Source organism: Bos grunniens, chromosome 4 (assembly GCF_055505025.1).
Source record: "Bos grunniens cultivar Pamir isolate PY7600 chromosome 4, Bosgru_T2T1.0, whole genome shotgun sequence".
Lineage (NCBI taxonomy): Eukaryota > Metazoa > Chordata > Mammalia > Artiodactyla > Bovidae > Bos > Bos grunniens.
Window position 1 is genome coordinate 54,251,926 of NC_141168.1, and position 263,883 is coordinate 54,515,808.

Below are 263,883 nucleotides of genomic sequence, written 5' to 3' on the forward strand. Positions count from 1 at the left end.
ATAAAACTGCTCAACAGGTAATCAGCAATGAAGCATCTTGCAGCTATGCAACTTAAAAAAGATAATTACCAATTTTAAGTGCTGCCAGCTATAATAACTTTGTTTTAACGGGTATTTTTATTTGTTCTTTTCATGTAATGTGCTTTGCATCTCCAGGCAGTTTTCCTACATTTAGGTAAAATGTTTAGCAGGTTGTAATACTTTAATAACTTATGAAAAGGGTAAAATAAAATTTTCTTGAGTGGAACTTGGAATAATTTGAGGGACATTTTTATATACTTTTAAAAATCAGAATTTAATTGGGATGCCAGATTTATAGCAATTTGCATCTTTAATTTTCCAGATAATCTGGAGTTTAGCATTTGATAATGATTTTTTAAAGCAGACATGAAGATTTTGTTAATTTATAATTTATTAATGTGTTACTACTATAATTAAAATGTTACAGAGAGTTTTAAATTCAGTCTTGTATAGAAAGAAATGTATTAAGCAAAATTCTGTGAATAAATATTCCCACAAAATACATCTGAATGGTTAAAAAGTACTGGAAGAAAGCTATCAGGGCTGCAACAATGAATGTCTTTTTCTTTTTTTTAGTATCAAAAATACCAATTCATAAATTTCATGTTTTCAACATAGGGAAAATGTTATCAGAGGACAATTTAAGCAGTGCACTTTACTTGGAATAATTAAGAGTTACACAGTACTGTTTCCTTATTTTAAGCTTTCTTTAATGTATTTAAGTATTTACTTTTCTTTTTTACTGCTGCTCTTATCCTTCTCGATTTTCTTCCCTTGTTCTGTTGCTTCTGTTTCATATTTTTTTTAAAGGACACGTACAGGAGCAACTGCTGCTACCCAGAAAAATTTGTGTATTATAAACAATTTTTTGGAAGAGTTTTTAATTGTTATTTCTGTGATTCTAGAGCAGATAACATTTTCCCTAAAGTTATGCTGTGAAATGCCTTTTGTTATGGTGCAGTTAAGGAATCCTAAACCTCCATTGTGACAAGCTGACAGCACAGTTTCATAGGTGCTTTTTTAACCAGTTGTGGAAATTATTCTTTCCTCAAGGAAAATATTCTCTTCTTAAATTTTTTGTGGTCATGAAATCTTAATATGAATGGATTTTAGTTCACATTTTCAGTTTTGTAAGCTCTCTCTCCCTCTCTTGCTCTCGCGTGCGTGCTCTTTCTCTGACACACATACGCACGCACGCACACACACACACACACACACACACAGAGCAAGAAAAACCTCTTAGAATGTGAATAATTTTTTTTTCTACCGGTATGTATGTTGTTATGGTAAGAATTACTTTGTATTCCATTCTTAAAGGAAAAGATTTACTGTAGCTGTGGTAGTTAGCTATTAATATTTTCTTGGAAATTGATTTTCCGATATAATTTACTCATTGACTTTTAAAGTTTATTGGCCTGAATTCCCTTGTCCTTCTTTATCCAGTACCATACTCTCACAGTCTTATTCATGTAGCCTTTGTTTGTCATAAGGTTCTATGCTGCAGCTCCTACAATAGAAGCTCCTGTGGTTGGAAAGAAAGTTCATTGTTTGCCAGTGTCAAGTGCTACTTGATTATTTGTTTAGAACAGTATTTACTTATTAATAAATTTGTTCATAATGATCCCTTTTTGTTAAAATTTACAAAAGGTAGCATTTTTTTTTAACTTTAAATTCAGTCTCCATCAGTGACTTCTTAAAAAGAATTTAGAAATTGAAAAAATTTTAAAGCCCAAATGCTCCAGTTTTTATTTAAAGTCAAAATTGTTAATCTGGAAAATATTATAAGTAATATTGTGCATAATGTCACTTATAATATTTATAAATTTATATAAAGATACCGAGTAGTGTAAGTAGGACATAAAATCACATTAGATGTTTAAATGTGTAGCTGAAACTGCTGACAGCTGAATATTATGGAGACAAAATAAAGATTGAAACCCTAGTTATCAAGTTGGTTCTAGTTTTCTAGAAACTTTGTAAATACTTGTTTTTAAGTAAGATCACAGTTAGGTATATAGAAAGCAGTATACTCTGAAATTTCACTTTAGTGCCACTCTCTTCTTTATAATGGGTTTATTGCCAATTTTGACTCATGCTGATCTGATTTTTCTGCCCCCAGAATGTATAAAAGAGTGTAAGGATGTATATGAGTACAATTATTCTGTCTTCTTTTGGCTCTTTCCCAGAGAAATAAACTAAGAATAATTTTAATCTGTATTTCAGATCTGGTCCTAAATCAGATGTAGATTGTGTTTTAAGAGTAATGTTTGTGATAGAAATATAGATAATGGTTTCTCTAACTCATTTTTTTGTAGTAGCCAAACAACTAAAAAGTCATGTTGTTAACTGTTGGATACTATGTAGGTTTTGATTGTTTCTTAGTGCAAGTTTTCTATTTCTTTTGGATATTATACAATTAATTTCAGTTTTCACCTACTAAACCGTGTACTGGAATGTAGCCCCAAAATGCCTGAGGGAGCATATTTGCAGTATGTATCTTGAGTTAATGAAAATACCAGATTTTTTTCAAAGTTTGCTTTCTAAATTTGGATTTAGTGGAGTTTAAAAGCAGTTGTTTAACATTATAGCAAGACACAAGGATATTCCTTTAGTTGAAAAAGGAATTTAATATAAATATTAATAATAATAATTTAATGTAAATATTACCTAATTTAATTTACTAACATAGAATTGAAGAAGGGAAATTATGTTTGAACAAAACATGAAACTTTTTTAAAATTCAAGAAAAATTGACTTAACCATTTGATTGACATCCATGTTATTATACATTGATATTAATAGTCATCTTACATTTCCACAGAGAAAGTTTCCAGATAAGTCAGATTATTAAGAATTTTATAAAACTGCATAGAGATACATATTGCTCTAAATACAGTACAACTTGTTAGTTGCAGGAAGCATTTTAGTTCATTTGGGCTATTTTCTTGCATTCTGATTTATCTTGAGGTTAACTCAGAACATATTGACAATGGGTGGTTAAATGTGACGTGTCCCTTGTTCATGTACAGATATTTTCTAAGTTTAAAAAAATAATCTAGCATGCCAGTATTTTGCCTTTGGCCCATTCCCCTTTATTTCTGAAGTACGTAACTTCTGATCTTTTTCTTTGCTATATTATGAGAAATATTATGGTAGTTATATCATCTGTGTTATTGTCCCCTTTTCTTCTCTACCCAGATTTTTTCATTCTGAAACTCAATTGTTACTTGATATATATATATATATATGAAATATATATATATATATATGAAATATATATATATATATGAAATTGCTACTTAGTGTAGTAGTGATCCTTATTCAGGAACAGCTGGTAAAAAAGATTTTTTGTGATAATAGATAATACTCGGCTTCCCTGGTGGCTTAGCTGGTAAAGAATCTGCCTGCAATGTGGGAGACCTGGGTTCGATTCCTGGGTTGGGAAGATCCCCTGGAGAAGGGAATGGCTACCCACTCCAGTATTCTGACCTGGAGAATTGCATGGACTGTATAGTCCGTGGGATTGCAAAGAGTCAGACACAACTGAGCAACTTTCAGTAAACAATACTACAAATAAACCATATTCTATGAATGCTGTGCTTAAGCTAGGGATATTCTTTTCAAATCACAGAATTCCTGTATTGAATCAGAAATACCTTGTCTTTTAAGTTGTCTGATTCTCTATGGAAAGTAAAAGACATCAAAGAAAATCAGATTTGATAATTAGTTTTAGTCAAAAATGCAACATTACTATACTTAGGGGAATTGGCATATTTTCAGATATTTAAGCCATCATTAATTTTAGACCAATAGCTAATAAGATAAATTGTTGGTTGCTTGTTGGTTGCATGGCATAAACTCACATCCCAGAAAGAAACGAAATTTTAAAAAGTGATATTATATTATCTGTTAACCAACTTTGTGGTTCTTAACTCTGCTCTGGACTGTGTGGCATCTTCCAGGATTGTAAGTCTTATAATCAGAAGTGACTAATTTCTTCTGTTACTAGATTCTCATGACTTCCTTTTTCATTTAAAATGCTGAGATTGGTAAATATTGGTGATTTCTGTTTATAAACTTAAAAGAGTTCTCTGGGCAACCTGTTACCAGTGAATCTGGTGCCAGCATCTTGAAAAGGTTTTGTTGTTAGTCAAAAGCATTTTGAGCATCTGTGTGCATTTAATACAGTTAGCAGATCCTATAGAGAGATGCAAGAGATTTGGGGATTTGATGATGATATTGATCTCCATTACATTTTATTGCTTTGTAATGACTGAGTTTCCTTAATTGAAAATCATGATAATAATTAATTTTTACCTCTACTGCTCTAGAGGTTCATGGTTTCCTCAGCTCTTCTGTAATACTTTTTAATTTCCTCTATTAGAAAGGGTTTTCCTGGTATCAAAAGCATCAGTCACAAGAAATAGAGAAAATGTTTTGGGAACAACTTGTATGCTGTAAAGTAGAACAATTCATTATTAATATTTTAATAAATAAGACCTCCAAATGATCTCACCAAATTATCCCACTATTTAGAAGTAGAAAATAAGAGAAGAATTCTTTCAGGGAACCTTGTCATATCCACCTTATGTCTAGAAGTTGACAGAACATTACAGTAAAACAATTATCTGAATTCTGAAAGGTTACGATGAATTAACTTATGTGACAGTTTTCTTTATTTTTGTATACTCATTGCCACAAAAATTGAATAAAAATATTAAAACTGCAGTAGCTTAAGAAACAGCTGCTTGTAGTGGTAGTGGACAAGGAGGCCTCTCCCTACTGTAACCACGAGGAAAGAGACGCACTGTGAAATTTCTAATGTAAAACCTATTTTGTAAATTTGTAATTGAAATGTGATTGGAGAGCTATTACATTTTAGGGAGGGATGATGATCTGCCAGTGCACAATCATAACTTAAAATTTAGATTGTATTTTAGTGGCATTCCATTATGTTTTTAAAAGGAGAGTAATTAATCTTCTGAAGCGTAGTTTTCATGATGGAAGATGTATTGAGTTTTTTAGCATAGTGGTTAACAACATGGATTTTGGAGCCACAGTGCCTAGTTTTGCCATCTTCTTAATGTTGGCAATACACTTCTCTGTGCCTCGCTTTTGCCTATAAAAACAGGTAATGCTACTGCCTACCTCAAGGTTGTTGTGGGGATTAAATGGAAAGTACGTGTATGCACCAGACAGAGTAAGCACTTAATGATGTTAGTAGTTTTTGTAAATAAAAATATTTTTGCCCATCTGTGAATAAATTTTGTTATTATCTCCATTCATGAAGTATAGGAGTAATTCATAGACCTTGATTTAAGAAACCTAAGTGTAATAGAGGACAGGGTGGTTTCTGATCTTCCCTCTTGCTGAAATCTGAAAATTATTTCAGCAGTTACATATTAAGCACTACTTGGTTCTGTGGACTGTTAGGGAACTAAGAATATAGAAATCAAGAATAACTGATCTCCAGGAATTTAATCTTTAGTATGTGATGCAAATAAGTAAACATATAATAAGGAGTAAAGGCTCTTGTGGAGGTAGGGAGAAGGGTCATTAAGCTCAGACTAGGCAAGAGAATGACCGTAAGTCTTTAAGAAGAAATAGATCGTAGCTCTAGGGCATGTGGATTAAAAGGAAATGTGAAGCAGGAGGTTGGGAAGAGTATTCTCAGGCAGAGAACATAGCACATAGAATCATAACCCTCTTGGACAGTTGCTGTGTCTAGAGAGGTAAGCAGGTAACAAATATCGAAGGGATGTATGTACCAAACTAAGACTGAAGGATTTTTAGCAGGAAAAACACAATCAGATTCACCCTTCAGATTAGAGAGGAGACTAGTGGCAGACATGTTAGAAAATTTATAATAATTCAGACAAGATGATGAGCAAAACTAAAGCAATGACAACAGAGCAAACAATGGAAGAGCTTAAAAGGTGTAAAGAGCAGAATTAACTCGCCCTGGTAGTCACTTAGATGTGAGAGGTGACAGATAAGACCAAGACAGCTCCCAGCGAGTACTTTTCCCACATCTTGAAGAGTGGAATCTTGAGGACAGAATATCTTTCCCTTGGGAAAGCAATTATGCTGAAGATCTGCTGGAGAACCAGAGATAAAGAGCACCAGTTCTGACCTGCAGGATCTTAAATCGAAGCAAAGTCTTGAGAGAACCAGACAGGAACAGCTGGTGTGTGTGTGTGTGTCTGTTTTTAGTGTTTAGGGGTCATCTAGAAAAAATGTGGTCAACACTATTAGAAGTATATGGTAAGTGGGCTGCACCGAACTAGGTTATTGACATCTAGGTTGGGTGACCTGGACTCCTCCACCACTAATCTTCCCCTTAACCTCAGATACCTCTTGGAGTAGGGCCATGCTTTCCTAGGTGTGTTTAGTGAAATGCTGAGACGGACACTGAAGCCTTCTTGAAGTTTTCTCTTTGAGTCATTTGTTCCGTACCCTCTCTCTGTACCATTCTACCCTTGGAAGAAGAGTATTTTTAGAAATAGACAGGAAGGATGAATCCTGCCGTCCTAATGGATGCTGCTGTTGGGATGAGTAGGTTAGGCTGTGCAAGAGGACCAGAAGAGGACCAGTTCCTGGAAGACACTGGATTGCTCCTGGCTGCATTTTGATCTTTGTTAGCAATTGTTAAAGTCTGTCACACAGTCCTTTATTTCTATGGTTCTTTCCATATAAACTTACGAATTCAGTGTTCATTATTTTATGAGATTTTAAAAAGTACTTGACACAAAAAATATCTTCCCAATGAAGTCAGTTTGAGATTTAAATGCTTTTGGAGTGTCTTGATCATTTTGTAGCTGGATAACTGAAAGCAGTTGTAATTGTACAGCATTAGCAATGTAAATTTGTATTTCAGAAAATCATCAAGTTATTGTATGTCATGAACTTTTCAAAGTTAATCATTAATAATTCAAATGTTATTAAATCTGTAAATGTTAAAAGGATTCATGTCCAAGTTTTCAGAGGATAGCCATCAATGAAGTTAAACGGTATATGGTTCAACCGTTGTTAGAATTCAAACACTGCAAAAGCTAAAGGCCTTGCTAGGGTATTTGAGTATCTAAACTATTATCACTTTAGTATATAATCAGTATAAAAACTACCAATGAAGTATTTTGCATTCTTTTTCAGTCTTTGAAATTGGGTATATCTTTTATATTTATAGCACATCTGTATTCAGAACTAGCCTTATTTTAAGTGCTCAAGAGCAACATGTGACCATTGGCTACTGTGTTAGACACACAGGTCCAGATGACTAGGAGGTGGTTTTTCTACTCTGTCCTTAACGTGAAAATATTTTTGAAAGCCTTATAATTCTGACTTTAGAGACCTGAGTTTCTCAAAGTTGATTTAGCTACTATGCATGAGCAGAGCTGGTCTTATTTTGTTACCAAATGGAAATAGAATATCCAGCTTTCTTTCTTTCTTTTTTTTTTTTTAGTGAAAAAGGCTAGAAATGTCTTAAAGGTTGATGGCCTAACGAGCCGTCTTTGTGTGCTCTCATAAATGTCACTTTTTTTTTACCAATCAATTTTTTTAATTGAAGAATAATGACTTTACAGAATGTGGTGGTTTTCTATCATCATCAACAAGAATCAGCCATAGGTACACCCATGTCCTCTCCCTCCCATCTCCCTCCCCATCCCACCTTCTGGATTGTCACAGGGCCCCTATTTGAGTTCCCTGAGTCATACAGCAAATTCCCATTGGCTATCTGTTTTCCATATGGTATTGTAAGTTTCCATGTTACTCTCTTCATACTCTCACCCCGTGTCCATAAGTCTGTTCTCTGTGTCTGTTTCTCCATTGCTGTCCTGAAAATAAGTTCACCAGTCCCATCTTTCTAGATTCCATATATATGCATCAGTATATGATATTTATATATCTCTGACTTACTTCACTTCATATAATAGGATCTAGGTCCATCCACCTCATTAGAACTGACTCAAATGCATTCTTTTTTATGCTTGCGTAGTATTCCATTGTATATATGTACTACAGCTTCTTTATCCATTTATCTGTCTATGGACATCTAGGTTACTTCCATGTTCTAGCTGTTGTAAATAGTGCTGCAGTGAATATTGGGGTACATGAGTCTTTTTCAGTTTTGGTTTTCTTGGGGTATATGCACACACAGGCTCTGAATAACTGGTCCAATTGATAGATAGGAATGAGTGTCTAGTGTTTTAGCCAGATGACCAATAGGAATTGTGAGCAGTGCTGATGAATAGCACTTGTCTGAGTTGTCCCCTGTGTCGAGCTCTGCGGGGACAGTTTTGTGAGTTTCTGGCCTTCTTAGCCAGTGGTTGACTTTTTACCACAACCATGCTTAAACTTCTAAGCTTGTTCACCTGATTCTCATTCACAAAACTGAGTCTTCAAAATCCAGCTTGAGAGTCACCAATAGTTAATTCTAAGCTCTCTTCAATAAGATATTCTCCAGTTGGTGTGGGGATTCTATGCTCTTAGTGAGCTGTTGTGCTTCCCGGGTGGCTCAGCAGTAAAGAATCTGCCTGCAGTACAGGAGACACGGGTTCAATCCATGGGTCAGGAAGATCCCCTGGAGAAGGGCATGGCAACCCACTCCAGTATTCTTGCCTGGAAAATCCCATGAACAGAGGAGCCTGGCTGGCTACAGTCCATAGGGTCGCACAGAGTCGGACACAACCAAAGCGACTTAGCACACACAGCACAGCATAGCGAGCTATTGAAAGGAGTCAGAGGGTGGGGTTGTGAGGGAGCTTGTCTACAAGGATGGACCGCCTCCAGGGAAGACACATTACACTCTTCTGCTTCAAGATCCCCATAAGCCAGTGATTCTCAATACTTGACTAAACGTGAGATTAACTCAGAAGGTAGGAAGGGAAGGCGGAGGCAGCTCTTCAAAGATCCCACTGCAAAGATTCTTGAGTTGATTGTTCTGGTGTGATACTGTTGCATAGCCAGGGTACACCCCTTATCTAGGATTTTCTCCCACCCGCAAAAAATAAGGGGTCAGCCCTTGAGGAGGAGAATGCCTAGCATATTGCAGACCTCTGCAACTAAGCTGTAGCTTCATCCCCTCCAATTCTTTTTCCTGCTTGACTGAACTCTTGACTCTTTAAACTAGAAAGCTGCTCCTTTATCATGCATTCTTCCCAACTCTGTGGTTCATAGAATAAGCTACCTTTTTCAGCGAGGCTCACATCCTTGATTTGGACAGCAGAGTTTCTGGATTCTTGAAAGCCCTTTCTGCCTCCAGGACATGGCTGTGACAGATCAAAACAAGCTCTTGTCTTTTGGCTCTTAAGAAGTCCACTTTGACTTTCGAAATTGAGCAACAATGTCTTTGTTTTAATCCTTATTGTCTCTCCCTACTGAAGCAGCAGCTGCCAGTGAGTCACTAAGTTGCCATAAGCAACCAGGAATGCAAGGAATGAAAAATGTAGCAGTTAATAATTCAAAAATAGCATTTTATTACACTCGCGTCAATCACTGGAAAGCCACTGTGGTAACTGTGTGGGCATATGAATAGCTATAGTCTTGTATAGCCTTCGTTCTTAATGTTGGTAATCGTCAGTCTTTTCACCATGAAGAAGAATGTGTGGGAGTAAATTGAATGCAGGGTAAGTTGAAGTGGTTCATTCATTTAGCACATATTTAGTGAATTTGATAGATACAAGATACTATGCATGTATTGAAATATTTCCTGCCCTTAGGCAGCTATATGGTTCTGTATTCCTGTTAGAAGTTGGTAATCAGCTTTGGTGTAGCAGATATATGACTATAACATGGATGCTTAAAACCTAGTTCTTTTTCTTTGCAGTTTTATGAAGCACGTGTAAGTTTAAAGTGTACAGCATGATAATTTGACTTATATGCATCACAAAATGACTACCATAGTAAGCTCATTAAGTATTTATCACTCATGTAGATACAAAATTAAAAGGAAAAGAATTGTGATGAGAACTCTTAGGATTTACTCTTTCCTATTAATACATCAATATTAATTATATTTTTCATGTTGTATATAACACCCCTAATACCTATTAGTCTTATGACTGGAAGTTTCTAACTTGGTTCTTGAATAAGCATTTTTGTCAGATCTTTCAAAGCATGAGATTATTAAAGTAATTAGAAAACACTTTTGCATCTGCTGGCAGTTTTGTACCTCGTGCCTGACCCGTGTGTGTGTCAGTGCTGCTAAAACAAAGTGAAAACAGATGAAAGTGCTATACTCTGTTTGCAGTAAAGACAACCACATAGATTTGTTAACTCATTTCCATTTTTAGAGATCTGTTTCCTCAAAACGAGGACGTTCTAATCCATTTTTTTCTCCTCACCTTATTAAAGCAGCTAATGTAATGTTACATAGTAACATGTTTTGTACAATCTGATGAATTTGGACACACACACACACCTGTGAAACCATCACTAAACCAACGTGAGTATATTTCCATCCCCCTCAAGAGTCTCCCTCCTCGAGCCCCTTTACAGTAGGTTTCCCCCATCCACGCTCGGGCCTGCACAGCCGTTAATCTACTTGGTGCTGCTATAGATCAGACAGAAACCTCCAGCATGGGCTTAGTTGGTGTCAGGCTTGCTTGGCTTAGCATGTTCGTGAGAGGCATCAGTGTTGTTACTTGAATCAGTTCTTTCTTATTGCTGAGTATTCTATTATATGAATATGACTATCTTGGTAGTGTGTTATCCGTTCTCCTAACGGTGAGAGCTATTTCTAGTTTGGGGCTATTATGAATAAAGTGGCTATGAACATTTATATATAAATCTTTATGTGGACATGTGATTTAGTTTCTCTAATAAATACCTAGGAGTGGATTTACTGAGTTGTATGCTAAATATTTAACTTCATAAGATACCACCAAACCATTTCTGGAGTCGGCTGTACCATTTTACATTTCCTCCAGTAACGTGAGGGTTTATCATGTCGTTGTCAGCACATGTATTTGTCAGTCTTTTGAATTGAGACCATTCTAGTGGATATGTTGTGGTATCTTGTAGCTTAGTTTGAACTGACCCAACCACTAATCATGTTAAGCATCTTTTTATGTGCTCATTTGCCCCTCTTACATTTTTTTGGTGAAAGGTCTGCTCAAATATTTATCCTGTTTCAATAGTTTTGTTGAAGTATAATTTACAGAACCATAAAAATCTAACCCTTTGAAGTGTACGAGTTCATGGCTTTTTAGTATATCTACAAAGTTGTACAATCCTCATCATACCTAATTCTGTAATATTTTCATCACCATAAAGAAAACTTTATACCGATGAGCAATCACTCCTCGTTTCTCCCTCCTCCAGCAGTTAAGCAACCACTAATATATTCTGTCTCCATCATTTCCCTTTCTAGCTTTTTCATATAAAAGGGGAATCATACAAAATACAGTCTTTTGCACCTAGCTTCTTTCACCTAACATGTTCTGGAGTTCACGCACGTTTAGTAGGTGTGAGTAACTGCCTAATTTTGCTGAATAGTGTTCTACTGTATGTATATACCGCATTTGTTCATTTACTAATTGATAAAATTTGGATTGCTCCCACTCCTTTGGCTGTTATGAATAATGCTGTTAGAAACATTCGCCTTCAGGTCTTTGCGTGAACATACATTTTTCGTTTGTCTTAGATAAGTACTTAGAAGTAAAATTGCAGGATTAGATGCATACGGCCTTCTATCCCATCCATCCTGAGATATGTTGGAGGCTTACTGTTATCTCATCCCCATATCACCATGTGAAGTTTCTGCTGTTCTGTTCACCTGTTGCTTGCCACAGCCAGTATCTCATCATCAGATTAGCTGGAATGTTGGCCTTCTCTGGTTGCCCCCAAGATGATACTGTTTCAGCAGCACTCCTGAGCAGGAGTTTTCTCAGCATGATTTTTCCCCAAATCAGTGCCCTCCAGGAGATGCAGCCTGCTCCACTCTGGTAGCACTACAATGCCAGCAACTTGGGAGATTTCTGGGGGCAGGTGGAGCTCCCACAGGCTGAAGTGCTGGGCTCCCACTGATTTTGCCAAGATACAATAGGTTTTCTTAAGTAAACGTCGCTGTTTGTTGCATGCGTTGGGTCAGATTCCAATTTTGAAATGACTCTCTTGATAGTTTTGTCAAGTTTTATTATTTTGTGGAGACAAAGTATGCTGTACTCGTGGCACACTTATTCCTCAGGTCTCACAGGGCTGCTTATTTTAAATTGTGAAAGTGTTAAGTTGCTCTGTCGTGTCTGACTCTGCGATCCCCTGGACGATAACCCTCTGGCTCCTCTGTCCATGGGATTTTCCAGGCAAGAATTCTGTAGTGGGTTGCCATTCCCTTCTCTAGGAGATCTTCCCAACCCAGGGATTGAACCTGGGTCTCCTGCATTGCAGGCAGATTCTTTTATCATCTGAGCCACGAAGAGATTATTTTTAAATTGGGTCATGCATAATCTTCTTATTGAGTTGTCAAAGTTCTTTATATGTTCTGTATACAAGACTTTAATCAGATATATGATTTGCAAATACTTTCAGTCTGTGGCTTGTCTTACTGTCTTAACAGTATCTTTGAAAGAGCAACAGTTTTCAGTTTTGATTGAAGTTCAATTTATTTTTTTCCTGTTCATGCTTTTTGTGTCCTAAGAAATCTTTGCTTAATACAAAGCCACAGAAGTTTTCCATTTAGATCTATGATACAGTTTGAAATGATTTTTGTATATGTTGTGAAAGTAAGTATTGAGGTTTATATTTATCCAGAGGACTCTCCAGCTTATTTTTGTTGATTCTCCTTTCCCTGTGGAATTAACTTTCCATTTTGTTGAAAATCAAATGGTATGTGTGGATCTATTTCTGGAGTCTCTTCTGTTGCATTGAACTATATGTCTTTACTTACGCCATTATTATACTGTCTTGATTATTACAGATTTATGTAAGTCTTATATCACTGCCTTCAGCTTTGAAAAAAATTTGCTGGTCATAGAATTCTACATTGTCCTTTTTTGTTTTGTTTTCTGGGACTTCCTGGTGGCTCAGATGGTAAAGTGTCTACAACGTGGGAGACCTGGGTTTTGTTTTCCTTCAGTACTTAAAGATACTGCTTCATTACCTTCTGTCTTACATAGCTCAGGCAAGAAGTTTGCATCATTCTTTTTAAAAATTTTTTTAAATTGAGCCATAATTTGTATACCATAAAATTCACCATTTTGAAGTATACTATTACATGTTTTTGGTATATTCACAAGGTTGTGCGACCACCACGACTGTCTAATTTCAGAACCGTTTGCATGACTCCAAAAGGAAACCCCATGCCCATTAGTAGTCATACCTCATTGTTCCCTTACCCCTGCTCTCTGTTCTGGACATTTCATTAAATGGAGTCATAGAATATGTGTTCTTTGGTTCTTTCACTTAGTATGGTGTTCTCAAAGTTCATTCTGCTGTGACATATGGCAGTACTTTTCTTTTTATGGTTGAATACTATTCTGTTGGGCTTCCCTGGTGGCTCAGAGGTTAAAGCGTCTGCCTGCAATGCGGGAGACCTGGGTTCGATCCCTGGGTCGGGAAGATCCCCTGGAGAAGGAAGTGGCAACCCACTCCAGTATTCTTGCCTGGCGAACCCCATGGACGGAGGAGCCTGGTGGGCTACAGTCCACTGGGTCACAAAGAGTCAGACATGACTGAGCGACTTCACTTCACTTTGCTATTCTGTTCTATGAATATACCACATGTTTTTTAGGTGGACATTGGATTGTTTGCGTTTCTCACTGTTTTGAATAGTGTCACTGCAAGCATTCATGTACAGGTCTTTTTGTAAAAGCCTGTTTTTAATTATCTTTGGTATGTACCTTGTAGAATTGCTGGGTTGCATGTCAACATATGGCAACTCTGTGATTAACTCACTGTCAGCTACCAAACTTTTTCCAAAATGGCTGTGTCATTTTACATTCCCACCAAAAATGTATAAAGTTTCCAATTTCTTCACGTCCTCACCAACACCTGTTATTGTTCATCTTTATTAATATAGCCATTCACTGTGGCTTTGATTTGCATTTCCATATCTGTGTTCATCATCTTTTCATGTGCTTATTGGCCATTTGTATTAATATATCTTCTTTGGAGAAATGTCTTCAGATCCTTTCCCCATCTTTAAATTATTTGTCTTTTTATTGTTGAGTTTCAAGAATTCTTTTTAATATGTTCTGGATTCCTAGACCCTTATCAGATATATGATTTGTAAAGCTTTGAATGTTTTCTCCTGTGTTGTGAGTTGTCTTTTCACTTTTTTTGATAGTGACTTTTGTAGCACAAAAAATTTTAATTTTGATGAAGTTCAGTTTTGTCTTTTTCTTTGGCTTGTGCGTAGGTGTCATCTGTGAAACTCTTACCTAATCTAAAGTTAGAAAGATTTACACCTCTGTTTTCTTCCAAGAATTTTACAGTTGTAGCCCTTACATTCAGGTCTTTGATCCATTTGGAGTTAACTTTTATGTAGACCAGGAGGTGCCAGGGTCCACGTTCATTCTTTTGTGTGTATGTATCCAGTTGTTCCAGCACTATTTATTTGAAAGACTATGCTTTCCTCCATCTTAATTTTTTTGAAAATCAAGTGACTATCAATATATGGAGTAATTTCTCTGTTTTATTCCATTGATCTATGTTTGTCCTTGTGCCAGTATCACACAGTCCTGATAACTATGTTTGTAATATGTTTTGAAATTGGGTATTGTTCTTGGTTAAGAAATGTTGGAAGTTTTCCCTGGCAATTGACCTAAAGATAAGGTGATACCAGTTTGTAAGTATTGGCATAGCTTTACGTTTTACAGTAAATGATGCTGTAATCCAAATGATAGGAAGATCCTTAATTGGGCATTCTTCCACAATTGAAATTGACGAATCTTTGCTTGATAGGATTTTCATAAATATTGTCCTGTACCTTGTCTAGCAAGGTGAGACCTCAAACCGTGTTGAGAATTGCTAGTGTTTGAATTGTTAGCTGACAGTTAATTCAGAACAGCTTGTAAAAAATCTTCCTTTGGAGCTTTCCTGAGAGTTCCACGTTTGCAGAATCTGTAGCCACTGGAGAAGTGGAGTTTCCCTGAATGTAGCCACCTTCCTCTCTCCTGGGTTCCATCTCTTGTGGGTCGTAGAGGCCCGAGTCAAAGGGCCTCACCACTCCAGAGTAAGGTGAGGCCGGGCTGGAGGACCTTTGAAGAGAAGACTTGCCCAGCTCCCTGTCCCGCCCAGACCCTAAAGTAACCCAACATGACCTCCACATGAGGGAGCATGGAACATTGGCTTGCGATACTTCCCGGAGTCCCCAGGGTGTTGTCTCCTAACTTACTGACCCAGAGGTGCTTGCTACCATTCTGGGAAACCAGCTCGCCAACATTGCTCCCTCCCAGATGCTTTGTGTGGAGGAGTATTTCTCAGACATCTACAACTTTCATTGTAAAAGTCTGGGGAGTAGGCACTTCTTTAAAGTTGCTGGAGTGAAATACCAAGAAGGCCTGGTGGTTGTGAAGGTCTTTGCAGTTCAGGATCCCACGTTGCCTCTAAGCAGCTCTAACAAGAGCTTGAGGAACTGTAAATCTGGCTTCGTTCTGCACAGAACTGTCTGTCTTTCTAGAAAGCAGCAGAAAAAGCATCTGAGAAGGCAGCCATGCTCTTCAAGCAGTATGTGCAAGACGACCTCTATGATCGCATCAACACTCGTCTGTTCTTAAATAACATTGAGAACAGGCGGGTGCTGATACGATCATAGAGGGAGTCTGGATCCTCACAGCTGTGGACGAAGCACACAAATCTGGAGTCGGTCATGGGGACGTCAGGACGGAGAACGTGATGGGTCCTTCTCACTGGTTTTGCCAGTTTTAGATCCACTTACCTTTCAGAGGACAACCCAGCAGATGTCAACAATTTTTTTGATACTTTACAGAGGAGAACTTGTTACATTGCTTAACCCACTGTGATGCTACTATTGTTAGACTAGCCTATGCTGGTTAGAGCTTGTGTGTGTGTGCTCAGTAGCTTCAGTCATGTCCAGCTCTTTGCAATCATATGGACTGTAGCCCACCAGACTCCTCTGTCCATGGAATTCTCCAGGTAAGAATACTAGAGTGGGTTGCCATGCCCTCCTCCAGAGGATCTTCCCAACCCAGCAATTGAACCCATGTCTCTTGCATTGCAGGCAGATTCTTTACCCACTGAGCTACCTTATTGTCTGTGTAATAACAATGCATATTTTTGAAGTTAGTGATTATAATATCCCTTATTTTTCTCATATCTTTGAGAATTCCAAGGGTGAACTTCGTCCCTTCAACTATTTGTGTGCATTTTAATAATATTTATAGCTGATCTGTTGCTGGGACTCAAGCTTTGTGGGTACCCTCATTCTTGAAGTGACCAGAATTAAAGGAAAAGTATATAATACAGGATGTATGGTTTTACTGAGTGTATAATTTGGAGTAAGACATAACTACATTTGTGTGAATATCAGTGTATAAGTCTATTGCTGTTGACAAAAATAATATTGCTGGTAGTTCGACGTTGAAAGAAACTAGCCTCGTACGTTACTGAATTTTAAGGTCCTTTAGCTACTATGATGCTTAGGATATGTGGCTTCTTTGTGATGAGGTAGGTGTGTTATGTGACACATCCACCTGTTTTATTTGTAATTCTCACTCAAAATCAGTTGATACAGATTCATATTTTTAGCTTCCCAAGTTAATTTGAATGCTTAATTCTGCATGTAAAATTTCATTGAAATATTTACATTATTTCTATAATGTAATTTGTTGGGAATCACAGATTCTGAAGTCTGTAAATAGTGCATATATGTGGTGATATTGTCACCTTTTTTGAAAGATACTGGCTTATTCATTATTGTATGATTTACTTGTCATCATTTTAATGGAGTATGAAAAATGCTCTTTGAACTGTGTCTTTATGCTAGGCACATCCACAGAGTGATTGATGGTTGACTTTCTTAAAAATACATATTTTTTATATTAAAAAAAACTTACTTTGAAGATATAATTGGAAAAGTTATGTTGTTAAAATGGTCATACTGCCCAAAGCAATCTCAGATATGTAATCCCTATCAAATCACCCATGTTATTTTTCACAGAACTAGGACAAGTAATCCTTATATGGAACCATAAAAGACCCAGAATTGCCAAAGAAATCCTGAGGAAAAAGAACAAAGCTCAAGACATATCCCTCAGACTTAAGAAAATACTACACAGTTACAGTAATCAAAATAGCATGGTATAAAAACAGACAAATGGATTAATAGAGTAGAATAGAGAACTCAGAAATAAACCCACACACCCAAGGTCAATTAATTTTTGACAAAGGCAAGAATATACAATGGAGAAAAGAGTCTCATCAGCAAGTGGTGCTGGGAAAGCTGGAGAGCCACATGTAAATCGATGAAGCTAGAAGACTCACAGCCTCAAAAACAATCTTAAAATGGCTTAAAGACTTAAATGTAATTCACAAAGCTCCTAGAAGAGAACATAGGCAAAACATTCTCTGGAATAAATAGTAGCAATGTTTTCTTAGATCAGTCTCCCAAGACAATAGAAACAAAAGCAAGCAAAGAAAAAAAAAAGGGGGGGGTGGCTAATCAAACTTACAGTCTTCCTTTGCACAGCAAAAGAAATAAACAAAATGAAAAGACAACCTATCAGATCAGATCAGATCAGTCGCTCAGTCGTGTCCGACTCTGCGACCCCATGAATCGCAGCACGCCAGGCCTCCCTGTCCATCACCAACTCCCGGAGTTCACTGAGACTGATATCCATCGAGTCAGTGATGCCATCCAGCCATCTCATCCTCTGTCGTCCCCTTCTCCTGCCTCCAATCCCTCCCAGCATCAGAGTCGTTTCCAATGAGTCAACTCTTCGCATGAGGTGGCCAAAGTACTGGAGTTTCAGCTTTAGCATCATTCCTTCCAAAGAAATCCCAGGGCTGGTCTCCTTCAGAATGGACTGGTTGGATCTCCTTGCAGTCCAAGGGACTCTCAAGAGTCTTCTCCAACACCACAGTTCAAAAGCATCAATTCTTCGGCGCTCAGTTTTCTTCACAGTCCAACTCTCACATCGGTACATGACCACAGGAAAAACCATAGCCTGGACTAGACGAACCTTTGTTGGCAAAGTAATGTCTCTGCTTTTGAACATGCTATCTAGGTTGGTCATAACTTTCCTTCCAAGGAGTAAGCGTCTTTTAACTTCATGGCTGCAGTCACCATCTGCAGTGATTTTGGAGCCCCAAAAATAAAGTCTGACACTGTTTCCACTGTTTCCCCATCTATTTCCCATGAAGTGGTGGGACCAGATGCCATGATCTTTGTTTTCTGAATGTTGAGCTTCAAGCCAACTTTTTCACTCTCCACTTTCACTTTCATCAAGAGGCTTTTTAGTTCCTCTTCACTTTCTGCCATAAGGGTGGTGTCATCTGCATATCTGAAGTTATTGATATTTCTCCCAGCAATCTTGATTCCAGCTTGTGTTTCTTCCAGTCCAGCGTTTCTCATGATGTACTCTGCATAGAAGTTAAATAAACAGGGTGACAATATACAGCCTTGATGAACTCCTTTTCCTATTTGGAACCAGTCTGTTGTTCCATGTCCAGTTCTAACTGTTGCTTCCTGACCTGCATACAAATTTCTCAAGAAGCAGATCAGGTGGTCTGGTATTCCCATCTCTTTCAGAATTTTCCACAGTTTATTGTGATCCACACAGTCAAAGACTTTGGCATAGTCAATAAAGCAGAAATAGATGTTTTTCTGGAACTCTCTTACTTTTTCTATGATCCAGCGGATGTTGGCAATTTGAGACAATTGCCAAAGTAATATGTAAAACCACTGTTAATAGCTGGTGAATACATCACTTACTGTCCACTGTTGTTCTGTATCCTCTTCCCTGTTTAATTTTCTTTGTTAAGATGCTGTGTGAAAGCAGTTGACTTACCCACCAGTATCTCTTGAGATTATAAATTGAAAAGAAGGTAACTGAAGAATATAATTTAGTATATAGTGAAACTGTGGTGTCATCTCATTCCTGGGCATAGGTTAGCCACACATGATAATGGTAAAAATAAGACTATTATTTAAACTATTGACATCAGCCCTTTGATAGTTGTTTTATCCGGCCAGCAGCCCACCAGGCTCCCCCGTCCCTGGGATTCTCCAGGCAAGAACACTGGAGTGGGTTGCCATTTCCTTCTCCAATGCATGAAAGTGAAAGTGAAGTTGCTCAGTCGTGTCTGACGCTTAGTGACCCCATGGACTGCAGCCCACCAGGCTCCTCTGTCCATGGGACTTTCCAGGCAAGAGTGCTGGAGTGGGGTGCCACTGCCTTCTCCGTTTGTGTAATGAGCTTATGCTAATAAAAGCCATATCTCGTATTTTGTAGCACTCGCTGTCAGCCACCCACCATGCTAAGTACAGATATCTCATTTAATCTGTACAACAGCCTTTCAGAAAGGAATTTTCAGCCTCATCTTCACTGACAGGAAACTTGAAGAAGCTAGTGATTTGACCAAGGGAAAACCACTGGTAGTTGACTGAACGAAAATTGTGAGTATGAATATCAGGGTTCTTGGCTCCAGAAATTTGATAGTGTACCACCAGAAGTTTATAGAGAGGATGTAAAAGCAGAGCTTGATAAGATGTTAGTCTAGGATTTCCTAGTATCAGAAATAGCAAACCCTTTTTGTCGCAACACAGCTGATCACTGAAGCTATCTTATGGTAAGTAGGTTGCTTGGTTAGTCATGGAATGCCTCCGTAGAGATTAAAACAGAGAGGACAGATATGTAAAAACTTTGGGGATCCTCTGTCTCCAAAGGCAGAGTGGAAACCTCAAAGTCCAGATAAGGCGGAGTAGGACTTAAGTTGTAGGGCTAAATGTTGACACATTTATTTAGGCTCTTAATTTGTAGTTGAGCATAAGTCCCCCTCTTAAACCTCACCTGAGTGTGCCTGGGAGCTTTTAACACCTCATATTTGAAACACAGTGCTTTAACTATGTAACCAAATTCTGTCTTTTCAACCACATATACGATTTTTTTCATGTACCTTAGTTAAGTTCATTAGCTCAGTCGTGTCCAACTCTTTGCGACCCCATGGACTGCAGCATGCCAGACTTCCCTGTCTATCACCAACTCCCGGAGTCTACCCAAACTCATGACCATTGAGTCGGTGATGCCATCCAACCATCTCATCCTCTGTCATCCCCTTCTCCTCCTGCCCTCAGTCTTTCCCAGCATCAGGGTCTTTTCAAATGAGTCAGCTCTTCACATCAGGTGGCCAACGTATTGGAGTTTCAGCATGAACATCAGTCCTTCCAATGAACACCCAGGACTGATCTCCTTTAGGATGGACTGGTTGAATCTCCTTGCAGTCCAAGAGACTCAAAAGTCTTCTCTAACACCACAGTTCAAAAGCATCAATTCTTTGGCACTCAGCTTTCTTTATAGTCCAACTCTCATATCCATACATGACTACTGGAAAAACCATAGCCTTGACTAGACAGACCTTTGTTGACAAAGTAATTTCTGTGCTTTTTAATATACTAGGCTGGTCTAGGCTGGTCCTAACCTTCCAAGGAGTAAGCGTCTTAATTTCATGTCTGCAATCACCATCTGCAGTGATTTTGGAGCCCCCAAAAATGAAGTCTGACACTGTTTCCACTGTCTCCCCATCTATTTGCCATGAAGTGATGGTACCAGATGGCATGATCTTAGTTTTCTAAATGTTCAGCTTTAAGCCAAATTTTTCACTCTCCTCTTGCACTTTCATCAAGAGGCTCTTTAGTTCTTCTTCACTTTCTGCCATAAGCGTGGTGTCATCTGCATATCTGAGGTTATTGATATTTCTCCCAGCAATCTTGATTCCAGCTTGTGCTTCATCCAGCCCAGTGTTTCTCATGATGTACTCTGCATATAAGTTAAATAAGCAGGGTGACCATATACAGCCTTTTAGGAAAAGGAGGTACTCCAGTCTTGTTCCATGTCCAATTCAAACTGTGGCTTCCTGCATATAGGTTTCTCAAGAGGCAGGTCAGGTGGTCTGGTATTCCCATCTCTTTCAGAATTTTCCACAGTTTGTTGTGATCCACACAGTCAAAGGCTTTGACATAGTCAATAAGGCAGAAATAGATGTTTTTCTGGAACTCTCTTGCTTTTTCCATGATCCAGCGGATGTTGGCAATTTGATCTCTGGTTCCTTTGCCTTTTCTAAAACCAGCTTGAACATCTGGAAGTTCACGGTTCACGTATTCCTTAAGCCTCAGTTAAAATCATTTGTTGCATCTTCAGTAGACCTGTGTGGCAATCCAAAGGAATGGATGTCTAGGTTACTTTTTCCTTACATCCTTGCTTATAAATATTCTACCATTTTTTAAGACCTTTCAAAACGCCCTTAGAGAAAACTGCCTCTGATTGTGCTAACCTATTACGAACCACATCCTGTAATTTGTAAATACTTCATCACACTTAGCCTAATGCCTTTTATCGGTTATTTATTTTCTTATCTGATTCCATCTAGTAGACTTTAGGCCAAAGGGTGGACTTAGTTTTAAAGCATATCCACAAATTTTTTGGTGTTTCCCCAATCAAGAGGTAAAAATCAACTTCATTTGTCTTGAGTATGAGCTGGCCCTACTAATTCTAACTAATACAGCAGGAGTGATGTTGAATGCCCTCCAAGTCTTGGTTAGAAAAGGAAATACTGTTTCTCTCTGGCTCTCTCAGGAAGTATCCATGCTCTGAGGAAGCCCAGGCCACATCAGTTGCCAGATATGTGAGGAAGCCTTCGAGATGACCCCAGCCCCAGCTACCATCAGACTACAACTATAGGAGAGACCCTGGGTGAGAACAACTTAGCTGAGTTCTTTCAATCCTCAGAATTGTGAGAGATGATAATACATGACAGTTTTGTTTTATGCCACTAAATTTGGGGTGGTTTTTTTACCCAGCAGTCACTAACTAGAACAGAAACCTAGGAACTAGAGAGTCAAGGACCATCCCAATAGATGGGATGGCTGCTTCTCTCAAGCAGTGCCAGGGCATGTGTTTGCTGTAAGTCTTCTGTTGACCAGGGCTTAACAAAGCTTTTCTTTGTCTCAGCATCCCGATGCTTTGGAAATCCTTGCAGTTATGAGAAATGTACAGACAGCTTTCCAAAAATTGGCAAGCGAAATTGAAGTCACTACTAAATTTAAGCAAGAAGGAAAGTAGTCTGAGTTAAGAGAGTTGTTCAAGACAGTTAACTGTATTTTCTTTAAGCCCTTCCTGAATGCAGCTGACATTTGTTAGCCATATACATGCTGCTTAGTTAATATTCATTTTTGCTTATCATCATAGTTGAAATGGGCTGTGTATGTTTATTTTGAGCTTAATGTAAAGCAAAGAAAAGGTCACTTTAGTTGATGGTTCTAATAATTCCTCCTTTAGATATTTTAAAATAAAAAAATTCAAGAAAATAAGGATATTTGTTGTAGAAGTTTTCAGAAATCCAAGTGTAACACAAAGGAGAAAACGCCATGTTTTTCCTTTCCCCATTTCCCCATGGATTTTAACCGCCTTAATTTGTTGGTATATGTCATTCTAGACTCTTATTCTATGTCTGTGTATTCATAAGATGCCATAATATATCAGATCATATTATTCCTCTGCTTAAAATCCTCCCTGGATCCATCTTACTCAGACACAGCTGGAGTCTTTACCATGACCTCAGAGACCCTACAACATCTGGGCTTTGTGTGCGTGCACACACAGGTGTGTACATTCCAGTGCCCCCACCTGTCCTCCTGTTCCCATGTAGCCACACTGGTCGTTTGATGTTCCTGAAATACAGCAGGCAAGCCCCTGCACCAGGGCCTTTGCACCTGATCTTCCCTCTGCCTGTGACCTTTCAGGTCTCAAGTATCTTCTTTCACTTTTTTGTTGCTTTGGCTCAGCTGTTGCCTTCCCTATCAGAGATACCTTCCTTCACCATGCAGTACAAAGTGGGAGTACCTTATGAGCCACAATCTCCCTTCACCCTCACATCTGTTTTCCTTACCCCAACTTGCTGTTCTTCTATATCACATATTTGGCAAACTTGGCCCATGAACCTGAGGTTGCTGAGTCATGTTCTAGAAGATTTGGTGTTATGTTTATTATGTGATCCTTTTCCAGTTTTTTTTTGTTTTTTTTTTTACTATGGTACAAAGTATGGATTGAGGCTGCTGGGTTTGTTTTTTTTTTTTTTTGCATATGAATATCCAGTTATTCTAGCACCACTTGTTGAAAAGACTGCTCTTACTTTGATTTATATTGTGTCAAAAATCAATTATCTGTTAATGTGTGGGTTTGTTTCTGGATTCTGCCTTTATTTCTACCCTTCCCCAGTACTACACTATCTTGATTGCTGTAGCTTTGTGCTTTGTAGTAAGTCTTAAAATGAAGTAGTGTGAGTCCTCCAACTTCTTTTTTTCCCCACAAATATTTTAGGTTTTATATTTTCTCCCCCTCTTCCTCCCTCCCTCCCTAGCCTCTTATTACACAGGCTCGGATCTCCAGTGTGATATGAATAGAAGGGCTAAAAACTGAGAACTTTGCTTGTTCTTGAACATAAAGGGAAAGCTTCAGTCTCACTACTAAGTTGATGTCAGCTGCAGTGTTTAGTAGATGACCTTTATAAAAGTGAGGAAATTTCCCTTTGTTGTTATGTCCTGAGACAGTTTATCATGAATGGGTATTGAATTTTGTAAAATGCTTTTTTCTCCTTTTCTTTTGAGATGATTATAAGGTTTTTCTTCTTTGATCTGCTAAGATGAGTTTCACTGATTTTTGAATGTTGAGCCAACCTTTTATATATTTCTGGATTCCATTCGCTAATATTAGTTAAGATTTTTTTTTACACCTATGTCTGTGAGAGATGTTGGTATATAGTTTTCTTATATTGACAGTGTCTTTGGTTTTGGTATCAGGGTAATGGAGGGCTCATTAAAAGAGGTAGGAAATGTTCCTTCCTCTCTTGTTTCCTGAGTTTGTATAGAACGTTGTAAATTTTCCTTTTTGTTCTACTTTAGCTGTATCCCATGAAACTGATATATTGGTTGAAAACAAGGATGGGGGGTGGTAGACTATACTGGGAGCTGACTCACATTAGACTGGAGTCAATTTTTGTCCCTTGAGGCAGGCAGATTTCCTGAGTTAAGTCAAAGAATTCTTTCAAATCAGGCTGAAGAGTCTCTGAAGAGAACACACTGACCGTGGCCACAAGTATAGGGCCAGTATTTGTTTCCACTCGTAATGAGCTTGTAATGTTTGTACAATAATGATTTCAGCAGAAATATTCTGTTGACTTGAGGTTAGGTTCCAGTTTTTATAAGAGTGAAGGGTTGGGGTTAATAAATGTGAGGGAAATCAAATATCATAAAAGACCTATTGTCTGAAGTATATAAAATAACAGTTGTCACTTTAAACTTTTGTCGGTGAGGTCAGGTTGTGGATGAAAATAATCTAGCAGTCAGTTAGATTTAGAGCTGTAACTGGATTGAGAAGAACACACAAGAGATTTCGCCTTTTCTTGTATCACAGAGAGGGTGGGAGAATGCAAGACAAAGGTGAGAATTGTGAAAGTGTTTTGTTAAGCCATTAGGTGATGGCTAGAGGGCACCAAAGTATGGTAACAAATAGGGTTAGCAGTAAAGAAGAAACCCTGAGACATCAGGAAATTCATCTCATTCCACTGTACTGGGTAGAAGCTGTCTGCTTTGTCATCATCTGTTCTGTCTGAGGGCCTTCAGTCTTCATCTGAAGATCATCTGCTCTGAGAAGATCATCGAGACTCCAGGGCGTAGGTCTCCTGGAAAGGTCTGTTTCATCCAGACTCAAAGGTAATTTTTCTCTGATACTAAAACACTTTTAAAAATTTATCTTATGATTTCTCAGTTTATGTTCACTTAGCCCGTTTTGAAAATGAAAATAATCTCTCAAAATAGTTTTTAGTTAAAATGCAAATCACTAGACAAATTCAGTTTTTTTGTTTTTCTTCCCTTTATATGGTGAAGAAAAATCACAAATTACCTAGTAGCTGCTGCTGCTGCTAAGTCACGTCAGTCGTGTCCGACTCTGTGCAACCCCATGGATGGCAGCCCACCAGGCTCCGTCATCCTTGGTATTCTCCAGGCAAGAACACTGGAGTGGGTTGCCATTTCCTTCTCCAGTGTATGAAAGTGAAAAGTGAAAGTGAAGTCTCTTAGTCTTGTCTGACTCTTCGCAACCCCGTGGACTGCAGCCTACCAGGCTCCTCCATCCATGGGATTTTCCAGGCAAGAGTACTGGAGTGAGGTGCCATTGCCTTCTCCGACCTAGTAGGCTTTGCACAATACCCAAAAAACATTGCATTGTAAAAGACACATTGGAAGTTTTAGCATTCTTAGATTGGGAGAGGCAAAAATGAAGATTTGACAAGGAGACAAGACAGAAACATAGTAAGAAGTATCTAACTGCAAAACATTTTTACAAGTTGACATGTAAAAATAGTAACAGTTGCTATTCAAGTCACTGGATTGTGTCCGACTCTTTGTGACCCCACAGACTGCAGCTTGCCAGGCTTCCCTGTCCTTCACTAACTCTGGGAGCTTGCTCAAACTCATGTCCATTGAGTTGGTGATGCCATCCAACCATCTTGTCCTCTGTCATCCCCTTCTCCTCCTGCCTTCAATCTTTCCCAGCATCACAATCTTTTCCAATGAGTCGGCTCTAAGTGACAATTATACGAAATTTAATTTTTTCAAAAAAAGGAAACTTTGTTAAAATAATTTGAGTGTGCCAAAGATATACAGATTTCACACTATTTTTAGGAAGAAACTACTGTCTGGGCACAGAGTAAATTGGGTCATTTTATGGCAAGAAAACCCTAATTTTAATTTGACTTTATTGTACATCACGTACATCACCCAAACGGTGATTCACAGTGATGGCTCTGTTTGCCTTTCATTAACACAACTTTCTAAAGCCTTCCTAAATATTTGTTAAGACATATGTAAACATGTAATTTTAAGTTTTAATCCTAAAAAAAAGTTTTAATCCTGCTTTAAAATAGGATTACCTATTATACTGAATTTCCCATCTTAGTAAAATCATTTCCTTGATAAATAGTTAAGCCTTATGCTTTGCTTAGTCACTCAGTCCATCAAGGGTCATTGCTTTGCACTCGGACCACTTTATTAAATAAATGTTCCTCAGTGTGTGTGGTCTGTGCTTAATCTCTTAGTCATGTCTGACTCTTTGCAACCCTATGGACTGTAGCCTGCCAGGCTCCTCTGTCCATGGGGATTCTCCAAGCAAGAGAATCTCCAAGCAATTCAAGAATACTGGAGTGGGTTGCCATGCCCTCCTCCAGAGGATCTTCCTAACCCAGGGATCAAACCTAGGTCTCCCACATTGCAGGTGGACCCTGTTCATTATCTAATATATATGAGATATGTTATTTTGTAACTATATTATAGTTTCAACCATTTTATTAGTTACTACCTAAACCAAGATAACTCATTTTATTTCCTCCAAACAGAGAACTAGAATACATGAAACCAAAAACTTTAAATTTTTTTCTCCATTGTTGGCTGTATATTTTGTATCTTTTATAGACCTAAAGATTACAAAAATAAATATTTTCCAAGGCATTTACCCTTACTCTTTAGTCATTCTGTAATTTTAAAAATAGGAAACAGGGATAAATTAAAACTAGGTAAGTGACCAGAATTTTGTATCTTTTCTGTCAAAGTGTCCAAAGATAGTTTAACTTAATTTAATATTAAGTTCTTAACAAAGTTAACAATGGATTGGGAAACTGCAATTTGTTTACACATGAAGTCCCTATAGTTCGTAGCATAATAAGTATTACACATGACTAAATCAACTCAACTAAAATGCAAGAGATGTAGAAAAGTTCAAATCATAAAAACATTAAATCCAAGCCTGTACAAGCTAGTAATTTGGACTAATATTATTTTTATGCGATAGTAAATACATGAGAAGATTGAAGGCTGGTTTCATCTCCATCCATAAGCCAAAAATGCAATGTCAAAAGTTTTAACTTTTCTGCTTTTTTTTTTTTAATTTGATAAGCTAACATGCAAGGCCAGTATTTAATCTGACAATTAATTTTTTCACCTGTATTAGCAAGCAGAATTTGAAGAGGCAATGTGTAAAGCTTGAGACTTAAAATTACTTGCATTTTATCTGGACTGGAAGGATATGTGAATAACAACAGATAACTTTTTGATTAATTTTTACTTTTTAAAGTTAACTTCTAGTTTAAGAGGAAGGGAATGGGGGGCAGGGAGCCAGGTCTAGGCAGATGAGATCAGGAAAGTTAATCTACCATCTGGTAATTGTATAATTCTGTAAAGTATAATTTAATATTTATAGAGAGAGTTGTAGGATTTATAGTACGACCCATATCAGTTTGAAAGTTTTGTTTCTGTCCTTCCATCAGAGATAATCATCTTGGGCTAAGGGAGATCATTGGTGTTTGGCTGCTACAGTTTCCTTTATATCTCCTTTATGATGGTCTAGAGGCTTCAAGTTCTTCCTGTTTTCAGCTAGAATGAGAAATTATTCAGTGACCTTTTGAGTTTACAGTGTCAGGTTTTTGCAACTCCTGGACCCATCTAAGAGAAGAACTGCTTGAGTGCTTGAATGAGGTCAAGAAGGTTTGAGCCAGGACAGAATTGGTAAGTCCTTAACAATGGCACAAAGATCTGAATGTAACCAGGATTAGAAGTTGACATATTAGGGGCCTCTTCATATAGAGATTGCAGGACTACCTGGAGTTATCATGGATCATTCCAAAGATAGAAAAGGAGAGGAGAGAAAGGAAAGACAATAAGAAAGTGTGGAACAGGGTTAAGATGAAAATACAAGTGAGGCAGATTTTAAATTTTGTACATTTTTTGGTCTAGGGAGTCTACTAGGGAAGTTTTAGAGTCTGGCCTGTATTTAGAGGTGTCTCCTACTAATTTTTAGCTGTATTTTAAAATAACTTAACACTCACAAGGAATTGAAAAAGAATAGGACTGAGAACTAATACCTTCACCCAGAATTCCCCATGCCCTGGTGATAAGACCTTATATAACCACAGTTCACTATCAAAAATAAGAATTTGACAGTAGTACAATGCTTTTAACTAAACTACAGATCTTTTTCAAATTTTACCAAGTTTTACATGTGTTCATTTTTTAAATATGTAGTTCTATGACATTTTATCACATATATAAATTCCTACAACTACCACAACAATCAGGATACAAAACTTTCCCATGCTAACCTTTTTATAATCATACCTTCTCCATAGTTGTAACCACTGGCCACTACTGATCTCTTCTCTATCACCATAATTTTGTCATTTCAAAATGGAAATGTATATATAATTTCTATAAGTGGGATCATACATTATATAACCTTTTGAAATCGGCTGTTTTTACTCAGGTTAATAGCCTTGAGATCCTTTCTACCTATTGCATGTATCAGTAGTTCCTTTTTATTGATGAGTAGGATTCCATTGTATGGATGTGCCACAGTTTATCCGGTCACTTTTTATAGGACATTTTGATTGTTTACAGATTTCAGCTATTACAAGTAAATCTGCTGTAAACATTCATGTACATTCATGTACAGATTTTTGTGTGGGCATGTGTTTTCATTTCTCTAGGATAAATACCCAGGAGTATGATTGCTGATTCCTATGGTACATTTATGTATTACTTAAACTGCCAAACATTTTTCCAGACTAGATGTATCATTTCATATTCCCACCAGCAAAGTATGAGAGATCCAGTTGCTCTATATCCTCACCAGCAGTTGGGACTGTGAACTTTTTCATGCCATTCTTTAAGGTTTCTAGTTGAATTTTTTGCTTTCTCACTCTTGCATTTAGAGAATATACATTCTGAAAATAGGACTCGTGAGAATTGTGGATTGCAAATGTATCTCCTAGTTCATATATTTTCACCCTTTTAACAGGCTCATTCTCATAGCAAAAAGACTTAGTATTGATAAAATTCAATTTGTTATTATTTTTCTTTTATGATCATGATTTTGGTGTCATAACTAAGAACTGTGCCCAGCCCATAAGATTCTCTCCTATGTTGTCTTGTAAAAGATGCATGATTTCACTTTTCACATTGATATTTACGATCCATCTTGAGTTAATTTTGTGTCAGGTGTGATGATGTTTATGTTAAAGCTCATTTTTATAAAAGCCTAAAAAAGTACAGTTATTATAATACCATTTATTGAAAAGCCATTGTTTCTCCTTTGACTTGTTTTGCCCTTTTGTCAAAATCTGTATTTGGTGTGTTATTTCTGGCACTGTTTTCTTCTGTCCTGTCCCTCTACCAATACTACGTTGTCTTAATTACATATCTATGTAGTAACTATTAGAAAATTGGGTAGTGTGATTCTACCAACTTCTCTTTCTTCCTGAAATATTTGTTTTTCTATTTCCATATAAATTTAGAAAGCTGCTCTATGTCTACCAACAAAAAAGCCTTCTGAGATTTCAAAAAAAAAATTGCATTAAGCCTGTAGATCAGTTGGGTGATAATTGACACCTTTAATATGTTGAATCACTTTTCAATCCATAAATACAGTAGGTTTCTCTACTTATTTAAGTCTTTAAAAGTATTTTCATCAGGGTCTTGTCATTTTCTTCATACCAATCCTGTACATATTTTGTTGAATTTAGACTGTAGCATTTCCCTCTTTGTGTGTGTGTGTGTATGTGTGAAGCAATTACAAGTGTATGTGTATTTTTTATGTAGATCGTTTTTTAAAGTGTTCATTGCCTTTGTTGCAGTATTGTTTCTGTTTTATTGATTTTTGACAGCGAGACATGTGAAGTCTTAGTTCCCTGCTACTGCTGCTAAGTCACTTCAGTCGTGTCCGACTCTGTGTGACCCCATAGACGGAAGCTCACCAGGCTCCCCCGTCCTTGGGATTCTCCAGGCAAGAACACTGGAGTGGGTTGCCATTTCCTTCTCCAATGCGTGAAAGTGAAAAGTGAAAGGGAAGTCGCTCAGTCGTGTCCGACTCTTAGTGACCCCATGGACTGCAGCCTACCAGGCTCCTCCGTCCATGGGATTTTCCAGGCAAGAGTACTTGAGTGGGGTGCCATTGCCTTCTCCGAGCAGGCATCAAACTCACACGCCCTGCATTGGAAGGTAGAGTCTTAACCACTGGGCTACCAGGGAAGTCCCATGGTTTTGTGTTTTTAATTTCATTTTTTATATGTTTATTGTGAGTACATAGACATCCAGTTGATTTTTGTGTGTGGATCTTGTATCTTGCAGCCTTGCAAAACTCACTGTAAGTGGTGCTCTCTGTTCTGTTTCCTGGAAGAAATGGTATAAAATTGCTGTTATTTTTTCACTGATACAATTAAGCAATGAAACCATCTCGCCTAGAGGTTTCTTTATCAAAAGGTTTTAAACTGTGGATTCAATTTCTTTAGTATTTACACAACTTCAGGTTACCTATTTTATTTGGGTAAATTTTGACAGTTTGAAACTTTTGCGGAATTGGTTGATTTTATCTAAGTTGTCAAATTTATGGACATATAGTTGTTTTCCCTTAGTATCTTTTTAATGTTTCCTGAGTCTGTAGTACTTTTCCTTCTTTCATTCATGATGTTGGTCATTTCTTGTAAGACAGGAAAATGCATCTTTATTATGTCAAAGTTTTTAAAATCATGTATAGACTATTTACATGTAATTTTGGTCAGTCAGTCAGTTCAGTTGCTCAGTTGTGTCTGACTCTTTGCGACCCCATGATCCGCAGCACGCCAGGCCTCCCTGTCCATCACCAACTCCTGGAGTTCACCCAAACCCATGTCCATTGAGTCGGTGATGCCATCCAGCCATCTCATCCTCTGTCGTCCCCTTCTCTGCCTGCCCTCAATCTTTCCCAGCATCAGGGTCTTTTCAAATGAGTCAACTCTTCACATCAGGTGGCCAAAGTATTGGAGTTTCAGCTTCAACATCAGTCCTTCCACTGAACACCCAGGACTGATCTCCTTTAGGATGGACTGGTTCGATCTCCTTGCAGTCCAAGGGACTCTCAAGAGTTTTCTCCAACACCACATTTCAAAAGCATCAATTCTTCGGCACTCAGCTTTCTTCACAGTCCAACTCTCACATCCATACATGACTACTGGAAAAACCACAGCCTTGACTAGATGAACCCTTGTTGACAAAGTAATGTTTCTGCTTTTGAATATACTGTTTAGGTTGGTCCTAACTTTCCTTCTAAGGAGTCAGCGTCTTTTAATTTCATTGCTGCAGTCACCATCTGCAGTGATTTTGAAGCCCCCCAAAATAAAGTCAGCCACTGTTTTCGCTGTTTCCCCATCTATTTGCCATGAAGTGATGGGACCGGATGCCATGATCTTAGTTTTCTAAATGTTGAGCTTTAAGTCAACCTTTGCACTCTCCTCTTTCACTTTCATCAAGAGGCTTTTTAGTTCCCCTTCACTTTCTGCCATAAGGGTGGTATCATCTGCATATCTGAGGTTATTGATATTTCTCCCAGCAATCTTGATTCCAGCTTGTGCTTCTTCCAGCCCAGTGTTTCTCATGATGTACTGTGTACATAAGTTAAATAAGCAGGGTGACAATATATAGCCTTGACATACTCCTTTCCCAATTTGCAACCAGTCTGTTGTTCCATGTCCAGTTCTAACTGTTGCTTCCTGACCTGCATACAGATTTCTCAGGAGGCAGGTAAGGTGGTCTGGTATTCCCATCTCTTTCAGAATTTTCCACAGTTTATTGTGCTATACAGTCAAAGGGTTTGGCATAGTCAATAAAGCAGAAATAGATGTTTTTCTGGAACTCTCTTGCTTTTTCTATGATCCAGCAGATGTTGACAGTTATGTTAAGATTTAAGTATGCTATTTTATTTTCTCTTTGTTCCTCCTTTTTTTTAATTGATCTTTTCTATCTTGTGAGTTATTTGAACATTTTTGTAGTATTCCATTTAAATTTATTTACAGCGTTGATAAGTTCATCTCTTTGTACAATTTTTAAGTGGTTATCCTGCATTTGCATATATAATGTATATAACAGTTTACCAGTATCAGCATTATGTCACTTCAAATGGAATGTAGAAACTGATCATTGGTTAGTTGGAATCTTGTTCCCTTTTTGTGCTAAAGTGCCTGTCAGATGAACAACATTGCTCGTGTCAGATTTCTCCAAAGTGACCGCTGCAATCCTAATTGTCTTTGATAAAATTATGCACCTTGAAGAGATGTGTGCATAATTTAGCAATATAAGAGGTATCATGAAGAAAAAATTTTTGGCCTTATTAGGGAGTGCAAACTTAGACTAAAAAATTCTCATGAGGATTATTGCATTGATAATGTGCTTTTGTAACTATGTCTCCAGTTCTGTCAAAGACCAGATTGCAGGTGAGGACTATTTGAAAAAAAAAAAAACAGCTCTAAGAAGACACAACTATAAAAAGTAAGTCTTAAAATACCTTGAAAGGTGACTGTTGTGGGTTAAATTGTCTACCAGAAAGCCATGTTGAAGTCTAAACTCCAGGTACCTGTGAATGTGAGTTTATTTGGAAATAGGGTGAAGTTAAAATGAGGTCATACTGAATTAGGGTGGGCCCTGAATCCAGTGACGTGTCGTTCGATGGAGAGAGAGGTCTGGAGATGCACGAAGAGGGAAGTAGGCCATGTAATAACAGCGGCAGAGACTGGAGAGCTGGAACTATAAGGTAAGGAAAACCAAAGATTGCAATAACCACCAGAAACTAGAAAGGACTCAAGTAATACAGTGACCCAAGGCAGAGTTTATTCCAAGGATCCAGAGCTGATGAGATGAGACTTCTGAACTTAGAAGCTATCAGCACCAGCCTCACTCGCAAGCCGTCTGGTCTGTCTCCCTCACTGTAGTCTTTCCTTTTATAAAGGAGTGATTGTCAAGAAAGTAGACAACTGGGCGGATAAATAGGAATGCTGAGTTAAATGCTTAGCAGCCAAATTTTACCAAAGAGCAGTATAAGATGATCAGAATTCAGAAGTCCTAGGGACCGAGTATAAACCTAATGTTGAAGGGCTCAACACATTATTTGGAGCTCACATTTCAGCAGCAGTCCTCTTGTAAAGGACAACCTAGAGACTATGGAGATTCAAGGAGTTTCAGATTCGTTCCTGATTTACAAGTCAAGCATGGTTTGTGACAGAGAAGGGTCTAAACTAGATTCAGGAAGCTCCATTCTTGTCATAACTGACCAATCACAGACCACTGTGACCACAACTGAGAGCAAAGTGAAGTTTCTTTAGCTAGGTGAGGACCTGAGGGGCATCCTTGTAAGAGAGTTGGAACAAACTTACAGGTCTGGACTGGTGCTGGGTGATTCAAAGACGGGTTAACAAAATGGAGGCTGGAAGTGATGTGGGTGCTGTCAGGAGCTTGGGGCTGCTCAGTAATTGAATACCTTGGTAATTTTATCTAGGAGGCGATACATGTACAGCAGAGATAGAGTTATTGACAAAAAGAAAAGTCATGTCAGAAACAGGAGGTGCATAATTACTTTATGCAGAATGAGGTTGCAGAATGTCTCATCTCTTGTTTGAGACGTGCCCGCTGAGTGGTTCTGCCCTGTCTGGGTCCACTGTCTTCACCGAGCTGCCTCGTCTGATCATTGATATATTGTTGTTGATATATTATGACCATTGTTTATGTTTAGGTGGGGCTGTTGCAGCCTTTCTACTACTTGCCAAGACTTCTTCCTTTTCTAGGAGTCCGGCCTGGAGACCGCATTTATCACTTCTGCCTACATGCCATTGGTTAGGACACAGTCATGTGGCTACAGCTAAGAGGATGGGAAGTAGGTTTTAGCTGTGCCCAAAGGAAATGTGAAATAAGTTTAGTAATTATGTGACACTCTCTTTTCATTGTTGTTGTTTTCTCTTTATCCCCATTTGCACTCCCATAAGACATACAACGTAGTATTTAATATGTGTCCTTCTGAAGTACCTTCTATATGTTTAATTAGTTAATATGAATCTTTGAAAGATACATAGGATTGCTTTGAGTGCATTCATAAAGTGTAAGTAAATGTTCATTGTGTATCATTGTGATAATTTTTACTGTATTTTTGAGATCCATTTATGCTGCTACATGATTGCTTCAAAATATTATGTTTTATTCATATTCATTTGACATTTTACTTACCATTTCACCACGTACAAGAAGTCAAAAGCCTTACTAATTTGTCGTATTTATTCTTCCAGCTATTTTTGCCGAGTGGAGCACCCCTTAGTGGCTTACGATAATGATTTTATTTTAATCACATGTCTGCGGTTGGCCTGGGACTGGCAGAGACAGCTCATCCGTGCTCCACGCACTGTTAGCTGGTGCTGGCAGGTTCTCCGCTGACTGCGGCTGGAGTCCACTGAATGCTCTGTGGCCTCTGGTGGATGATGTTGGCCGTTGGTTGGGGCCTCCGCTGGGGCTGTGTGCCAGAGCATCTACACACAGCGTGTCCATGTAGCTGCCCGGCCTCCTCACAGTGTGGCAGCTTGGTTAATCTAGTCCTGGAAGAGGTTTCAGTTTAGCAGATCTGTCTTTGATGTTGAGAGTTACAACTTGTCTTTCTATCCTTTTAAATAAACCCTTTTTGTGATAAGACTGCTTCATTAGACTTTCTTGACTTACACTTGAAACTGTTGTTGACAATCCTACTGCTGTCTGAATAACTTGATGTTACTCTTGATTTCTCTCCATGCTCTTTGATTTCTTACACCACTCAGTTTAGGTATAATAATAATGCTATCAGCTCCCATTTATTGAATGCCTATCACACACCAGACACTGTACCCTGTACTTGGCATTTAAGCCTCACAATAACCCACTGAAGATGGTAATTTCCCTATTTTTTGGAGGAAGAAATGAAAATTTACATGGATTAGGTCATTTGCTCAGGTTATATGTAATTGATAAGTATGGAACCCAAACCCTACTCAGATCTTTCTAATTTTTAGTCTGTTTTCAGTCTGCCATACTGGACCTGACGGGTGTAATTTTTATCTCCTAAAAAGCAAACACAGTTCTGTAGCATCAAGCTGTGAGTTGTCCATCAAACCACTTCCTCCTGTTGCTAGGCACATGACTAGATTCCTTCATTGCAGTTGGGCTTAGCCACATGGTTGGGTTCTACCTACAGCATGTGAACAGAAGAGATAGACCCTATTTCATGGCCAGGCCCAATAAAATGTTCCGTTTCCCGTCCTTTGTGCTCTGCTTCTGCCATCTATTAATAGTTTATGGTGCCTAAAATGACCTTGGAAACCACACATTGATGATGGCAAAAACTGACAGCCTGGGTCCCTGACAGAGGTCCCTGCCACCAACCTCAAACCTCTATAAACTGTTTATATGAGGAGATAAATTTCTGCTTATTTAAGCCATTATGTATTTAGGGGTCTATTTATTACAGTAGTTAGCCTCCCTTAATTTTTATGGACTGTTTCAATTATGCTTTTGTGGGTAACAACCCACCTCAAAGTTTTAGTGGCTTAAAACCCACAGTCTTCACTCATGATTCTGTGAATTAGAAACTTAGGCTCTTGCCTATACTTGTTCACGCAGCCGCAGCCAGCAGGTGGGTCAGCTGGGGGCTGACTGGTCTAGCGTGGCCTGACTCATGTGTCCTGAGATAAGAGCTAGAGCTGGCTGCTGGCTGGACCACATGTCTCCAGCAGATTTGCCTGGAGTAATTCACATGGTGGTGGAAGCATTCTCAGCAGCGAGAGGGGGCAAGCCCCAATCTGCAAGTACCTTTAAGGCTTCTACTTGCATGTGTTTGCCAATTTAGCAGTATCCAATGCAAGCCACATAGGTGGAGGGAAATGTGATTTATTGGGGAGTGCTCAGTGCAAGCACTCTCCAGACATGCTATAGTACTCATGTGCGAAGTAGGCAAATCGTGTACATGTGTACAACAGCTCAGCCACACATTTGATAAGAGATTCCAGCTTTAAGCTGTATTCATAACCTCTGAATCAAGTTGTAATAGCAGGGTTGGTTTTAATAAAAATTATAATGATTTTGTTTTAAAATTACATTTCGGGTCTATATGAAAAATGAAATATTTGCCAATACGTGATACGTTCAGGTTAGTAGCACTGGCACTATAACGATGATGTTGTAGTTTATGGCCTAAATTTACCTGATGTTTTATGAATTCAGTTTATCAAGAGCCTATGGATTTGTAACCAAATCTAGCAATTTGTAACCAAAATCTAGCAATTAAAGATTGCTTCACAGTATGGATTTGTAACCATACTGTGAAGCAATCTTTAATTGCTAGATTTTTAATTTAGATCTTTTAACTCTTTAATCTTTAGATTCACCCTTATTTAGGGTCACTTGTAAATAAAAAAGTTAGAAGTTCAGTACTTCCTCACTTTCTTTTACCTTTTGCTTTATTAGGCCACACTGAGCCACCTGTGAGGGCAGAATGCTTTCCTCTCTGCTCAGGGTAAAGTACTCTGCATGCTTTGCCTCTGTGATGATATCAATACAGTGGTTAAGGCCCTGAGTTCTGGAGCCAGAATGTCCAGGGTCATATCCTATCATTTCAGCTGGTTGTGTGACCCTGGGCAATTTAACTACACAGTGCCTCAGTTTTTGCATCTATAAAATGGGGATAATTACCACAAAGTAACTCATAGGATTTTTATGAGATTAAATGAGATAAAGTATATATAAAAAAAAAAAAACCCTTAGTTCAGTGCCTAGCCGGTTAGAAGTCATAATGATTTTTTTTTTTAATTTTAGGTTTCTTGAGGTATAATTGACAATTTAATATTTTTAATTACTCTTCAGACCTATGAGAATGAAATATTTACCAATACATCAGAAACTCAGGTTTGTAGGAGATTGCCTATTAGGAGATGCAAGCTGAAGCCTCGACATAAAAGTTTCAAGATGTATATAAGTTACTTTCAAATGCTATAGCAAATGGAAAAATTATGTTGAAAATATAATAAGGTTAAACAAATATGATAAAATGTTAATACTTGTCAATATATGTAGGATATGAGTGTTCATTTATTATTTCAGGTTTTCTGTAGGTTTGAGACCTTTCCTGGTAAAATGTGGAGGATGGACATTCTCTCCCCAGTTCTCTCAGCATCCCATTTTCTTTTCATTCCTCCTTGCTTTCTCTCATCTTCCCCAGACTCTCTCCCCAGTCTCTCCCATGAGGGCCTCTCGTCTCTGCTCATCTACAGGTCTCCCCTTGTTACGTCCTCACGACTAGCAGCAGCGTTGCCAGTGTAAGTGGTTAAACATACAGCTCTGGAGCCAGACTGCCTGTGTTGGAATATCTGCCGTCTCTCTTACTGTGTGACCTTGGGCAAATGACTTAAACTCTCTGTGGCTCCTCCAAATGGTTGTGAGGAGTGAAGAAACAATGAGTATCTATAAATCATTAGAAGAGGGCCTAGTATCTTGAGAGCTTTCTGTAGGAATTTGCCATAATGGTACTATCCTCCTGGTGTCCTTCACTTCTTTTCTGTTCGGCAGTGAGGGGCCCTGCAGCCTTCCTCCTGAGGACAGGTATTTGAGGGAAGATTGCAAATGCTTCTTACTTAATACCTTTTTTTTTTTTTCAACACAAAGGAATTGAAATGAGCAAAACTCTTCCTGAAAAAGGTTTCCACATTTAGAAGAAATATATTCTACTCTGTTTTTGCTTTCCTGTTACCTTCTGAAGAGATGATTGTTTAACAGTAAAATCTTGCATTAACCCTGGATGTCGACCATGGCATCAACACCTCACCCTAACCTCACGAGCCCACCTTGTCTGCACTGTCTTCTTAACTTACTCTTGAAATGGCACAGCCCTTCTTCCCGTGTGAGGCCAGTCTGTCACCTGTGCTGGAGATCCCAGCCTCCTTGCCTTCTCAGGAGCCATGCATTCTCTCTTATTCCTTATTTCTCTAGTACTCACCTTTCCCTCCCATTCCATCTTTTCCATGCACATTTAGCTCCTTCTCATCTTAAGTTAGGCTTCCCTGGTGGCTCAGATGGTAAAGAATCTGCCTGCAATATGGGAAACACGGGTTTGATCCTGGAGAAGGAAGATCCCCTGGAGAAGGAAGTAGCAACACACTCCAGTATTCTTGCCTGGAGAATTGTATGGACAGGGGAGCCTGGCAGGCTACAGTCTGTGGGGTCACAAAGAGTCAGACACGACTGAGTGACTAACACTTTCATCTCAAGTCAGACGAGGGAACCCTCCCTAGACTCCATATCCCCTTTGAGCCACCGTCCTGTCTTTCTGCTTCACATATTTCTGGAAAGATATTTTCCTCTTCCAGTTCTCAGTCCACTCCAGTGGCTTCCCTGTTGCCAGTTTAACAAAATGGCTGTTACTAAGGTGACCCATAACCTCTGTGTCACTAAATCCATGGGCATTTACTTTGACTTACAAAAACATTCAGCAGCAATGTAATCTCCTTATTGAGACCTCTTTATTCATCATTGGCTATCTGTTGTTCTGTCAATAATAAAGTACTCTATCTTTGACCCAGGAGTCTCAGGTCTCATGCTAGCTTCCATGAAACAGTGTCTGACTTCTAACTTGTGAGTAGGCCAAAATCCAGTCCCAGACATGACACTGACCATTGTAATCCTAGCAGTTCCATAGTGCTTTGCATGAAGTAAGTGTTCAATATTTGCGAGATGGATGGATGGACAGACAGACGGACTTTCTCAGTTCTGCCAAGATACTGCAGGGATCAGACCTGAAGAGCCAACCGTGTTGCTGGATTCATTCTGGGATCGTGGAGGGAGACAGCTGAGAGAACATGAATGTTAATTTGATCTGAAGTTTCTCTGGGCTTATGTGTCTCATTGGAGAGTATTTTGAACTGCCAGCTTCTCTTCTGAAATGTAAACCATCTGACAGAGGTAATCCTATTAGTTCCATTTTATTCTGAATTACTTGAATCCACGTAATGTTCTAATATTTAGCTGAGTTTAGCAGTAGTGCGTGGGGAGGGTTGATGTGGGAGGTCTGCAGCCTGGGGTGGGCAGAGGCCTGGGTTCTCTGTTTCAGAGGGGGAATTCTGGATATTCCTGGGTTTCTTGGAGAGGATGTGACGGTGGGGGAACCAGGAAGTGAGAATGAGAAGTGGGTAACAGCAAAGGCACATTTGGTCGGCCTCAAGATCTACCCAGAGCCTGCCAGCAGTCACTGTGGACATGCCATAGAAGTTTATCTCTGAAGCTGCTGGTGCCAGAATGCTTCAGACTGTAATTGTCCCTGTTGGGATGGATTGTTCCCCTTTTACAAAGTAACAAGCATAGTTTTTGCACATAGAATAAAATTATTTTCAGGACAGATAAAAGAGTGAAAAGAATGAATGAGAAAATTAAATTTATACCTTTTAAGATTTCTTGAATTAGACACTGAATAATGTGTAGAAAGGCCAACAGCCTTTACGTTGACAGAGGGGTTCTTGGAATAGACAAAGGTGACAAGAATTATCTAGGGTTTGTCTATCAACAGGAGGGATATCACCCCTAAGGGGGTAAAAGTTGGTTCTTGGGGGGAAAAAGAGTTTAGCTATTCAATGGCCTGCAGGGTCAGGGTACCTAAACAGAAATACAGTATATTTGTGGTATTAAGAGTTTTATGGTGGAAGAGGGGATTAGGTAAAAATGTCTTACAATTCTCTTTACAGGGGTGATAATGAAAAAAAGTTGAGAAAACTGGACTAGATGATTCAGATGGAAGTATAATGTTGACCACCAATAGGCCCTCCTCTTGGGAATATGTGTTGACTCAGCAGAAGGAAAAAGATCTCACACATTGTCTGGTGAGTACCCACTGGGAGATCTAAAAGCAGCAGTGGGCAGCTGGGCCATTCCCTGGAGCTGCTCAGTAGGTGATGAGTTGCTGGCTCCGTACAAATGCAATGCCCAAGATGCCAGGCTGATGGGTCCTGGCACATATGGCCAGCTCCTGGACAAGACACAGCAATAGGAGGGTATGAATCAGGATGGGAGTCAGGATTCCAGTGGCTAACCTACCCACCTTCCACGCTCCTTCTGCTCTGACCTCCCTCCATCACTATTCTCTCCTGCTAACTCTCAAGACTGCCATTATTCATTTCTGCTGGAGGCCAGGGGATCAGTAGCAATGTCAACCAAGTGGGTGAAAAAAATGGTAGAAACACAGAACCACATGCTGACATCAAAGACAGAAATGACCTTCAGCCATATGGACTCAGTGTAGAACGCCAGATAATTCACTCTAATGTCTGTGAAATCAAATTAAAATGCAAATAGACTTTTAGCTTTCTTAATCCCTGCTTCTGAATAGGACCTGGACAGGCAGCTCCTTAACAAAATAAAAATGGAGACAGTGTCAGGTATGTCAAGATGCTTCGTTCTTACGTGCGTGCTAAGTCACTTCAGTCATGTCCAGCTCTTTGTGATCCTATGGACCAGAGCCCACCAGGCTCCTCTGTCCGTGGGGTTCTCCAGACAAGAAGAGTGGGTTGCTGTGCCCTCCTCCAGGGGATCTTCCCAACCCAGGGATCGAACTGGCATCTCTTAGGTCTGCCTGCATTGTCAGGAGGGTTCTTTCTCGCTCATGCCACCTGGGAAGCTTAGTTCTTATCCCATAGGTATTCGGCCTCCGGCTTCTGGTTTCTGAGCTGCTTACAAGTCTAGACTCTGATGTCAGTTCGAAAATGGCAATGTTGTTTAAAAGGGCTCTCAAGGTGGGGAAGGATGGCTTAGCACTGCTCCCTCTTTTGCCCTATCTCTGATGCTCATGCATCATAAGGTCATGCTACCCCACTCCAGTACTCTTGTCTGGAAAATCCCATGGATGGAGGAGCCTGGTGGGCTGCAGTCCATAGGGTAGCTAGGAATTGGACACGACTGAGGGACTTCACTTTTCACTTTCATGCATTGGAGAAGGAAATGGCAACCCACTCCACTGTTCTTGCCTGGAGAATCCCAGGGACGGGGGAGCCTGGTGGGCTGCCGTCTATGGGGTTGCAGAGTTGGACACGACTGAAGTGACTTAGCAGCAGCAGCAGCAGAGGGAAAAGGTGTGATTAGATAACAAATGTTGCTACTTCTAGGGCCCTACAACATGTCAGACACTGTTTTAAGTGCTTTATAAAAATACTTATTAATTTACTCCTCGTAACCAAACAGCCCTGCAAAGGGAGCAGTACTACTACAGATGGAAAGCTCAAGTACAGAAAAGCTAAGTCATTGTCCAAGGTCACACAAGTCCTGGTAGCCCTGGAATTTGAACCCAGACCCTCAGTACCCACAGAACTGGCTGTAACTCTGCTGTTTCTCTCCCTAATTTAACAGTGTCTTTGAAGTCATGGATGAATGCACTGACAATGAAATTGCTGTTAACACCATGTACTTTGGATTTTTATGTAAGTAGAACACGGGATCAGTATCCGCACCCCCTACACAGTTGAATCCTTCAGGCCACTTACGTAATGGACTAATCACTGGATACATGCTGCCCTCTTGTGATGGAGATCATCCCAGTACGACCTTCTCCAGCTCTCTGGAATACACCTACCTCCTTTGGTCCAGTCCCATGGTTGTGGCTGGCAGAGGATGTGTGGGCTTTGAAGAGTCAGATGTGGGTCACCCGACATTCTCCAGGGTGTTCCTCGCCTTGAGACTGTCAGTCAGTGAGACTTGAAAACAGGAGTCCGAGTCTTGGAGCTTTTTGCATCATTGGTATATGAAAATAAGACCAGGCTTCCCAGAGCAACACTAAAGACACCCCACCTAAGTCCTTGGGGAGCAGAGTTCATTTTGTTTAACTTGCCCTAGTGAATTGGGATCAGGTTTAATAGGCTTGACAAAAAAAAAAAAAAAGTCAACTGGAGAATGAACTGGAGGTCACAAACTGTCTAAACAGAGGGAAAATAAAGCCAGCCAGAAGACCTGTGTTCTAGGCTTGCTCTACAGATAATGTGTGTGACCTTGAGCAAGTCACTTTTGCTCTCTGAGCCAGTGTCCTCACTGGCATGGTAAGAAGGCTGAACTAAGTGAGCTCAAAATCTTAGCTATTACCAAGTCCAACCTTCTACAGGAAAGGAAAATCCCTTTCCTGAAGGGAAATCCGCCCCCAGCCCCCCATTTTTATACACATTCTCATTAGTAATTTGATATACATATGCAAATTCACTAGTCCTCATTTTCTTCACTCAGGAAGTTATCCCCGCTTCATAGGGGTCTTGGGAAGAATTAGTTACACTTGACCCAGTGCTAATGGAATCAGTCAGACTGTTTGTTTAGACAAAGTAGAGACACATACACACATACACGTTTAAAATCAAGGAAAACTGATTTTGAAGATACACTTACTCAGTTATAAGTGACTGTCTTAGTGCCACTTGAGAACAGATGCCAATGTAAGGGCCACTCGTGAGTCCCTGCAGCTGCAGGTATTACCAGGGCCTGTCTGTGGTGGTAACATCCCTGTGTGTGTGGGCAGGGCCTGGGTGCCAAGGCACAGGTCCAAGGCAGGGAGTCCCATTCCTATTCAAAGGAGATAGCACATTGTTCTCTAACTTCCACCCCCTTCCAAACCATTTATTAGACTCCTAAACCTGATGGATTCATGTAGATTGAAAAAAATAATAAAAATTTACAGCAAGAATCTTTGACTTGCTAATCCCACTCCAAAGAAATAATCCTAAAGAAACTTTTTTACTTCCATAGAAATGTGTATAATAATCATCCCTACAGCCAGTCTGGACACCTGAATGTCTAACACTTGGGACATAATTAAGCAAATTAACATACCAATAGAATACAAATGATAATTATAAAGATTAATAACTGGGAAATTAAATAAATTATAAATGTTCACTGTGATTCAGTTCAGTTCAGTCGCTCAGTCGTGTCCGACTCTTTGCGACCCCATGAATCGCAGCATGCCAGGCCTCCCTGTCCATCACCAACTCCCGGAGTTCACTCAAACTCACGTCCATCGAGTCGGTGATGCCATCCAGCCATCTCATCCTCTGTCGTCCCCTTCTCCTCCTGCCCCCAATCCCTCCCAGCATCAGAGTCTTTTCCAGTGAGTCAGCTCTTCGCATGAGGTGGCCAAAGTACTGGAGTTTCAGCTTTAGCATCATTCCTTCCAAAGAAATCCCAGGGCTGATCTCCTTTAGAATGGACTGATTGGATCTCCTTGCAGTCCAAGGGACTCTCAAGAGTCTTCTCCAACACCACAGTTCAAAAGCATCAATTCTTTGGCACTCAGCTTTCTTCATAGTCCAACTCTCACATCCATACATGACCACAGGAAAAACCATAGCCTTGACTAGACGGACCTTTGTTGGCAAAGTAGTATCTCTGATTTTTAATATGCTCTCTAGGTTGGTCATAACTTTTCTTCCAAGGAGTAAGTGTCTTTTAATTTCATGGCTGCAGTTACCATTTGCAGTGATTTTGGAGCCCCCCAAAATAAAGTCTGACACTGTTTCCACTGTTTCCCCATCTATTTGCCATGAAGTGATGGGACCAGATGCCATAATCTTCGTTTTCTGAACGTTGAGCTTTAAGCCAACTTTTTCACTCTCCTCTTTCATCAAGATCTTGGCTTTTTAGTTCCTCTTCACTTTCTGCCATAAGGGTGGTGTCATCTGCATATCTGAGGTTATTGATATTTCTCCTGGCAGTCTTGATTCCAGCTTGTGCTTCTTCCAGCCCAGCGTTTCTCACGATGTACTCTGCATATAAGTTAAATAAGCAGGGTGACAATATAACAGCCTTGACTGTGATTATAACTATATAAAAAGATGTCAAAATAGTCAACCCTAAAAAGGGAAATTCTGACATGGATGAACTTTGAGGACATCATGCTAAGTGAAATAAAGAGTCACAGAAAGACTGTATGGCTTCACTTATGTGAGGGAACTAGAGTAGTCAAAATCAGAGAGAAAGAAAGTAGTAGGTGGTTGCCAGGAGTGGAGGCAGGGGGAATTATTGTTTAATGAGCATAGAGTTTCAGTTTTACAAGAGTAATTCTGGAGATGGGCATTGGTGATTACACAACATATGAATGTGTCTATACCACTGAAATGTATAAAAATGATTAAGATGATAAATTGTACATTACATGTATTTTACCATAATAAAAGTCTCCATGTAGGCAAAATATGGAAAAATGATATGCAAAAATTAAGTTGTTATTAGCATTATTATAAGCATTTTTTTCAGTTTATTGTGATCCACACAGTCAAAGGCTTTGGCATACTCAATAAAGCAGAAATAGATGTTTTTCTGGAACTCTGTTTTTCGATGATCCAGCAGATGTTGGCAATTTGATCTCTGGTTCCTCTGTCTTTTCTAAAACCAGCTTGAACATCTGGAAGTTCACGGTTCATGTATTGCTGAAGCCTGGCTTGGAGAATTTTGAGCATTACTTTCCTAGCGTGTGAGATGAGTGCAATTGTGTGGTAGTTTGAGCATTCTTTGGCATTGCCTTACTTGGCATTGGAATGAAAACTAACCTTTTCCAGTCCTGTGGCCACTGCTGAGTTTTCCAAATTTCCTTGCATACTGAGTGCAGCAATTTAACAGCATCATCTTTTAGGATTTGAAATAGCTCAACTGGAATTCCATCACCTCCACTAGCTTTGTTTGTAGTGATGCTTTCTAAGGCACACTTGACTTCACATTCCAGGATGTCTGGCTCTAGGTGAGTGATCACACCATCGTGATTATCTTGGCCATGAAGATGTTTTTTGTACAGTTCTTCTGTGTATTCTTGTCACCTCTTCTTAATATCTTCTGCTTCTGTTAGGTCCCTACCATTTCTCTTCTTTATTGAGCCCATCTTTGCATGAAATGTTCCCTTCGTATCTCTAATTTTCTTGAAGAGATCTCTAGTCTTTCCTATTCTGTTGTTTTCCTCTATTCCTTTGCATTGATCGCTGAGGAAGGCTTTCTTATCTCTTGTTGCTATTCTTTGGAACTCTGCATTCAAATGGGAATATCTTTACTTTTCTCCTTTGCTTTTCACTTCTCTTCTTTTCACAGCTATCTGTAAGGCCTCCTCAGACAGCCATTTTGCTTTTTGGCATTTCTTTTCCATGGGGATGGTCTTGATCCCTGTCTCCTGTACAATGTCATGAACTTCTGTCCATAGTTCATCAGGTACTCTGTCTATCAGATCTAGTCCCTTAAATCTATTTCTCACTTCCACTGTATATTCATAAGGGATTTGATTTAGGTCATACCTGAATGGTCTAGTGGTTTACCCTACTTTCTTCAATTTAAGTCTGAATTTGGCAATAAGGAGTTCATGATCTGAGCCACAGTCTGCTTCCGGTCTTGTTTTTGCTGACTGTATAGAGCTTCTCCATCTTTGGCTCAGGAAGCAACAGTTAGCAACAGTTAGAACTGGACATGGAACAACAGACTGGTTCCAAATAGGAAAAGGAGTACCTCAAGGCTGTATATTGTCACCCTGCTTATTTAACTTCTATGCAGAGTACATCATGAGAAACTCTGGGCTGGAAGAAACACAAGCTGGAATCAAGATTGCCAGGAGAAATATCAATAACCTCAGATATGCAGATGACACCACCCTTATGGCAGAAAGTGAAGAGGAACTAAAAAGCCAAGATCTTGATGAAAGTGAAAGAGGAGAGTGAAAAAGTTGGCTTAAAGCTCAACGTTCAGAAAACGAAGATTATGGCATCTGGTCCCATCACTTCATGGCAAATAGATGGGGAAACAGTGGAAACAGTGTCACTTTATTTTGGGGGGCTCCAAAATCACTGCAAATGGTGACTGCAGCCATGAAATTAAAAGACGCTTACTCCTTGGAAGGAAAGTTATGACCAACCTAGATAGCATATTAAAAATCAGAGATACTACTTTGCCAACAAAGGTCCGTCTAGTCAAGGCTATGGTTTTTCCAGTGGTCATGTATGGATGTGAGAGTTGGACTGTGAAGAAAGCTGAGCACCGAAGAATTGATGCTTTTGAACTGTGGTGTTGGAGAAGCCTTTTGAGAGTCCCTTGGACTGCAAGGAGATCCAACCAGTCCATCCTAAAGGAGATCAGTCCTGGGTATTCATTCAGTTCAGTTCAGTCTCTCAGTCTTGTCCAACTCTTTGTGACCCCATGAATCGCAGCACGCCAGGCCTCCCTTTCCATCACCAACTCCCGGAGTTCACCCAGACTCATTTGCATCGAGTCAGTGATGCCATCCAGCCATCTCATCCTCTGTTGTCCCCTTTCCCTCCTGCCCGCAATCCGTCCCAGTATCAGGGTCTTTTCCAATGAGTCAACTCTTCGCATGAGGTGGCCAACGTACTAGAGTTTCAGCATTAGCATCATTCCTTCCAAAGAAATCCCAGGGCGTGTTCAGTGGAAGGACTGATACTGAAGCTGAAACTCCAGTACTTTGGCCACCTCATGCGAAGAGTTGGCTCATTGGAAAAGACTCTGATGCTGGGAGGGATTGGGGGCAGGAGGAGAAGGGGACGACAGAGGATGAGATGGCTGGATGGCATCGCTGACTCGATGCACATGAGTCTGGCCGAACTCCGGGAGTTGGTGATGGACAGGGAGGCCTGGCGTGCTGCGATTCATGGGGTCACTAAGAGTTGGACAAGACTGAGAGACTGAACTGAAGCATTGTTTAAAAAATTTTAATATTGTGATACTGCTTTTGTAATACAAATGTGACAGAGAGGAAACTGTCAAGGAAAAAAAAAATCAAGTTATTTTGATATTTGTTATTTGCCCCAAAAAGCACCTAAGTAGGCGTGGGGAAAATCAGAAACTTGTTTAGCATCCTTGAACTTATTTTATAATTTACTGTGGTTTAAAATCTTTTTTTTATTACTCATTCATTCATTTCATTACAAATCACTGGGGGCCTACAATCTTTTTAGTGCTTAGTGCTTCTGAAAGAGTTTTAAGCTGGTCTGGGTGCAGTTAATTCAGCTTGAAGTCTGTAAGAATCCTGCTGGGACGGCCCCTGGGCCCTGTAGCTCTGCTGCCAGCCCATTTGTGCGACAACATGAGCTTTGGCCTCCTTACCAGCTAATTCCGCTTTTCATTAAAATTCCTCTCTATGGACGTGAGATGATGGTCATGCTTTTGCCTTTCAGGTCCAGAGCAAGGATTTTTATTCCTGTAAGTGAGCAATTAGTTACTGGAAATAGACATGTGTCACCCCTGGAAGTGGACCAAAACACCAGCGAGCCAAATGTGCCTTCCCAGTTGGGGAGCTGAAAGGGACACCTGGCAAAGGCTGGCGGGCCTGGCTTTGTGGGGTGGTGCCAACTTCGCTCTGTTCTTACTGTGCAGTGAAGATGTGGATGCGCCTCCCTCTGTTCAGTGAGTGACACATAAATGGTAAGAATGATGACAACTCATGGCTGTGACTTTTCACTGAAGGATTCAGGATACTGCAGGAAGCTCAATGTTGAATGCTTCTAGACTTGAATTTGAGAACTTCTAGTGCTATATTTGACCTTGTTGGGACGTTTCCTAAGCCTAAGAGTGTCAAGGGGATACCGGGGGATGCCACTGTGAGCAGAAATGAGAAACACTGGTTTTATAATTGTTGTTTAGTCGCTAAGTCATGTCTGACACTTTGGGACCCCACGGACTATAGCCCTCTAGGACCCTCTGTCCATGGGATTTCCCAGGCAAGAATACTGGAGTGGGTTACCATTTCTTCTCTAGGGGATCTTCCTGATCTAGGGATCAAATCCAAGTTATCATACTGTGTATTGACCACTGGGGGCTTCCCTGATAGCTCAGTTGGTAAAGAATCCACCTGCAGTGCAGGAGACCCTGGTTCGATTCCTGGCTCAGGAAGATCCACTGGAGAAGGGATAGGCTACCCACTCCAATATTCTGGGTTTCCCTTGTGGCTCAGCTGGTAAAGAATCCGTCTGCAATGCGGGAGACCTGGGTTTGATCCCTGGGTTGGGAAGATGCCCTGGAGAAGGGAAGGGCTAACCACTCCAGTATTCTGGCCTGGAGAATTGGGTCACAAAGAGTCAGACATGACTGAGCGAGTTTCACTTTCATTGAGCATAGATCCTGCACCAGCGTTGTGCTGATCTCCATGCAGCAGCTCATTTAATCCTCATAACAACTTTGCAAGTCAGTACTCTGGGATTTCCGTTTTCAAGGTAGAAATTGAAATTCTGACAGTCTTAAGATGTGGCCCAAAGCCCCACAGTGATTTTACATGGCTTATAAGTTCCAAGTCAACATGTAGGTCTGAAACACGGAAGCTGTGGTTTCTTTCCTGAAATCAACTAACATGTCCTGTAGAAACAGTTGTATCCTAAGTTTGTGGAATTCCTCCCCCACCTCCAATTTCCTATTATCTTTTTCTTGATTTCTCCATTTTTCTGCAGAGAAGTTCACCTATGGACAGTGGAGAACCTTTCCAACAAATTAGGAGTCTAATTTCACTTTTGTAAGAAAATCCATCATTTGCCATCTGGAAGACCAAAGTATTTCCAGGTTAGAATTTAACCCAATACCACACAAATTCAGTTTCCCTTAGAGGCAACAGTTTTAATTTTCATAGTCTCTAAAAGTAGTAATATTTGGTAGTATCTGGGTTCATTTTAGAATCTTGAAAGTTTAGTTTAGCAGTTTATAAAAAAATATAATTCTGTCAGCTGGGAAGTGTGGTTCTCTGACTTGGCGAGTCTGAAGGCTGTTCTAAGCACCCTTGGCCTTCAGCTCACCAAGCGCTCATTCCTTTATGTGATCTGGGCATATCTGCTGCTCAGATATTCTGGAAGAGAGGTCCTCCCTTGGGTGGGGGTGGCGGTAGTGACTGTTAGGCAGATACCCAAATCTGGGGTGGCCAGGACCTTAGGGGAATAGCTCCCATGTGACTGTACAGGATTTTCCCCCTAACTTTCAGGGCTAACTTGTTGAATTATACCCTTCTTAACTGGGGGTGCTGTATAAAGCCAGGCTGGACTTCTGACAACTCCAAGGTACTGTTGAATGGCCCCCCACTTACCTGTCAGCTCAGTGCCTCTTGCCACAGTGGGTACAAGCCCACCCTGGCCCTCTACTTGGCAGTGAACAGCCGAGAAGGGTAGGGGACAGCCCATCAGGAAACAGTGGTGAGGGCCATGAAATCTGGCTATGCCAGCGTACGCTGGCCCCAGCCACCAGGGACTCAATTATTCCCTCCGAGAAGCTGCTTGTGTGAACTGGGAGGTCAGATGGAGAGGCCTCAGATGCTTTCTCTGCCTTCTTCCTTGTCTTGGTAGGTGGAGGGACTTGTGAAGGATCACACTGAGGATGCTTCTGACTGTTCCGCCTCTGGTTCTCCTCACAGCATGTCACCCCGGGGCCCCACCCAATGCAGTAAATGCCTCTGAAGGGGTCACAGCGTGCTTGCCTGGCTGACTTCCTTTTTAAAACCCCTGACTCAGACAATTGAAAGGACTGATGTTGAAGCTGAAACTCCAATACTTTGGCCACCTGGTGCAAAGAGCTGACTCATTTGAAAAGACCCTGATGCTGGGAAAGATTGAGGGCAGGAGGAGAAGGGGATGACAGAGGATGAGATGGTTGGATGGCATCACTGACTCAATGGACATGAGTTTGGGTAAACTCCAGGAGTTGGTGATGGACAGGGAGGCCTGGCGTGCTGCAGTTCATGGGGTTGCAAAGAGTCGGACACGACTGAGCAACTGAACTGAACTCAATTAGAAATAATGAGTGTTTCAGTATTTTACTAACAAATGAATTGGCAAACGAACAGGTTATCTGGTAAAACCTCCTCCTTCCCCCCATTTAGCATCTACCGCATGCCCACCATGGTGGCAGGGGTCTAACATGCTCTCCCAGCTGAGTTCTCAGTGACTCTGAGCCTTGCCTCACAACTGCTCAGGGGCAGGAGGAGACTTCCCTTTCTCCACAGGGCGAGAGAGAAGCTCCAGTTTGGATGCCATGGCCACAAGGGCACGCCAGGCCTTTATTCCTCTTGGAGGATGGTACTGATTCTTCTTCCTGGGGCAGAGCCCATCTCACAAAAGCCCTGAGTGGAGCCTTAGTATTATGCAGACATCACCCTGTCCCTCAGACTGGTGAAGAGGGCATCCTGCCATCTTTGTCAGCAGAGACTCCAGGACCAAGACAAAAGCCCATGGTGGGTCCTTCCTTTGGCACCAGCTCCCTACAGAGCGAGCCTTGGAGGAGTCAAAACCCCACCCTGCACCCCCGCAGTGTCTACAGTGAGGTGGGAATAGTATCAACACTTGGGGAGGCACTGAGGAGGAAGACAATATTTCAGGCAAAATACTTTCCTTTGTTGAGCACCTCTGCCCCCCAGGAAACATGGTACCAACTGTGCACCACGTCGTCATCTCTTCAGTGAACACGGTGGTGACTGACGCGCTCCCCCTGGCCTTGGGGCAGGCATTTGTGTGAGCTCTGAGTCTCATTCCTCTGGGTGCAGATTTTACATAGTCATGGCTATGCATTAACATCTCTTTATAGAATGTTTACAGTCACTAAAATGGCTCATGCTTTTCCTGCAGAATTGTAACAGCCACTCAGGGCCTCTGCCAGTCAGAGGGATCTCTGCCAGATCCCACTTGATCTGCATCAGGAAGACTGGATTCCTAGAAGTCCCACCTCAGCAGACCCTGGATGCCGCCATCCAAGACAGGCGTCCAAGACCCCCCACGAGAAAACATCCCCTCAGAAACAGACAATCCTCTTCTCATCTTCAAAGACCTTGGCCTCCTCTGGCTTTATCAAGTTTCCATTTAAGCTGTTGGAGAAAAAGAACACAAGTAAGTGAGGGACCACTGTATACACCTTCCCAACATGTGTTCCTAACACACTCTCATGCTTCACACAGCCCGGAAATTCAAACACTTTTTTCTTTTTTAAAACTGAAGTATAGTTGATTTACAGTATTGTGTTAATTTTAGGTGTAGAGCATGGTGATTCAGTATTTCTGTACATTATTTTTCAATATAGGTTATTACAAGATAATGGGTATAATTTTCCTGTGCTACACAGTATATTCTTATTATTTTATAATATAGTAATTTGTATATATGTTAATCTCATCCCCCTGATTTGTTCCTCACCCTTTTGGTAACCATAAGTTCATTTTCTATATCTGTGAGTCTCTTTCTGTTTTGCATATATACAAGCATGTGTATTATTTTTTTAGATTCCACATCTACCTGATATAATAGTCTTTTTGTGACTTATTTCTTTTAGCATAATATTCTCTAGGTCCATCCACTTTGTAAATAGCAGTATTTCATTCTTTTTATGGCTGAGTAACATTCCATTGTGCATGTGTGTGTACATATATATGTACATATACATGTGTGTTTATCACATATTAACCCAGTCATCTGTTGATGAGCACTTGGGTTGCTTCCATGTCCTGGCTATTGTAAATAGTGCTACTGTGAACACTGGGGTACATATATCTTTTCAAATTAGTGTTTTATCTTTTTCTGGACATACACCCAGGAGTGCAATTGCTGGATCATATGGTAGTTCTCAGAGAAGGCAATGGCACCCCACTCCAGTACTTTTGCCTAGAAAATCCCATGGACGGAGGAGCCTGGTAGGCTGCAGTCCATGGGGTCACTAGAGTCGGACACGACTGAGCGACTTCACTTTCACTTTTCACTTTCATGCATTGGAGAAGGAAATGGCAGCCCACTCCAGTGTTCTTGCCTGGAGAATCCCAGGGATGGGAGGCCTGGTGGGCTGCCGTCTATGAGGTCGCACAGAGTCAGACACGACTGAAGCAACTTAGCAGCAGCAGCAGCATGGTAGTTCTACTGTTTAAGAATCCTCCATATTGTTTTCCATAGTGGCTGCACCAATTTACATTCCCACCAACAGTGCACAAGGGTTCCCATTTCTCTATATCCTCTCCAGCATTTAGTATCTGTAGACTTTGATGGTGGCCATTCTGGCAGGTATGAAGTGATACCTCATTGGGTTTAGATTTGCATTTTCTAATAATTAGTAATGTTGAGCACCTTTTCATGTGCCTGTTGGGAATCTGTAAATTGTCTTTGGAAAAACGTCTATTCAGGTCTTCTACCCATTTTTTAATTGGGCTGTTCTTTTGATGTATGAGCTGTTATGTATATTTTGGACATTAATCCCATGCCAGTTTCATCATTTGCCAATATTTTATCCCATTCTGCAGGTTGTCTTTTCATTTTTTCAGGGGTTTCCTTTGCTATGTAAAAGCTTTTAAGTTTAATCAGGTCCCATTTGTTTATTTTTGCTTTTATCCATTTTACCTTAGAGCTACATTTTTAATTCCTAATGTCATATTTTATATCTCCCTGCTTATCCCTTTATCGTTTAGTATAGTTATAGTCATTTTTGTAATTTTTTCATCTTTAATCCATGTACTGGTTTAAGTGATCTTCAATCCTCAATATATATTTGCTTTTCCTATTGGTATTTTCCCTTTGCTATAGATTCTTTTCCATTTAGAGAAGATTCTTCAACGTTTCTCTTAGGGTACGTTTTGTAATGGTGAATTCTTTGCTTTCTGCTTCTCTGAGAAATTCTTATATTCTAAATGATAATCTTCCTGGGATTAAGTATCCTAGGTTGATATTTTTCCCTTTCAGGACTTTGAATATATCATGCTATTAACACTTCTTCTGGCATGCAAGGTTTCTGCAGAGAAACCAGCTGATAGCCTGATGGGGATTTCCTTGTAAAGGACTGTTTTTCTCTTGCTGCCTTTAGAATTCTTTAACTTTTGCCATTTTAATTATGATATGTCTTGGTGTGATTCTGTTTGAGTTCATCTTATATGGGACCTTCTGTTATTCCTGTTCCTGGATATTTGTTCCCTTCTTTAGGTTTGGGAAGTTTTCAGCCATAATTTCTTCAAATACATGTTTTATTCCCTTCTCTTTTCTCCTTCTGGAATCCTTACACAGCAGATATTGGCACATTTTATATTATTCCATAGATCTTTTATGTTGCTTTCATTTTTTTTCATTTTCTGTCTGTCTGCTATGTTGATTGATTTCCATTATTTTATCTTTCAGATCATTTGGATTTGTGTCATTTAGTCTGCTATTGCTTTTACAGTGAATTTTATCTCAGAAATTGAATTTTTGATTAGATCTTTTATAGTTTTTGTTAAAATGATCTGTGCTTAGATCAGTTTTCTTTCTTCATTCAGTTAGCATTTTTATTACCAGCTTTTTGGTAATAAAAATTACCAAAAAGACCAATTACCTCTATTTCATTACTTTTTCCAGGGGGTTTCTCTTGCTCTTTCAATTAGGAGTAGTTCCTCTGCTTTTTCCTTTTATTTAACTATTTCACCTAAATTCACTGAAAAAGAAAAAAGTAATCTATTGTGGTCATGGAGAAGTGTTTTTATGTGAGTGTCCCTATGTAGACTGTGTGTGCCCAGTGTCTGTGGATGCCAGCCATGTCTTCTTCAGAGTGTGCTGGCCACCATCACCTTGATGGAGTGTGGCTAGAACCTACACAGGATGTGATGTGGGACCTCCTCTCTGCTCAGTGACCATCACACAGGGCAGGTGCTGCTCCGGAGTTGCTGGAGCAAATGCCCTGAGCTTTGGGCTATAGAGTTGGCTCTGTTCTCTGTACGTGTATGTTTTCCCTTCTCCCTGCACTGGAGCTTGTGAATTTACAGAGGTCTGATGCACCACCTGTGTAGGTGTCTCACATGCAGCCCAAGGTCATGTTTCTTCCCACTGTGGTCATGCCAGATCTAGAGCAGGGCTGTGGCATGGAGAGGCTGGAGCATCTGCTTGGCTAGCAGTGGGGGTCATGGCATCATGGCCGAAGCGGCTGTGTTGCCATCAGACATCGGGGCTGCTTTGTTAGTGCTATTTTAGCAACCACCCGGCAGGCGCCTGGGGGCCACATCTGTGTCCCTAGCTCAGGTTTTCTGCCAGGACTTGGCTTCTCTAGATCTAGTACCAATCTGTGGTGTGGAGTGAGTGGGCCTGGGGTGTTTGCTCAGCGCGGCTTTGGGAGCACAGTGAGGTGGCAGCCACTCGGGCAGACCTCTTTCTGCCCTATCTGGTGGCAAGCAAGCACCCACACACTCCTCCCAAGTGGAGTCTAGACACTCCAGCCTTTCTCTCTGTCATAGTGGCTCTCCAAGCAGCCAAGGGGGCTTGTCTCCTCTGCTCAGGAGCCCAGGACTGGGACACCCAGTCTGTGGTTCAACCCGCTCACTTCCCAGGCTTCCTTTTCCTCTTAGTCCCTTCCCTGGGGTGCCCATCGTCACCTGATTCTTCTTTTCTCCCATCCTACCTGATTACATGGGAATCTTTCTTGTAGCCTTGGTTGTATAGGAGTTCTCCTGCCAGTTTCCAGTTTTCCATGAGACTTGGTCTACACTTAGATATATTTTCAATGTGTGGAGGGAGATGAGCTCCACATCCTCTTACTCGGCCATCTTGATGACTTGTTTGATATTAATCCTTTCCAGATGGCCAACACACACATGAAAAGATGCTCAACATCACTCAGAGAAATGCAAATCAAAACTTCAATGAGGTATTACCTCACACAAGTCAGAATGGCCATCATCAAAAGAAATCGACAAATAATAAATGCTGGAGAGGATGTGGAGAAAAGGGAACCCTCTTGCATTGCTGGTGGGAATGTAAATTGCTACAACTACTATGGAGAACAGTATGGAGGTTCCTTAAAAAACTAAAAACTATCATAGGACCCAGTAATCCTACACCTAGGCATATACTCTGAGAAAACAACAATTCAAAAAGGTACATGTGCTCCAGTATTCACTGCAGCACTACTTAAAATAGCCTAAATGTCCATGAACAGACAAATGGATAAAGAAGATGTGGTATATAATGAAATATTACTCAAACACAAAAAGGAACAAAACTGGGTCATTTTTAACAATGTGGACGAACCTAGAGTCTGTCACACAGAGTAAAGTAAGTCAGAAAAATATATTAATGTATATATATGGAATCGAGAAAAACAGTACTGGTGAACCTATCTGCAGGGCAGGAATAGAGACGCAGACATAGAGAACTGACTTGTGGACACAGTGAGGGAAGGAGAGGGCGGGACAAACAGAATAGCACTGACATATGCACGCCCATGTAAAACAGACCGCTCTGGGGAGCTGCTCACCTCAGCGCTGTGTGACGACCTAGAGGGGTGCCCAAGAGGAAGGAGATATATGTATACACACAGCTGATTCATGCTGTTGTACAGCGGAAACTAACAACCTTGTAAAGCAATTATAATCCAATTAAAAAAACCCCTTCATGGAGCTCCCGTCACTCCATGGAATGGGTCTGAGGTCACCAACAGCCTCTATAAAACTGAATTTAAATGACATTTTTCAGGCCTTATCTTTCTTGATCTTCACAGGCATTTCTTCCTCCTCCTTGAAACACTACCATCCGTTTCTTGGCTTGATATTTACATCTGATCACTCCATCTTCTTTTTTATAGTCTCCTCCACATAACCTCTAAATAATGGATTTCCTCCAGGCTTGGGGCCTGGCCCTCTTCCCCAGAAGAACCTCATCTATCCCTGGCCTCATATATGTCAGTGACCTGGGCGAGACCTCTCTACTCCGGAGCCTCTTACCTGCTTGACATTTTCATGGGATGCCTCCCAGCGGGCACCCCGCCCCAGGGGTCCCCAGCTCCGTGCATGGCACCACTCTTCCTCCCGTTGTGCAACTTAGTAACCTGGGGCTTAACTTCACACCTTCCCCACCTTCATATTCTGTCACAAAGTTCTGTTTTGTTTCCTAAATATCCCTAGCATGGCTCCCTGGAACCTCTCCACATGTTCCCCTCCTGATCTGAGTACCTATCACCTCTTCTCTGCCCCACTGTGCTGTCCTGCTAACTGTCCCTTGATGTGGCCTCTGGCCTTTACCAGTCCACTTTCCTACAGGAGCCAGGGTGGTGTTTTTTTTTTTTTTTTTAAGACAGTGTGGCTCTGAGCACATCCCTCTTTGCTTGAAACCTTTCAATGACTTTCTACTGCTTTTAGGATAAACACCAAAAATATGCAACAGGACCCATAGATCTTTCAGGGTCTAGTCTCCACCCTATCACCTCCACCTCCTGTGGCCCTTCTTCCACACTGTTCTTCAAAGGTACCACATTCCTTTGTGCCTCAGAACTTTTGTACATGACGTTCTCCTTCCTAGAACACTTCTTCCCACCTCAGCTGATGATCTCCTATTTGTCCTTCATGGCTTAGTTTAAATGCCACTTCCTTCAGGCGACCTTCCTTGGACTCTTTGTATTAGGTTCCTGTCTCAGCTTTCCCCTCTCCAGCACTCATCATGATTGTCATTAAATAATTACTTGAATAATTTTTTCCTTTACTGTGTCTTCCTCACTAGATGTAAACCCATGACAGCAGGTCCCTCTTGCTCACCACTGGATTCTCAGAATCGTCACAGCACCTGGCACTCACTTGTTACTCAACAAATTAAGACGCCGTGCTTTCCCTGGGGACTCTGCAGTGACCATGACACAGGCCCTGCCCTCAAGGAGCTCACAGTCTGGAGGAGACAGCCTCACAGAAAGCTCTTACAACAGAGTGTGGTTAAGTGCTGTAATTTATGACACTGGGTCATTGAATACTGCTAATTTCTGTCTTTGAAGGCATAACTCACGGAGGGACTTCATATCTCAAGTTCTTTATGAACAGAGATGAGGCAGACATAAATGTCATTATGGCCCAAGGTAATCTCTGCCATTGGTGACCCTGGGCAGAGCCTGACCCCAGCCCTGGCAGCCCATGAAGTGAGACTTCTGGGATGAGCCAGGGACTGGAGTGAAGACACTCCTGGGCCAGCGCCCGAGACTTCCTCCTTGTCCTCTTTTCTAATCCTTCCTGACACCAATGCCTCGTTCAGGTTCTACACAGCATGCCTTAAAGACCGATACTTAGTCCTATATAAATAGTTCTTTGTGTAGGAACAATGGTCTTTGGTGGGCCATTTCAAGCTAGTCAGAATTAAAGCAGCTGCATGTCCTTAAACCATCCTAACCATCACTGAGCAGAGTGGAAGCCAGCTGTGGTCCAGACTGTCCTTCAGCCTGGTCTCCTGTCCTCTCCCACCTCTATCTGCTGTCTTCAGAGTCAGCAGCAAATGCGGTGCTTCTAGGAAAGGATTCCTGGCTGAGCAGTAGGCTTGGCTTTGAAGGTGACTTGCTACAGCCCCTCCATCAATCTGTTTGGAGTCTGGGCTCTCTTCTCAAGCATAATGTTTTCAAATATTTCTTTGGCTTTGCCTCCAAATGAGAACATTTTACATTGTGAACCAGCATCTATGCTGGTACACATCTATACATACACACCCACATCTGAAATTAGATTATGAAATATCTCATAGTGTGCACACAGCATTCTGGTGTTCTACTCCATTTCATTCTTTAAATAATGCTAGTTACAACCTACCAAACCAAAGTCTCTGTCCTCCAGGGGAACCTGGCTCTGGCCCCTGCCAGGCTTTCCATGTTGGGCTGAGCCTCACATTCTGCTGGGATGTCTCAGGCCAGGCCTGGGGCAGAGAGCAAATTCCAGAGCTCTTGGGGGGTCTGGGTTCAAGGACACAGGGACCCTCTGTCCTCAACTCGGTTACATCAGTACTGAGGCAGTCAGGGCCCTTTCTGTTACTAGTGGGACACACATTCCCTCACCCCCCTGAATGTACTCCAGGCCCAGTCCTACCTGTGGGGGAAGGGGCGGGGGCTGCATGTGTCCCGTGGGAGGCACGAGAAATGCAATGGGGCACAACAGTGCAGTAAGGCAGGCCATGGGCTTTCCTTCTGCTGGCATAAGCAAGTCCTCAGAAGAGAAACAGGAAGTTGGAAAAGAGTACATTCAGCTCAAATACAGCCTGGAAGCCCAGAGAGGAAAAGAAGATGCTTCAGACTCCAGGCCATCTCAGTCTGTCTGCCTCTGTACAATCTAGGACAGGGGGACTGCAGAAGAGTCCTGACTATGAAGTCACAGCCTTGAACTTCAGCTTCTCCTCTTAGGTGTGACCTGGGTCTGGGCCTCAGTTTCTACATCTGTGAAATGTAAACAGTACTACCTACTTTCCAACAATCTGTAAAGATGAGAAATAAATGCACATTACCTTACATTGTGCATAGCACACAGTCAATGGTGCTAAGTAAATAATCACTGTTGTTACCACAACAGTGGTACAAAAAGTGGTAGATCAGTCTTACCAAATCTCCATTATGCCAGTGTTCTTCTGTAATGCCTCTGCCAGCTGGGCAATCCCCTTGGCCGTGATCTGGTTCTGGATAAGCCTGAAAGAAAAACATACCTTTTGTATCAAGTCATACTGGATGAACTCTGTCCACGTCATTAGGGGGTTGGAAGGGTATGATGGAATGAGAGACAGGGTCAGGAAGAACTGAATCCATTTAACTTTCAGTCTAGCAAAGATTGTCTAGATCAGACTCATGAGAATAAATGACATGTTTTAAAATGTTTAACTTTTCTGATGGGCAGAAGACCTAAAGAGGCATTTCTCCAAAGAAGACATACATATGGCCAACAGGCACATGAAAAGTCGCTAATTATTGGAGAGGTGAAAATCAAAGCCACAGTGAGGTCCCACTTCATACCAGTCAGAATGGCCATCATTAAAAAGTCTAACAACAATAAATACTGGAGGAGATTTGAAGAAAAGGGGATCCTCCTACACTGTTGGTGGGAATGAAAATTTGTGCAGCCACTATTGGTTGGGGAGCTACAAATCCAAATGCCAAAAACCCAGAACATAAACAAGAGAAGCAATATTATAACAAATTCAGTAAAGACTTATTTTTTTTAAATATATAACTGAGTTACTGTGCTGTACAGCAGAAATTAAACATTGTATTAATATATATACATCAATAAATTTAATGTTTAACTTTTCTGTATATTTTTAGCATGAGCATAATAGATCTATATATTCACATGTAGGTACTTTTACTACATGAACATATATATGCATGTGTGCTTGACACTTTTCATTATTTGGAGACTACCAGTCTGAACAACAAATTCTAAGGAACGTATCTGGGAACAGGCAGTCTGATATCTCCTTCCAGGTGGCTGGAGAAAGGCAAAGCAGCTTTTAAAGTTAAGTATTTTTAAAGAGCTAGGCATTCTCTTCTTTGGGGGGGGGGAAGGCTTCCAAAATGGTGCCATGTCCTATCCAACATCTGAGAGGGAGGGTGGGAGGGGAAACTATTCATGAGTCCCAGTGGAAAAGCATCCATACTGGGGCCTCTAGGAGTATACCCTGTTATGGTAGGTAACAGTGACTCAATGAAACGAAGGTTTCAGATAGAGCTGAGAAGCCTGAACAATTCCTGAATTGCTCCCCTGGGAGGCTGTGCTTCTAGCCCACACAGAAAAAAAATGCAGCACAAGTCAGTGATATGTCTACTTTTTTTTTTTTTTAATCATCAGGGGTTCACTCCTCTCCTCTGGCTTTTTGTAGATAGACTGCAAATGCACTTGACCTTTAGAAATTTTGGGCACTGATCCAAGAAGGCAGCTGCATGAGGAAGATGAAGGCCTGTATTACCATGACTGATGAGATTTCAGAAATTAAGCCAATCCCTTCCAAGGAAGCAATATAGCATGGTTAAAAGCTCTCCTCATACACAATTACACCTACTCCCCCACCTTCCAGCCATAGATCCTTAAAGAAGCTCTCTGTTCTTCGGCTGCCTGACCTATAACACGAGAATAACTGTAAGAGAACCCCACAACCCTGAGTGTGTGAGTTTCAATAGGAGGATGGGTATGAAGTAGTTCTCAGTCTCTATCACGGTGCCCAGTGCAAGTTCTTGTCACTATTCCTGCCCAAGCACACAGGAACAGGCAGCCACGCTGTAGCCAGGACCCAGTGACTGTTGCCACATCTCCCACAGACTGGGGCCCCAGGTCTTGATGCAGAGGTGGTAACCTTCTGGTAAGCATGACCACAGTATGACTTGGACTTTTTGCAAAAGGAGCAAAAATAGAACCTGGAAGTGGGCACAGAGTTCTGCATTTAGTTAAATTCCGCTATTTCCTAATGATCCCTTCCATGGTTGCAACCACTGGCACCACCTACGCCTTGCTGGAGGTAGGCTGAGCTGCCTGCAGCCTAGACCTGGCAAGAGGCTGGGTGGGAGGAGAGGTTAAAAAGCCTGGCAGTGCTCAGGCCCACTGGCTACCTTCACCCTGGCCAGTGTGGTCTGTGCTCGCATAGAGTGAAGACGTACTCTCTAGCCCTCTCCTAACAGTGTTCTCCCTGGAGAGGCTGGCCTGACACCTAGGGAAGGGCGTAAAAGAAAGTCTATGGGTCAGAAAGAAAAGAAAAAAAAAAAAAAAAACAGATGTAAAAGTAACACACTGGGCATATATATAGAGAGAGAGAGAGAGAGAGAGAAACTGACATGATGATCTAAAATTCACGTGGAAATGCAAGGGACCCGGAATAGTCAAAACAATATTAAGAAGAACAAAGTTGGAAACACACACTTCCTGGTTTCAAAAACTTATTACAAAGTTACAATAAGCAGGACAGTATGGTCCTGGCATAAGGATAAACATATGGCCCAACCCGAAAAGAAAGTCCAGAAATAAACTCACACATTTATGGTCAACTGATTTGACAAAAGTGTTAGGGCCATTCAAAAGGGAAGAGTCTTCAACATGTGGTACTTGCACAACTGATTATCTAGATGCAATAAAATAAAGCTGGACCCCAAATCTCATACCATACACAGAAACAAACTCCAGATGGATCAAGGACCTAAATGTAAGAGCAAAACTGTAACACTTAAAGGAAATCTTTGTGACCTTGGATTAGGCAATGATTTCTTAGTAAGACACCTAAAGCACAAGCAACTAAAGAAAAAATAAATTGGACTTCATCAAAATTAAACACTTTGGTGCTTCAAAGGTCACTGTGAAGAAACTGAAAAGAAATATTTGCAAAATTGAAAAACTCTACAGAGAGGGAGGAAATATTTGCAAATCATCTATCTAGTAAACGTTTTGTACCTAGAATATTTAAAGAATCCTAACAACTCAGCGGCAACCCACTCCAGTACTCTTGCCTGGAAAATCCCATGGATGGAGAAGCCTGGTAGGCTGCAGTCCATGGTGTTGCTAAGAGTCGGGCACGACTGAGCGATTTCACTTTCACACATTGGAGAAGGAAATGGCAACGCACTCCAGTATTCTTGCCTGGAGAATCCCAAGGACAGAGGAGCCTAGTGGGCTGCCGTCTATGGGGTCACACAGAGTTGGACACGACTGAAGCGACTTAGCAGCAGCAGCAGCAACAACTCAGCAATTAAAAGGCACATGACCCAACTTAAGGCTTCCCAGGAGGCACTAGTGGTAAAGAACCCACCTGCCAAAGCAGGAGACGTAAGAGACAAGAGTTTGATCCCTGGGTGGGGAAGATCCCCTGGAGGAGGGCTCAGCAACCCATTCCGTATTCTTGCCTGAAGAATCCCCATCAACAGAGGAGCCTGGTGGGCTACAGCAAAGAGTCGGACACGACTGAAGCAATTTACCACAGCACAACCCAATTTACAAATGAACAAAGAATGTGGAGCCAGTTCTCCAAAGAAGATATACAAATGGCCAATATGCACAGGAAAAGACACCCAACATTGTTAGTGTCAGGGAAATGCAAATCAAAACCACGAAGACACAGCACTTCATTATCCCCTAGGATAGTATGACCCCAGAAGACCTGTGTTGGTGAGGATGTGAAGAAATGGTGACCCTCGTACATGACTGCTGAGAATGTAAATAGCATAATCACTTTGGAAAACAGTTTATCAGTTAACAAAATAACCATATAACTGTGAAATTCTATTCCTAAGTATATACCCAAAAGAAAACATACGGTTACACAAACATGCACGAATGTTCACAGTAGCATTATTCATAAGTCATAAAGTAGAAACAATCCAAATGTCCACCAACTGATGAATGAACAAAACTTGGACTATCCATACAATGGAATATTCAGCCATAAAAAGCAATGGAGTGCCGATACATGCCACAGCATAGATGAAGCTTGAAAACTTACGCTACTGAAATAACACAGAAACAAAAGGCCCCAATATCATACGACTGCATCTCTATGAAATGCCCAGAAAAGGCAAATCCACAGAGACTGAAAATAAGATTAGTAGATGCTAAATCCCACAGACAGAGGAACCTGTTGGGCTATGATGGTCCATTGAGTCACAAAGTCGGATACGACTGAGGTGACTTAGCACGCATGCAGGAACCAAGGGAGAAGAAGAAGGGGAGTGGTTGATTAATGCATACAGGTTTTGGGGGAATAGGAGAGGTGGTTAGATAAAATGTTCTAGAGTTAGAGAGTAGTGTTGGCTGCACAACCTATAAATATGCTAAAAATCACTGAATTGTATACTTCAAAAGAGTGACTTTTATGGTATGTTAATTTTATGTCAAAGTTTTTTTTTTAAAAAGCACAGTGTTGAAATCTGAATTACCATAAATGTTTCAATGTCTGGTTGACTTTCAACATCTCTGCAAAGCTCTCTGCCACTTCGTCATCAAGTTCATTTTTGGTGAGCCTGTAAGAAAAAGGAAGAGTGGACTCAGGGCAGTCAGTCCTACCTGGTACCCTTCCTTCATTGTGTTCCTGGCCCAGGCGTCTCCAGCTTACGCTGCTAATCACTTGCTGAGAACTCAGCAAACAGCCAGGCTCCAAACCCAGCCTCTGAGCCCCAAAGACAATAAATGGAGGTTCATTTCTAGTGCAAATTCTTCACCCAAGCTCCTACTTCTTGGCCCTGCTGTTGTCAGGGAGCCCGTACTCCCCTCCATCCTTGCTAAGCTCTTGGATTTCACAGAAGACAGGGGCCATAGAAAGCAAGGGACCAATGCTTGCTGCTCTGGTCTCCTGCAGCCTTTAAGATCCCTTGAACACCACAGACAGTCTGCTACTAAATTCAGTCTGATGAAGACCTAGAAAAGCCTGCCAAATGCATGTGAAAATGTGATCATCACTTTGCCAGTTATGGAGGACCCAAGTTCTGTGACTGAAAGTTCCAGTAGTCTCTCAGTTGTTCTTAAAAGCAGAAAGTGCCCTGGGTAAAGCACAGAGGGCAAGACGCTCCTGGTGGTAAAGAGGATTAAACCCTGTTGTCCCAATGGATGAAAGAATAAAGAAAGGAAGGAGAAGAAAATAGAAAAAAAATTTAAAAAATCATTCCTTGAAGGGCAATTTGGTAGTGTCTATCCAATTTTTTTGCATTCCAGTCCTCTATAATGAAAAGGACATCTTTTTTGGGTGTTAGTTCTAAAAGGTCTTGGAGATCTTCATAGAACAGTTCAACTTCAGCTTCTTCAGCGTTACTGGTTGGGGCATAGACTTGGATTACTGTGATATTGAATGGTTTGCCTTGGAAATGAACAGAGATCATTCTGTCATTTTTGAGATTGCATCCAAGGAAAGACTAGAGATCTCTTCAAGAAAATTAGAGATACGAAGGGAACATTTCATGCAAAGATGGGCTCGATAAAGGACAGAAATGGTATGGACCTAACAGAAGCAGAAGATATTGAGAAGAGGTGGCAAGAATACATAGAAGAACTGTATAAAAAAGATCTTCATGGCCCAGATAATCACGATGGTGTGATCACTGACCTAGAGCCAGACATCCTGGAATGTGAAGTTAAGTGGGCCTTAGAAAGCATCACTATGAACAAAGCTAGTGGAGGTGATGGAATTCCAGTTGAGTTATTTCAAATCCTGGAAGTTGATGCTGTGAAAGTGCTGCACTCAGTATGCAAGGAAATTTGGAAAACTCAGCAGTGGCCACAGGACTGGAAAAGGTCAGTTTTCATTCCAATCCCAAAGAAAAGCAATGCCAAAGAATGCTCAAACGACCACACAATTGCACTCATCTCACACGCTAGTAAAGTGAAAGTGAAGTGAAGTCGTTCAGTCGTGTCCGACTCTTAGCGACCCCAGCTCCTCCGCCCATGGGATTTTCCAGGCAAGAGTACTGGAGTGGGGTGCCATTGCCTAATGCTCAAAATTCTCCAAGCCAGGCTTCAGCAATACGTGAACCATGAACTTCCTGATGTTCAAGCTGGTTTTAGAAAAGGCAGAGGAACCAGAGATCAAATTGCCAACATCTACTGGATCATCGAGAAACAGAGTTCCAGAAAAACATCTATTTCTGCTTTATTGACTATGCCAAAGCCTTTGACTGTGTGGATCACAATAAACTGTGGAAAACTCTGAAAGAGATGGGAATACCAGACCACCTGACCTGCCTCTTGAGAAACCTATGTGCAGGTCAGGAAGCAACAGTTAGAACTGGATGTGGAACAACAGACTGGTTCCAAATAGGAAAAGGAGTACATCAAGGCTGTATATTGTCACCCTGCTTATTTAACTTATATGCAGAGTACATCATAAGAAACCCTGGGCTGGAAGAAGCACAAGCTGGAATCAAGATTGCCAGGAGAAATATCAATAACCTCAGATATGCAGATGACACCACCCTTATGGCAGAAAGTGAAGAGGAACTAAAAAGCCTCTTGATGAAAGTGAAAGAGGAGAGTGAAAAAGTTGGCTTAAAGCTCAATATTCAGAAAATGAAGATCATGGCATCTAGTCCCATCACTTCATGGGAAATAGATGGGAAAACAGTGGAAACAGTGTCAGACTTTATTTTTCTGGGCTCCAAAATCACTGCAGATGGTGATTGCAGCCATGAAATTAAAAGATGCTTACTCCTTGGAAGGAAAGTTATGACCAACCTAGATAGCATATTGAAAAGCAGAGACATTACTTTGCCAACAAAGGTCCATCTAGTCAAGGCTATGGTTTTTCCAATGGTCATGTATGGATGTGAAAGTTGGGACTGTGAAGAAAGCTGAGCGCCGAAGAATTGATGCTTTTGAACTGTGGTGTTGGAGAAGACTCTTGAAAGTCCCTTGGACTGCAGGGAGAATCAACCAGTCCATCCTAAAGGAGATCAGTCCTGGGTGTTCTTTGGAAGGAATGATGCTCAAGCTGAAACTCCAGTACTTTGGCCACCTCATGCGAAGAGTTGACTCATTGGAAAAGACTCTAATGCTGAGAGGGATTGGGGGCAAGAGAAGGGGACGACAGAGGATGAGATGGCTGGGTGGTCCATCACTGACTCAATGGACATGAGTTTGGGTGAACTCTGGGAGTTGGTGATGGACAGGGAGGCCTGGCGTGCTGCAGTTCATGGGGTCGCAAAGAGTTGGACATGACTGAGAGACTGAACTGAACTGGTCCAAATTTTAAATGTGTTTCACTTTGGACCAATAATTAGACTTCTAGAAACTGACCTTATGGTGTGCAAAGACATTACACACAGGTTTCTATACATGCAGTATTGATTGCAGTCTTTTTTGGTCATAATGTAAGATGTAAACAAATTTCAGTATCAATAGAGGCAACAGGAAAAATAAGTTGTGAGTGTGCAGCCTTTAGAGAGACTGAGGTAGGAGGAAGAAAGAGGCTGAAGAGCATAGCACTTAAGACACTCTGAGTCAGATAAGCCAGCTGGGAATCACTTACTAGCAGGGTGACCACAGCAGGTGGTTGAACTTCTCTGGGCCTGAGTTTTCCCATCAGTAAATGTTAACAGTAACGGTACAACCCTCCTTGCATGGTTGTGAGAATGAGTTACTGTACGAAAAAGACTGAGAACAATGCATGATGTATTTATGGTCAGTACTCAAGAGATTCTGGGGATTGACATTATCCACCTAGAGCTGTGAGTCTCAACCGGGGTGAGTTTCCATCCAGAGACACTTGCCAATGTCTGGAGACAATTTTGATTGTCACAATTAGGGTTCACTACAGAGTATCTAATGGGCAAAGACCAGGGATTCTGCTGAATATCTTACAATGCACAGGACAGCCTCTCAACAAAAAAGAAATATCTGGACCAAAATGTCAAAACAGTGTTGAGACTGAGAAACCCCAACATAAAAGGACATATAAAATATGTACAATATATGGCTGAGATGTTTAAGCCACTTGCTAAATTCTATTTTGTAAGAAAAGGGGTATTTATTTGAATATACATTCAAATGCTAGAAATAGAAGATTATATTTAGGAAACATGAAAGGGGAGGTACTTTCACTTCCTACTTGCCAGACTTCAGTGTCATATTTTTTTTTCTCAGAAAGTATTTTTTTACTTTTCAAAATCTTTTAAGAGATTTTTTGAAGAGAAAAGGGAAATGAGCTTACTGGGCAGCAGGTCTAGTGTCGGAATTCTCACAATGACATTTACATTAACTAATTTAGCCAATATCTCATGAGGAGGATATGGAGACATGTAATATAACTTCCTCACCTGAATTTATGATACAGGCAAGTAAATAAAATACAATAAAATAAAAATATGGTAAATGGCCAAAAAAAGAAGAACCAAAAAAAAAAAAAGGAGCACTTTCAGAAGGTAACATTAATGAATTAGTGGCCCTGGAATGCAGAGAGGAGTGAGGACAGGTGAGGAGGAGCATGAAGGTCAACTCCGGATGTGACTAGCTGGGGAAGGAGGAGGCTGCATGGGAGAAACGCAATGTAAGAGGAAGAAGGGAGAACACTGAAACAAGTATGCGAAAGTTTGACCCTTCAAGGCGTATCTGGGGGTGTTCCAGAGATATCCTGACAGTTAGAATGGCTGGCCTTCTGATTTACCTGAGGCCTGCCGTGGCCAAGAAAGCTAAGGTCTCAAACTCAGGCTCCTAGGGCCCATTCCACCCATTCTGTACTTATCTGTGCTTCTGGGAATGACTATCATCTTCTCCAGGAGGAAATTAAATTATAAATCTTCCTTTGAGGAAAGGCCTAGAGCCTTTTCAATTTTCAGGCTTCCCTGGTGATTCAGATGGTAAAAAATCTGCCTGCAATGTGGGAGATGTGGGTTTGATCCTGGATTGGGAAGATGTCCTGGGGGAAGGCATGGCAACCCACTCCAGTATTCTTGCCTGGAAAATCCCATAGTCAGAGGAGCCTGGTGGACTACAGCCCACGGGGTCACAAAGAGTTGGACATTACTGAGCGACTAAGCACAGCACAGAGCCTTCTCAATTCAGAAGCAGCCTTTCAGTTAAGATTTTAGGCTGTGCACAGTCTTTGGAAAAATCCCCAAGACCCAACCTTCCAAAATAACTCTGGTTATTACCAGAATATTCTCAGAGATGCATTCTGCTGCAGGGCCCATGCGAGGCTCTTTCCTCCTTCTGTAGAGATGCCGTTGAATGCAAGACTAGGAAGGAAAAACATTTGGAGGAGGTTATTAAAAACATGTCTACATTTGCCTTTGGCCTGGTAGCTCAGATGGTAAAGAACTTGCCTGAAATGTGGGAGAACCAGGTTTGATACCTGGGTGGAGAAGATCCCCTGGAGGAAGGCATGGCAACCCACTCCAATTTTCTTGCCTGGAGAATTCCATGGACAGAGGAGCCTGGCAGACTATAGTCCATGGGGTCACAAAGAGTCAGACGCAACTGAGAGCCTAACACACTCAGCAACTAAAGCATCTGGAAAGACTTGCCAGGAGGTGGCCCCTGCCTGGGCTGACTCAAAGCAAGAAGCAGAAGTGCTCAGCTGTGCCAGCAGCCGCTCGAGTTTGTTGCTTCAGAGCCCAGGTTCAGACCATGAGGATGGGCCAGAAGGGAAATGAAACATGGGCCAGATCTGGTCACAATGCCCACAGCGGGCTGAAGAGGCTTGGCCAGCTCTGCTTTGGATGCTGACACCTACAGGCACACATCAGTGAGGCCTAGAGAAATCTCTGTTCTCATAAGGAAGGAACTCTGCTACTTCCCCTACCATAGGAGACTCTCTGTAACTGACAGCAATAACACAGGCAACCAAGAGACACCCAGGTCTCAGGGATTCAGCCAGAGGTTTAAAGGAGGGCCGGGAAGGACCAAGTCTGTTTACGGAGATGAAAGGTCCCCTCTTGTCCCAGCACCATCCTGAGAATGAAGAAGGGGCAGAAATAAGCTGCCCAGTATCCCTTTCAGTTTTATTTTGACTGAAGAATTCCTCCCCAACCCCCAAGGGGCACATGCAGACTGCCAAGGGGCTGGCAGTGTCTCATGTCTGATATGATGGGTGTGTGCACATGTCACATTACGGAGCTGAAAACTTAACTACGATGTACTTTACTGTATGCCTATCTTCTATGTCAATAAAAATGTTCTGGAAAAAGTAAAACCACACACACAAATACCTTCCCTGTTAGGAATGCCAGCCACCCTCTTCCCCTTGGTTCCTCCCCTGGTAAAACAAGAGGTGCACCCAGTGCCCAGGTTGGCCCTGAAGACACTGGGTCTCAGAAAGCAGCAGTTACCTCAGGTTGGTCAAGCTGGGGTGGTTCCTCAGAGCCTCTGCGAAGGCCTTTGCTCCTTCATCACCGATTTGATTGCCCCACATCCTGAGGACAGAGGCGAGACAGTAAAAGTTACCTCATGCTCATCCCCTTATTTTCTGCTTGTGGCCACAGGAGATGGTGTGTAATCTCAACAGGCAGATGTCTCTGCTCCATCTCTGGAGCTGTGGCCTGGAGATGAATCCCTCCACCAGCCCCTTAGTGAGCTGCTCTGGAGGAACAAAACCAGTAGAAGCCTTGTGAACATAAGTCAGACACAATTAGAAACCAATTCTGACCCCTGAGTTTTGGAAAGCTGTCAGTCAGAGCCTAAGCTCATGCCCGTCCCTGAAATGTCACAGGATATACAGGTTGACAAGAGCTTGAAAGGAAGGCCTGGGGAGGTGCCAGGTCCCAATATCCATTTGACCCTGAGCAGCGGTGACACATGTTCCTGAAAGCATAGTCAGTCTTGCATAAAGCAAATATCAAGAAACACACGGAGAAACTTAATCAGCAATTCTGCTGGTATGTAAAGAGGACATGATCAAACCATGCTGTTCAGATTGTTGTAGTTTGGGTGGGGAGTTGCAATGACAAACTGTATTCCCTTCCCCACAGCAGAAAACCTTAAGAGGATCTGGCTAAATCAAGGGTTTGTATGGTAAGACACTGGGTTCCCAACCTGGCCCTGCCCCCTACCACCTATGCGTGCTTGGGTGGTGTGTAGTCTCTTAGGTCTTAGTCTCCTCGTCTGAAAGCAGGAATAAGAAGAGCATTTCCTCATAGAGTTGTGAGAATGAAGTGAGTTAATATATGCAAAGCCACTCAGAACAGTGCTGAGCCTATAAGAGTCAGTGATTTCTAAAAGGCTGAGGGTCACTCTCTACAGAAAGCAAGTCTGCTGGGCCCACCACAACACAACCAAAGCCGCCTCAGCCACATGCTCTCTCCAGGCAAGTGGCCTGCTGATGTCTCTGGCAGTATGGCTTGTAAAACCCCAGAATGAGAGTTTTCAGCATTTTGCATAAAAAGTGTGTGAATATAACTGCAAAAGATCAAACTTTTAATAAAGTGGGAAACTATTCATGACATGAGATTGAGTGAAGAATGAGTAAAATTCTATACGGATAGTTTGACATCTACAATATTAAAACAGTATATATATATATAGAGAGAGATCAAGAAAGCTTAACTGACATCTAGGGTTGATAATTATTTTTGAGAAGATGATCTCTATTAAACTTTTCATATTTTCCATATAATATTTTCCATATTTTACAAATAAAACTATTTATGTTTCTTTTAAAATCAGGGGAAAATTGTAACTATGAAAAGCTTTAAATAGTCTCCTGAATCAAAACCATAATGAGGTATCACCTCACACTCATATGAATGGTTACTATCAAAACACCAGGAAATAACAAGTGTTGGTGAGGATGTGGAGAAACTGGAACCCTTATGCCCTGTTAGTAGGAATGCAAAATGCTACAGGTGCTGTAGAAAGCAATATGGTGGTTCCTCAGGAAAGTAAAGACAGAATTGCCATGTGGTCTAGCAATTCCACTTCTGAGTTTATACCCAGAAGAACTGAAATCAGAGCTTCAAAGAGATATACGTACACCCATGGCAATAGCAGCATTATTCAAAAGAGCTAAAAGGTAGAAATAACCCAAGTGTCCACTGACAGATTAATGGATAAACAAAATGTGGTATGTGCATCGAATGGAGTATTATACAGCCTTAAAAAAGAAGTAAAGTCTGATACATGCTACAACATGGATAAACCTTGAGAACCTAATGCTAAGTAAAAGAAGCCAGTCACAAAAGGACAAATACTGTATGACTCCACTTACGTGACCACCTACAGTAGCTGAATGCACAGGGACAGACAGTAGGAAGGTGGTTGCCAAGGGCTGAGGGGAGGGCAGAATGGGGAATTACTGTTTCATGGGTATAGGGTTTCTGTTTTACAAGATAAAGAGAGTTCTGGAAATGGATGGTGATGATGGTTGCATGACTATATGAATATACTTAATTTTAAGTGTATCAAACTGTACACTTAAAATGGTTAAGATGGTAAGTTTTATGTTACATGTATTTTCAATAAAAAAATTGAACTAAAAAAGGCTCCAGAGAGGGGAGGCAGAGACAAGATGGTGGACTAGAAGGATGTGAACTCACCTCTTCTTACGAAAACACCAAAATCACAACTAAGTGCTGAACAGCTATCAGCAAAAGATGGTGGAACCTACCAAAGAAGATATCCTACATCCAAGGAGGCCCCAACAAGGCAGGATGAAGGACATTCTCACGATAAAATCAAATTCCACACCTCCCAGGTGAGTGACCCACAAACTGGAAACTTTTATCACAGAAGTTCTCCCACAAAAGTGAAAGTTCTGAGCCCCATATCAGGCTCCCCAGCCCAGGGGTCTGGCAACAGGAGGAGAAGGTCCCAGAGAATCTGCCTTTGAAAGCCAGTGGGGTTGGATCACAAGAATTCCACAAAACTGGGGGAAACAAACTCTACTCTTGGAGGGCACATGCACCAACCCAGGGGAAAAGTAGTGACCTCGAAAGAGCCTAGGCCAGACCTACCTGCTCATATTGGAGAGAGTCTCCTACAAAGGCAGGGTGGCTGTGGCTTGCTGTGGGGACAAAGACACTGATGATGGTAGTTCTTGGGAGTACTCATTGGCATGAGCCTTCCTGGAGGCCTCCATTTTTTCACCAAAATCTGGCCCCACATGATAGCCTGTAGGCTCTAGTGCTGGGTCACTCTGGGTCCACCAACCAACAAGGTGGGAACACAGCCCCACCCTTAGCAGAAAGGCTGCCTAAAGTCTTCCTGACCATACAGCTGCCCACTAAACACACCCACTGACACAGCTCTGCCTACCACAGGGACAAGACCCAGCTCTACCCACCAGTGGATGGGAACTAGTCTCACCCTCCAGGAAGCCTGCACAAGCCTCTCAGACAGATTCATCCATGAGGGGGCAGACAGCAGAAGCAAAAGGGACTATAACCCTGCAGCCTGTGGAATAGAAACTGCAGTCACAGAAAGTTAGACAAAATGAAGACCGGCACAGAACAGAATAAAGAAAAAAGGATGAAAAGAAATGAGGATGGTCCAAGAGACCTCTGGGATAACATAAAATGCAACAACATTTGCATTGTGGGGGTCCCAGAAGGAGGCGAGACAGAGAAAGGACCTGAGAACACATCTGAAGAGATAATAGCTGAAAATTTCCCTAATACAGGGAAGGAAATAGTCACCCAGAGATTCTCAGCAGAATCTCTGCAGGCCAGAAGGATTGGAATGATATATTTAAGGTGATGAGTGGGAAGACCCTACAACCAAGAATGCTCTACCCAGTAAGGCTCTCATTCAGATTTGATGGAGAAATCAAAAGCTTTACAGACAAGCAGAAGCTAAGAGAATTCATCATCACTAAAGCAGCTCTACGATAAATGCTAAAGGAACTTCTCTAGGTGGAAAAAAGAAGGCCACACTAGAAACAAGAAAATCATGAAGGGAAAAGCTTACCAGTATAATCAAACATATATAAAGGTAGGATATCATCCACACACAAATATGACCTCAAAACCAGCAACCATGAGGAGAATATAAATGCAGAATACTGGAAATGCATTTGAAATTAAGAGATCAGAAGCTTAAAACAATCTTGTTTATATACAGACTGCTGTATCAAAACCTCATGGTAATGACAAACTGAAAGTCTACAATTGATACATACACAAAAAAAGAAAGAGGAATCCAAACACAACACTACACTTAGTCATCAAGTCACAAGAGAACAAAAGAGGAAGTAAAGAAAAAAGACCTACAAAAACAAATTCAAACCCATTAACAAAATGGCAATAAAAATATATATTGATAATTACCTTAAATGTGAATGGATTAAATGCCCCAACCAAAAGACACAGACTGGCTAAATGGGGTACAAGACATATATACATACATATATACACACACACACACACACACAGTCTACAATGGACCCATTTTAGATCTAGGACACAGACTGAAAGTAAGGGGATGGAAAAAGGTATTCCATGCAAATACAAATCAAAAGAAAGCTGGAGTAGCAATACTCCTATCAGACAAAATGGACTTTAAAGACTGTTACAAGAAACAAAGAAGGACACTGCATAACGATTGAGGGATCACTTCAAGAAAATACAACAACTGTAAATATATATGTACCCAAAATAAAATGTAGGAGCACCACAATATATAAGGCAAATACTAACAGCCAGAAGAGGATAAATCAACAGTACCACAATAATGGTAGGGGACTTTAATACCCCACTTATATCAATGGACAGATCATCCAGAAAGAAAATAAGGAAACATAGATTGAGCATTCCATCCAAAAGCAGCAGGATACACATTCTTCTCAAGTGCACATGGAACATTCTCCAGTGTTGGGGGCCAGAGTGAGGCACTCCGCCCGTGGCAAAGGTCATGAGGAAGGAGGCTCGACATATGCAAAGGCGGGATCGAGCCTCAGGAGTCCCCCCTGGAAATCCTCGAGCATCTACCCCCATAACCAGAGCCTGCCTACTTTACTACTTTGTGCTCTCACCTACACCTCTGACTTTACGGGGGGCTCTCCCCCACCACCTCTTTCGGAGAAGGAGTTAACTTAGAGCTCCAGTTAATAAAAACTCCTGGGCGTGACCAGAGTGTTTTAACCTACAAACTCCTCTGAAGGTTCTCTGGCCTGCCTGACAGGCTTGTCCGGCCACATGTGATTGCTCACAGCCTCCCAACCGTGAGAGGCACGAGATGCTTTAAACCTTCTAAAAACAGGTTCCTTAGAAAAGTTAGAAAACCATTAGTATAAGTATAGTGGGCTGATTAGAAATTGTATTGGTGAAGGGTTTTTCATTTGTTGAGCCAATGTTTGTTGCTAAGTCTCCATATCCCCTGCCCTTACACACAGTAATGAATATATAGAAGAAGTAAGTATTAACCTTTGATATTAATCATGTTAGACCTTAGGCTAAGTAAATTCTTTCCTTAACTAAAACCCACTACACCCTCACCCTATAGGAATGTAACTTTATTTGGGTGGCGTCTGTTTTAAGAATAATCACCCCTGGAGAAATAAGTGTCCTGGTTGACTGACCGTTGTCACAAGGAGAGGGTCATAAATTGTCAGCAGGCCCCCTGGCCAGAAGATGATGTAACACCCCTAAGACCTCTGTATACATTTGTATGAAGCACCTGACTTTGATAAAAGTCAGGACTGCTGACTCCGCGTGACTTTTGCATAACACCTCAGTGTATAAAAGTAGACCATGGAAAATAAAGAATTGGGATCAGTTTCTCGAAAGACTTGTCTCCCCATGTCGCTCTCTCTCTCACTCTGGCTGAGTCTCCATCTGGAGCTCAGAACCCGCCATGCTTACTAATTTTGCCTGGGCTTCTAAGATCCGACCGGGGAGGCCTCAGTGTCTCCTCTCCTTCGGGAGAACGGAAGGACGCCTGCGGCCTACTTACGTGGTGCAAGCTTCTTGTCTTGAAGTTTTATTGGTCTCCTGCGTAAACCAAGCTACTCAGCCTCTTTTCTCCACTGAATTTTCCTACTGAGCTATCCTTATTCTATTACTCTTTATATCTTTAATTAATATCTAATTGAAGCTATTGTATCCTGATCCTCGCCGACGCTGTCCCCGCTTCGAATACCCTGGATCAGCCGGGGCTGGACCCCAGCACTCCAGGATTGATCACATGCTGGGCCATAAAGCAAGCCTCAGTAAATTTAATAAAACTGAAATCCTGTCAAGCATCTTTTCCAACCACAAAGCTATGAGATTAGAAATCACCTAAAGAAAATAACTGTAAAAAAACACAAAATGTGGAGGCTAAACAATATGCTGGGCTTTCCAGGTGGCTCAGTGATAAAGAACCTGCCTGCCAATGCAAGAGACGTGGGTTTGATCCCTGGGTTGGGAAGATCTCCTAGAGAAGTAAATGGCAACCCACTCCAGTATTCTTGCCTGTGAAATCCCATAGACAGAGAAGCCTGGTGGGCTACAGTCCATGGAGAAGCAAAAGAGCTGGACACAACTTAGAGACTAAACAACAACAGACAACATGCTACTAAGAAAACAATGGATCACTGAAGAAATCAAAGAGGAAATTAAAAAAATACCTGGAGACAAATGAAAACAAAAAGCACAGCAATCGAAAACCCATGGAAAGCAGCAAAAGTCGTTCTAAGAAGGAAGTTTATAGCAATATAATCTTACCTCAGGAAATTAGAAAAATCTCAAACAACCTAAACTTACACCCAAAGCAATCAGAGAAAGAACAAACAGAGCCCAAAGTTAGTAGCAGGAAAAAATCACAAAGATCAGAGCAGAAATAAACAAAGACAAAATAGCAAAGGTCGATGAAACTAAAAGCTAGTTCTTTGAAAAGATAAACAAAATTGATAAACCTTTAGCCAGAGTCAAGAAATAAAGGGAGAGGGCTGACATCAATAAAATAAGAAATGAAAAAGAAGATACAAGAACACTACAGAAATACAAGGGATTATAAGAGACTACTATGAGCAACTATATGCCAAAGAATGGACAATCTAGAAGAAATGGACACATTCTTAGAAAGGTATAAGCTCCCAAGACTAAACCAGGAAGAAATGGAAAGTATGAACAGACCAATTGCAAGTGCTGAAAAACTCTCAGCAAACAAAGGCCAGGACCTGATAGCTTCATAGGCAAATTATACCAAACATTTAGAGAACAGTAAACACCTATCCTTCTGAAACTGTCCCAAAATATTGTAGAGGAAGGAAAACTCCCAAACTCATTCTGTGAAGCCACCATCACCTTGATACCAAAACCAGACAAAAATATCGCAAAAAAGGAAAGCTACAGGCCAGCAAACACTAGTGTACACAGAGCAGGTCGTATACAAACACCCACGGGCATTCGCCTCTACTCACCCAACTTCAAAGATGGATTTGCTGTTCTTCACAGCCAGAGCGAGACTCTTTCCTCCTTCGCTTGTTATTTTGTTTTTTCCCAATCTGCAGAGAGAGTCATGCACACATCAGCTCCAGCTGTGAGGGAACTCCAGCATCAGCCACCCTCATCCTTGGCACAGAGCCCCCTGGGGCCCTCTTTCTCCTGGGACCCACAGCAGCCTTCCCTGGGCTTCCCCTCAGGAAGGGGCCTGAAGCTCTGAGGAAAGTAAGTCAGCACTCCTCTCCAGGGGACACAAGCTCTGCAGAAACTAAGGGATCCGAGTTCTCCCTCAGATTCTTTAAATGACCTCCGAGCATCACTCCTTTCCATCAGCAGACCAGATGGTTCCCACTTCAACTGCAAACGGTCAAGGGGTAGGGTCCCATCACCAGAGCAGCACCAGGGGCTCCTCCAAGCCCGGTGCTCTGACATCTTTAGCAGGACATTTCCTATGACACAGCCAAGGTTCAAACTGTTGCCTGCAACTAGATGGCTGTGGCCTGAATGTTTGCCTCCCTCACCCCACCAGAATCTATATGTTGAAATCCTAACCCCTAGATATTAGGATACTAGGAGATGGGGCCTTTGGGAAGTGATAAGGTTATGCATCACAGCCCTCACAAATGGGATTAGTGACTTATAAGTGAAGTCCAAGAATGTTCCCTCTCCCTCTTTTCCACCACCATGTGAGGACGCAGTAAGAAGGCACCACGTGGGTCTGAGTGAACTCCAGGAGTTGGGGATGGACAGGGAGGCCTGGCATGCTGCAATTCATGGAGTCGCAAAGAGTCGGACATGACTGAGCGACTGAACTGAAGAACCAAGAATCGGGCCCTCATCAGGCACCTAATCTTCTGGCACATTAACATTAGACTCTCCAGTCCCCAAAACCGTGAGAAAGAAATCCCCAGGGTTTATGCACACATGCTAAGTTGCCTCAATTGTGTCTGACTCTTTGAGACCCTATGGTCTGTAGCCCACCAGGCTCCCCTGTCCATGAGATTCTCTAGGCAAGAATACTGGAGTGAGCTGCCATGCCCTCCTGCAAGGGATCTTTCCAACCCAGGGATCAAACCTGAGTCTCTTTTGTCTCCTGCATTGGCAGGCGGGTTCTTTACAGTGCCACCTGGGAATGTTATTTTGTTACAAAAGCAAGATGGACTAAGATAATGAGGAACTTCCTCAGGGAAAAAAGACCTCCAGAAAGGGTGACACTTGTGGCCTTTCTCCTGTCAGGAGTTAATGAAATCAAAATGCCAGGCTCTCGCTCCCAACATGGTAGGGCTTTCCCCTCAGGACCTCCGCATACCCTTCCAAACTCTAAGCCTCACCCACAGTTCACCACACAGATGTCCTGATTTGAACTATAAGGCCCTGGGGCAAGCAGAAGGCAGCTCCAGGGTGACATTTATTCTTTGCTTGAACAACAACGGGTGACCGAGAGAAGCTGCTGAAGACCCCGTTGCACCCACCCCACTTACTTCAGGTGTGTGAGGCCTTTGCACTCATCCAGGATTCTGGCGATGTACCTGGCTCCGACATCGGTGATTTGGTTGTTGTATAAGCTTCGAGAGAAAGCACGGCCATGAGAATTTATGACCCCATTATTTTTTTAAAGTAAGTGCTGTCTGCTGATGTCCAGAGTCTGGGTCAAAAGGAGAAAGGAAGGGCATGTGGAGACCATAGTTTGGGGCTCAGGGGTCTCACAGGCTGGGGTCAAGGCCAACACTGCCAGTTTCCCCAGCTTTATGACCTGGGACAATGCACCCAGCCTCTCTGTGCCTTGGTTTCTCTATCTGTAACAAGGGGTAAGATTTACAGCTTCTCACAGGATTGTTATGAGGATCATACGAGATCATTCCAAGCTCTTGCATGTAAGTGCTCAATAAATGGTAGGCAGGGGGGCACTTTGAGATGAAGGGATAATCTCAAGGGGTAACATTTTCTGACCATTAGAACCACCTGAGTGCCTACCTTTTAGTCCGTTTACCACTTGATACCAAAGCAACAATAAGGTTGAAAGTGGTAAGCAGACAGGTTTCCAGTGTTCCATGGTCACCGGAACTCCAGAGCCAAAAAGCAACCTGGGATCGAGTGCTTCAGTGTCCTCATGTGATGGCTGAGAAAACTAAGGCCCCAAGAAGCTGACAGGCTGGCTCCAGCTCATAGAGTCCACAGCCGCCATGGGGCTGGCCAGGCTGGCCCACAGCCCCTCATCTCAAACTCCAAGATCCCAAAGGCTCCCCAAACCCAAACTTCCTCATAACTATTTTGACAACCAATGTGGTGCTGTTCATGATCTTTATCTCAACTGGTTTGACTGTTTCTACATTTTGCTGCAGAAATATTAAAGTGTCGAAAATGGGGTCATGCCACTGCTGGTAGTAGGAACAGTGATTCCTGATTTGTGTCATGCTCCAAGGATTCTGGACAACAGATCATGAACCCAAGGTAGTGAAATCTGCCACATAAATAGTATTCTCACATTCATAAAACATATCCCCAGGTATGCAGCCATTATATCTCTCAATCACCACCTGTAAAACTATATGCCTATATTAGGATCCCAATTATACAAGGGGGATGAGAGGGCTGGGTTCAGTGAGATTTCCTGACTTTCTCAAAGAGTGAGCTGCTGGCTGAGCCAAAAGCAGAACTCAGGATTCCTGGCTCCCAGACTAATGCTTTTCCTGGTGTCCAGGGCCATCAGTCTCAACCATCCAGTGATCCATAGGAAGGGCAATTTCCTGCTACTCTCTATTCTTACTACATAGCTGTCCCAGTGTTCTTGAGAAATACATACCCTAAAAATGTCAGAATTTTGTATTTGGTCAGCTCTTCATATAGCACCTTCACCCCACTGTCAGTGATCTGGTTCACACTGAGTCTGAAAAAAACAGTAAAGAAATTTAAGAATCAGAGCAGCTTCTCACTGTGAAAGAACATTAATTCCACAAGGTTCTGAAGCTTATAGGTCCCAGCTTTTCCCAGTTATAAATGCCCCCAGAGAGAATGGCCATAGTAGCCAGTTACATGGCTCCTATAGAACCTGGTCTTCATGGGGGCTAAGAAACCCACCAGAATCAGCCCATTGACAAGGCTACAGCACAGCTATGACTCAACACAATGGCTACGAGGGACACCTGAAGGACACATGTGGCCAGCCCCCTCTGATATACTGCATTTGCCAGGGGCCTCTGTGTCAATGACCCACTCCAGTGCTCTTGCCTGGAGAATCCCAGGGACGGGGGAGCCTGGTGGCTGCCGTCTATGGGGTCACACAGAGTCGGACACGACTGAAGTGACTTAGCATAGCATAGCATCTGTGTCAATGTGGCTCTCACTGTTCACAAGGGGCTATGGGATTTGGAAGCATGGCCAATCAGAATGATCATATCAGACACTCTGGATCCTTCCCACTCACGTTACTAGTCTTGGTGATGAGGCACAGTGTTTACAAGCACTGCAGGACTATCCCAGAGCCCACTAGTCACTCCCAATATTCATGCTTCCTTAGAAACAGAATCCCCCATTTTTTAGCTGGGCACACATGATTAACTTCTGCCCAGTGAAATCTAAGCAGAATTCTCATTAGCAGTGGCTGATAAGTTTTCTTAAAAGAATGGGATGTGTCCTAAACTATAATTAAAAATATGCCACTATGTTCAGAGCAGCACTACTCACAATAGTCAAGACATGGAAACAACCTGAATGTCCATCAACAGATAAATGAATAAAGAAGATGTGGTACACATATACAATGGAATGCTACTCAGCCATAAAAAAGAATGAAATAATGCCATTTGCAGCAACATGATGCAACTAGAGAGTATCACACTAAATGAAATGTCAGAAAGAGACAAATACCATATGATATCACTTATGTGTGGGATCTAAAATATGAAACAAATGAACTTATCTGTGAAACAGACTCACAGAAATAGAGAAGAGATTTATGGTTGCCAAGGGGAAGGGTGGGATGGGGTAGGGATGGATTGGGAATTTTGGATTAGCAGATATCACATTATCTGTGATACACATTATCTGTATTACACATTATATAATACATTATGTGTATTATATCAATACACATAATGGATAAACAAGGTTCTATTGTAGAGCACAGGGATCTATATTCCATATCCTGTGATAAACCATAATGGAAAAAAGAACATGAAAAAATTATGTAACTGAATCACTTTGAATCCCTTTGAATCAATGAATCACTTTGCTATACAGCAGAAATGAATACAACATTGTAAATCAAATATAATTCAATAAAATAAATTTACCAAAAGAAGAATGGGGTTTGTCCTTTGCCTTTTGTTCCTCTTGGTGACTAGAACGTCAACTGAATGGCTGGAGCTGAAGCAGCCATTTTGGGCCAAGAGTTGGCAGTCAGATAGGGAGGACAACAGAGCAGTAAGGCAAAAGACAGCCAAGGCTGGTGGTCATGGAGACATCATAGCAGCCCTAAACTGCCCTCCTTTAAACTTTTTCATGAGAAACAAATAAGCTTATAACTTATCTAAGCCACCAGTATTTTGGTGGTGCTTGGTGCTCAGTCATGCTCCACTCTCTGCAGGCCCAAGGACTACAGTCCACCAGACTCTTCTGTCCATGGGATTTTCCAGGCATGAATACTGGAGTGGGTTGCCATTTCCTACTCCAAGGGATCTTCCCAACCCAGGGATGGAAACTGTGTCTCTTGTGTCTCCTGCATCGACAGGAGCATTCTTCACCACTAGCACCACCTGGAAAGTCCACCAGTATTGTGAGTTTTCTCTAACTCTCAGCCACAACTAATCCTCACTGACGCCCTTAGGGAGCTCAGAATGCTTCCTTAGGGTGGTCCATTTCTTCCTGTTTTGTCTTTTGCTGTTTGCAGGCAAACTACGGGACCATCATACTGGTCTAGCATTTCCACCTTATGAAAGGGGCACGGGGAGGCAGAGTGTGGCGTTGCCTGAGGCTACATACAGAGAGTTGCTGGCTGAGAGCGCAGAGAACAGATTCCAGACGTCCCAATTCCCAGGCCAGCACAGGCTTGGGCTCCCTACATCCACCCATCCCTGCACAATGTACACTCTGGTGCTGGTGTAACTGGTACCTGGAATCAGTTCCAAATCCCTTCTGCTCTTCAGGAATGCATGAGCCAAGTAGCAGAGAACTGAAACCCCCCATAGAGATTTACAAGGCATATTTAACACAAGATGCTAATAGAAGAAAGAAGACTGACTGGCTTTTCTTTCCTCTAAACCATCAAACAGGAAACTAAGAGTCAGCATTCTTTACTGAGATCCTTTGCTGCTCAGGGCTGCCAGCTTTTTTGGTAGAAATTAATGCTAATAAGCACAAAATCTTATTTTTTTGCTTTTATAAGATTTTTCGTGTCAGGAACTTCTCACGGGTTATCTCTGAGCCTCACATAAATCTCAAAAGATAGGTTCTTTATGATTCTGGCTCCACCACGGCCCCCATACGTGACCTTGAGCGACTTCTCCGTGCCTCTGCCTCCTCATTTGCCAAAATAGAGATCTGGTATGCTGCAGTCCTGCCTGCAATGGGGGAGACTTGGGTTCAATCCCTGGGTTGAGAAGATCCCCTGGAGAAGAGAAAGGCTACCCACTCTCCAGGGAAAGGCCTGGAGAATACCACGGACTATATAGTCCATGGCGTCCCAAAGAGTTGGACAGGACTGAACGACTTTCACTTTCACCCTGAGACAGAGAAGGTCCGGATGCTTCCAGATCTGTGGTCATGAGTCCCAGGATAACCCAGGAAATCCAGCTCCAGGATCCTAATCCTTGGGTCTGTCACCTGAGCCCCAGCCCTGCCAACCGCTCCCTGAACCTGGTGGCTTCACCTGATGACAGTGAGGCGGCTGAAGCATGGCTGCAGTTCACGCACGCCGAAGTCGTTGAGGTTGTTGTTGTCCAGGTCGAGTGCCAGCCGCTTGCGCAAGTGATGCAGGACGAAGGAGAGGGCACTGCAGTCAGCCGAGCAGGCATTGCAGAAGGTCAGTTTGAGGTAGTTGGCGCAGATGCCCCTGGCCGCCAGCTGCCCCACCTTTTCACTCTGTGTCTCGTAGATGCAGCGCAACATCCAGATGAAGGTGGGCAGGGCCTGCACCTGGTTGAAGCCCCCAGACTGAACCCGGGGCAGGCTCTTCAGGTGGGAGCGCAGGCTGGCGAACAGATGAGTCCACAGGGCCTTGCGTTTTCGCCGCAGGGCAGCGGTGGGCACCAGGTGCTGCAGAAGTTTCTGTTTGCCTTTGGACAACAGCCCGCACAGGAAGAGGTTGGTGAAATGAAAGTGATCCTTGTTCTTGAAGGGGTCTTCCCCATGCAGGTCGTGGCCCCCCAGGCAATGGACGGGGAGAAAAGGAGGATAGCAGGTGGATGTGGCCACAGCCTCCTCGGGAGGAGTCCACTCTTGGAAGAATCTGAGCAGCTCCCTAGTGCCCACCTTGTCGTCCACCACTAGAAAGAGGGCAGCAAAGAAGGCCTGGAGGGTTAGGTGGAAGAACTCATAGGACTGCTGTTCCCCTCCGAGGCCCAGCTCCGGCGTGGTCCGAAGGAAGCCCAGCTGCAGGTCCCCCTCCCGCACCTCGGACGCCTGCACCTCGTCCTGGTTGAAGACGAAGAGGCTCTTCTCCATGCCCCTGTGAGCCACCCGGCCCAGCGAGCACAGGGTGTCCCGGCCGGCGCGGAGGGTCTCCGTCTGGCTCCGCGTGTTCTGCTGCACCAGGCTGGTGGGTTGCGTCCTGTTCAGGTGGACCTCGGTGACCAAGAGGAAGATGTCAGTCAGCGTCACCGTGAGATCAGGCAGCTGTGGGGAGCTCTCAAAGGCGTCGTGGAAGTGCTGGAAGCACCGGAAGATGATCCAGCAGAAGAGGGGCACCGCGCACAGGCTGCAGAGGTTGGGGTTGGCCTCCAGTTGATCCAGCAGGCGCTGGCGCACGGCGTGCTCGGGGAACATCCTGCCGGTGTAGGCGCGCAGGTGGCTAGGGGAGAAGCCGCGCAGGAGCACCTTCTTCCAGAGGAGATGTCGTGGGACCTCGACGCCCGTGCGGGCCGTGAGCAGCTTGCGCGCCCCTTTGAGCAGCTTCCCACTGAGCAGACTGGCCAGCAGGGCCAGCGGGTGGGCGGGCTCCCAAGGGGAGGAGGTATCGGGCTCACTGCTCAGGTCGAAGTCTGAGTGCAGCTCGTCTAGGCCGTCAAAGGTGAAGAGGGCCGTGTGGGGAAAGCGCAGCAAGAAGGCGAAAACCTCCCCGGGGTCCTGCTCTGGGTAGCAGTAATGCTTGAAGAGCAGGTCCTGCAGACACAGTGCCGCGCTCTTCTTGAAGCAGCTGAGGGTGCGGCAGCGGAAGTGGAAGAAGAACTTGATTCCTGGGTCCAGCTGGCCTGCTGCCCAGAGGCTCTGCAGCCGCTGCAGCAGCATGGACTTGCCCATGCCTGCATCGCCAAACACGAAGATGATCTCACCCTGCTCATTGAGGACGCCCGTAGATGCGTCCAGGAGGCAGGCCAGGCTGTCCAGGCTGCCCAGGCTCTCGTTGCTGAAGTTGACCAGCTCCACCACCGTGTCCGTGTACATCTGCTCCAACAGCAGCTCCTCCTTCTGGGCATAACACAGAATGAACTTGGAGTCCCGGCCCAGTTGCTGTTGCAGCTTTTGGCTGTATCCGCTCACTGCAGGGAGAGCCGGTGGGTGAGAGGTGGGAGAAGGATGAGAAAGAGACACAGGTGGAAAGGGTATCCAATAGGGAGGTCTCAGGTGGAGAAACAAGTACACAGACAGACAAACCCACAGCCTGGACACTGAGTCCAGGTGCAAGGACTCCTCAAATACAAAGAGCTAGCATTCCAGAATCCCCTGGTCCTCTGGCCTCCACCCCTCTCTGCCGGACCTCAAATTTAGCCAGCCAGCAGGGACAGAATCCAACTGGGATCAGTGTCTGAATCAGGCTCCCTACTCCTCTGCACAAGTCGTCATTGAACACCAGCTAAAAGCTGAAGCCCCTTCAAAATAGAGGGCTAGGCTACGTGGCTCTGCTGCTCCAGCCCACCCCAAGTGTTCCACTCAAACAGCTCAGGCCAGTCTACACCGAAACTTGTACTATGAGGAAGAAACTGTCCCAAAACTTCGTGTGCTTATTACACTGCTCTTAAATAGTCTCATAAAACCCAATGCCAAACTTTTTGTGATGATACGTTTGATATTAATATGGACTACAAAGGGGCTGTGCCTCACTATAACTGAGTAAATAAAGGACTCCACAGAGCACAGCAGTCCTGGTTCCAAAGCTGAGGCCTGGGGAATCACTGATGCTTAGCACATGCCCTAGGGGGAGCCCTGGGATTGCCCATAGGCGGGTACATGGTTTAACATGAGGACGTGGGTGCCACTCTGCAGAACCAAGCTACAAAATGGCCTTACTCCAGGCAAAAAAAGGGTATTCCATAAATTCCCTTAAAATACTTCTGGGGTTTTAATGATAACAATAAAAATTGGCCACGTGCATATTTCCAGATTCATTTACAACCCTCTCCTATCAACTTGGTTCTCTGCTTAACATTTGTGAAGTAAATTCTATTTTTCCAAGTTTTAGTAAGGGAAAATGTACAGACTATAAATTCACCTCTTTTACAACAGGTTTACAATTATTTTTAGTAAATTTTCAGATTTACGCAAACATTGCTATAATCCAGGGGTACAATATCCATCATAAGTGCATTTGCTGACTATCTCTGTCTCACCTTGGCTCTGGGAAACTGTTGGTCTGCTTTCTGTCTCCATAAATTTGCCTTTTCTGGACATTTCCTATAAATGGATTCATACAATATGCAGCCTTTTGCATCTGGCTTATTATAGAGTGAATTATACTTGCAAATATGTCACAGTAGCTAGGTAAAGGGCCCAATGGAGAAAAGTCCTTTTAGAAAACTCTTCATCAAAGGAATATTTTCATTTTTTCATAGGGGAAGATAACAAACCTAGACAGCATATGAAAAAGCAGAGACATCACTTTGCTGACAAAGGTCTGTATAGTCAAAGCTATGTTTTTTTCCAGTAGTCATGTACAGATTCAACTGGATGTGAGAGCTGGACCATACAGAAGGCTGTGTGCCAAAGAATTAATGCTTTTGAACTGTGGTATTGGAGAAGACTCTTGAGAGTCCCTTGGAGAGCAAGGAAATCAAACCAGTAAATCTAAAGGAAATCAACCCTGAATATTCATTGAAAGGACTGATGCTAAAGCTCCAATATTTTGGCCACCTGATGTGAAGATCTGACTCACTGGAAAAGATCCTGATGCTGGGGAAGATTGAAAGCAGGAGGAGAAGGCGGCCACAGAGGACGAGATGATTGGATGCCATCACTGACACAATGCACATGAATTTGAGCAAACTATGGGAGAGAATGGAGGACAGAGGAACCTGGTGTGCTGCAGTCCATGGGGTCAGAGAGTTGGACAGGACTTAGCAACAACAAAAACAACAAAAGTGAGGTGAGCAGGAGCAGTGAGAGTGAGAAGCTAGCAATGGCTGGTGCTGAAGTGTTGGAACCTCAGAAGCAAAAGCTCGGCCCTGACACTCTGTCCCTGGGTCTAGTTTCTCCCAAATACACACCTGGAACATGATCCTATGCTTCTGTTTTCAAGGTCAAACTGGATTCTTTGAAACTCAAGAGTTTGGAAGCTTGGTGCTGGTATATTGCCAACAGCTGTCTTAAAGTGGAGCAACCACAGGCGTGGAAAGAAGATTCCCTGGTCCTCAGACCAGACTGTGGCTCCAATTATGTGCTCTCTCAGCACCTTGGACTGCTGTGCTCCTTATCACTATTTGCAAATACACATTTGTGTTACTACCAGTTTCCTGCATTAACCTCTGAGCTCCCTGAAGACATGAACCATATCTGGATCTGCTCCCCACTGTACCCCTGGCATCGAGCACCCCCAGACTTAGCACATGGTGAGCACATCATAAATACCTATACTGAACTAATCATTTAACTAAAGGGCAAGGTCGGGTTGGGCATGATGTTTTGGAAATAAGGACTGGCAGTCAGGAGTGATAGATGAATTCTTCGCCTAGAATTAAATTTGGAAAGATTTTTTAAGAAGGAAAAAAATACAACCTTGAATTTGTACAACAGCTAAAATGTCTAGATATGTCAGAATAGGAAGCCAGCAAGGGGTTCAAACACAAGTCATCCCGATACCTCCATAAACCCTTACATAAACCAGACCAGCTACACGTAGGCAGTTCAATCACAGTCCCCAGGGCTGCACAAGGGTGACAGGGGCCCGGCTCTCTTTTTCTAAAAGGAACACAGCAGCAGAGCCTGCTGCCTGGGGTGGAGAGCAGAGCTGGCGGAGGCAGACCCCACCTTTATCCCCTGCTGGGCCTGCACAGAGAACATTTCAAAGCCCCGGGGGCCTTGCCTCCGGGCGGCTACCTCATACCTGGGTCAGTGTTGACAACAGCTTTGCTCTGAATGAGCGGAGAAGGGGAGAAGCCAATCTCCGACAGCCAAGGCCTGAGATCCACATAAGCGTCTGCGAGTTGCTGGATCACATGGAGGAAGAACTCGGACACCTCCTCGCCCTTGCTCTGTACCAGGTCCAGAATTCTGCGGACCTAGCGGGGCGCAAGCAGGAGGGTAAGGGCCAGTGCTAGGGTTGTCCACCCCGCAGAGGGGCCCACATGCAGGCCTCTGAGCTCTTATAGCCTCGAGCTTGACTGTCCACCCAGCCAGTGTGAGATTCTACAGCCTGAAGGCCCAGGATTTGTGAAATGGACCTCCTGAGCAAGAAACAAACTGCATGGCTCTAGGAAAACAGAGGCTTCCACGAACCTAAAAATAAAAAGGTCAGACTCACAACTGGGGTCAGGCCCACCCCCGGAATTTCGTTTTCCCACCTCTTCTTTTCCCTCTTAACCTAACACTACTGCTCTCTGGGAATGAGAGCTGAGGGCAGAAAATCAGCCATTAGGCATAATGAGGTGGGTGCTGGGCCGCAGAGCAAACGGACAGCAGACCCCTGTGTAAGGTGTACCTTAAGGAAGCTTTCTGTCGTATTAAAAATTCAAGGGAGAAAATCACCACGGTGTTCTTTGTGCTTTTCTCAGAAACCTTCCTGGTCTTTTCTGAGCCCAACAGGTCAGAAAAGTGCTGCCGGTGGTTTAGTCACTAAGTCATGTCCGACTCTTGCGGCCCCATGGACTACAGCCCACCAGGCTCCTCTGTCCTCTGTCCATGGGATTTCCCAGGAAGAACACTGGAGTGGGTTGCCATTTCCTTCTCCAGGGGATCTTCTTGATCCAGAGATGGAACTGGGATCTCTTGCACTGCAGGAAGATTCTTTACCAACTGAGCCACCAGGGAAGCCCCAGCAGATCATGTTACAAATGAATTCTGTCACTCCTGTCCCCAAGAAGGAGGATTTGGCCCCTCCATTCTATTTTTCTGAACATGATGCAAAGTTAAAGTGAAACCAAGGGCCGTGAAGACTTCCCACAGTGAAGTGTAAGACAGTCTTTACTGTGGACCTGGGCTACAATGCAGCCATTCCTCAATCAGAAGTGAGGGCCATTCTCAGAGCAGTACCCAGCAGTGAGCAGCTCTCCAGGGTTTAAAAAGCACAGAAGAGGGTAGCATAGCTAGCATTTCATACTCACTTTCTTTCTAAAGAATTCACTAATTTAAAGTGAATTGGAAAATGAGTTGTTTGAGAACCAGTACACACAGCAAGGAGAATGGAGGGGATCGGAGGAGTTTGCTGTGTCATGATCACAGAAATGAAATATGTAATTTCTGTTCTGTAAATAATCACCCAATGTACTGAACTCTCAAAGCTCTTCACCCCGTCTGGCCACCAGAGCTGGCCTCCCTGTCACTAGCACCTTGTCGGGCTGCGTGGGGCAGGCACACACGATCTCTGCATCTTCATTGGAGAAGTAGTCATTCTGCAACAAGTTGTCCAGCAGACACTGAGTGTTTCGGATGTGAGTGACCAGATGCTCCCGGTTGACTTTCAACAACTTGATGAAGGAGTGAGACTCTGATGGGACTATTTCCATCTTACTGCGGCCGCGCTTTTCCATGGTTAAAGAAGCAAGTGGCTGCTTTCCCCAAATTCATCTTTGGCTGCATGTGTCTTTCTGGCAGAAGGGCAATCAGGATCCAGGGCCAGCCTCTCAGTGCAGCGCCTGAAGAAACAAATGAAATCACCAACAAAGCCAAAGCCATGGGAAAGATTTCCCCACCCCACAATCCCCCACCTTTCTTTGGTTGGTCCTGGAATTTCTCTACTTAGAGCAGGAACAGCATATTAAAAAACAGAGACATTACTTTGCCAACAAAGGTCCATCTGGTCAAAGCTATGGTTTTTCCAGTAGTCATGTACGGATGTGAGAATTGGACCATAAAGAAGGCTGAGTACCAAAGAATTGATGCTTTTGAACTGTGGTATTGGAGAAGACTCTTGAGAGTCCCTTGGACTACAAGGAGATCAAAGCAGTCAATTCTAAAGGAAATCAATCCTGAATATTCACTGGAAAGACTGATGCTGAAGTTGAAGCTCCAATACTTTGGCCACCTGATGCAAAGAGCCAATTCACTGGGAAAGACCCTGACGCTGGGAATTATTGAGGGCAGGAGGAGAAGGGGACGACAGAGGATGAGATGGTTGGATGGTATCATTGACTCAATGGATATGAGTTTGAGCAAACTCTGGGAGACAGTGAAAGACAGGGAAGCCTAGTGTGCTGTAGGCCATGGTGTCACAAAGAGATGGACATGACTGAGCAACTCAACAAAAGCAGGAAGGAGTCGTGCTTAAGATATTGATCTGAGATGTATTACAGTAAAAAAAAAATCATAATTTAGTTGTGTCTGCTTGTGGGTTACATCAGTGGGGTAGATGACCAGAGGTAGACAATGCTTTTGTTTAGCAAAACTTCTTAATTACTACTGCTTTTTAAAAAGTGTGCCTCCATGGAACTCTATTCAATGTTATGTGCCAACCTGGATGGGAGAGGGGTTTGGGGGAGAACGGGTGCATATAGACATGCATGGCTGAATCCCTTCACTGTTCACCCGAAACTACCACAACATTGTTAATCAGCTATACCCCAGTACAAAATAAAAAGTTTAAAGTCTGGGAGGAAAAAATGTATGTCTCAATCCTAGACTGGAATAAGGATGCAAATGTATGTTTTCCAAATTAGCTAACAGGGATAAGTTCCTACACACCCTGTGAGGGGACAGGGCCCAGAATTTGGAGCCGAGGAGTTGTGGGAGAGAGCAAAATGCCCTGAGGAGAGAGCGATCTGGGATGAGGCATTCACGGTAGTCATGGCTCTCCTGCGGTAGTCAGAGCCCAGGAACCTGGCAACAGCAGCATGTCCGTCATCACTGCCTGATCTGGGTTGTGTGTAGTCCTCTCCACAGCCCTGCCCCAGCTCTCCTTATATCTCCAGCCAAACCGGTTACATATAAGCACCTGAGGGAATGAAGGAGTGGCAATGGCCATGCTGGAGTGAAGTGGGACAGAATGAGGGCGACAAAGAGAGGTAATGTGGAATTCCAAGCAGTGGATGACCAGGAGACACCATCTCCCTGGAAATCCTCAAAAACCTCATATAGGTGCTGAACTTCCTGTCTTGGTAGGGTCCAAGCTCTTTTCTTTGGGTATTAAGAAAATACTTTGGGTTTATCTGTGCAACCCCAGAATTGTACTGATTGCTTTTTTTTTCCCCCTCCAGAATAAGATCTCTCAGCCACTTAATTTTCCAATCATCCTGTGGATATAAAATGGATCACACTCTTGAAAGCAGAAAGACCTTGAACTAGTCTTTCCTCTAAACCCCACATATCCCAGAGAGATAAATTTAAATATTTTTTTGTTGATCTTAAAGAAAAAACTCATAAGAGTTCCAAACATGTATGTTTCACAAGCCCACCTCTGTTAACATTCAGGTCTCATGGTTCTCACATTTTTCCCCCACAACTAGTCTCCTGCTCTTTGACACAATTTTTTCCTTGCATTTTTGCATTTTATTGTCCTTTACCTTCAAGTTGTGAAATGCAAGCCTTCCAGAGATTCTCAACGGGACTCCACACAATACCCTTCCCTTTTTTAACCTGACTGAGCAAAACACAGTACATTCTAACATTCTAAACAAGAAAGGCAAGAGATTCTTATCAAAAGGAATTTGAAGGAACAAAAATGAGTGATTAGCTACTATTCCACTAAAAGTATGCTGACTGATTAGACTCTAATTCAGCTTTTTCTATTGTTATCAATTCTATGACTCACTTAAGGATTCAAAGTTTTAGAAAATTAGTTCCCTTAAGGATACCAGTTGATGATGTTAAATGTATATTTAAACTAGTGGTTGAAAGTGAAAGTGTAGTAGCTCAGGGTCTGACTCTGAGACCCCATGGAATGTAGCCTATCAGGCTCCTCCGTCCATGGGATTTTTCCAGGCAAGAGTGCTGGAGTGGATTGCCATTTCCTTCGCCAGGGGATCTTCCCGACCCAGGAATCGAACCCCGGTCTCCCACATTGCAGGCAGACGCTTTATTGTCTGAGCCACCAGGGAAGCCCAAACTAGTGGTTAGTAATACCTTTTTAAGTTTCTGGCATGTGTTCTTTGAAGTAAGTGAGAATACTGTAAAACAACATTCTATCCTTAAATCTTCAATTTCCAATTTCTTTCTGGAATCTGCAAAGTCAAAAAAAAAAAAAGAGAGAGAAAGAAAGGTTTCTTTGAAAACCCTCTTGTGCTGCATGGTGCACAAATAAATGAATAAAATTGGAGAAAGTAATTTTTAATACAGGACTCTAGGATCTCAGAGTACTCTTCATTACCTTCTTCCTTTGGGATACTATTTTCCAAATCTTAGACATTCAGGCACGACAGTCACATTTTTTGGCCATAATTGAGTCTCAAAAGCAAAGTATGTACTTAACTTTTTCCTTTAAATTGACTTTATTTTACAACTCTAGCGGACTAATTTTAAAGGAAACTTTATATTACCATTATAACCAAAACACTCACTTACAATAAATAAAAAAGTAACACAAAAATAAATTCACTAAAGAATAAAACCGTGCTATTGAATTCCAGCCTAACAATATTGCCCAGAAAGTCTCTTGGTCTGAGGCTTGTTTTCTCTTAGAAGCATTTGAGAGGTGTTAAAGACACAGTCGCACAAGAATGATACTTTCTCCTTGAGATCATAGTAAATCAGAGAGCTGGAAAGGGAGCTGCCTTGTCACTTGGTGAATCAGGGTCTTTTCACACCATGATGCTGGGAAAGACTGAAGGTAGGAGGAGAAAGGGACGACAGAGGATGAGATAGCTGGATGGCATCAACTGACTCAATGGACATGAGTTTGAGTAAACTCCAGGAGCTGGCGATGGACAGGGAGGCCTAGCATGCTGCAGTCCATGGGGTTGCAAAGAGCCGGACATGACTGAGCAACTGAACTGAGCTCCATTCTTCTCAAGGCTTGGAATGGGTGTTACATAAGGGCCTTCATTCCTTCGCTCCCAGTCCTCATACATCTTCACTGTGGGTCTCATTTCACTCCTGGCTTCTAACTCTTCCAAGCCTGTGATTCCCACAAAACCACTGACGTGCCTTCCCAGCCCTTCCCCAGAGTATCACCCATAGCCATCACTACCTCTTACTGCCTAAGGCGGAAACTTAAGGAAAACCTGATTTATGGCCACCTAAGCAAAGCAACAAATTACACGTCAGCCAGCTGGCAAGGAGACTAGCTTGAAATTTAACCAGATTTGCAAAGATCTCTCAACTCAGCAGGAATTTAACAAGGTGTGGATGGTGAAAGAGGAAACAAAGAAATCTGATCCTGCCCTATTAGAATCCAAGGGTAGACCAAATCTAAATCATGGAACACTCCAGAGAAATGCAGTTCATGGACATTTGGACCAAATCTAAATCATGGAACACTCCAGAGAAATGCAGTTCATGGACATTTGGTTACGAGAAATTCTGATGCCAGAAGATTGTGAACCAGCTTTTCAGATTAGAGTTTTCTCAGAAAGTCAGTGAGGTGGGGGTTAAAGAAGTAAGGTCACTATAATCCTATAAACTCAGAAACAAAGTAACTACAGGACCTAGTGGTTTAGCCTGAATTCCTTTCAACAATTAGATTCAATTTTCATGCTTGAAAAGATCAGAAAGTAAGACACAAAAATGGTTTTAATAGTATGGTGAGGCAAGAACTCTCATACCAGGAATGTAAATTGATGTAAACTTCTGGAAACACATTTGAAATACATATCAAGAGCCTGTGATATGTTTCAGTTTAGTAACTTCTTATTCTAGCTCTCAGCCTTCTAAAAAGGTTCAGAGGTTCTGACAGTTTTGTGGGTGTTTTTTTAAAACAGGGGGCTTCCACTGCCAGTTCTGATAGCGTAGCTTGCTGTTCCCACAGAGGCCAGCTACAGGTGAATGGATGAGCAGATTGGGGTGCTACATACAGTAGTGTATTATTGAAAAATAAATATGAATGAAATATTGATATGACATGAATGAGTATCAGAGATGTTATGCTGAGAGAAACAAGACTCAAAAGAGTACGGAGTGTATGATTTCATTCATATAATTCTAGAAATCTGAACTAGAAATCAGAGCAGTGGTTTCCTGGGTAGGGGGAATAGAAGTGAGAAATTGAATGCAAAGAGGAATAAGAGAAATTCCTGGGGTGATAGAAGTGTTCTTTATCTTGCAGTGCCACAAATTCATGTATATCTCACTGACAGGTGTCAATCTTTTTGCCTTTTCATACTGTTCATGGGGGGGCAATACTGAAGTGGTTTGCTATTCCCTTCTCCAGCAGACCATGTTTTGTCCGGCCCTGACTAGGAGGGACATGCCCTTCAGCTGCTCCACGTAGCTGGAGGACATGCCTGGTGCTCTGGCTGTCCCATTGATGGTCTTTGTTGAGGGTGAAAAACCATCATTGGCCATTGGGTGGCAGTCAATGTGCCAGCTGGGGGCTAGAGAAGTAAAATGGATGAGAATGGGCAAATTTAATTCAAATGACCATTATATCTGCTACTGTGGGCAAGAATCCCTTGGAATGGAGTAGCCCTCACAGTCAACAGAAGAGTCTTAAATACAGTACTTGGATGCAATCTCAAAAATGCCAGAATGATCTCGGTTCATTTCCAAGGCAAACCATTTGGTATCACAGTAATATAATCTATGCCCCAACCACCGATGCCAAGAAGCTAAAGTTGAACGGTTCTATGAAGACCTACAAGACCTTTCAGAATTAACACCAAAAGAATATGTCCTTTCATCATAGGAGACTGGAATGCAAAAGTAGGAAGTCAAGAGATACCTGGAGTAACAGCCAAGTTTGGCCTTGGGAGTACAAAATGAACAAGGCAAAGGCTAACAAAGTTGTGCCAAGAGAACACACTGGTCATAGAAAACACTCTCTTCTGACAACACAAGAGATGACTCTACACATGGACAACAGCAGATGGTCAATACGGAAATCAGATTGATTACATTCTTTGTAGCTGAAGATGGAGAAACTCTATACAGTCAGCAAAAACAAGTCCAGGAGCTGACTGTGGCTCAGATCAGCAGCTTCTTATTGCAAAATTCAGGCTCACATTGAAGAAAGTTGGGCAAACCACCGGACCATTCAGGTATGACCTAAATCAAATCCCTTATGATTATAAAGTGGAGGTGATGAACAGAGTCAAGGGACTAGATCTGGTAGACAGAGTGCCTGAAAAACTATGGATGGAGGTTTGTAACACTGTACAGGAGGTGGTGACCAAAACCATCCCAAAGGAAAAGAAATGCAAGAAGGCAAAAGTGGCTGTCTGAGGATCCCATACAAATAGCTGAGAAAAGAAGAGAAGCAAAAGGCAAAGGAGATAAGGAAAGATATACCCAAATGAATGCAGAGTCCCAGAAAACAGCAGGGAGAGACAGGAAAGCCTTCTTCAGTGAAAAATGCAAAGAAATAGACAAAAACAATAGGATGGGAAAGACTAGAACTCTCTTCAAGAGAATCGGAGATACCAAGGGAACATTTCATGCAAAGATGGGCTCAATAAAGGACAGAAACGGCAATGACATAACAGAAGCAGAAGATATTAAGAAGAAGCGGCAAGAATACACAGTTCAGTTCAGTCGCTCAGTCGTGTCTGACTCTGCGACCCCAAGGACCACAGCACGCCAGGCCTCCCTGTCCATCACCAACTCCCAGAGTCCACCCAAACTCATGTCCATTGAGTTGGTGATACCATCCAACCATCTCATCCTCTGTCGTCCCCTTCTCCTCCTGCCCTCAATCTTTCCCAGGATCAGGGTCTTTTCAAATGAGCGGTTCTTCACATCAAGTGGCCAAAGTATTGGAGTTTCAGCTTCAACATCAGTCCTTCCAATGAACATTCAGGACTGATCTCCTTTAGGATGGACTGGTTGGATCTCCTTGCAGTCCAAGGGACTCTCAAAAGTCTTCTCCAATACCACAGTTCAAAAGCATCAATTCTTTGGTGCTCAGCTTTCTTTATAGTCCAACTCTCACATCCATAAATGACCACTGGAAAAACCATAGCCTTGACTAGACAGACCTTTGTTAACAAAGTAATGTCTCTGTTTTTTAATATGCTGTCTAGGTTGGTCCTCGGAGAAGGCAATGGCACCCTACTCCAGTACTCTTGCCTTGACTAGACAGACCTTTGTTAACAAAGTAATGTCTCTGTTTTTTAATATGCTGTCTAGGTTGGTCCTCGGAGAAGGCAATGGCACCCTACTCCAGTACTCTTGCCTGGAAAATCCCATGGATGGAGGAATCTGGTAGGCTGCAGTCCACGGGGTCACTAAGAGTTGGACATGACTGAGCGACTTCACTTTCATGCATTGGAGAAGGAAATGGCAACCCACTCCAGTGTTCTTGCCTGGAGAATCCCAGGGACCGGGGAGCCTGGTGGGCTGCTGTCTATGGGGTCGCACAGAGTCAGACATGACTGAAGCAACTTAGCAGCAGCAGCAGCAGCAGGTTGTTCCTAACTTTCCTTCCAAGGAGTAAGCATCTTTTAATTTCATGGCTGCAATCACAATCTGCAGTGATTTTGGAGCCCCCCAAAATAAAGTCAACCACTGTTTCCCCATCTATTTGCCATGAAGTGAATACATTCTATTTGCCAGAATACACAGAAGAACTGAAAAAAAGAGTCTTAATGACCCAGATAACCATGATGGTGTGTGGTCAGTCACCTACAGCCAGACATCCTGGAATGTGAAGTTAAGTGGACCTTAGGAAGCATTACTACGAACAAAACTAGTGGAGGTGATGAAATTCCAGCTGAGCTATTTAAAATCCTAAAAGATGCTGCTGTGAAAGTGCTACACTCAATATGTCAGCAAATTTGGAAAACTCAGCAGTGGCCACAGGATTGGAAAAGGTCAGTTTTCATTCCAATCCCAAAGGCAATGCCAAAGAGTTGTGCAGAAACTACAGCACAGTTGCCTTCATTTCACATGCTAGGAAGATTAGACTCAAAATCCTTCAAGCTAGGCTTCTGCAGTACATGAACTTAGAACTTCCAGATGTACAAGCTGGATTTATACAGGCAGGGGAACTAGAGATCAAATTGCCAACATCCACTGGATCAAAGAAAAAGCAAAGGAATTCCCTCCCCCCCCAAAAAAACCCCATCTACTTCTGCTTCATTGACTATATTAAAGCCTTTGACTGTGTGGGTCACAACAAACTGTGGAAAATTCTTCGATAGATAGGAATACCAGATCACCTTATTTGCCTCCTGAGAAATCTGTATGCAGGTCAAGAAGTAAGTTAGAACTGGACATGAAACAATGGATTGGTTCAAAATTGGGAAAGGCGTACGTCAAGGGTGTATATTGTCACCCTGCTTATTTAATGCATATGCAGAGTACACCATGCAAAATGCTGGGCTGGATGAGGCTCAAGATTGCCAGGAGAAATATCAATAACCTCAGATATAAAGATGACACCACCCTAATAGCAGAAAGTGAAGAGGAACTCAAGAGCCTCTTGATGAAGGTGAAAGAGGAGAGTGAAAAAGCTGCCTTAAAACTCAACATTCAAAAAACTAAGATCATGGCATCTCGTCCCATCACTTCATGGCAAATAGATTGGGGAAAAATATGGAAACAGTGAAAGATTTCATTTTCTTGGGCTCCAAAATCACTGTGGACAGTCACTGCAGCCACGAAATTAAAAGACACTTGCTTCTTGGAAGAAAAGCTATGACAAACCTAGACAGAGTATTAAAAAGCCAAGACATTACTTTGCCAACAAAGGTTCATATAGTCAAAGCTATGGTGTTTCCAGTAGTCATATATGGATGTGAGAGTTGGACCATAAATAAGGCTGAGCACCAAAGAATTGATGCTTTTGAACTGCGGTGTAAGATAAGACTCTTGAGAGTCCCTTAGACTGCAAGATCAAACCAATCAATCCTAAAGGCAATCAGTCCTGAATGTTCATTGGAAGGACTGATGCTGAAGCTGAAACTCCAATACTTTGACCACCTGATGGGAAGAAATGACTCATTGGAGAAGACTCTGATAATGGGAAAGACTGAAGGCAGGAGGAAAAGGGGAGGACAGAGGATGAGATGGTTGGATGGCAACACCGACTCGATGGTCTTGAGTTTGAGTAACTCTGGGTGATAGTGAAGGACAAGGGAGCCTGTGGTGTTGCAGTCCATGGGGTTGCAAAAAATCAGACATGACTTAGCAACTGAACAACAGCACATATATATGAATGTATGTATCACTATGCATAGATGTGTATTTACATGCATATTTCACATATGTGTTGGAGTAGAAAATGGCAACCCACTCCAGTGGGTAGGTTGGAAAATTTCATGGACAGAAGAGCCTGGCAGGCTACAGTCCATGGGATTGCAAAGAGTCAGACATGACTAAGCATGCACACACATCACATGTGTATGCATATGCAACATGTGTGTATTATATTATGCATGCACACATATATACATATATACCATTAATATCATTAGTATTAGTCACTCAGTTATGTCCAACTCTTTGTGACCCCATGGGCTGTAGCCCGTCAGGCCCCTGTGTCCATGGATTTCTCCAGGCAAGAGTACTGGAGTGGATTGCCATTCCCTTCTCCAGGGGATACCCAGGGATTATATATGCACATATGATTTGTCAAAAGTCTACCTGTACACTTAAAATCTGTGAATGTTACTGTATGAAATAATACTTCACTGAAGTTTATTTTCTTTAAAGTCAAAATATATTTCCAGATAAATAAAAACTGAAAGAGCTTGTGGCCAGTGTAGCTCAGTAGCCAGTACTGAATAGCTTTTTAGGTAAAAGAAAAATGATTTTAAACTCAAACAAAATGAGAGTAACAGAAAATTTTAATACATGGTTAAATATAAATGTGTATTGACTGAACAAAACAATCCTATCTTCTGGGGTTTAAAATATATGTAGAATTAACATTTAAACAAGGGAAACGCTGTAAGATGGCTGAGTGGGAAAGACCCTGAACGTGCCTCCTCTTACAGGCACACAAAATCACAACCATGTGCAGAACAACCATTGTTGAAAATGACTAGAAGCTACCAGAAAATTTCTTCTACAACTAAAGATATAAAGATGGAAGCACAGAGAGGTAGGCAGGAGGGGCAGAGTTGCCGTATAGTCAAGTCTCACATCCCCAGTGGGCGATCCACAAACAGAGAATAATTAGGACTGCATGGTTTTCCCAAAGGGGTGAGAGATCCGAGCCCCATGTCAGGGTCCCCAACCTGGGAGTCCTACACAGGAAGATGAGCCCCCGGGAACATCTAGCTTTGAAGGCCAGTGGGGCTTATTTTTGAGAGTCAAATAAGGCTGCAAGAAATAGAGACCTCACTTTTAAAGGGCACATACAAAATCTCACATGCTCTAGAACCCAGGGCAGAAGCAGTGACCTGATAGGCGCCTTGGTCAAACCTACCTGCTATTCCTGGAGAGTCTCCCGGAGTGGCAGAAGGCAATTATAGCTCGCACTGGGAACACAGACACTGGTAACAGCCATTCTGGGGGGCTCTTTTACCCCATGGACATGGATGCTGGCAAGTGTCATTCTGGAATCCTCCCTTTAGCTTATCAGCACCAGGCCCCAGCCCCACATGGGGCTATAGGCACTGAGTGGTTTGCAGGGACCAGTGCCATGACAGCTCAGGCCAAGCAACTAACTAGGTATGGACACAGCCCCACCTACCAGCAGAGAGGCTGCTCTAACACCCTTAGATCCACAACTGTCTCTGGACACAGCCCTGCCCAGCAGAGGGCCCAGAATCCAGCTTCATGCACCAGTACACAGGCAGTAGAACCAAGACCATCAGGGGCGTCCAGCCAGAGACCCTGGGACCCAGCTCTACCCAGAGTAGTCTGGAACCAGCCCCAGAATCCCCAAGGCACCAGCCCCACCCACCAGTAAGCCTGCTCTAGCCTTTCATCCAGCTCCACCCACCAGTAGGCAGACATGAGTCACAAGAAAACTACAGTCCTGCCATCTCCAGTCCTGGTCCACTCACTAGCTGTCCAGATCCTGCCCTGGGCCAGTTGGGCCCAGGACCTGCCCACTAGCAGGCCAATACAAGATTCAAGACATCCCAGACCTTGCAGTCAACTGTGTCAGGAACTGGCCCCACCCACCAGTGATCCGATACCTGCTCTGGGACTCTTCAACCTTGAAACCAGACTCCAGGGCACAGCTCTGCTCACTAGTGGATGAGCAATGGCCCCTGAGGTCTCCTGGATCCTAACTCCACCCATCAGGACCCCAGCACAAGTATAGACCCCTGGGGGTTCTGCAGCCAGCTGCCTCATGAACCAGTCCCGCCAATGAGTCGCTAGCAGCCTCTGCACAAGGCATGAACTGGCAACCAAAGAAACCAGGGGTCAACCAAGCTCACTAGACTACCCACATAGCGCACCACAACAGAAAGACCCATACATCCCTCATGGGGGAACCCCTAGAGCATATAACCCTGGTGGTGAAAGGGAAGTATCCTGGGACACAAAGGATGCCTATGAAAAGCATCTTCTTCAAGGTTGGGAAATGTAAACAACCCATCAGACACATAAAAATTAAAAAAGCAACTTAGACAAAATGAGGCAACAGAAGAACATGTTCCAAATTAAGAAACAAGATAAAACCCCAGAAAAAGAACTAAGTAGACAATCTACCTGAGAAAGAGTTCAACGTAGTGATCATAAGATGATCAAAGAACTTGGAAGAATCAATGCACAGAACAAGAATTTAGGAGTTTTTAACAAACAGAAAATATAAAAAATAATCAAAATGGCATGAAAAACGCAATAACTAAAATGAAATATACACTAGAAGAACCAACAATAGACTAAAGGATACAGAGGACTGGATCAACGAGCCAGAAGATAGTAGCAGAAATCACTGATGCTTAACATAAAGAAGAAAAAAGTATGAAAAGAATGAAGACCTCTGGGAAAACATCAAACACACTAATATTTGCACTGTAGGGGTCCCAGAAGGAGAAGAAAGAGAAAATAAGGCTGAAAACAGAATTGAAGGCATACTGACTGAAAACTTCCCTAACTTGGGAAACAGACATCCAGGTCCAGGAAGTGCAAAGAATCCCAAACAGAATCAACCCAAAGGAAAAACACCAACACACCTTATAATTAAAATGGCAAAACGTTGATGATAAAGGGGGAATATTAAGAGCAGCAATGGAAAAAGCAACACATGTATATGGGAACTCCCATAAGGCTATCAGCTGCAGGTCACAACACATTTAAAATGAGGGGGAAAAACTTGCAACCAAGAATACTCTACCCAGAAAGTAATCAGGACAAGCCCTGTGCTGCTGGAAGGAAGCTGTGAAAGAGGAAAGTTTCCTGCACCATAGGAAGACCCTTCGCTGGTGGGGAGCTCTACAGGGACAGAAAGGGAGCCTCAGAGCCTTGAAGGAGAGTGCAGCAACCAGCGGGCAGCAGCTGGAGCAGAGGGAGAACTGTACGGATGATCAGGGCCTCTGCCGTGAGTTCCTCAGTTTGAGACATGCATCTACTGGGGTGGGTGGGAGCTGGGTGCGTTCCCCAGGCTGAGACATGTGTCTTTCGGGGTGGGAGGGAGCTGGGTGCTGGAACTTGGGCTTCAGAGATCAGAACCAGGAAGAGGATTGGGGTAGGCTGTGTGTAAACAGCCTGGGCTGGGGCTGGATCTACTGAGCCTATGTGCCGGGGTCCAGCCCTGGCTGATCCAGGGTATTCGAAGCGGGGACGGCGTCGGTGAGGATCAGGATACAATAGCTTCAATTAGATATTAATTAAAGATGTAAAGAGTAATAGAATGAGGATAGCTCAGTAGGAAAATTCAGTGGAGAAAAGAGGCTGAGTAGCTTGGTTTACTCGGGAGACCAATAAAACTTCAAGACAAGAAGCCTGCACCACTTACGTAGGCCGCAGGCGTCCTTCCGTTCTCCCGAAGGAGAGGAGACACTGAGGCCTCCCTGGTGGGATCTTAGAAGCCCAGGCATAATTAGTAAGCATGGCGGGTTCCGCGCTCCAGATGGAGACTCAGCCAGAGTGAGAGAGCAACATGGGGAGACCAGTATTTCGAGAAACTGATCCCAATTCTTTATTTTCCATGGTCTACTTTTATACACTGAGATGTTATGCAAAAGTCACACGGGGTCAGCAGTCCTGACTTTTATCAAAGTCAGGTGCTTCATACAAATGTATACAGAGGTCTTAGGGGTGTTACATCATCTTCTGGCCAGGGGGCCTGCTGACAATTTATGACCCTCTCCTTGTGACAGCGGTCAGTCAACCAGGACACTTATTTCTCCAGGGGTGATTATTCTTAAAACAGACGCCACCCAAATAAAGTTACATTCCTATAGGGTGAGGGTGTAGTGGGTTTTAGTTAAGGAAAGAATTTACTTAGCCTAAGGTCTAACATGATTAATATCAAAGGTTAATACTTATTTCTATATATTCATTAATGTGTGTAAGGGCAGGGGATATGGAGACTTAGCAACAAACATTGGCTCAACAAATGAAAAACCCTTCACCAATACAATTTCTAATCAGCCCACTATACTTACACTAATAATTTTCTAACTTCTCTAAAGAACCTGTTTTAAGAAGGTTTAAGCATCTCATGCCTCTCACGGTTGGGAGGCTGTGAGCAATCACATGTGGCCAGACAAGCCTGTCAGGCAGGCTAGAGAACCTTCAGAGGAGTTTGTAGGTTAAAACACTCTTGTCACGCCCAGGAGTTTTTATTAACTGGAGCTCTAAGTTAACTCCTTCTCCGAAAGAGGTGGTGGGGGAGAGCCCCCCGTAAAGTCAGAGGTGTAGGTGGGAGCACAAAGTAGTAAAGTAGGCAGGCTCTGGTTATGGGGGTAGATGCTCGAGGATTTCCAGGGGGACTCCTGTGGCTCGATCCCGCCTTTCCGTATGTCAAGCCTCCTTCCTCATGACCTTTGCCATGGGCGGAGTGCCTCACTCTGGCCCCCAACACCTATGGCTGGGGGTGTACACAGAGGAAGCCTGGGCCATCCTAAAAGCTAGTTGCCACTGTCTGGAAAGTGTGCAGTGGGAGGGGAGGGAGCTGAATTGTAGCCTTTTTTCCTGTGCATGAGCTCACAGGTGACAGGACGGTGCCTTCCCAGGCTCTAGGAGCAGTCATGAGCTATCACCACTCCAGGAGTGGTCAGAACCACCACTGGACACCAGGCATGGTTGCAAGCTGCTACCATCCACCTTCACAGATTCCAGGAGTGGAGAATCCCAGGGACGGGGGAGCCTGGTGGGCTGCCGTCTATGGGGTCGCACAGAGTCAGACACGACTGAAGTGACTTAGCAACTTAGCAAGAATAGCTGCTGCTCCCATCACATTCTCTGGGGGCACACCTGAGCCACCACTGCTGCCAAGAACCCCCAAACAAAGCACTAGACACCACATCTGCACACCCTCTACCAAGGGGATAATACACACACACTAAGAAAATAGATGACAGGCACCCATACTAAAACACAACCCTCGCACCAAATATATTAAACCCACACAAGTTACACAGGGATGTCTCCACATAGAAACAGTCCTCCCAGATCACAGTAGATAATTGTTTCTCCTAAACTCACAGAGTAAGAGAAATAAAAGCAAAATGAAGCAGCAAAGGAATCCAGGTAGAAAACCAAGAGCATTCCCCTGAAAGGACAAACAATAAAGCAGGCCTCTTCAGTCTAATAGACACTGATTTCAAAAAGGAGACAATGAAAATATGAAGGAATTAAGAAAGGCTATCAACAACAATGCAGAGTACTGTAACAAGGGACTAGTAACCGTGAAGAGGAACCAAGAAAAATTACATAAATCAACTGCAGGGAATTCCCCTGGTGGTCCAGTGGTTAGGGTTTGGCCTAGTTCAGTTCCTGGTTGGGGAACTGAGATCCCACAAGCCACATAGTGTGATCAAAAAAGAATAAGGAAAACTCATTTGCAGAGATGAAAGCTGCATAGAGACAATGAATAGCACATTGAATAATGCAGAAAGATAAGTAAGTGATCTGGAAGATAGAATAATGGAAATCACTCTATCAGGACAGCAGACAGAAAGCCAAATTTAAAAAAAAAATCTATATAAGAGACTATGGGATAATGTAAAGCATGCCAATCTATGCATGATAGGGATTCCAGAAGGGAAAGAAAGAGAAAAGGGGGTCAAAAATGTATTTGAAAAATTATGGCTGAAAACTTCCCAGTCCTAAAGAAGGAAACAGATATCCAGGTACAGGAAGCACAAAGGGTCCCCAACAAGATAAACAGGCTTACACCAAGACATAATAAAAAGGGACAAAATTAAAGAGAGGATTCTAAAGGCAGCAAAAGAAAAACGAAGTTAATTACAAGAGAACCCCCAATAAGGCTAACGGATGATTTTTCTACAGAAGCAATTGCAGGCCAGAAAGGAGTGGCAAAATACATTCAAAGTTCCAAAGGGGAAAAATCTGCAACCTAGGATACTCTACACAGCAAGATTATAATTTAGAATATAAGAAAAGATAAAGAGTTTCTCGAATAAGCAAAAACTAAAAAAGTACAGCAATACTAAACCTATCCTAAAGGAAATATTGAAAGATATTCTCTAAATAGAAAAGAATCTATAATAGAAAAGAAAAAATCACAAATGGAAAATAAATCACTTAAACCAGATTAATACATTTTCTGTGAAAGTGATGATAACCACAATGAACAGCAAAAGGATGAACATGAAGATGTAAAAGAGGACTTCAAAATCATAAAACGTGGGGGCAGAAAGTCAGAAAATGTAGATTCCCCCCCACCAAGAATGTGTCTGAGCCTATATGACTACAAATCTAAGGCAAGTAGATAAAGGAAGTGGTTAACACATTTAAAAAACAGGTTAATCACATATCAAAAACACATAATAGATTCACAAAAACTAAAAAGAAGAGAACATAAGTATAATACAAGAGAAAATCAAACTACAAAAGGATAAACAAAAACAGAAAGGGACAAAGAAGAAATATAAAATCAATGGGAAAATAAGGTTTAAGATGGAAATACATACGTATCTATCAATAATTACCTTAAATGTCAGTGGACTAAATGTTCTAATCAAAAGACATTTAGAGTGGTAGACTGGAAATAAAAGAAAAACAAGAGTCTACAATATGCTGCCTACAAGAGATCCATTTTAGGGCAAAGGATACATATAGACTGAAACTGAAGAGGTGGAAAAAGATAATTTGTTAAAAAGAATACATTTGAATCAGTTCTAATGAGGTGGATGAAACTGGAGCCTATTATACAGAGTGAAGTAAGCCAGAAGGAAAAACACCAATACAGTATACTAACGCATATATATGGAATTTAGAAAGATGGTAACAATAACCCTGTGTACGAGACAGCAAAAGAGATGTATAGAACAGTCTTATGGACTCTGTGGGAGAGGGAGAGGGTGGGAAGATTTGGGAGAATGGCATTGAAACATGTAAAATATCATGTATGAAACGAGATGCCAGTCCAGGTTCGATGCACGATACTGGATGCTTGGGGCTAGAGCACTGGGACGACCCAGAGGGATGGTATGGAGAGGGAGGAGGGAGGAGGGTTCAGGATAGGGAACACATGTATACCTGTGGTGGATTCATTTTGATATTTGGCAAAACTAATACAATTATGTAAAGTTTAAAAATAAAATAAAATTAAAAAAAAAAAAGAAAATGACAACAAAGTAGGGATTGCAATATTCGTGAGACAAAATAGACCTTAAAACAAAGACTATAAAGAAAGATAAAGGACATTATAAAGTAATAAAAGATAAATACAAGAAGAGAATTTTGTACTCATCAACATATACACACCTAATATAGGAGCAGCCAAATACATAAAACCATGCTAAAACATAGAGTGAGAAATTGATAGGAATACAGTAGTAACAAGAGGCTTACGTCCATGGACAGATCTTCCAGCCAGATAATCGATAAGGCAACAGAGATCCTAAATGATACAATAGAACAATTAGACCTAATTGATGTTTTCAGGACATTACATTCAAAAAATAGAATACACGTTCTTTTCAAGTGCACACAGAACATCTCTAGGACTGACCACATACAAGGGCCTGAAACAAGCCTCAAAAGTTTTAAGAGTACAGAAATTATTCCAAACACCTTTTCTAACCACAATGAAACTAAAAATTAACTGCAGAAAAAGAAAGAGAAAAAATTACATGGAGACTAAACAACATGGTACTTAAAAAAAAAATCAATGAGTCAACATGAAATTTAAGTGGTAACTAAAATACACCTTGAGACAAATGACAATGAAAACACAACCATACAAAATCTATGGGATGCAGCATACGTAGTTCTTAGAGGGAAGTTCATAGTGATACAGGCCTTTCTCAAAAAACAAGAAAAATCTCAAATAAACCACCTCAATATGCCAGCAAATTTGGAAAACTCAGCAGTGGCCACAGGACTGGAAAAGGTCAGTTTTCATTCCAATCCCAAAGAAAGGCAATGCCAAAGAATGCTCAAACTACCACACAATTGCACTCATCTCACACGCTAGGAAAGTAATGCTCAAAATTCTCCAAGCCAGGCTTCAGCAATATGTGAACCGTGAACTTCCTGATGTTCAAACTGGTTTTAGAAAATGCAGGGGAACCAGAGATCAAATTGCCAACATCTGCTGGATCATGGAAAAAGCAAGAGAGTTCCAGAAAAACATCTACTTCTGCTGTATTGACTATGCCAAAGCCTTTGACTGTGTGGACCACAATAAACTGTGGAAAATTCTGAAAGAGATGGGAATACCAGACCTCCTGACCTGCCTCTTGAGAAATCTGTATGTAGGTCAGGAAGCAACAGTTAGAACTGGTAATGGAACAACAGACTGGTTCCAAATAGGAAAAGGAGTATGTCAAGGCTATATATTGTCACCCTGCTTATTTAACTTCTATACAGAGTACATCATGAGAAACACTGGACTGGGAAGCACAAGCTGGAATCAAGATTGCTGGGAGAAATATCAATAACCTCAGATATGCAGATGACACCACCCTTATGGCAGAAAGTGAAGAGGAACTAAAAAGCTTCTTGATGAAAGTGAAAGTGGAGAGTGAAAAAGTTGGCTTAAAGCTCAACATTCAGAAAATGAAGATCATGGCATCCGGTCCCATCACTTCATGGGAAATAGATGGGGAAACAGTGGAAACAGTGTCAGACTTTATTTTTTTGGGCTCCAAAATCACTGCAGATGGTGATTGCAGCCATGAAATTAAAAGATGCTTACTCCTTGGAAGGAAAGTTATGACCAACCTAGATAGCATATTCAAAAGCAGAGACATTACTTTGCCAACAAAGGTCCATCTAGTCAAGGCTATGGTTTTTCCAGTGGTCACGTATGGATGTGAGAGTTGGACTGTGAAGAAAACTGAGTGCCGAAGAATTGATGCTTTTGAACTGTGATGTTGGAGAAGACTCTTGAGAGTCCCTTGGACTGCAAGGAGATCCAACCAGTCCATTCTGAAGGAGATCAGCCCTGGGATTTCTTTGGAAGGAATGATGCTAAAGCTGAAACTCCAGTACTTTGGCCACCTCATGCGAAGAGTTGACTCATTGGAAAAGACTCTGATGCTGGGAGGGATTGGGGGCAGGAGGAGAAGGGGACGACAGAGGATGAGATGGCTGGATGGCATCACTGACTTGATGGATGTGAATCTGAGTGAACTCTGGGAGTTGGTGATGGACAGGGAGGCCTGGCGTGCTGCGATTCATGGGGTCGCAAAGAGTCAAACATGACTGAGCGACTGAACTGAATTGAAGCTACCACATAAAAGATTTAGGAAAAGAAGAACAAACAAAATCTAAAGTCAGCAGAAAGAAGGAAATAATAAGAACAGAGAGGAAATAAAATAGAGATTAAAAAAACCAAGAGCTGTTTCTTTGAAAAGTGAAAGTGAAAGTCGCTCAGTCGTGTTCGACTATTTGCAACCCCATAGACTGGGGCCTACCAGGCTCCTCTGTCCATGGGATTTTCCAGGCAATAGTACTGGAGTGGATTTCCATTTCCTTCTCCATGGGATCTTCCCAACCCAGGGCTCGAACTCGGGTCTCCCACATTGTAAACAGACGCTTTACCGTCTGAGCCATCTGGCAAAGCTTACCAAAAAGAAAAGAGAAAGAACTGAAATAAACAAATTAAGAAATAAAAAAGACATAATAACTGATATACAGAAATACAAAAAACCATAAAGGAATACTATGAGCAATTATATGCTAACAAATCTGACAACTTAGAAGAAATGGACAAGTTTCTAGAAACATGCAGCCCACCAAAAATGAATCCAGAAGAAATAGATAATTTGAAGAAACCAATTACCAGAAGTGAAATAGAATCTGTAATTTAAAAATTCCCTATGAAGTCCAGGACCAGATGGCTTCACAGATGAATTCTACCAAATATAAGAAGAACTTGTACCAATCTTTCTCAAACTCTTCCAAAAAACTGAAGAGGAGGGACACTCCTAAGGACACTCAGTGAAGCCACTATCACTCTGATACCAAAACCAGACAAAGAACCCAGAAAAACAGAAAATTACAGGCCAATATCTTTGAAGAATACAGATGCAAACATTTTCAATAAAATATTGGGAAACAAAATCCAACAACATATAAAAAGGATCATACTCCATGACCAAGTGGGATTCATTCCAGGTTCACAATGATGGTTCAATATACGCAAAATCAATATGATACACCACATAAACAAAAGACAAAAAACATATGCTCATCTCAATAGACGCTGAAAAAGCATTTGATGAAATCCACTATCCATTCATGATAAAAACTCAAAGTGAGTATTACTTCAGTTCAGTCGCTCAGTCGTGTCCGACTCTTTGCAACCCCATGGACTGCACCAAGCCAGGCCTCCCTGGCCATCACCAATTCCCGGAGCTTGCTCAAACTCATGTCAATTGAGTTGGTGATGCCATCCAACCATCTCATCCTCTGTCATCCCCAAAGTGGGTACAGAGAGAACGGATCTCAAGCTAGTAAAAGTTATTTATGACAAACCCACAGCCAATATAATACTCAATGGTGAAGAGCTGAAAACTTTCCTGCTAAAATCTGGAACAAGACAGTTCAGTTCAGTTGCTCAGTCGTGTCCAACTCTTCGTGACCCCATGAACCCCAGCACACCAGGCCTCCCTGTCCAACACCAACTCCTGGAGTTTACCGAAACTCATGTCCATTGAGTCAGTGATGCCATCCAACCATCTCATCCTCTGTCATCCCCTTCTCCTCCTCCCCTAAACGTTTCCCAGTATCAGGGTCTTTTCAAATGAGTCAGTTCTTCACTTCAGGTGGCCAAAGTATTAGAGTTTCAGCTTCAACATCAGTCCTTCCAATGACATTCAGGACTGATTACCCTTAGGATGGACTGGTTGGACCTCCTTGCAGTCCAAGGGACTCTCAAGAGTCTTCTCCAACACCACAGTTCAAAAGCATCAATTCTTCAGCGCTCAGCTTTCTTCACAGTCCAACTCTCACATCCATACATGACCACTGGAAAAACCATAGCCTTGACTAGACAGACCTTTGTTTGCAAAGTAATGTCTCTGCTTTTGAATATGCTGTCTGGGTTGGTCATAACTTTCCTTCCAAGGAGTAAGCGTCTTTTAATTTCATGGCTGCAGTCACCATCTGCAGTGATTTTAGAGCCCCAAAACATAGTCAGCTACTGTTTCCACTGTTTGCCCATCTATGTGCCATGAAGTGATGGGACCGGACGCCATGATCTTAGTTTTCTGAATGTTGAGTTTTAAGCCAACTTTTTCACTCTCCACTTTCACTTTTAACAAGAGCCTCTTTAGTTCTTCTTCACTTTCTGCCATAAGGGTGATGTCCTCTGCATATCTGAGGTTATTGATATTTCTCCCGGAAATCTTGATTCCAGCTTGTGCTTCTTCCAGCCCAGCGTTTCTCATGATGTACTCTGCATATAACTTAAATAAGCAGGGTGACAATATATAGCCTTGACATACTCCTTTTCCTATTTGGAACCAGTCTGTTGTTCCATTACCAGTTCTAACTGTTGCTTCCTGACCTACATACAGATTTCTCAAGAGGCAGGTCAGGAGGTCTGGTATTCCCATCTCTTTCAGAATTTTCCACAGTTTATTGTGGTCCACACAGTCAAAGGCTTTGGCATAGTCAATACAGCAGAAGTAGATGTTTTTCTGGAACTCTCTTGCTTTTTCCATGATCCAGCAGATGTTGGCAATTTGATCTCTGGTTCCTCTGCCTTTTCTAAAACCAGTTTGAACATCAGGAAGTTCACGGTTCACATATTGCTGAAGCCTGGCTTGGAGAATTTTGAGCATTACTTTCCTAGCGTGTGAGATGAGTGCAATTGTGTGGTAGTTTGAGCATTCTTTGGCATTGCCTTTCTTTGGGATTGGAATGAAAACTGACCTTTTCCAGTCCTGTGGCCACTGCTGAGTTTTCCAAATTTGCTGGCATATTGAGTGCAGCACTTTCACAGCATCATCTTTTAGGATTTGAAATAGCTCAACTGGAATTCCATCACCTCCACTAGCTTTGTTTGTAGTGATGCTTCCTAAGACCCACTTGACTACACATTCCAAGATGTCTGGCTCTAGGTGAGTGATCACACCATCATGATTATCTGGGTCGTGAAGCTCTTTTTTGTACAGTTCTTCTGTGAATTCTTGCCACCTCTTCTTAATATCTTCTGCTTCTGTTAGGTCCATACCATTTCTGTCCTTTATTGAGCCCATCTTTGCATGAAATGTTCCCTTGGTATCTCTAATTTTCTTGAAGAGATCGCTAGTCTTTCCCATTCTATTGTTTTCCTCTATTTCTTTGCATTGATCACTGAGGAAGGCTTTATCTCTCCTTACTATTCTCTGGAACTCCACATTCAAATGGATATATCCTTTCCTTTTCTCCTTAGCTTTTCGCTTCCCTTCTTTTCACAGCTATTTGTAAGGCTCCTCAGACAGCCATTTTGCTTTTTTGCATTTCTTTTTCTTGGGGATGGTCTTGATCCCTGTCTCCTGTACAATGACACTCCAGCATTCTTGCCAGGATAATCCCATGGACAGAGGAGCTTGGCAGGCTACAGTCCACGGGGTTGCAAAGAGTCAGACACAATTGAATGTGTAATCACCATATAGAAATAAAAATTTTAAATGAAGTACAGACCTAAATGTAAGACCAAGAACCATACATCTCCTAGGAGAAAACATAGATGGAATACTCTTCGACGTAAATCATAGCAATTTTTTTTCGATCTGTCTCCTAAAGCAAAGGAAATAAAAGCAGAAATAAACAAATGGGACACACTTAAGCTTAAGAGCTTTTGCACAGCAAAGGAAACCATCAACAAAACAAAAAGACAGTCTACTGAATTGGGGGAAAATATTTACAAATAATAATGGGCTGGCCAAAAAGTTAATTTGGGTTCTACAAGATGTTATATAAAAATCTGAACAGAGTTCTTGGCCAACCCAATCTAACTCATGAGGTGTTAATATACAAAATGTACAAACAGCTCATGCAACTCTACATCAAAAACCAAACAAGTCAGACTTCCCTGGCGGTTCAGTGGTTAAGACCCTGTGCTTCCACTGCAGGGGATACAGGTTCTACCCCTGGTTAGGGAACTAAGATCCCAAAAGCTGCATGACATGGCCAAAATAACAAACAAAAACCCCACAAACAATCCATATTTAAAATAAGCAGAAGAGTTGAATAGACTTTTTTTTCCAAAGAAGACATGGATGGCCCACAGGCATATGAAAAGATGCTTAACATCATTAATCAGAGAAATATATATTAAAACCACAAAGAGATATCACCTCCTACCTGGCAGAATGGTTATCATCATCACACAGAACACAAATAACAAATGCTGGCAAGGATGTGGTAGAAGAGAACCCTTGTACAAGCTACACCTTAAAGAAAATGACAGGATTCAATTCACTCAAGTAAGAAATTATATACTAGATACAAACTAATCAAAAGAGATCTGGTAGAGCTATATTAAAACTAAGGTAGAATTTAAGGGAAGAAATGTTACTAGAGGGAAAGGAACATTTCATAATGGTAAAATAATTAATTCTAAAAATGTCACAGAAACTTAACTTTGTATACACATGGTAACTTATTTTCAAATAACTTATTTTCAAAATATATAAAGCAAAAATTGACAAACATAAAAAGGAAGGACATACAAATCCACAATCAATGAGGATTTTCTAACAGTGAAAGTGAAAGTCGCTCAGTCTTGTCTGACTCTATATAGTTCATGGAATTCTCCAGGCAGAATACTGGCGTGGGTAGCCTTTCCCTTCTCCAGGGATCTTCCCAACCCAGGGATTGAACCCAGGTCTCCTGCATTGCAGGCGGATTCTTTACCAGCTGAGCCACAAGGGAAGCCCTTTCAAACAGTGAAGGACTTTAATACATTTCTCAGAATAACTGAAAGAATAGACCAAAAAAATCAAACAGTAAGAATATGGAGAATATGAACAAAATGATCAACAAGTCTGTCTAGACCGATATCTACAGAACACCACAGCCAACAGCAACAGAATGTCCAGCATTTAGAATGCATGTTGAGTGTTCAAAGTTGACCAATACACAGGACCACAAAGCATGTTCTGAACAAATTTTAAAGAACTGAAATCATTCAGAACACGTTCTCTGACCACAAAATAAAAAATATTTAGAAAATTTCCAAAATCATAAGTCACGGGGGAAATAAAAGCAGAAATTAGAAAATACTTTGAATTGCATAATAATGAAAATACAACTTAACAAAATTTGTGGGATATGATTTAAAAAGTCATAGAAATGTATAGCCTTATATGCATATATTAGAAAAGAAAACAAAAAACTGTCATATTATTTATACTGTGCTTTTAATTTATTATTATACCAGGCATATTTACTCTTGTTTATAAATATTCTTAGCAAAGATTTTTTAAAAAATAAATAGAATACCATCCTTATGATGAAATTTCAATTTGTTCAGGCAGTTTCTTATACACACATATATGTATGTATACATTCAGTTCAGTTCAGTCGCTCAGTCGTGTCCGACTCTTTGTGACCCAATGAACTGCAGCACATCAGGCCTCCCTGTCCATCACCAACTCCCGGAGTCCACCCAAACCCATGTCCATTGAGTAGGTAATGCCATCCAACCATCTCATCCTCTGTTGTCCCCTTCTCTTCCTCCCCTCAATCTTTCCCAGCATCAGGGTCTTTTCAAATGAGTCAGCTCTTCGCATCAGGTGGCCAAAGTATGGTAGTTTCAGCTTCAACATCAGTCCTTCCAATGAACACCCAGGACTGAGCTCCCTTAGGATGGACTGGTTGGATCTGCTTGCAGTCCAAGGGACTCTCAAGAGTCTTCTCCAACACCACAGTTCAAAAGCATCAATTCTTCAGAGCTCAGCTTTCTTTACAGTGCAACTCTCACATCCACACATGACCACTGGAAAAACCATAGCCTTGACTAGACAGACCTTTGTTGGCAAAGTAATGTCTCTGCTTTTGAATATGCTGTCTAGGTTGGTCATAACTTTCCTTCCAAGGAGTAAGCGTCTTTTAATTTCATGACTGCAATCACCATCTGCAGTGATTTTGGAGCCCAGAAAAACAAAGTCAGCCCCCCTGTTTCCACTGTTTCCCCATTTATTTGGCATGAAGTGAAGAGACCAGATGCCATGATCTTAGTTTTCTGAATGTTGAGCTTTAAGCCAACTTTTTCACTCTCTTTCACTTTCCTCAAGAAGCTTTTGAGTTCCTCTTCACTTTCTGCCATAAGGGTGGTGTCATCTGCATATCTGAGGTTATTGATATTTCTCCTGGCAATCTTTGAGTCCAGCTTGTGTTTCCTCCAGCCCAGTGTTTCTCATGATGTAGTCTGTATAGAAGTTAAATAAGCAGGGTGACAATATACAGCCTTGACGTACCCCTTTTCCTATTTGGCACCAGTCTGTTGTTCCATGTCCAGTTCTAACTGTTTCTTCCTGACCTACATACAAATTTCTCAAGAGGCAGGTCAGGTGGTCTGGTATTCCCATCTCTTTCAGAATTTTCCAGTTTACTGTGGTCCACACAGTCAAAGGCTTTGGCATAGTCAATAAAGCAGAAGTAGACGTTTTTCTGGAACTCTCTAGCTTTTTCCATGATCCAGCGGATGTTGGCAATTTGATCTCTGGTTCCTCTGCCTTTTCTAAATCCAGCTTGAACATCTGGAAGTTCACAGTTCACATATTGCTGAAGCCTGGCTTGGAGAATTTTGAGCATTACTTTGCTAGCGTGTGAGATGAGTGCAATTGTGCAGTAGTTTGAGCATTCTCTGCCATTGCCTTTCTTTGGGATTGCCTTTTTTGGGGACTGGAATGAAAACTGACCTTTTCCCGTCCTGTGGCCACTGCCATTTACACATATTATAAGTAGCCATATACACTAAGAAGAAAACTCAGAAATCTATTGAAACATTGTCATTATTTTGGGGTGACAAGATTACAGGTGATTTTTATTACTTAGATTTTGGGAGGCATATTCTACATTATGTTTGATAGGGAGCATCTCATTTCTTAAATGAGAAAAAAATAAATATTTAGCCCATCCCAAGTACTTAGGTTTAACCCTCAAGAACATTGCTGCAGACTTTTGACAGGTTTTTGAGCTTGCTGTCGACCAGTACTCTCCACCAGTTCTGTGTCCTAGTAACTCTGTCTATTTAGAACAGCAGGCAGGTAAGGACAAACCCACAGCAATGCAGGCACCTGTGTTCTCTGGCTGCCCCCATGGTCTCCTTTGCTGGCCAGTCACCAGGAGAACCTGGAGGGGAAGGGGTCGGAAGGGGTAGAAAGAAAGCCACACCTCCCAGGAGAGAGTGATCCCAAGGCAGTCTTATCACAGAAGGGTTGGTTGTGATGCCTTCCCAACTGAAGAAGTAGACTGTGAAGGTGAGCAGGCCTCCCAGAGAGGGAGCACCTAGGGTTCATCCCTTTCTCACTCATCATGTATTTATGGAACATATAGGACACATATGTCAATAAAATCAACTACCCTTACCCTCAGGGGGCTTACAGGGAAGACAGTGTAACCAACACAGACCAACCAGACCACCAAATGCAAAGAAAACAGATTAACAGCTGAAACAGCTGATAAGAGGCTGAAAACGGTGGAAACAAAGCAGAGATTTTGGAATGTGGTGAACATGGATTCCCCAGAATGGAAGGAGGGCTGTGTCAGCCAAAAGTCTGGGAAGGCAGGTGAGGCCCGGGGTTTAGAGGGCACGTGGGCTGACGCGCCATCAGGCCACCAGGACGCTTCACAGAAAGAACTCACTTAAAAAGGAGTCCCACATCTGGAGAACAACCAGGACTCGTGGGTAGAGACTGACTTCTATTCCAGTTTGTCCTGGCATCACAGGGAGTCCCCAGAGAAACCACAAACATAGGTATATGCATACATACACACACACACATATGCACACACATATGCACACACATTCAGTTTTGCTTTCCAAAGACGGATTTATCGTAAGCCTGCTCCTTTCTGCCCTTTCTACTACCCAGGGGATCCAGAAAGGAAATGCGCATTCTCTGGTAACTGAGATGCTAAGATAAAAAACATTTCATAAAAACATTTATCCATTTCTGATGTTTCATTCTATGCTTTAATAATTTTCCTCAAATATAAAAGCAATACCTGCTCACTGTGGAAAATTTGGAAATAAAAAAAGTTTAGAGAAACAAAGTTGCCCATCACCCACTGTTAACATTTTGGAGTATTTTCCCTTTCTGCTTTTCTCTATATTCACTTATACTGATCTTTCTGCATATTTGGCATCACACTATATGTAGTTGTACCTCTGCCAAGGCCCCCTTTTGAGCTGCAGAAGCTGACAGTTTCTGACAGTTGCTTTGCTTTCCCTGGTTTTTATTTTATAAAAAGAACCACCTGCCACTCTTTGCTGTTTTCAAGCCTCACACCTGAGAAATTCCATGTGCCAAACCGAGGTTGATCAAAACTGATGACAAATGGTAGCCCTGCCTGCCTGAACTGCCAGGGCAAATCTGGACGCTGTACCTGGCAGCCTCCACCAGCTGCCAGTCACACGACGACAAGCTATCCATCACAGACAGGCCTGCAGAAGGGCTGCGTCGGGCAGGCAGTGGCGGGGGACGGTGAATGCTTGGCAGACTCTGGGAGGCTGCATCCTCAGGCATCCTTCTCAGGAAACCCAATGTCAAACCTATGCTGCTCAGAGGTCTCAACAGGGCACTGACAGTCATCACTAACACTGCAGAAGCACTTCGCTCTGGGCCCAGTGTCGACTGAACACTTCCACTCGCTGCAGGAAGCCGGATAATGTAAGGGTTCAAAGTGGTCTCTGGAGCCAGAGGGCTGAGTTCAGACATGCGCCCACTGCTCATGAGCAAGTCAGCCATCCTCTTGTGTCTCGGCTTCCTCCGAGTCTGACAGTTCTACCTCCGAGTGTTGCTGTAGGATTGAGTTCATGGTCACTAAGTGCCTAGACCTCATTTAACCCTCTCTGTTCTCTCACTCAATCCTTAGACCAGCCAGAGGCGGCAGAAGTCAGTGTTACCCCTGATTTACAGTGACGACACTGAGGCATGCGGAGGGTACGCGGCGCCCCCCCCTTCACAGAGGTTGCAACACAGCTGGGCAGATGGACACAGAACAAGGGACTACAGGAGTGACTGAGAAATGACCAGAGAGTCAAGTCTGTCTGTAGTTCTCCCGAAGGCTTCCTTGGCCCCACTGGAGCCCTCTGTAGTGGAAGGTGACAAAGAGAAGTGGCAAGAGCCTCTGTCTAGTAGGCAGTTTGGATCTAAGACACTAGAGAGACGCTGAGCCCTGAAAACTCACAGCACACAAGCAGCAGGGGAAGAACTGCCCAGTTGCTGAGGGTCACCCAGGTGTGCCACCCCATCCTTAGAGAGCAGTTCAGCATTCCCTGGAGATACTGACAAACACGTCCACTCAGCAGCAGTTTTGTTCTGTGCACAATCATCTGGCAGAGCCCGAGCGCAGAGGTCACCTTGCCCACAGCGTGGTATGAATACTGACTCCCAGGAGGAGCAGACACTTTGGCCCCCATCCCAACTGAAGAGGGTGTGGGGGCTAGAGTGAGCACAGAAACCTTGAGGAAATCATTTCCCAATATCCACATGATTTCATTCTTTTCTTACATACCCAAGTGTTGGGAGTCATCATTCACATATCTATGTATTTCAAAATAAATGGCGCAACTTTCTGAAAATTGGTATATTTTTGTAACACCAGCAGATAAGATTCCCAACAGCAGATAAGATCCCTAGGCCTTAAAACATTCTTTAGCAGTGTGGAAGATGCCAACATAGAGTCAGGCCACCCTACAACCATTTCTGCTGCTGACTTTTTCTACTTTTTCTGCATTCAGGCTGGAAACAAATACAAACATAAGCAAAATCAAGGCCAGCCTTGCTGGCATCGAGGTGCTGGGGCATTTGGCTCAGGGCTATCCGCCTCTGTTCCTATTCCGACTGCCACCTCCCTAAGCTCTAGTCATTTCCAGAAATGTGAGTCCTCACACGGACTGCTGTTCGCTACACTCTGGAACCTTGGAGGCCACAGTGAAACGTCGATGATTAACTTTCAGGATATAACTTTATTGATCACAGGACAGTTTCACAGACTCTCCTACCCACTCCTTGACAAAGAACACTACGAGAGAAAAGTGTTGCTCATCAGGTAGTTTGGATTCTCCTCCCAGGTACCAGGTAGGATTACACATTATTGAAGTTACCTGCTCTGACTCATGATACATGAGCAGAAGTGGAACGAGTTACTCAGCATGGTTGCAAAATTTGTCAGCATACAACTCTCCTTTTCCTCTGGCACTAGAACCAGCGACATTCCAGCCGGTGGTTGCTCCATCCACCTGGCCCAGAGGTAACTACAGTAAGGAGAGCCTCTGCTAATGTGTGATGGGCATAGAGTGTGAACAAGAAACAAACCTTTGTTTTTTTGAGCTGCTGAGATTTTGTAATTACCCGTTACTGCAGCACAACCTAACCCGGCCTGAAGATACCATTATTTTGAGTAAGAAAAGCACTTAGCACATTAAGAAGCTGAGGCCCAAAGAGGTGAAGTGAGTTATCAAGGGCCAGACAGTTGGCTGGAGGCAGAACAGAAGGCTTGGAATACTCTCTGCAACCCTCTCCCTGCCTTCACACGACACCAGTTTCCACAGGACAGAGAGCCAGGACATTAAAGAACCACTCGCAATAAAGATAAAGCCACGGGTTTCCCTGGTGGTCCAGTGGTTAAGGATCTTCCTGCCAATGCTGGGGACACAGGTTTGATCCCTGGTTGGGGAAGATCTCACATGCCGCGGGGTGGCTGGGCCTGTGCTCCACAACTACTGAGCCTAAGTGCCACAAGGATGGAAGCCCACTCGTCTGGAGCCCGTGCTCTGCGACCGAGGCCACTGCAATGAGAAGCCTGCACACCACGACTAGAGAATATCCCCTGCTTGCCACAACTAGAGAAAGCCTGTGTGTAGCCACAAAAATCCAGCACAGCCAGAAATAAATATTGTTTAAAAAAAGAGATAAAATCATTACAACTTTTTTCTTCAGATGCCATAAAACTGACTTTAGAATTAAATTAAATCAAAATTCAGCATCATTTCCCACCTACCTCAGACTTAAAAGTAATCTATACAAGAAAACACTAATTTATTTAAAGTGGGGGGAGGATACAGTAAGCCACACATTCTCTTCTTTTGTACTGGACTGGCTGTGTCTGCTTGTTGGGGTCCTGCATCCACCTCTCTCCAAACAGCTACTTGCCCCACATCAGAAAAACCTCAGCCACTCAACCCAGTCCACCACCACCCCTTCTATCAGAGTCATTGGCTAGGAAACATAAAAGATAAAAAGACATGATTAATGATACAACACAAAAAAAGAATGTGGTGGAGCTCCATGTATTGAAAGAAAGATCTTCAAGACATACTGTCATTTGAAAAATGCAAGTTGCAGAAAGAGTACAATAACATAATTTTCCCATATCGTCTGCCCTATAGACATGCAAAACATTATATATTTTCTACAAGTATACATCTGTGAACATAAATGCAAAGAAAAACACCTGGAAAAAGACATACTTTATGAGAAGAGACAGTACTTCCAGACAGGCAAGGGCATAAAGGCAATGCCAAAGAATGCTCAAACTACCGCACAATTGCACTCATCTCACACGCTAGTAAAGTAATGCTCAAAATTCTCCAAGCCAGGCTTCAGCAATACCTGAACCATGAACTTCCTGATGCTCAAGCTGGTTTTAGAAAAGGCAGAGGAACCAGAGATCAAATTGCCAACACCTGCTGGATCATGGAAAAAGCAAGAGAGTTACAGAAAAACATCTATTTCTGCTTTATTGACTATGCTAAAGCCTTTGACTGTGTGGATCACAATAAACTGTGGAAAATTCTGAAAGACATGGGAATACCAGACCACCTGATCTGCCGCTTGAGAAATCTGTATGCAGGTCAGGAAGCAACAGTTAGAACTGGACATGGAACAACAGACTGGTTCCAAATAGGAAAAGGAGTATGTCAAGGCTGTATATTGTCATCCTGTTTATTTAACTTATATGCAGAGTACATCATGAGAAACGCTGGACTGGAAGAAACACACGTTGGAATCAAGATTTCCTGGAGAAATATCAATAACCTCAGATATGCAGATGACACCACCCTTATGGCAGAAAGTGAAGAGGAACTAAAAAGCCTCTTGATGAAGGTGAAAGTGGAGAGTGAAAAGTTGGCTTAAAGCTCAACATTCAGAAAACGAAGATCATGGCATCCGGTCCCACCACTTCATGGGAAATAGATGGGGAAACAGTGGAAACAGTGTCAGACTTTATTTTTCTGGGCTCCAAAATCACTGCAGATGGTGATTGCAGCCATGAAATTAAAAGATGCTTACTCCTTGGGAGGAAAGTTATGACCAACCTAGATAGCATATTCAAAAGCAGAGACATTACTTTGACAACAAAGGTTCGTCTAGTCAAGGCTATGGTTTTTCCTGTGGTCATGTATGGATGTGAGAGTTGGACTGTGAAGAAAGCTGAGCACTGAAGGATTGATGCTTTTGAACTGTGGTGTTGGAGAAGACTCTTGAGAGTCCCATGGACTGCAAGGAGATCCAACCAGTCCATTCTGAAGGAGATCAGCCCTGGGATTTCTTTGGAAGGAATGATGCTAAAGCTGAAACTCCAGTACTTTGCCCACCCCACGTGAAGAGTTGACTCACTGGAGAAGACTCTGATGCTGGGAGGGATTGGGGGCAAGAGGAGAAGGGGACGACAGAGGATGAGATGGCTGGATGGCATCACTGACTCGATGGACATGAGTCTGAGTGAACTCCGGGAGTTGGTGATGGACAGGAAGGCCTGATGTGCTCCGATTCATGGGGTCACAAAGAGTCGGACACGACTGAGTGACTGATCTGATCTGATCTGAGTACTTTTATTCATAACATTTTACTTTTTTATAAGAATATACACTTGCATAATTTAAAGTTATTTAAACTTTAAATAAGCCTTTTTCATCATCGGGGCATCTTAGGAAAACTTGAGGCAGGTTAATGCAACACTCCCAGCAACACCATCTTTTAATGAACTTTGAGTTTCAGCTCACCCTCTTAGGGAAAAATGCTCAGTCTCCATTAAACTAAATGACAATCCACTAAAATCAAACACACTCAGATGGAACGGTATGACTCCTTCTGTGCACCTGTCAATAACCAGAATGCTCCTCTTGGTTTGGTGAAATATCATAGTCAGACTTGATGGGTTTGTGGATGGGAACATTTTTGTTTTCAATTTAGTAGGAGCCTGTCAACTTGCATTATTACTACTGAACCTGGTTTGAGATACAGCATCTAAGATGAAAAATCAAGCCCTACAAAATGGAGCAAAAGAGTCAACAGAACTGACTTTCTGTAGACTGACTTTCAAGTAGATATTTTTAAACCTTAAAACTGTTTAACCTTAAGCAACACATTGAAAAAAATGATCCATAATTACCACAAGTCTCTTCATTTCCTTTGTCTTATTTTTCCTTTCATGTAATCCAAGCCACTGAACACTTTACAATAACATGGACTCGGCTTCCTTCTGTGTAACATTCTGACCCTGAGTGATGTTTTCATTTTGATGGATGAAGTCAAAGGTACCTTATACTTTCCATCAATATCTCCTCCCCACTTAAATGGCTATCATTACTAACAAAACCTCTTTAGATTTTTCCCTTTCTTTCTGCTAAAAAAAAAAAAATCCTATTGCTAGGATCTATCCAGAAAATGCCATCACGGGCAGAGCCACATTAGCCATCCATGATGTGGATATATAAAACATTCTGTCTACACATTCCTGGACAATAGGAATTGATCATTGCTGTTTACTTACTGAACTCAGATTTAAGATAATGTAAAATAAAGCCATCCTTCTCTGATTACCTCAAATAGATACCTGCCTACTTCAGAGATGACATTCCCCAGATTACAAAAAGACAACAAAAACAGGTTCTGCTGGGGCTTCCCTGGTGGCTCAGTGGTAAAGAATCCAGTGGCCAACACAGGAGATACAGGTTCAATCCCTGACCTTGCAAGATCCCACAGGCCGCAGAGCAACTAGGCCTGTGCACCACCACTACTGAGCCTGTGCTCTAGAATCTGGGAGCCACAACTGCTGAAGCCCAAGGGCCACAGAGCCTGTGCTCCACAGCAGGGGAAGCCACAGCAATGAGGCAACTAGAGAGTAGCCCACACTCTCCGCAACTAGAGAAAAGCCCACACTGCAACAAAGACCCAGCACAGCCAAGAATAAAATAAAGTAATTTTTTAAAAAAGGTTCTGCCAGGAGGCCACACCTGAGGCAAGGGATGGGGTTGGTGTTCTCAAGGTCTGCCCAGAGGAGGACTTCTTGTGAGGGGTCTGCCTTGTTCAATCAGTAATGTGCCACTGAGTGCAAGCTCCTGAAGAGATCAAGCCCTGAGCCTTTGCAGTGGGAGCACTGACTCCAAGACCCTACTACCAGAGAACTAACCCTAGGGAGTATCAAATAGTGAGAAGTCACACAAAGGAAGCCACTTGAATACAAGACCCTGCATCACCCAACCACCAGTTGCACGCTGTGCAGGATGCCTCATCTAAACAACAAATAAAACAAAAATACAAACCAAATCATCAGCAGACAGGATAACCCTCACCCAAGCCTTGTCCATCAGAGGAAAAACAAAAACTCAGCACAAATCTCACCCTATATGAAGCTCACATGAACCACTGGACCAACCTGAGGAGGGCAGAAACCAAAAGGAAGAAAGAATTCAACCTTCTTCAAGGAAAGAAATCAACTTTCCTTGAAGCCTGGGAAAAGGAGACCTCAAACACAATAAGTTAAAAAAAATAATGAAAAGGCAGAGACATACAGCACAAAAGAAGGAACAAACTAGAAACACAGAAGTCCAAATAAATCAAGTGGAAATAGGCAAACTACCTGAAAAAGAATTCAGAATAATGATAATAAAGATGATCAAAAACCTTGAAAACAAAATGGAGAAAATGCAAGAATCAAAGACATAGAAGAATTAAAGAATAAACATACAGACACAAACAACAGAATTACTGAAATTAAAAATACTGTAGAAGGAATCAATAGCAGAATATCTGAAGCAGAACAAATCAGTGAGCTGGAAGATAAAATGGTGGAAATAATTTCTCAAGAGCAGAATAAAGTAAAAAGAATGAAAAGAACTGAAGACAGTCTCAGGGACCTCTGGGGCCATATCAAACGCACCAACATTCAAATTATAGGGGTCCCAGAAGGAGAGAAAAAGAAAGGGTATGAGAAAATTTTTGAAGAGATTATAGTTGAAAATTTCCCCAACATGGAAAAGGAAACACTCAAGTCCAAGAGGCACAAAGAGTCCCATACACAATAAACCCAAACAGAAACATGCCAAGACACATATTAATCAAACGAACAATGACTAAACACAAAGAAAGAATATTAAAAGCAGCAAGGGAAAAGAAACAAGCAACATACAAGGGAAACCCCATACGCTTAACAGCTGATCTTTCAGCAGAAACTGCAGGCCAGAAGGGAATGGCAGGATATATTTAAAGTACTGAAAGGAAAAAATCTACAACCAAGATTACTGTATGCAACAAGGATCTCATTCAAAATTGATGGAGAAATAATTAGCTTTCAGACAAGCAAAAGTTAAGAGAATTCAGTACCACCAAAACAGCTTTACAAAAAATGTTAAAGGGACTTATATAGCCAAGAAATACAAGAGAAGAAAAAAGATCTACAAAATCAATGGAAAACAATTAAGAAAATGGCAATAGGAACACATATATCAATAATTAAATGTAAATGGATTAAATGCTCCAACCAAAAGACACAGACTGGCTGAATGGATACAAAAACAAGACCCATATATATGTTGTCTGCAAGAAACCCACTTCAGATCTCAAGACACATGTAGACTGAAAGTGAGAGGATGGAAAAATATATTCCATGAAAATGGGGAGCAAAAGAAAGCTGAGGTAGCAATCCTCATATCAGACAAAATAGACGTTAAAATGAAGATTACAAGAGATAAGGAAGGACACCACATAATGATCAAGGGATCAATCCAAGAGGAAGACATAACAATTGTAAATATCTATGCACCCAACATAGGAGCACCTCAATATATAAGACAAACACTAACAGACATAAAAGGAGAAACTGACAGTAACACAATAATAGTAAGAGACTTTAACACCCTACTCACACCAATGGACAGATCATCAAATCAGAAAATTAATAAGGAAACAGAAGTCTTAAATGATACATTAGATGAGATGGATCTCATTGATATCTTCAGGACATTCCATCCAAATGCAGAAGAATACACCTTCTTCTCAAGTGCACATGGAACATTCTCCAGGATAGACGACATCTTGGGTCCCCAATCAAGCCTCACTAAATTTAAGAAAATTGAAATTGGACCAAACATCTTCTCCGACCACAATGCTATCAGACTAGATATCAATTACAAGAAAAAACTATAAGAAACACAAACACATGGAGATTAAACAACACATTTCTAAGTAACCAATAGGTTACTGAATAAATCAAAAGGGAAATAAAAAGATTTCTAGAAACAAATGACAATGAAAACATGACAACTCAAAACCTATGGGATGCAGCAAAAGCAGTTCTAAGAGGGAAGTTTATAGCAATACAATCCTACCTAAAGAAACAAGAAAAACATTGAAAAGACAACCTAACTTTACACCTAAAACAACTGAAAAAGAACGAAAAAAAAAAAACAACCCAAAGTTAGTAGGAGGAAAGAAATCATAAAGATCCAAGCAGAAATAAATGAAGAAGAAATAAAGAAATGATAGTAAAGATTAATAAAACTAAAAGCTGGTTCTTTGAGAAGACAAACAAAATTGACAAACCTTTAGCCAGACTCATCAAAAAAAAAAAAAAGAAGAAGAATCAAATCAACAAAACTAGAAAAAGGAGAAGTTACAACAAACAGTGCAGAAATACAAAGGATTATAAGAGACTATTATGAACAACTATATGGCAATAAAATAGATAACCTGGAAGAGATGGACAGATTCCTAGAAAAGTTCAATCTTCCAAGAATGAACCAGGAAGAAATAGAAATTATGAACAACCCAATTACAAGCATTGAAATTGAAGCTGTGATCAAACATCTCCCAAAAAACAAAAGCCCAGGACCAGAAGGCTTCACAGAGAATTCTGTCAAACATTTAGAGACGAGCTAATGCCTATCCTTCTAAAACTCTTTCAAAAAATTGCAGAGGAAGGAACACTTTCAAACCCATTCTACAAGGCCACCATCACCCTGATACCAAAACCAAAGACAACACACACACCAAAAAACTATAGGCCAATATCACTGATGAACATAGATGCAAAAATCCTCAACAAAACTTTAGAAAACAGAATTCAGCAACACATCCAAAAGCTCATACACCATGATCAAGTTTATTGGGTTTATTCCAGGGATGCAACAATTCTTCAATATACACAAATCAATGTGACACACCATATTAACAAAGTGAAAGATAAAAACCATATGATAATCTCAATAGATGCAGAAAAAGCCTTTGACAAAATTCAGCACCCACTTTGATTAAAACTTTTCAAAAAATGGGCATAGAAGGAACCCACCTCAACATAGTAAAGGCTATATATAATAAGTCTACAGCAAACATTATTCTCAATGGTGAAAAACTAAAAGCATTCCCCCTAAGATCAGGAACAAGACAAGGGGTGTCCACTTTCACCACTATTATTCAACATAGTTCTGGAAGTTCTAGCTACAGCAATCAGAGAAAAAAAAGAAATAAAAGGAATCCAGATCAGAAAAGAAGAAAGCTCTCACCATTTGCAGATGACATGATACTGCACATAGAAAACCCCAAAGATAATTACAGAAAATTACAGTGAATTTGGCAAAGTTGCAGGATACACAATCAATATGCAGAAATCACTTGTGTTTCTATATACTATCAATGAAAAATCAGAAAGAGAAATTAAGGAATCAATACCATTCACCATTGCAACCAAAAGAATTAAATATCTAGGGATAAACTTACCTAAGGAGAAAAAAGAACTGTACACAAAACAATTATAAGACACTAATGAAAGAAATCAAAGATGACATAAACAGATGGAGAGATATTCCATGTTCCTGGGTAGGAAGAATATTGTGAACATGACAATACTACCAAATGCAGCGTACAGATTCAATGTAATACCTATCAAATTACCAATCGCATTTTTCACAGAACTAGAATAAAAACTTTCACAATTCATATGGAAATACAAAAGACCCTGAATCGCCAAAGCAGTCTTGAGAAAGAAGAATGGAGCTGGAGGAATCAACCTTCCTGACTTCAGATTATACTACAAAGCTACAGTCATCAAGACAGTATGGTATTGGCATAAAAACAGAAATATAGACCAATGAAACAAGATAGAAAGCCCAGAAATAAACCCATGCACCTATGGGTACCTTATTTTTGGCAAAGGAGGCAAGAATATACAATGGGGCAAAGACAGTCTCTTCAATAAATGGTGCTGGGAAAACTGGACAGCTACATGTAAATTGCCAACATCCGCTGGATCATCGAAAAAGCAAGAGAGTTCCAGAAAAACATCTACTACTGCTTTATTGACTATGCCAAAGCCTTTGACTGTGTGGATCACAATAAACTGTGGAAAATTCTGAAAGAGATGGGAATACCAGACCACCTGACCTGCCTCTTGAGAAACCAATGTGCAGGTCAGGAAGCAACAGTTAGAACTTGACATGGAACAACAGACTGGTTCCAAATAGGAAAAGGAGTACGTCAAGGCTATATATTGTCACCCTGCTTATTTAACTTCTATTCAGAGTACATCATGAAAAATGCTGAGCTGGAAGAAGCACAAGCTGGATCAAGATTGCCAGGAGAAATATCAATAACCTCAGATATGCAGATGACACCACCCTTATGGCAGAAAGTGAAGAGGAACTAAAAAGCCTCTTGATGAAAGTGAAAGAGAAGAGTGAAAAAATTGGCTTAAAGTTCAACATTCAGAAAACTAAGATCATGGCATCTGGTCCCATCACTTCATGGGAAATAGATGGGGAAACAGTGGAAACAGTGTCAGACTTTATTTTTGGGGGTTCCAAAATCACTGCAGATGGTGATTGCAGCCATGAAATTAAAAGACGCTTACTCTTTGGAAGGAAAGTTATGACCAACCTAGATAGCATATTGAAAAGCAGAGACATTACTTTGCCAACAAAGGTCCGTCTAATCAAGGCTATGGTTTTTTCAGTAGTCATGTATGGATGTGAGAGTTGGACTGTGAAGAAAGCTGAGTGCTGAAGAATTGATGTTTTTGAACTGTGGTGTTGGAGAAGACTCTTGAGAGCCCCTTGGACTGCAAGGAGATCCAACCAGTCCATTCTAAAGGAGATCAGCACTGGGTGTTCTTTGGAAGGACTGATGCTAAAGCTGAAACTCCAATACTTTGGCCACCTCATGCGAAGAGTTGACTTACTGGCAAAGACCCTGATGCTGGGAGGGATTGGGGGCAGGAGGAGAAGGGGATGACAGAGGATGAGATGGTCGGATGGCATTACCGACTCAATGGACATGAGTTTGAGTGAACTCCGGGAGTTGGTAATGGATAGGGAGGCCCGGCTGCTGCGGTTCATAGGGTCGCAAAGGGTCGCACACGACTGAGCGACTGAACTGAACATGTAAAAGAATGAAATTAGAACACCTCCTAACACCATACTCAAAGATAAACTGAAAATGGATTAAAGACCTAAATGTAAGACCAGAAACTATAAAACTCTTAGAGGAAAACAGGCAGAACACTCATGACATAAATCAAAGATCCTCTCTGACCCACCTCCTAGAGTAATGGAAATAAAAACAAAAGTAAACAAGTGGGATCTGATTAAATTTAAAAGTTTTTGCATATCAAAGGAAACTATAAGGTGAAAAGACAACCCTCAGAATCAGAGAAAATAATAGCAAATGAAACAACTGACAAAGGATTAATTTCCAAAATATACAAGCAGCCCATACAACAATACCAGAAAAAACAAACAACCCAATCAAAAAGTGGGGAAAAGACCTAAACAGACATTTTTTTAAAGAAGACATATAGATGGCTAACAAATACATGAAAAGATGTTCAACATTGCTCATTAATAGAGAAATGCAAATCAAAACTATAGTGAAATATCACCTCACACCAGTCATAATGGGCTATCATCAAAAAGTCTACAAACAATAAATTTTGGAGGGGGTGTGGAGAAAAGGGAACGCTCTTGCACTGTTGGTGGGATTGTAAATTGATACAGCCACTATGGAGGACAGTATGGAGATTCCTTGAAAAACTAGGAATAAAACCACTATATGACCCAGCAATCCTACTCCTAGGCAAATACCCTGGGGAAACCAAAATTGAGACACATGTATCCCATTGTTCATTGCAGCACTACTTACAATAGCTAGAACATGGAAGCAATCTAGATGTCCATCGGCAGATGAATGGATAAAGAAGGTGTGGTACATATACACAATGGAATATTACTCAGCCATAAAAAGGAACGCATTTAAGTCAGTTCTAATGAGGTGGATGAACCTAGAACCTATTATACAGAGTGAAGGGAGTCAGAAAGAGAAAGATAAATATTGTATTCTAATGCATATATACAGAATCTAGAAAAATGGTACTGAAGAATTTATTTACAGGGCAACAATGGAGAAACAGACATAGAGAACAGACTTATGGACAAGGGGAGAGGGGAGGAGGGGTGAGATGCATGGAAAGAGTAACATGGAAACTTACACTACCATGTGTAAAATAGATAGCCAATGGGAATTTGCTGTATGTCTCAGGAAACTCAAACAGGGGCTCTGTATCAACCTAGAGGGATGGGATGGGGAGGGAGATGCGAGGGAGGTTCAAAAGGGAGGGGATATATGTATACCTATGGCTTATTCATGTTGAGGTTTGACAGAAAACAGCAAAATTCTATAAAGCAATTATCTTTCAATAAAAAATAAATTAAAAAAAAAAAAAAGGTTCCGCCAACCTGATCGTAAACCCCTGCACAAGCTGAAGACACACAACCATCAACACTGAGGATCACAGCTGGATTCTCCTCAAGGAAACAACTTCTCTCTGGAGTGTGGTTCATTTGAACAGGACCCAGGGCCTCCTCAGCCCAGTCTCATAGAGCAGAAGACAATTATACCCTGTGTGCTGACAAAGATGCTGTGGACAGAAAGGCTCCACCAATACTTCAAGCTGCCCAACAATGAGGTGGGTGGACCAACGCCTCCCATCAGCAACTGAACAGCAAGCTAAGACCAAGCACAACTTTATACAACATCAATACAATTGCACAGAGAACACACAATATGGGTCAACTCAAACAGAGTCCTACTTTCTCTGCTGCGTAAGCCACAGAAACATCAGCTCAATTATGCTTCCAGAAACTAGACAAGCTCAAGCTGCCACTCTTCACTGGGTCTACACGGAACTCTCTCTCTCATGAGCATGGGGTTCTGGGGAGGTTATTCATTTTTCTTGTTTTGTTTCCAATTTATTAACCTGGAAAACCAGCCTAGTACTTTATGCCTCTGCCATACCTGAAAACTACTAACAGCCCCCTCCAGAGAAAATTTAGCAGACAGGTGAGGCTATAGTCATTATTTGAAGCTTTTAAGTTCCATTAACATTCATTTACTTTAAGTATCTGAAAGCACAATCTCTCAGAACTTCACAGATAGAAAAAGTCAGTCTCTCTCAGTCTCCTGTCTCGTTCTCCGTCTCTCCATCCATCTCTGAGTCTCCCTTTCTCCCTCTCTTGTGAAAGCACCACTTAGACTGAACTCTAGGCACAGACACTGCCACCCTGCCACCACAAAGGCAGGAATGCAGACACAGTGCTCGTGAGTACTTGGGGGTGGATGCTCATGGGATACCGATCACCTTTCACAGCTATCTGCGCCTTCAGGGAACTCGAATGTCTGACTCCACATTCCTGAGCCAAGCATCTCCTTCTGGTCAAGAAACCGTGCTCAGAGTGCAGGGCCAGCCCCTCCTTTCCTGCTGGAACCATAGACTTCTGGAATGGAACAGAATACTGTCCAACACCCCTATTATAGAGATGAGGAAACTGAAGCTCTAGGCAAGGCTAAGACTTGTCTAGACCAACCAGAACTGGAACCCTGGCACCGAGGTCTCCAGGCACTGAGGTCAATGCTCTTTTGTTTATTTCTGGTTAGAGTAACCCCCTCAGCAGCCAAGAGTTTCACCCCACCCAACCCCCAGCAGGGACTGGTGCCCATCAGATGTGGAAAGCACAGAGGCCCCACCTCACTGTGTCCTCCCCTAAGCTCCTCTCTCCCCTCACTGGGAATTCCCACGGTACTCTATCCCCACCTGTATCACAGGATGGGGTATGTCACTTTTTTCTTCTCCTGAATTCTTTCTCCGTATCAATTGATGGTGGCAGTGAAGGGGCAAGACTCTAAAACCAGGCTGAAAGTGAAAGTGGCTCAGTCGTGTCCAACTCTTTGTGACCCCATGGACTATACAGTCCATGGAATTCTCCAGGCCAGAATATTGGAGTGGGTAGCTTTTCCCTTCTCCAGGGGATCTTCCCAACCCAGGGACTGAACCCAGGTCTCCCACATTGCAGGTGGATTCTTTACCAGCTGAGCCACAAGGGAAGCCCAGAACCAGGCTACCTTATTCCAACCACTAGCTGTGTGATTTGGACAAATACATAACCTTCTGTGTTTCAATGTTCTAATGTTCTTGTCTACAAAGTGCAGCCTATAACACATACTTTCTGGGACTGGCATGAGGATTCAGTGAGTGAATACTTAGATGGCACTTAGCACAACATTGGTCACACTGCAAGCATGTATCATGACCAAGGAGAAGGTGGTATAAGTTGGAGCTTTGGACTGGTTCATCTTTGAGGCCCAGCATTTGACTATGAGGGATGAGGATGCTGGGTTAAAAAATATGTTGAATGAATGAACCTAGCACAGTATACTGCTGATAACACGTGCTCCGTTAATGATCACTGAACAAATATGTAGATTTCCAGAATTCACAGGCTCACTTAGGAGTGTTACCGGGAAAGTTCATTAGTTAGATAAATTCAGATCTGCAGGCACCAAAATGTTCTATTGCTCTAAGACTTTTCCATTAGCAGCTGCCTTAAAAAGTTTAACCGAAGTACAGCTCTCAACTTCCAAGCATTCTCTTGGCACACAATCACCCATTGTTTTGTGACAATGTCCTCCATTGTGCCTTATGGTTGTGCTGTGCCAAGTCACTTCAGTGGTATCTGACTCTTTGCGACCCCAAGGACTGTAGCCCGCCAGGTCCCTCTGTCCATGGGATTCTCCAGGCAAGGATACTGGAGTGGGTTGCCATGCCCTCCTCCAGGGGATCTTGCCAATCAAGGAACTGAACCCATTTCTCTTTTGTCTCTTGCATTGGCAGGTGGGTTCTTTACCACTAGCACCACCTGGGAAGCCCATGCCTTATGGGGCTGATATACAATTGTTAGTGGACATTTTCCTGTTTTTATCTAGGCTTTGAAAAACAAAGTTCCCAAAACCCCCTGCTGGTACTCATCTCTGAGGGCCCAGTGAATTAAAATATCTTAATAAAGGAAGCCAACAAAAGATAACAGAGTCTTGAATCAGAAACCCAGATCTGGAACCCTATAAGTGGGTTTAGGTGCTTATACCAAAGAAAGTTCTACAGAAGGGGTGGGTCTGGAAGCCAGAGAACATTAGGAGACGGCATTGAGGATGACACAGAACATATCTGGAGCTTCTCAAATAAAAGGCACTTTATAAGAACAAAACACATTAGTCACCTCAGAGGCTTGAAGTGAAACCTGGGCTTCAACAAACACTCAGTTGACTGTTGGCCAAAATGCTTAGCTGGAGACTTTTACTGTCTGGGACACAAATCTACCCGGAGCTTAGCCAGATAGGACCTCAGATGTGTGGGAGAGGACCCCAAGGCCCATCGAGAAGTTGAGGAGATGCCAGGTTCTTCTGAAAGGTGGCACGCCCTGGGCCCCCGCCCAGCAAGGGCCTATCTCAGGAAGCAGGTCCTCCTTGCCAGCCCAGATACACCTGACCTGCTGTGACCTCTCGCTCCATGACTTCACAACAGCTACACAGGGGTGAGAAGAAAGAGGGTAATGCAGATGCCCCAAAACAAGAGGCTTTTCCTGTACCTGAAAGCTCCATGTAAAGAATTTGTTTTTTTAAACACTACAGTTTTTTCAGTTCAGTTCAGTCGCTCAGTCGTGTCTGACTCTTTGCAATCCCATGAATCACAGCACGCCAGGCCTCCCTGTCCATCACCAACTCCTGGATTTTACTCAAACTCATGTCCATCGAGTCGGTGATGCCATCCAGCCATCTCATCCTCTGTCGTCGCCTTCTCCTCCTGCCCCCAATCCCTCCCAGCATCAGGGTCTTTGCCAATGAGTCAACTCTTCGCATGAGGTGGCCAAAGTATTGGAGTTTCAGCTTTAGCATCAGTCCTTCCAACGAACACCCAGGACTGATCTCCTTTAGAATGGACTGGTCGGACCTCCTTGCAGTCCAAGGGACTCTCAAGAGTCTTCTCCAACACCACAGTTCAAAAGCATCAATTCTTCAGCACTCAGCTTTCTTCACAGTCCAACTCTCACATCCATACATGACTACTGGAAAAACCATAGCCTTGACTAGATGGACCTTTGTTGGCAAAGTAATATCTCTGCTTTTTAATATGCTGTCTAGGTTGGTCATAACTTTCCTTCCAAGGAATAAGCATCTTTTAATTTCATGGCTGCAATCACCATCTGCAGTGATTTTGGAGCCCAAAAAGTAAAGTCTGACGCTGTTTCCACTGTTTCCCCATCTATTTCCCAGGAAGTGATGGGACCAGATGCCATGATCTTAGTTTTCTGAATGCTGAGTTTTAAGTCAACATTTTCACTCTACTCTTTCACTTTCATCAAGAGGCTTTTTAGTTCCTCTTCACTTTCTGCCATAAGGGTGGTGTCATCTGCATATCTGAGGTTATTGATATTTCTCCCGGCAATCTTGATTCCAGCCCAGCATTTCTCATGATATACTCTGCGTATAAGTTAAATAAGCAGAGTGACAATATACAGCCTTGACGTACTCCTTTCCCTATTTGGAACCAGTCTCCAGTTTTTTAAGTATATGCAAATTCCCTGGTAGATGAACAGAGTGAAGAAAAGTACCTCTTTCAGGGCTTTGGGGCTAAAGCCAGGGAGAAACAGACTAGCATGAACTACCATTCAAACTTCTCCCCTGAGCCAGGGGGTTCCCAGAATTTTTACCCACAGACTCTGACAGTCTGGCACCCATGCCGCCATCCTGCCTCCCCTTTTGGGAACCTTTCATTCCTATTCCTAAGGAGCTGCGGGTACTGGACCCCATCCATGTGCATGCACAGAGGCCCCACTGAAGAACGCCGCACATGGCTGGCCAGCATGCATTTACACACCTCTGCTCCCAAAAACCACAGAGCAGGTGCTGTAGGCCAGGCAGACCAGTCTCTGAGCCCTGGTTCTGCCGTCTTTTCTCTGTTCTGAAATTCAGTTCTTCATTAGAAACTGAAAACCATAGGGACTTCCCTGTGGTCCAGTTGTTAAGAATCTGCCTTGCAATGCAAGGGACAAGGGTTCAATTCCTGGTCAGGGAACTATTATCCACATGCCAATGAGCAGCTAAGCCTGCACACCACAACAAGAGAGTCTGGCACCGCAACAAAGAGATCCTGCATGATGCAATGAAGATTCCATGTGCTGCAGCTAAGACTCGATGCACCCAAATAAAGATAAAAAAAAAAAAGTAATTGAAAACCATAATTTGTCTTGCACATTAAGACAAGGTTTGTTGTCTGCTGTGGTTTAGTTGCTAAGTCGTGTCTGATTCTTTGTGACCCTATGGACTGCAGCCTGCCAGGTTCTCTGTCCGTGGGATTTCCCAGGCAAAAATACTGGAGCGGGTTGCCCTTTCCTTCTCCAGATCATCTTCCTGACCCAGGGGTTGAACTCACATCTCCTGCATTGGCAGGTGGATTCTTTACCACTGAGCCACCAGGGAAGCCCAAGACAAGGTTTATAAAGCTTAACAAGTAAATGTCATTAATCATTTTTTTCTTATAGATTACTAACATTGAGAAAAGGTATGGGTTGGAACTCCTCAAAGCCTCCTACTGCCCTCTACAATAAATTTCCAAATCCTTCTCAGCCCAGGAGGCTCTGCTTGGCCTTCCTTATTGAACTCGCCTCAATACACTCCATTCTTTCCACCTCTGAGCCTTCAAACATGCTCTTGCTTGCATCTGGTGTGGCCTTACCTCTCTTCATCCCCAAGAACTAGTTGAAAAGGCTCATTCTTGGAGGGGCAGATCCCAGACTCCCTTAATCCCAGTACATGTGTCATGACATACTGCTGTCTTCACTTACAGCACTTAGCCCATTTATACGTATGTACTTGTGTTTACCACCCCTTCCTCTTCCAATAGGTGGCAAATTCCCTTTGGCCAGGTGCTGGGCCCTGGGATTCATTCACTGCTGTATCCCCAAAACTGGGTAGATTCCTGGCACCAGCAAGGTCTTCTGATAATATCTGTTGAATCAATGTGTTGCAGAATTGAAACCCCAAATAGCCAGGAGGAGCCAGGAGCTATAAGCAGTTCTCTGACAGCCCTCAACACCAGGCTGGGAAGCCAGCAAAAAACTTCATACCCATGAAGTTTCTTTTTATTCATAAAGCCAGAAAAACAAGTGCCAGCTTATTATCAGAAATGTTAAATCATCCCCAAGTCACTCAATGGAGAATTCCCTTTGCTAGGCTCCGAGTTCCACTGGCCCAGGCCTCTTGGAAGGCTGCCAGAACTCCAAACAATGCAAATGCTAGGAGGGTGTAGAATTTCTTTAAAGGTAGTGGGCCTGGCACAGGCCACTGTATTTTTGATGCAATGCCCTTTAAACACTGTCATGTCCACCTGGGTCCCCATCCTGGGAAATTCCAGGCCTGGTTTCCATTTTCTCAAATACCCAGCACACCTGTCTGGGTGAACGTTTTAGAATATATTTAGAAACACAGAATGTCTGTGTTTTATTACAGCTAGGTTAACAATCTCAGTACTCTGAGATGATTGACATTTATCCCAAAATAAACATAATTCATTCTAATAACGTCAGTCAATACCAATATCACCACCCCCAGTGTATAATAGATCATCCAGTGAAAGCAATGTTGAGGTTTAAAGGTTATAAATGGAGGGGGAGGGGGGCGCCCACGTTCACTCCATCAGCAGGCCGAGGCAGGCAGTTCTTTGCAAGGGCCTTGTATCCAGGAGCACCACTCTACAAAGAGCACAAGCACATCTGTGGGTCAATTCCAGGAGGCAGGCATGGGGATGGGGATGTGGGCAGAGAGGGAGGGGCACTCACTGAGTCCTGAGTGGTTAGAACCTGGATTTCTGCTTTAAATCCTGAGTGCAGCACTAACAATCTGTTGACTTTGGGCTGGTTATTTAATCTCATTGAGCCTTAGCTGTCTCCTCTGTAAAACAGGAGAAACAATAACTACAATATGAGGTTGTTGGGGAGATTAAATGAGCTAAAAACAAAACAGAAACCTAAAGTCCTTCAACCAGTGCTGCAGAGAGTAAACCTACGTAAGCATTTGCTATCATTATTTAGGGTTTACGAGATCAGACACATCTTTATTTCACTTCATTTCATTAAAGTCTCAAGCCAATCCTTCCAGATTGTTAGAGTTATCCCCTTTTCACAGATGTAAATACTGAGGCTTCTGAGGATTAAGTAGCTAATTCAAAGCCAGATAACTAGGAGATGGCAAGACCAGCACTTGAACCCCATCATCACACTCATTATCATCTTAACCACCATTTCCTGGAAGTCAGGTGGTACACTGAGCACTTCACAGCAACCATCTTATCAAAGACTCAAAATCACTCTCCAAGGAAAGAACTGTAACTATTTCATACAAACAAGGACACAAGGTTGGAAGAATTAAATCTTGGGCGAGGTCACACTGTTAGTTAAGGAATGAAGTGGGAGCTTGATCCTAGTTCTGACACCAAAGCTCACAGTCTCTTCCATTCAAGTCCTGACTGTCTAGTATTTGTCATAGATCTTGTAACTTCACTTGAAATCATCAACGAGCCTGAATTCATATTAAATGTAAACAACACTAGCCTTGTTAAGTGAAGTCCAGGAAAGGCTCACTCCATGAAGGGGCCTGCTGTCCTGAATAACAAGGAGTTAGGATATCCCCAAAGAAAAGCCTAGGTTTCCACCTGGTTCCTTCTAGAAGGCTTGGTTGGGGGTCACTGATACCAACTGGGAAATGTGTTAAAAAGAAGCATGAGGAGTTCTTGGTCATTAGACTTTTATCTTTTGGGAATTAGAAGACCACAAATATTTTCTCATGTATCATCATCTGCTCCCAGCTCTTCTACCATGGAAAGGCTTTCCTTTCCTTAGCAGTATTTGACTGCCCTACTCAGCTAAGCATGACTCTGAAAATATCTACCAAGTTGCTCCATCCCCCAACTATTTTCTGTCCCTAAACTATATCATGGAGATGACATACAGAAGGGCCAATAGCAACAAAGATATAATGAGGTATACAAAGATATAGTGATGGCGACTTTTCACGTTTCATGAAAACAGTAACCAACCCACACCTGGTGCTAACCTGATACTCACTTTGCAAATTACCTAGACCCTCATGTTGACCCATTCAATAGTTCTATAGGAAACTATATTGTTGTTTGCTTTATTGACTATGCCAAAGCCTTTGACTGTGTAGATCACAACAAACTGTGGAAAATTCTTCAAGAGATGGGAATACCAGACCACCTGACCTACCTCCTGAGAAATCCGTATGCAGGTCAGGAAGCAAGAGTTAGAACTGGACATGGAACAACAGACTAGTTCCAAATAGGAAAAGGAGTACGTCAAGGCTGTATATTGTCACCCTGTTTATTTAACTTATATGCAGAATACATCATGCGAAATGCCCAGCTAGATGAAGCACAAGCTGGAATGAAGATTGCTGGGAGAAATATCAATAACCTCAGATATGCAGATGACACCACCCTTATGGCAGAAAGTGATGAAAAACTAAAGAGCCTCTTGATGAAAGTGCAAGAGGAGAGTGAAAAAGCTGGCTTAAAACTCAACATTCAGAAAACTAAGATCATGGCATCTGGTCCCATCAGTTCAGTTCAGTTCTCACTCAGTCATGTCCAACTCTTTGCAACTCCATGAATCGCAGCATTCCAGACCTCCCTGTCCATCACCAGCTCCCGGAGTTCACTCAAACTCATGTCCATCGAGTCGGTGATGCCATCCGACCATCTCATCCTCTGTCGTCCCCTCTCCTCCTGCCCCCAATCCCTCCCAGCATCAGAGTCTTTTCCAATGAGTCAACTCTTCACATGAGGTGGCCAAAGTACTGGAGTTTCAGCTTTAGCATCAGTCCTTCCAATGAACACCCAGGACCAATCTCCTTTAGAATGGACTGGTTGGATCTCCTTGCAGTCCAAGGGACTCTCAAGAGTTTTCTCCAACACCACAGTTCAAAAACATCAATTCTTCAGCGCTCAGCTTTCTTCACAGTCCAACTCTCACATCCATACATGACCAATGGAAAAACCATAGCCTTGATTAAATGGACCTTTGTTGGCAAAGTAATGTCTCTGCTTTTCAATATGCTATCTAGGTTGGTCATAACTTTCCTTCCAAAGAGTAAGCGTCTTTTAATTTCATGGCTGCAATCACCATCTGCAGTGATTTTGGAGCCCAAAAAATAAAGTCTGACACTGTTTCCACTGTTTCCCCATCTATTTCCCATGAAGTGATGGGACCACGATTTTAAGATCATGATCTAAGATGCCATGATCTTAGTTTTCTGAATGTTGAGTTTTAAGCCAGCTTTTTCACTTGCCTCTTTCACTTTCACCAAGAGGCTCTTTAGTTCCTCTTCATTTTCTGCCATAAGGGTGGTGTCATCTGCACATTTGAGGTTATTGATACTTCTCCTGGCAATCTCGTCCCATCACTTCATGGCAAATAGATGGAGAAACAATGGAAACAGTTAGAGACTTTATTTTGTGGGGCTCCAAAATCACTGCAGACAGTGACCGCAGCCGTGAAATTAAAAGACGCTTGCTCCTTGGAAGAAAAACTATGAACAACCTAGACAGCATTTTAAAAAGCAGAGACATTACTTGGCCAACAAAGGTCTGTCTAGTCAAGGCTGTGGTTTTTCCAGTGGTCGTGTATGGATGTGAGAGTTGGACTGTGAAGAAAGCTGAGCGCCAAAGAATTGATGCTTTTGAACTGTGGTGTTGGAGAAGACTCTTAAGAGTCCCTTGGACTGCAAGGGGATCAAATCAGTCCATCCTAAAGGAAATCACTCTTGAATATTCATTGGAAGGACTGATGCTGAAGCTCCAACACTTTGGCCACCTGATGTGAAGAACTGACTCATTGGAAAAGACCCTGATGCTGGGAAAGATTGAAGGTGGGAAGAGAAGGGGACAACAGAGAATGAGATGGTTGGATGGCATCACCAAGTCGATGGACATGAGTTTGAGCAAGCTCCGGGAGTTGGTGATGGACAGGGAAGCCTGGTGTGCTGCAGTCCCTGGGGTCACAAAGAGTCGGATACGACTTAGCAACTGAACAACAACATCAGTTCAGTTGCTCAGTCATGACCGACTCTTTGTGACCCCATGGACTGCAGCACACCAGGCTTTCCTGTCCTCCACTATCTCCTGGAGTTTGCTCAAATTCATGTCCATTGAGTTGGTGATTCTAACCATCTCATCCTCTGCCACCCTCTTCTTCCTTTGCCTTCAATCTTTCCCAGCATCAGGGTCTTTCTCAATGAGTTGACTGGGCCAATTGATCTCAGAGCCACTGAAATTGAATTGAAACCCCAAACTATAGTTTAATTCAAAGGAAAATGACTACTCAGCAAAACAAATAACAAAGCAGCAGATTACAAGAGAGCACTCTAAGTGAAGTGTAACACAAAATTGCCTTGCTGGTTCTATCGAAGCAGATCCCTTGTTAGGGCATCGTGCCCCTTCAGAGGGCCAAGGAAAGATTGCCACAGATTAACAGCATCCCAGACCCAACAGCTCCAGAGGCAGGGAGGATGACTAACGGGAGGGAGGGTGGCAAGCTTGTCCTGGCCAACTTTGCATTAAAATCTCTGCCCAGAGTTTGGTCTGTGGTGGGATTTAGATAAAACACAACAAGAAGAATTCAACCCATAAAGTCTTGCTTTGACAAACTTTCCAGCACTGGGTAAAAAACATTAAGTAATTGAAATGGCAGTGATTACTCACCTCTTACTACAAGGGTCAAGTTTGGGGGGCAGGAGGGGAACACGTCACTGAGTAATGACGCACCAAAGAGTTTTTCTTGAAACAACCTTCCTTCCTTCCAACTTTGGACTCTATAGATGGATGAAAGGAAGCCCTTTGTATAAGACTCAGCTGACTCTGCCTTTTCAAAAGATAAAAGAAAACAGGACTTGCAGAAACCTGCAAGATACCTAAAAGCATCTACATGACAAAAATTCAGCAAAAGTCTAAATCTTATCTTTTTAAATTTCCTCTTGCCTCAAACCCCCAAAAAAGAATCATAGAAGGAACTGGTAATTTAAACTTCAAATCCTAAATTTAAGTCTTAGATACTGAATAAATATTGAACTTTTTTTTATAAAAGGAGACAAGAATTTAAGATTCTCATTAGGCAAGTATAAGGGATAGTGCTGTAAAAGCACTTGATTTTTATATCACCATTAAATCACTATTTATAGTATTTCTACTGTTTAATCTAAAACAAACAGTGCTGCTATTACTGTCAGAGAATCACCAGTGACACACACAGTGGAACTAAGGTGAAAGATTCAGGGTGCCCCCACTGACAACTGCAGGATGTACGTTTTCCCTTCCCCAAGTTCCTGACTTCTTGGTCATCTAAGAAGGATTCATTGTCCCTAGGGCAAGAGTCAGTAGCAAAACAGGTACAACTGGGGCACAGCCCAAGGATGCTGACAGCACGAAAGTCACGTGTGTGTGCCCATGTCAATTCTGAAACCCTGTAAACAGCCCAGCTACAGGGGAGCTCATATGTATATATGTGTATGCTGCTGCTGCATCGCTTTAGTCGTGTCTGACTCTGTGCTTCCCACCAGGCTTTCCGTCCTTGGGATTCTCCAGGCAAGAACACTGGAGTGGGTTGCCATTTCCTTCTCCAATGCATGAAAGTGAAAAGTGAAAGTGAAGTCGCTCAGTCATGTCCAACTCTTAGCGACCCCATGGACTGCAGCCTACCAGGCTCCTCCATCCATAGGATTTTCTAGGCAAAAGTACTGGAGTGGGGTGCCACTGCCTTCTCCAATATATGTGTATACATATATGCATATGTATTATATATATATATATATATATATAGATTACAGTAGAATAGAGGAAGTCTCAAACTTAAGGACCACTTTATTTTGTCATTCCTATCACATGGAGTAAAACTGTATTCCAGAGCCATTAATAAGCCCTACTGAGCAACAGGCTGGTGGCCTGAAATTGCAGGCCTTAAACTACACAGTGACTGAGGAGAAGGAGTACAAACCCCTTTCCTGAGCAAGGCAGGAAAAGAAAAAGGGAATGGAGTTTCAAGGGAGACAACTGCTGGACACTCTCTTCACTGTGGCTGTACTAAACAACTGTTGAACACAAATCACTACTGCGGTGGCTAATAACTGCTACTGATGGAGAAGCAACCGGGCCTGCCAGGCATTTGATACACATTGTCTCCTTCAGGACAGAGCTACTATTTTTCCCATTTCACAAGAAAGAAAACAGGGGTTCAGGGAGATCATCCAAGTATCACAGAAGTGACAGACTCTGAATTTGGGCCCAGGTTTGATGGGCTCCAAAGCTTGAACTTAAATTTCTTCATTATGCAAAACCACAATCCATTCTTCTTGGACCCTCTAGAAGCCCTCTCTTCTCCTAGGTTGTTGTTTGTTTCAAATCCACCTTTCTTATCTGCACCACACATGCAGTAGAAATCTGTGTCTTGTCCAGTGGCCCTGGTTGCTGAGATTAGCGATCAACCCTTGGGTGAGAAGAGGGTAAATTCTGTGCACTTCTAATATTCAAGTTCCTTGGAAATCTCAGATAGGGGGCTTTCAGCAGGTACAAACCCGACCCTGCGGCAAGCACACCTGCTGCTCCTGCTGCTAAGCCGCTTCAGTCGTGGCCAACTCTGTGCGACCCCCATAGATGGCAGCCCACCAGGCTCCCCCGTCCCTGGGATTCTCCAGGCAAGAACACTGGAGTGGGTTGCCAGTTCCTTCTCGGATTTATGAAAGTGAAAAGTGAAAATGAAGTCGCTCAGACGTGTCCGACTCTCAGCAACCCCATGGACTGCAGCCTACCAGGCTCTTCTGTCCATGGGATTCTCCAGGCAAGAGTATCGGAGTGGGGTGCCATTGCCTTCTCCGAAGCACACCTAACTTCACCCTTAAAGCAGAAATCCCAGAAGTTGTCAACAGGTTTACTGGCTTCCCTTCATTTAACTTTAAATGATAGTAATAGAGGCATTTCCCAGAAAGCAGAACCAACGAGGCATCATGATCTGGCAAAGCTTCTGTGTTTCACAATATGCCAAAAGACTGTGTGCATAGCTGAGGCAGTATTCCGGCGACGCTGCCAAGTCTTGTCTCATTTCCCTTCTCTGCCTCTCGGGAAACCAGAGAGAGGGCCACTGCCCCTTTCCCAGGGCCACGCGGGACACTGGGTACAGCCGGATCTGTCTGCAGGCTGGACTGTTATCAAAGCCCCTGCCCGCCTTTCCATCCTCTCTTGGCAACCACTCTTTGGTCGCTGGTGCTCAACCCTGCCCACACAGTGGAATCAGCTGAGAAGTATAAACGATACAGACCCCCGCCCCCTCCATTCCCCCAAGGGGTTCTGATGGATCCAGCCTGGGCATCTGAATTTTACAAGCACCCCAGGTGATTCTACGGTGCAGGCAGGACTGAGACGCTCTGTCTGGACCACCGTGGGATAAACGATTCCCCTAACGCTGAAGTTCACCCCCCTGAACTTTCGTGGTTCCACAAACACCGGGTTTCTCCTCCTTGCTCCACCCGGAGCTCTTCCAGCGCAGCTTTGAATTCTGCCTGCTCGCAGGACGCCGCCTCTCTGCGCCTCCTCCGCCGCGGCGCCCAGGACCCCCAGAAAACGTGTGCTCCGCGCGACCCACCCCTGCCGCTGGGACTTACTTGGTCGCCAGGTATGGAGACCTCGCGGTACTGGGGAGCCAGAGCCGGAATCCGGTGCGCCGGGAGCGCGCGGGCGGGAACTCGGAGGTCTGGGAGTGCCGACCCCGTAGCGCGGCGCCCGCAACTTCACCCGCTGCAGGGCAGGTACAGCCGCCGCGCGGGCCGGGAACGCGAACTGTCACGACCGTAGCGACTGCCGCGCCCCGAACCACCGCGGCCTGCGCTAAAAGGCCGAGGCGCGGCCCGGGCGAGCGAGGCGAACGCGGGCGGCCGGGAGAGGCTGCGCGCAGAAAGTGGCCCTGGGCAGCCTGAAGGGGCAGTCCCTGCCCCAGCAGAGTAGCCAGGCCACCGCGCGGGTAGGCCTGAGAGCTCGCCAGAGGTGACCCACGCCTACTGGTGGCGCCAGCTCCGTCCCGGCTGCTGCGAGCTCAGGCCCGTCCCGTTAGAAGTGCTAGCCCAGCGTCCGCAACCAGAGGCAGCTGCTTCAAAACACCACGGTGGAAACGCCTGTTAGAACACGTGCTCCCCCGTGAAACTCCTGTTAACACGTGACACATGCTCCCGGATGAAAAGCAGCTCAAAACAATCAAACCTTTTACGACAGAGCATATACTTCGATATGGACTTCTTAAAAATCTAAGGTTTTCTTCCTGCCCTTAAATCTCTTCTTGGCGGTGTACATTGTTTACTGTTAACGCTGTGATGACCTGTCAGGGAGTTTGTAACATGCTAGCTAATACATTTCCTAGTAAGCTGTCTTTTTAACGTTTTAAATGGAGAAGGTCTACATAAGGCATAACGATGCTATAAATAAGTTTCACACTGAATAAAATACATTCAATCATGTGACCCCATATGCTCATGAATATTTAGATTCCCAAAAAAGGCTGCCTTCTGAAAAGTTTGTTCATAACTCAAAAGTGAAACTTTGCAAAGGTAACACTGGTGGGAGACGTGCAAACTTGTCAAACCTAATATAGAGACACTAAAGATACCAATTCTTCATGTATGTTTATCCTTACATGAACTTCTGGTAGAAAAATTGCAAAATTTGTCCTTTCTTCTAGGATTCTGGATTTTATCTTCCATATCTTTTAAATACTCACATTTTCTATATCCTGCTTCTCTGTCTGCACTTTCAGTTGACTTCTTCAATTCTTTCCATTAATCAATTATTTTTGTGGTTATTTGAATCTGCTGTGTTACTGGTCTTCGCTAGGTGAAATAGTCCCTCCAGGCCCCCTATAATGTTCAAGTCCTACACCTGGAACCTGTGAATATGGCAAAGGAGAATTAAAGTAGCAGATGGAATTAAGGGTGCAAATCAGCTGACCTTGAGATGGAAAGATTAAGCATGGTCTATTGGTATGGGCTGGATGCAGTCACAAGGGTCCTTATAAATGGAAGAGGGAGGCAGAAGAAGGAGCGCTAAAAGAGACAGCAACTTGGGAAGGATTGGGCCGGGTGTTGCTGGTTTTGAAGAGGAGGAATGGAGCTATGAGCCAAGAAATTGAGCTTCTGTGGCTTCTAGAAGCTGCAGAAAACAAGGAAATGGGTTCTCTAGCAGGGCTCCAGAAGGAATACAGTTCTGCTGACACTTTGATTTCAGCCTAGTGAGACACATTTTAGACTATTGAACTCCAGAACCATAATAAAAATTGTGTTGCTCTAGGCTACGAAATTTGTGGTAACTCATTACAACAGCAACAGGCAACCAATACACCATCCACTTAAGTTCTTAATTTCAACAATAATATATTTATTTTCTAAGAGTATTTTGGTCTTATTTCTAATTTTATTGGGCAGGTTTAATAGTCTCCTGTTCTCTGCTGATTCCACTGCTTCAAAAATTCATATATAGTTATTTTTACTTTTAATTAAACTTTTTATTTGAGGATAGTTGTAAATTTGCTAGAGTGAAAAAGTTGGCGTAAAACTCAACATTCAGAAAACTAAGATCATGGCATCTGGTCCCATCTCTTCATGGCAAATAGATGAGGAAACAGTGAGAGACTTTATTTTAGGGGGCTCCAAAATCACTGCAGATGGTGACTGCAGCCATGAAATTAAAAGGCACTTGCTCCTTGGAAGAAAAGCTATGATCAATCTGCTGCTGCTGCTAAGTCGCATCAGTCATGTCCGACTCTCTTCGACCCCATAGACGGCAGCCCACCAGGCTCCCCTGTCCCTGGGATTCTCCAGGCAAGAACACTGGAGTGGGTTGCCATTTCCTTCTCCAATGCATGAAAGTGAAAAGTGAAAGTGAAGTCGCTCAGTTGTGTCCGACTCTTCGCGACCCCATGGACTGCAGCCTACCAGGCTCCTCTGTCCATGGGATTTTCCAGGCAAGAGTACTGGAGTGGGGTGCCATTGCCTTCTCTCTGACCAATCTAGACAGCATATTAAAAATCAGAGATGTTACTTTGCCAACAAAGGTCCATCTAGTCAAGTGAAAGTGAAGTGACTCAGTCCTGTCCGACTCTTTGCAACCCCATGGACTGCAGCCTGCCAGGTTCCTCCGTCTGTGGGATTTTCCAGGCAAGAATACTGGAGTGGGTTGCCATTTACTTCTCCAGGAGATCTTCCTGACCCAGGGATTGAGTCCGGGTCTCCCACATGGTAGGCAGACACTTTGCCATCTAAGCCACCAGGGAAGTCCTAGTCAAAGCTATGGTTTTTCCAGTAGTCATATATGGATGTGAGGGTTGGACCATAAAGAAAGCTGAGTGCTGAAGAATTGATGCTTTTGAACTGTGGTGTTGGAGAAGACTCTTGAGAGTCCCTTGGACTGCAAGGAGATCAAACCAGTCAATCATAAAGGAAATCAGTCCTGAATATTCATTGGAATATTCAGACTGATGCTGAAGCTCCAATACTTTGACCACCTGATGCGAAGAACTGACTCACTGGAAAAAATGCTGATGCTGATGGGAAAGATCGAAGGCAAGAAAAGGGGACGACAGAGGATGAGATGATTGGATGGCATCACTGAGTCAATAGACATGAGTTTGAGCAAGCTCCGGGAATTGGATCTTTATGTTGAGCCTTCCAAACTATGAACGTAGTATACCTCTCCATTTATTTATTTAGATCTTTGATATCTTTCATCAGTGTTTTGTTTTCAGTACAAGTCTTAACACATTTGGTTAAATTTGCACTTAAGTATTTCCTTTAAAAAATTATATACATTGTTGGTAAGAATGTAAAATTGACAGGGAGGCCTGGCGTGCTGCAGTCCACAGGGCTGCAGTCAGACACGACTGAGCAACTGAACTGAACTGTAAATCCACATGCAGCTGTAAGAGATAATGCAGAGACCCTTACACCTTTAACCCAATTTCCCTTCATGGTCATCTTGCAGACCCTGAATGATACAGTCAAAATACAGAACATTTCCACCACTGCAATGACCCCCCATGTTGCCATTACACCACACCACCTCCTCTTTAACCCCTGACAACATCTAACCTGTTCCCCATTTCTGTACTATGTCATTTCAAGAATGTTACAGAAATGGAAGCACACAGTATGTATTGAGATTTTGTTTGGGGACTGGTTTTGTTCACTCAGCCTAAGTCTCTGGGGCTTCACCTAGGGCATCGCATGTATCAGTGGTTCTCTTTATTACTGAGTAGTATTTCATGGTATTACCACAAAGATACCACAGCTTAATCATTCACATGTAGAAAGACATTTGGATTATTTCCAATTTTTAGCTGTTATGAATAAAATCGCTATAGACATTAACCTACAGGTTTATATGTGAACGTAAGTTCCCATTTCCCTGGGATAAATGCCCAGGCGTGCAACTGTTGGGTCATATGATAGTTGCATGTTTAGTTTACTAAGAAACTGCACACTGTCTTCCACAGTGGCTGGACCGTTTTGCAGTCCCACCAGCAGTGTGTAAGTCATCTAGGTGTATCACATCCTCATAGCATTGGGCACTGTCATGTTTTCTCTTAGCCATTCTATATGTGTGTAGAGTTTAGTGGTCTATCATTATGGTTTTAATTTGCTAGTGATGATCTACATCTTTTCATGTGCATATTTGCCATCTATGTCTCCACTTGCGTGAAATGTCTCTTCATGTCTCATTTATTAGTTGAACAATTTGCTTTTTTATTGTTGAATTTCAAAAGTTCTTTATATATTGTAGATACTAACCCTTTGTTAGATATGTGGTTTGTCAATATTTTCTCTCACTTCAAGCTTGTATTTTCATTCTTTTGATAGGATCTTTCACAGAGCAAACATTTTAAATTTCGATGTACACTAGTTTTATCCATTTTTCCTTGTATGGATCATGCTTTTGGTATTCAAAGAACTCTGTTTGCAAATTCCTAGATGTCAAAGAAAATTCCCCCCCAAATTTATAGTTTTATGTCAGGCATTTGAGTTAATTTTTGAATGAGACGTCAGTTAACTTTATTGTAATTATTATTTTTGCCTATTATTTTTGCTCCAGCATCATTGTTGATGGTGGTGGTGGATTAGTCACTAAGTTGTGTCTGACTCTTTCGACCCCATGGAGCCTCCTCTGTCCATGGAATTCTCCAGGCAGGAATACTGGAGTGGGTTGCCATTTCCTTCTCCAGAGGAGAAGGGCTATCTTTCTTTGTTGAAGGGCTTAATTGTTGAAGGGCTATTTTTCCTCTGTTAAATTACTTGTGCACCTTGTATGTGTGTATTTCTGGATTCTCCATTCTGTTTCATTGATCTGTATGTTTATCCCTCTGCCAGTACCACACAATCTTGAAACTGGGCCAATTGAGTCCTCCCATTTTATTCTGCTTTTTTGAAGTTGCTTTACCTATTCTGATTCCTTTGCCTTTCCATATAAATTTTAGAAAAAAAATCTGGAAGGGATTTTGATAGAAATTGTGGTAAACCTATGTTGGAGAGAACTGAGATCTTTATTATGTTGAGCCTTCCAAACTATGAACATAGTATACCTCTCCCTTTATTTAGATCTTTGATATCTTTCATCAGTGTTTTGTAGTTTTCAGTATATAAGTCTTAGAACGTTTGGTTAAATTTTCACTTAAGTATTTCCTTTAAAAATTATATACATCATTGGTAAAAATGTAAAATTTTTCAGCCAATGTGAGAAACAGGTTGGTCATGCCTCAAAAACTTAAACCTAGAATTACCATATGACCCCATCAATTCTATTCCTAGGTACTTAAACATATATATGCATACACATGTTCATAGCAGCGCTATTCACAATAGTGAAAAGGTGAAAACAGTCCGAATGTCCATCAATGGATGGATGGATGAACAAGTTGTTGTAAACGTATAGAAGAATATTATTTGCTTTTAATCCACTCCACCAATTGTTACTTGGTGTCTTGAGATCATTTCATTGAATATACTTATTGATATGTTAGGGTATAAATGTGCCATTATTATTTATTTTCTGTTCTTTCATTTCCTGTTTTCTTTTTCCTCTCTTCCTGTGGGTTACCTGAACATTTTTTAGAATTCTGTTTTTATTTACCTGTGGTGTTTTCAAGTGTAGCTCTTTGTATACTTTTTAAGTAGGTAACATGAAAGTGAAAGTGAAGTCGCTCAGTTGTGTCCGACTCTTTGTGACCAATGGACTGTAGCCTACCAGGTTCCACCGTCCATGGGATTTTCCAGGCAAGAATACTGGAGTAGGTTGCCATTTCCTTCTCCAGGAGATCTTCCCAGCCCAGGGATCGAACCCGGGTCTCCTGCATTGTAGGCAGACGCTTTAGCATCTGAGCCACCAGGGAAGTCCCATAGGTAACATACTTCTATATAATACATATTATACATACATAATTTTTTAGTCTACTGGTGTCATTTTACCTGTTCAAATGAAGTGTAAAAACCTTACTTCACTTTACTTTTCACCTTTTATAGTTGTTAATAACATTACATATATTATACTTTCCATTACTGTCTAGCCTTTCAGCTCATTTTATCTTTCTAGTTGTTTTCAAGGTAGTACTGGCAAATGTCATATGTAAGGAATTTTCATCAGTGATTTTGGCCCTCTCAAATTATAACCAGCTCTTGGTGACACTATCGCCAACATAGTCTTTGAAAAGCATTTCTGGGCTTGAAAGAAAATGAGGAAAATCTTCAATTTGTACTCCACTCTGGGAGATAGTGAAGCCTCACTACAGAATTGCAGTTGTAGCTGAAAAGTTCTTTGGGCCTTCTTCCCAAGAGTAAAAACCAAATCTTTACTTTATGCTCCTGGGGTTTCTTCTCTTTCATTCTAATAACCTATTTTGAAAGTCCAGCTCACTGGATTCCACAGAGACATGAGAGATTGTGTGATAACCAGTGTTGTTTTATTCATGACTTTCTTCCATTTATTCAGTAGATAAATTTAAGAAGGTGACCATTTCTTAATAAGCCAAGAAATCAAATTTTAGCTTCCAAGAAATACTTTTCCTCATGATCTTGACTCTTCTACTTTAAAATCCTGTTTTAAAGATGGGTCAGTACAAACTTCAACCTTCAATAAGAATAATGATTACTAATACTTATTATATGCCAGGCTGTGTTCCAAGCTTATACATATACCCCTCAAAATGATCCTAAGACATAGATATTTGGCTGTCCTCAGTCTGCAGGTGAGGAAGCTGAGGAAGTTGAGTCAAATAACCCAACGTTTCCCAGGTAGAAAGTGGTGGAACTGACAGCCGATCCCTAATATACTGGTTCCAGAGTCTGTGCAATAATCCTTTAGTATAGACTGGATATGGCCAAGACCAGACCCAGTATATGTGATAATGTGAGTCTTTCTCATAAATGAAATGTAGTATTTTTGCAGAGAATACAGGTTAAACCACAAATACATTTATTCCTCTAAGAACATTATGCCATCTTTTAAATTTTAAAATAATTTAAAAAATTTTAAATAGTTTTAAAATAATTTTAAAATTTTACAATCAATTGTCTCTTCAGTTTGCTTGCTCTTATTAAGCTGATTTTAAAAAATCCCAGAGCAGAGTGATTTACCAGCACCATCATTAAGTTGCAAATTTATCTTCAGTCACAGAGCAAAAATACACTTCAGATAAACTCAATAAAATAACTTTAAGGGTTCACAGAGTACTCACACCTAACTGTCATGCATTCCAACACCTCTCACATCCCCTCTTTCAACTGTCTAACTCCTATCTCGGTCTTTTTACAGTCTGAAAACAAGGAAGCACCCAAGTGAAATAACCCTCCAGAACACTGTTGAAATATATTACAGAGATACATCCCAGATCCCTGTTCTAAATGTTAAAAAGGTATTAGCATATAGAGAAAATATATGTAGATATATTCCATTAAGTTCTAATGAGTCTTTGCTTCCCCCTTTTTGATAATGTCTTCGATTTCTTCTGAGACCTTTCCTTTGTAGTCATTTGGTTCTATTGAATTTAACTTCTTTTGGTACTCCAGGGGCAAACCATTCTCTTTTGCACCCATGCAAATGACCTAGAAAATGGTTAAACAACAACAAAACCCTCTTTTAGTTAGGAACATAATTCAGTTTAGTATACCACAGTTTATTTGTAGTATCAAAGTATGAAATATTAGCTTTCAGATAACTCTAGAATAAACAATTGTAGAACAAAATGAAGAGTGATTCCTCCCATGATAAGCATGAATGTACAGGGAGTTTTCATAGCCACACAATCCATCCCTATGTGATAGCAACTGTACTCAATACTATGGTTTAAAATATTTTTAATATAAAACATTGTATAGAATTTGCATGAAACGAACAAAATTTTTTAAGAAACAAACACCATTCTTCAAAGAAATTTAAAGTTTATAGGGAGCAGTTTTTAGTTGAATCCTGGAGTCTACTCTACCTCTGAATTACACATGGGGGAATAAACAGCAAGTGTATTCAATGGTACTCCCCAGATCCACACCAGCTAATTCCTCTAGGCTCCATTCTAGAAAATTCCAGATTAGGCCCAGGAACTGGGTCACCTTCTCCAAGTATCATGTCCTGATTGGACCTGCCAATAAGTACCTAAGTTTGGGTTTCTGAAGAGGGATGTCAGCCTCTCTATCCTTAATTCTTTTCCTGTGCATGCATGCTGGAAAGGTGTCCCTGATTTTGAAAGGGGCATGACTTATCCCTCCATCTAGAAATGGAAAACATTTCAACAGTAGGAAATATATTTTTGCCCTGTAAAAATGAATCTTGGGGTTTATGAAATACTATTTTGTGGAGAAGAAAAAAATGATTAAAAAGCATAGGTATAGAATAACTATAAAAAATACACCATACATGTTTTTAAAGAAAAATATGCCTAGGATTATGACTCAAGTACATTTCTGAGTTTTTTTTTAATAAACAAAGTTTTAGGGACATAGTTCTATCATTGCAAATAAATTGGAACGTTTATTCAGTAAATAACTATCATTTTTATATTAAAAACATATTGATTGAAATGAATTGTTCATACAGAATTTAAAACACAAAGCCTTTTAAAAATAAGATATTCTGTCATTTAACTCTGTGAAAATTAACAAGGAATCACCAAAAGTCTTTGTAAGTGAAAAAGGATACCTTTTTATACTGGGGTGATGGGGGAACACTCTCATAATTTGTCATCTGATAACTTCGACAGGTTATTTCTTTTCCTTCTTGAGTTGAAACAGTAACTTCTATTGGGACATACATTCCACTTTTAACCCCTTCTTGCCTGGAATCAGAACAGCCACATTTTAATCATACATTGACTAAGCCAAGTTAGTTTACTGGATTAAAATTTTTAACTATTTATGGATGTATGTGTTCTCTATGTATTTGGGGATAGAGTAGAACATACTATAAATACCACCACATCAAAAGTAAGCTTAGCATTTCAATTAGAAAGCTGGAGACTTACTATTACTGGGTATACTTCTAACAGATCTTTAGTTATTGCAAGCTTTATAACCCTGAAACATTGCTCTCTATCTACGAAAACTGGACTATATGTTCTGACAAGAGAATATCCATCTTGCAAAAGTAGACAGGACAGCTCATTTCTGTTTGCAAGTGAAGTAAAATGGTAAGCATGTCAGATGTTTGCTCTTCTCAAATCCTACTCTTTTCTGTCAACTATCTTTGTATTAAATGCTCTGCCACACAACTCTTGAGTTCTAAAAAGCATCAAAGCATTTCTAATATGTTTTGAAGTTTTTACAAGTTATTATCACTTTTTTACTGATTCAACTGCTACCTTAAAGAATTTTTTAAAAATCTGACTGTTATAAAAACTGAGTTGTTTTTGAAATCAGTAAAAGTATGTAATAATTACAAAAATCTTCATGCTTTCTCACAATATGAAACTACAAAGATATTTTTATTAAAAAAACAAATAGAAAAAAGTACTTCCATCAATCATAGAAGAGATTACAAAAGTCTCCCCAAATCTTAGAGTGTGTAACCCTTCTAGGCTTTTCTTTTTAGGAAATTAACATTATACCTTTTAGGTTAACTCTCAAGTGTAAAGAATATGTCCATATATATACACACACATTCTTGCATATGATCCACCTTCTAAATTAGTAATGATTTAACTTATAATTAGAAGCCACCTACTTATCCAGAGAACTTAAATTGCTTTTGTTCATTTTCCATACTACTCCCCATACTTCATCGCCAGGACTTTCAAAAATGGTGGCTATACCTCCATGCCAAGTTTCACTTGTTTTGCCTTGGGGGTTGCCAAAGTCAAGTTTAAAATCCTACAAAGGAAACCAAAGTGATATGATCAATATCCACATGAACCAAAATTTCCGTTTTCAAAATAAAAGCAGATTTACCTTCGACACCATGTAATTAAAACATAAGTTTTGAGTTCCTTCTATAAAAAACACAAAGATAAACAACCAAGGACCCAGATTTCAAGGACTATATTTTTCTTAAAAATAAACTGTATACTGAATATGTACATGTATCTTACCATAAATAAGAGGTTAAGGGGGACAATAAATCCCATAATCCTGATGCCTTAACACAGCTATCTTTATTTTTGAAAACTGCTTCCCAATCCACTTACTTACACATAAATTTTAACTTAGAGGCAATCATAGTGTGGGCTTCCCTGGTGGCTCAGTGGTAAAGAATCTGCCTGCAACGCAGGAGATGAGGGTTTGATCCCTGGGTCTCAGGAAGATTCCCTGGAGAAGGAAATGGCAACCCACTCCAGTATTCTTGCCTGGGAAATCCCATGGACAGAGGAGTCTGGTGGTTGCAAAAGAATCAGACACAACTCAGTAACTAAACAACAATAATCATACTGTACAAATTGTTGAAGCTGGGTGATGGCTGCATAAGGGTTATAACATTATTTCTACTTTCATGTATGTTAAGAGTATCCTATTAGCTTATTTTTTTGCCCTAAGGGAGCTGTCATTTGAGGGTGATTTGTATACTTATAAATTTTAATATTCATGAATTATATTAACATATCTATAATAATCATAAGAGCAGCTAACAACTACTGGGTTCTGTACACTGCTATGGGCTTCATACGGACTTTTCAAAATCCTGTCAACAACTTTTTATACACATTTAACAGAAAGAAGAATGGTGGCTCAAAAAGATTAAGCAACTTGCCTAAGGTCTCACAACTAAAGTAATGGAGTCAAGGTTTCAAGCTGTTAGTTTCTTCCCTCACAGAGATGAGCAATCAAAGGACAGAATGAGGGAGATTAATAATCTTTACTCAGCTGTTTAGTCTAGGAAGATTTCTTTCCATTTTTTCAGAGTTTAGTTTCCTAATGATAAAAAAAAAAGTTGGATTAGATAATAAATCTAAAGTTTATACTTTATCTGTTACCTTTATTTTCTTAAAAACCTTTAGAATTTCATTAAAAAGGTTGGTTTGAGTGACCAGTACCTTTGATTGGTATATTAGATGTTCTAACACCAGGTATCCTTGGCAAGACATCAGGAGATCTGATAAAAGATACAACCACACTAGGACCTGTCTATACAAAAAAGATCTTCATGACCCAGATAATTACAATGGTGTGATCACTCACCTAGAGCCAGATATCCTGGAATGAGAAATCAAGTGGGCCTTAGGAAGCATCACTACGAACAAAGCTAGTGCAGGTGACAGAACTCCAGTTGAGCTATTCCAAATCCTGAAAGATGATGCTGTGAAAGTGCTGCGCTCAATATGCCAGCAAATTTGGGAAACTCAGCAGTGGCCACAGAACTGGAAACGGTCAGTTTTCATTCCAATCCCAAAGAAAGGCAATGCCAAAGAATGTTCAAACTACCACACAATTGTACTCATCTCACACGCCAGTAAAGTAATGCTCAAAATTCTCCAAGCCTGGCTTCAACAGCACGTGAACCATGAACTTCCAGATGTTCAAGCTGGTTTTAGAAAAGGCAGAGGAACCAGAGATCAAATTGCCAACATCCACTGGATGATCAAAAAAGCAAGAGAGTTCCAGAAAAACATCTATTTCTGCTTTATTGATTATGCCAAAGTCTTTGTGTGAATTACCACAAACTGTGGAAAATTCTTAAAGAGATGGGAATATCAGACCACCTGACCTGCCTCTTGAAAAATCTGTATGCAAGTCAGGAAGCAACTGTCAGAACTAGATAAAGAACAACAGACTGGTTCCAAATCAGGAAAGGTGTACATCAAGGCTGTATATTGTAACCCTGGTTATTTAACTTTTTTTTTTTTTGCTTATTTAACTTATATGCAGAGTACATCATGAGAAACACTAGGCTGGATGAAGCACAAGCTGGAATCAAGATTGCCGGGAGAAATATCAATAACCTCAGATATACAGATGACACCACCCTTATAGCAGAAAGCGAAGAAGAACTAAAGAGCCTTGATGAAACTAAACGAAGACAGTGAAAAAGTTGGCTTAAAGCTTAACATTCAGAAAACAAAGATCATGGCATCTGGTCCCATCACTTCATGGCAAATGGATGGGGAAACAGTGGGAACGGTGGCTGACTTTATTTTGGGGGACTCCAAAATTACTGCAGATGGTGACTGCAGCCATGAAATTAAAAGACGCTTACATCTTGGAAAAAAAGTTATGACCAACCTAGTTCAGTTCAATTCAGTCACTCAGTCGTGTCCAACTCTTTGTGACCCCATGAATCGCAGCACGCCAGGCCTCCCTGTCCATCACCAACTCTCGGAGTTCACTCAAACTCATGTCCATCGAGTCGGTGATGCCATCCAGCCATCTCATCCTCTGTCGTCCCCTTCTCCTCCTGCCCCCAATCCCTCCTAGCACATCAGGGTCTTTTCCAATGAGTCAACTCTGACAGCATATTAAAAGGCAGAGCCATCACTTTGCCAACAAAGGTCTGTCTAGTCAAGGCTATGGTTTTTCCAGTAGTCATCTATGGATGTGAGAGTTGGACTAGAAAGAAAGCTGAGCGCCAAAGAATTGATGCTTTTGAAATGTGGTGTTGGGGAAGACTCTTGAGAGTCCTTGGACAGCAAGGAGATCCAACCAGTCCATCCTAATGGAAATTAGTCCTGAATATTCATCAGAAGGACTGATGTTGAAGCTGAACATCAATACTTTGGCCACCTGATGCAAAGAACTGACTCATTTGAAAAGACCTGATGCTGGGAAAGATTGAAGGTGGGAGGAGAAGGGGACAACAGAGGATGAGATTGTTGGATGGTATCACCCACTCAATGGACATGAGTTTGAGTAAGCTCCGGAAGTTGGTGATGGACAGGGAGGCCTGGTGTGCTGCAGTCCATGGAGTCGAAAAGAGTCGGACACGACTGAGTGACTGAACTGAACTGAACTGATATACTTTTAAATCCCACAGACAATTTTCATTCCTCATCTTGCTCCACTTCTCAGATGTTTCTGACATAGTTATCCACACTGTCTTGATCTGCCTCCTTTCCTTTCAGCTGTTTCTTGATCTCAATTCCCTTTACCAACTCCTCCTCCACTATCTAGTTTTTAAATGCTGGAGTTTCTAAAAGTCTCAGTTTAGGCCCTTTTCTCAGCAGTTTGCTCAAGACAAAATCATACCCTCCAATGGCTTCAAATACCATCCAATATTCCAACTGTCTTTTATCCAGCTCAGGTCTCTCTCTTGACTTTGAAAGTGCTTAGAACATAGTAAGTACTTCATGTGCTGTGTTGTGCTTAGTCACTCAGTCGTGTCTGACTCTTTGCAACCCCAAGGATTGCAGCCCACCAGGCTTCTCTGTCTAGGATTTCACAGGCAAGAATACTAGAGTGGCTTGCCATGTCCTTCTCCAGGGGATCTTCCCAACCCAGGGATCGAACCCAGGTCTCCTGCACTCAGACAGATTCTTTAGTGACTGAGCCACCAGGGAAGCCTGAGAATACTGGATTGGATAGCCTAATCTGTCTCAAGGGGATCTTCCTCACCCAGGAATCGAACTGCATTGCAGTCCCCTGCATTGCAGGCAGATTCTTTACCAGCTGAGCTACCAGGGAAGCCCAAGTACTTCATTAATGTTCACTAATATTTTTCTGCTCACTTGGGTATACAACAAGCATCTCAAACTCAGTACAGCTGACCCTTGAACAACATGGGTTTGAACTGCACAGGTCTACTTATCTGTGAATTTTTTTCAATTTTCAGATCATCAAAGTAACGAAGTATGGGGGAAAGTTTGTGTTCGATTAGAGACTGAAATAGAGAATATGTGTCAAAGGAACTAGGGTCTAAATCCTGATTCTATCCAAACCTCTTCAACTTCCTGCCCTTGGGTGAGTCATTTATCCATTCCTCTGTTTTTGAGGCAGAGATGGCAGTTCTCTGATTTTCGGCTCAGCAAAGGGTGGCAACCACTAACCCTGGCATTGTTTAAGGGCCAACTGTATGCCCAAACTGAGCTTGATGTTCCCTCCCAAACTGATCCTCTTTTTTTTTCTCTTTAACAAATATCACTATCATCCACTCTGTTGCATCAAAAACCATTATCTACTCTTCAGTTCACAATCAATCACCAAAGCCTAACAGTGTTCTCTCCTCAACACCCCCCAAAACCATCTACCTGTCCTGGCTACCACTCCAAGGTACCATTAGCTTCAGTAAGTGACCGCTACAAAAGCTTTCTAACTGCGCTCCCACATCCACTTCCAAAAGCCCTGTTGGTAGGTTGCCCCTACCCTCCAAAGTACTTTCCACAGCAACCAGAATAAGCTTTCAAAGATGTAAACCTGATATTTCGTTTGCTTAAATTTGGCAGAGGTCTTCTCACTGTTGCTCTCAAGATAAAGATCCAAGTCTTCATTGGCCTCTGGGGTCCTGTAACATGTGGCCCTTCCCTGCCTCTCTACGCTTCATGCCATATCCTCCTTACACATTAAATTCTAGCCACACTAGCTAGAAGACCCAGCTGTTTTCTCTCCTGAAATCTTTTGTCCCTGCTGTTCCATTTGCTTCTCCCCTCACCAGTCATTCAGATTTCAGCTTAAGTTACACTTTCAGGTATGGCTTTACTGAACATCCCAGTTAGGTCAGATCCCTAAGTCACATACTCCCATAGCACCTTCAATGCTTCCTTAAAACAATTTTTTTTTTCCCACTCTTTTCAGAGCAGTTTTAGGTTCAGAGCAAAACTGAGAGCAAGGTACGATTCATCTCCTTTTAAGACTGACCATACCTGTGACTGAATAATCATTTGTTAGATAGTTCTTTACTGCATCCCAACTATAAACATCTAAGTTTTTTTACCATGTTTGGGGAATTCCCTATCGTATGAGTTTGATGGGTAGATAGTGCTCAGAGCCCAACTCCTGTTTTTGAAGTTTCAAATGCCAGAGACTGGTTCTCCTAGCTTTGCTTGGAGTCAGGGCATGGGCATATGGCCAAGATTTAGCCTAGGACACCCACCTAGGGTTTTGAATTAGAAGTCAGTGACACAGGGGAGCAGAAACTCCACTCTGCGGGTGGGAACTGTATTTGGGTTTCAGGAGCTTCCAGATACAGTGACAGTAGAGGCAGTGTCCAGAATGGGTGATGCATGATACAATGTCCGTGTTTACCAAGCTCAAGGGTGAGTCAACAGTGGCCTCCCGGGCTGTTTCCATCTGCGATACTGGCTATTTTATAGCTTCCCTTCTATGCCTGCCTGTTTTGTCAGTTCTGTGGTCCTACCTTCCTGGTCATTCTGTGAGCTGTTCAACAGCCTTTCAACACATTCTTTTTCTGCTTAAATCAGCTACTTCTGTTGCTTGCAACTAAGAACCCGACCAATGATAGCAGAGACCATGTCTGTCTGGTCCAACAGTGTCAAAAGGCTCTGTAGGTAATTTGTTTGCCTGTCTCTCCTACAGATCGGGAGGTCCTGAAAGCAGCTAGCTTTACTCAGTCGTCTTTGTATCTCCAGGTAAGTGCTGGAAGAATATGAACTAAATGAATAAATGTACTAAGAGCTATGATTCTTACCAAGGCAAGTGAAGGTTCATCTAGCCATTAGACTTAAGTGAGCACAGCCCTTACTATGAATGAGACATAGCCCCAGCTTGCAGGACCCCTCAGGTCGAGAGCAAAAGGTTGGTAAACGGATTTTTACAAAACTAGGTGACAAGTCCTGGAGCAAAGGTAGAACAGAAAGCAACTGATTCCTTGGCTTGGGTCAGAGAAGACTTCTCAGAGGGACCAACCGAGTGGATTCTGTGATGATGTCCCTAAGTCAGTGGCCAAGGGAGAGGCATCGGGAGCTGGGCAGAATGAGCAGCTGGTGGGAACGTCAGGAGGGCGAGCTCAGGGCAGCCTGGGAGGCACAGGAGCCAGAGTAGCACATCACAGCCAGGATCAAGCAGAGGGCTGAGAGAGGGCGAGAGGGACCCCTGGGGGAAGGGTCGTGCAGGGAACCCTGATGTACTTTGAGCAGAGAGAGCTGCATTCCCAGACCAATGCTGACGACAAGCGGCCCTGAGAAAGTGAGTTCTCAAAATCCTGCCCCCTTTGTCTGCAGAGAGGGCAGAGGACATCTCGGGGGCCAGGCGGAGAGCACTGACCTGCAAGCGGGCTACGCTGTAGAACACGGCGGAGGGGTTTCGGAGGTGGATCCGCTCCGTCAGCAGGTTGCTGCCATAGGCAAAGTAGAGAAAACTCTCCCCATCCTGACTCCGGAGGTCCTCGCAGCCGAAGTTCGCCATGTCCCACCAGACGCCTGCACAGGCCTGGGATCCGTAGTACAAGCGTAAAGAGAGGACGAGAAATACAGCTCCGTGGCGGAAGAACTTAACCCAGGAACCACCGGGCCCCCGATTTAGAGGTTACGGGAAAGGCGGGAAGCTGGGGCCGGCGAGTCACCTGCGAGCACTCTTCTGACTGGCTGCCAGTACCCAACGCTGTGAGTTACTCGCTCTGATTGGCCAACTCACCGCCTCCTCTAGGCTAGCAACTCGGACTTTGTAATATTCGGTCCTGAGTTGACCGGGGGCTGATTCCTCATTGGACCTGCTCCTAATTTGTCCCGCCCCCTGTTCAACACTCTCTCTGAATGGCGGGTGGGCGGGGCTCTATGCGGGGGCGGGTCCTCTGCTGAGCTCTAGCAGCTCACAGGTCCCAGCCGGATTTTCTCCAATTTGGGTAAAACGTGCGTGGTTCTCTGACAGTGTGTACTCTTTAGGGAGCTTTGGGATCCATTTAAAGTGAAACAGCGTCTCGGACCATGTACCAAACGGTCCCCCTGCCGGCAGCTCGCCCGGTCCCGCCCTTTGGGTTTGGAGGAATGAGGAGGGGGTCTGTTCACACCACTAGCTGGTTCCTGCACCCTAGCCCTGATCGGGGGGCTTAGTGGATAAGACCTCGCACTAGAGCAAACCCCGGGAGATAGTGAAGGACAGGGAAGCCTGGTGTGCTGCAGTCCATGGGGTCGCAAAGAATCTGACACACGAGTTTGAACAGCATCCCTGATTATCTACCTGATTACCTTTTCTAAGGATCCTTGGCCTCCTGGGAAAGCTCCTCTGAAAGTCAGGGTCTTCCTTCCCTGATGGAAGGTACATGAGGGCCTCAAAGCCCGACGCTGCTGTTTACTGGACGTGTAATCTCGCACGTGTAAAGTTTATTTGCTGTTTACTTGGATGTGCTGTTTACTGGACGTGTAACGATGGACATGAGTTTGAGCAAGCTCGGGGAGTTGGTGATGGACAGGACTGCATGCTGCAGTCCATGGGGTCACAAAGAGTCGGACACGACTGAATGACTGAACTGAACCTTGGACACCTCTTGTCTCTGGTGTCTCCTTTTAAAATAGAGATTGTAACAAATTATGATAACAAGTTATAAACGTAAGATATGATCCCATATCTCATAGGGTTGATATAAATATTAAAAGTAATTTTGTTAATGTTATCGGGGTAAAAGCTCCCATGTAAAGAGGTATAGTAACAATGACATACAAACTCTATATTGTAAACTTTGAAATGAAAATTAATAATAAACTCAGAGCCTTAAAGTAATGACTATCCTTGGCACCCAGGTTTTGATTTTTAAATACCACTTTTCCACTAAAAGGTACCAGGGTTCCTTGGAGAATTGGCTGATGCCGGGTTAAGAGGAGCACTCAGAACATCTTGCGACAGAAAATCAGGAGGTATTAAAAAATGAAGTTCTCTGAAAAGGACACAGAAGCCAACTTGAAGGAATGCCCACTGGCCAAAGTTAGAATGATTTAAGCATCACAAATAACTGCAGTTGATTTAAAATGTCAAACATAAAATTAATTTCCCCACGAGAGTAAACAAATCTAAAAAAGAAAAGAAAAAAAACTTAAAAAAACTTTGTCTGCCATACTACTGGTAGTGACTTTTACACCAACTTTACTCTGAAAACTGGTAATCTAAGAAAATAAACATTTAGCCTGCTTTTCTAGTTGCAGATGTATTTCAGGGTAACCAAATGGCCCCAGTTGGTGAGGAAACAGTTCCCTTTACAAAAGTATGCCAGCTAAATAATGTAAAATGAAGGATAGAATTAGAAATTCACCATTTTGCAGTCCCTAATGAAACGATTAATTCATACCAGGATCATGAGACCAACAGGTAAAAGTGCGATAGGGAACAGGATATTCACATAGAGCCAGGGATTGTGTGTCAGTCATCAGGGGAAATCCGTAAAGACAGTGGAGAAATCCGGTTCCTTCCCACCTTAACCTAGGTCAATTTTATCATTACTAAAATTAGACCAATCTTACATTATGCATCTCCCGATGTGATACAATATGAAGCATCAGCATCATTTGTGAAGCACTGTTTCCAAAAATCTTTAACTTCAGAGTAATCAAGCAGGAACTACAAGGATAGAAGCAAACGATCAGAAAAAATCCAAAACAAGTGGCGAGACATCCTATAGAACAAATGGCTCAGTCTCTTAAATTAACTCAGTGCCTTTAAAAAAAGAAAAAAGAAGAGAGGCAGTACTGAGGGAGGGCTGTTTTAGATAAAAAGAAGCCTAAGAAACATAATACAATGGCTTGTCCTTGGTTCTGGTATAAAAGATATTTTGTGACAATTGGAGAATTTGAATAGAGACTAAAGAATTAGATGATACTAGACAGTTTTGTTGTTTGTTTTGTTTTTTAACAGTACTATGGGCTTCCCAGGTGGCTCAGTGGTAAAGAATCTGCCTGCCAATGCAGGAAACGCAGGAGACACAGGTTCAATCCCTGTGTGGCAAAGATCCCCCAGGAGGAGGAAATGGCAATCCACTCCAGGATTTTTGCCTGGAAAAATCCCACGAACAGAGGAGCCTTGCAGGCTATAGTCAGTAGGGTCGAAAAGAGTCACCACGACTGAGCATGCATGCGTACAATGGCATTGTGTTTATTTAGAAAAACTTCTCTTTTTAGATGATATATTGGTGTGTTTAGGAGTAAAATGTTTGCTATCTGTATTTAAAATAATTCAGAAAAATTAAAATGTGGAAACTGTTAAACGTTAAACTGTGTATATATGGATGCTTATTTTATTATTTTCTATATATTTGAATATTTTCATGTTAAAAAGTAAAAAAAAATGGTGATGTAAGTAAAGCACTTGACATAGTGAGCATTCAATAATAAACTTTATTGTTATATAATCTGCAAATAGGAAGGTTCATACTCTCTCCTGCCCCCACCCCAAACATTAAGGCAGCAGAACCTGACATACGTACTTGGTCATTTCAGTAAGAAAGTTGCTTTTCTTGGCAAGATAGTGCTCTACTGCACCATAAATTCCCAAGGCTCTGCTGCAGAGTACTATCATTTAAAACATCCTTCTGCATTTTAAACTGCTTTTAAACATTTGAAATATATTTATTATTTATTTTTTAAAGTATTTTGACTTTTCTCTTTCTATACTTCTAAGTGCTTAATTTTATCGTGACTGATTTTTCGCAACACCAGTTTGTGAAAATTTTCTGAAGTTAAACATGGATGTTTCCTCAGACACTGAAAATCTTTTCTTGCCCCAGTGAAGCATTTTATTTAGCTTTCCCATGTAGGTTGCCATGTACTGACCCCTGTTGGCCAACAAGAGGCAGTAGGTAGCAAGGGGGGTTTGTTTTCTCCAGTTTACTTATTTATTTTGTGGCTGTGCAGCACAAGGGATCTTAGTTCTCCACCCAGGGATGGAAACTGTGCCTCCTGCCGTAGAAGAACAGAATCTTAATCCCTGGACTGCCAGGGAAGCCCCTCAGATTTAACCAAAATAGATAACCAATAAGAAGACACTGTATAGCACAGACAACTATACTCAATATTTTATGATAACCTACAAGAATCTGAAAAAGAATCAGTGACTGAATCACTTTGCTGTACACCTGAAACTAACCCAGCATTGTAAATCAACCATACTTCATTAAAAACTTTAAAATAATTTTTTAAAGTAAAAAATGTAATTTTTAAAAAAGCAAAGCACACTTTAAAAACCCCAAATTTAACAAAAGCCTGGTTAATATTAGTTAACATTCAATGAGTACTTATTGTATGCCAGTTTAAACTTTTACATCTATTAGCTCACTTAATCCTGAAAAGGGCCCTATGCAGAAATTACTATGTCTCATTTTATAGTCAAGGAAACTGAGGTGTGGTCGGTTAAATAACTTGCCCCAGGAAGCAATGACTGAAGAGACTAAGCAATCTGATTCTGGAGTCATTACTTGGTATTCCTTCCCAAATTTCTCAAATTGTAAAGCCCTCATGGTCTAAATATAACTGGTTATTATTCAAGTATAATATCTATCATATCTATAAGAATATTATGAAATAGTAGTACTAGTATTCAATTACTTGATAATAAAGAAAATGAGGACAGATTTCTTCCAAATGCCATCTTTTAATCCAGTAGCCTTTAAGTTTTTGATTGTATCATTAAGACTTTTGAGCACATATACTATATATAATAATATATATAAAGCTATATATATGATAGGCTTCCCTGGTGGCTCAGATGGTAAAGAATCTGCCTGCAATGTGGGAGAGCTGGGTTTGATCCATGGGTTGGGAAGATCCCATAGAGGAGTGCATGGCAACCCACTCCAGTATTTTTGCCTGGAGAATCCCCATGGACAGAGGTGCCTGGCGGGTTACCATCCATGGGGTCGCAAAGAGTCAGACACGACTGAGCGACTAAGCATGTATATATATATATAATATCTATAAAATATAAAATTTACAAGTAACTTTTAACTCTCATATCAATGTAAAACATACACATGGGACAAAGTTAATTATAGATAGTGGATAAAAATCCATATTTCAAATAGTCCTGCAAATTTCCATTTTCTAGCTAATCTTGTCAGATCTTATTAGATCATCATTATTTTTATATCGTTAGGTCCGGAATGAAGAGCTTGTGCCAGAAGTCAGAAATGTCAGCTCGGTGCCTTTCTTTACTCTTTTCTTGTGCTTGCAATTTTAGTAAGAGCTTCAGGCTAGTTCTAGGCAGAAATTTTCTTTGTGATAATTAATTAGCTCTCTGGAAATCCACTTAGCCAAGCAAATTACAGTAAATCACCAGACACAGAAAGTGAATGAAGGAGGGCTAGGGCCACTGTCAACCCCTCCTCAGGAAAGCACTCCGCCCCTCCCCCAGGTTACCTCGCGTCTCATGAGGCAGATGACGACTGTCCGACTGACTATGGGCTCTAGTGTTAAGAGCAACATTCTTGTATTTTGTAATATTTACTAAATACAGTAAAGGTAAAGCATATTTTTAAAAATCTAATGTCTTAGATTAAAAACAAAAATAGAATTGTTTTCCCACCTCACTGGCTCAAAAGTTAAAAAAAAAAAAATCTCCCCTATGACCACCAAATCATCTGAACTTTGAGTGCAAATCCAAGACCTTCTCAACTGTGCTAATCTCCTTCCAGACTTGTCTCCCATTTCCTGCTATAAATCCATTGCTGTCTTGAAATTGAACTACTCACCACCCCCCAAACCCACTTCCGTGCTGTCCCACGTGATTCACACCGTTACCCCATCCCCCCTCCCAGAAAATCAGAGTCCGGGAAACCAGCCAGGAAGCTGTTGCAGTGATTCAGGTGTGTGATGATGGCCACAGGGCGAGGCTGGGGAGCGTGGGACTGCAGAGAAGACAGAAACAAAGGCAGTAGTAACAGATCCTCCTGACTGATTCATACAGGTTTCAAAGGAGAGCAGAGATCAGTCAAAGGGAACTCATTGAGTTTTAGGCAGTGAATAGAATTCTTTCCCCATAACTGATTATTCCACATCTTTGTAATTGTTGGAGGTTCATATTTATTTTATACTTCCGGTGTAACCTAGGACCACATATACTTAATAATAATTTCTCGTGGTTATTTAGTTTTCCTGGGCTTCTTCCTTGCATACCTGTTATTAAACTTTTGTTTGATTTTTCTTCTGTTTAAAAAAATAATTTCTTTATACTTCAGGTCAATAATACATATTTATTTAAAATAATACCAGCAGAGCAAAATACTTTTAGGTCTCCAAGGAGGTAGAAGTCTTCAAGATATACTCTAAAATATCATTACAGAATTAAATATGCTGCTTTCCATATAAACTATACGCATTTAATAAGAATTGTTTACTTCATTACCAGACTGGTTTGGAGAACAAGGAAGGTGAGATTACCTGAGACCAGCTCAAGAATGTTACAATCTACAGCCTCGGCACCCACAGAGTAACCTAACCATTTCAGGCTCAAGTTTACATCCTCAGGGTAGAAAACTGGAATTAGCAGGAAAACCACATCCCTGGTTCCCAGATCAGTACTTCTTTCTCCAGAAGGAAAATCTACTAAAAAGACAAATTTCAATTGGAAAGCTGTTTGGTGGGCATGGAATCACACCTCTAATCCCTCAGCACTCTAATCCTATCTGCCATAAAACACACACACACAAATCAGTCCTTTCTACCTTTACCACCACTACCCTAGGCCAAAGCCACCATCTGCTCTTGTCAAACTTCTGGAATAGCTTCCTTACTTGTCCCTTAATGGTCAGTTTTATTCTTTTGGAATTGATTCTCCACTCAGCACCCAGAATTATCCTATCAAAAATAAGTCACATCATAGATAGTAGATAGTGAAGTCACTCCGTCATGTCCAACTCTTTGGGACCCCATGGACAGTAGCCAACCAGGCTCCTCTGTCCATGGGATTTTCCAGGCAAGAATACTGGAGTGGGTTGCCATTTCCTTCTCCAGGGGATCTTCCTGACCCAGGGATCGAACCCGGGTCTCCCTCATTGTAGGCAGACGCTTTACTGTCTGAGCCAGCGGGGAAGTCACATCATATGCCTGCCTAAAACACCCCAATAGCTTTTGACTTCTTAGAATAAAATCCAGACTCCTTATCATGGTCTTCAAGGTGCTACACGAGCTGACCATTGCCTACCTCTCGATCTCATCTTCTACCACTCCTCCTCTTGATCTTTCCACTCTAACCAGCTGACCCCCGTGATGTTCCTCAAACATGCTAAACTCACACTTGACGCCTTCTCGTGTGGCTTTTATTTTCCTAGTGGAAGAAAATGCTTGATCAATGAACACAGATATCTGGTTTATCTGTTACTGTTCTCATTGTATGTCAACAAATAGGCTTTCTGATGTGTACATTGATCTCTCTTGAGTCTGGTTGTGAGAATCTTCTCCCTGAGCCAAGACAGAATTTCTCAGCCCACCAAGCTAAGAGACAGCTTCATGAGACCCAGACCCTCTGTCTGTCCCACTGAAGTTCTACTGGCCTGAATGGCCTTGCCTAGGACACAACTTAGTGACTGAACTGAAGCATCCAGCTGCCCTTCCTCAGCAGACATTCTGCCTTTTTAAACTTGCCTCTTCAAACTTGCCACAATGTGCAAATGTTTTGCCTTCAAGTGTTTTTTTTCTTTAAATAATAACACTAAAACTGATTAGCAGGATGTTATTCAAAGTGGATGAGCAAGTTGAGCCAGTGAGGCTCTTCTGCACCTTTGGAAACTCAATCTTGTAGCTATGTGTAGGATGGATTGGGAGGGAGTAGGATGGGGAGATGGCTGAATGCTGGATATAAGTTCACTGCAATAGCCAAAGTCATGAAAACATGAACTGGGGCAGTAATTATGGAAGGGAAATGAAGGCATGCAAGGGACTGAAGACACAGTCTTTTAATTTTTTTAATTGTATCACTCCTTTGTGTAGACTTCAGAGGCTGCCTGCTGTTTATAACTCTATCAAGTTCAAGGTCTCGTGCAAGATTTTTTATCTGATTTCATTCTGTCTGGCTGGTCTGATTTCTCAGGTGATAGTAAACCCACTGGAGGCAGGGACCACACTTTATATTTCTGTATACCTACAGGGCTTACCACAGCAGAAATGAATAGTGAATACTTGCTGGTTAATTGAACCAGAGTCAAAATCTCCTCTACCCTTTGCACAGGCTCCCCAATCTTTTTTTCTCTATGATTTGTTTCCAGCTTTCCTTGATTTACTGAGAGGCATTTCAGCTCTGAGTTAAGATTTTTAAATGTATACTAATGCTTTAACATATAAGATCCTATGTAAATTTTATTAATTGTGGTGGTATTTATGTCTCCTTGCTAGGAGCTTATGATCTGGCACATGACCAAGAAGTATGTCAGAATATGTTAACTCCAAAATGTTTTTGGGGTGGAAAGGACCATAAAACCCCAGCAGGCAGTAATTTCTCAATAATTTGATAATCTGTATTCTTATTTTGAGATTAATCCTGAAAAGTAGTTACAGTAAAGTTTATTATTTAGTGCTTGGGAAAATGGTCTATGTCTAGTTTTATCTATTACTATATGCTTTTGTAAGGCATTCACCAAACTATTAACAGTGTTTGCCTGTGGGAAGAAAAATGGCATTGGAAGGGGAGCAAGTTGAACAAAAAACTTTCATCTTTTCATTGTGTATTCTTTTACATTTTTTGTATGTTTGAGCCTGTATTTTGGTATTTCTTTTATTATTTAAAATTACATATATTATTAAATTCACATTTTATGAAATTTTAGGTCAGTATCTCAAGGTCTCATGCCACAAAGATAAAAAGAGGGTGAGGACTAAATAAATTGCCTAAAGAGAAAATTGATGAAGCAAATACATATCCAAGTAGGTCTGCCTCTCAACACATCAATCAGATAATTAGGTCAGATCAAATCAGCCTCACTCTGTGGAAGGATATGATCTCATTCTTCGGGCCTCAAAGCTGCAGAATCGCATGTGCCTATCTCGATGTTCCCTCCTTGTTCTTTGAGATGTCAGCGGACACAAGAACCAGAATATTTCCAAAATCTGGCTCTGAAAAAGGTCACGTGTATGTTCTAGGACAATGACCCGTTAGATATCATTGCCAACTTTAAATCACTTTCAGAAGGTCCTGGAAATACAGCAGTATCTGGAAACACTAGAAATACCTGGAAATACAGCAGTATCTCCATGTCATTTACCATAAGTGTATTAGATCCAGAGGAACCGTTCTCAAAATTGACTACTTTAAAGTTTGACAAACTGCATCATAATATATTCATTTTCTTGGCTTATATGTTCCTGTTTTTTTAATACCTTAAATTCATCTGAAATTAAAATTAAAAATAATTTGTTGCATGTTTTTATTGTTAATAATAGAAGTAATATAAGTAATAACATTTTAGAATGTAGATTTACTTAAATGAAAATCCCAATATTTCCCTTGGTAATAGACCTCATTCTTTTCTTCCTAAAATTAATTTAAACTTAGCAAATTCTTAATATCATGCATAGTAATTAGGTGAGAGCCAATATTTTCTTAACATCCTTATAAGAAGACTGACTTTGAAATGAGGCCTAGTTTATGAGTTTGGAAACGTTTTTGGAAAATGAGAACTATGCTTGGGTTCTCTGCTCAATTAATGTTCTCGGATTTCATGTTTTCAGTCTATTCAACAATATTTAATTGACAATTAACTTTTCTCAGAGACCTATATGCAAGTGAAGCTGGTTTACTTGACTATAGTACAAGTCTGGATATTTCAAAATCTTTCCAGAAGAGCTGATCTAGTGCTGGTGTCAACCTTTTTTCTTTATTATTTCCACTCTCACACGGGTACAACACATCCCAATAATAGAGCTACCAAAAGGCATCTCTACTTATTGTCTTTGTTGAACGCTTATTGGCTGAGAAGACAACAGATGCTCTATACAGCTGAGTAACAGAAACTCAAATGGCTCACTGAAAACAAACGGTATTCATGGGAGAAATAGGTATGTTTTGTGTATAGAGAAGAAACTTGCTTCAGTAAGTCATTCTCTAAGCTTCCTGTGGGTAGTGCATTTTATATACATCTTTTCCCAGTGCCCTAAAAACTATGTCTCAAGCTAATCATATGAACTTTATGATTTGCCTTAGGGTGCCACAGAATTGGAGTGGCAAAATTTTGTTTCCATGACCCCACAATTCCACTCCAATGCACATAGCCAAATGAATCGAAAACAGTCCCTCAAATACTTCTACATGAATGCTCGTAGCAGTACTGTTTACAATAATCAAAAGGTAGAAACCCCAAGTCCACCAAGGATAAGCACATGACGGTGTATCCCTACTGTAGGAAATCCTTCAGATATAAAAAGAAATTATGTAAATACTATATCCACATGCCATATGTGGGTAAAGTTTTAAAAGATTATGTTAATTGAAAGAAGCCAGACATAAAATGTCACATATTATATGATCCCATTTATGTGAAATAGCCAGGTGAAAGTGAAAGTCACTCAGTCATATCCTATCTTTTGCAACCCCATGGACTATACAGTTCATGGAATTCTTCAGGCCAGAATACTGGAGTGGGTAGCCTTTCCCTTCTCCAGGGGATCTTCCCAACCCAGGGATCGAACCCAGGTCTCCTGTATTGCAGGACAGTTCTTTACCAGCTGAGCCACAAGGGAAGCCCAAGAATACTGGAGTAGGTAGCCTATCCTTTCTCCAGCAGATCTTCCCAATCCAGGAATTGAACCAGGGTCTCCTGCATTGCAGGTGGATTCTTTATCAACTGAGCTATCAGGGAAGACCTCAATCAGAAACAGAAAGCAGACTGGTGATTACTGAGTGAGGCTGGGGGGTGGGCGGAAATGGGGAATAACTTAATGGGTATGAGGTTTTATTTTGGAACTGTCTTGGAACTAGAAAGAGGTGGTAGTTGCACAACATTGTAGATGTATTACATGTCACTGAAATGTTCATTTTGAAATGGCTAATTGTATGTTATGTGAATTTCACCTCAATAGAAAAAAGCAGAAAAACAAACAAAAAAACCTTTATTTCCAAGGGTTTCTGATTAGAGGTTGTAAGAGGTAACCGCAGAATGTTGGTAGGTAATTTGGACATCAGGTTCCTTTGATTTAAAGTAGGAATGAGGAGTTTAAAGGATTTGATGTGTCTCCCTAACACATCACTCCCGTTCTCATAGGTATTGCACCCAAGGAATACGAGACCCTTTCTCTTCTGAAAGGGCTGGTGCCAGAAGGAACTAGGGCTTTGTCCCTAGTCAGTAGTCAGTGGATGCTGTAGAAAGGGAGTCTGTCATTACTAATCATGCTGCCCCTTCCCTGGAGTATCCTTCTTAGCATGTCTGGTGCTCTATTAACAATGTGGAGTGTTCAAGAATAACAATCATATTTGAACAGGAACATTTCCCAAAGTATTGCTCTGTTAGACATTGACCCCCATAAGATGGTCTTCCATTCAAAAACAGCATCTGTGGTCAAATGAGCCAGAAACCACTATATTCTATATCTCTTCCTCAATGTCCATGATGTCTACTACCACACAAAGAAATGTGAGGACACCTGTAGTAAAGAAACCTTGTGAGCTCCTGACTTTCCCAAAGTATCTCGGTCACAGAACCCTTCTAAAGTGGAAAGCATAGTACTGGGTGTGGGAAATGTTCTGAGTTAGTAGTCTGATCTGTTTAGGATGATTGTTCAACTCTTGAAAAGTCATATTAAATAAAATCATAGATTATACGGAAGATTAAAGTAGTGATATTGAAACAGCAGGATGCTATGATCCTTGCACAGTCCCCCATCCCCTCTACCAGCCTTTTGTCTGTGGAAAAACTTTAGCCAAAGAATAAGTTTAATCAGAAAAGTGAGAAAATGCAGATACAAACAGAAAATAGTCAAAGGAGACCAATTAATAATAATGTCATTAAGCATAGTCAAGGACCTTTAGTTCCGTCTCAAGGACTGTAGATAATAATCTGAGCCATTATCCCGTGAGTTGATCTTATAGATCAACTGAAACCCCCACCAGGTCGAAGAAGTTAACATGATGAACAGACTGTAGCCATGACATAAACTGCCACAATTCTGAGAACTGGCTTTAAGAAAATGGGCACAAACTGACCCTGGAGCTGAAGATTAACTGTACCTAAAACAATCAAGATGATGCTGGTCAGACCACTGATGACCAACTTCAAGATGACTGTCAGAATTGAACTATGCTGATTCTGCATAGAGCGTCCTCGTCTGTAAAAGTTCTTGCCCCCTGATTGTCAATGGGACGGGTTGAGGGAGTCGGCCTTTGAACAGGCATCCACCGTCCCACCCCCCTCAACCTTGGTTGCCTGCTTCCAAAACAAAGCAAACTTTCCTTTCCACAAACCTGGCCTCTTTAATGGCTGTTGAGTGGCAAGCTGCTGGACCTGGGTTCCGTAACAGTATGTTAGCTAGCAAGGAAGACTCTAAATCTTCTTACTGGTCTGGTTTACCCCTGCCTGGCTCTGCAGGCGATAACATTTTCTCATGGGACTGACTCATCAAAATGTTGTATGGCTTTGCTGATTAAACACCTGAGAATCAGCTTGAAACTGCAGTTATGTATAAAAATACTTATCAACCACCAACCTCTATTAAATGCAGTAATGGCTGCAAGCTGTTGAAAATAAGAATTTCATTCAAGGCTGAGTGCAGGTGTGATAGAATACAGAATTCTCAATTAAAAGTAGAAAAAGATTTGGCTCTACTTCCCTCCCAACTGACTTTGCTCCTTCTTCACTCCTTTAAGATTGTCAAAGCAGTTTAAAGTCTTGATAGAACAGGTTAGACAACTTCAGGGAAATTAATTAGCACTGGTAACAGCGGCAGGTGTTGTTAGGCCAGTAGCTTCTTGAAACAAAATGTTTGCGTTTAGTCATTAAAATGTTTTACTAAGTGTCAGTATTGATTCATGTTTTTGGCAGCAGATTAAGGGTTCTTTCTAAATTCCAATGTGGAAGGGATCTGTAGGCTTAGCAAGTTCTCCTCCCTGGTGTACTGTGATTTTCCTTGCTGTCAGGTAAGCAAAATTTTTTTCAATACATGTAATCACTAATGAATTGAGGATGACATTCAATTATTATATTTGGTGGTTCCAAGTCCTTCTGCCAATCTGGTGTGTATTGTTGGATGGGCTTCTGAGGGGCTCCAAAGTGGGCAAATAGCAGTAACCACTGGTTTGGCACAGAACAAGGCATGTTTGCTGCGTTCCCAGCCAGGCGTCAGAGAGGAAAGTTTAGAGGTAATTGTGAGACCATTTTTAGGAAGACTGTCTTCCATCTCGGAGAAAGCAATGGCACCCCACTCCAGTACTCTTGCCTGGAAAATCCCATGGACAGAGGAGCCTGGTAGGCTGCAGTCTATGGGGTCTCGAAGAGTCAGAAACAACTGAGCGTCTTCACTTTCACTTTTCACTTTCATGCATTGGAGAAGGAAATGGCAACCCACTCCAGTGTTCTTGCCTGGAGAATCCCAAGGACGGGGGAGCCTGGTGGGCTGCCGTCCATTGGGCAGCACAGAGTCGGACATGACTGAAGCGACTCAGCAGCAGCAGCAGTCTTCCATCTATCTTAGAAACTATACGAAATTAAGATATCTCCGAGGAAGAAACTTAAAATATATGTTTTTCCCATTAATTCATTTCATCCACTCTCTTAAAAATCTCCTTTGTACAATTATTTTGCATCTAATTTTGCCAACCTATCACTGCCTAAGGAACAAAATAAAAATAAACTCAAAAGACTGAAACCCAGCAAAATTTTGGTTGATATTTACATTAGCAAATTAGAATTAGATTAGAGTGAAAAGATTCCTGCTAAAAATAAGACCTGTGAGTTTGGGGCTACCTGAAAAAGACTTTTACTACTCTTCTTTCCTGGAAAACTCTTATTTGTTCTTTAAAATCAAACAAATGTTACTTGCTTTATCAAACCATCCGTAACCTCCAGGTAGATACAACCCTCTATAATTCTGGATTTATGTCTTTACTGTGCACTAAAACCATTTTAATTATTTGTTAATATACTTCCTCCCTTACTAGCCTAGAATGCCCACAGAGGGTAGGAACTATAACTCGTTGAACACAAATTTATTGAATGATACTATGTGCCAGCAGGCTCAGATGGTAAAGAATCTGCGTGTAATGTAGGAGACCTGGGTTCAGTCTCTGGTTGGGAAGATCCCCTGGAGAAGAGAATGACTGCCCACTCCAGTATGCTTGCCTGGAGAATTCCATGGACAGAGGAGCTGGTGGGGGCTACAGTCCATGGAGTCACAAAGTGTCAGATTCAACTGAGCAACTAACACATTCAAGACCACAGTATTCATCTTTTCATTCCCAGCACTTAGGATGTGCTGTCCCATCCCTGACTACTCAGTAATGAGGTGCTGAATAATTGAATAACCGAGTTAACTAAGGATAAATGAATAAATTGATTCTATTGTGTAATGTAGAAAAGGTACCAGTTTTAATTAAGTTTCCCAATTTACAGGCAGAATCAGTACAGAGAGAGGTTAACTTCCTAAGGAGAGCAGGAACTGTCATTCTGCTAGAGGCACAGTGGTTCAATTCCTGGTGGGCCTTTAGGGTTTAAAAAGACCAGAGCTATAAGGTGGTATAACTGGGAGATGGCAGTCCTAGCCTGGTCTCTTCTATGTGCTGAAGCTCCACCCTGTTCTGAAATAAAGATAGCTGGCTAAATCAGGAAAATTGCCAGGGCTCCCATGCTAATAACAAAAAAGGATGGGGTGAAGGGAAAATGGACCAAAGACTAAAAAATAATACAAATGAGATATTTAAAAGACTGTAGGGTTTTCCCATTACTGTGATATGCTTTTTTCAGAATCCCTAAGTCCTGTTATTTTTTTTCTCTTACAGTATTTCCCTCCGATATTCTCTCTCTCTTCGTAAATAGCGTGCTAGCTTCCATATAGTTGTTGAAAATCATTTTGGACTGCAGGGAGTATGTTTCCAAGGTAAGCCTGAGCCATCCTCAGCCCTGAACTCACTCATCAGCAGTTTGCCCAGGCAGGCAGGCAGGCAGTCTCCTGGGCTAGTTCAGACAGGCTGTGATGCTTTGGAGTTTCACACTTGAGGTGCAGCCTTGGTGAATGGAGGCTGATCCAGTCCCAAGAGCAAGTGTGATTTCTGTGGTCAGTTTTGGCATGAAGGAAGAGAGACAAGAAAGAAAATTATTAATCTTGAGTTCCTGGTCAATTCCCTTGCCTATTTTCTGCCTGGTTCTTCCAATCCCTTACCAGTCTCCTGAGGCTAACTTATGGTCAGCAAATGACATGTTTTGTATTTTAACCTTAAGAGAAAATAGAGACCATCAGACATTTACATTTCTCCTTTCCATATTATGCAAGTCCTCACCTATCATTCTCCACTTTCCTTGTCTCAGAGGAAGAGGATGTATTCATTTGCTGTAGAACAAATTATCCCCAAATTTAACAGTTTAAAAGAATGTTCATTTTCTCACAGTTCCCATGAATTGGGAATTTTGAAGTAGCTTAACTGGGAGAGCCTGGCTCAGGGTCTTTCATGAAGTTGCAGGCAAGATGTCAGCTTGGGCTTTACTCATGTGAAAGCTTGACTGGGGCTAGAAGACCAATTTCCAAGATGGATCATTCACCTGGCCCTTGGCAGAAGGCCGGAATCCCTTACCACATGGGCCTCTACACTGAAATGCTTTCATGTTCTCATGAAATAGCAGCTAACATTCCCCAGGTTGAGTAATCCAAAGAACAAGTATGGACGTCACATCACCTCTTACAATTTACTCTCAAAGTTTCACATCATCACTCCCACTGCATTCTATTAGAGGTGATACACCAAGTACCGCCTACACTCAAGGGGAGGCTAATTAGGCTCCATTTTTTGAAGGAAGGGGAAATCAAAGAATTTATGAGTATTTTTTAGAACTTCCACAGAGAGATCCCTCTTCCTTTTCAGGGCTAATTCCTCCACCTATGAACTTGATTCCATACTTTCCCACCTGCATTTCACTAACTGATCGTGTTCTTTCTTTTCTTAAAATGTTTTTTTTTTTTTTTTCTGTCTTTTTATTTTGGCTCTGCTGGGTCTTAGTTGCAGCGTGCAGGATCTAGTTTCCCAACTAGGGACTTGAACCTGGGCCCTCACGCATTGAGAGCACAGAGTCTTAACCACTGAACCACCAGGGAAGTCCCTCAACTATGTTCTTGATTAACTTCTTAATAGTAGGTCCTGTTTATTGAGCATTTACTATGTCTAGGCTGCAGTGTCAAACACTTCATTAAATGAATAATCTCACTTAATATAAAATATACAACTCCATGAAGAAGGGGAATGATTACCCTGCTTTTACAAACAAGTAGACCAGGGTTCAGAAGGTTTAATCGAGATGTCCAGTGTCAGATCACTCGTAGGTAGGAAAGTGGCTACTTAAGCCCAGCTCTGACTGGCTGCATAGTTGTGCTGTTCTCCACTAATCTACTTGATACTGCTCCATGTGGACTTTTGATCTCTGCCTCTCCATCAGTTGCTTCTTCTCAAAGAGGCTCAATTCTTCCTCATATAAAAATTACCTTCCTTCATGTCCTGCCTCATTGAGGCTTTATCACATATGCCCATCTGTAAAGTAGTGGTCAGCAAACACTTCCTCACTCCCATTTTCTCCAACTCACAACTATCCAGGCCTGCACTTACTTAGTAAAATGGAGTAATCAATGACTTCCTAATTTCCAAATCCAGTGCTTCGTCTTCAGCCCGCATTTTGCTGTATTTCATCAGTTCTAAGATGCACAGTGTAATACTTCTGAAATCTCGATGTCTTAAAGGCAATGGCACTTAATATGTGATAGAATAAATTTCCTTGCTGCTCTTTAATTTCATTGCCTTATCCTGGAAACTCCCCACTCTCAAGTCAGACATCCCTGTGAGCAAGCTCTCCTCTTTCCCTTCCATTGGCTCTCCTTCATTGTCATCAGCTCCTCTTCCCCAGACACCCCTGAGAGTGGTGTAGATAATTTGGTGGAATAGGACCCCAAAATATCTTTGGCATGTTTTGAACTGAAAACAATCAAGGTCCAAAAGATTCTTTTGGGGAAGAACCTTTGAGAGGCTCCCTAACTTCCTAAAGAATGTAGACAGAGGACCTAGTCCAGGAAAGGGACTGTCATCACAGATAACTACAGTGTGAAGTAGGTGAACCATAGTGTGAACTAGGTGTATAGACAGGGAGGAACCTGGCAAAGTCTGCTTGTTAAAGTCTCTCTGTGTCCCATTGTCTCTGTGTGGCCCAGCAAACATTTGTTTACCAAACGCTTGCTTTTCCATCTTTAGGTGAACTGCCTTCTCCTCCTTTGAGCTCAGAAACCACAACCCCAACATCCTCTTTTGTCTTTAGCTAAAGGTGGTTTTTACTGTGAGGGTTTCAGTCATTTAAGAAAGTTATTCAGTTTTCCTGAGCGCTCCCGTGTGTACATGTTATTAAACTTTTGTTTGATTGTCTCCTTAATCTGTCTCATGTCAATTCTTAAACCAACCAGAAGAACCTAGAAGGAGGGAAGAAAATTTCTTCCTCCCAGACAGTGGTGACTCATCATTTTTATGTTAGGCTTTATTGGGTAATCTACTACAAAATCTTCTATACCACACCTATGGTAATAACCCCAAATTACAGCTTCGTGGGCTTCCCAGGTGGCTCAGTGGTAAAGAATCTGCCTACCAATGCAGGAGACATAGGAGACATGGGTTCAATCCCTGGATTGGCAAGATCCCTTGGAGTAGGAAATGGCAAACTGCTCCAGTATTCTTGCCTGGAAAATTCCCTGGACAGAGGAGCCTGGTGGGTTGCAGTCCATGGGGTCACAAAGAGTCAGACACGACTGAGCAACTAAGCCTGCATGCACACATGCAATTTCTGCTTCCGCCTCCATATTTCCTTTTAATTAATAACTTACACTTGCGTGTCAGGCAAGAACACTGGAGTGGGTTGCCATTTCCTCCTACAGGGTATGTCGTTTACAAGTACAGCAAACTTGGCAAATATTAACCACTTTCCAGAGTAACTTTCCTGCTTTTATTCCCTATCCTGTTTGTTTTATATTCTCTTACTTTTGAGTTTTGCTCTGCCAAGAAATTGGGCATCCAAAGATTATTTATTCGTCAACTCAATTAGTCCGAGTTCTCAAAGCCAGTTTGCTGCTGCTGCTGCTGCTAAGTCACTTCAGTCGTGTCTGACTCTGTGCGACCCCAGAGACGGCAGCCCACCAGGCTCCCCTGTCCCTGGGATTCTCCAGGCAAGAACACTGGAGTAGGTTGCCATTTCCTTCTCCAATGCATGAAAGTGAAAAGTGAAAATGAAGTCACTCAGTTGTGTCTGACTCTTAGTGACCCCATGGACTGCAGCCTACCAGGCTTCGCCATCCATGGGATTTTCCAGGCAAGAGAACTAGAGTGGGGTGCCATTGCCTTCTCCGTAAAGCCAGTTTAGGCTCTCAATATTATGATTTAGGTTGATGGTAGAGAATAATACAGTCACTGCTGATATCAAAAAGATTTTCAATAGATGATATTATAAAATTGATATAGTCAATGGAAGTGGAGTAACTAATTCTAAGTAGTCTTTAACATCTTCTGAAATTCTTTAACAGCAAATGTTTTTAACAGATATAACTCAGTGTAGTTGGACATACAAATTTCTTATACTTTTATAGTATTAAATGATGACAGGGCTTCCCTGGCGGCACAGTGGATAAGAATTCACCTGCCAATGCAGAGGACACAGCCTCAGGCCCTGGTCTGGGAAGAGTCCACATGCCACAGAATAACTAATTCCACGTGCCACATTTATTGAGCTGGTACTCTGGAACCCGAGAGCTGCAGCTACTGAAGCCAGTGTGCCCTGGAGCCTGTGCTCTGCAACGAGAGAAGCCACCAGAAGCAGCAGCTGGTGCACTGCAACTGGAGAGTAGACCTTGCTTGCTGCAACTCGAGAAAGCCCCCACACATGGCAACGAAGACCTGGTTCAAATAAAAATTATTTCTAATGTAAGCTTATCTAAGGAACAAGACGAGTAAAAGATATAGAGAGTCCAGATTAATAAGGATTTCTATAAATAAATCTAGGTCTTTTTTACCCTCTTAAAAACAGAGAAAACATTATTGCTTTCAAATCAAAATTGTCAAATCAGTGTATGGAATTAAACCTTTTACTTTTCTTGAATTCTCTTCTATTAATATTAAAGAATATCAGCTTCTCTAAGTCAAAATCAAAGCTCGTTTACTTTTAAAGTGCAGTTTAGAAATTCTCTCTGGAGGTGGGCAAAGATACACCAGTCCATTTGTTTAGAAGCTATTTATGCCTTAGATTCGTCAGCGTTCTCCAGAGAAACAGAAACAATAGGATGTAGACATATACTGGCAGATTCACTATAAGGAATTGGCACTTGAAACTTCTCACAGTTGTGGCGGTTACAAGTGCAAACCTCCGGCATGGGACAGCACCTGGAGACCCAGGAGTGCTGCTCGTAGATGAAGTCTGAAGACAGTTTGCTGGCAAATTCCCTTATGCATAGGGAGGCCAGTCTTTTGGTCTACTGGGGTCTTCAACTGATTGAATGGGGCCCACCCATGTTATGGTGGGCAATCCAGACTTAATTTTTGTAATTGGAGTGTAGTTGTTCTACAGTGTCATGCACAGCAAAGCGCATCAGCCACATGTGTGCATGTATCCAGTCCTCCTTGGATCTCCTTCCCATTTAGGTCATGACAGTGTTGAGTAGAGTTCCCTGTGCTGTACAGTTGATTCTCATTAGCTACCTGTTTTATACATAATAGTGTATATATGCCAATTCCAATCTCTCAGTCCATCCTACGCCCCACCCCTTTAGTTCTTGGTAGCTGTACATTTGTTTTCTACAAATCCAGACTTAAATATTAATCTCATTCCAAAACACCCTCCAAGTCAACACAAAATTGACGTTGACATACCCATACAATGAAAAAAATCTTATCAAACTTTCAGGAAAGCTAGACAATTATAGTGGGAGATAGAGCTGGATTTCTACTTTATGATATGCTATTTTCTCATACTTGCTCAGTCCATTTGTAAGTTGAGCCAGGGGTTCAGCTTTCTGATATGCTATTTTCTCATACTTGCTCAGTCCATTTGTAAGTTGAGCCAGGGGTTCAGCTTTCAAGTTTATTTAACACCTTGTTATTGGGTCACAAAGCTTTCCCTCATGTCTTGATGTTGCTCATTGTATTTACATATTATTCCATGGAACTTCCCTATTTCTTTTGCTAGAGAATGGAGAAGAGTCTTGTACTTAAAACTCTTTCAATGTCTTGGGATGTCATGAAGCTAAAAGATAAGCCGGAAGCAATGATTGTTATTCCATCTGCATTCCCAAAACACATGATTAGACATATTTACACAATTGCTATGCAACTAGTTCGTTAAGTCATAAAAAAGTTTCAATTTTTTCTTTGCCAACATCCCCCCCACCATTTGATAGCAGATGTGTCTGAGTTAGATATAACCTATGGTGTTCACAAATAACAAATTCCTATGGCTAGTTAATCTCCAGTAATTAACAAATCCAAAAAAAAAAAAAAAAGCTGCCTGAAGGGACTTGTGGGACGCTGGTGTGAGGACCCAAATAAATTTGAAGAAGAACACAATTGACAGATTCATGTCTTCTGATTTCAGAACTTACTACAAAGCGGCAAGACAGTGCGGGCCTGGCATAAAGAAGAACACACAGATCAACAAACTGAGAGTCTAGAAACAAACCCTTGTATTTATAGTCAACTGATTTCCAGCAAAGGTAATTCAGTGGGGGAAAGAACAGGCTTTTCAACAAATGGTGCTGGGACAACTAGGAACTGACAGGCAAAAGAGTGAAGTTGAACTCTTCTCATATCATATAAAAAAATCACCTCGAAACAGTCATAGACCGAAATGTAAGAGTTAACTCAATGCAATTCTTAGAAACACAGTGGTGAGTTCATTACCTTGGGTTAGGCAAAACCTACTAAAGTGTGACTTCAAAAGCACATGTGAAAAAGAAAAAAAACAGATAAAGTGAACTTCATCAAAATTAAAAACTTTTGCGCTTCAAAGGGCATCATCAAGAAAGTGCAAAGAAAATCTACGGAGTAGGAGAAAGCAAAAATCACACAGTACATGAAACAGTGAGCCTTGGATTCTGCCTTTGGGCAAGTTAATTGCCTAAAAAGTATGAAGGAGAACGCTTCCCAGGTGGCGCTAGCCGTAAAGAACCTGCCTGCCAATGCAGGAGACATAAAAGACAAGGGTTCAATCCTGAATTGGGAAGATCCTCTGGAGAAGGGAACAGCAACTCACTCCAGTATTCTTGCCGAAAGAATCCCATGGACAGAGGAGGCTAGTGGGCTACAGCCCATAGGGTCACAAAGAGTCAGACACGACTGAAACAACTTCACACACACACACACCCACCCACCCACCCACCCACCCACAGAGAACACAAAGAGTCGGACACGACTGAAACAACTTCACACACACACACACCCCCCCAAAGAGAACAGTTTGCCCAGAAGAGCAGAAGGGATTTTCAGCTATTTCTTATTCTAGTTCAGGTCCTTATCATCTGCAGCCTGTTAACTGGGTGCCCCATCCATCTGCTCTCAATGCCAAAATTATCATAATAGAACACAGATGTTTGCCATCCCTTTGTTTAACAGCCTGGATGAACCCCACGTTACCAGTAAAATTAAATACAAATGCCTTTAAAAATGGCATGCAAGGCCCATCATGATCTGGCCCCTATGAAGCCACATTTCCACCAGTGGTCCAGCCCCACCTGCCCTTCCCTGGATCCCCTCACCTGAGTTCCTCCTCTTTCTATCACAGCTCCCTCTACTTGGATGCTCTCTCCTTCTCTGCAAGGAAACCCTCCACTCAGCCTTCCGGTATCAGCTCTTCCATGAAGCCTCCCCTGATTCGCTCAATGCAAATCACTTCCTTATTTGTGTTTCAAAGTACTTCATACGTACTTTTCCACTCCATTACTCAGCATTTACCACACTGTATGGTAATTATCTGACTTTTTGCTCCCACCCTGAGGCCAGTGCAGTTTTTGCTTTTTCTTCGTTCGTTCCAGTGTCTGTCTTATGATTTGGCTTCAAGAACCTTCTCAACAAGTATTTGGTGAATCAACATGTCATCCAGCACTAGGGCACTGATCAGAGTATTCTTTCAGCGCCTATACTAACACTGCAGGTTATTTAAAAACAAAACAAAACAGATCATAGTCTGGCAGAGGTTAAGAGAAGTAAATATGAATATTATAAACTGCAGAGCGAGCCAAAATCTGTAGGAGAATTATGAACCAAATATTATGGTGGTCAGGTGAGGGAAAATGAGTCCCAGAGACAACTCTCTAAAGATTTCCACAGTTAGCGGTGGAGGCCAGGTGATAGTAGGAAAGGGGAGGAGCTGTCTGCAAATTTGATCCAAGCAAATGTTGGCAGATCTCAATAACTTGCAGCAGCAAACTCTGTTTCTGAAGCGAAAAGTCAAGGGTATGAGGGATTTTAGCAAAAGGGGTTTGCTCTCTGGGAACTCCCTCCACTTATACAGACAATGGACCTGGCGTGCTCGATTCTGCTGTCAAGGTGACCTTCCACTTCTGTACCTGGGAAAGGGCAGTTCTCACTGAGACTCCCGTCTGTCCACACTGCAGCAGGAGCTTCCCTACTGTCCCCAAAGCTTTCAGCCTTGGCAGTGGTCAATCCTGGAACCTCTGGACCACTGTCCCTGTCTTGATCTGATATTGCTATAGCTACATTGGCCTGAGGAGAGGGAGAAGCAAAGAAAGCTTCCCTTCTGCAGCTCCCCCCGGCCACTACTAGACTATCAGTCGGAGACACTCCAAGGTTTTGTTGACTGAAAGAAGCAGCCATGGTATAAAAGTTCTGTGTGAAGTTTTCTTTGGGAACCTTACTGAGCTCTGAGCAACTTCTCGGAAGGAGGAGGAATCAGGCTATATATGAATTTGGGCGGGAGCAGGGGGTGGCTGGGAAAAACATACACATGTGTGCTTAGCTGTGTCTGACTCTTTGTGACCCCGAGGGCTGCAGCCTGCCAGGCTAGTCTATCCATGGAATCTTCCATGCAACAATACCGGAGTGGGTTGCCATTTCCTCTTCCAGGGTATCTTCCTGACCCAGAGATCGAACCAGCCTTTCCTGTGTCTCCTACATCTCCTACGGGACCAGTATATGCCAAGCACAGAATGCTTCCTGTTTTCATCCATCCTGAATTCCCCTCAGGTGCCCTGTCGGTGGGCAACTGCAGTGGCTGATGGCTTGATTCTGTTAGAAATGGAATGGCAGGCAATGTTTTTTTTCTTTACAGTTCGGTAGTGAGAGATTGGATATATAAATGGACCATAGCTAGACCAAATATAAAAACAGAATTCTGACCCACAGTCCTCAATAACCAGTCCAGGAAGCCAACCTATTATCTTGAAGGCAGACTTCTATCTCTAACAACTAGTCCAAGAAACACAACAATAACTCCTGTAATAATTGGACTCAAATGACCAGAACTTTACTCTCATCTGATAGCCTCTCTAATTTTTGCTACCACTTCCAACTTGGGGCCAATTGGAGAAAGCAAATATGCTCCCCTGACCGATGGAGTAGGAGGCTGTGCTTGTGGTTAGCCTGCCTGTGGCTTCCATGCCAACAGTCTCCAATCAGGACACACCTGGAGCCTTCTTCTCTGTCGACTACAAAACTCTCCCACTTCTCTGCCTGCCTTTAGAGTGTCTGCTAAACCCCAGAGATGTTGGCGGATTTCTTTGCTGTTGCAATCCCTAAATAAATAGCCTTTGCTTGGTCTCAATTGGTTGGACTCTATTTCCACAGTAGAAAAAGGTTTTATAAGCCAGATGCTCAATATTGTTTTAAGAATCAAAGTGGAAAGTGAAAGTGGCTCAGTTGTGTCGGCTCTTTGCGACTCCATGGACTGCAGCCCGCCAGGCTCCTCTCTGTCCATGGAATTCTGTCCAGGCAAGAATACTGGAGTGGGTTGCCCTTCCCTCCTTCAGGGGATCTTCCTGACCCAGGGATTGAATCTAGGTCTCCAGCATTGCAGGTAGATTCTTTACCATCTGAGACATGAGGAAAGCCCAAAGTGGGCTTTATAAATGTTCTCTCATGCTTAGCCTCATTTAGGGTTTCTCAAATGTAACCATCTTCATCCCAGACTGGTCTTGCCCTGGTATCTGTTCCTTCACCCTGAACAGCTCAGTGGAGCATGATAATCCATAGGACTCCCTTTCCCCAGGTATACATTTGGTTTAGAATTATATTACCAAGAAGCTCCAACAGAGGAGCCCAGGGTTGGCATTGGCCCCCCACCCAGGGCAAGGTGAGGTCACAGCTCCCCCCTCCCTTCCCTATGATCTCCCAGCCCCTGAGGGTGACTCTTGGAAGGGAAACCCACAGCTTTGCGTGGTAAACAATGCTCAGAGATAGTACACTGGGGACTCGTGTTGAGGAAAAAGAACATTTTCCTAAAGCAGCAGGATTGGAAAAGAATGTCCTCTTCTATCTTACCTCGCAGAGAAGTTTTCTGTCCACTCTGCCCTCCTCCACAGTCCAGCCTGCCGCTGGTCTTATCCACACTGATATCCTGCTGGCTTCCTTCCCAGAAGCCAAGCCCCTTGCTCTGGGCGTCCTCCCTAAAGAAACGCAGAACCAGAAGGAGCTTGCACAGTTGTTTTTCATTTCTAGTTTGTATCCTTAGGCTCAGCTGTGTCTTCCTATCAGTCTGGATTATGAAGAAAGGGAGTTGATAAAATTTTTTCTCCCTGCCTCCAGAACAATCCACAGGGATGGGCATGTGAGAAAAAGGAGGGGGAGTTTTTCTTGTCAAACTTGTGTATGAACATGAACATACAGCTTAAACCAACTAAGTATTTCTGCTTTACATTAATTTTAAATGTGGTAAAATGTACATAAAATTTCCATTTTCACCATGTTGAGTATACAGTTCAGTGGTGTTAAATACATCCAGGTTGTGCAACCAATGCCTAGAACTCTTTTCATCTTGCAAAACTGAAACCCTGTATCCCAGGGTTAAATAACCCCCCATTCCCCCTCCCCCAGCTCCTGGCAACCACCTTTCTTTTTTTAAAATCTGTTTTATTAAAGTACAGTCAATACTCTCCTACTTTCTGTCCCTGTGATTTTGACTGTTCTAAGTACTGCATGTAAATGGGGTCATACAGTGTGTCTTTTTTGAGACTGGCTTATTTCAACCAGCATAATTGAACCACTCTTCAAGGTTCATCCAGGTTGTAGCATGTGTCAGAATTTAAGGCTGAAAAATAGTTCATTCTAAGTATTTTGTTTATCTGCTCATCTGTCAGTGGACACTTGGGTCGTTTCATCTTTTTGGCTATTGTGAATAATGCTATTATTAATATGGATGCTATTTTCTTTATTCCTTTGTTCTTGACTCTGGCCAGAGTACCTCAGGGTTATTAGGGTGAAAATAAGCAATCTTAAGTTTTTAAATTTATTATATTGTTTTAGTCCTGAAATAACACCTTAATGGAAAACAGAGGAGACCAGATCTCCAAGTTTATACCAAACAATAGATTTTGAAAGAAAACAGAGCAGAGCCTCTTGGCTCTGGCTGCACTGGGGAAATTTGCTAAAGCACCTGTGCCCAGGTCCTACGCACCTGAGAGTCTGAAATAATTAATCTGGGCCTGTTAAGAGTCACCTGAGAGCTTTTAAATGGCACAATGCCCAGGCCCTACCCAAGACCCATTAAATTAGAACTTCTGAGGGCAGAGCCCAGGCAATGAGGTACTTTAAAGCTTCCCCAGGTGAGTTTATTGCTAGCTGGGATTGAGAACCACTGGCAGAGCTCCCTGCTACTGCTAAGTCGCTTCAGTCGTGTCCAATTCTGTGTGACCCCATAGACGGCAGCCCACCAGGCTCCCCTGTCCCTGGGATTCTCCAGGCAAGAACACTGGAGTGGGTTGCCATTTCCTTCTCCAATGCATGAAAGTGAAAAGTGAAAGGGAAGTCGCTCAGTCGTGTCTGACTCTTCGAGACCCCATGGACTGCAGCTCACCAGGCTCCCCCGTCCCTGGGATTCTCCAGGCAAGAACACTGGAGTGGGTTGCCATTTCCTCCCCCAATGCATGAAAGTGAAAAGTGAAAGTGAAGGCGCTCAGTCGTGTCCTACTGTTCGCAACCCCATGGACTGCAGCCTACCAGGCTCCTCTGTCCATGGGATTTTCCAGGCAAGAGTACTGGAGTGGGGTGCCATTGCCTTCTCCACCAACTGATACAGTTGTTCTCATTTAGACAAGGTTTCAAAAATCACTGAAGGCCATGAGTAGATGCTCTAAGACTACCACTACTAGACCGGGATCAGGAAAACTGTCAAGAGCCAAGCATGTTGTGAGACAGCGACTCCAGCCCAATCTCTCCCCCAACCTTTATTCTCTCTGGGGCTTGTGACTCTGTTCTCTTCTTGCTGCCCCCAAATCTGCAGTCCCAAGGTCAGCCAGCAGAGGGCAGCTGGTGTGTCTCTATCCCTGATCCTGGCCCCTGGTTGGCCTGCTGCAGTGGCCGCCACACCCAGCTCCACCCTGAGCAGCGCCTGGAGGCCCCCTGGGCGGAGGACTACAGGCAAGGCAGAGTACCAGAGCGCACTGTGCCTGATGTTTCCTGGACACACAGTCATCACTACCTGGTGGCCCGATGGATTTCAGACGTGATTTTCTTTTGACTTTTTTGCGGATTGATAACTTACACAAAGTGCATAGAACTTCATGCAGGTGGATACACTTTTACATATGTATACACCTGTGTAGCCACCATCCAGAAGATACCAAAAGTTCCAGCACCTCAAGATGCTCTCTGTACCCCGCCCAGTCGACTCCCCTCACCCCACAAGGGCAGCCACTATTTTGGTTTTTTTCACTAGAGATTAATGTTGCTTATTCTTGAACTCCATGTCAATGAAATCATACCCTCTGTGCTCTTTTGGGTCTGGCTTCTTATGCTGTACATTATGTCTGTGAGAGTCAGCCGTGTTAGTGAACGAAGAAGGAGTTTGTATTATTCACTGCTGTGTGGAATTTCATTTACAAATATGTCACAGTTTATCCTTAATAGACATTTGGGGTGTTGATAGATTGGGGGCTATTATATATAAAGCTGCTATGAACATTTTCCAATGCAATTTTTGGTGAACATGACACTCATTTTTTTTAGGAAGATACACAGGAATGGAACTGCTGGGTCATGGGGTAGACATAAAAGATGCTGCCGATTTTCAAAAATGATTGTACCAACTTACACTCCCACCAGCAATATCTGCTTATTCTAGTTGCTCCACACTCTCATTAATACTTTATATTATCAGCTGTCCTAATTTTAGCCATTCTTGGAAGTGTATAGTTATATATCACTGTGGTTTTAATTTGCAAATTTAGTATATTATTAAAGAAACCAATGAATTTATAAGGCAGAGAAATCAAGGAGTTTTTTGTGCTGTTGCCCTTGTCAGGGAAGAAGAAACTGTCTTCTGTTATCTAGGTTTTTCTGGATGCGCTAAAAATTAAATTGACATGTGACATTAGCAGGAGAAAATCAAGCAAAAAGATTAGTAGCATCTGTATGTTGGGGCCCAGAGAAGGTTACCCCAACATATGCAGCAATAGCATACTGATTATTTTGAATTAAAGTTTCTTAACAGCCATAGCAAGAGGGACACTCGGACCCTCCTTTCTGTCTCCCTGAAAGCAGGAAATCAATATCCCTGTGAAAGGTGCCCTCCCTGCATCTGGAGGTAGTGTGTTCGCAGATGCTCAGTCGTGTCCGACTCTTTGAGCCCGCCAGGCTCGTCTGTCCATGGGATTCTCCAGGCAAGGATACTGGAGTGGGTTTCCGTTTCCTCCTCCAGGGGATCTCCCTGACCCAGGACTGAACCCGCGTCTCCTGTATTGGCAGGCAGGTTCTTTACCACCATACCACCAGGGAAGCCTCTGCAGGTAGAAGGATGCCCTTATCCCCAGAGAAGGGGAATTCAGAGCCAAGAAGCCTCTGTAAACAAACCGTGTTCCTTCTTTCATTTACTACCTCAAGCCCACATTCTGTTTCAATTCTTCACTAATTGGGCACCCAAGACCGGTTTCTTTTCCTGCCACTTCCTCACAAGCTTACAGTTCCTTTGTCTAAGAAGTATAAAAGCTGCCTGCTTTGGCTGCTTCTTAGGTCCCATTTCCATGAACCTCTGTGTGAATGAACTTGTTTGTTTCTCCTATTAATCTGTCTTGGATCAATTTTATTATTATTCCAGCCACAAGAACTCAACAGGAGTAAGTAGGAAATTTCCCCCTCCCCAACATACACATGGGAGAGACTCAGGAAAACTAATTCTCCTTAATGGCTAAAACCTTCACGTTAAATACCGCCTTTGGTTAAAGACAAAAGAAGACGTTGGGGGAGTGGTTCAGCACTTCAGAGAGAAGGAAGGAACTTCATATGAAGATGCAAAAGAAACTGTTTGGTAAATAAATGTTTGTTGGGCCATGCAAGGACAATGGGACACAGAGTGGACTCTCATCTTTAGGTTTTCCCAATTCAAGTTAAAAAAAAAAAAAAAAAGAGGGTCAGGGGAATTAAGCACCTAAAGACACCAAGCTTTTCTGAGCAGAGTCGGGCTTAGAACGTGGGGACTCCTTATTGATGCCCTGGGCCCTCTCACACAGCCTCAGATGACCTTCAGTTACGGATGCAGGTCTCAAGGTGGAAAAGATTTAAAAGTCTGTCTGACCTGTGTCTGGGTAGTGGGATTCCTCGGGCAAAGTCGTGTAAATCAAAACCTTTATTTACAGGGACTTCTCTGGTGGTTCAGTGGTTAAGACTCCGAGCATCCACTGCAGAGGGCATGGGTTCAGCCCCTGGTTGTGGAATTAAGATCCCGCATGCCACGGCTAAGAGTTCACATGCCGCAAGGAAAATCGAAGCTCCTGAGTGCTGCAACACTCCTGGCACAGCCAAATAAACAAATAAAAATACATATTTTAAAAAACGACTTCCCATTTCTTGCAAATTTGTCTCTAAATGTTAAATATTTCTTCCCCATCCCAGGAACAGTCTTTCCAGGGCTGGTTTTGTTGAACGCTGTGTCCTACACCATCTTCTCCACAAGGTGGCAGCACTAGAGCCCCAGGCACAGCCATCAATTCCCAGAGCCTTTCAGATTACCACGAAGAATTCTTTTCTCCCCTTTGTATTACGTTTAAAGAACTCCCCCAAAGAACAAGCTTTGTTTTGTTTTTGTTTTTAGAGGATGTAAGTTTCTCAGCCCCTGTCTTTCCATAGGAGTCAGACCTTTAGTCCCCCAAAGCCAAATCTGAGTCACAGCCACAGGGCTTGACCCTCTCATGATGAAATCTTTGCTGCTGGGTCTTTCCAGTCCCTGGACTGGCTGAAAGCTTGGGAATAAGAAAGATCTCAAATGACTTCTACCTCTTCCCATCCCTAAGTATGAGATTTTGAGCAGACTGATCTTGAAACCTCCATTCTCTCATCTGTAAGATGAGCACAATGATGATACTCACCTCATCAGGTTGATGTGCAGATTAAATGAGGGTCTAGCATAGTCCCTGGCACATGGAATGGACTGATCAATGTTAGCACTTATAACCATAGTGAAAGGAAGTGAAACTGATAGTCACTCAGTCGTGTCCGACTCTTGTGACCCCTGCCAGGCTTCTCTGCCCATGGAAGTCTCCAAGCAACAATACTGGGTTGCCATTCCCTTTTCCAGGGGATCTTCCCGACCCAGGGATCAAACCCGGGTCTCCTGCATTTCAGGCAGATTATTCACTGTGTGAGCCACCAGGGAAGCCCTGTTATAACCATATATACCTACAGAAAAAGATACAAATTGTTAACAAGGATTATTTCTAGTGGCAAGATCAGAGCAATTTATATCTGTTTCCCAAATACTTTTCACTAGGCATGCATTGCTTTTATGATCAGGAAAAAGACAATTAGAATATAATAGAATGTTGACACAAGTTGCTGGTGATTCCATTGAAATATTGAAATATTTTTTCCACTGCTCAATCAGCTCTGGATGGCGAGGCTTATGTCTTATCTATTTTGATATCTATATATCATTTGAAACCCAGTAGGTAGTCCACATGGACTTCCCATGTGGCTCAGTGGTAAAGAACCGGCCTGCCAATGCAGGAGACGAGGGTTTGATCCCTGGGTCAGGAAGATCCTCTGGAGAATGAAATGGCAACCCACTCCAGTATCCTTGCCTGGAGAAACCTTGGACAGAGGAGCCTGGTGCTACAGACCGTGGGGTCGAAAAAGAGTTGGACATGACTCAGCGACTAAACGAGAACAACAGCAGGTAGTCAACATTCATTTCTTGAACAAAATCTCGGTGATAATTGCTTCTGATTTTAGTTTCTCAGTGTGACTGCACATCTTTTCTTTTTCTATGTTTTTTTTTTCCTTGCTTGGGTCCAATTTAGAATCCTTTTATAAATTTAATTGAATCTTCTTCAAATCCTTCCCATGAGAATTCCTCTTAGACTGTTGAGCTGGTTTCAACTCAGCTTTCAGAAAGCCTTTCACTTGAGCTCCGCACAACTCCTACCGGGAGGAGATATGAGTGGGGTTTGAGTTGAGATCAATCTTTTTAGTAGCTAAACAAAGACACAAGTGCCGGGGTAACCTAGATTTCACAAAAAGATTTTAAAAGGAAATAGACTTTTCGAGAAATGTATCCTATTTTGGAACCCATGGTGAAGAGGGTGGTTTGCTTTTATCTGGAGTGGAGGGTGTAGGGCTATGGAGGGTAAAGCTTGGCAGTCGCTATCCTTTACTTCCTTTGATCTTCATTTTGCATGAGTGGAACTGTGGGGCTCTCTCTAGAAAGGACAGGCTTGGGCACAATACTGCTCTAGCATTTCTTTTAAAGAAGCAAAAGCAAAATAGATGACATCAGCCCTTGGCAGCTGATACATTTTAGTTCTTTCCTCACATTATTGATAAACCTTGGATTCTCTCTTTCCAGGGAATTTGAATCTGATGAGAAGCCCCAAAATAATTACTGCTAAGCCACCTGAGGCAGGGACCCTGCGAGACATGGAAACTCTACAGCAGCCCCCATTTCTGCAGAGTCTCAATATGCAATCCCTCCTTTGACCCCTCCATCTACACTAGATGCTCCTTCGATTAAGATGTCCAAACACTGAGACTGCTAACTGGGTCTTAAAATATTCTAAGTCAGACTTTGGTCCAGGGCCCAGGTGGAGGTGGCGAGGGGTGGCGAGATGTGGCCAGACGTGGCAATGGTGGTCCTGTCATTGATGGCTGCATCAGGACCACGTGGAAAATGGAGGGAGAAAGGGAATCTGGGTGCTCGCACACATTGGTCAAGATGGTGTTCCTTGCCACCTAAGATTTCAGTTGATGTGACGCCAAAGCCTGGCTGTGTTCTCTTTGGCCCCCATACCTGAGCTCCCGATTCTGGCAGGAGTGGGGAGAAGCTCTTGCCCTCTCTGCCTTCACGCTTGGGCATCTGGCCCCTGAAGCAGAAGCCACCTGCAGCTCCTCTCTGCAGATGGCTCAGGCCTGGTCCTTGGGAGGCTGAACTGCAGACATTGTCTTTCCACCCCTGTGTCTCTGCCCCCAGGCACTAGGACATAAACATCCTCTCTGGAAGAAAAGTTATGACCAACCTAGACAGCATATTAAAAAGCAGAGATATTATTTTGCCAACAAAAGTCCCTCTAGTCAAAGCTATGGTTTTTCCAGTAGTCATGTGAGAGTTGGACTATAAAGAAAGCTGAGCACCAAAGAATTGATGCTTTTGAACTGTGGTGTTGGAGAAGACTCTTGAGAGTCCCTTGGACTGCAAGGAGATCCAACCAGTCCATCCTAAAGGAGATCAGTCCTGAATATTCATTAGAAGGACTGATGCTGAAGCTGAAACTCCAATCCTTTGGCCACCTGATGCGAAGAGCTGACTCATTTGAAAAGACCCTGATGCTGGGAAAGACTGAAGGCAGGAGGAGAAGGGGACGATGACAGAGGATGAGATGGTTGGATGGCATCACTGACTCATTGGGCATGAGTTTGAGTAAACTCTGGGAGTTGGCGATGGACAGGGAGGCCTGCCATGCTGCAGTCCACGGGGTCACAGAGTTGGACATGACTGAGGGACCGAACTAACTAACTAAATTGGCATGAGGACAACAAAAGAATAAATAAGTGAAAGAAAGTCGAATCATGCAGGTCTCCTTGGCAGAGGCCAAGCATCTCTGGATTGTCAAACTTGCCCTGACACGTCTGAGCTGAGAAGTAAAGGCCAATCAAGCTCACATCTAAAACCCTGGGTCCTAAGGGTTTCCTGTTCTAGCTAACAGGAAACACTGCCCTGACCCTTCCCCTCCAATGATTTAGTAAAGAGCTGGGAAAAACTCCACTCGTTCAAAGGTGAGTCATCAGAAAGGAAGCTGCAAAGAGTCTCTCCGGGCAGAGGAAAGGGAGAAGAAAAGCAAATAGCAAATGCAGACTCCTCAACAGAAACACTGTCTTAGAGCAGACAAGGGCTGGAACCAAACAAGTGCCAGGCATTTTAAACAACAATGAGATGGTTGCCTCTAAGAAGACAGAGTACAGGGGAAGGATGGTGAAGCATCTGGAGGTGAAACATGAGCTCAGAAAAAAAGTGGAAAAAGAAAATAGAAATTAGCCCAAGGAAGAAAAACACTGCTGAAAATATTGTTAAGGACACAGAGGGCAGGAATAACAAAACAAGTCAGCAAAATGAAATGGAAACAAATGAGTTTAAGAGAACTAGATGGGCAAAGACACCTGATGTTTGTTAATTAATTTATTAAGCACCTATGATGTACTAGGCACTATTCTAGGCATCGGTGTAGGGCAGCAAACTTGCCTCCCCCAAATATCTCTTGGGCACACGGATTATTTTGAACTGAAAACAATCAAGACCCAAAAGACTCAGGAAGAGACTTTGATCTTCTGCTTAACTGCCTGAAAGAATTTAGATAGAGTGACACCTGCAAAGAATGTGAGCCAGGTGTGCTGGGGGAACTCAGCAGAGAGCATCCCGTTGTCTCGCTGTCAGCCCAGCAAACATTCCTTTACCAAACAGTTGCTTTTTCATCTCCATGTGAATTGCCTTCCTTTCCTTTGAGGTCCCAAACCAATACCCCCAACATCGTCTTTTGTCTTCAGCTAACAGCAGTATTTAAGATGCGGGTCTTATTCGCTTTGGACAGTTAGTTTCCTGGGCCGCGCCCATGGATGCGCGCATGCGTGCTTGGTTGCTTCCGTTGTGTCGACTCTTTGCGACCCTATGAACCATAGCCGGCCAGGCTCCTCTGTCCATGGGGATTCTCCAGGCAAGAATACTGAAGTGGGTTCCCATGGCCTCCTCCAGGGGATCTTCCCAACCCAGGGGTTGAACCCTCGTCTCTTATGTCTCCTGCATTGGCAGGTGGGTTCTTTACCACTAGTGCCACCTGGGAAGCCCTCTCCCACGTATACATGTTATTAAAATTTTGATTTTCTCCTGATGATCAGCCTCATGTCAATTTAACTCCTACACCAGCCAAAAGAACCTAGGAAGGCAGAGGGCCATTTCTTCCTCCCCAACTCTAGGAATACAGCAGCTGCATGGCTGACATTGGTTGGGCCCTTACGGCCCCCAAAACAAAGTCGTGTCTCATATTCAGCTTTCCAAACCATCTCAAGTTGAAAATGAACTTGAGACCACTGTCGCAGGACCAAGGGAATGAAAAGTGCCCATTGAACTGAGAAGCATCTTGAGACAAAACAATGAGACAGGCAGCTCTATATGGTCAAGGATCAGTTTATTACAGGGTCACTTACTCACAGGGTGGGATCCACATCAGGTGGTCAGCAATCCAGAAGCATTTGCAGCTGCATTCCACACCACTGAGGGGCCACAGGGACAATTTTATAGCTAGCCTAAGATCTAGAGGTATGTGCCTGGAAATAGGACATGAACTCCTAAGTCAAGATTTCTGAATGCTATCTGGGCTCATGGGTGCTGGTAATATGTCAGTGAAGTTTTCATCATTGTTTGGGGACTAACAGTTTAGAGGCCACCTGATCCCAATGATTATTAAATAGTATCTATGAACTACAAAGCCCTTGATGACAGAGAAGTGATTTACGGCACAGCAAAGCCCTAGGTAGGGTCAGCAGAAGGACAGGAGAAATGGTAAGTTCCCAAGATGGAGTCTGATATGCTAACAGCCATACAATCACCCAACAAAGGTGCAGAGTCAGGGTATCCCAGGGACTACTCCTGCTCCCTCCCATTGGCAGGCATCTGGTAGTACCCAGCATTGGCAAACCTCCTCAAAATGAATTTTCCCAAAATTTCTAACTTTACCCGTGTCTTCTCCATGCCTTGGTCACTGTTGGGCTGACCTAACAGTAACCTCCCCAGTGGGACTGTCTCTGGAAATATGGCCCTTAGGGAGGGAATTAAAGTTAAATAAAGTCATAAGGGTGGGCCCCTGATCCAACAGGATTGTTGACTTTATAAGAAGAGGGAGATGCAGGGGTGAGTATGCACACAGAAGATGCCAGGTGAGGATGCAGTGAGGAGGAAGCTGGCTACAAGCCAGGAAGAGGACTCTCACATGAGACCAAATTTGTGTTACCTTGATCATGAATCTCCTGCCTGCAGAACTGTGAGAAAGTAAATGTTTGCAGTTTAAGTCATCCAGCCTGTATCAGAATTTCCTCCCTTTCTTTGGCAGAATCATATTCCATTGTATGTATTTGCCACATTGTGTTTATCCATTTATCTCCTTCTATATTCTTTAGAGTTCTTTACCCTTTAGTGGTTAACTCTCTGTTATTAGTTAGTAATTATATTAAACTTTCCTTGTTCATTTTATGTAGTTTCTATCTCCTGACTGTGACCCTGACCAACACACCTGCCTTTGGGAACTGCCTTTCTCTCAGTATGACTTTGATGGGGCCACTCATGGCCCCTCATTTCTCCCATCATAAATCATATTACCCTCATTGTGCTAGTAACAGTGATGAGCTCCAGGGCAATAACATGCCCTAACCACTGCCAGTCAGAGTCCTTCTGTAGGATGGATGGGTGAATGTGGGAATCCCCATGGATTGCTTCTCTAGAGTTCTTGCAGCCACATTTCCAGATACTACAGGGGGCTTATCTTGTGGTAGGAGGAACTGAGACCAATGTGCAAAGAGAACTAGAGATGGACATGAGAAAGGAGGAGGTTTCTGATTTACTTAGAGGTGGGACAGCTGGAAAGGGAAGTTAGAATTTAAGGAAATGAGGAAGTCAATAAGAACAGTGAGTGAGGGCAGCCAGACAGGGGAGGAAATCTCAGGAGCTGGTGGCATCCTGCTGTTGTGATCATCATGATATATCAAGACAGGATCTTTTCGGGGGGTGGGGGGGCAGGGTGGGACCTCCTTGGCAGTCCAGTGGTTAGGACTCAGGGCTTTCACTGCTGTGGGCCCAGGTTCAATCCTTGGTTGGGGAACTAAGATACTGCAAGCCAAGCAGCATGGCCAAAGAATAATTAAATACATTTTTTTAAAGAGAGAGAAGTGAAGGGCTCAAAAATGGGCTGGAAAAAGGCCCCTGGATGGAGCACTGGTTGGTGGTGGACCCCGGTGAGAACAGTGTGGGTACAGAGCTCTGGACTAATACCGTGGGTCTCTCCCTGCCCATCTCCAAGACCCTCGAGGGCTCTGGGCTCAGGCCACACTTATGTGCTTAGTTGCTCAGTCATGTCTGACTCTTTGCAACTCCATAGACTGTAGCCTGCCAGGCTCCTCTGTCCATGGGGATTATCCAGGCAAGAATACTGGAGTGGGTTGCCATGCCCTCCTTCAGGAGATCTTCCCAACCCAGGGATCGAACCCAGGTCTCCCGCATTGCAGGTGGATTCTTTATTGACAGAGCTACCAGGGAAGCCCCCGGGCCATGCTTGCTGTTCCTCAAAGGTGCTGTGGCTCTCAAGCTTCACCAGCTCATCCTTCTGACCAAGTCTGACTGATTCTCTCCAACTCAGCCCAAGCAAGGCTCTTCAGAGAAGCCCAGCAAGTCAGCTTCTTGATCCCAGAGAGCAGGTACTTGGTGTGTTCTTTCCTTCGTCAACCACTTACCGTCACTCTGTTGAGTTCTCGGGTTTGTCTCCTTCTCCAGCCTGTGGACTCCTTGGAAACAGGGACTTGGGTTTATCCATTTTTGTGTTCCAAGCCCAGGGTCTGGCCTTGAAAGGAGCTCAGGGCGCACAAATGGATCAGTGATGGCAGAGGTGTGCTCATGATCCCCCTGTGAGAGGAGAATGTAATCTGGTTGCCTTGGAGCTGAGAGAGCCATTTGTCCACCTGCTGTTTTCAAAGGGAACAAACCACAGTGAGTTGACTACGTTCGGGCAGCCGGCCAGCAGGGTCTGCGGACTCCATGAGCATGGATGCCGTGCTAACCCTGAGATGGCCGAGACATACTTCCAGCTACGCAGAAACCTTTCTGCCCTTTTCTCCCAGGCAGGTAAACTGTTGAGGAATATTGAAGAATTGCCTTCTTTCTGTCCTCGGCAGATTTAAAGGGCTCACCTTTTGCCAGTTTTTCCTTAGTTCTCATGCCAGTTTTTTCTCTCCCCCTTCAATGTCCTTTCTACCTCCTTGCCTGCTGCTACCCTAAGACAGGGGTTCCAGACTCTAACCTGTGGGCTGGATCCTTGGAGGACCTCAGTCTTTTCCTAAGGGCCTTCTTCTGTTTGGATGAGGCCCACCCACATGATGGAGATTTACTTTACTCAAAGTCTACTGATTTAAATGTTAATCTCATCTAAAAATTCCTTCCAGGAACACTTGTGTTTGCCCAGATATCTGGACACTGTGGCCTAGCCAAGGTGACACATAAAGTTAAACATCACACTGTATGATCCAGTGCTGGCCAATGGGATGTTAGCAAAAGTGATTGAGTACCCAGGGCTTCCTGAAGAGGGAGACAGCTATGCTGGCCCGTGTCATGGTAGTTCTTCTTCACCCTTCCTGTCCAAGAGGTGAGCCTATTGATTGGCACTTCACTAGCCATCTTGAGCCAGCCCTGGAAAAGCCAACAGAAACTCAAAGAACTCAGCCGCAACATCCTTAAGCCTTGCACCTGCTCTGGACTTCTTACCTTTGGGCTTCTTTTCAGATGAAAGAAAAACAGAGCACTGTGTTGTTATGCCTGTTTTTCATGTCTCTGTTACTTGCAGCCAGAAGCAATTTCTAGCTAATATTCTCTGCTTCTTGGCCATTCAGACCTCTCTCAAGTCTGCACATTCTTGAACCTGGTTCCCAGGCTCCCACTGACTCCCTGTTGTATCTCAAGTAGATGTCCAGTCATTTGGGTTAGCCTGAATGGGATCTTGCCTGTATCCAAGAACCCTCCTGGTATAAGGCATAAGCCAGGTGGGAAGGACTAAGGAGATGAGGGGCATGATGGGGGAGATGAAAGAACCTGAAAAAAGAATATAACTGAATCACTTTGCTGTATACCTGAAACTAACATACTAGTAGTATTGTAAATCAACTATACTTCAATTTAAAAAGAATTCTGTCTTGAGCACCCAGATGGACACCACCTTTTTTCCTCCAGCAGGCAGTTTATCATCCTCATACTAAACTCTTGTACCTGTGGAAATGTCCTCAGTGACCAAAGAATTCACCATCTCTCATCTCTCCCCTGGAGTTGCCATGGTCACAGCCATTCAGGTGGTCTCAGGCTGCATCATCAAAGATATTGAGTTCAGAACAAGGGAGGTGATGCTCCTGCCCTCTTGACTCTGTTAGAACACACACCAGGTATATCGTGTCTAGTCTTGGCCCCTAACCACAAAGAGAACTGGAGCTAGTCCAGGTAAGGTGACCGTCAGGAAAACACAGCAATGAGGATGTTCTGAGGGACTTGGGACCAGACAGCTCTTAAGGGGATAAGGTCCTGTGCATAAATGTCTAAGGGCAGACGGTTCTTGGTGGCCCTAATACAGAGCAAGGACAGGTGGGCAGAAGCTGTAGGTAGGCAGACTTTTGCAACATAAAAACATTATCTGGGTGAGAGTTGCCCCGTGCGGACAGGAAGCCTGAGGAGGGAAAGAACAGCCCCTGCTGAGAGGAGTTCGGGGGGCAGCTGAGGGGTTCCTCCTCCTAGGCACCAGGGATGTGTGGAACAGGGACACAGCTCAAATGCCCACAGGTGCCAGGTGAGTCACGTGTAGGAGCAGTCGAGCCAATGGCACACAAAATCAAAGTTAAAACCAATGGCAGCAACAGCAAGCACTATGCATACAGAGCAAAGTCTGCCCCAGAGGTGGGACTGAGTGGACGCAGCGCTTCTGCCCAGGGAAGTGGGGGCGGGGGAGGGGGAGCTGGAGGTATTAGCTTGCTGGGACTGCCATAATAAAGTACCCCAAACTAGGTGGCTTCATAGAAATTCATCATCTCACAGTTCTGGAGGTTGGAAGTCTAAGATCAAAGTACCGGCAGGGCCGTGCTCCCTCTGAAGCTTCCAAGAAAGGATCCTTCCAGCTTCTAGCAGCCTCAGGTGTTCCTTGGCTTTTGGCAGCACAACTCTAATCTCTGCCTCTGTCTCCCATGGCCATGTTTCCCCTGTATTACCCTCTACTTACAAGGACACCAGTCACATTGGATTAAGGGCCGACATACACCAGGACAAACTCAATTTACAAGTTATAATAATAACTTAGTTATATCTTCACTGACCCTATTTCCAAATGAGGTCACAGTGGGAGGTGATCTTATCTTTTTTGAGAGACACAACTCAAACCATAACTGGGAGTCTGAGGTCCCGTCCAGCCAGAGACGTGTCGGCCTAGGGGTACAGCTAGCCTGGGTGAGCCTTGTGCTTATCTGTCTGGTTTTGCTGTCCTGTCTTCCCAGCTTGCATAAGCTTCCTCCTCACCACCTAACTGGCAAAGCCAGAGTTCCACTGATATGTATGTACTGACTGACCAACTCTCTACAGGACAGGTATGGAGGGTCAGACTGCCTTAGGGAAGAGCTGAGAAGGGGCTTGAGGGCTTCCCTATGGTCACGTTCTGGGGACAGGCTCCCTGGTGCTCAGAACCCTGCTCAGAGGCTACTTCCTGCACTAACGCCCCAGAAGGCCCAGGCTCCACACGCCTGTCACAGCCCTTGCTCTGCGGAGCTGTTGGTTTGTGGGGAGATGCTCCCCTCTGCTGGACAGAGGGAAGTCTGCTCTCCTTCCATTTCTCAGCATGTGTTTCCCTAAGTCGCAGGTTCACAAACCCATAGTAAAAACAGTCAGGGGCTAGAGGTTAGCAGGGCCAGTTCCCCCGTTATTCAGTGGGGAGACTGAGGCCAGAGAGGGAAAGGCCTTGTCTCAGGTCCCACAGAGACCGGACGTGCGCTGCCTTACTCCTACACTAAGGTCTGGGAAGCATTTCTTAGGATCCTGGGGGTGTGCGCTGGAAGAAAGCCAGGGTGGGGCTCCTGGGAAGTCTGCACACGGCTGAGCTTGGACAACAAATGGCCAGAGAAGGAGAAGGTAAAGAAGCAGAGGCATCAGAAAGCTAAACAGACCCTGACCCTGGGAAGACAGCCAGGACCACCAGTCAGTCCACTCACTCGGGATGATTCCCCCCAGCCTGTGTGTAGTCTAACTCCACACTCCTAAGAAGTCATGGACAGACAGAACTTTTGTAAATCAAATGCTCTTCTTACCCTCCCTCTCCTTCTCCTCTGTCCCAGATAACCTGACCATCTTTCCCACTTGTGACCCAGTGGTAGTACAGTAGTTAGAGCAAGTTTGCTGTTGTTGTTCAGTCATCCAGTCACGTCTGACTCTTTTTGACCCCAAGGACTGCAGCATGCCAGGCCTCCCTGTCCCTCACCATCTCCTGAAGTTTGCCCAAGTCCACTCCTGTAGCAAATACCAGAACGTATCATACCTCAAATGCAATGGAAACTCACTTTTTGCTGGTGTCAACAGATCATAGAGCTTATCAGAAAGGAGTCAGGGAGGGGCTCTGTTCCCCATAGTCGTGAAGGGACCAGCCTCTGCCATCCTTAACACATGGACATTGAGACCCAACCAGCAGAAAAGGGAAAGGCATAGAGGATGGGACATAGGCTGGGAAGTGATGTACAACAAATTTTAGTCATGTTCGATTAGCTAGAACTCAAAGGACCTGGAAAGGACGAGAAAAAAAAAAAAACGTCCAGACCGGGATTAGATGATGATCTGATGGGAGGCGTGGCGATACAAGAATACACCTGGCAGACTTCCTACCACAGCTGCTACTCTTTGAAATCCTTGAGTCTGTGCCAAAAGCACGCCCCCTACAGGCTGCTCCCTGCCACTGAATGAGCGCAGCTGATGCTCTAAGGCAGCTGGTTCCTTTGAGTACAGGGGACTCCTCTGCTATCAACTTTGTTCCTGAACTCCCAGGGGCTTTGCTGAACCTTCCTTAGACTACAGGGCAGGCTAGGATGCTTCACTCGGCTGTCTCTCCCTCTCTCCTCCCCGTGGGGTCAGAGTTCCCTGTGGTCTGGTGGTTCTCCCGGCTTCCCTCGCTTCCTCCATCTTTCCTTTCACATAGGTGCTCCCCCCAATAAAACCCTTGCGCGCTTCATCCTAGTCTTGACGTCTGCATCCTGGAGGACTCAGTCTAGCACGAGAGACTACTCCCTCGTATTCTGACTCCAGCTCTCTTTGGGGTCATTTAACCCAGGTGGTGAAGCCAGACAAGACTTGTCTGAACAAAAGACGCTCTGGGTAATCTCAGAACCTGCAGATTTCATATAGAGGTAGCAGGGGTTAGCATTTCAACATATTTTAGCCGGGGTGGTGTGTGCGTGCGTGCTAAGTCGCTTTAGTCAAGTCTGACTCTTTGCCACCCCATGTAGCCCATCAGGCTCCTCTGTCCAAGGGATTTCCCAGGCAAGAATACTGGAGTGGGTTGCTATGCCCTCTTCCAGGAAATATTCCTGACCCAGAGATCCAATCTGTGCCTTCTGCGCCGGCTGCATTGCAGGTGGATTCTTTAACGCGGAGCCACTGGAGAAGCCCCTGCCCGCCCCAACAGGGTTACTCTCCTTTTCTTCAAAAGGGCTTTTACAAACCTTCTCCACCCTCCTCGTTACAGCCCTGCAACCCTCCTCTTCACATTCAACAAATGACTTACCTACTCCTTCACAGAAAAACCAACACAAGGGCAGTCCCTTACCCCTAAGCTTTGCCTGCTTCTCACTTTCTCCACCTCCTTCTCCTGTCCTTAATCACCATATTCATCCATAGGTCTAATCTATGGCCTCTGTTTTGGATCCCTGTCCTCTGATGCAGGAACCCTGCACCTCGCCCATTTTTTTTTTTTTTCTTCCCCACACTAGGAAATATACCCACTGGCTTACAAGTCCATTTTTATTATTTGCTTTTCCTGATTCTCCTTTGTCCTCCAACACAACTATCTATAGCATGTCTGATTTGCTCTGCCTTTAGAATAGTTCCTAAATCCAATCCCCTTTTCTCTAAAAAAGAGAGGATATAGGTTTATATATAACTGATTCACTTTGCTGTACACCTGCAACTAACACAGCACTAAATCAATTATACTCCAGTAGAAACTTGAAAAGCCCCATCCTCTTTATCTCCACTATTACTATTCTGATCCAGGCAATCGAACAGGCAACTACAGGTAACTACCTCTAACTGGTCTCTCCATCTCCACTCTTGTCTCATTCTAGCTCAATCTCCACACACAGCCAGACATAGTAAAAGACACATCGGACCATTTACTCCTCTGCTTCAAATGCTTCAGTGACTTCCCACTGCCCTGAAAATAAATGACTTATTTTTACATGGCCAACAAGATCTACATGATCTGGTCTCTGTTTACCTCTCTGATATTATTTCATACTTCTCTCTTCACTCACAACATTCCAGATACATGGGTTTTCTTACTGTTCTTTACACAGGCCAAGTAGGTTCCTACCTCAGGGCCTTTGCACATGCTATTACCCCAGGTCTTCTCATGGCTAATTCCTTGTCATCTTTATGTCCTTCAAATGTCACCCCCTCAGAGAGGCCCGACCACCTATCTAAACACCACCCTTACCCCAAGTCATATTTCATATAATTTCTCCACTTTATTATTTTTAGAGTCTTTATCACTGTCTGAAACTATTTGCTAGTCAGCTCATTTTTATCTTGCCAGTCTAGTCCCAAAGAACATAAGGTCCTTGTGAACAGGAAGTCTGTCTGTTCATTGCTGTCCATCCAGTGTCTAGGAACAATGTCTGGCACCTAGTAGGCACTTTGTAAATGTCACTGACTATGTGACAGGTGTCAGGGCTTTTAAGCAGCATGCAAGATTTGGGGGTGGGGGGTGACCTCTTTCTGCTGTGACATTCACCGAGCAAGTCTTCAGAAGTCCCTTGAAGGCCAGCAGTTTGGTCACTTGTGTGCCAAGCTGGAACACAGGAATCGTTTCAAAGACTAGGAGTCCCAGGGCTTGCATCCAGCCTCCCTAGGGGTGCTGCATAAGCATGTCTCACCAAGATGCTGGCACTATGACCAGGATGGTGTTTGGGAACAGTTGCTGGTCTCCATTTCTTGAGACTCGCAGACCTTGGTTCCCTGTCTCAGAGAAAATTCTGCCACTCTAGCCACTTCTGCTCCTCATGTTCCAAGCCCCTGGGTAGGCATCTTCCCCCATCACTCCTATATTAACAGTGTTGGAAGATAAAATCTTCCCTTAACTATGGCAAGGACTCAAAGAGGGAAGGAAAGGGCAGCGGTTCTCTTTCCTCCTGATGCTTCCACACCAGTAAACTCAAAACAGAAATTAATCTGGTGATAAATGACTCTGAAGCAGCCAAAGATATTATCACTCAGGACTTTTCCTCCTAGTTTTTGGAGGACAGAGGCTGAAACAAATCTCTGCTTGGGCAGGCTGGAGGTTGAGACAGAACTTTATTAATGACTCAGAAGCCAGAAAGGGCTTCCCAGGTGGTGCTAGTGGTAAAGAATTCGCCTGCAATATAGGAGATGCAGGAGACGTGGGTTTGATCCCTGGGTCAGGAAGATCCTCTGGAAGAGGGTAAGGCAACCCAGTCCACTCCAGTATTCTTGCCTGGAGAATCCCATGGACAGAGGAGCCTGGTGGGCTACAGTCCGTGGGGTCACAAAGAGTTGGACACAACTGAAGAGACTTAGCACACACACATGCACACAGGAGCCAGAGAAGAGCCAGTGAGAGAGAATTAAAGAAGCCAACCCAGCTGGATCATAGCCTGTGTTCACTCCTCCTACATTTAGAATCTGTTTCAGGGCACCTCCCTGCTTTAGTTCCCACTATTGCTGCTGGCACCTAAGTGCAGAAGACCCATGAAAATCAAGCCTTGGAGTCCTCTGCTTCTCAGGGGTTAAATGTTTACTGAATGACTATTTGATAAGTGCCTGGCTCTTCTATAGCAAGGAGATTCATGGAGGACACTATAGTCACTACTGTGACACTCTCACTGTCAAAGCTTCAGAAAGGTCCTTTAAAAGTCAACAGATTGGCCACTCACTTCTCAAGACAACAGATTTATGGTCGATTCAGGGAAGAACCCTATATTAGTCATCTGTTTTTGTATAACAAATGACCCTAAAATCTATCACCTTAAAAAACAACATTTATTACCTCGCACTTTCTGTAGGTGAGACATTTGAGAGCTATTTAGCTGGGTGGTCCTGGATTAGGGTCTTCCATTGGGCTGGAGTCAAGACATTGGTTGGGGCTGCAGTCAGCTGAAGGCTGGAGTGGGGCTGGAGGACTTGCTTCGTAGGTGGCTCACTCACTTGGCTTATGGGAGTAGGACTCATCTCTTCATTGGCCATTGGTACTAGTCATCAAAAAGCTGGAGAGGAGACTTCCCTGGTGGTCCAGTGGTTAAGATGCCTAAGGAAAACCACTTGGGAATTTCTGCTAAGGTCTTTGGGGACCTACTGAAGTATCCTGAGCAGAGGTGCATGAAGCACAGCTTTGCCTTTTAGAAATAATCACTGAGGCAGAAGTAGGGAGGATGAACTGGAGAGAGGAAAGGACAGATTTGGACAACAGTGGTAAGACTATCCTCACATGAACATGGATGCAACACTATTGATCGAAAGAATTTTAAAAATGTATAATTGTATCCAAAGTGTAGAGTTTAAACATGGTTTAATAAAAATCTAAATAAGACTATATCTAAAATTTTAAATTTTTTCATATTTAAAATTTTTAAGATAAATTCAAAATTACCTATTAAAATAAAGCCAAAAACTATGCTTAATAAATATCAAAATTTGAAATAAAAAATTTAAAAATACAAATAATTCTAAAATGTATATGGAAACACAAAAGACCCCAAATAACCAAAATGATTTTGAGAGAAATGAACAGAGCTGGAGGAATCACCCTCCCTTACTCTAGACCACACTATAAAGCTAATTAAAACAGCATGATACTGGCACAAAAACAGACAGACAGCTCAGTGCAACAGAACAGAGACCACAGATATAAACCCACGTGCTTCGGTCAATGAATCCATGACAACGGAAGCAAAGCATATACAACAGGGAAAAGACAATCTCTTCAGTAAGTGGTGTTGGGAAAAGTGGGCAGCTACATGTATTAATAAAAGAATGAAACTAGAACATTCTCCACACCCTATTCAAACTTAAATTAAAATGTATTGAAGACTTAAATGTAAGACCAGAAACCACAAAACTCCTTGAGGAAAATATAGGCAGAACACTCTGACACAATTCATAGCCATGTTTTTTTTTTTTTGGATCTGTTTCCTAATAAAAGCAAAAATAAACTAATGGGACATAAGTAAACTTAAAAGCTTTTGCATAACAGGTGAAACCACTGATCAAAAAAAGGCAGCTTACTGAATGGGAGAAAATATTTGCAAATGATATGACTGACAAAGGGTGCATATACAAAATATATAAACAACTCATACAAGTCAACATAAAAAAACTGATTAAAAAATGGGCAGAATAACTGAACAGAAATTTTTTCAAAGAGGAAATGCAGATGGTCAGCAGGCACATGAAAAGATGCTCAACACTGCTAATCATCAGAGAAATGCAAATCAAAACCTATCAATGAGATATCACCTCACACCTGTCAAAACGGCTATCATCAAAAAGAATAAAAATAACAAATGTTGGCTAGGATGTGAAGAAAACAGAACCCTCATACATTGTTGGTAGGAATTTAAAGTGATGCAGCCACTGTGCAAAACAGTATGGAGTTTTCTCAAAAAAACCTAAGACTAGAACTACAATATGATTCCACTCCTGCATATACACTTGAAGAAAAACCAAAAAGACAAACTTGAAAAAAATACCTGCACCCCAGTGTTCACTGAAGCATTATCTACAATTGCCAAAATACTGAAGCAACCCAAGTGTCCATCAACAGATGAATGGATAAAAAGAAGATGTGGTACATTGGAACACTACTCAGCCATAAAAAGGAACGAAACTTTGCATTTGCAGCAAATGGATGGACTTGGAGGATATTATGCTAAGTGAAATAAGTCAGAGAAATACTGTATGACACCACTTATATGCTTATATGTAGTATCTACAAAATAAAACAAACTAGTGACTATAACAAAAAAGAAACAGGCTCATGTACGGATGTGAGAGTTGGATCATAAAGAAAGCTGACTGCCAAAGAATTGATGCTTTTGAATTGTAGTGCTGGAAGACTCTTGAGAGTCCCTTGGGTTGCAAGATCAAACCAGTCAATCCTAAAGGAAATCGACACTGAATGTTCAAAGCAAGGACTGATGGGCTAAAGCTGAAGCTCCAATACTTTGCCCACCTGATGCAAAAAGTTGACCCACTGGCAAAGACCCCGATGTTGGGAAATATTGAAGGCAAAAGAAGAAGGGGGCGGCAGAGGATGAGATGGTTAGATAGCATCACCGACTCAATGAACATGAATTTGAACAAAGTCGGGGAGATAGTGAAGGACGGGGAAGCCACAATGAATTGGACAAGACTTAGTGAAGGAACAACAACAAATAAAATACAAACTAGTGGTTACCTGTAGGGAGAGAGAGGGATAAACAGGCAATATAAGGGCAAGGGATTAAGAGTATGAACTATTATGTGTAAAATAAGCTATAAGGATATACTGTACAACACAGAGAATATAACCAATATTTTATAAAAAGCTGTAAGTGGAGTGCTGTTGCTGTTGTTTAGTTGCTCAGTTGTGTCCAGCTCTTCGCAACTCCATGGACTGCAGCATGCCAGGCTTCCCTGTCCTTCACTGTTTCCTGGAGTTTGCTCAGACTCACATCCATTGAGTCGATGATGCCATCCAACCAGCTCACCCTCTCTCACTCCCTTAAAAATTGTGAATCACTATCTTGTACACCTGAAACTTATATACTATTGTATATCAACTATACTTCAATTAAAAATATAAAATTACCTATTAAAATAAAGCCAAATAAAAATTATAATTAATAAATATCAAAGCTTGTACTAAATGAAGTCTCATCTAGCAGGTGCCTAATATTTAAGTTTCACATCAGCTTAACAAACTTAAATATATTCTCTGTGTATAAAACAGCCATACTACAAAGACCTACTGTATAGCCCCAGGAACTATACTCAGTATCTTGTAATAACCAGTAATAGAAAAGAATCTGAAAAAAATATATATATATGTATGAATGTATAACTGAATCACTTTGCTATACACTTGAAACTAACACATTGTAAATTAATTATACTTCAATAAAAGTATATATTCTATCCCCCAAAATTAAATCTTGAAATAAATGTTTTAAGAATACACATTATTTAACATTCTGTACCTGCTCTGCTTATGCTAAGTTATGTGTACTTCTCTAGAACCACAAACTGAAAGAGGAAGAGAAGTACTATGAAGTTTTCACAGTTCTGGGAAAGGTGACTTCAGTCTGTTGAGCCTGTGTACTCTTGTATACTCCTGGGCACGGGTCCTCTTTGCCCATGACCCCTTTCATTCCCTGAAGACTTGATTTCCAGGCATCTTCCTCACCTCCTCCACTTTGGAGTAAGGTGTGTACCGTTGGTTTCAGGAGATACTGTCAAAGCCGTCCTCCAAAGTCTGTACCAATCCCCATTCCCCTCAGCTGTGTGGGAGTGTCCCTGAGCATCTCCTAGCATTTTCCATCATTTCCATTTTAGGCATTCTAGTGGGTGTGTGTAATGCTATTTCTAAAATTAACACATTCTTTATGTTTCTATTCTCTCTGCGGAAACAGAATCCAGCTTTTTCAGCCAACCTGCCCTTGCGGCAGGAGGGAGAGAGGAAGCCACTTCCAGAGGGTCCATCATCTGGGGCCTAACCATGAGTCAGGTCAGTTGAGGCAGGGCCAAGCAGAGGGAAGCCGAGGCACTTGGAAGCTCCTCTCCACTCCCTCTTGCCTTTCCTCATCTTTGCTGATTCAAATCTTGTTCGCCCAGCAAAGGATGGTCAGCACTGATTTTCTCCAAATTAAGTCCATCATTCTTCTCCCTTTCTTCACCTTTTGTCTTGACATTGGGAAGGCATGGATGGGTGAAGATGAACAGATCATTCACTTCTCTTGATCTGTTTCTTTATCTGAGGATCATCCGAGCTTGGGCAACACTAAGTCTCTGTCTGTTTTGAGTCTACCCAGGTACCAGTGGTAGAGAATCCGCCTGCCAATGCAGGAGACTCGGGTTCCATGCCTGGGTGGGGAAGATCTCCTGGAGGGGGAAATGGCCACCCACTCAAGTATTCTTGCCTGAATAATCCCATGGGCAGAGGAGCCTGGCGGGCTACAGTCCACGGGGTCGCAGAGTCGGACATGACCCTTTAAGAACCAGGGGGCGAAAGAACAGAAACAGAAGTGTGTACTCCTATGGGTCGGCCAGAGCGTCAGTGTCCCTGTACAAGCCTGTGCTCTGAAGGTCCTCGTGAGTTTCAGTCCGCGTGTCTCGGACAGGGCTGAGTCCTTAAATGTCCACTAACGCACTGTGCAAATCTGTTTGCCGGGGGTCTACCTGGGACCCCACAGCCCTCTTGTGCGCCCAAGGCGGCTCAAGCCCTTTCGGGGCTCTGAATGATTCCGGGTCCTTCCGGGGTTTTGTGTCGAATCGGCCGGTGGCGACCCGGCGCCGCGTCGCGGGGTGGGGAGTGTGCGGCTGCGCGCGCCGCGGCGTTTACGCTGCGATTTCATCATGCTCCCGGCCCGGCCGCGCGCGCCGCTTCCGCCGCCGCCCCCTCCAGACCTCCCAGCGCCGCCGGCTCATGCCCTCTCTGCGTCCGGCGCTGCTTAGAGCTGCCCGCGCCGCTCTGCTGCCGTCGCCGCCGCCCGGTCTCCCGGCCCGGCCTCCGCTCCTGCCCTGCCGGCCCATCAGCAAGCCCGCCCGCTTCCCGACCTGGTTCCCCGCCGCCGCCTCCCGGAGCAGCATGGACGGCGCCGGGGCTGAGGAGGTGCTGGCACCTCTCAGGCTAGCCGTGCGCCAGCAGGTACCGGCATTCTGCGCTTTGCACTCAGCCCCGGCTCTCCTCCCTCCTGGTCCCCTCCTTCTCATCTTCTCTCTCTCTTTTTCCTGGGCACCGGTCCACCTCATCGATTACCCGTCTCTTTCATTCTCTGGAAGCCCTTGGTTTCCAGGCATCTTCCTCGCCTCCTTCACTTTGGACTCAAGTCCCCGCGTGCTCCGGCCACCTTCCCTCCCGTGGATCCCTCTCCTCCCCTCTCCTTGGGTGACTCCCGCGGATCCCTCGACATCCTGCGTCCCTTCTCTCGCGATCTGTTCTCCTTTCCCAGTCCTTGTTACTGCCTTGCCTCTTCCCTCTCCGATGACGCTGGGATCTGTAACCCTTAGCTTCTCCTCCCTGTTCTAGCTCAATAACCTCAATTTTATTTTTTTTATTTATTTATTTTTTTTAATAACCTCAATTTTAGATTTCCTGTCCCTGCTATGTTCTTTGTGCTTCCTGGGTGGCGAGATTCCTAATTCTTCCCTGGTCAGTTACGAGCCGAAGAAGCTGCGGGTTCTCTCTTCTTACCGCCTGACTCTCTTTTTTTTAATCTTTGAGATGCTTTAAATAGTGTTTCTTCCTTGACATCTTCATTCGGTGCTTAGTTAGCCGAATGGTCCGCTGAGAAAGTAAAATAGTTGAGACCTGGATAAGGGGAGGTTTTGAACTTTCTCTCTTTCCTCTAATAATGTGAGTTCATCATCCTTCGCTCCTGTCATTTTCTGGGTTCCGAAAAGACCACTTGAAACGAGTGAACTTTCAGATCGTAAACGTGAGAAGCTGTAAATGTTCCTGAGTTACTCGGTGAAGGCAGCCATCCTTCATATGGAACATTTTGAAATTTGATTTTGCGGAAGGGAGGGAGGTTTCATGGGCTGGAGAGCTTGGTGGTTTAATCCAGGCCTCCTTTTCCTAGGGCACTGCATGGACATCAGAATTTAGAGAGGACAGGGTATTCTCACATCCAGTCAGGTAGAACCAGAAGCTTGGAATAGAACCCCAAGAGTAGATGACCTAGTAGGAAGCACAGAACGGGTTTCTCCAGCACCGGCGCCTGATGCAATAACTTGCCTTGGCTACGGAGGGTGGATCCCTCTCTCGGAAATAATTCATTGGGGCAGTGCTGCAGAAAATTCGGCAAATTCTGCCACTTTATCTACTTCTCTCTAGTTTGAGCCTGATTGACTCTATCCTATTTAATTTTATTGTGGGCTTAATTTATTCTTTTTTCTTGGTATCAGAGCTTTATGAATGCATATTCTCCATCTTCCTCCACACACCCTCCTTAAATACAATTAAGTGTGATTCCTTTGTCTTTTCTGTCTCAACTTTCCCCCCCCCCCTCTTTCTTCATATCCTTCACTTTAGAAGGGAGAATACATCTAATTTGGGAAAACGCACACCCAAGCCCCTCCCTCTGCCACGTTACCCTGGAACTGCAGTGCACATTATCCATCTGTAGCAAGACTCTGGAACTAGTTAACTGAAGTACACTTTGATGGGGGAATAGCCTTCCGCTATTATTACTGTCTTGTGTATTGTTTGTGTTGGCTTGATTGCTAGATATTTGACGCTTCAAGCTATTTTCCAAATATGTAAGTTAGTCTGTCAGTTTGTGTTTTCTTTTCCTAATTTTTCAGGACCACACATAAATCAGTTAACTACCTGGGACTTTGAATCACACTGCTTTCAGGGTCAACTGGAAGGGAATTTAAAGATTATCTGGTTAACCTTTTTTTTTTTTTTGCTTTCGAAGAAATGAGATACAATTTCCACTGTGAAGTTTGTGCAATTGAAGGCATCCTTGGAGTGGGATTTGTAAGGTGCTTAATAACGGGTTTCGTTAGTGGCATGTGTTTTGGATAAATAGCTAGTTCGTATAAATTTGCCAATCTGCTATGCCATGTGAATGCTGCTGTTTTTTTACAGATTTGGTTTGTTGATTGGCTGAAATGTGTTTCACCATGGCATATTCTTAGTTATTTCCTGAAGAATTTAGTTTTGGAGCTTGTAAAAGGGCCTCAGAGCATCTAGAAAACTGTTAATTGTTTGATGAAGGACTTGATGAAGGACACCCTAGGGCATTGAGCTAAAAACAAATTGGAAATTAGCATAGAGTGGCCAGACTTTATTTTGCCAGGTTTGTTGTTGTTTAGTTGTCAAGTCGTGTCATACTCTTTTGTGACCCCACGAACTGTAGCCCACCACCAGGTTCCTCTGTCCATAGGATTTTCCAGGCCAGAATACTGGAGTGGGTTGCCATTTCCTTCGCTAGGAGATCTTCCTGACCCAGGGATCAAACTCGGGTCTCCTGCGTTGCAGGCGGATTCTTTACCACTGAGCTACCAGGGAAGCCCCATTTTGCCAAATAAGGGCATTTAAAAAAAAACAAAGCAGTGCAATCAAGAAACTACCATCTGGTTTCCCCTTTTATTTCATAGAAGAAAATATATTTTAATACCTAAGAAAGGACAGGCCATAACTCGGAATAAAGAACAGTCTTTTATATTTGAAAAACGTTCTGATTTTATATTTGAAAAACGATCTGATTTCAAAAACATTGGCACCACAACCACCACCATGCTGATAAACATATCCTGGAGTGTCTTGTTTGGGAAGTGGCTCTAGGGCAGTGGTTCTCAAAGTGTGGTCTGCAAACCCTTGGAGGTCTCCAGGGTCAAAACCATTTTCATGATAAAACTAAGATGTTATTGGCATCGTTCACTCTGTGGACATTTGCACAGATGGTGCAGAGCATGGTGAATAAAACTGCTGGCCTGTAGCACTTACCAAGTAAGGGCCACTAAACCTTTATATTCTCTACCACATTGTCACACTTTGAAAACAAGCAAACAAATCCTGTCTCAGTTTTGCTTTAGAGTGTCCTTGAAAAAGCAGTAAAAATTACTAATTTTGTTAAATTCAGACCTTTGTGTACACATCTTTTTAATATTCTGTGTGACAAAATAGGAAGTATGTATAAGGCATACTCATGTATGTTGATTGAGGAAAAGCACTTACGATTGAGTTGCAAAAATGAAACATACTAAAATGCCTGATGAAGAGTGTTATTCAGTCTTGGGTTTTGGCATTCATTCATTTTCTGTAAAATGAGTGAAGTAAGACTGTCACTTCAGAAAAGCAACTGATAGTATTTGTGGCCAATAAAGTCAGTCTTGGGAAATGTTAGAGCCCTGGATTTTTCTCTGCTTTGATTTTCTGAACTAAGAGTGCCCATTAAAGCTCTTGCTTAATCCATAAAGGACAAATGATACATTTATGAAGTTTTTGTCAATAGTTGTAAAACACTTGGGAATCTGAAATTAGTTTATTAATCTTAACAAGAACCCTCTAGGTCCATAGGTAGAAAGTTAAAACATCATTAAAAGATAATGTTTTCTTGTTTTTCTTGGCCTACTGAATATGCACCATGATATGTATGAAGGATGAATGAAAAAGGTCTGTTGGAATGATTTCTCACCTATAATTATTTTATAAACACAGACTTTTAGTTCTAATCTATGTCTTTATGGTAAGAATTTATGCAGAAATTAAGCTTCTAGTTGATGTATCTTAAAGGTAACTTAGAAATATTGATATTTCACATTGATTTCATTCAACACACACACAATAGTCTGTGGTGAAGAAAGAGGAGAGAAAATAATTAGAAATTAGGAATCCGTAAGTACTTTCTTTCCATGTTTAGATCAACTGCAACTTTTGTTTTCAGAATTAGATCATTATAAATCATGGTTTTAATTATTCCATTATTCAGAGTAAACTCGATTATTTTCTTTTTTAAAAAAAATTTGTTTATTTTTTAATTGAAGGATAATTGCTTTACAGAATTTTGTGGTTTTCTGTCAAACCTCAACATGAACCAGCCATAAGTATACATATATCCCCTTCCTTTTGAATCTCCCTCCCATCTCCCTCCTCATCCCACCCCTATAGGTCAAATATTTTCTTAATTGACTGAGATTTTTAGAGATGATTAACTCAGCATAGGATTCCTGACTCTTCTACTGCTTCTGTTGATAGTGAGCCTCTCCTGGAATGTATGTGTGCCTCATTCTATGCCTGAACTTTATAAAACAGAAAAAAATGATTCAGGAAAATTAATTTTAAGTTCTTCTTACCTTTACCAAGCACTTGCTTGCCCGGTGCTTTGAAAAGCTCCAAAAGAAAACATGGGAGTGCCAGCACTTGACACACAAAGGTGGGTATTCAGAAGAACTGTTTACTTCTTTTAGATGTTCAAAAGAACTGCTTGCCACCCTCTTTTCAGAACACAGACTCTCATAGGTTCTTATACCCGTCAAAAAGCACTGTTAGTGAACCTTTACGAGATAAGTGTTCTGACAGGTAGAGCAGGGGAAAAGAACCACTGAATGTGTAAAGACCAAGCCAGTAGATCTTTACCAAGTGTTAAGTGCTTGGGAGGGTGCTAGGTTTAGGTTGTGATAGCAGGCAAGAAATATTTGAGTGCCAGAACTGACATTCTAGGTTCCTGTCTTAAAAGAGCCTGCCGTATAATGGCAGGGACAAGTAAAATGCATGTAAATAAATAAGCCAATCCATTGATGGGGTCATGTCAGGTATTGTGTGTGTTAATAAAGAAGTTAAAATTAGAAGGTGACTGAGGATGTTGCTTTTGCTAGAGAGGTCAAGATAATAAAAACTGTTAGTATAATAACAGACCAGACCTATTTGTATGTAATAAGAGAATGAAAAGAAGAACCAACTCAGTGACTCTCAACAATATCAGACTCAGTGTCCCCTTTTATACCACATATTTTGAAATTCATTACTACCCTGTAATGAAATTCATGCCTCAGAAATACAATATTTCATAGGAAAACTATATGTACACATAGTGCTCTAAATGTAATACAAATAAAAAGTAATTTATAATAATATGTATTTCAGTACGTAAGTTTGGGGGTATGACTCCACTGGAAGTTTTACTGAAGTAAGCAGATGCTGCTGTTGCTGCTGCTAAGTTGCTTCAGTTGTGTCCGACTCTGTGCAACCCCATAGATGGCAGCCCATCAGGCTCCCCTGTCCCTGGGATTCTTAAGGCAAGAACACTGGAGTGGGTTGCCATTTCCTTCCCCAATGCATGAAAAGTGAAAAATGAAAGTGAAGTCGCTCAGTCGTGTCCGACCCTCAGCGACCCCATGGACTGCAGCCTACCAGGCTCCTCTGTCCATGGGATTTTCCAGGCAAGAGTACTGGAGTGGGGTGTCATTGCCTTCTCTGAAGCAGATGCTTATACTCCTATACAGATTTACTCTGAATGCAGTTGCTATTAATGCACACTGATAAAGATATATTGCATTGTTTACTCAAGGCAGCAGCATAGCCGGTAGTCACATGTCTTTGTTTTTTGTTTCAAACAATAGCAACTTTCTAAAATTCTGAACAAAGCAAGGTATAGTCTTCTTTTTTATTTTTTTAGTTAAGGTGTAGTTTATTTGGGGGCTTCCCAGGTGGCACAGTGGTAAAGAATCAGCCCGCCAGTGCAGATGATGCAAGAGACACAGGTTTGATTCCTAGATTGGGAAGATCCCCTGGAGGAGGTCATGGCAACCTGCTCCAGTATTCTTGCCTGGAAAGTTCCATGGACACAGAGCATGGTGGGCTACAGCCCATGGGGTCGCAAAGAATACCACATAACTGAGTGACTGAGCACTCATGCATAGTTGATTTTAGTCTTCCTTTAAAATACATTTTCCTGGGTGCATCCCTGGAAAATTCAGTGTATGTTAAACTGGGGAAATACTTCTCGTTTATAAGCAGAGTTATGTTCTTAGTTCAGATAATTTTAAACAGCTTTTTTGCCTCCTAACTGGGACATTCTGAAATAGCATGAATTACAGGAGAGGGGGTTCTGTTCACTGAATGAGGGAAGTAGGCAGGAGTTTGGGAAAATATCCACAATGGGGAAAGGATGATGGTAGGCCCCTCAAAGGAGTTGGTGTTTTAGAAAGAGAAAGGAGGAATCAGTTTGAAAGTAGAGGGTGTTGAGGTCCTTTAATGGACTGGAACCTGGTGGTCCGGAGTTGACCATAAAGTAAAAGAGAGAGAGAGGCTGATATTCCTTGGTTTACGCAGAAAACCAATAAAATCCTAGATACAGGGCTTGTGTCGCTCACAAAGGCACCTGGCGCCCTCTCGAGGGGGTGAAGGCACAGTGCGCCTTCTCGAGAGGGTCTTAGAAGCCTGGGCAGGAGAATGAGCACGAGGGGTTTCTGAGCTCCAGAGAATTAGCATGAAAGAGAGAGAGAGAGAAGGAAAAAAAGAAAGACACGGGGACTCAAGCTCTGATGGAGCAAAGGTGTTTTATTCAACATTGTGTGGGTGTTTATACTGTCTTACAAGGTGGCTATTTTCAGCAGAGATAAAATTAAAACTTAGAAGTTATCAAGGAAACATGAGGTCATTGATATGAAAGAGAGAGGGTTGTAAATAATCACTCTTACCGTATGGTTCATAGAAAGGAAGAAGGTCGTAAATAGTTACTTATCACCGTATGGAAAAACTAAGGAAGGCAGTGCATGCATTCCTCAGCCCCCGGGAGTAGTTTGCTACTCCACTTAATTCCTGAATATTCAGGAATTAATAAGAGACAGAGGATTCATGACAGATGCAAAACAGCACACAGGAAGCCTCCCGTTAAATGCTTCCTGACAATTCCCCCTATTTTATTATATTTGTAAAAAAAGGTCTTGACCAGTTGAGTTTGTTTAGTATTGCTGCTGCTGCTGCTGCTAACTCGCTTCAGTCATGTCCAACTCTGTGTGACCCCATAGATGGCAGCCCACCAGGCTCCCCCGTCCCTGGGATTCTTAAGGCAAGAACACTGGAGTGGGTTGCCATTTCCTTCTCCAATGCATGAAACTGAAAAGTGAAAGTGAAGTCGCTCAATCGTGTCCGACTCTTAGCATCCCCATGAACTGCAGCCTACCAGGCTCCTCCGTCCATGGGATTTTCCAGACAAGAGTACTGGAGTGGGGTGCCATTGCCTTCTCCGTTGTTTAGTATTAACCAACCTTATAGAAAGGCAATGATAAACAACAAATATAATTATCAAGACAATCACCAAAGTTACAGTTCCAGACCTGATGCAGTGGGTAATACTTTGAAACCATCTTCGTGGGTCTAGCCCAGATAATTGACTGGCTAGTTGTTCAGCTAAAGTTTCCAAATTAGTGGAGGAGGGGAGACGTTTAGAAAAAGTTTCAAAGATTTCCTTTTGCAGTAATTGTACGTTCAGAGAGGCGTTATAATGTATATTTTGTAAATGAAATTTGATTTGTTCTCAGTCGTAGGCACTGTGATTAAAATGAACAGGAGTGACACAAAATTGAAGTAATCTGGAAGCAAGTCCAGCCATGAGACCTTCTTCCCAGGGTCGTTGGAGATTTACTGGTAACCACAAATTACGTCGAGATCGAAGAATCAAAAGGGAACCATTTCTTAAAGAGATAGAGGAGTTAAGACAAGTATATAGTTTGCAATTAATACAAGTTACAGAACGTAAAGTCTTATTGTAAATTTTCTATGGCTATAACAAAAGAAAGCGGGACACAGGCCTGTATAAAATATGACTGATTATAGCAAAAGAAATAGTTACGAAGACCACGACTGGTCCCTGTGAAATGTCCAGTCCAAGTTCTTCGGTGCTTGCAGCAAGTTTCCAAGTGTCCCATTGTTCAGGCCCACTCTGTTTGTCGAGGACCATCCTAGGACGAGGTGGGGCTATCCACCTTCAAGCCACCCAAGAAGTCCTTTGTTGTGGTAATGCTCCATCGTAGTGTCAGTGACCTTCCATGTCACTTGTGTAACATAGTCACACACCGTGCTGTTGTCCTCTTCTGAGCAGTTAGAAAACCACATACCATGGGGTCCCCAGTCAACAATTGTATAATTAGCCACAAACATTAATTTTCCTGATTTGGCTTGACATTTGTCCCAATGAACAGGAGTATGTGTAAAGTTCTTATAAGTAAACCCTTTGCATAATGTTCTTTGTTCTTTCCCTAACTCTTTCCCTAAAGTCTCAGTAGTATAAACATGGTTCACAGACAAAGAAAGGACAGTAAATAATCCAAGCAATGTCCGAAAGTCTTCTTTTGGAGGCAGGACAAAAGCCCAAGTTTGTTGGCTGACGTTTATGCATAATTTTCCTGGGCCCAGGTCACAAGGGAAGGACTTCATAGCCTAAAGAAATGTTAATTAGTTTTCCCTCCTCCCCAGGGAGGGGGCATATGGGTGGAGTCGTTGACAGGATCTCTCTTTTCTCCGTCCATTTTATGACATGCAGTAAAGGGGGGTTGAGTAAGTAAGCCCAGTTAAGTCTGATTAGTTAATCCGGTTCGCGCAGGGGAGGCACAGGTCAGGAGACTGAGCATTCTCAGGAGAACGTATTCAGGACTCTGAAGCATTCTCTGTTGAGAAACCAGATTTTTAGCTTGATTAATAAGGGTTTTATTTGTCCCCAAGTGGGGAGATCATAAGGGTGATGCCACCGAGGGTGGTGTTTCCTGGAGATCGTTAGAGCCGGCATGGCCCATATTGGAATTTCTTCCTCTTGGGGTTTTTGTTGTCCCGTCTCCATTTTGAAGGCCGGGGGCCCCCTTGAGTCCAATCTTCTGAAGAGGAAGCCATGTGAGTTTGTTGGATCCATCTGGGGAAATACAAGCATACCCCTTTCCCTGTAAGATTAGTTTCCCAGATTTCCATTGTTTCGTTAACCTGTCTTTGTACCAGATGGGCAGAGGAAGAGAAGCGTCCTTCAATTCCTCGAAATGCTTTTCTGCCCTCGTTAAAATATCTCCCTGTGGTAAGTTTAAAAAATTTAAAACAAATAAAGCTGTATTAACAATAGTTATAGGTTTAGAAAATATGTTGGAATATAGTAAAGTCTGCTTTAGATGAGGAAGACAGTAGTGTTCCTGTGTATTCCCCCGTTTTAAATTTTTTTATTTGTAACTTTAGTGTGTGATGTGCTCGTTCGACTATGCCTTGTGCCTGTGGATTATAAGGAATACCTGTAATATGTTTAATAGAAAAAGATTGTAAAACTTGTTTAAAGTGTCTAGAAATATAGGCAGGGCCATTGTGTTTTTATAGAACCAGGAGTTCCCATTACAGCAAAACAAGTTAATAAGTGAGTTATAATGTGTTTTGTAGGCTCACCGCAACAAGGTGTGGCCCAAATAAAAGAAAAATTAGTGTCGATACAGACATGCAAGAAAGAAGATGGAGAAAGTTCAGGGCAATGAGTTATATCCATTTGCCATAGTTCATTAGGTTGCAAACTGCGAGGATTAATACCTTGTGTGATGGGTCCAAGATATAGGGGTCTACAAGTAGAGCAATTACTAATAATTTCTTTAGCCTGGCGGTATGGGATATTCCATAGATGGTGTAGGGAGCCAGCATTGTTATGCAACAGAGCATGCTGTTCTTCTGGAGTAGCAAGTTCACTTCAGTCGCTCAGTCGTGTCCGACTCTTTGCGACCCCATGAATCGCAGCACGCCAGGCCTCCATCACCAACTCCCAGAGTTCACTCAGACTCACGTCCATCGAGTCAGTGATGCCATCCAGCCATCTCATTCTCTGTCATCCCCTTCTCCTCCTGCCCTTAATCCCTCTCAGCATCAGAGTCTTTTCCAATGAGTCAACCCTTCGCATGAGGTGGCCAAAGTACTGGAGCTTCAGCTTTAGCATCAATCCTTCCAAAGAACCCCCAGGGCTGATCTCCTTCAGAATGGACTGGTTGGATCTCCTTGCAGTCCAAGGGACTCTCAAGAGTCTTCTCCAACACCACAGTTCAAAAGCATCAATTCTTCAGCGCTCAGCTTTCTTCACAGTCCAACTCTCACATCCATACATGACCACAGGAAAAACCATAGCCTTGACTAGACGGACCTTTGTTGGCAAAGTAATGTCTCTGCTTTTGAATATGCTATCTAGGTTGGTCATAACTTTCCTTCCAAGGAGTAAGCGTCTTTTAATTTCATGGCTGCAATCACCATCTACAGTGATTTTGGAGCCCCCAAAAATAAAGTCTGACACTGTTTCCACTGTTTTCCCATCTATTTCCCATGAAGTGATGGGACCGGATGCCATGATCTTCGTTTTCTGAATGTTGAGCTTTAAGCCAACTTTTTCACTCTCCACTTTCACTTTCATCAAGAGGCTTTTTAGTTCTTCTTCACTTTCTGCCGTAAGGGTGGTGTCCTCTGCATATCTGAGGTTATTGATATTTCTCCTGGCAGTCTTGATTCCAGTTTGTGTTTCTTCCAGTCCAGCGTTTCTCATGATGTACTCTGCATATAAATTAAATAAGCAGGATGATAATATACAGCCTTGACGTACTCCTTTTCCTATTTGGAACCAGTCTGTTGTTCCATGTCCGGTTCTAACTGTTGCTTCCTGACCTGCATACAGATTTCTCAAGAAGCAGGTCAGGTGGTCTGGTATACCCATCTCTTTCAGAATTTTCCACAGTTTATTGTGACCCACACAGTCAAAGGCTTTGGCATAGTCAATAAAGCAGAAATAGTTGTTTTTCTGGAACTCTCTTGCTTTTTCGATGATCCAGCAGATGTTGGCAATTTGATCTCTGGTTCCTCTTCCTTTTCTAAAACCAGCTTGAACATCAGGAAGTTCACGGTTCATGTATTGCTGAAGCCTGGCTTGGAGAATTTTGGGCATTACTTTACTAGCATGTGAGATGAGTGCAATTGTGCAGTAGTTTGAGCATTCTTTGGCATTGCCTTTCTTTGGGATTGGAATGAAAACTGACCTTTTCCAGTCCTGTGGCCACTGCTAAGTTTTCCAAAGCAAAAACAATACCCAGCTGTGAATGTGACTGGTGGTAGAAGCAAGGTCCGATGCTGTAAAGAGCAGTATTGCATAGGAACCTGGAATGTCAGGTCCATGAATCAAGGCAAATTGGAAGTGGTCAAACAAGAGATGGCAAGAGTGAATGTTGACATTCTAGGAATCAGCGAACTAAAATGGACTGGAATGGGTGAATTTAACTCAGATGACCATTATATCTACTACTATGGGCAGGAATCCCTCAGAAGAAATGGAGTAGCCATCATGGTCAACAAAAGAGTCTGAAATGCAGTACTTGGATGCAGTCTCAAAAATGACAGAATGATCACTTCATTTCCAAGGCAAACCATCCAATATCACAGTAATCCAAGTCTATGCCCCAACCAGTAACGCTGAAGAAGCTGAACGGTTCTATGAAGACCTACAAGACCTTTTAGAACTAACACCCAAAAAAGATGTCCTTTTCATTATAGAGGACTGGAATGCAAAAGTAGGAAGTCAAGAAGCATCTGGAGTAGCAAAGGAAACCAATTTATCAGCTTGCTCATTACCATAAGTCTTGGGGCCAGGAAGTAAACAATGTGCTCGAATATGTGTAATATAAATGGGAGAACTGCAGTTTCTAAAAACAGATTGTAGTTCAAAAAAGAGTTGTTAAATAATAGGTTGATTGGAGTTTATCGTGGAGGTTTCTATGTTTTTTAATACAAAAACTGAATATATAGAGTCAGAGACTATATTAATGGGGAAAGGATGTAGGCAAATAACTTGAATAAGAGCATATAATTTATTTTGTTGAGCAGAATGAAATTTAGTATAAAAGACTTTATATTCCTTAAGAGACCAGACTGAAGCTTTGGCGTTTTTAGTCCCATCTCTATAAAAAACCTCAGCCTGTGGTATAGGCTGGGAGCTGGTAACGTGAGAAATAATAAATTCAGTATTTTTGAAGAAATTCCACAGCTTACCACAAGGATAATGAAATGTAATTTCTCCAAAATATTCCAGAAAAGCTATTTGGAAATTGGTAGACGTTTGTAATGTGTTCTCAAATTGAGATTTATTGATAGGTATTACAATTTTATGAGGATCAGAGCTAATTAGAGTTTTAGTCCTATTTCTTCCATTGATAATGATTAGAGCAATTAAATTAAGGTAGGGTGTAAGTGACTTTATTCCCCTAAAATGGGTGTAGATCCATTCTACTGGGTGTTCTTGTTGGGCAAGAAGTCCTGTGGGAGAATGAAGAGAGGGGAGTACAAATAATTCTAGAGGTAAATCTAGTTTGGTGTGAGTAAGAAATTGTTTTTGTAATTTATTTTGCACCAAATAGAGTTCCTCTCGTGCCTCTTGAGAAAGTGAATGAGGGCTATTTAAATCAGGATCTCCTTTTAAAGTATTAAATAGGTTATTCAGTTGATAATTAGCAATGTCTAAAGAATGTCTAATCCAATTTATATCACCTAAGAGCTTTTGAAAATCATTTAAGGTTGATCATTTATCAGTACGGATCTGAGTTAGTTGGGGAGTAATACATTGTCTATTAACAACAAACCCCAAGTAATGGTAAGGTGTAGAGGTTTGAATTTTTTGAGGGGCAATGATTAATCCAGAGTTTTTTAAGCATAGTTGAGCTATATCAAACATGTGTTAAGTTTCTAAGATAGATGGAGCTGAAAACAATGTATCATCCATATAGTGAATAACAAAAAAGTTAGGAAATTGCTTTCTCACAGGCTCAAGGGCTTTGGCTACGTAGTACTGACACATGGTGGGAGAATTCATCATCCCTTGTGGCAGTACAGTTCATTGGTACCATTTATGGGGTCCAGTATGATTAGGATAAGGGAGAGACAAAGCGAATCTCTCTCAGTCTAAAGGGTGTAAAGGTATATTAAAAAAGCAATCTTGTAAATCAATAATAATAATATGCCGATTTTAAGGAATAGTGGTAGGTGATGCACCCATAGGTTTCATAGATGCATTAACTTCTTTAAGGTCTGTTAGGAGACGCCGAAGAATTGATGCTTTTGAACTGTGGTGTTGGAGAAGACTCCTGAGAGTCCCTTGGACTGCAGGGAGATCCAACCAGTCCATTCTGAAGGAGATCAGCCCTGGGTGTTCTTTGGAGGGAATGATGCTAAAGCTGAAGCTCCAGTACTTTGGCCACCTCATGCAAAGAGTTGACTCATTGGAAAAGACTGTGATGCTGGGAGGGATTGGGGGCAGGAGGAAAAGGGGACGACAGAGAATGAGATGGCTGGATGGCATCACTGACTCGATGGACGTGAGTTTGAGTGAACTCCGGGAATTGGTGATGGCCAGGGAGGCCTGGCGTGCTGTGATTCATGGGGTCGCAAAGAGTCAGACACGACTGAGTAACTGAACTGAACTGAGGAGGTGCCACTTGTTAGATTTTTTTTTTTTTTTTAAATAATGAGAATAGGAGAGTTCCAAGGAGAACAAGATTCCTCAATATGCTTTAATTCTAGTTGTGTATCTGTAAGTTCCTTAGCCGCCTGTAATTTGTCTTTTGTGAGGGGCCACTGCTCTGTCCAAATGGGCTCGTCATTCTTCCAAGTTATATGAGCAGTGGCCTCTAGGAAAAATGTGGAATGTATATCTGAGTTTGCCATCACATAAGTAAGTCCCTTCCTATCAGGTTAAGGGGTGCATCTATCACATAAGGTCTTAGTGTTGCAGATTGGCCTTCTGGTCTCTCACATGGATAAATCTGAGTACTCTGATAAACCTCTTGTACTTTGGTTTGAGAAATCCCTGCAATTTGGCAAGAAATTTTTTGTACAGGCCAGGATTTGGGCCATAAATGTTTGGAAATAATAGTAATATCAGACCGAGTGTCGAGGAGACCAGAAAATCTTTTACCATTAATTTTGATATTTATAGTTGGTCGGGCAAATTCAGATACTAATGATGTCCAAAAGGACTGTTTTTGATATGTACTGCTGAATCCGCCCGTCCGTATATCATTAGAGGAGTTAATAGAAATATAAGGTAAAAGAAGTAATTGAGCAATTTTATCCCCCTTTTTGAATTGTCATAAAATCTGAGATGACATCGTAATTTGAATTTCTCCTCGTTTAAGGAAAGCTGTTATTAAAATTTGCCAATCATGGGGAATAAAATCTCCAATAGAGGATGTTATAGAATTTAGAAATGCTTTAGTAAAAGGTGAATGTGGGCTGTACATAGTTATAGCTTTTTTAATTTGTTGCATGTGAAGAAGGTTAATACCCTCATAATGAGGTATTATTTGCCCTTGAGCGTCAGGATTTCTAAAAACTGGAAAGGCGGAGAAACCATCGGCTTCAGAGACCTGTGATTGTAAAGCCAGCAATTCAGAGAGCCTCTGTCATGAAGGAGAGTGAGTAGGTATATTAGTGTTATTCAGAAAGGTGTTGTTGGTTTTAATGTCAAAAGGTGTCTTAGGGGAGTCATTGCCAGAATCATTAGGTTCTAGCAAGGGAGAAACTTTAGGATTTGTGCCCACTGGCAGGAGAGGAGCACTTGGAGCAACCGGGGCAGGGCTTGTAGGAAAATTCTGAAATATTTTATGTTGTTCTAATTCAAAACTACCTTCATCAGGGAACCAAGGGTTACATTCAGCCACTGTCTGAAGGCAAGCTTCTATTCGCTGACACGAAACTGAAAGTCCCTGAACTTTAAATAAGTGCTGAAGTAAAGTAGAAAAGTGATGGGGCTTTCCAGCCATATTACCCATTTGTTAGTACTTACCGGCCTCAATTGGCCCTTGGGGTCACTCCGTCCAAATCTGCAAAGTGTACCAGGCTCCTGTTCGGGCACCACTTGTTGAGGTCCTTTAATGGACTGGAACCTGGTGGTCCGGAGTTGATGATAAGAAAGTAAAAGAGAGAAAGAGGCTGATATTCCTTGGTTTATGCAGAAAACCAATAAAGTCCTTGATACAGGGCTTGTGTCGCTCCTGAGGGCACCTGTCAGGAAGCATTTAACAGGAGGCTTCCTGTATACTGTTTTGGATCTGTCAGGAGTTCTCTGTTCCTTATTAATTTCTGAATATTCAGGAATTAAGAGGAGAGGCAAGCCTCTCCCGGGGCTGAGGAATCCAGGCATTTCCTTGTTAGTTTTTCAATACAGTGATAAATACCCTCTTCCTTCTTATGAACCATGCGGTAAAAGTGATTGTTTACAACTCTCTCTGTCTCTTTAATATGAATCATGTATGTTTTTTGTAAGTCTTGAATTTTAATCTTTATCTTTGCTGAGAATAACTACCTTGTAAGACAGTATATATGCCCACACCATGTTGGTTAAAACACATTTGCTCCATCAGAGCTTTGGTCCCCGTGTCTTCTCTCTCTCTCTCTCTCTCTTTCAGGCTAATTCTTTGGAGCGCAGAGGCCCTCTGGGTTCACTTTCCTGCCCGGGCTTCTAAGACCCTCGAAAAGGCGCTCTATGCCTTCACCCCATCGAGAGGGTGCCTGAGGTCTTTGTGAACAGAGCAAGCCCTGTGTCAGGGACTTTATTGGTTTTCTGTATAAACCAAGGAATATCAGCCTCTTTCTCCTTTACTTTCTTGTCGTCGACTCCGGACCACCAGGTTCCAGTCCATTAAAGGACTTCAATAGGCACCTGGCGCCCTCTCGAGGGGGTGAATGCACAGTGCGCCTTCTCAGGAGGGTCTTAAAAGCCTGGGCAGGAGAATGAGCACGACGGGTTTCTGAGCTCCAGAGAATTAGCCTGAGAGAGAGAGAGAGAAGGAAAAAAAGAAAGACACGGGGCCTCAAGCTCTGATGGAGCAAAGGTGTTTTATTCAACATTGTGTGGGTGTTTATACTGTCTTACAAGGTAGCTATTTTCAGCAGAGATAAATAAAAACTTACAAGTTGTCAAGGAAACATGAGGTCATTGATATGAAAGAGAGGGTTGTAAATAATCACTCTTACCGTATGGTTCATAAAAAGGAAGAAGGTCGTAAATAGTTATTTATCACTGTATGGAAAAACTAAGGAAGGCAATGCATGCATTCCTAAGCCCCGGGAGTAGTTTGCTACTCCACTTAATTCCTGAATATTCAGGAATTAATAAGGGACAGAGGATTCATGACAGATGCAAAACAGCACACAGGAAGCCTCCTGTTAAATGCTTCCTGACAAGAGGGGAATAAGGAGAACATGTATCCCATTTCCATTCTCTTTTCTGTGTATGATTATCTGTATTTTCAACTTCGTCTTTCTGTTCCATTCCATGGAATGAAAATTATCCAGGGATAATTTCTTTTCTAAGTCACTAATTCTCTCTTCAGCTGTCTGATCTGCTGTTTAAACTGTCCATTGGGTTTTTAATTTCAGTGATTATTTCCCAATGTTCTATGTGGTTCTTTTTCAAGTCCCCTGATTGTTTTTGATAGTCTCTTATTCTTTACTCATGTTTTTGATTCCTCTTTTTATTTTACTTTAAACATCTTGAGCATTTAAAAAGTATGTTTGGTCATTCAAATACTTTTAAAGGATCTAATTTTGTTATTTGTTGTTTCTGCCGGGTCTCACTCATGGTGGCTCTCTTCCTCATGGATTTTAAAATTTTGAGCTGAGTGCTTATTATTTTCGTAACCTTAAACTGAAAATCCTGAAAGGCCTATGGAAGGTCTACTTTAGAGAGCAGTTGCTTCTGATGGGCCCCCCAGGGCTCTATTAATATGATACCTTTTAATTTCTCATCTTGAAATTTCCCAGACCATGTGGTAACGTTTTGTTTGTTATCTCAGATTACTTATTCTACCACATTACTGTAAGAAAATCAATGTACAGGTGGTAGGTTGTTGGAAGTGAATAAAGTAGTCTAAAGAAATTAGCAAGGAAAAAAATGCAATAGTAAAGGGCAGAGGAAGGTAAGTGACTGAGAACAAATGGGCAGAGAAGTAAGCAGAAAACTAAAACAGTCTATTTTTTTTTTTTTTTTTTGTACACAAGAAAAAACAGAGATTCAAGGAGATGGTAGTCTATTCATTGGTTTTTCTGAGTTCTCAGTGCTTATCTTGCTCTTATTTTGTGTGTGTGTGTGTGTGGCTGTGCTGGATCTCTGTTGCAGGGAGCAGGCTTCCTCTAGTTGCAGAGTGCATGCTGCCTAATTGTAGCCTGTGGTCTTAGTTGCCCTGCGGCATATGGGATCTTAGTTCTCCGACCAGGGATCAAACCCCTATCCCCTTGAATTGCAAGGCAGATTCTTACCCGGTAGACACAACCAGGGTTTTTACTTTTTGATCAGTGCTTTTCTCCTCTCTGCATCTCCTCCCCACAAAGAAAACAAACCAGTAATAATTGCTCTGCAAGTGTAGTTATTTATGTACCTGTCTATATGTTTAGATTATACATGCTGTGGGCAGAGACCTATAGTATTCATAATAAACCTTTCACATAATAAACCTTTGAATTTCCTCATTCTTACACAGATACTGTTTAAAAGATGTGCTGAAAAGCACATTTCTAACTTTACTTCTGAAACCAGTCATGACTACTGATTCTCTTTGTTGGCTAGGGAGATCTTGTACGAAAACTCAAAGAAGATAAAGCACCCCAAGTAGATGTAGATAAGGCGGTAGCTGAGCTCAAAGCCCGCAAGAGGATTCTGGAAGCAAAGGTGAGTCTTGGATCCTCGGAAAGGAACGTAAGTAGCTATAGAATTGCTCATCTTTACTTAGTCTCTGTGGGTGGGAGAGGCCTAGAAAAAAATTTGAAAGTTGCTCTATCTCTGTTTATCCAGAATGCCCTCTCCTCCTTCTCTACTTGGTAGACTCCTTCCTTTCAATGTGTAATTCAAAATGTCAGCTTTTCTACAACACGTTCCTCCCCCTAACCTACTCCTTCTCCTACCAGACAAAAACCCTAAACTGGTTGTGTTCCATTAATTCCCTGGAAGGCAATTGTGTTCTTCTTGATGAATTCTTTTATATTTACAAATAATGGTTATGCTGTTTTAAAATCTTTTCTTTTAAGGAAAAGTTTTATTCATCCAATACCTGCTCACAAACCTTTCAAATTATCTCACATCACTAAAATGAAATCGTTTGGAGTTTTTTCTTTTTTTGGCCAAGCTGCGCAGCTTGTGACACCTTAGTTCCCCAGCCAGGGGTTGAATTCAGCCCCAGCAGTGAAAGCGTCCAGTCCTAACCACTGGGAAGCCAGAGAATTCCTCATTTGGAGTTTTAAGTCACTATTTCACTACAGTGATCCTCTAAAATTTAGATACTGCTTATCAGTATCTACATCTAAGTAAGCTTAGTTTTATAATCTTGGGAATAGGCATACATTTTCCTAAATAAGTAAAGGTGTCTTTTCTGTAACTCAGAGGGAAAAACCCCTAAGGTTTCTATTGTTTTAAGGGTATGAAAATCTTGTCTGATAAATTTTGTATTGAATTCTGAGGAATAAAGTAAATTTAGGTGTGTAAAGTGAAATTCCCACTCACTCCTTCAATCACATATTTTCTCTTTAAAATCTCTTACAGGAGCTAGCGTTACAGCCCAAAGATGATGTTGTAGACAGAGCAAAAATGGAAGATACCCTGAAGAGGAGGTTTTTCTATGATCAAGCTTTTGCTATTTATGGAGGTAGGGGATTAATGAAAGAAAAAATGTGTTGTTAGTGGCCTTAATATGGTTCTTAAATGAAAAGCACAACTTGCCAACTGATATCTCTTTGTATCAGGTCATGCAAACCAGAGGATATATATCTTGCATTTATTTATTTAGTCACTCATTTGGTATGATACCAGTTCTTATTTCCTTCTACCCTCCTTATTCTTGAAGATGGCTTTTTTTCCATTAGGACTTAGGGAATTGGAGGGGTAGGCAGTGTTTGATGTATCCATGTACATATCAGACTCTTCTTAAAATCCCAGTGGAGACTTGGGAGTAGTAGAGGGCCATTTGTAGCACTGGCCAACTGCACTGTGCCATTCCCCACAGGGCAGTGATAAACCCTAGTTCCAATATTATTCATTATGGCAACTGCCAGGTGAAAACATTCTTCTTAGCTATGCAGATAAATTTCCACATCCCTTTGAACACTACATGAATTTATATAGACAAATATAATTCACTGATATTTTTTCATAAGTAACGGAGATTATTGCAACAGTATTAAACTTTCAATACTTTGCCACTGAAACTTGATTTGATTTTTAGTCTGAGCAGATCTCTAAATGTTTTATTTCTTGAGGTTTAAATAGTAGCCCAAATACCAAGAATAAATTGGAGAACGGGGTATTGGGCATCATTGTTATTCCACTGAAGCAGCCAGTTATTTTCTCATTTCTATGGCAGAAAACTATAATCTGCTTTTTCATTTTGTTTCTTGCATAAGGAGGAACTTCTTTTTGTTTTTAGGTTTTTCTAATCCTTCTTGAAATTTCAACCTTCACATGCAGAAATAGTAAATGGAATAAGAGCTTTTCAGTTTAAACATCTGTCAGCTAGTTGGAAATAAGACTCTTTAGAATTGGGAGATTTGAAGTGTTGGCTTGAATACATTTTTTGGGAATATGTGAGCCTTTCAGGTTTCTGATGTCTTCTTACTTTGATTTGTTCAGAGTGATAAGGTAGAGTACATTTTCCTCTCATTTTGCAGGTGTTAGTGGTCTTTATGATTTTGGCCCAGTTGGATGTGCTTTAAAAAACAATATTATTCAGACCTGGAGGCAGCATTTTATCCAAGAGGAACAGATCCTGGAGATTGATTGTACCATGCTTACCCCTGAGCCAGTTTTAAAGTAAGATTTCTACTTTGAAGGCTGAAATTCTTTAATTTATATACTTAAGTAACTTTTTGATTAAAAAAATTGCCCATGTTCATTGTGAAAATCTGAAAAATAAAAACAAAATATATACTCATTGCCAACAGATAGCCAATTTAAAATGTGGTATTTATCCTTTTTTTTTTAAGTTTAGGAGTAGCATAGTGTGGTGTTTAGTAGTAGCACAGTGCTTTCTCTCACCTAATATAGGTGAACATTATGTCAATAAGCTTCAAGAGTATTTTTAATGACAGAATAGTATTCTCTGTTACAGATGTGGCATAATTTACTTAGCTGGTGCATAAGTATAGGCGTTTAAGTTTTAGTTTCTGAGTTTTGATGGCACTGAACATCCTAATAGATGAATTTTTTGTATATCCTGGTGATTTCTTTAGTATAAATTCATAGAAGTTCTGGGCAAAGCTATGTACATATTTTAAATTAAATACTGCTATTTGTATTGACGTTTCAATGCAGAAATTTAGATTCTTCCTACCAACATTGTTGAAAGCAGGTCAGGATTTCATTTCAGGATATGAAACTAAAAGAGGAATTGTTACTATTTTTCATCATTTCATTTAATATTGCCTGTTAAAGAGCTAATTTTTGCTATTTATAAACTTTAAAGTGAAAGTGTTAGTCTCTCAGTCATGTCTGACTCTTTGCAACCCTATGGACTGTATAGCCTACCAGGCTTCTCTATCCATGGAATTCTCCAGGTAAGAATACTGGAGTGAGTAGCCATTCCCTTCTTCATGGGATCTTCCCAGCCCAGTGATTGAACTCAGGTCTCTAGTATTGCAGGCAGATTCTTTACCATCTGAGTCACCAGAGGAGCCTTTTGTATACTTTAGGCTCTCTCTCAATAATGCAGGCAATTAAAATAAGTTGAATTCTTAATGATAGATCTAAAAGATCAAGACAACCTATTCTTAGCTACTTGCTCCACTAATAGGAGCCACATAGTGATAATACCAGTGTCCCTACAGGTTTCAGTGGCAGAAAACTCTTTAAGGTTCAGTGTCTATTTGAATTCTCACAAATTCTTGGCTAGTCAAATTCCCCATGGCTTTGGCTTTTGCTTGGATCACTAATAATAATGGGATAGGCATGGAGTAACTGATACTGAAAAGTAGCACAGACCTTGACAATTTGTGAAAAAGTATAATCTAGTTAATATTTTTTTTCGTAAGGGAAGGGAGAACTTGGGGAGCAGGTAGGAATAGATTTAAGGAAGAATTTTCTTTGGCATATGTTTTTATCTACCATGGGATATTCCGTAATAGATAAGGGAGCTTTAATCTGTCAGACACAGATGTAAGCTATGGATAAATATATAGATGGCAGATTGTCTTAAAAGGTAAAATTTATGAGTTAAGCTGTATGAAAATGACTAATTGACTTGGTATTAACTTAGGACTTCTGGCCATGTAGACAAATTTGCTGACTTCATGGTGAAAGATTTAAAAAATGGAGAGTGTTTCCGTGCTGACCATCTATTGAAAGGTATGGCTTTTCATCTCAGGTAAACATCTTTTCAAGTAGGATTGATCAAAGCAAAGGGTTTGGATTAAACATTTCTCTTAAGTTTTTACATTTTTTTTCTTGGGACATAATATACAAAGAATAAAGTGCACAGATCTTAGTATATAGAACAAGTCCCTTATTGAAAAAGAAGAAATATATATATGTACACACACACACACACACACATATACAGATAATTAGAAATTCTAAGTCACCGAAAGAATCAAGAGAGTATCATGACTGTCTCTGTAAAATCAGCCATAGGATTCATATAAATTAAGAACATTATCCTTGGGTTCATTTTTTCACCTGCCCAATGTTGAACTCAAAAGTACATTGTCCTTTTTTCTCATTGATTAAAATTGACATGTACAACACTATTCTTGCAGCTCATTTACAGAAATTGATGTCTGATAAGAAGTGTTCTGCTGAGAAGAAATCAGAGATGGAAAGTGTCTTGGCCCAGGTAAGTACTTGAGAGACGTTATCATGATAACCCAGGTAGGTGCTGTCTTTCTTTTCAGCATTTGATGACTTGAATTCCATGTTGTGCTGACCTGGTCACAATAGTAAAGAAGGAGAGCTTACCTTCTGTCCTTCATATCATCTGTTTTTGTGTTTTTATTTTCTCTGTTAGCGTTTTATAGTTAACCCTTTATTTCTGCCAAACTAGCAAGTCAGTGTAAATAGAAATGAAATTAGTTTTCTCTCCTCAGGAACCAGTTTTCTGGATTTAATAGCAAAAATCAGGACAATGTCTAGGATGGATAGTGTTCAGTGTGCAGATTTGGGGCAGACATCTGTGTGAGGCTGTCTCATCAGCCACTTGATCTACTTCTGATTGGACTGTCCATGACTATGTGCTGTTCTTAGAACCTGATGGAGCAGGCCCCTGCTTTTCCTGTAGACCTTTAGTTTTGTATTTAAGTTGACAAGTTTTAGGGAAGGCGTTGAGATCATCTATTCTGACTTTTAGCAAATGCAGAAATACCTTCTATATCAGAAGTAGTTCTTACCCTTTTTGGGGGGCCACAAACTGCATTAAAAATTGATGAATATTGCACACCTTTGCCCCAGGAGGATCACATGCCTGTATGTGAATGTTGCTGATTTCTAACCTCATTTATCCTTTTAAGCAAAGTATTTCTCCAGCACCATGTTTGATCATGAAATCCACCACAGCTCATCTCTTAAATTTTATTTATTTCCTTGGATGAGAAAAAAAAAACAACCAATGCTTTTTTTTTTTTTTTTTTCATCCAAGAAATAAGATTTTCTTTACCTTGTGTATGAATAAGTAAGGCTGAGTGTAGAACCAGCACCCCAAAAAGATGTCCTTTTCATTATAGGGGACTGAAATGCAAAAATAGGAAGTCAAGAGATACCTGGAGTAATACGCAAATTTGGCCTTGGAGTACAAAATGAAGCAGAGCAAAGGCTAACAGAGTTTTGCCAAGAGAACGCACTGTTCATAGCAAACACCCTCTTCCAACGTAAGAGAAGACTACACATGGACGTCACCAGATGGCCAATACTGAAATCAGATTGATATATTCTTTGCAGCCAAAGATGGAGGAGCTCTTTACAGTCAGCAAAAACAAGATTGGGAGCTGACTGTGGCTCAGATCATGAACTCCTTATTGCCAAATTCAAACTTAAATTGAAGAAAGTAGGGAAAACCACTAGACCATTCAGGTATGACCTAAATCAAATCCATTATGATTATACAGTGGAAGTGACAAATAGATTCAAGGGATTAGATCTGATAGACAGAGTGCCTGATGAACTATGGACAGAGATTTGTGACAGTACAGGAGACAGGGATCAAGACCGTACCCAAGAAAATGAAATGCAAAAAGGCAAAATGGTTGTCTGAGGAGGCCTGACAAATAGCTGAGAAAAGAAGAGAAGCAAAAGGCAAAGGAGAAAAGGAAAGATATACCCATTTGAATGCAGAATTCCAAAGAATAGCAAGGAAAGATAAGAAAACCTTCCTCAGTGATCAGTGCAAAGAAATAGAGGAAAATAATAGAATGGGAAAGACTACAGATCTCTTCTAGAGAAGAAAATGGCAACCCACTCCAGTATTCTTGCCTAGAGAATCCCATGAACAGAGGAGCCTGGTGGGCTGCTGTCCATAGGGTTGCACAGAGTCGGACAAGACTGAAGTGACTTAGCAGCAGCAGCAGCAGAGATCTCTTCAAGAAAATCAAAGATACCAAGGGAACATATCATGCAAAGATGGGCACAATAAAGGACAGAAATGGTATGGACCTAACAGAAGCAGAAGATATTAAGAAGAGGTGGCAAGAATACACAGAAGAACTGTACAAAAAAGATCTTCATGACCCAGATAACCACAGTGGCGTGACCACTCACCTAGAGCCAGACAACCTGGAATGCGAAGTCAAGTGGGCCTTAGGAAGCATCACTACGAACAAAGCTAGTGGAGGTGTTGGAATTCCAGTTGAACTATTTCATATCCTAAAAGATGATGCTCTGAAAGTGCTGCCCTCAGTATGCCAGCAAGTTTGGAAAACTCAGCAGTGGCCACAGGACTGGAAAAGGTCAGTTTTCATTCCAATCCCAAAGAAAGGCAATGCCAAAGAATGTTCAAACTGCTCAAAATTCTTCAAGCCAGGCCTCAACAGTATGTGAACCATGAACTTCCAGATACTCAAGCTGGTTTTAGAAAAGGCAGAGGAACCAGAGATCAAACTGCCAATGTCTGCTGGATCATCAAAAAAGCAAGAGAGTTCCAGAAAAACATCTACTTCTGCTTTATTGACTATGCCAAAGCCTTTGACTGTGTGGACCACAACAAACTCTGGAAAATTATAAGGGGTGGGAATACCAGACCACCTGACCTGCCTCCTGAGAAACCTGTATGCAGATCAAGAAGCACAGTTAGAACTGGACATGGAACAACAGACTGGTTGCAAATCAGAAAAGGAGTACATGAATGAAGGCTGTATATTGTCACCCTGCTTATTTAACTTATATGCAGAGTACATCATGCCAAATGCTGGGGTGGATGAAGCACAAACTGGAATCAGGATTGCCGAGAGAAATAATCAATAACCTCAGACATGCAGATGACACCACCTTTATGGCAGAAAGTGAAGAACTAAAGAGCCTCTTGATGAAAGTGAAAGAGGAGAGTGAAAAAGTTGGCTTAAAGCTTAACATTCAGAAAACTATGATCATGGCATCTGGTGAAATCACTTCATGGCAAATAGATGGGGAAACAATGAAAACAGTGACAGACTTTGTTTTCTTGGGCTCCAAAATCACTGAAGATGGTGACTGCAACCTTGAAATTAAAAGATGCTTGTTCCTTGGAAGAAAAGCTATGAGCAACCTAGGCAGCATATTAAAAGGCAGAGACATTACGTTGCCAAAAAAGGTCCATCTAGTCAAAACTATGGTTTTTCCAGTAGTCATGTATGGATTTGAGAGCTGGACTGTAAAGAAAGCTGAGCGCCAAAGAATTGATGCTTTTGAACTGTGATGTTGGAGTAGACTCTTCAGAATCCCTTGGACTGCAAGGAAATCCAACCAGTCAATCGTAGTCGTGAATATTCATTGGAATATTGGAATATTGGAATGTTGGAATCCAGTCGTGAATATTCATTGGAAGGACTGATGGTGAAGCTGAAACTCCAATACTTTGGCCACCTGATGCGAAGAACTGACTCACTAGAAAAGACCCTGATGCTGGGAAGGACTGAAGGCGGGAAGAGAAGGGGATGACAGAAGGTGAGATGGCTGGATGGCATCAGTTTGAGTAAGGTCCATCAGTTTGATGGACATAAGTTTGAGTAAGGTCCGGGAGTTGGTGATTTACAGGGAAGCCTGGTGTGCTGTAGTCCATGGGGTTGCAAAGAGTCGGACATGACTGAGCGACTAAACTGAGGACCCCGTAACACTGCTTTCCTGATGGAAATTACTGGACACTTCTCCACTGTTGCCTTGAGTTTTTTAAACCTACTGATTTTCCTCTGCAGTATCTGGCTTTCCCAACATTAGGTGAGAAATTTTCTCCTTCATCATTTAAATTGAAAAACTTCTTAATCTGGCTATTGATTCATCTGCCAATTTATTTTGGGCCATATGAAGTATTTTTATTCCTTTTTTGAAACTCATTTCTTCCACATTGTTGCTTATGGCTTAGAAAATGAATTCTTGTACTTTGATACTGTTACGGCCACACCCTCATTTCTCATTTCCTTCCTTTTCCAAAGACATGACCCTTACTAGAAAGAAGACATGAAAAGCACCTCAGATTACACCTAAATTATTCTCTTTTGCATTCAGGATTTTAGATTTATTAGGGATTTTGTGTGTATGTGTCTTTGATCTTAACAGCTTCGTTCATTTCCAAATAAATTGTCTGAAACAGGAAGTAGTTGTTTTGTTAAGTCAGAATTTATAGTTTGAGCACTGACTTTCTGTTTCATCAGGTACATGTTCCAGAAAAACAGTTTGGATTTTGATTTTGATTGCCATATCATATATGTGTGTGATATCTCATATACACACACACAGTCGACCCTTGAACAGCATGGTTTGAACTTTGCAAGTCCATGTACACTGTGATGTGTTCCAGTAGTAAATTCTACAGTACTACACAGTTTTTAGGTGGTTGAATCTGCAGATACAGAATAACTGTGGATAGACAGGGCTGGCTGTAAGTTACATTTGTTGTTCAAGGAGTGAAGTGTTAGAAACCCATGGAAGTGGCCTGATACTGAAATGGCCCCAAAGGATTTCCTGGGCAGAGGCCCATCTGTTGCTTCAGCATATAATAGCATTTTCTGCATCTGTTAATGCTTGTGATTCCTTCTCAGCTTTATGAAGCATGATATTAATAGTTTATCTAAAAGGTATTGATTCACTCTTTGTGGCTAAGAAACGAGGTAAAGTCTGTTCTCCCCATTTTACAGATAAGCAAACAGGCTCAGAGAGGTTAGGGAGGAACTTGATCCTGAATCACACAACCTATCCATGGTGGAGTTGGGCAATTTACCCAGTATTTTCTGATCCTGAGTGGCCATAAATCATTAGTTGATTTATCTAATTATTTTTATTAGATGTTTTTTAAGTTTTAAATATTCTTTACTATTAGATGGTTTGTCATAGTCATTCGAGGTTTTTGAATTGGAGATCGTATATCATTTTAGAGGGTTTGGCATTGATCATCAATGTATAGGATGTGCAGTGCACTGGGAAATGCAGAAGTGAATAAGACACAGCTTCTGCCTTCAAGCTTCTCCCATAATGTCTAACGGAGAAGGCAGTGACACCCCACTCCAGTACTCTTGCCTGGAAAATCCCATGGATGGAGGAGCCTGGAAGGCTGCAGTCCGTGGGGTCGCTGAGGGTCGGACACGACTGAGCGACTTCACTTTCACTTTTCACTTTCATGCATTGGAGAAGGAAATGGCAACCCACTCCAGTGTTCTTGCCTGGAGAATCCCAGGGACAGGGGAGCCTGGTGGGCTGCCGTCTATGGGGTTGCACAGAGTCAGACACGACTGAAGTGACTTAGCAGCTTAGCAGCATAATGTCTAATGGGAGAGGAGTTACATGGATATTTAATTAATAGACAGGGAAGTGCACCTGACTCTTAAGTATACAGAGTAGTAAAATTCATTGTGTAAAGTTATTTGCATGATTCTTGCCAACCAATAACTATTATAATTGAAAAGAGATATTTTGCCTTATCTTTCATTGTGAAATGGTACACGTTTTTAGGTCAGTCCTACAAAGACACTCTATTTCTCTGTTGGTGAATGTAAGCTATGTAAGTTGGGTATGGTTTTAATATAGATATCTTGAAGATTAGGTTAATCTGATATTTTTATTTTGGGTGAATTTTAATGGTGGGTGGGGTTTTAATATAATATTTTATTGTTATGCCTTATTTTTTCTCAGTCTCTTACACTAATCATTTTCTTGATGTATTCTTTAGCTTGATAACTATGGACAGCAAGAACTTGCAGATCTTTTTGTAAACTATAATGTAAAATCTCCCACTACTGGAAATGATCTTTCCCCTCCAGTGCCTTTTAACTTAATGTTTAAGACCTTCATTGGACCTGGAGGAAACATGCCTGGGTATGTATCATTTATTGTTTATGTAATATTATTATAACTACTTGTAATAAAAGGTAAATATTAATATCAACCATGAAGGAAAATGTTTGAAAAATGAGTAGGAAGTACAGACAAATATATTAAGGAGAAATAATGATATATTTTAAAATTTTATTTCCTCTAATTCTTCCTAAGTATAATTTTTTTTTTTTTTGTAGTATATATTGTCATTTGGGGGAGGGCATAAATACAGAAGTCTGTAATCATCACTTCTTATAGTTATTACTGCATAGGGCAGGAGAGAGTGTTGAAGATTGATTTTGAAGGCTATTGAACTTGTTGAGGGAGACTTTAGAAACCATTCAGTGTAGGTCACACTGCCCGGTGGGACTTTCTGCAGTGGTGGAGATAGTCTGTAAGCTGTTCCTGTCCAATATGGTAGCGACTAACCACTACCATGTGGCCGATGAGCATTTGAAATGGGGCTAGTGCTTCTGGGGAACTGAACTTCTAAACTTATTTATTTATTTTTTGGCCATGCCACATGGCATGTGGGATCTTAGTTCCCCAACCAGCAGTGGAACCTGTGGCCCCTGTGGTGGAACAGAGTCTTAATCACTAGACGTGTGGCTAGTGGCCTACCCTATTGGACAGGCTACGTTTAGCATGTTGATTCATTAAAAGGTGGTTTTTGCAGATAAGAGTAGAAAACCTGTAACAGTTTGCAGTATGATCCAGAATTTATATGTCCAGAGTCTTTGTTCATTGTTAGCAAACTTAGTCAAAGTATTCCATTTCGTAGCCTCAGATATTTTTCTCATGGTCTCATTTTAGGGTAAGACAGGATAGGTTTTGCTAGATAAAGCTAGGTCATGTTTCCTGGAGTAGAGAGTAAAGAATAACAAAAATGAACTGTGACAGTGTATTATTGGAGTAAGACAGTGGGCTGATTCAGGATATTTTGTGGAAAGAGGCAAAGGATGAGCCTTTCATTTTGTTAATATAGAGTCATAAAATGGGCCATGACCTCGGACCTGCTTTCCCACTGCTGTGAATTTATCTAAGGAAAGAATTCAAAAGGAAAGGAAGGTATACTTATCAAGAGTGTATTAATTAATGATAGAAGATAGTGGAACAAAACAGCAAAAATGTTGTTCAGTAAAGTTCTTGGTGAAAAAATAAAAAACAGCTAGTTTTAATATGTCCTTAACTATTCTTGCTTTAAAAGAGGATTTTAAAAGATAATTCAAGATAACCTGTGCTCTGAAAGAGGTTTGTAACATCTAATTCTTGCTCTGTGTCTTTAAGCAATAACATAGTGGGATTTTATTATGAATGTGAAAATAAATGTGACTACTTTGCCCCAAAAAAAAAAAGAGTATATAAATTGAAAGTAAAAATGACCTTTTCATCCAGTAATTTGAGGACTGCTTAATAAATTATAGTAGTTTATTTTAGTAGAATACAACTGTTAAGAAAATTTTACTGCTTTTTATAAAATGGAAAAGCATAAAAGAAAGAATTCATAATTTAGTACATTCTACTTAATAAATATGCAGAGTAACTGTAACTATGCTTATATTTGGATAAAAACCAAAAAATAAAAAGAATTGGTATATTAGAATGAGAAGAAGGTAAAATTTTATTTTTTGTTTTAAAATTTTTTTCTATAAAACGTTTCTTTTGAAGTAGGTTCTTGAGACTGCTCTCTTATGTGATATTTTGCACAGAATATTTTCTGTGAAATTGAAAAGAAAGCAATGGCTATAATGATATATTTGAGTGACTGTGTCTTTTTAAAATGTGGAGAAAATCAGAAGCAGCCTTGGGCTGAAAGTACAAACTACTACAAAGATTTGATCATTCTGGATTTCCCTGTTTCTTTGTGTCTCTGGGTACAAAGAAGAAAATGATATGAAAAGCCTTGAAAATTGCCTGCCGTGGTGTAATGGTTTTGTTGAGTGAGTTCTGATGTTAATTGTCAGCCTGTACTGGCTTTTTTTTATTAATAGTTCCACGGTTATGCTTCGATGTGGGTTAACAGCAGAGGGATGCTTAACTTCATTTTTAAAAGGATCTAAAATTGTCATCTGCCTCCAAAGTAAGTGAGAATCAGGAGAATATCCGAAGAATATCCGAAGTTTTAGAGACATCATGAGAGAAGTCATCTTTGATTCACTGGAGTGATGGAATAAAATGACATTTCTAACAGTGGTGTTTCCATACCAATCACCTGATACCTTCTCTGTTACCTGTGTGAGAATAGAAAATATCTATTTCTAAAACATTTTTAGGGCCCATACAGCTTTGTGTGAATAGTATATTTAGGACTTTTAGGAATTGTATCTAGAATTTCAGATTTATTGGGAAACATGATTTCTTCCTTTGTAACAGACTGATTTGTTTAAATTTATAGATATTTGAGACCAGAAACTGCACAGGGGATTTTCCTGAATTTCAAACGGCTTTTGGAATTCAACCAAGGAAAGTTGCCTTTTGCTGCTGCCCAGATTGGAAATTCTTTCAGAAATGAGATCTCCCCTCGATCTGGACTGATCAGAGTCAGGTACCACCCATGGTGTTCTGCTGGTGAAATTAGTGAGTGACTTTTGCATTGAAGTGGAAACAAAGGCTTGCTGATTTGAAACAGCTTTCTTCTTTCTTACATCATTGTTTAATTTATTTTGGTTGCACTGGGTCTTCGTTGCTGCTCACGGGCTTTCTCGAGTTGCGGCAAGCAGGGGCTGCTCTTTGTTGCGGTACACAGACTTCTCACTGGGGCGGCTTCTCCTGTGGCAGAGCACCGGCTCTAGGGTGCATGCTCAGGAGTTGTAGCGCCCAGGCTTAGTTGTTCCCCGCCACTTGGAATCTTCCTGGACCAGGGATCAAACCCGTGTCCCCTGCATTGGCAGGCAGATTTTTATCCACTGTACCACCAGGAAAGTCCTTTCTTACATGATTATATCTTTCTTTTTATCCTCCAAAAAAGTTTGTTTTATGTTTGTTACCTTCAGTTGTAGTCTCTGGGATGATGGGCAGCTTTGAGCGACTGTGTGGTTTGAACGGAAAGGGTGAATAGCTGACGTTTCACATCTGCTGCAAAATGATCTTTTCCCCTTGTTCATGTTCTGTTTTGAGGATGGTAAGATCTTGATTGTCGACGCAGGCATTTCCTGGAAGTGGTGGTGGAGATGAGAGTAGGGTGAGGAAGAAGGAGGTGAGGGTTATGGCAGGAGGGCCATCCCAGGCATCCAGGACAGACAGTGTTACTGGTGTTGGGCTGAGGGTGTTTCAGTAGCCAGTTGGTATTCCTCCACAAATTTGGGGCACCTTTATGACAGAAAGTCCAGCTAGCAAGCTTGCTTCTGTCTTCTCTAGTTTAGACAGTCTCTTGTCTCTATTCCAATAACCTCCCTTTGTCAGTGTATCCAAGAATGTGCAGGAAGACATCTTGGCACTGCTGAGTTATGTTTTTCTCATTATGAGTTAGCTATTTATGACTTAGGTTTTTTGCAATTTCTATACATTTTCTTCCTGATATTTTAAGGTAATAAATTTCATATAAAAATGGGCTATGTTGGTAAATTTCACTTTCTTAGACTCCACAGTATTTTCCACAGCCCCAGCAGCTGTTCTTTTCTTGTCATGCTGTGCTTAGTCTCTCAGTCGTGCCCGACTCTTTGTGACCCCATGGAGTGTAGCCCGCCAGGCTCCTCTGTCCATGGGGATACTCCAGGCAAGAATACTGGAGTGGGTTGCCATGCCCTCCTCTAAGGGATCTTCCTAACCCAGGAATCGAACTGGGATCTCCTGCATTGCAGGCGGATTCTTTACCAACTGAACTACAGTTCTTACTTGCTGTAATTACAAGCATCAAGCATAGCATATCCCGCCTATAATTATCAGAGCGTGCAAAGCCCCTGCCTAATCTTGTGAGTCCTGGTGACACCCTCTGAGGAGATGCTCCTATGTTCTCACCAGACTTTATCTTCAGGCCTGTAGTCCCTTCAGCTGAATGGTCTAGAAAAGGGAGAGTTCATGAGGAAGGAGCTTGTACAACTTAAGTAGAATGGGGAGGACCCGCTGAGCCTTGCTGCAAAATGAAAAGTAGTCCTAAATTTTAACTGGTATTGTAACATTGAAAAACTTGTCAGACTTGAATTTGTCTTATTTCTCAGTCTCTGGGTTTCTTCATGTCTTTTTTCCTTTTGCTTTTGGAAAAGGAAGTGTCTGCAAGCATGCTTTCAGATTACTGAGTAAGCTGTCTGAGACTGAGCTTGTCTAAAGCCAGTGTTTTGGAGAGGATTTACATCAAAGAGAGTAACCGTTGGATGATTATAAAGGACCATGAAGTAAGGCAAAACTTGGAGCCTATGGAATAGAAAGTGATAAACAGGGAAAGCAGTTTAGACAAATGGTCCCAGGAGTTAATGGAGGAAAGTCCAATGGGGCTTCCTGCCATTTTATTCCCTAGTTTTCTGGATTTTGGTTGATTTTGTCATGTGCATCTGCAGGATCCTGGGTGGAAATCCATTCATCCTTCACAAGTCAGTATCTCCATGGTTTTTATTCCATGGTAGGACTAGGACCCAGAGAAGGCAATGGCACCCCACTCCAGTACTCTTGCCTGGAAAATCCCATGGATGGAGGAGCCGGTAGGCTGCAGTCCATGGGGTCGCTAAGAGTCAGACACGATTGAGCGACTTCCCTTTCACTTTTCACTTTCATGCATTGGAGAAGGAAATGGCAACCCACTCCAGTGTTCTTGCCTGGAGAATTCCAGGGACGGGGGAGCCTGGTGGACTGCCATCTGTGGGGTTGCACAGAGTCTGACATGACTGAAGCGACTTGGCGGCGGCGGCAGCAGCAGGGCTACAGCTTGTTTAATGTTACAGCTTCTTCTTGACCTAGAGTTGGCAGGTGGTTAAGTCTTTGTATAGCTGTGATCCCTTTGGTTTAGGTGGGGAGTATCATTTGTTCATATGAAATTTTTTTTAATTAAATTTCATTTTGATTGTCTGGCTCTGTCTTCTAGTCTGATGACTATTTTGTCTCCACAGTTCCAGGTAGAGTCTCTGAACTCAAAGACAAGAGACAGCTGATACAGTCAGTGTTTGTGTTGATTTCCATCTCCTGTCTGTGAGCTTGGATTAATTGACAGAACAGATGGAAAGACTTTGGCAGCTGATTATTTGGGGATTCTGGGCAGGGTCCTTATATTGATCTGCCCTTCATTTTAAGTGTTCTCTTGCTGCTGTCCTGGTTGGAAGCTTTGTGAGGACAGACATCAAGCTTCTCTGTCTGTCTCTCATTTCTGTGCTTGCAGAAGATGTTTGATAGCTTTTGAAAGGCAATTAAGGTATAGGTGCTGCTGGACTGAATAAGAGATGACATTAAAAAGTAAAAGTAAAAAAGAAATCAAAGCTCTTTTGCAATGCATTTCATGTATTTTTAGGACCCATTTAAGCAATTTTTCATTACTTCTAAAACATCTGAGATAATCATGGAAGTGCCCTAGTAAATTGTGTGTGTGTGTTTTAAAGAAGAGGGGTTTGATTTTGACTCATAAAATTAACTTAAAACATTCCCCCCCAATAGCTACTAAATTGCCATTCAGGGAAATCTTTTTGGGAAACCATTACTATGTGCATATTTATCTCATCATTATGCAGTTTGCTTGATGTTAGCTTGTTCAATTCATGCTGTGTCCTCTGCCTTGAATAACACATCATTTAGGAAGCTGTTACTCTAAAGACACCAGCTGTATGGTGCCATTATCAGTCATTTACTTGTTCAGAGCAATAAAAAGGAAGAAATCAGACTATTATAAAAGCTAAATTCACTTTTAATTCCCATTCTTTGAAAAGTAAGTATCAGGCACTTCATTTAGTGTACATTAGTAAAGACTTGCCAATGCTTTAAAGAAAATCATTTTATTTGGAAGGCACTATGCAGTATCTCATTTTGTGTGTGTGTCTGACATTTGCTCAGATTCTCTTAATTTTATTTTTTAAAAATTGTTTTTTGATGTGGACTATTTTTAAAGCCTTTATTGAATTTGTTACATTATTGTTTCTGTTTTATGTTCTGGTTTTTCGGCCAGGAGGCATGTGGGATCAAGATCAAGATCACTCCCAACCAGGGAGTGAACCCACATCCCTGCATTGAAAAGCAAAGTCTTAACCACTGGATCACCAGGGAAGTTCCTGGGTTTTCCTAATTTAAAAAAAAACTGTATCAATCTGTTCCTTAACAACTATTTTCCGTATCATTCTGTGTTAGTGTTAAATGAAGTTTAAAATAAAGGCTTTGTTTATTTTTTTTGAGTGTGCCACTTTTATCCTTTATATTTTTGCTTTCAGAGAATTCACAATGGCAGAAATTGAGCATTTTGTAGATCCCAGTGAGAAAGACCATCCCAAGTTCCAGAATGTGGCAGACCTCTACCTTTATTTGTATTCAGCGAAAGCCCAGGTCAGCGGACAGTCTGCTCGGAAAATGCGCCTGGGAGATGCTGTTGAACAGGTAAGATTCCATAGGTAACTTAATTTAGAGCATACTTCTTCCTGGAGTTCAGCACTCAGCAGATTCTGTGTACTGGATGATAAAATATTTTGACAGTCACTTTATTTGATACAGTATGTGGGGTTTTTTTTTGTTTTTTTTTTTACAGTATTTATTACACAGTATTATTATAGTGGGAGGGAATTACCTGAACATGCCAATGTGTGGGCCATTGGGACTAACATGAAAAAAAATTTAGCAGGGCATGTGGAAAAAATTTGTTGGTTTGAATTGTACCGCATCAGTTTTTGGTTTTTTTTTGGCCACACTCGTCTTCATTGCTGCACGCAGACTTTCTCTGGTTGCGGCGTGGGCTTCTCATTGTGGTGGCTTCTCTGGCTGTGGAGCACGGCTGTAGGTCTTAGGCTTGCGTAGTTGTGGTGTGAGGGCTCGGTAGTTGCAGCCTGCAGGCTGTAGAGCTCGGACTCAGTAGTTGTGGCGCACCAGCTTAGTTGCCCCACGATAGCTGGAGTCTTCCCGGCCTAAGGATTGAACGCGTGTCCCCTGCATTGGCAGGCAGATTCTTAACCACTGTACTACCAGGGAAGTCCCCCATCAATCTGACTTTTAACAATATGGACTTCTTTTGGGGAGACATTTTGACTCATAGGAAGCAAGCCCTTTCTATTTTAAACTCTTCTGTATTACCCATAACAATTGGGATAAGGGCTTGCATATAATAGAATTTCCCTATGATTATTTGCCTAGAGAAATGAGTGAGTAAAAACTTGGTAACAGTAGTTGCTGCCTAATAATGGAATGAATTGCCCTGGGAACAATGAGCTTCCTGTCTGAAAATATTCAGGTGGAGGCTGAGTGATAATTTGTCAGCCCTTTTGCAGAGAAGGGCCCTGCAGGTGGTAGGAGATGGGGCTAGACAGTTTCTAAAACCCTTCTGTACTAAAGTTGTAAAGGGATTTATACTATATGGGGTTTGCAAATTTCAGTGGATAAGAATACATTAAAGTCCCCTCAGCATGTCTTACGACTTTGTTAATTCAGAAGGTATATATGCCATTCCTTAGGGTAATTGTTGTGAATGTCATTTTCAGTACTGTAGATTTAGAAGGTATGAGGTAATAGGCTGAATTTTTGCTGACCCAATGAGTATGGTGGAAAGATTTTGAATGACATCATTCACTATTATCTGCTTGTTAGCTTGACAGTTAAACTTTTGAAAATAGCCTTAATCACATTTTTGGGTATTTCAAATCATTCTGAAAGCTGTATAAATTAGCTTGCTTTGTGTTTCAAAGATTTTTCAGTAGATGATAAATAACTCAATGGAAAATGGTATCTTGGCCTTCAAAAGCCTTAATGTTTGTAGGTTTTTTCACTCTTCTGTGCTTGTTTGCATGTTGCTTGCCTACTTACCTATGAGTTTGTTTATTCATTTATTTTAGGGTGTGATTAACAACTCAGTGTTGGGCTATTTCATTGGCCGCATCTACCTCTACCTCGTGAAGGTTGGAGTCTCTCCAGAGAAGCTCCGCTTCCGACAGCACATGGAGAATGAGATGGCCCATTATGCCTGTGACTGTTGGGATGCTGAATCCAAAACATCCTATGTAAGTAGAATGCAGTGGCTCTAACCATGTGATTTTCACATTGTTAACTTAGAAGCATGGATATCAAAGTTGCCTTTTGTGTGCTTTCCTTCCCACCCCCACACCCCCAGACATGAACATTAGTACTGAAGTTTAGGATTGAAAGGCATTTGGATATAGGAGGTGCTTTAGCATTGGTAGCAGTGGGAACAGGGCAGCAGCCACGAGACGCGGGCCCCAGAGTCTTCTGCATTTCCTTTATTTGATATTGGAGAGACTTCTCACCCAACAGAGACTTAACTCAGGGTCCTTGATTCTCACATGCCCTTGGTTTCTCTTAAAAAGTAAAACTTTTAAAAGTGTCTTTCTTTGAAAAAATAGATTTTTTTTTTTAATTAAAAAAATTTTTTTAATGGTACTGATGCATCTATTTGCAGAGCAGGAATAGAGCTGCAGATGTAGAGAACAGACATGTGGGCACAGGGTAGGAAGGAGCAGGTGGAACAGAGAGTAGCATTAACGTATCTACACTGCCGTATGTAAAATAGACAGCTAGTGGGAAGCTGCTGTTTAGCACAAGGAGCTCAGCTGGGTGCTCTGTGATGTCCTAGAGGGGTGGGACGAGGGCAGTGGGAGGGAGGCTCACGAGGGAGGGGATATATATATATTTACGGCTGATTCACATTGTTGTACAGCAGGAACTAACACAGCATTGTAAAGTAGTTATCCTCCAGTTAAAAAAAAGTCACTTAAAAAATGACAACCTTTTTTTGTAAAACGGAAAGTGAAAAATAATTCTTTAAGTGTGTTATATAAAAAGTGAAACTTCCAACTGTGTGCTCCCCAAGAGTGTTCCATATCTGTTTTCTCAATCAGGGCTCAATAAACATTTTCCATAGTAAACATAGTAAGTGTTTTAGGCTTTGTGGATCTCTGTGGCTCTCTTCTGTTTTTTGTTTTTTCTTTTTTTAACAACTCTTTAAAAACATAAAAACTATTCTTAGTTCCATGAACCTTGATTTGTCAACCTCTATTCAAAGTAATTTTATATGCTTTAAAAACATACACACAAGTGACAGATAGCCAATAAACACTTGAAAAGATGCTCAACATTGCTCACTATTAGAGAAATGCAAATCAAAACTATGAGGTACGGTAGAAACCAACACAAAATTATAAAGCAATTTCTCACTAATTAAAAAATAAATAAGATGTTCTAAAAATACACGTGTGTATATGCATAATGATATATGCATATATCTGTAGTGACTATTATTGATATTGTTTTTAACATATACTTTTAACTTTATTGAATTAGGAAAGAATCTGTTAGGTTTTTCTTGTTATGTTAACTTTCTTCACAAATTTACTTGACATATGTTTGCTTAAATGATAGTGGTAATTAGTTTTGGATTATAGGTGACCATTAGTTTCTTTATATGTACTAGATATTCTGAAATCTCTTTTTATTTTCAAGTTAAACCAATAAAGTGTTTTATGTGAGAAAATTTCAAGCTAAACCAGACCCAAATTCTTGCTGTTTTCAATTTAGATTCTGAATCCTGCCTGAATGGCATTTCATTTGTTTGTTCATTCGGTATTTGTAATTGTTAAGGGCTATATACCATTCTAAGTGTATCAGCCTATGTAATCCTCACAATAATTCCATTCATTGGTTCTATTTCTTAGGAGACTGAAGTGCTGAGACGTTAGTTGATTTGCCCAAGTCTCAGCAAGGGAGTGGTGGAGCAGGGGTGTGAGGCAGGGCTGTCTGACTTCCCGCCCCTGCCCTTAAACCCCTGCTACACTGCTTTCATAAACCCTACTGCACTCCTGCTCATCCTTTCTGAGTGTCACTGTGAGCTGTGGCCAAACCCTCAAGGATGGGAAGTCAGAAAATGTGGGTCTGAGAAGTCCTGAGGATGGAATGTACAGCATGGTGACTATAGTTAATAGTACTGTATTGTGTATTTGAAAATTGCTTAGAGAGTAGATTGTAAAAGGTCTCATCACACACACAGACACACGATTATAACTGTGTGAGGTGGCGGATGTTACCTAGACTTATTGCGGTGATCATTTAGCAATATATACAAATATCAAATTGTTACATTATATACCTGAAACTAATATCATTGTATATGTCAATTATACCTAAATTTAAAAGAATTAAAGAAAAAATTAAAAAGAAAATGTGGGCCTAGCTTTGAGCTTAGGCCTCACATTTTGTGTAAGATCATAAGAAGACTGGACTAAACAAGACCAAAAGCTCTGAAGTAATAAACTTTAAAGGAGAGGGGGAAACTCCTTTAGAGACTTGAATATTTTCTTTTTGTGTGCTTCATATTGTATTTTTTTAAATAAAAAAGTTACTGATACAGTTAATGCTCTAACCTTTTCTTCTCCCTCCTAAGGGGTCACCATGATCTCAAAATTGTTGTCTACCATTCTCAGGCATATTTTTGTAGTTTCACCATTTAGTACATAAATATCTTCATCAATATCTTTAGTAAATGATAATGAGTGAGTATATGTTTAAGAACATAGATATACTAGTTGGCATCTTTAGTGACTCAGATGAGCAAGTTACATGTTTTTAGCTTTTTTTTTCCCCCCTTAATTCCTGTTTTGTTATTTTTATGTGCTGGGGTTTCTGAGCTTATATGAGTTTTATTTTTGCCTCTTTGTTTGAAACACCCCATGCAGTAACATGTGCTTGGAAAGCTTATTAGGGGTGATGGTTGAATTTTCCCAAACTCTGGATCAAAGGCAAAAATAAGTATTTATGAGAAGGACTAACTAGACATCTGTTGAACTAATAAGCCTTTTACCTCTTTGGTTCTTACTCAAATGACAGGTTCTTAAGAGTCTTGGAAAACACTTTAGATTGTGCTTTTGAAAAGTGACTTGGGGATTAACAAGAAATGGAACCTGCCACTGCTGTGATAGTAATGCTGTTATTAAGTTTTATTCTGTGATCTAAACAGTACCTGTTCTTTATTGAGTTTTCTTTTGTTGGGTAGGAAACTGGATTGAGCACAAATGCCCATATTTGTGGCCAGCTGAGATGTGTATTTAGTACAATCACCTGATGCCAAGTTTTGAGAGCAGTAGACACTGTAGAAAGAGAATGCAGTCATTCCTCAGTTTTGTTCCAGGAGCCCCACTGACACCAAAATCCTGGGATGCTCAAGTCTCTTACATATAAAGGCTTAGTATCTATGTAGACCCTATGCACATCTTCCCATACACTTTCAATTAGCTGGTTACTTATGATACAAAACATAATATAAATGCTTTGCAAATAGTTGCCAGGTTTGCAGCAAAGTTTAAGTTTTTGGAACTTTCTGAAAATTTTTTTCTAAATACTTTTGATTCACAGTTGAATCTGCAGATGTAGAAACCACAGATACAGAGGACTGGCTGTATTGTTGAATCTATTACAGTTTTTCGAAAACTTTTTAGAGGGAAAAGGCCAATAAAACAATAAAGTAACAACATAGATAACGTTCCTTTTTCCTCTTTGTCCATCTGTCCTCTCTGAGCTAAGTTTACATTTGTAGGATTTCTTCTTTGATCTTTCCATATGGTCAGTACTTACACAGAGTTTACCTACTTAAATTAACAGATTAAAAAGAAGAGGAAACAGATGACATTTAATGTATTTGTGTTCCAGTTTAATAATGCTTTTCTAATATATGAAAATCAAGTGTGACTTTGGTATCACCATCATTGTTAGGCCGGCACGCTGACGTTCCTCTTAGTTCTTAGGTTTTTCCTTGATCTCTGAGTCCTGATTTTGGCATATGTTCATTCTGTTTATCCTTCAAGGCTGATGTGATGCATTAGCACTCTGTTCATTTCCTCCTCCAGTGTAGTCTCGTTTTCTTTTTCTTTCCTTTTTAATGATTCAGATAAATGTATACATGATGTATTATTTTCCTTATAATTTCTCATAAATGTCTTCCAGTGAAGAGTTATAAGCTAGACTGTAGGTGCAGGGCATGCTGTGATATAACTTAACTCCCAATGGATTTCCCCCCACGTGTTACTTTCGTATCTTTGTCACTTACATTCAGAGTGACCATCACCACAGCACCCTAATAGCATGTTCTTGTTTCTGCTGCTCTTCTACTGTAATGCCATGATGTCTGCTGTAGTGTCTCCTCCTCCCAGATTACCAGTCCCTTTGGTGAGTCCTCGCCTTCCTGCCTGGAGCTAATTGACCTTATTTTCTGTCACCTGTGTTGGTCTCTGAACCCACAAGGGATTTTCAAGGGGCTAATTGGGTCTCTCACCCTTGACTGTTGTTTTCCGTGGTAAAGACTGGTAAAACTCTTCCTCCTCTTGACTGTCTTCCATGCTTTTAAAAGATTATGAAAGTTGTTTTCCTTCTCCACAAACTTTTTGAGGTGAGCACTGCGTTTAGATTTGTGTGTGCATATGTTCTGTGCTGACTCACAAAAGGGAGCTCGGTTGACGCCTGGGTCCTCCACGTGAGCGGCAACAGGAAGAATCTGGGAGTGTGCTGTCGTGTGTCCTGTGGAATTCGGGAGGTCGACTTCTGGCCAGGACTGATTTACTTGCTAGTGTAGAGCTCTTCTGCACTAGCCATGCCCTTCTCTTTGGCAGTTCTTAAAAGTGCACAGAGAGTAATGACTTTGTAGGTGTAAATTCTTTGGTTTGAGCCAAGTTTTAACAATACAGTTGTATGGGCAGGAGGGAACCATTACAGTCGTCCTTTGGAATCCATGGGGCATTGGTTCTAAGACCCCTTGTTGTTGCTCTTGTTGTTTGGTCTCCCAGTCGTGTCCAGCTCTTTGCGATCCCGTGGACTGCAGCACACCAGGCCTCCTTGTCCCTCACCATCTCCCAAAGTTTGCCCAAGTTCATGTCCATTGCATCGGTGACCCCTTGTGGATACCAAAATCCATCAATGCTAAAGCATTTTATGGAACAGAGTGTTGTGCTAGTAGTTTCTACCAGATTCATTTTGACTTCTGGTCAAAAATTTGATAGAGATCTACAAGTTTTGTCTAGGTTCACATTTTATTTCCATAGCTAAATCCCAGCAAATACTAGTTTACCCCACATTCACAATATGGCAAAATAATTCTGTCCAGAAAATAAAAAGACTACTTTGTGTACATGTGTGGATTATATTTATAAGATTGCTACTACTTGATGTATAAAACTGTACCCATTTCAAGCATTTGTAAAAGTTGAGTGGAAATTCTGTAATTGAATTATTCATGAGTATGTATAATCTGCACGCATTTGTGAATGAACCTTGTGTGAGTTACAGATGTTTATTATGTCTTCTCAGGGCTGGATCGAGATTGTTGGATGTGCTGACCGTTCCTGTTATGACCTGTCTTGTCATGCGAGGGCCACCAAAGTCCCACTCGTAGCCGAGAAACCTTTGAAAGAGCCCATATCCTTTCTGATCACTTCTGCAACTCAGGAGTAAACATCTTGAAAATGGATAAGTTTAAGACTGTACCTTGTTCTGTGGATAAACTGAGATGTTTTGGCACTTTATTTAAGCCAATCATTTTATGCATCTCACCGTTCCTTTCTTGTTCTCTTTACCTGTAGTCTAACATGTGTCCACTCAGTGTTTGGTCCTTGAGAGGAAAATGCCCTGCATCTTTCAGGATGTTGACCAGTTTTTCTCAGCCATTTCCAACACCTGCATCTACATACATGCTCTTTAGGTAAAGGGTGCTCGGTGAATGTTTTCTCTATTAAAAGATGAATGCCCTTTTATGATGAAATAATTTATCTCATTTGATCTGTAGATCAGCAAAGGAGAAATTTCCTTCCTTCACCAGACAATGAGATTGTGAGTTCATCTAAGGGCTAGAGGTGACAAGAAGTAGATCCTATTGTGCCGAGACATAAAGAAATGAATGAATTGTTATCAGAGTTCATTATGCTATGTATTGGGTTATATTGCTGATTAGATAATGTCCCTTTATCTCATTGTAACTTTGAAAAAGTCTTTTTTGATGATGTTTACTTATCTTGAGTGGGGTTTATCTGAATGATTTTCTGAGTAGTTGTTTTATCTTGCACTTGAAATCAGCATACAGAGGATCTTGGATACCAGTAGGGAACTGGTATTTGTTTTAAGTCAATGAAGGCTTGTCCTCAGGATCATTTCTTGAAGTGCTGGGGTAGTTCTGTAGCTTTGTATTCCTTGACCCCTTCATACAAAACAGTCAATGTTGTTCAGTTTGAACCCAATAAGGGAGCAATTGGTAAGGCGTACAAGAAGGATGCAAAGCTGGTGATGGAGTACCTCGCCATTTGTGATGAGTGTTACATCACAGAAATGGAGAAACTACTGAATGAAAAAGGGTAAGTGTTAAGGTGTGTGCTCTAACGTGGGCTCCACTCAGCTCTGTTCTCTTTGCCATGTTTTGAAAATTAGGAGGACATTAGTTTCTTTAGAAACTTTTGCAAGTGAGTACCATCTCTTGGCTACTTTTAAGGGACTGTCTGTTGAGTTTTGGTGTTGTGACCTGGAAACAGATTTGAAATGGACTACAAAGATCTTTTTTCCTCCCAGTAACTTTCTTAAAGGTGCAGACATATTCATGGTGATTAGAAACTACATCTATCTCTCAAGTCAGTACCCATTTTTTGAGTTTTGGAGTCCTCAGCGTAATTGTTGTAAGTATAAATGAAAAACCATAGAGAAGAATCTTTAAAGGAATTCAACAAAATTCAGCACTAAACAGTGTAGAATTTACTATGTCTGGCAAACAATAAAAAAATCTCTAGCCATATGAAAAACCATGAAAAGACCCAAAATAAGGAGAAAAATCAATCAAAAGAAATACCCAGAAGTGGCGAGCATCATGGAAATAATACAGAAGGATGTTAAAACAGTATTTATGTGCTCAAGGTCATAAGAGAAAACATGAACATATGAGGTGGGAAATGGAAATGTACATATTTTAAAAAACAAAATGGAACATCTAGATAGAGGTGATATCACAAATGTAATTGTGTGTACATAGCCATGATACAGTAGAATGAAATCTCAGGTTCTTACAGACGAGAGCCTATACCCACCGAAAATGTCTTTTCAGAAAAAATACTTGAGGAAAAAGAAGAGATAATATTTTCAGACAGAAAACTTAGAGGATACATTGTAAGCCAGAGTTACACTACAAGAAATGTTAAAGGAGTTCTTCAGGCAGAAGTGTGGAAATTTAGATCTACCCAAAGAAACTAAGAGCTCTAGAAATGATGGCTGTGTGGGTGATATGAGTGACTGATTTTCTTTCGTTGATTTAAAATGACATCTCTGAATTTCTTTAAAAGATAATGGGTTGTTTAGAGAAAAATATTAAGTGTATTGTGAAATTTGTGATGTGTAGAAATAGCATTTGTGTCATCAGTAGCCCAAAGGATGGGAGCCAAGAGTTGGGAATATGTAAGAATATGCATACTTCTGTAAGGTGCACATGTTACATATGCTAAGTTTAATAGAAAGGGACATGTAGTCAACTTTAGACCAATTGCCTGGATAAGACACGGAGAAACCAAAGGGATGTAACTAAGAAACCAATAAGCGCACTAAAATAGAATAATAAAAACTGCTCTAAAAAAAGATAGGAGAAGGAAAATGAACAAAGAACAGATGAGACGAATAGAAAACAACTCAGGAAATGGTAGATTTCAACTCCACAGTACTGATAGTTATTATAATATAATGATCGAAACACTCAAATTAATAGCCATGTCAGACTGGTTAAAAAATTCGAGACCCAGTTAAATATTGTTTACAGGAAACCGACTGTAATTTTAATATAGACATACTTCGGAGATATTGTGGGTTTGGTTCCAGACCACTGCAATAAATTTGTCGCAATAAAGTGAGTGACACAAATTTTTTTGGTTTTGCAGTGCATGTAGAAGTTATGTTTACACTATCATGTACTCTGTTAAGTGTGCAATAGCATTATATTTTTAACAAGAGTGTATGTACCTTAGTTTAGAAATACTTCATTGCAGAAAAATGCTAACCACTATCTGAGCCTTCAGCAAGTGGAAATCTTTAGTAACATCAAAGTCTTTTACTGACTATAGATCACTATAACAAGTATAATAATAATGAAAAAGTTTGAAATATTGCAAAAGTCACCAAAATGTGACTCAGAGACATGAAGTGAGCAAATGCTGTTGGAGAAGTAGCGCTGATAGACGTGCAAACGCTGGGTGGCCACAAACCTTCAATTTGCCAAAAAATGCAAAGCTTGTGCTTCTTGTGAAGCACAAGAAAACAAGGTATGCCTCAAATTTAAGTTTAAAGGGAAAAGAATTTTAAAAATATTTCCCATACAAACATTAATCAAGAAGGTGGAGTGCCTTATTAACATCAAAGAAAACTTAAGAACAAGAAAAATTATCAGGTTGTATTTCGTAATGATAAAGGGATCATCAATTCATCAAGAACGTAAGTGACTTGTAGCCATGTATGCCACTAAAAATCACCTCAAGATATGTAAAGCAAACTTGACAGAACTGAAAAGAAAATTAGACAAATTAATAGTTACAGAGATTTTTATACCCTTCTCAGTGATTGGTAGACAAAAAAGAATTGGTAGGAGTTTGAAGGTATAAACACTATTTATCAACCCGCTTGTTGTTTGTAGAATACCTAATAACTGGAGTATATACTTTTAAGTACATTTGGAGCATCTTACGTATTTTTTATATCACAATGCAAAGAATGACTTGGCATTTTCAAAGGGTTGTTTTAAAAAAAAATGTAGTATGGGAGTCTGCTTATGGTCTGCAAACCTTGAGCATTTTATAACTGAATATTTCATAATATACAGAAAGCCCTATACAGAAAGTTTGCCAGACCTTGTCATAGACATTAGGCTAAGTGAAAGAAGCTTTACACAAAAGATTATATGCCAGACTCTAGGAAAGACAAACCTGGTTTAGAGTAGTAGAAAGCACTTCAATGGTTGAGTGAGAATGGAGGGGATCGAAAGAGAAGGCACCCAGGGGAACTTCTGGGGCCACAGTGGGTGCATGTGTGTGTGTATTTGTCAGCTATCACAAGACGAACACTTAGAAGTGGAAGATAAAATTATCTATTTCAATAGGAAAATTTTAAAACATTTCTGGTCTCCTAGAATTAATGTCTCTTTATGCTAGAATAATGTCATATCCCATTAAAGTTAACATAGGTTACTATCAGATTTATATACAAACAAGACAGCTTTTAAAAATTATTCTCAAATAATAACTATCTCCTTGCTAATTTCAGCTTTTTTATAACTGTTACATACCCTGCACTTAGACTGTGCTCACAGAGAACATGTATATGATACTGTCTATGTGGAGTCTTTTAATGCATGCATGCACAAACTCCAGAATAGTAAAAATGGAAGAAATCAATGAAAATCATTCATATGATGCATGAGATTATCAGTGCTAGAAACGAGCAGAATGCAGGGTACCATGTACCAGCCATACAGCTCCAAGGACAACCACATGAGGGCTCTCTTTTCCCAGCACCAAGCTGCTTGTGAGACCAGACACATCTGAATTGATCATAATGCAATGAAATACCTCATAAGCTAAAATACAGGTATTATATTACATGAAGTGCTTTATAAAGGTGAATTCTTATAACCTGAAATGGAATGGGCATATCTCAGGATATAAACATGAAGCTCTCAGTGATTTGGGGGGGATAGTATACCCATTCCAGTGTTCTTGCCTGGAGAAGCCCAGGGACAGGGGAGCCTGGTGGGCTGCCGTCTATGGGGTCGCACAGAGTCAGACACGACTGAAGCGACTTAGCAGCAGCAGCAGCAGTATTTTATATTGACATATCTGACATATCAAGCAGAATCTTTAAACTTCTTTTAAGCTGATCTTCATCAGCATAAGTATAAAAATTTAGTTTGGAAAAAGTGTAGGAGTTTTAAAAATTCTTTCTGTAAGATGACAAGTTGGTCATTTTTACATTTGTTGGGACAGTAATGAGAACAGTGGTCTTTTTGCCAGCAGACCCGTTTCTGACAAATGTAATTAGAAAGAAATTTTCTTTGATTTTATCTTGATCTCAAAATCAAGGAGTTGGTCACTAAGTCACTTGTGGAATTTTATAAGACTAGCCACATATTTGGGTGCCTCCCAAAATACTGTTTGGTGCTGTTAGAATAATACTTAATTTGGTACTCCTTATGAAAAATTTAAATTTGACTTCGGTTGTTATATCTGGATTGTTGACCAAGTTGTATTACACTTAAAATGAAAAGAGGTTTACCAATCTGTAAAACTCCTTTAAATTAAGGCATGGGCATATGTGTTTTCACTAATATGTGCTTTGTTTCATTGTAGGGAATTTACTGTTGAAACTGAAGGGAAGACGTTTCAGTTGACAAAAGATATGGTCAATGTGAAGAGATTCCAGAAAACACTACATGGTAAATTTGTAAAAATAATTAAGGAACAAGCAGACAAAAATCATTACTCCTTAATGGCATTTTTTTTTTAAGTTTCATAGCATAACTATTTTATGGAAAATTTGAAGAAGAAAATGAATCCTTAACGTTACAGCCCTAAATTAGATGAATATGACATTATATTCATATAACAAGACATTATCTTGTTTTTTAAAACAGAAAAAAAAAAAAACATAATTGTACTCATACTGAAAAATAACTTATAATGCCATCTTTATATGTTCTATGACCGAGGCACATATGAAGAGTATCTCTTTGATTAAAAACATCTTTTTTTTTTCTCACTTGAGAGAACTTATCCACGCCATCTTTTCTGGAAGATTAACTTATTAAAAGTCATTTAGGTTAGTGGTCGTTCATGCTTTTTAAAAGCCAATGAGATGATTATTTTTTGGTAGGACAAATTATGTAAGTTGGTAAGTGAGTATTTTGGAGAAGGTATGAAGGATTCTTGGTTGAATTGATGCTCCTGGAAACTGAGAGTAGTGGGTATTTGAGACACTACTGCCCGTGGAGTGAGCTGGGCTCCTTTTCCATTTGTTTTTGGCCTGCCTCATTGTTGCTAGGCTGCATGGAGCTGTAAAAGCAGTCAGAGCAGTCATAGGAGAGAGCAGGGGAGCCCTTCTTCATGCTCTGAGGCCTTTTAGCCACATCCTGGCAGCTGGCTTAGAGCTGTCCTTCACCATTGCTCGGATGCCACCAAAGGATGGGCAGAAAATGCCTTGTTCATTTCTCAAATGTTACTCTCGTGTGTGAGTTTTTGGTTCCAGTTATCTCATTTCTCTTGAAACAAGCTCTCAAGGTTAGGGTCAGTTTAGTTAGATGTGGATAGTGCTTAGCCATGGTTCCTTTCTGAATAATAAGTAATAATGAAGACAATTCCTATGTATACCACAAGTATAACTGCACCCATGGGAAGAGCTGTGGGTTCCCTGGTCTTTGATTGACTGCTGGTACCTGAGCAAACTCTTCTGTAACAGACTCCTGACCCCAGAATCTTGGAAATACAATAGCAGTAACCTGACTCTTAGGGAGTTCTCATCCAGATAATAAGAGAAAAAGTAAAGCACAAATCACACGATACTTGTATATAGGAGTTGTTTTCATTAAATTTGCCAGCTGTGGTGGTGGATTTTTAATTCTAGCCAAGTCTTACAGAAGCTCTGGAGTTTCAATGCTTTCTGCATAGGTGAGGCAGAAGGCATTGCTCATAGCTTACCAACTTGGTGAAGGAATACACTGGTATCTTGTTTTATTTTTTATAGTATATAAACAATTAAATTTGGTAAAAAAAAAAAAGTTTTCCTCTCCAGTTTTCTCTTTAAAGGTATCATGTTTTCTACCAGGAAATAGTTTTCAGGAATGTTCTGATTTTTTTGTCCTGCTGTACAGGGTCAATCACAATCCATCTAGAATAGAGATATTTTTAGGGCCAGTTAGAATTTGTTAGAGAGGACCCACAGTGCATCATGTGGGGTTTCAGAGAGTCTTACTGAATTTCTGTTTCTCTTGCAGTGGAAGAAGTTATTCCAAGTGTAATCGAACCCTCTTTTGGCCTGGGCAGGATCATGTATACGGTATTTGAACACACATTCCAAGTTCGCGAGGGAGATGAGCAGAGGACGGTGAGTTGTATACAGTGTACTGTTTGTTGTCTTACAGTGTCAGAGAATGACATTTCCTGAGTGATGTTAAGACAGCTCTGAAACAATCAGTTATTATTTACTGGAGTATTAACACCTTTGCTTAACTGTTTACAAAGCAAAGCACTTCCTTATCTCATTTGTGCTTTAGAATGTGTAGGTTATTCCAGATGCCATTGTTTTAGTTGCTTCTGAGTTCTGAGACAACATATTACTTTGGGAGAGCTGTCTGTATTGCATCAATGGTAGGAGTGCTCCTTTCTGGATATACTTGTGTTTTTAGAAAATTGGGAAGGAGGCGATGATTTATAGAATTTGGACAAACTTAAAAATTGTATTTATACTTTGGTAAAGCATTAAAAGGAACCTTCTAAAACTGCATGAAATTGTCTGAGGTATTTTGAGGGTAAAGATGTAAATTCCTAGGTTTTAGTCCAGAGATACAGATTCACTAGGTCTGAGACCCCAGGATCTAGTTTTGTGTGTGTATGTGTGTTTATAAGAAACCCAGATGATTCCATTGTGGGAAACTGACAGATTATAAATTGAGCGGAAGTATGTGATGTGTAGGCTTTCCCAGCATTCACACCTAGCTAACGCTGCATGTTTTTAAGAAGTCTTCATCCCTCAAGTTTTCTTTTGGCTCCAGTGCTTTTGAATTACTGCTCCATGTCTTCTACATAGCTCTTCATTATGGCTTATTTCACCTTTCTCACCTAACCTCTGGTTGTGGAAATTATACTCCTTTGATGTATAACTACAGGTTTCCAGGAAGATCACTCAGAACAAGAATAGAGAGGAAAGGTTGTACAGGTCGAATTAACTGAAAGAAGCATTCTTGCCTGTGTGACCAGCTAAAGTTGAGTGTGTGCACAATGCTGGACATCAGCTCTGTAGTTTGTCCTAGGGCATTTAGCCTTAAAGATGAACTATTAGTTCTTGGTTGGATGGCATCACTGACTTGATGGACATGACTTTTGAGCAAGCTCCGGGTATTGGTGATGGACAGGGAAGCCTGGCGTGCTGCAGTCCATGGGGTTGCAAAGAGTCGGACACGACTAAGCAACTGAACTGAACTGAACTGATGAGTTCTTGGCACCAGTATTTTTAAAAGTTTGACATAACTGTTGATAATATACAGCTAATAAAGCTACTCTTTTCTTCTGTGCCCTAAAGTCACATCTTCATTTCCTGACATTTAAGGAGTGGCTTTTCATTCATTAACAGATAGCAGGAACCTAAGCCTGGACCCCAGAGATAAAGACATAAGCGATAGTTCTTCCTGAGGAATGACATCATACTTTATTGAATGTGCCCTTTTTTAGAGGCCAAGTTTGCTTCAAACTTTTCCTGGTTATTTTTCTAATGAAAACTTTTTTTAAAAAAGCTTTCAGCTATTCTTTTGACTCTATAGTGATAAAACTAAAGTTGTAATAGAAATTCCTTAAAGGCTAGGCAAGAATAAGTTATAGTGTTTTATGAATTACATAAAGATTTCATCATGAAGAGGAATTTGATTAGGCTGTAAGAAGCCAAAAATGTTTCTAAATTATTAGCACATAGTCCCTCAATCCATTTTCGTATAAATTTGGTATAAAAGCATTGCTGGTTAGATAACAAAAAAAAAAAAAACCATTTTTCTATAAAGCCAGTTCCCCACTTCTCTCTCACATTAAATGGAATTATCACAAGAGGAAGAGAGAAGTGGAGTTAGGAGTGTTCCACAATTCGTGTGCCATATTGGTGCAGTCTAGGGTTTACTTACAGTGGAATATTCATCCTTGCTTGACATTTTAAGATTAATTAGGATTTGGGGGGGCCAAACTGGACTCCGTGTCATTCATTATTTTTATGGGACTTATTCATTCTGAGTCTCATGTTCTTGCTTTCAAGTGAAACTTTTGTACAGATCCTATTTAAGAACTATCTTCAGCTCTCATTTCCAATCCAAAATGGTAGAATTGTTTGCCTTCTGCCAAATATTTTTGCTTTCTTTTATTTCTCAGTAACTCTGAAATCTGTTTCAGGAGCAGGTTAGGAGGGCTGTATTTTTCTCTGGGTATACAGAACCTAATTTTGGTTTTTTTGTTTGTTTTCTTCCTACTATTTATTTGGGACATGCATTTGTAAGCTAATTAAACTGTTCTGTTTTACTTAGTCACTAAGACTCAGACATCCTTCAACTATGCTGAATCTCTTAAAGGACATAATGGAATTTTGTCTGTTGACACTACTTTTTTGATGATGTCGGGGGAGGTTCATAGGGATCTCCACAGAAAGAAGTAAGGCTTTTAAGTAGTACCAAATAATTGCCATCTTAGATGGCAGTTTTCAAAATGCTTTACATCATTTAATATTTTTATGATTGACCTGCAGAGTAGGCAGAGCAGACAGCAGAGACCTACGTTTTAGATGGAGAAGCGCCAGTCCAGAGAGGTAGAGTTCACTGAGTTGGTCCAGATTCTGAGCTGAAAACCAGATCTTTGTGATTGTAGTTCTGGTTATCCTGCTGTCTGTTTTATCACACTGCTTTTTCACATCCTGTTTTCCGGTATTTTGATAGTGAAATTTGGACGTTAATGTTTAGATCTTTATACACTAATGCATTTGGATGTCTTTTTAAATCATCTAGTTCTTCAGTTTCCCTGCCGTAGTAGCTCCATTCAAATGTTCCGTCCTTCCATTGAGCCAGAACCAGGAGTTCATGCCATTCGTCAAGGAATTATGTAAGTAAATCCAGTTGGTTAATCTCCATGGGAAAACTATCAGGCAGACTGAATTTTAGGAAATGTCTCTTAAAAAAAAAAAAAAAGTATTGAATAAAGAGTATGCTTGCTCGGGATGTTTTCTCCTAGCATTTGAATGAGTTGGGATAGAACCCAAGAGTCAGATTGCACATTGCTTCTCCTGCTGACCCTGCCGGTCAGTTCATCAGGGGACACCCAGTGGAGGGTGACAACCCTGCGGATCTTCAGCCTCTGGACTCTCAGCACTGAAAGGGATCTTTGTGGCTGTCTGGTGTGGCCCACACATTTCAGAGTTGAGAGATGGGAGGCATCCACTGAGCTGCTTGGGGCCACACCAGTCTCTTCACCTTGGCTGCTCGTGACCCTATAGCCGAATGAGATGCAGGGATGGGTGAGGGTTTGGGCTCCAGCAAGGGTTTAAACTTTGGGAATGTTTCTGTCTCTTGCAGCTGCAACTTCTTGCTCTTTTGTGTTCGCTCCTGTTATAAGTTTCCTGAGCGCATATGACATTTTTAATTTATTGAATTTATTTTGGATAGCGGAGGCCTTGACCAGGCACGGCATCTCTCACAAAGTAGACGATTCCTCAGGATCCATTGGAAGACGCTACGCCAGGACTGATGAGATTGGTGTGGCTTTCGGCATAACCATTGACTTCGATACAGTGAACAAGACCCCTCACACGGCCACTTTGCGGGACCGAGACTCCATGCGGCAGATCAGAGCAGAGGTGGCTGCCTTCGCTTTGGCATTTGTAGTCTTAAAAACTGGTTCCTTCCGACCTGAGATGGATTTTGTTGTGTTTATGCTTCCCTTCTTGTTTTTGTCTTTTTCATTTTAATTGTAAATTTGTATCAGACAGAGCATATATTTCCCAAATCCCCTAGGCTTAATTATGAAAATATTCATTAACACTTCTCTAATATTTTACAGCCATTTGTATCACTCTGGGCTCATTCTCTGACAGTTTGCATTTATGATTGTTTATTTGAGCGAGAAACATGATCGCAAGTGGTTGTTGCCATAGTTTTATTGGCAGGCTTTGGAGGCTTAGACAGTTTTATTTTCATATTTCCATATAAGTGTACACACGAGTATGTATAAACTTCTTCATGCTAATCAATGCAAAACAGTAAATAACATTTCAGTAATTTTACTTGATGGGAAGGGAACCATGGAGATGGGAAAAGTTCAGGAGGGAAAGAAGAGTGACCACTTTGACAGCTGCCTGACCAGTTTATGTTGAGCAAGTTTGTGTTTAGAGTGCCTTTCATTTGCTCTGCTTGTTACTAAGAGTTCGTAATAGGGAAAACAGGAGTGAAAGGCTGCTTTTTTCCCAAGGGAATTTTCAGTCTACCTTAGAGGTCACAGATTTCTGGCTCATATTTTTACAATACCAGATCTGGGTACTCTGAACCTGTATTCCTGTCAGGCAGGGGTTCTCAGAGTGTGGTTCCTGGACCAGCAGCATCTGCATCACCTGGGAACTTGTTAGAGAAGAGAAATCTCCACCCCAGACCTGCTAAGTCAGAAACTGGGATGGAGCTGGGGTTTGGAGAGGGAGAAAGGGTGGGCAGAACTGTTTTAACAAGCCCCCCAGGGGCTTGCCTGGCAGCCCAGTGGTGAAGACCCTCTGCTTCCAGTGCAGGGATACGAGTTTGATCCCTGGTCAGAAAGCTAAGATCCCACATGCCTCACGGCCAAAATGCCAAAAACAGAAAACAGAAATGACATTATAACAAATTCAATAAAAACATCAAAAATGGTCCACATAAAAAAAAAATTCTTTAAAAAAAGAGGCAAGCCTCCCAGATGATTCCTATGGTTGGTCACTCAGGTTTGAGAACCCCTGCTGTGTGGTGGCCACCGTTGGTTCTGGCTGATGAACAGCTGGCCCCTTCCTGAGGGCCTCTCCAGTTTCCTGACTCCCTTCACTCCTGTTACTTGACTGACCGTGGTTCTAAGAGTTGAATTTAATACAAATGAAGTAACTTCAGGTAGCCTGGAGGCTTGGAATGACCAGGAAAGGCTCTGTGGGGAATTGGGGTACCCAAGGGAGCTGGCAGGGCTTCTGGGCTGGAGGAAGAGCAGGACCCCAGCCTGGGAGGGAGGTAAGCATAACTAGGTAAAGAGGCTTTGGTGGGAGTCACTTAGAAACACCGTAGGGACCAGTTTTTGGAGGGATCCTGTCACTGTGTAGACACGGACTCGACTCTGTCGTTTCCTGAGTTCAGGGTGAATCCTCTTTTTTTGACAGCCTAATCCAGTTGGTTGATTCTGGGACTTCTCTTTTCTTCTACCCCAGGTCTCTGAACTGCCCAGTGTTGTCCGTGATCTGGCCAATGGCAGCATCATGTGGGCGGATGTGGAGGCCAGATATCCTGTCTTCGAAGGTCAAGAAACTGGGAAAAAAGAGGCAATCGAAGAATGAGGACAGTTTTGGCAACTTATGACCATTTGCTCTAATAAAAGAATAACTCTTATCATGTCCACTTTACAAAAAAAAAAACAGCATCTCATCTCCTCCCCAGGACTACATTTTATCCTCAGTGGCTGCCTGATCTTACTCCCACAATTAAAGTTGAAGGAATTCTGAACAGACTTGTAACCAACATGCTCATGTTTCTGCTATTTTTCCTAACTTGGGTAGACACTCCTGACTTGATGTGAAACAGTGAAGACACCTTAAACTTAACTTTAGTCATAAGACCATAAAACTCACCTGAATAAACTGATGACATTTAGTGTATTTATAGAGTTGTGCAACTGCCACCACCATCTGATTTTAGAACATTTCCATCGCTCCTAAAAGAAGTCTCATGTGCATTCCAGCCCCAAGCACCCACTTATCTGTTTTCTGTCTCTATGAATTTGCCTTTTCTGTTCTCTTTTTCTGAGGTGATGCATTGTGCTGAAGAGGCAGCAGTCTCTGAGCAGGGGGACTAGCTTCTGGGAGGTGCTGTGGTATGGAGGAGGCTGCAGAAGCAGTGGAGGAGGGGAAGCAGTGAAAGAGACTTGCTGGGGTGGGGGTCAGGGCTGCTAACCCCAGTATCCTGATGATACTCTGCTCTTCAGAGTGTCCAGGTGGGGTGGATCAACAGAAACTGTCTATTTTAATTCTAAGGCATGCTTGTACTTGGCTTCCCAGATAGCCCTGGAAATTGTTGAACTCCTGATGCTAGAGGAACCCCATCTGCTGTGTCTTAACTTAGCACTTCTCAACTGTCACAGTGTCTTTGATTTTAGCCTAGTAGTTTTTGGCTCAGCTTTTGAGGGACTTCACTGCTATGATGTTTTTGTATAGAGTCAGAACACATGTATTCATTTGTTAGGAAAAAATTCAAGGATGTGTGAGTTTGACCAGCTCTTTATTTGTTGTGTTAAGACTGTCTAGCATCCCATCGTTCTCTCAGACAGTAAAGGGGAAGGGAGGTCCCGTATCCAGAATGTTTTTTTGTCTTGAGAATGAAGAGCAATTTAAGAATCCCACTGGGATTCTGTCGTCTTTATCTCTTCTCCAATGGTGCCTACCACAGTGCTGTAGACAGTAGGTAGTCAGTAAATAGACTTTGCATGAGTCTTGATTTTGAACAAACCTCTGGGGAAGAAATCATTTCACTGATGCTTATTTCTCCTCTGACCTGTGCTTTTTAAAGTATTCATTATTAAATTAGAAGAAACTAGCTTTTAAATAAACTTGAGATTTTATTTTCTAAGGATTTTTTTCACCCCTTATAGCTCTTAACTTGGTGTATATTCTAACATTCTCACATTGGGGCTGGGACAGAGGTATAAGGGGGCAGTTGTCTTTACTACTTAACATTTATTTAACTTTTCACAGTGAGCACCTCCCTAGTCAATCACCACAACCTCAGGCGTTGTTAGAAGTGAAGTGAAGTGAAGTAGCTCAGTTGTGTCCGACTCTCTGCAGTCCCATGGACTGTAGTCTACCAGGCTTCTCTGTCCGTGGGATTTTCCAGGCAAGAGTACTGGAGTGGTTTGCCATTTCCTTCTCCAGGGGATCTTCCTGACTCAGGGACTGAACTCAGGTCTCCTGCATTGCAGGCAGACGCTTTACCCTCTGAGCCAGGCGTTGTTAAGAGCTCCTTAATGGGAAAAATATATTAAACATGTAGATTTATCTAAAAGGATTGGAACCAAAGCTCTCTTCACTTTTCATTGGCAAACACATTTGTCCTGTGTTAGACGGTGGATATGAATTCTACAAGCCCTGCTTTCTCTGGTCTTTCCTCTAGGTGCAATCCATGATTTCTCCCCAAAGAGCCCCTACTGCCTGTAAAGTGATTGATTACCTGCGTGGGGAAGCTAGGTCAATAGCCAATGGTTCTGTCATATGCTTGCTTCTAAGCAAGCAGGGGAAGAGCTGTTTTCTAAAGAGGCTCTACACACCAAAGAGTTGTGTGTGTACAACTCCTCTCTTCTGTTCGAGTCCAATGTGTAAGCCAGGGACTTTCTGGCTTGATGTGCTATGCAGCCCATTATTATTTATGCATTTGTATCAAACTGTGGGCTATCTTGGGAGCTGGCTAAGTAGCACTATCCCAGAAGTCACACCTGTTCTCCATTCTTAAAAATAGGAAGAAGGGTGAGAGTCTTAACTGATTCCCATGGAATGTACATTAAGAAAACAGTAGTTTCTTGAAAACTTAGGTTGAATTCAGGACGTTCAGACAAGTAGGAGTTGTGTCTAGAGAGGTGGTTGGTGCCTGAGTTCTGCAGGAGTCCAGAACCTTAATACTGCTTAACGGCTCATAATAGTAAAATACTGAATATAGAGTGCTCCAGAATTCATTGTGAAGTCATATAAGTAAATGATCCTACTAGTCAGGTGAGATGGTACTAGAGATGTCAGATGTTCAAAGGTTTTTGTGATAATTTGAAAAATTATTTTGTCAAATCCCTTGATAGATTCATTCTAGACCCTTATTTATTAGTCCCTTAACCAATATAAACTTAGGCTAATGGTAGTGACTGTCTTGCCCAATGGAGTCTATTCACAAGAGAACCAAATAAACCAGAAATAAATCCAAATTATCTCTGGCTGCAGCTGCACTTAAATTAACCTCCTATCACTAGGGATAACTATTAATCTCCATCTCTTGGGAGGGGCTAGGATGAAGAGGTTCGGAGAGCATCAGTCACGTTAAAGAGCCTTGCACCAGCATCTTTGCTGATGGTCCCACTATGTGTAAGGCAGGTTTTGTTTGCTTGACATTTGTCCACCCCAAAGAAGTTTAGTTGAAGATTCAGCATATGAATGGATGAATAATTTTATTGTGCCTCAAAATTCTCCCGTCTCTTCAATAAATCTTGGTTATTGGGCTGCGTCTAAGCAGGAATTGTATTAGGATCATGTGGATGGGATGAATGGCTCTTCTGGAAATTGGGTTATTATTTGGGAGCATCACCAGGAAATGCCTGAGAGCTGTAGCCTGTGGCCCTGCCCTCTTGCCAGGAGCTTTTCTGGTGCTGGTGACTTCGTTCTCCCAGTTGTGATGGTATACCTTTCTTGCATGATTAAGGATACATCTTTTTAAGCCTTTTGCAGCAGTAAAAGAGTTAGGACGGTAGTTCTCAACCCTGCCTGCACACTGGAATCACTGGAACTTTGAAAAATGCTCATGTATGTGCATGCTTCAAGCCAATTTACTGAGTTTTGATGTTCAGACAGCAAAGTTTTGAAAGCCCCCTTAGGAAAACCTCTGCTAAAACAGATACTTTGGCTCAAGCCATAAATAGGCTGGGCCCTGCCCCTTCCTGCCCCACTCCAGAGTGGGGAAGCATCTTCTGAACAAAATTTTTACTGACAACAGGCTAAAAGTTGTCATTAAAATACCAAAGTTTCCAGAAAAGATGAATTTAGCAGGCATTGTTTTATGCTGCTTCAGTGAAGTGTCAGTAAACATGCTCTCATGAACCCTCCATGGCTCATAGCCTGCCTCCCTTGTCCAGTGTTGGGGGTTCAGGCCTCTCCTCTGCCCAGCTCCCCTTCAGGACTTCAGTGGTTGGAGCTCAGTGTTTCCGGGGAGAATGGCACGTGTGCTGGGTGCCTATCACGTGCCAGGCTCTATTCTAAGGTCCTTTGTGTTCTCTCTTTTCATCCTTAAGGTAATTTAAATATTACTGTCCTTTACAAAAGAAGAAAAAGTGAAAGTGTTAGTCGCTCAGTCGTGTCCAACCCTTTGGAACCCCACAGACGGTAGCCCCCAGGGTCCTGAGTCCGTGGGATTCTCCAGGCAAGAATACTGGAGTGGGTTCCCATTTCCTTCTCCAGGGGATCTTCCCGACCCAGGGATCGAACCCAGGTCCCCTGCATTGCAGGCGGATTCTTTACCATCTGAGCAGTCAGTTACTTATTAACACAGTTCCAAACAGTCTGTTGCTGTCGGGAAATGCTTGCTTGTACATAACCCTCACCCTACAGCTCAGGACCTTTCCTTCTTGTCCCACACTTTGGAGTTTATGAATGCAGATTCTCAGCCAGGTTAGGAAGTCTAGCCTTCTCAGCCATGACTTCATGAGAAGCTGTGCCTGTAGACCTGTCTTTGAGGAGGGTGTTGACAGCACTAGAGATGACAGTGAGGGAAGGAAGAGGCATGAAAACTGCTCACAAGCTCTGGTAGACTACAGCACTGATTTTTTTTCTATCTCCACAAACCCATTTCTGTCCTCAACCACCAATTTTGCTTAATACTCTATCAAGCTCAAATTTTCCTCCACTCCCCCTTCCCCCGTCTCTTTCTCTTTCTCTCTCCCTTGCTCATCTTTTTTTTTTTTTTTTTTTTAAAGAGACAGGGTCTCGCTATATTGCCCAGGCTGGAGTACAGTGGCTATTCACAGGCGCGATCCCACTACTGATCAGCACAGGAGTTTTGACCTGCTCCGTTTCCGACCTGGGCCGGTTCACCCCTCCTTAGGCAACCTGGTGGCCCCCCGCTCCCGGGAGGTCACCATATTGATGCTGAACTTAGTGCGGACACCCGATCGGCATAGCGCACTGCAGCCCAGAACTCCTGAGCTCAAGCGATCCTCCAGCCTCAGCCTCCCGAGTAGCTGGGATTACAGGCGCGCGCCACCGCGCCCGGCTCCCTTGCTCATCTTTCTACTTTAATCTCTTGTCCACTGTTCAACATTTTCCCATTTGGGGTATTTGCCCACAAAACACAATTCTTACTTAGCATCATGAGATTCACAGCATTCCTGTGTACCTCAATATGTAGATTTACCAAAACCATTTGGACATCATCTGTGTAGCCATTTAAGATTCTTTGCTCAGGTTAGGACGTGTATCAGAACTGGGCCATCGGTCCAGCAGCTAGAGCACAAAGTACGCAAAGCTGTCTGCTGTCTGGGGCGGAGGAGGGCTAAGAGAGTTATTACGCAGGAAACATAAGAGCTCTAGCTTAGAGAGGGGAGAGCTGTCACCTGAATCACTCCGTTCTTTTTCTGCTCTCCTTGAGAGTTCATTTCCTTTTCTGAAACCTGATTGAACAGAATGATTTCAGCTTTTAGTAGCTCGGTCCATAAACAACTAAGTAAAAGCTTTCTCCTTTACTCCTCGGAGTCACCAGCAGAGGTGGTTGAGTGGGAGGCGTCTGTCCTTGGCCTGACTTCTCTGTGCTGGTTGATACTTGGGTTCAAAATCTGTGACCATTCTCGTTTTCCTGCTCAATGGCATTTTCTGCTGGTGAGATATTATCGTAGTAAAGCATTGACTTTGGAGGCAGACATGTCCACAGGAAAATGGACTCAGACACACAGGACACAGGCAGTGTTGTGGAGGGCAATGTGTCTAACCCAGAGCTGACAGTCCTTTACTACTAAAGAAGCTATGTCCTCATTTGAAAAAAAATAAGAAAATCCTCCATAAGCAGAACTTTAGGCAGATGAACCTGTGTTGGGCCTGGGGGGCTGGGGGTAGGGTATGGTGTGGCTCTTGTGTTAAATGAAAAAAAGCTTTATTTTTTATTTTCACAATCTAAATCCACTCCAATTTGGCTAGAAAGAAGACTGCAGAACTACTGTTGTGAATGCTGGGTGGAGCAATCTAGTCCTGGGTCATGTGCTATTGGATTTTCAGAGAAGGGGCCTGTTTGCATGAGCAAATGTGCACTGGCTGGCTGCCCCGTGGGAGCCCAGACTCTGTGGATTGTGCGTATTGGGGGTCAGGGACAATGTAGTCAAGGTGAGCCCTAGGGGATCCCTCAAAGGGGCTGTCGATGCTTTTGTTCCTTGTAGTGTTTTCCCTACTTCTGCACCACTGTGCACTTTCTTGGCCATATGAAATGCTGGACTGCTTGCTCTCCTGAAAAGGGCTTCCCTTTGAGAGTATGTATTTATAAGCACCTTGTATCCAGTGAGACAATTAGACAAGCAGGTGTGGGGTGGGGACATGAGCAATGGAATTCAGTTTTCCCAGGTGACCTTAATTCAGGAGCCGTGATCTTGCTGAATGAGGGTGGGTGCAGCTGTAAGTCTTGTACTGGAAGCCAAGTAAAGTGGACTCTGGTCCTGACTCTGAGAATCTAGCAATGCCAGCCTTGCTCTAACCCTCATACCTCCATCCCAGGCCACAGCCTGAACCCGAACCTCATGGAAGTTTCTGGAGCTTGGGGCTGGGACGAGAGAGCCCTTCCTCTTTGAGAGCCAAAGCTTTCTGCCCTCGTCTTTCAACTTTGAGGACCTGGCGCAGACATGAGCCCCAGGAGCATTTTTCCAGGCAGTGTCTACATTTGCTGGGTCTTAAAACTCAATCACCAACAATTAGTGCAGAAGCAGTTATGCGAACTGAAACAATTTAGACTAATTGAAACCTTTTTTGGCTCATCAAAACCCACTGTTCTGCATCTGAGGGTGAGTTAATTGATAGTGAGATTAAGCACGATGAGATTATGGGAAAGAA

At 41.9% G+C, this 263,883-nt stretch overlaps 3 protein-coding genes, 6 long non-coding RNA genes and 1 other non-coding gene across 24 annotated transcripts; 7 read left to right on the forward strand and 3 right to left on the reverse strand.

Annotated features, from left to right (window-relative positions):
* The first annotated feature begins 39,028 nt into the window (after positions 1 to 39,028).
* On the forward strand, positions 39,029 to 50,444 carry LOC147374164 (uncharacterized). Its single transcript, XR_015162513.1, has 3 exons — positions 39,029 to 39,921; positions 41,441 to 41,511; positions 47,233 to 50,444. It is a non-coding gene; the product is annotated as an uncharacterized LOC147374164 (long non-coding RNA).
* NOD1 (nucleotide binding oligomerization domain containing 1) lies at positions 49,829 to 141,100 on the reverse strand. 9 transcript variants are annotated; one of them, XM_086396447.1, is made up of 13 exons: positions 140,257 to 141,100; positions 90,200 to 90,297; positions 87,472 to 87,777; positions 86,031 to 86,205; positions 81,426 to 83,253; positions 78,363 to 78,446; positions 77,041 to 77,124; positions 75,538 to 75,621; positions 68,534 to 68,617; positions 67,358 to 67,441; positions 62,660 to 62,743; positions 58,355 to 58,438; positions 49,829 to 50,888 (listed from the first exon to the last, which is right to left on the reverse strand). In XM_086396447.1, exons 3-13 carry the CDS (start codon positions 87,670 to 87,672, stop codon positions 50,816 to 50,818), a joined length of 2,865 nt encoding a protein of 954 aa, XP_086252573.1. In that variant the 5' UTR covers positions 87,673 to 87,777; positions 90,200 to 90,297; positions 140,257 to 141,100; the 3' UTR covers positions 49,829 to 50,815. The 9 variants fall into 9 exon arrangements, with proteins under 9 accessions (XP_086252573.1, XP_086252574.1, XP_086252577.1 ...); XM_086396450.1 differs by lacking the exon at positions 49,829 to 50,888 and adding an exon at positions 51,257 to 58,230; XM_086396448.1 differs by lacking the exon at positions 90,200 to 90,297.
* A 5,463-nt stretch (positions 141,101 to 146,563) lies between these two features.
* GGCT (gamma-glutamylcyclotransferase) lies at positions 146,564 to 180,769 on the reverse strand. 6 transcript variants are annotated; one of them, XM_086396457.1, is made up of 7 exons: positions 180,604 to 180,739; positions 171,015 to 171,153; positions 158,442 to 158,538; positions 156,256 to 156,420; positions 149,837 to 149,982; positions 148,817 to 148,952; positions 146,564 to 147,726 (listed from the first exon to the last, which is right to left on the reverse strand). In XM_086396457.1, the coding sequence occupies exons 3-7, from the start codon at positions 158,484 to 158,486 to the stop codon at positions 147,583 to 147,585; spliced, it is 636 nt and encodes a 211-aa protein (XP_086252583.1). In that variant the 5' UTR covers positions 158,487 to 158,538; positions 171,015 to 171,153; positions 180,604 to 180,739; the 3' UTR covers positions 146,564 to 147,582. The 6 variants fall into 6 exon arrangements, 4 of the variants coding, with proteins under 4 accessions (XP_086252583.1, XP_086252582.1, XP_086252581.1 ...); XR_015162511.1 differs by lacking the exons at positions 171,015 to 171,153; positions 180,604 to 180,739 and adding an exon at positions 163,111 to 163,129 and having other exon boundaries at positions 149,925 to 149,982; XM_086396456.1 differs by lacking the exon at positions 171,015 to 171,153 and having other exon boundaries at positions 180,604 to 180,741.
* Positions 151,412 to 157,713, forward strand: LOC147374167 (uncharacterized). The gene is made up of 2 exons (XR_015162516.1): positions 151,412 to 155,621; positions 156,213 to 157,713. It is a non-coding gene; the product is annotated as an uncharacterized LOC147374167 (long non-coding RNA).
* On the forward strand, positions 168,745 to 179,882 carry LOC147374168 (uncharacterized). The gene is made up of 4 exons (XR_015162515.1): positions 168,745 to 169,026; positions 170,884 to 170,981; positions 176,705 to 176,822; positions 179,191 to 179,882. It is a non-coding gene; the product is annotated as an uncharacterized LOC147374168 (long non-coding RNA).
* A 1,032-nt stretch (positions 180,770 to 181,801) lies between the features above and the next one.
* On the forward strand, positions 181,802 to 183,537 carry LOC147374169 (uncharacterized). The gene is made up of 2 exons (XR_015162520.1): positions 181,802 to 181,883; positions 182,371 to 183,537. It is a non-coding gene; the product is annotated as an uncharacterized LOC147374169 (long non-coding RNA).
* A 151-nt stretch (positions 183,538 to 183,688) lies between these two features.
* LOC147374170 (uncharacterized) lies at positions 183,689 to 185,133 on the forward strand. 2 transcript variants are annotated; one of them, XR_015162519.1, is made up of 3 exons: positions 183,689 to 184,064; positions 184,373 to 184,582; positions 184,911 to 185,133. It is a non-coding gene; the product is annotated as an uncharacterized LOC147374170 (long non-coding RNA). The 2 variants fall into 2 exon arrangements; XR_015162518.1 differs by lacking the exon at positions 183,689 to 184,064 and having other exon boundaries at positions 184,072 to 184,582.
* Positions 185,134 to 204,350: 19,217 nt separating this feature from the next.
* GARS1 (glycyl-tRNA synthetase 1) lies at positions 204,351 to 257,572 on the forward strand. Its single transcript, XM_086398448.1, has 17 exons — positions 204,351 to 204,662; positions 222,076 to 222,177; positions 223,045 to 223,147; positions 224,166 to 224,307; positions 225,749 to 225,837; positions 226,248 to 226,324; positions 231,833 to 231,978; positions 234,374 to 234,523; positions 238,320 to 238,482; positions 239,925 to 240,089; positions 245,395 to 245,507; positions 246,291 to 246,431; positions 250,446 to 250,531; positions 252,086 to 252,195; positions 254,846 to 254,939; positions 255,500 to 255,690; positions 257,266 to 257,572. The coding sequence occupies exons 1-17, from the start codon at positions 204,441 to 204,443 to the stop codon at positions 257,389 to 257,391; spliced, it is 2,220 nt and encodes a 739-aa protein (XP_086254574.1). The 5' UTR covers positions 204,351 to 204,440; the 3' UTR covers positions 257,392 to 257,572.
* Positions 208,793 to 212,150, forward strand: LOC147374172 (uncharacterized). Its single transcript, XR_015163195.1, has 2 exons — positions 208,793 to 208,899; positions 212,009 to 212,150. It is a non-coding gene; the product is annotated as an uncharacterized LOC147374172 (long non-coding RNA).
* A 4,195-nt stretch (positions 257,573 to 261,767) lies between the features above and the next one.
* On the reverse strand, positions 261,768 to 262,067 carry LOC147374173 (signal recognition particle RNA). Its single transcript, XR_015163299.1, has one exon.
* Between the last annotated feature and the right edge of the window lie 1,816 nt (positions 262,068 to 263,883).

Excerpts from the sequence above, each read along its gene's own strand:
- NOD1 (XM_086396446.1), bottom strand. The coding sequence starts at position 87,672 with ATGGAAAAGCGCGGCCGCAGTAAGATGGAAATAGTCCCATCAGAGTCT. Across the intron at positions 83,254-86,030 it reads TGTTGTCAACACTGACCCAG|TGAGCGGATACAGCCAAAAG; the intron begins GTATGAGGTAGC and ends CTCTCCCTGCAG. Across the intron at positions 60,158-62,659 it reads CAGACATTGAAACATTTATG|GTTCTATTTTTGCTCCTTTT; the intron begins GTAATTCAGATT and ends GCCCACTTCCAG.
- GGCT (XM_086396456.1), bottom strand. The coding sequence starts at position 158,486 with ATGATGCTGATGCTTCATATTGTATCACATCGGGAGATGCATAAT. Across the intron at positions 156,421-158,441 it reads CACATCGGGAGATGCATAAT|GCCTGTGCAGGCGTCTGGTG; the intron begins GTAAGATTGGTC and ends TACGGATCCCAG. Across the intron at positions 149,983-156,255 it reads ACAGCGTAGCCCGCTTGCAG|GATTTTAAACTTGACTTTGG; the intron begins GTCAGTGCTCTC and ends TTTCCTTTGTAG.
- GARS1 (XM_086398448.1), top strand. The coding sequence starts at position 204,441 with ATGCCCTCTCTGCGTCCGGCGCTGCTTAGAGCTGCCCGCGCCGCTCTG. Across the intron at positions 224,308-225,748 it reads ACCCCTGAGCCAGTTTTAAA|GACTTCTGGCCATGTAGACA; the intron begins GTAAGATTTCTA and ends GTATTAACTTAG. Across the intron at positions 240,090-245,394 it reads CTGAATCCAAAACATCCTAT|GGCTGGATCGAGATTGTTGG; the intron begins GTAAGTAGAATG and ends ATGTCTTCTCAG.